We start from the raw sequence: 288,358 nt of genomic DNA, 5'->3' as shown, positions 1-288,358 counted from the left end.
GGTCCATTAAAAAATCATTTAATTTTTAAAAAAAGAACATTTGCCTTTTGTTGGGAGCACGTGTTTAGGCCCACTGGCCGCTGAACAATTCTGAGGAGTAGCAGGTTTGTTGCACTTACCACAAGCCAGTTCAGCAGAGAGGGGCTGAAAGAAGGTTTATATGGGCCTAGGTCTTGGCAGTGCCTAAATAATGAACAGTCCCAAATTCGGCCTGAACATTTGTTCAGGCATCCTTAGGGTATAGGAGGTTGGTTGTGTTGTTATAATGATATAAAGGCACCAATCACTAATAAAGGATTGTGTAAACACATTGTGGGTTCATTTATTTAGACTAGGCACATAAAAACATATCCTTTCTAGTGATGTCATACTGCAGTCGCTTAAAGGCATATAGCAACAATCCCCTTTCTTTTTAATGATATTCTCCCCCCTTCCAAAGTAGTAAAACTATTTACAATACATGTTCATGTTTTACATAAGTGTATAGAACTGATGAATCTGTGAGTCTCTGAAGCGTAGAGGTAATCTACTGGTACACCCAGATCTTGTGATGGTAACCTTATCTGGAGGATGATCAGTGAGATTGCCATTCTTGGATGTTGTTCCTGGTTACATTTGGGATCTTGTCCTGCATGCAATAGGGCTGTAACATGGTGGATTGACTGTATTTGCGCTCCAGGACTATGGATCCTGCACATAGAATTAGTGAGCCATTGTACACCGAAAGTCTCACCGCAGTAGGTTTCGCCATGACCTTCCATGTCTGTGGATACATGTCTTTTAGAATTCACAGGAGTAGTATGTTGGCACTTGCTCCTCTGTCAATCTTGGCCAATAATGAGTAGTTACCAACTTTCTTAGGACAGATAATTTTAATTTTGGCGAAAGCATCAGGTGGTGAGATGGCACCTATGTTTTTCACAATATTGATGGTGTGAAACATGAGTTCACCACTATTCGCCTCGTAGTGCATATCATCACTGGTTTGTCAGTCACTTCATGTATATGCTTCTGATGGTGTACCGGGCAGTCATTCCTCTTGCTTGAAGGTACGCATTGTGTATGGTCTGTTTGGATCAGTGCATGGCTCTTTGTAGCTGCATCAGTTTTTGCTCTTGTGCACTGCCAATGCCAATGGCCCTTTCTGTCACATGCCTTGTAGGATTGTAGAAAAGCTGAGCATTTCCTTGGTGCACGCAGAAGTCCTCACCTTCCACAAATCATGCTAGGTTTCAGTGTTCTAGTGAGTTCGTCAACAATTGGGGTTGTACTAAGATTTGTTGACCTGTGAGTATCGCTTTGTGTTTACATCCACCCTTGAGCAGCTCTTTGATGCTTTACGTTTTGGGCTTGTCTAGCAGATCTATCTGGAACGCTTCCACAGGAGTGGAGGTGGTCACCAATTCAACAATCCTGTCTGTTAGCTCTGCATTTAAAAGGTCATAGTAACCTTTTTCCCTTTTTTCTACATCTGCTGATGAAGTGGTCTATGGATCCTGTAGGCTGTTGTCGAAATGACATGAACTCTAGTCGATGAATGTGGAAGAGTAATCTGATTCTGAGCTGGGCTTCCCATGTGGTCCATATCTCTTAGGGGTCCTTTAGCCCTTCTGTTGTTAATCCTGACATGTTCAGCCTGTGTAGACCTCATTTCCAATTGCTAGGTGAATCTTTATGGCTTGCTTGTCTGGTTCAGACACACCTGAATCAAGAAACGCTGTTTGAACGTTCTGAGTTTGGATAGTAGGTCAGCTGAACCCCAATTCAAACTGGGGAATTTTGTGGACATTTTGACAAAATCCCTTTGACCTTACTTCTCCTATAGCACCTGGGATGAGTGTCACCATAGCCGCTTTCACACTCTTTTCCAAAGCTCTGCGCATTATAATCGCAAACTTCTCTGGCCTGATTTTTATGACTTTTTTTTTGTTTGTCTCTCCCTCGCTCGCTATCAATCCAGCTCATACCCTGGTCACTCACCTTTCCCGACTGAGGTAACCCGGTACTGCTCATCTCGATGCGCTGTCCCACTCAGCATGAGGTATCATTTGTTTACCAGCTCTTTATTTGAGCATGGTGTCTTCGAAGCTTTTCTGTGCAGTCAGCACACTGGGTTCTCAACACTCTCTGACATTTCAACTTCATTACTGTCTGACTAAAACGTCAAGCATTGTTTCATGCCATATTGCATGATCTAACACTGTTCACCATGTCGTACTTAATTTTGCTGCCAGGCTGAGCACCATGTTGTTTAGAAGGAACAACTGCTGCATGCCATGTCAAGTTGTTATAATGATATAAAGGCACCAATCACTCATAAGGGATTGTGTAAACACATTGTGTGTTCATTTATTTAAACTAGGCACATGGGAACATATAATGTAAAGCTTGAAGACACCGGCAGCAGAGCCGCGTGCTGTGCTCTGCTGAAAGCAAACATAAAACTAAAACTGCACCGCATGACACACTTCCTTTCCAGTGATGTCATGCTGCAATCCCTTAAAGGCATATTGCAACATCCACGTTGTTCCTGTTTTACACCCATGAAACAGGTGTAATGAGGGCCAATTTCTACCTGGTGCCTCCTTAACCCTTAAGCTCTATGGGGGGGGAAACTCATTCAAGTAAATGGTGCTACACAGGCTTATGACAATTCACTGGAGCGGCCAGCATTGTGAGCCAGTGCCTTCGTGGCCCAATGTGTCATTCTTCATTGATAGCATCCTGGGGGAATTGATGTAAGTCTTGGCAGCGCGATACAAATTTCTCCCCCTTTGCTCTGTTGCAACATTGTCACCAATGGAACTATCAGGTGCACCATGTGCCCATACTTTATAAACCACAGTGCAATATCTGGCCTCAAATTGACACACTAGGAAGAGGGGATGGCTCATGTTGGACATTCCTATAATAAAATGACACTTATTCAAATATATTTACTCATAGGTAGCAGCAGCATAGCATGGCCTGGGGAAGGGTCAAAAAGAGCTGCTGCAGTATGTGGGGTTGGCTTTGGCTTGGGGGAAGAGAAGGCACAAACCCTGAGATTGTAACATCTAAGTTCATCACGGGCCACATCATTTTACAAGAGTTGTTGACTTTTACAGGTTAACTTGTGGGGAATGTAACCTTAACAGTCCTTTTTTTTATTAGGAACTGATGTTTACAGGAAAATATATTGAAGGGGCATTTTCATCAGGAATTTCAGAAAACAGCAGACAAAAATACTTCATTCATTACGGCTGCCTACATAAACACTCGCAGTTAATGCTTCATCCGGTCCTAATTGGAAATACTGTGAGTGCAGTCATAAAGTATCACAATCTTTCTACTGTGACACCCAAGCCTTGTGGGCTTTCTGTGGGGTTTGTCTTCCCACCTGAGCATTTTCACCAGAACTGAAATACGTAAGGCTTAGAAAATTCTGGAAGAAAATCATACAGGTTTTCCACCGAGAGATTGCAAGAGATTGTGAGATGGAAATAACCGTTTGCAGCCCCCACCCTTCCTGGCCACCCTAGCCCGAACAGTGAAAGCTGAGGCCAGCCTGGATCTGGGCTGCAGGCTTCGTCTCAATAGCGGGGTTGGGCCGCAGGCCACGGGAGCAATTTCAGATATAAGCTTCAGGCCATCTGGGGGACGTGCAGGAAAGTGTGGGGAAGTCTGGCTGCGACCGGCTGTGCCTGGGGGAGTGTTGTGGAGCTGGGAGGAGCATTCCTCATCCTCCTGGCCCCACTGGATGCGAGCTCAGCTCTGACTGCTGAGGAATACTGATGGAACAGGCCTGACACCAACCACACTCACTGCTGCCCAGTTTCTGTGAGGGAGCCTAAAATGGACAATTCCCCTAGACCCCTGACATTTAGCTAATCAATGCCCGTTTTAGGAAGCAGTTGAAGACAGCTGATAAATGGCATGACCCAATTTTGGTCACTTGATTCTCAGGACTTCTTTGGGGTGCAGGGCGCTGGCCTTCAAAATTTTGCCTTGTTATACTCATTTTATGTTCACGAAGATATAAGTACCCATAATTCCTAAGGTCCAGTTGAACCCAGGCCTGCATTGGCTTGACTGGCCAAAATGGCCTCCTTCTGTCCAGTAATCATTCTAAGTTAAAATGGGTGCGACGTGACCCAGTTTCTACCCCAATATATTCTATGTTCTTGGCTTTAATCCAAAGAATGTCATGCTTTAGTCTGACATTGTAGTTCTGTCTGTCTGCTTGTAGCTCCTCCTGCCGGGGAATCTGCTGTCATTTTGTGTCACACTTGTCTCTCTCGTGCCATCATCACACATCCACTGTAGCACATCTGCAACCGCTATATGATGTTCATCATCCAACTTTGACCCCTCTTTGACCCCATCATCTACATTGACCTTTAGAAGAGATGTCTGAAGCATTTCAGCTCTGATCAAATGGCTGAAATATTGACATTTTCTTTTCCAAATGGCACTTTTTAGAGTTCTTTTTGTTCTTGCGATTTCAAGCATTTCTTCATTTGTCTTATGGTCTGTAGGTGGAATTTTAAGCATATGTTCCAGTGCAGTTGGAGCAGTGTCTACCATCTAGAAGATGCACTGCAGCAATTCGCCAAGCCTCCTTAGACAGCACCTTCCAAACCTGCAACCTCTACCATCCAGAAGGACAAGGGCAGCAGATGCATGGGAATACCACCACCTGGAAGTTCCCCTCCAAGTCACTCACCATCCTGACTTGAAAATATATCACCATTCCTTCACTGTCGCTGGGTCAAAATCCTGGAAATCCCTTCCTAACAGCACTGTGGATGTACTTACACCACATGGACCAGAATGCTTATCTCGTTGGGCGAGCATGCGTCCGACCTGAACGAGTGTAAAATGAAGCGCGATGGCATCAGGCAAGTGTCCCGATGTCATTGCGCACTCACGGGATATTTCAGTCAGTGTGCGAGCGCCGGAGTCGGCAGGATGCTCGCTGACAATTAACAGGCCTATTAAGGTCATTAAAGTACCCATTAAATGTAATTTTTAGCTGCCTGTCCAACCTTACGGTTGGCGGGCAGCCGAAAGGCCAAGAGTCACATGGGGGCACATGTTGTTAAGATTTTTAAATATTTTCTTTTTATTTTTCAAAGTCTTCATTTCCCTGAGGCAGCTCTGTGCCTCAGGGAGCTTTTCCTGCGTGCAGCCGCATGCATGCGCAAACTTGCACGCTGGACCTCCTCCACGCTGGGCAGGCCTTCATCGGCTCACCAGCGTGAATCCGCGGTCAGGCCCCGATTGCAAGCGGCCGGTCGGTTTCCCGCTCGCTCCCGCCAAGCCTGCCCAGTGTGGGCAAAATCCTGGCCCGTGTGTTCATGGATATGCTGAATTAAATCAGGCCATGCTTCACTGATGGTTTTCCACAGTTTCTGCTGTGTGGAATCTTTCACCGCTTCTTCTTGTAGCTGTTGGCATTTGCATATTGTACAAAACGTACCAGATTAATTGACGGACTTGCCTTCTCTGCTAGCATAATGTTGCAGCTCCCTTGAAACTGCCAATTTTGTCAGAACACTCCGGATATTTTCCTGTTAAGGCATGAATGGAGGTGATAGGAGTAGTTTCTGAGGTTGATCTGCCATATGAGGTCTGACTGATTCCATGGATTGTCACTATTTCAAGAACACAGCATGCCAGTAGACCTACAATAGCCATGCCCTTAGTCTCTATGATGTAGATAATCTGTGACACCCAGGAGCATTGATTGTATTTGCACTCCAGGACTCTGGATCCTGCACATGGAGTTAGTGAACCATTGTATGCTGAAAGTTGTGCAGTAGTAGGCTTCACCATGACCTTCCATGTCTGTGGACACATGTTTATTAGAATTCACAGGGATAGTATGTTGGCACTTGCCTCATGTCAATCTTGGCCAATGATGAGTAGTCACCAACTTTCTTAGGTCAGATAATTTTAATATTGGCAAACACATCGGACGGTGAGATGGCATCTATGTTTTCCACGAGAAAACATGAATGTGAAACATGGGTTCAGCGCTCTTCATCTTGTTGTGCACATTATTATCATTTTCTGGTTTGTCAATCACCTCATGTATGTGTTTTTGACGGGATGCCGGATAGTCATTATTATTGCCTGAAGGTACCCATTGTATGCGGTTTGCTTGGATCAGTGCATGGCTGTTTACAGTTACATCAGCCTTTGCTATCATGCACTGCCACTGCCAATGGCCTTTTCTGCCACATGCCTTGCAGAATTAATGAAAAGCTGAGCATTTCCTTGGTGCATGCAAAAGGCAACAGTTTCCACATGTCTTGCTAGGTTAGGATGTTCTAGTGAGTACATCAACAATTGGGGTGGTGCATAGGGGCAGTAATCTTCGTCAACCTGAGAGGATCGCTTCCTACTTACATCCATCCTTGAGTAACTCTTTGATGCTGTATAGTTTTGAGCTTTTCTGGCAGATCTGTCTGGAAAGCTTCCATGAGAGTGGATGTGATCAACACTCAACAATTCATTCAGACTCAAAACGCTAACTGTGCTCCTCTCCGCAGATGCTGCCAGACCTGCTGAGTTTTTCCAGGTATTTTTGTTTCTGTTTTGGATTTCCAGCATCTGCAGTTTTTTGCTTTTAACTCAACAATTCTGTTTGCTAGCTTGGAATTTGAAAAATCACATTAATGACCATTTCCTCTGCATCTGCTGACAAAGTGGTCTATGGATTCTGTAGGCTGTTGTTGAAATGACATGAACTCTAGTTGATGAATAGGGAGGTTGAACCGGATTATGAACTGGTCTTCCAATGTAGTCCATATCTTTTGGGGATCTTTTAGATCTTCTGCTGTTAATCCTGATGTGTTCAGCCTGTGTGGACCTTCATTTCCAATTGCTGGGCGAATTTTGATGACTTGCTTGTCTGGTTCAGACACACCTGAATCAAGAAACCATAGCTCTGTATGCTGCTTAAACATTCTGAATTTGAATAGTAGATCAGCTGCATCCCAATTCAAACTGGGGAATTTTGTGGACATTTTGACAATATCCCTTTGACCTTCCTTCTCCTATAGTATCTGGGAATGAGTGTCGCCGTAGCCGCTTTCACACTCTTTTCCGAAGCTCCGCACGTTATAATCACAAACTTCTCTGGCTCGATTTTTATGACGGTTTTTGTTTGTTTTCTTTTGTTTGGCCCTCCCTTGCTTGTTATCGATCCGGCCCATACCCTGATCACTCACCTTTCCCGACTGAGTTAACCCGGTGCCGGTCCTCTGGACGGGCCATTGAACTGACAGGCTGTGCACTGCAATCTCACCACGAGAGATCCGTCTGCTTACCAGCTCTTCATTTGAACACTATCTTGGCACTGTGTCTTCAAAGCTTTTCAGTGCAGTCACCATGCTGAGATTTCAGCACTCTCTGATGCTGCAAATTGATTACGGTATGACCAAAATGTCACAGGTCACCTCATGCCATGTAACACGATCTGTTCACCATGTCGTACCTGCACTTAACCTTGCTGCCAGGCTGCTTGGCCACCGCTGAGCGCTGTGTCTTGTTTTTATAATGTTCTAACGGCACCAAACACTCATGGGTAAACACGTTGTGGGTTCATTTATTTAGATTAGGCACATGAGAATGTTTATACAAAGGGAGAAAGCTCGAAGGCATCAGCAGCAGAGTTGTGTGGGTGTGCTCTGCTCACAGGCCAAAACGTTTGTGAGACTGTAACACATGACACATTTCCCTTCCAGTGATGGCGTGCTGATATTCCTTAAAGACAAAGTTCAACACTGACTACCACTTGACATTGAGACTGATGGAATTGTTAACATTGTGATTCCACTCTTCACAAGAGCCCAAATTTATCTTTGTCTGTATGTCTACCTGTGTCTATACTTGTCTGTTTGATACACACATATGTATTTATCGAGTTATGAATTTTTCCTTATGGTTAGCATATCTACTAGTTCACTTATGATTATATTCATCTATCTCTCTCCTTTTATTTCGTTAAGTGTATTACTTTCTCCCCTTTGTCACACCACACAGCACTCTTCAATCTGGGGAGGTGGTAATGGTTGGTCAGGCCATTGCTAACGCAGGAGTGAGCTGCTATGACTCATCCTGTCAGGCTGGATTGCGTGTGAGAGGCGGCTAGCAGGCACTGGGGAGTTTTCCGGCTTGGCGTGCCTGCATCGGGGAGAAATGGCTTGAAAGATGGGATTTCCATTCCGGGGATTGGGATGGGGGAAGCGGGGGCAGGGGTGTGGGTGGGGGGAGGAGCAGGTGTGTGCTGGAAACACATCTGCCACCCTTGGAAACAGTTTGAAGGTAGCCACAGCAGGTGACAAGTGTTGAGGTGGGCTGGCTGAAAGGCCCTCCTCAGTGCTCTGGCACGTTGTCCCAATTGTTTTATTCAATATTAGGCCCTCTAGCTGTTGCCCCTCACACCCTCTCCCACCCCCCCGAACCCCCCCAGCACCCCCCACCCTGACTCGCCCTATGCCCCATCCATGCCAACATGAATGCATAAAGAGGCTTGGCTGAGAAACCAGACTTCCTTCGTCTGTTGGAACAGATGCACATAAGAGAAATCATTGCTTGATCTTTTTCTCTTAGATTTATTTTGTCAACGGCCCACTGTTTAGTTACGAGATAAAGAGGTGTCACGTGCTTATAGTTTTTGCTATTGGTGCTGTAAAGGTCTGGTTGATTGACACTTTTGTTGGGTTTCAGGAACAGAAGTGGTTTTAGAGAGAGTTAGGAATGAATGGCTGTTTTTTAAGCTATTCCATACATGCCATCCTTACTATAGGGTTCATTGGTTCTGTACAGAGTGTATACTGGGTGAATGGGCATAAAAGTGCTATGAGTTGGCATGGAGGGTATGAGGGGCCTGTGGGGTGGGTGGGATGGCATAGATTGGCATTGGGCAGGAGATGCCTGCGTGCACAGTGGAGCCGGCCAGGTCGGGAGCTTGAGCCCACACCCCACCCCTTGTCCCGTGCCAGTGAAAATTGGGGGCGACGAGAGTGGGGCCAGGGGTCCCAAAATCGGGCCCAACCGGCATTTTTCAAGGTCTGCAGACTCACCTCGACTCCGTGAAAATGCAGCCTGAGATTTGTGATCCCCTTGTTAGTCAAATTAATGAGCCTCCGTTCCTTAAAAATAAATTCTAAGCAGAGTGCCATTGTTCCTTCTCCACCTGCCCACCATTTTTATACGCTCTTATAGTAAGCCAGAGTGACACCATGCTTCATTTATCAATATTTTGCACATTCGCTGCCTTGTGATTCTCTATAGATCTTGATTCAGAACCTGGACAGGCAGGCCTCTGTGGATGTGCAAAACACCAGGGCCCCAATTTTAATTTGGTGATAACTTCACTGTTTCACTCTGCCTGAATAGAAAACAAAAGACAAACGGAGACAGCATGGCTGGCCCTTAGAAAACACCACCGCTAAACCTCCCCCAAATTACCGAGAAAAAAAGTCCCCAGAAGGACTAAAGACAAAAAAGTCTTTGAATATCAAAAGAAAATTGCTACTCATGAAAGATCATTGGCTTTACGTCAATGTCCCTGGCTTAAGAACATAAGAAATAGGAGAAGCCCATGCAGCCCGTCGGGCCTGCTCCATCATTCAATATGACCATGCCTGATCTTGATGGGCCTCAACTCCACTTTCCTGCTCACTCCCTTGATTCCTTGAGAGACCAAAAATCTGTTTCTCTCAGCTTTAAATATACTCAATGATGCCGCATCTAGTATAGAATTCCAAAGTTTCACAAACCGTTTGAATGAAGGAATTTAATTTCATCCCCGCCCTAAATGATTGGCCCATTACCCTGAGACTGTTCCCTCTTGTTCTAGATTCTGCAGCTGGGAAAACAACCTTTCAGCATCTACCCTGTCAAGCGCCTTCATAAGCTTGAATGTTTCAATGAGGTCACCTCTCATTCCTCTAAACTCCAGAGAGTATAGGCCCAATTAACTCAGCCTCTCGTCATAGGACAACCGTCTCATCCTAGGAACCAATCAAGTGAACCTTCACTGTACTGCCTCCAATGTAAGTATTTCCTACCTTAAATGTGGAGATCAAAATTGCACAAAGTGTTCCAGATGTGGTCTCAGCAAAATCCTGTACAATTTTAGCATAACTTAGCAAAATCCTGTACAATTGTAGCATAGCTTTTTTTATTCTTATACTCCCATCCCCTTACAAAAAGGCCAATATTTCATTTGCTTTCCCAATTGCTTGCTGGACCTGCACGCTAACTTTTTGTGTTCCTTGTATGAGTACACCCAAGTCTCTCCAAGAATCAACATTTACAAGTTTCACACCTCTTAAAAAATATTCTGTTTTCCTATTCTTAAGACCAAAGTGAATAACTTCACACTTCCCCACATTATACACCACCTGCTGTCTTGTTGCCTACTCACTTAACCTCACTTTGCAGCCTCTTTCTGTTCTCCTCACAGTTTGCTTTCCCATCTAGATTTTGTCTCTTTGTCCAAGTCATTAATTTAGATGGAAACAGCTGAGGCTCCAGCACTTATCCTTGCGGCGCTTTAGTAATCATAGCTTGGCAACTTGAAAATGCCCCATTTATCCCTACTGTCTGCTTCCTGTCCATTAAACAATCCTCCAGCCATACTAATATATCACTACCACCTCCAAAAGCCTTTAACTTGCCTATTAACCTTTTGTGTGGCACCTTATTGAATCTCTTTTGGATATCCAAGTATACTACATCTACTGGGTCCCCTTTGTCTACCCTACCAGCTACCTTCTCAAAAAACAATTTTTTCAAACAAGATTTCCTTTTTGTAAAACCGTGTTGGCTTGATCTAACTGTACTATGCTTTTCTAAGTGCATTGTTACGACTTCCTTAATAATAAATTCCAGCACTTTCCTGATGACTGATGACAGGATAACTGGCCTGTAGTTCCCTGTTTTCTCTCTCCCTTTTTTCTTAAATAGCACTGCTTCATTTGGTAATTTCCAATCTGTTGAGAATATTCCAGAATCTAGGGAATTTTGGAAAATCATAGCCAGCGCATCCATTGTATCTGCAGCTATCTTTTTTAAAATCCTAGGATGTAGGTGGATGTAGGCCATCAGGTCCTGGGGATTTGTCATATTTAAGTCCCTTGAGTTTCTCCAGTATCTTTTCCCTGATGATATTAATTACCTTAATTTTCTCAATCTTATTAGCCCCTAGGTTATCCTCTATTTCTGCTATGTAACTTGTGTCTTCTGCTGTGAAGACATACAGAAAAGGCGGAATTTTCTACTCCTGCCAGCAGCGGGAATCATGGTGGGCAGGTGCACTTAATTTGGCAGTAGGCAAAAAATTTGTTTCCCAACGGCGGGATAAGCTGTTGGAATTTTGTGCTCCTGACATTCAAGGCAGGTTAAAGTTGGGTCAAGATTCCTGACGACAAATATCGGGAACCCAATTTGCATGCATTAACATCCCATGCACGTTCCTTAAAAGGCCACCTTGATGGAATTAAGCTCCCCACCCAAATTAAGATCCCCATCAGTGATAAGTTAGAACATTCAGTTTTACAATCGTATGTAAGTGAACTTGCCGAGCTCCACTTCTTCCATGACCTTGAGGTCCGTAGATGTTTCTTTCTCTTTCTTGGGGACCTTGCATAACTTCACTCGAGTGCCATTAACACATGCTGCACCAAGGCTGGACAAGGGAGGCAGGCAAAGGCTGGAAGGGAGGGTGGGTGTAGGGTGAAAGGGTGGAGCAAAAACTGGACAGGGAGGCAGGCTTACAGGGGAAGGGTGGGGAGAATATCAGGGGAAGACAGGGGGGACTATCTCGGCAGGGCAAGTGGTGAGAGTGTCTGGGGAAGGGGCGAGTGTCTTAGAGGGTCAGGGCGGTGGTGTCGACAGTGGGGTCCTGGGGGGAGAACTCAGAGTACTGGTGATAGTGGGGAACAGTCACAGTCAGAGGGGAGAGTGGGATGCAGTAGGGTGGCAGGTCCAGGGTGAGAGGCTGGTAGGTGAAGGTCTCATCAGGTGGGTCATGGAGGGGGACAAGACAGGCGGCTCAGATTACAGGAGGGGGCAGGGTCAGGGTGAGCATGTGGACAGTAATGGGTGTTGGCTGTGAGGGGGAGAAGGCATGTGGAGGTGGATTGTGATAGGGTCCAGGGTAATGGGGGGAGGTTCAAGGGTGACAGAGGGGAGAGGAATGGTGATACTGGATAGGTTTATGGTCTTCTTCTTATCATGTCCATGGACAGCCTATACATGGCCCAGCCAGAACTGGACACATTTTTGCGCCTTGTTGTTGAATTCAGCAAGATTTGCAACAGTGCAGGGTTCCTCTAGCAATAGGCATTGCAGGAGATGTTGCATAGTCTGTGGTTTATGGTGGTGGGAGGGAAGTTGGTAGGTGACAGGGGGAGGGTAGAAGGCAGTGGAGTGAGTTTGAAAGGTGATTCGCATGATTTTTCCAAGCTGACCTTGACCACACAGTCAGTTAGTTGAAATCCCTCGAGGTGGGACGAGGTTCTTTTTGGGTGAATGGGGTTCAAGGTCGCATACGAGGCAACTGGATGTCAAAGAGGCTCACTTGTGTTCTCCTCTCTATGGTTAATCCCGCATTGCTGCAGGTTTGTTCCCAACTCATGGGTCTCATAACATTGAGATCCCAGCAGGGTGTGGAGCTGCCGTTCATTCCGTGTCATTTGCCATCGGCTGCAGTCAGAGGCAGGGATGAAGGGAGGGAGGGAGGTGCACTGCCTCCAAAGGGCACGGCTGGTGGAGGGCAGCCAACCCGTGACTCCAAACCTTCAACCTCCCGGGTGAACGGTAATGGCTGACGAGGGATCGTGCGGTTAGTCTTTCTATGCTTCCGGGGCAATTCTCTCTCTCTGTAGAGTTTCAAGGGTAGTGGAGAGAAGCAGAAAAGTGCCTGTGTGAGGCTCCTTGCACATGGCTCTCATCACCCTGCTCAAACAGCAAAGTCTCCATACGCATTCATGTATGAATGCGAGGAACACCTATCTTTGGTCCTCTAGGATATCCTTTACAGATAATACCTGGAATAGGTTGGACAGGTTAGGCTTGTATCCACTGGAATTTAGAAGAGCAAAGAGTGACCTGATTGAAACATATAAGACCCTGAGGGGTCTTGACAGGGTGGATGTGGAGAGGATGTTCCCTGTTCTGGGAGAATCTAGAACTAGGGGTCACTGTTTAAAAATAAGGGGTAGTCCATTTAAAACAGAGATGAGTCAAAACTTTTTCTCTCGGATGCTTATGAGTCTTTGGAACTCTCTTCCTGAAAAGGCGGTGGAAGCAGAGTCTTTGCATAATTTTAGGCAGAGGGGGATAGATTCTTGATAAGCTTGATTGCCCATCCCTAGCTGCCCTTGAGAAGGTGGTGGTGAGCTGCCTTCTTGAACCGCTGCAGTCCATGTGGTGTAGGTACACCCACAGTGCTGTTAGGAAAGGAGTTCCAGGATTTTGACCCAGCGGCAGTGAAGGAACGGCAATATATTTCCAAGTCAGGATGGTGAGTGACTTGAACGGGAACTTCCAGGTGAGGGTGTTCCCATCTATCTCCTGCCCTTGTCCTTCTAGATGGTCATGGTTGTAGGTTTGGAAGGAGCTGTGTAAGAAGCCTTGGTGAATTCCTGCAGTGTATCTTGTAGATAGTACACTGCTACTGTGCGTCAGTGGTGGAGGGAGTGAATGTTGGTGGATGTGCTGCCAATGAAACGGGCAACTTTGTCCTGGATGGTGTCAAGCTTCTTGAGTGTTGTGGGAGCTGCACTCATCCAGGCAAATGGGGAGTATTCCATCACACTCCTGACTTGTGCCTTGTAAATGGTGGACAGGCTTTGGGGAGTCAGGAGATGAGTTACTTGTTGCAGGATTCCTAACCTCTGACCTGGTCTTGTAGCCACAGTATTTATATGGCTAGTCCAGTTCAGCTTCTGGTCAATGGTAACCCCCCAGGATGTTAATAATGGGGGATTCAGTGATAGTAATGCCATTGAATGTCAAGAGGTGATGGTTAGATTCTCTCTTGTTGGAGATGGTCATTGTCTGGCACTTGTGTGGCTTGTATGTTACTTGCTACATGTCAGCCCAAGCCTAAATATTGTCCAGATCCTGCTGCATTTGGACATGGACTGCTTCAGTATCTGAGGAGTCGCGAATGGTGTTGAACATTGCACAATCATCAGTGAACATCCCCACTTCTGACCTTATGATGGAAGGAAGGTCATTGATGAAGCAGCTGAAGATGGTTGGGCCGAGGACACTACCCTGAGGAACTCCTGCAGTGGTGTCCTGGAAATGAGATGATTGACCTCCACCAACCACAACCATCTTCCTTTGTGCTAGGTATGACTCTAACCAGTGGAGAGTTTTCCCCTGATTCCCATTGACTCCAGTTTTGCTAGGGATTCTTGATGCCACACTTAGACAAATGCTGCCTTGATGTCAAAGGCAGTCACTCTCACCTCACCTCGAGAGTTCAGCTTTTTTGTCCACGTTTGAACAAAGGCTGTAATGAGGTCAGGAGCTTAGTGGCCCTGGCGGAACCCAAACTGGGCATCAGTGAGCAGGTTATTGTTAAGCATGTGCCACTTGATAGCATTGTTGATGACCCCTTCCATTACTTTACTGATGGTCGAGAATAGACTGATGGGCAGTAATTGGCTGGGTTGGATTTGTCCTGCTTTTTGTGCACAGGACGTGCCGGGGCAATTTTCCAAATAGCTGGGTATATGTAATGTGTCAGGATTAAATAATGACCTCAGAGTTAAGGGACCCCTAAGTACCAGTGACCACAATATGATTGAATTTTACATCCAGTTTGAAAGGGAGAAGACTGGGTCTAAGAATAATATTTTAAACTTCAGTAATGCCAACCATGTGGGCGTGAAAGCTGAGCTAGCTGAAATAAACTGGGCAACCAAGCTAGAAGAGGGATCAATAGAGAAGCTATGGCAGGCATTTCAGAATACACAGAATAAGTATATTCCTACTATAAAGAAAAATTCTAAGGTGCCACATTAAAGATTATTGCAGAAAATAAAAGCTCATGACTTTTTTACTTGTTCATGGGATGTGGCTATGCCAGCATTTATTGCCCTTGTTCAAATGGCATTTAAGAGTCAACCACATTGCTGTGGGCCTGGAGGCACATGTAGGCCAGACCAGGTAAGGGCCTGGGCCCAAAAATGGGACAGTGAACTAAATAAGTTTTTACAACAATTGGCAATAGTTTCTTCATAAGACATTGAATTCCAGATTGCTATACTGGGATTTGAACCTAAGATCCTGGAACATTACCCTGGGTTACCAGAATACTAGCCCAGTGACAACACCACTATGCCACCACCTCTCCTAGGCATGTAAGGGATTACATATTAGCATAGATAGAAGATTGGCTGGCCAGCAGAAAACAGGGCATGCATTTATGGGTCTTTTTCTGATTGGATATAGATAGGTTGAGTGCTGGACAAAAATATGGCAGATGGCATATAATGTGGGAAAATGTGAAGTTGTTCACTTTGGCAGGGGGAATAAAAAAGCAGAGTATTATTTAAACGGAGAATGACTGCAGTATTCTGAAGTGAAGAGAACTAGATGTTCTAGTGCATGAGCCACAAAATGTTAGTATGCAGGTATAGCAAGTAATTAAAAAGGCTAATGGAATGTCATCCTTTATTACAAGAGGAATTGAACATAAAAGTAAGGATGTTTTGCTTCAGTTATACAGGGCATTGGTGAGACCACATCTTGAATACTGTGCACAATTTTGGCCTTCATATTTAAGGAAGGATGTAAATAGAGTTCAGAGGAGGCAGTTCAGGGGAGGTTTACTAGATTGATACCTGGAATAAGTGGGTTGTCTTGAGGAAAAGTTAAACAAACTGGGCTTGTTTCCACTGGAGTTTAGAAGAGTGAGGGGTGATCTTGAACAGTCTTGACAAGGTGGACGTGGAAAGGATGTTTCCTCTTGTGGGTGAGTCCAGAACTAGGGGGCACTGTTTTAAAATTAGGAGTCGCCCTTTTAGGACAGAGATGAGGAGAATTTTTTTCTCTCAGAGGATTGTGCAACTTTGCAACTCTCTGCCTCAGAAGGCAGTGGAGACAGGGTCATTGAATACCTTTAAGGCAGAGGTAGGTAGATTCATGTTAGTCAAGGGAATCAAAGGTTATCGGGGTGAGATGGGAAGGTGGAATTTGAAAAAGAAACAGATCAGCCATGATCTTATTGAAAGGCAGAGCAGGCTCGAGCGGCCGAATGGCCTACTTCTGCTCCTTTTCATATGTTCACATGTGCATACAGGTCAGAACCACCTCATCAGAGAGCAGGCAGACAGACTCCTCCGCCTCATGTGCCACTCTGTTGAGGGCCTCTGCCAGCTCTGCCTGCTGTTCCCCCAGCTATCCCTTTATCTTCAGCATCTCATGCATGGCCAATCCCAGAGGCTTGTCATCCGACTTGGATGTCATAGATGCCTCTTTTCCAGCAGTCCTCCGAGTGCCGGCAAGCTTGGCTGACTCTGCCTCCTTCTGCTGCGGGCACGTGTCCATGCAGTGACCACCAGAATGTGAGACCCCGCCTGAACTAGATCTAATACCCACCGAGGTTTGTGTCTTTGGGCTGGTGGAGGGTGCAGGTGACTGCTGTGCCGGCTCTACAGATGCACTTTCTCCTTCCTCCCGAATATCCTTGGTCCTCTGTGGGCAGAACAGAGCTTCTTCATTTGGCTTTGTCCTCTTCCTGCTGGCACCTGTAAGTGAGAGAGGAGAGAGTGAGTGACTGTATGAGCTGCCTGCAACATGGAGGATGCATGATCCTTATGTTTCTAAATGACTACATTATGCATGAATCACAAGCGGATGGAGGCCACACACTGACCTCTCCATCCGCACAGGCTCTGTCCAGTTCCTCCCCTGTCAGCTCGGCTGCCCACCCTTCAAACCCTGTAAGATTCCTCAGACCAGGCGGGCCCCCTCCCATCTTCCCTGTCTCTCTCTTCTGTTGTGCCTTAACTTTTCCTGCACAAAGATGGGGTTGAGCGATATTGAGGTTCAGGTATCTTTGCTATGCTTCCACTCTAATAACTAACCCACTGGATTGTGTGCCATGTGACTGCCGCACTGCAGGTTATACACAAGGGTTCTGGGGCAGCACCCTCCAGAGCAGTGAGCCCATGCAGATAGAAGGATAAGGCTCACAGGAGCTTGTCATTAGCAATGCTCGCTGATGCACTCAATACCTGATCCTCTTCCTCCCAAGTCCCCACCTCCACCCTCCCCACTGCCCCAGACAGCACCTGAGCTCCCTGTGTGGAAAGGTCAGGGACCTGCAGTGGCCTCTCCACCTGCAGACTAGATGGACTGCAGTGGGGCTATGAGGCATCACCTGATAAGTATTGAGTAGCTCTTTTATGTTTGGGCCACGCAGGTGGTGCCCTTACCACTGAGACCCTTGTCCCCTCTATCATTCAGTGAGGTGATTTTGAGCATTTGTGCGTTCAGTTACACTGATGGGGCGGATGAGATGATTCATCCATTTCCTGCACCGCAGGGCAGTCCTCCAGTGGAGATTGTGGGCACTGACCATCCTGGCGACTTTCTCCCATGCAGGGTTGGTCACATGGCCTGGCCTCCTCTTTCCATCCTTGGGTTACAGGACATCCCTCCTGGCCTCCAATGCATTGAGCAGCACTTGGTGGGAAGCATCACTGAATCTGGGGGCCGGAGCTCCCTGGGATTGCCGGGCCACCTCCTCCTTCTACGGTGGTTTAGGGACAAAAAGTTGATGTCCGGGTGCCTATTAAATATGGCGCCTGGATATGCGGCACAATATTCTGGGAAACTCCCAATTGTATAATTAATGAGCCCAGCATCATGTGATTTGGTGCGAATTCCCACCAGGCGCCGCGGAGAGAAATATTCCCAGTTCCCACCCCCGCCACGGGACTTAGGTCCAGAATGGAAAATTCTGCCCAAATATTTGTTCAATGTCCCTGCCATTTCCTCATTCCCAAGGATAATTTCTCCTGTCTCTCCCTCTAAGGGAATAACATTTACTTGAGATACTCTCTTCCTTTTTAAATACTGTAAAAATTCTTACAATCTGTTTTTATATTCCTGGCTAGTTCACTCTCATAGTCGCACAGTAGCAGCAGTGTGTACATCTACAAGGTGCACTGCAGGAATTCACCAAGGCTCCTTACAAAGCACAGAATCACAGTGCAGAAGAGGCCCTTCGGCACCTTCCAAACCCACAACCATTTAGAAGGACGAGGGAGGCAGACACGTGGGAACACCACCCACCTGGAAGTTCCCATCCAAGTCACTCACCATCTTGACTTGGAAATATAGCGCTGTTCCTTCACTGTCACTAGGTCAAAATCCTGGAACTCCGTTCCTAACAGCACTGTGGGTGTACCACACCACATGGACAGCATCGTGAAGGACTGGCAAGAAAGGTAAGAAATCAAAGTAAATTTGAGGGATAATCCTACAGGTCAGCAGCAAGTCAGCTTGACAAGAGCAGCCTCTGATGATGGGTTGGAGGAGGCAGGTGACCAGCAGTAATCTGTAGTTGGCAAAATGGATGGTTTAAGCTGGAGATCTGTTGAGGATTTGACAAGGCTGTGCAGGGGTTTGAAAAGGACTAAGAGAAATTTGGAAGCAGTTCATTAGAACACGAAGAGCCAGTGGAGTTTGGTTATTGTACATGTGATTAGATGTGCAGTGATTGCTGAATTAGCTCTGGAAAGGCGAGTGAGGAGAATGCGAGAGGAGGACCCTGGGACAGGCAGTCAGCAGCTCCTAGAGGAGAGTGTGAGAGGAGGACCCTGGGACAGGCAGTCAGCAGCTCCTAGAGGAGAGTGTGAGAGGAGGACCCTGGGACAGGCAGTCAGCAGCTCCTAGAGGAGAGTGTGAGAGGAGGACCCTGGGACAGGCAGTCAGCAGCTCCTAGAGGAGAGTGTGAGAGGAGGACCCTGGGACAGGCAGTCAGCAGCACCTAGAGGATCTAGTATATCTAGGAGACCTAGCATCTAGTCTATATTCAAGTCGGGGTAAGGGTAAAATAAAAGCAAGTGTCCCTATTCTGTTTAGTTAAAATATGTCTGGAAGCTCAGTCCTGTGATTTGCACATCCTGCACTACGTGGAAAATTCTAGACACTCCTGGCAGTCTGGATGACCATGTGTGCAGGAGGTGCCTCTGACTGGAGCAACTTGAGCTCCGAGTTTTGGAGCTTGAGTGGCAGCTGGGGGCACTACGGTGCATTCACGAGGCTGAGAAGTTCATGGATAGCACGTTTCAGGATGTGGTCAACCCGCAGCTTAACGAAGTGCAAGGAGAGAGGGAATGGGTGACCGCCAGACAGAAGAAGGGACCAGGCAGGGAATCCCCCGAGTGCATTTCACTCGCAAACCGTTTTTTGGCCTTGGAAAACGATGAGAGTGAGGATTCCTCTGTGGAGGCCAACCAGAGTCAAGGCCATGGCACAATGGGTGGTCAAGCTGCTCCGGGCGAGAGGAAGAATTGTGGAAGGGCAATAGTGGTAGGGAATTTGTTAGTGAGGGGAGTAGACAGCCGCTTCTGCAGCCGTAGACTCCAGGATAGCATGTTGCCTCCCGGGTGTCAGGGCCAATGATGCCATGGAACGGCTGCAGGGCATTCTGAAGGGGGAGGGGGAATAGCCAGAGGTCATGGTCCATGTTGGGCCTAATGACATAGGAAGAAAGAGAAATGAGGTCCTGCAAGCAGACTTTAGGGGGTTAGGTAGGAAATTGAAAAGCAGGACTTTAAAGGTAGTAATCTCCAGATTACTCCCAGTGCCACGCAGTAGTGAGTATAGCAACAAAAAGACAGAGCAGGTGAATGCACGGCTGGAAAGATGGTTCAGGAGGGAGGTCTTTAGATTTCTGCGGCATTGGGACCATTTCTGGGGGAAGTAGGACCTGTACAAGTTGGACGGGTTACATCTGAACAGCAACAGGACCAACATCCTCGCGGGGAGGTTTGCTAATGCTGTTTGGGTGGATTTAAACTAAATTGGCAGGGGGATGGGATCCTGAAAAGTAGATCAGAGGGGAGAGAAGCTGAGATGGAATTAGAAGTTAGATAAGAAAGAAATGAGTTCAGCAAGGCTAAATGGAATACATTTTAATGCAAGGAGCCGAAGGAATAAGACAGACGAGTTGAAGGCACAGATAGGCATTTAGCTATGACCAAGACTTGGCTAAAAGAAGGGCAGGATTGGCAGCTCAGCATTCCTGGTTGTAGGGTATTCAGACATGATAGAGAGGGGATAGAAGAGGAGAGGGTCGCAATATTGATCAAGGAATCAGTTATAGCAGTGAGGAGGGATGATATCTTGGAAGGATCATTAAATGAGGCCATGTGGGTAGAAGTAAAAAACACAAAAGGGGCAAATACTCTGTTGGGAGTACACTATAGGCCCCCAAACAGTCAGGGAGAGATAAAGGATCAAATATGTAATCAAATTTCAGAGAAGGGTGAGAATAACAAGGCAATAATAGTAGGGGATTTTAACTACCCAAATATTAACTGGGATAGTTTTAATATGCAAGTTGGAGAGGGAGTAAAATTCTTAAGTTGCATCGAGGAGAACTTTTTTAGCCAGTACGTAGAAAGCCCAACAAGGGAGGGAGCATTTCTGGACCTAATTTTTGGAAATGAACCCATGCAGGTGGAAGGCCTATCAGTAGGGGAGCATTTTGGAGATAGTGACCATAATTCAGTTAGATTTAGGATAGTTATAGAAAAAGATAAGGTTGGGCTGGAAATAAAAGTTCTAAACTGAGGAAAGGCTAATTTTACTAAGATGAGGTATGATTTGGCCCAGGTGGACTGGGAGCAGCTACTTGCTGATAAAACTGTGTCAGAGCAGTGGGAGGCATTCAAGGAGGAAATAGGGAGAGTAACGGGCAAATATGTTCCCATAAAGACAAAGTTGGGGACCAAGTCTGGTGATAAAGGGACATAAAGGTTAGGATTAATAAAAAAAAGAGAATCTTATGGCAAATACTGAGGGCTCAATATGGCAGAGTCCTTATAGGAGTTTAAAAAGTGCAGGGGACAACTTAAAATGGAAATTAGGAAAGCTAAGAGAGTTCATGATAAATCATTGGTGGGTATAATAATGGAAAATTATTGGAAAACCAAAGGGTTTTTTTTAATATATAAAGAGCAAGAGGATAACTAGGGAAAGAGATGGGCCAATTAGGGACCATAGAGGTAATGTGTGTGTGGACCCAGAAGACATGGATACAGTCCTTGATGAAAACATTGCATCTGTCTTCACAATGGAAAAGGGCGACGCAGGTATCGACATCAGGGTGGAGGACTGTGAAATATTAGTGGAAATTAACAGAGAGAGACGAGGTACTAGCGGATAAATATGCAGGCCCAGATGAGATGTATCCCAGGCTATTGAGGGAGGCAGAGGAAGAGATATCAGGCGCCCTGACAGTAATTTTCAAATTTTCTCTGGCCACAGAACTGGAGGACTGCTAACGTTGCCCATTACTGAAAAAGGGAGGAAGGGATAGACCAGGAAATTACAGGCCTGTCAGTCTAACTTCGGTGGTGGGGAAGTTACTAGAAAGAATTCTGAGGGACAGAATATATCTGCACTTGGAGAGACACGGATTAATCAGGGATGGTCAGCATGGATTTGTTAAGGGAAGGTCGTGTTTGACAAATTTGATTGAATTTTTTGAGGATGTAACCAGGAGTGTTGATGAGGGTAATGCATTTGATGTGATCTACATGGACTTTAGCAAGGCTTTTTATAAAGTCCCTCTTGGCAGACTGGTCAAGAAATTAAGCCCCCATGGGATCCAAAATTGGCTGAGAGGCAGGAAACAGAGGGTGATGGTAGAGGGATGTTTGTGTGACTGGAAATCTGTTTCTAGTGGGATTCTTCAGGGATCGGTGCTGGGGCCCTTGCTATTTGTGGTGTACATAAGTGCTTTGGACTTAAATGTAGGGGGTATGATCAAGAAGTTTGTGGATGACACGAAAATTGGTCGGGTGGTAAATATTGAGGAGGATAGCCATAAACTGCAGGAGGATATCAATGGACTGGTCAGGTGGGCAGAGCAATGGCAAATGGAATTCAACCCAGGAAAGTGTGAGGTAATGCACTTGGGGAGGGCTAACATGGCAAAGGATTACATTCTGAATGGTAGGACTGGAAAGTACTGAAGATCAAGAGGGACATTGGTGTGCATATTCACAGATCCCTGAAGGTAGCAGGACAGGTAGATAAGGTGGTTAAGAAGGCATATGGGATTTCATTAGCCGAGGCGTAGAATACAGGAGCAGGGAGGTTATGCTGGAACTGTATAAAATGCTGGTTAAGCCACAACTGGATTACTGTGTGCAGTTCTGGTCACCACATTATAGGAAGGATGTAATTGCACTGGAGAGGGTGCAGAGGAGATTTACCAGGATGCTGTCTGGGCTGGAGGGTCTGAGCTATGAAGAAAGATTGGATAGGCTGGGGTTGTTTTCTTTAAAGCAGTGAAGGTTGAGAGGGGACCTGGTAGAGGTGTATAAGATTATGAAAGGCGTAGATAGGGTGGATAGAAAGGCCCATTTTCCATCAGTAGTGGGGTCATTAACCAGGGGGCATAGATTTAAGGTGAGGTAGAAGACTAAGAGGGGAGCTGAGGACAAAATCTTTTCACCCAGAGGGCGTTGGGAGTCTGGAACTCACTGCTTGAAAGGATGGTTGAGTCAGAAACCCTCGTAACATTTAAGAAGTACTTAGGTATTCACTTGCATTGCCCTAGCCTCCAGGGCTATGGGCCATGCGCTGGAAAATGGGATTCGTGTAGTCAGATTTTTGTTGACTGGTGTGGACATGATGGGCCGAATGGCCTCCTTCTGTGCTGTAAATGTCTAAGGTATACAAAGCTGGCAAGGTCAGCATTTGAGAGTTCAATCCTCAAGGTGAGAATTTCAGACTGGCTGGGGATTAATGTAGGAGACGATATTCAACATCAAAGAAAGCAGTCTTGCCAACAGACCAGTTGAAAGCTCAGCTCAGAGTCAAACATGATGCTTGGGTAATGTACCATTTGTTTCGGCTAAGAGTTCAGACAGGAATGCTGATGGAGTTGGAGCCAGAAACACATGAATTCCGGCGAGTGTCGAACAGGATAACTTCAGTTTTGTCAACATTAAGTTGTAAAAAGCCTCTCCTTCAGGACCTTCAGAACAGGAAAGGGAAAGTCAACAAAACTGGTGAAAAAGAAACTGGACTCATTATTTAACTTTAAAACAAGCTGCAAAATCAAATGTGCCCGAAAACTCTACACAGATTCTCCTGATCTAATGCTGTAGGATCGGATGGTGGTCAGGGGAAGCAGGCAAACAATAATCTGTGGTTGGAAGGGTTTAGATTTTCTGAGAAATTATATAAATGACTAAAAATTGCCATTAACCCTGTTTCCCTAGGGTTTCCTCTGATCTTCCATGGTGTCTGCCTTGACTCAGTTATGACATGTCTCACCTTGAAGGCAGAAGCTTGTGTGTTCAACTTTGAATCACAGAATCACAGAATCACAGTGCAGAAGAGGCCCTTCGGCCCATCGAGTCTGCACCGACACATGAGAAACACCTGACCTACCTACCTAATCCCATTTACCAGCACTTGGCCCATAGCCTTGAATGTTATGACGTGCCAAGTGCTCATCCAGGTACCTTTTAAAGGATGTGAGGCAACCTGCCTCTACCACCCTCCCAGGCAGTGCATTCCAGACTGTCACCACCCTCTGGGTAAAAAAGTTTTTCCTCACATCCCCCCTAAACCTCCTGCCCCTCACCTTGAACTTACGTCTCCTTGTGACTGGCCCTTCAACTAAGGGGAACAGCTGCTCCCTATCCACCCTGTCCATGCCCCTCATAATCTTGTACACCTCGATGAGGTTGCCCGTCAGTCTTCTCTGCTCCAACGAAAACAAACCAAGTCTATCCAACAGAGATTTGAACACAAAATCTGGGCTGACACCCCAGTGCAATACTGAGGGAGTGCTACGCTGTCAGAGTTGCCATCTTTTGGACGAGATGTTAATACGAGAGGGCCCCAACTGCTCTCTCAGGTGGATGGCAAAGATCCCTTGACACTATTTCAAAGAAGATCAGGGAAGTTCTCCCCAGTGTCCTAACTAATATTTATTCCTCAATCAACATCATAAAAACAGATTACCTGGTCATTTTAACATTCCTCTTTGTGGAACCTTGCTATGTGCAAACTGGATGCTGCATTTCCTATATCACAATACTGACCACTTCAAAAGGAATTAACTGGCTGTAAAATACTTTGAGGTGTTCTGGGTTCATGAAAGTTGCTATATAAATGGAAGCCCTTTCCTTCTGCTACTATGGGAGATTGGACCAAGCCTGTGAAAATTCATAATTTTTAATTAGAGTGAGAAGTACTTGGGGACAGACACATATCCTTAGGTAAATCATTAGTATGGCTCCTATTTAAAACTTACAAAGCATCTTCTGAGATGGTAATGTGCCTTTCAGATCATAACTCAGCACTTCAAACCGTGGGATGTGGAGGTTAGCATTGATGCTGAGGAAGTTTGTTTGGAGTTATGAAACATAAAATGAAGGAGTTAATGTTGTAACTTATAATTTCTAAATTAAATGCAACATGCCTCCTTAGCAAAAAGACTACTGTGAGCCTCAGGCTCAAAAGCAACTGGAGACAGATTGGAACAGTTGCAGCTTGGTAATCTATGAAGGAAATTGTGTACTAAGCCCCATTGCGGCTAGGTTGTATAATAGAGCATTTGTGCGGACATGAGCCCTTAATTAAGGCAATAATTAAAACAGCAAGGGCCTCCCGACATCATGAGATAATAATCTCTTCGGGTTTTTAAAAGAACATGTCCAGGCTCATTATTTTTGATACCATTTTATCCTTGATAAGGTCACTTTTCCTTTAAGTTTAAAGTTGTCTGAGAAGATGGAATTGATACTTCAGGGATCAAGTTCACAGGCCAGCGAAATATTGAATGGGCTATTACATTTCAAGAGGCATAAGCTTGTTGCCTGGCTACCTGTATAGCAGCTGGACTGTCTAAGCTGATGAATGCTGCAAAAATTTGTCATTCCTTTACTTTTCAACAAGATAGAATAAATGGTCCTGTTTGCATAGTTTTCTAAGATACACAGTGAGTATTAAAACACATGAGGCTTGAAAGCACACTTTGAGTTGTTAATAATGAACATATTCACGTGTTTGAATGAAATTGCTCTGCCTACTCTTTTCATGAAACCATTAACCATTTAAAATAAACTGCCGATGGTCTTCGTTAGCAGGTAGAGGAATCTCACACAAACGTGTTAATGTTTGTTACAAAAGCACACCGTGAGTTTTCAACTAAATTATTCCATGTGGTGCTGCATTGTATTTATTAAACTGACCTACTTAAGGAAAGAAAAAGAAGGAGCTTGCTTTCCATGACCTCATAAAGCTCTAAGGCGCTTTACAACCAAAGCTGACCATTTCTGAAGTGCAGTCACCGTTATGGGGAAAAGCAGCAGCCAATATGCACACAGCGCGGTCCCCACAAACAGCAGTATGATAAGTGACCAGATAATCTGTGTTTATAGCAATGTTGGCAGTATCGTAAATACTGGGCAGGACAATGGGGAGAACTTCAATTCTCTTCTTTTGAATAGTGCCACAGGATCTTTGACTTCCACCTGAGAGGGCAGGTTTCATGTTTCACCTGAGAGATGACATAGCAATAATGTTTACCCTCTCAAAGTTAATTAATTGTGTGAAGAGCTTTAAGTTGTTTCACACAGTAAGACAGAATTTTTTTTTAATATACATATATATATGGTCAACTGGATCACACTATTTTTCAGGATGTTATGACATAGAGTTGCCGATTCCCCCAGGATATTTCTGGCGTTTCCAGGAATTAAAGGTTAACCTCGTGGAGACTGCAAACAATCCCAGAGAAAAACCATAGGGTCCTTAGAGCAAATGTGTGTTTTTCTATGTTACATTTACATTTATTGGTTCCAAAAATATCACAGATGAAAAAAAGGCTGTTTGACTGACTGGGGCGGTCGGAGGTGGGAGGTCATATGATAAAAACCTCCAGGAGTATGTCCAAGCAGTTTTGGCAACACCTGCATCATTTCCTTTAAGTAGTTCATCATCTCTGCCTTCTGCCTCTTTGTAACATTTTGTCATGTCTGTCAGCCTGTGATGACTGGGTCAATAATGTGGGGCACTAGTTTGCTGCAACAATTCATTTGCTTGAAGCCACCAGAATTGGATCTCTTTAATAAGAGGTTTTGTTGGGTGGTTTTGGTGGTGCTGTATGTTTATTTCCTAAAATGTCCGTACAGCACTGAGTCCTCTGTTAACTATCTGATTGCAGGTGCACATATAATGATATTGTCAGAAGAACTGCTTTTATGTCATTACATCCCCTCTTCTGAACTCTTTCCATCTGTCATGAAGCTATTAATGTATATATTTTGGAAAATATTTTTCTTTTAAAAAAGAGGTTTAGGCTGTGGGTGTGTCTTATTTGGATTAAAACCAGCTACAAAAACAGAATTACCTGGAAAAACTCAGCAGGTCTGGCAGCATCGGCGGAGAAGAAAAGAGTTGACGTTTCGAGTCCTCGTGACCCTTCAGCAGAACTGAGTGAAGTTAGGAGAGGGGTGAAATATAAGCTGAACAAGGCAGAAGAGACAGTCGGAAATCCTGTCGGAGAGCAGAGCAATACTTCTTCAAGGTAGGCATTTCTTGAAGAGGAGTGGCAGTCAATTAAACACAGAGATAAAAACAAAAAACTACTGCGGATGCTGGAAATCCAAAACAAAAACAGAATTACCTGGAAAAACTCAGCAGGTCTGGCAGTATCGGCGGAGAAGAAAAGAGTTGACGTTTCGAGTCCTCATGACCCTTCAGCAGAACTGAGTGAAGTTAGGAGAGGGCTGAAATATAAGCTGAACAAGGCAGAAGAGACAGTCGGAAATCCTGTCGGAGAGCAGAGCAATACTTCTTCAAGGTAGGCATTTCTTGAAGAGGAGTGGCAGTCAATTAAACACAGAGATAAAAACAAAAAACTACTGCGGATGCTGGAAATCCAAAACAAAAACAGAATTACCTGGAAAAACTCAGCAGGTCTGGCAGCATCGGCGGAGAAGAAAAGAGTTTACGTTTCGAGTCCTCATGACCCTTCAGCAGAACTGAGTGAAGTTAGGAGAGGGGTGAAATATAATTCTGTTTTTGTTTTGGATTTCCAGCATCCGCAGTAGTTTTTTGTTTTTATCCCTGTGTTTAATTGACTGCCACTCCTCTTCAAGATATGCCTACCTTGAAGAAGTATTGCTCTGCTCTCCGACAGGATTTCCGCCTCTCTCTTCTGCCTTGTTCAGCTTATATTTCACCCCTCTCCTAACTTCACGCAGTTCTGCTGAAGGGTCATGAGGACTCGAAACGTCAACTCTTTTCTTCTCCGCCGATGCTGCCAGACCTGCTGAGTTTTTCGAGGTAATTCTGTTTTTGTTTTGGATTTCCAGCATCCGCAGTAGTTTTTTGTTTTTATCTCTGTGTTTAAAACCAGCTAGTCTGGTTGCTTTGATGTATACTAGTTGTGATATGTAAGAGATAGCGTGCATTTGCATTTTTTGAATAGAGCATTCAAGAAGTGGGGTGAAAACTTGGCACCTATCTAGCATCTACCAAGCCATATGTTTACATTACTAATAAAATAGTTACTATGAAAGGGGTTTCATTGTTAAAAGGTGGAGCTCAAAAACACTGTTGATACAATGAGAATTAACATTCAATGGGGCTGGTAGGTATAACTTCAGTGGTTTTTGGGTGTGCAGAGCAGAGGCAATGTAAGATCAAAAGGCAGCTGGCAAGCCTCCAACTGGTTCCACAGGTTTTGAATTTGTAAGCTGAAAATGCTTTGCCTGGTGTTTGGTTAAGTCTATGGGTTGCTGTTGCCTTAGTGGAGATTAGTTTGGGAATTTGTTAAAAGTTATGATAATAGTAATTTATAGCCATGTGTATATATATATTTTAACCTGTGTAAATTAATAAAATGTTTCATTTAGTTTAATGTAAAACCTCAAAAACTGATGGTCTGATTCCTGAATTTAGAGTCGCATCTTAAACATAGCACTTAAAATTATAGGTTATGACAGTTGTTTAAAGTTTCCTTCTGGAATTTTTTAATAACTCTGCTTTACCAACTGCATTGGTCATAACACCATCCCTGAATACCAAAAGCACAGGTGCAACATTTTTCCATTTGACTCAAATAATTGGTCCAGTTTTTTCATTCACTTGTGGGATGTGGGTGTCACTGGCTAGGCCAGCATTTATTGCCAATCACTAATTGCCTTTGTTCAAGAGGGCATTTTTAAGAGTCAACCACATTGCTGTGGGTCTGGAGTCACATGTAGGCCAGACCAGGTAAGGACAGCAGATTTCCTTCCCTAAAGGACATTAGTGAACTAGATGGGTTTTTACAACAATAATTTCATGGTTATCATTAGACTTTTAATTCCAGATATTTATTGAATCCAAATTCCATTATCTGCCAATGTGGGATTCAAATCCAGATCTCCCAGAGGTCTCTGGATTACCAGTCCAGTGACAATACCACTATACCACTGCCTTCAATAAATGAAATATTTCATTGTAAAAGCGTTTTGGATTTGCCAGGTATTCATTACTGACTTGCTTGGGTGATCAAAGAAATGTGGAGCTTCCCTTCTTCAACCTTCCATTGGTCCTCTCAGCTGTAGATGGAGGCAGTGAGAAAGGTGGATGCAATAATAACCATTGCCTGATCTCAGTGAAGTCTGCAGCCAGATACAAGTCTGAGGGGTAGCTGCCCACTGAGCATCTTGACTGCATTGAAAAGCTTTTGATCTTGCGATTCACCTCTATCTAAGTGTCTTAAAGCTTTGGCCAGCTGGTTCCACCCATTTCATGTCGGAATGTTCCTTGCTCTATGAAGATGAACCTGGTACCTCTTGGAGGAGCTTGCCCAGGCAACAAGCTACCTAATTTAAAAGTGGTGTTTTATTGGAAAACGCCTTGAGGAGGATAGGTAAGGACAGGTACAATAGGCCTCAGAGCTCTTAGACTGGGGAGAGAAATTTCAGCTAGATTTCCCACTTCTCACTGCAATCTTTGGTAATTCTTACTGGCGAGGGAAAGTGCTTAAATGCCAGTGAGGGCATGATGGGGCTTGGCTGCGATACCGTCCACAGTCAAAGAGTTTGCCAAGATTCAGTGTCTAGACTCACATCTAAAGACTGGCAACATTTGTAGAGAGAGAAACAGAGTTAATGGGAAGAATTTAGTTCAGGAGCGGGCGTGAGTGGGCGAGCCTCCGATCGGCGCCCCCAATCAGGGGCATGCTGCCATTTTATGTGGGCGGGCCAATTAAGGCCTGCCCAGCGTGATGTCCACCAGGAAGCCGGGCAGGAGGATTTCCCTAAGCTGAGAGTGCGCTCTTCCGCACATGTGCGCGAAAGAGCGCACTCATCTCCCTGAGGCTAAGTGCTACCTCAGAGAGATCGGCACTAAATTCAAAAATGTGAAATATAGAAAAATAAAATTTCCCTAACATGTCCCCTCATGTGACACTCTTCTTCGGACAAGAGTCATAAGGACTCAAAACGTTAACTCTGTTTCTCTCTCCACAGGTGCTGCCAGACCTGCTGAGTTTTTCTAGCATTTTCTGTTTTTAATTCCGATTTCCAGCATCCGGGGTATTTTGTGAGCATTTTTTAAATTCATTCATGTGGTGTGAGTGTCGCAGGCTAGGCCAGCATTTATTGCCCATACCTAATTGCCCTTGTTCAGAAGGCATTTTTAAGAGTCAACCACATTGCTTTGGGTCTGGAGTCACATGTAGGCCAGACTGGGTAAGGACGGCAGGTTTCCTTCCCTAAAGGACATTAGTGAACTAGATGGGTTTTTACGACAATCGGGCAATGGTCATCATCAGACTTATTTAATTCCAGGTTTTTTTTTATTGAGTTCAAATTTCACCTTCTGCCAAGATGGTAGCTTGGAAATGGGAAGGTTACTTGGAAATGACAATCATGATCCGGTATCTTTTGTACTAGGGGAGTACATACTGGGATGGTGGGGTGTTGAATAAAGCAACGCAGATTTAAAGCTCAATGTATGTTGGTGCAACTTTCATGAGAAATCGGGATGGTTGGGGGTGGTGCTCCACATCCAAAAAAATATTCTCACAACAGGACCATAAACAACGAATCGGCTCTAAATTTTCATGAGCTCCCTGCCCCCGCACCATAGTCATTTTTATCAGGACTGTGGTGGAAACCTAATTTACACACGTAAGTGGGGTTTCAACCACACTTTCAACAAAGATATGACCAGCACCTTAGCAGAAAGTTGAAACATTTTTAGGGCCCATGTTTATTTTGATTGCCCCTGATGTGCCATTGTGGAACATTGGGGGTAGCAATTGGTCATTGTTGCACAGTTTTCCAAATGGGAAAAAAAGGGGTGAAAGTAGCCACTATCTCGGGGTTAAACTTCACTCTGAAGGGAAAGCTTCCATTGTCGTGGGCTGCAGATGATTTTCACATGCCAGTGGTGGGCCCACCAACTGTTTCAGGCGCTAATCCACGATTGCACTCCACCTCCCATGGTTTCTAGTGTCCTCTCTCACCCACTTCTTCAGTACTTATTTGAGGATTAATGCCAGTGAGGCAATGAACCCATTTTTCATCTGTGAAATGGGCTAATTGTCTTTGGACATGGATCAAGCACTGCGGCTCACCTAATATATTGAGCTGAAGACCAAATTCTGATTTTGGACTAGACTTAAGCCTCTGTAAGGAACATATCTTTTTAGTTCTGTGGGACTATTATAAAGAACAAATATTTTTATTTTCTGTTGGACTGTAGAAAAATTACAATGGTTGCAGGTTGAAAGACATGTCCACTGGAACAGGATGAGAGATATATACAATGTTGCAGTCCTGGACCAGAGTGTGCCACGAAAGACTGGATGGTGCTGGAAAAGTGTTCTGGACCAAGGGAGCTGCCTGACAACAGCATTTAATTGGCTCCTGACCAGGTGACCAGGTTTTGTGTGAGGGCAGTGCAGCTGAATAGCTCCTAGCCTGAAAGGAACAAGACCTAAAAATGCTTTCTCCTGTGTGTGGAAGATTCCAGTAATTCCACAATAATAGCTAGCTGGCTTTTCCCCTCATATCTCTATAACCTGCTTTCTCTCTGAGGAAACCCCTGTAAAAAGGAAAAGGGGAAAATCACTGTTTAGAGACGTTGAAAAGCAAGTTCTCAACCAGTGAACTAAACACTGAAAGTGCTGGAAGACTTCCTCGTGTCATCAACAAGAACTGAAAGGAATTTGGAAGACATCGATCAAAATCAACCCATCGAACCCTGTGTGTGTGTGTGTGTGTGTGTGTGTGTATGTGTCTGTGCGTGTGTGTAAAAGACAATTTGTTCAATAAACTGTTATTTACTTAATAAGTTTACAAATCAGGTGCTTGTATTCCATTAACCTAAATTACACAGTTAGGTAGAATTGGGGCAATCTGATGGTTTGGTCAAACTTCTCACATTTGTCGCGGCTCAGGGAACAGAGGGCCTTGATATTACAGCACACTATCCCCAATGTGTCATGACACCTCCTATTTGGAGTGTATTGCCTGGGCAGCATATTTTCTCATCCCAAAAACAGTGACAGACAAACTTTTACCCCATTGTTTCCTCATTTTATCCTTTGCACCACATTTATATCACATTCCTCACATTCTAACATAGATCAAAATGTAGAGCAAGAGGAGCTTACTTGGTGATGATGTAATAATGATGTCAAATCACATGACTGAGAAGTAAGAGAGGTCTGAAGGAGGAGAAGCTCCAGCCATGACTAGAGGTCCAAATGTGCAAATACTTGCTGTAAATAAAGAGTAATGGTTTTAGGAAACTACAGACTTGAGGAGCATACTTTGAAGAGTAGGCAATTTCCAAAACTCCCATCTAGACCCTGACCACACAACAAAACACAAAACAACAACAACTTTCATTTATACAGTGCCTCAAATGTAATAAAATGCCCCGTGACTCTTCACAAGAGCATGGTCAAACAAAATTTGACACTGAGCCATGTAAAGAGATATTAGGATAAATTTCAAAAAATGGAGTCAAAAAGATAGGTTTTAAGGAGCATCTTAAAGGAGAAGCAGAGTGTTTTTTGGAGGAAATTCCAGAGCTTAAGGGCTTGACAGAAGAAGACAAGGCTGGGTGGAGCGATTAAAATCGGGGATGCTCAAGGAACAGGAGGAGCTCAGATATGTCGGAGGGTTTAGAAACTGGAGGATGTTCCAGAGATAGGGAGGACCAAAGCTGCAGGGGATTTCCAAACAAGGATAAGAAGTGAATAAAACCGGTAACTGAAACAGAAAATGCTGGAAACATTCAGCTGGTCAGGCAGCGTCTGTGGGGAAAACAGAAATGTTAACTTCTGCGTTGTGGAGCCTGCCTCGAGCTTGGAAGATATTACAGATGAACACCATTTAAATAGGAACAGAGAAAAGCGAAGGAGGAAGGGGAGAACAAAAACACACACAGGAAAAGAAACCAAATGATCCCTAAAGTGCTTTAAGTGGGAAACCAGAGACGGTTATAAATGGCAGAAGTGTTATAACTTTGAGCAAATTATCCAACACACCACAAAGTAATTCGGCAATTTATGTAGACCTAAAAATGACTTGGCTGACAGCATCCATGGACAGTAAATTACTCAAATGTCTTTTCCAATCAACTCAAGGTTGAAACAAAATGCAGAAAAATGTAATGGTTTTACACATAAACGCAAAGCAGATTTTCTCTGCTACTGTAAGTAGACTTAGATCTCCTTGTGGTTTTCCTTTAAAAGGTATACGTCATATTTTAAACAATTGGAAGCTGATCCCTTGTCTTGGGGAGAACTGAGAGGTTTGATAGATTGGATTGTAATTTTAGCTCAAGTTACAAATATTTTTAGCAAAGTACTTTCGGCTACCGGGCTTGATGAGTTGGCAATTTAAGTGACTGCATCTGGGGCTGTGACCAGCCCCTTTTTTATACAGGTACTCACAACTGCACAGCTTTAAACTGCTCTGACTACCATCTGGAATACATTGTATCTGTCCCATTTATATGGAAGAGCAATCTACAGCAGTAATACCATGCACACATGTGGAAATTATGGGAATAGCCACGTCCCTCAGGACATTGAAATGTACTGGTTTATAACACGGTCACATCGCTCTGGAACTGGTCCAGGCAATAGGGTCATTCTACACTGACACAGATAAACTCTCAGCACCAGAACGGGTGAAAAGTCAGTGCAAACAATTCAGCCAGTTGCAACAATTAACCAGTGAGGATAAGGAGGTCCATTTTATGACTAGCGTGGCTGAGTCGCTCCTAGAGCTTGAATACCTGAAGTCCAGCCCAAAAACCCCAGGCAACCTATTTCCAGAAGGCATTTGATAAGCTGCCACATTATTGCAGAAAATAAAAGCTCATGGTGTAGGGCGTAACATGTTGGCATGGATACGAACATACGAATTAGGAGCAGGAGTAGGCCACTGAGCCCCTCAAGCCTGCTCCGCCATTCAATAAGATCATGGCTGATCTGAATGTAACCTCAACCCCACAATCCTGCCTACACCCTGATGACCTTTCACCCCCTTGTTAATCAAGAATCTACCTACCTCTGTCTTAAAAATATTCAAATACTCTGCTTCCACCGCCTTTTGAGAAAGAGAGTTCCAAAGACACAACCCTCTGAGGGAAAAAAATTCTCCTCATCTCTGTCTTAAATGAGCATCCCCTTATCTTTAAACAGTGGCCCCTAGTTCTAGATTCTCCCAGAACAGAAAATATCCTCTCCACATCCATCCTGTCAAGACCCCTCAGGATCTTAAAGGTTTCCATCAAGTCACTTCTTACTCTTCTAAACTCCAGCGGATACAAGTCTAACCTGTCCAGCCTTTTCTCATAAGACAACCTGCCCATTCCTGGTATTAGTCCAGTAAACCTTCTCTGAACTGCTTCTAACTCATTTACATCTTTCTTTAAATAAGGAGACCAGTACTGTACACAGTACTCCAGATGTAATCTCACCAAAGCCCTGTACAACTGAAGCATAACCTCCCTACTTTTGCAAACAATTCGCCTCACAATAAGTGATAACATTCTATTAGCTTTCCTAATTACTTGCTGTACCTGCTTACGAACCTTTTGTGATTCATGCACTTGGACACCCAGATCCCTCTGCATCTCAGAGCTCTGCAATTTCTCACCATTTAGATAATAAGCATCATTTTAATTCTTCCTGCCAAAATGAACAATTTCACATTTGTCCACATTATATTCCATTTTCCAGATCTTTGTCCACTCACATAACCTATCTATGTCACTTTGTAGCCTCCATATGTCCTCTTCACAATTTACTTTCCTACTTATCTTTGTGTTGTCAGCAAATTTAGCCACCATTCTCTTGGTCCCTTCATCTAAGCCATTTATATAAACTGTAAAAACTTGAGGCCCCATCCCTGTGGCACACCAGCTGTCACATCCTGCCAACCAGAAAAAGACAGATATGCTAGCCAATGTGTTACCCTCTAAACCATGAGCTTTTATTTTCTGCAACAAACCTTTGATGTGGCACTTTATCAAATGCCTTCTGGAAATCTAAGGACAGTACATCCGTCGGTTCCCCTTTATCCACAGCACATGTGACTCCTTCAAAGAACTCCAATAAATTGGTTAAATATGATTTCCCTTTTATAAAACTATGTTGACTCTGCCTGATTGCCTAGAATTTTTCTAAATGCCCTGCTATAACATTTTTAAAAATAGCTTCTAACATTTTCCCTATGACAGATCTTAGGTTAACTGGCCTATAGTTTCCTGCTTTCTGACTCCCTTCCTTTTTGAATAAAGGAATTACATTTGCTATTTTCCAATCTAATGGAACCTTCCCCGAATCTAGGGAATTTTGGAAAATTAAAATCAGTGCATCAACGATCTCACTAGCCACTTCTTTCAAGACCTTAGGGTAAAGTCCATCCGGACCTGGGGATTTGTCAGCTTGCAGCCCCAGCAATTTGCTCAATACCATCTCCCTGGTGACTGTAATTTTCCCGAGTTCCTCCCTCCCTTCTATTTCCTGATTTGCAGCTATTTCTGGGATGTTACTTGTGTCCTCTATAGTGAAGACTGAAGCAACATAGCTGTTCAATTCATCCGTTATCTTTCTACTTTCCAAGATCGATTCCGCACCCTCTATAGCACTAATGCTCACTTTGTTAACTCTTCTTATTTAAATATCTATAGAAACTCTTACTATCCGTCTTTATATTACTAGCTAGCTTTCTCTCATACTCTAATATTTCCCTCCTTATTCATATTTTTGTCACTCTTTGCTGTTCTTTATATTCTTCCCAACCTTCTGACCTGCCACCCATCTTTGTATAATTCTATGCTTTTTCTTTAAGTTTGATACTGTCTTTAACTTTTTTACTTAACTATGGATGGTGGATCCTCCCCTTGGAATTTTTCTTTCTCATTGGAATATATACATCCTGTGTATTCTGAAATATCCCTTTAAATGTCTGTCACTGAACTTCTATTGACATATCCCTTAACCTCATTTGCCAGTTCACTTTAGCTCGCTCTGCTTTCACGCCCTCATAATTGCCCTTATTTGAGTTTAAAATACTAGTTTTGGAAGCATTCATTTCTCATTCAAAATGAATGTAAAATTCAATCATATTATGATTGCTGCTCCCTATGGGTGCCTTCACTATGAGTTTATCAATTAATCCTATCTCGCTGCTCACTATAAGGTCTAGTATAGCCTACTCTCTGGTTGACTCTTGAATGTGTTGTTCTATGAAACTATCCTGAAAATATTCTATGAACTCTTCGTCTACGCTACCTTTGCGCATCTGATTTTTCAAGTCTATGTGTAGATTAAAATCCCCCATGACTATTGCTGTACCCTCCTGGCAAGCTCCCATTATCTCTTCTTTTAAACTCTTTCCTACTGTCTAGTTACAATTAGGAGGCCTGTACACCACTCCCACTAGTGACTTCTTGCCTTTATTATTCCTCATCTCAACCCAAACCACTTCTACATCCTGGAGAGAAGATTGGCAGGAAGCAAAGAGTTGGCATAAAAAATGGGTCTTTTTCTGGCTGGCAGGATGTGATGAGTGGTGTGCCACAGGGATCAGTGCTGGGGCCTCAAAGTTTTACAATTGATATAAATGACTTGGATGAAAGGTCTGAAGGAATGGTTGCTAAATTTGCTGATGACGGGTAAGTATGAGAGTGAATTGTGAAGAGGATATAGGAGGCTACAAAGGGATATAGGTAAGTTAAGTGAGTGGGCAAAGATCTGGAAGATGAAGTATAATGTGGGCAAATGTAAAATTGTCCATTTTGGTAGGAAGAATAAAAATGAAGCGTATTATTTAAATGATGAGAGATTGCAGAGCTTTGAGCTTCAGAAGGATCTGGTTGTCCAAGTGAACGAAATACAAAAGGCTAGTATACAGGTACAGCAAGTAATTAGGAAAGTGTAATAAACTTGGGGTGCAGGATGAATTTCTTGTAAGAAACAGTAAACTTTATTCACAAACTCTAGATGACACTACATGCTTGTTCCAAGACCAAGGCTAAAAAGGTCCTCCCATAAGATTCCCCGCGCTTAGGGTTGATTCGTCTATGCAGTCACATGATTCCCATAACAGTAAGAAATGGTTTAACTTACAATTACTAGATTCTTCCCCCATAAATTTTGTTTTACCCTCTTATTTATGAAAACATCTTAACCCATATTATATACAATTATATACAGTTATAAATTTAATCTTTGAGGAAGTTTTCGGATTTGGATACAGCGACACATTTCTACAACTGGAAGTTCCTCTGTTGAATTGACTTTCACAGGAACAGTATTGTCAGGGACATCACTAGGCAATGGCAGTTCAGAATTATTTACTTCAACAGAGACATCAGGTACGTCTATTCTTTGTCAATCTGGCACCTCAGGGATCGAAGTTTCAACTTTGATTTCAGGTGGATTAACTTTTTTTTTATTCATTCATGGGATGTGGGCTTCGCTGGCTGGGCCAGCATTTATTGCCCATCCCTAGTTGCCCTTGAGAAGGTGGTGGTAAGCTGCAGTCTTGAACCGCTGCAGTCCATGTGGTGTAGGTACACCCACAGTGCTGTTAGGAAGGGAGTTGCAGAAATTTGACCCAGCGACAGTGAAGGAACGGCGATACATATTTCCAAGTCAGGATGGTGAGTGACTTGGAGGGGAACTCCAGGTGGTGGTGTTCCCGTCTATCTGCTGCCCTTGTCCTTCTAGATGGGAGTGGTCGTGGGTTTGGAAGGTGCAGTGTAAGGAGCCTTGTCAATTCTTGCAGTGCATCTTCTAGATGGTACACACTTTTGCTACTGTGCGTCGGTGGTGGAGGGAGCGAATGTTTGTGGACGTGGTACCAAGCAAGCAGACTGCTTTGTCCTGGATGGTGTCAAGCTTCTTGAGTGTTGTGGGAGCTCTGCTCATCCAGGAAAGTGGGGAGTATTCCATCACACTTCTGAATTGTGCCTTGTAGATGGTGGACAGGCTTTGGGGAGTCAGGAGGTGAGTTACTTGTCGCAGGATTCCTAACTTCTGACCTGCTTATTTCACCACGGTATTTATATGGCTAGCCCAGTTCAGTTTCTGGTCAATGGTAACCCCCGGGATGTTAATTGTGGGGGATTCAGTGATGGTAATGCCATTGAAAGTCAAAGGGCAATGGTTAGATTCTCTCTTGTTGGAAATGGTCATTGCCTTGCACTTGTGTGGCATGAATTTTACTTGCCACTTGTCAGCCCAAGCCTGGATATTGGCCAGGTCTTGCTGCATTGGACATGGACTGCTTCAGTATCTGAGGAGTCGTGAATGGTGCTGAACATTGTGCAATCATCAGCGAACATCCCCATTCTGACCTTATGATGGAAGGAAGGTCATTGATAAAGCAGCTGAAGATGGTTGGGCCGAGGACATTACTCTGAGGAACTCCTGCAGTGATGTCCTGGAGCTGAGATGACTGACCTCCACCAACCACAACCATCTTCCTTTGTGCTAGGTATGACTTCAACCAGCGGAGAGTTTTCCCCCTGATTCCCATTGACTCCAGTTTTTCTAGGGCTCCCTGGTGCCACACTCTATCAAATGCTGCCTTGATGTCAAGGGCAGTCACTCTCACCTCACCTCGGGAGTTCTGCTCCTTTGTCCATCGCTAAACCAAGGCTGTATTGAGGTCAGGAGCTGAGTGGCTCTGGCGGAACCCAAACTGGGCATAGTGCCGCTTGTTAGCACAGTTGATGACCCCTTCCATTACTGTACTCATGATGGAGAGTAGACTGATGGGGTCGTAATTAGCTGGGTTGAATTTGTCCTGCTTTTTGTATACAGGACATACCTGGGCAATTTTGCACAAAGCTGGGTGGATGCCAGTGTTGTAGCTGTACTGGAACAGCTTGGCTAGGGGCTCAGCAAGTTCTGGGGCACAAGTCTTCAGTATTATTGCCAGAATATTGTCAGGGCCCTTAGCCTTTGCACTTTCCAGTGCTTCAGCCATTTCTTGATATCACGTGGAGTGAATCAAATTGGCTGAAGACGCTGGGGACCTCCAGAGAAGGCTGAGGTGGTTCATCCATTCACTACTTCTGGCTGAAGATTGCAGTAAATGCTTCAGCCTTATCTTTTGCACTGATGTGTTGGGCTCTCCCATCATTGAGAATGGGGATATTTGTGGAGCCTCCTCCTCCAGTGAGTTGTTTCATTGTCCACCACTATTCATGACTTGATGTGGCAGGACTGCAGAGCTTAGATCTGATCCGTTGCTTATGGGATTGCTTAGCTCTGTCTATCACTTGCTGCATATGCTGTTTGGCATGCAAGTAGTCCTGTGTTGTAGCTTCACCAGGTTGACGCCTCATTTTTAGATATGCCTGGTGCTGCTCCTGGCATGCCCTCCTGCACTCTTCATTGAAGCAGAGTTGATCCCCTGGCTTGATGGTAATGGTAGACTGGGGGATATGCTGGGCCATGAGGTTACAGATTGTGTTTGAGTACAGTTCTGCTGCTGCTGATGGCCCACAGCACCTCATGGATGCCCAGTCTTGAGTTGCTTGATCTGTTCAAAATCTATTCCATTTAGCAAGGTGGCAGTGTCACACAACACAATGGAGGGTATCCTCAATGTGAAGGCAGGACTTCATCTCCATAATGACTGTGTGGTGATCACTCCTACCAATACTTCATGGAAAGATGCATCTGCGGAAACTAGGTTGGTGAGGATGAGGTCAATTATATTTTCCTTCTTGTTGGTTCCCTCACCATCTTCCGTAGACCCAGTCTAGCAGTTATGTCCTTTAGGACTCGGCCAGCTCGGTCAGTAGTGGTGCTACCGAGCCACTCTTTGTGATGGACATTGAAGTCTCCTATCCAGAGTACATTCTGCACCCTTGTCATCCTCAGTCCTTCCTCCAAGTGGTGTTCAAAATGGAGGAGCACTGATTCATCAGTTGAGGGAGGGCAGTACATGGTAATCAGCAGGAAGTTTCCTTGCCCACTTTTGACCTGATGCCATGAGACTTCATGGGGTCTGGAGCCGATGTTGAGGACTCCCAGCTGTTGTCTAGCTTAAGCATGATTCATGTCCAGTTTAGTTCCTCCTGCAAGTTTAGCATACAAATTGTCAACCTTTGGGATTGGGTATTTATCTAATTTTGCAACCTTGTTCACCGTTAATCTATAATCCCCGCAGATGGGAATGGTTTGGTCCAGTTTCAGCACAGGGACTGTGGGATCTCCCATTCTGAAAATCGGACTGGCTGAATTGTTCTTACCTTCTCCAAACAAAATAATTCCATATCTACCTTTTCTTTTAGAATGTAAGGCACAGGTCCGGGATGTTGCTTCAGGGTCCACGTATATTTTAGTTTGTAGGCCATTGATTTTCCCCAACTTGGAATACTCTGTCATGTTTTTTCAGCAACTCTGGAATTCCTCCTGCCCTGACCTGAAAGATTTCTGACCAGTTTAGTTTGATTTCCTTCAACCAATCACGACCCAGAAGGCTCAATGCTTCTCCTGTTACAACAGTTATTGGCAGCTGAGCTGTCAGTTGTCTGTATGATACAGGTACAGAGGTGATGCCTTTCACCTGTATTTCTTCTCCAGTATATGTTTTTAACTGAACAGGGCTTTTCTCCAAACTCAATGGCTGGGTACCTGCTCTGACGTATTTAAAGATACATCTGTGGTCGATGCTCCTGTGTCAACTTCCATGAGAAGAGGCTTCCCATTTACTTGAAGGGTAACAGTGATTGGTTCAGTTTTCCTGGCCTTCAGATTGTGTAGGGAATAGACGTCAGCCTCAGTAACTTCTGGCTCATCTATATTGTGCACTTCATTTAACTTGACCTGCTGTCTGAATGGCTGCCTTGATCTAGTCCTGCACTGTTTAGCAACATGCCCTTTTTTTGTGGCAGTAGTGGAATTCTCCCTCTTTAAATCTACAGACTTTGGGTGCAGGGTTTCCCCCACGGTAAGACTTTAACTTCTGGGTTACTGGTGAGCTGCTTCTAATACTTCTTTTTATTTTTCTAGCAGTAGGAACCGTGTCTCTCTTCGCGGTAGCCTCCCTGAACTTTGTGCCTAGCAGCAGGTTCCCACCCTAGCTGCAAAACAGCGCCATGTTGCACACTCTGCAAAGCCTGTGAATCCCTTTCAGCACTCTCCATTGCTAGCGCTATCTCCATGGCGTGTTTCAGGTCTATCTCAACTTCTGCAAGCAAACAGCGCTGAGTGGTGTCATCGTTTATGCTGCAAACCAACTGATCTCGCAACATGTTGTTTAAAGTGTCACCTAAGTCACTGTGCTCCGCTAACTGTTTTAACTTTGTGATGTACTTTGCAATCGACTTACCGGGGGCCCTCACTTGAGAGTTAAACTTCAATCTTTGCATGATCACTGAAGGTTTAGGCTGAAGATGTCCTTTCATGAGGTCTGCCAGCTTGGTGAAGGATCTGGAATTTAGCGTGTTTGGAGCCATCAAGCTATGGATTAGGTTATAGGTTTTGCTCCCGCAGCCTCTTAGGCCAGAATTTTTCCGTTGGTGAGCTGGGGACGGGGCCCGTTCGCCGATGTGAAAATGACACGGGATAATGTCAGGAGGAACCCCCGACGTCATCCCACCCCATTTAAATATTCAGGAAGGCGGGGGCACAGCGTGATCAGCTATCCACCCGCCGACCTGCCAATGGTCAATTGAGGCCATTGACAGGATAATTAAGCCAATTAAAGGCCCTGCCCATCCAACCTTAAGGCTGGTGGGCAGGCCAGGAGTCCCAGCGGACTTCTAAAAAAACATGAAACCTCACTGGAGGATGAGGTTTCATGTCTGTTTTTAAAAACTTTAATAAACTTTATGTGATATTTATTAACATGTCCCATCTCGTGTGACAGTGTCACATGAGGTGGACATGTTAATCATTTTTTTATTTTTCTATTTTTAAAGTTTCAAACTCTGTCAGTGATCTCCCTGAGACAGCACTTAGTCTCAGGGAGATGTGCGCTCTTTCGTGCGCATGCGTGAAAGAGCGCACTCTGACAGTTGGGGAATCCCTCCCCCTCCCCACTGCACAGGAAGCACATAGTGCTTCCCATCGGGTGGCCCGCCTACTTAAAATGGCGGCGGGGCCCGTTTTGGCGGCGGCGATTGGCTGCCTGCCCACCACCGAGCCAGTGGGGCCCACCCGCCCATCAAGGGCAAAATTCTGCCCTTAGTGTCATTGGGCTGAATTTTGCCCTTGACGGACGGGCGGGCCCGACCGACTCGGCGATGGGCAGGCAGCCGATCACCGCCGCCAAAACAGGCCCCGCCACCATTTTGAGTGGGCGGGCCAATTAAGGCCCGCTCAGCGTGATGTTCGCCGGGAAGCGCTTGCGTTTCCTGTGCGGTCGGGGGTGGGGGGGGAATTCCCAAATGTGAGAATGCGCTCTTTCACGCATGCGCACGAAACAGTGCACATCTCCCTGAGGCTAAGTGCTGCCTCAGGGAGATCACTGAAAGGATTTCAAAGTTTAAAAATAGAAAAATTTAAAAATCATTAACATGTCCCCCTCATGTGACAATGTCACACGAGATGGGACATGTTAATAAAGTGCACAAAAACTTTAATAAACTTTTTAAAAACCGACATTGAACCTCATTCCGCCGGTGGATGAGGTTTAATGGTTTTTCAGAAGCCCGCTGGGGCTCCTGGCCTACCCGCCAGCCTTAAGGTGATCGCGCTGTCCGCCTGCCTCCCTGAAGATTTAAAGGGACCGGGATGACGTCGGGAGTTACCATCGTGTTCGTGCCGGCCATCAAACCCCTATCTATTGTAATCCCACTTTCCAGCACTTGGCCCATAGCCCTGTGTGCTATGGCATTTAAAGTGTTCATCTAAATACTTCCTAAATGTTGTGAGGGTTCCCACTCTACCACCCTTTCAGGCAGTCACTTCCAGATACCCCCCACCCTCGAGGTGAAAATATTTTCCTCAACTCCCCTCTAAATCTCCTGCCCCTTACTTTAAATCTATGCCCCTTGGTTATTGACCCCTTCACTAAGGGGAAAAGTTTCTTCCTATCTGCCCTCTCTATGCCCCTCATAATTTTGTACACCTCAATCAGCTCCCCCCTCAGCCTTCGCTGCTCTAAGGAAAACAACCCCAGCTTATCCAGTCTCTCTTCATAGCTGAAACACTCCTGCCCAGGCAACATCCTGGTGAATCTCCTCGGTACCCGCTCTAGTGCAATCACATCCTTCCAATAATGTGGTGACCAGAACTGCAGTACTCCAGATATGGCCTAACTAATGCTTTATACAGCTTCATAACCTCCCTACTCTTGTATTCAATGCCTTGACTAATAAAGGCAAGTATCCCATATGCCTTCTTAACCACCTTATCTACCTGTCCAGCTGCCTTCAAGGAGCTATGGGCATTCACAGCAAGGTCTCTCTAATCCTCTGTACTTCCTAGGTTTTACCATTCATTGTATCCTCTCTTGCCTTGTTAGTCCTCCCAAAATGTATCATCTCACACTTTTCAGGATTAACTTCCATTTGCCTTTGTTCTGCTCACCTGACCAGCCTGTCTATATCGTCCTGTAATCTGAGGCTTTCCTCCTCACTATTTACCACACCACCAATTTTTGTGTCATCTGCGAACTTACTGATCATGCCTCCTACAGTCATGTCTACGGCATTAATGTACACTACAAATAGCAAGGAACCCAGCACCGAACCCTGCGGTACACCACTAGACACAGGCTTCCATTCACAAAAACAACCTTCGACCATCACCCTCTGTCTCCTGCCACTAAACCAATTTTGGATCCAATTTGCCAAATTGCCCTGGATCCCATGAGCCCTTACCTTCTTGACCATTTTCCCATGCGAGACCTTGTCAAAAGCCTTACTGAAGCCCATGTGGACTACATCAACTGCACTACCCTCATCTACACACCTAGTCACCTCCTTGAAAAATTCAATCAAATTTGTTAGACATGATCTCCCCCTGACAAAGCCATGCTGACTATCCCTGGTTCATCCCTGCCTCTCCAAGTAGAAACTAATTCTATCCCTCAGAATTTTTTCCAATAGTTTCCCTACCACTGATGTTAGACTCACTGACCCATAGTTCCCTGGTTTATCCCTACCACCCTTCTTGAATAACGGCACCACATTCACTGTCCTCCAGTCCTCTGGCACCTCACCTGTGGCCAGAAAGGATTTGAAAATTAGTGTCAGAGCCCCTGCAATCTCCTCCCTTGCCTCACACAGCAGCCTGGGATACACCTCATCTGGGCCTAGGGGTTTATCCACTTTTAAGCCCAATAAAACCGCTAATACCTCCTTCCTCTCAATGGTAATTTGTTCAAGTATATCATAGTTCCCCTCCCTGATTTTTATACCTACATAGTCCTTCTCTATAGTGAATACAGATGCAAAGTATTCATTTAAAATCTCGCTTATATCTTCCGTGTCCTCACACAGATTGCCACTTTGGTCCCTAATGGGCCCTACTCTTTCCCTGATTATCCTCTTGCTCCTAATATACTTATAAAATGCCTTGGGGTTTCCCTTTATTTCACACACCAGTGTTTTTTTCATGCCCCCTCTTCACTCTTCTAATATCTTTTAAGAGAATTGTCTTCTGTTTCTTCTCTGCCGTTATTTCGCCGTTAGCTACAAAGTAGAAACCTAATCGCTCAATGTATTGACCCCAGTCCTCGATGGATGAGTCGTAACAGGTCAACTCTTGCCACAGAGAGGCATTGCTGGTGAGTATGCTTCTTTTCTTTCTGCCCTTAAAAATCGAAATATGCACAGTCGCGAGGCAAGGTGCTACATCAGTGCTACTTGTCCTTGTCGCCAGTTGTAATAAACTTGGAGTTCAGGACGAGTTTCTTGGAAGAAACTGTAAACTTTATTTACAGACTCCAGATGAGGCTACATGCTTGTTCCAAGGCCAAGGCTAAAAAGCTCCGCCCCTAAGATTCCCCGTGCTTAGGGCTGATTCATCTATACCGTCACATGATCCCCGTAACAGTAAGAAATGGCTTAACTTGCAATTGCTACAGAAAGCTAATAGGATGTCATTGTTTATTGTGAGGGGAATTGATTACAAAAGTAGGGAGGTTATGCTTCAGTTTTACAGGGCACTGGTGAGACCACATCTGGAGTACTGTGTACAGTACTGGTCTCCTTATTTAAGGAAGGATATAAATGCATTAGAAGCAGTTCAGAGAAGGTTTACTAGATTAATACCAGGAATGGGCAGGTTGTCTTATGAGGAAAGGTTGGACAGGTTAGGCTTGTATCCACTGGAGTTTAGAAGAGTAAGAGGTGACTTGATCGAAACCTTTAAGATCCTGAGGGATCTTGACAGGGTGGATGTGGAGAGGGTGTTTCCTCTTGTGGGAGAATCTAGAACTAGGGGTTGCTGTTTAAAAATAAGGGGTCACTTATTTAAGACAGAGATTAGGAGAATTTTTTTCTCTGAGGGTTGTGAGTCTTTGGAACTCTCTTCCTAAAAAGGAGGTGGAAGCAGCGCCTTTGAGTACTTTTAAGGCAGAGCTAGATAGATTCTTGATTAGCAAGGGGGTGAAAGATCATCAAGGGTAGGCAGGAATGTGGGGTTAAGGTTACAATCAAATCTTATTGAATGGCAGAGCAGCCTCGAGAGGCCGAGTGGCCTACTCCTGCTCCTAATTTGTATGTTTGTACATTGTGTTTATACTTAAACTGTTGGTTTGATCTATATGGATTTTATGTTTCAATAGGGCTGTTCTTTTGTGCTATTGCTTCATTATTTGGTAGTCCATGAGGCAACATCAATATGGAAGTTTTATGAATCACCAAAAATAAAAGTATGGGAGCCCCCCCTGCCAGCGACCTTGGTTCAGGAAGTGGTTGCCTCACAATTGCGGTGGTGAGCAACTTGTCAGTCTATCTCCTCAAACGTTCCAAATTCAAAGCGGTGATGGATTTTCAGACCTCTAGTCAGCATTTTAACCAGTACTAATTGTTTGCACACATGCATGATTTCTAACAGTGCAGTGATCGGTGTCAACATGAGCCATTTAACCATTCAAGTGAAGGTGCACAGTGCTCAAGCACTTTATCATGACTTACGCCGACAGTTCGATGTAAGGATCAGTGGTTCAGTAACTTTTTAAAAAATCTACCAGTAATGAGCTGGAACTTTTCAATATTTTTAAATTACCTCAGAATTCAACTGATTTTGAGTTTTATCTTCAAAGAGAAATGTGGCCTTAGTGTGATTATGAGATTAATCAAGTTGTTTACTGTGAAGAAGGATCCTACTATCAGAAGTTAGGGATATGAAGGGAAAGCATGCTGAATATTTTCATTCAAAGGGTTGTGGAGTACGTGTTAAGAATGGCCATTGAAGTTGCCTTCAAAAACAAATTCCAGAGACAATTGGATGTGTTCCCAGGAGAGACGGGATTGAGGGAGCATGGTGCACATGGTGCGAAGTGGCTAGACGGGATTGATCCATCAAAAAGGAACAGGTTAGTTTACCTTACTGGATTTTTCCTTTACCTAAAAAATCCTTTGATCCTATTTCAAGTCTAGTTTAGTTCCCGATGGTTTACTAATGCTTATTTAGTTCATACCATGCAGCCTGTTCCCAGCTTTTGCAATACATTGTATTAATATTACAGTCACCTCTATCAGTGAAGTATGTATAAAATAGAGGTGTTTTGCAAAGTAGTGTTGGCCCGGCCCTTTTTTAAAATGCATATGGGATTCTTCCAGTATCCCTCTATAATTTTGACAGAAAACCAGGCTTGATAAAATAGCAAAAAAAGAAACTGCTCACGATGATTTTCCAGCGTTTTCACACAGCTTCAGTTTAAAGTACAGCAGGAAATTGGGAGAATGTCGAAAATTCTACTCTAAGTGATTTGGTAATCTTTTGCCTTAGTTAATTGTATTCAGTTCCACTTAACTTTGGATGGTGATGCACACACGCTTTCAAATTAAGTGCAGTGCTCTAAAATTGGCCCACTCAAATCTAATGAGATGGTCTGAGCTCTTCCAGCTCAGGTCTATATGAACACCTTTCTTTACTTTTATTAAATTTAGTGCCAGTTATATTGTAGAAGCTGCAGATTCCTTTGATATTTTCAAGCCGAATCTTCAGTTCTATCATTGGCAACAATTTCCTTGAATTCCTTAATATTTCCTTGTTTGAATCCCAGTACAATTGGTATGTGCACGACTAAAGAGAATCAAATTGGACAAAAATCTGCTCCAGCTAAGAGTTAAACCACAATAAAGAAGACACTTCTTCACCATCAAACACAAGAGTTTGCAGTCTGATCTGCCGGTCTGCACTGAGTAAATACATCGGACACTGCCAACAATAACAAGAAGTTGTGATAATACCGATGGATCATTAAAGCTTCTTTCTCATCATTTGCAAAGTGTTCTCATTCCTATGCTTTTTGCCTTGCAGAGCTATGCAGACTGATTCACCAGGGTAGATAATGCCACGTGTCTGTACCTGCAAAGCCCGCATGGCATTCTTGAATTATAGCAATGAAGAAAGCAATGTTATGTGGACGAATTTGTCCCCCAAAATCCCTGGGACCACAACAACAACTTCTATTTATATAGCACCTCTAACATATAAAAAAATCCCAAGGCACTTCACAGGAGCATTAAACAAAGCATGACCCCAAGCCACATAAAGAGATATTCAGCCAGATGACCAAGAGCTTGTCCCTAAAGGAATATCTTAAAGGAGTGACATGGACAGAGTAGATAGTCAGAAGCTTTTTCCCAGGGTGGAAGAGTCAATTACTAGGGGACATAGATTTAAGGTGAGAGGAGAAAACTATGGAGGAGATGTGCGGGGCAAGTTTTTTACGCAGAGGGTAGTGAGTGTCTGGAATTCGCTGCCAGAGGAGGTGGTGGAAGCAGGTACGCTAGTGATGTTTAAGAGGCAGCTTGACAAATACATGAATAGGATGAGAATAGAGGGAAACGGACCCCGGAAGTGCAAAATGTTTTAGTTGACGGGCAATATGATCGGCGCAGGCTTGGAGGGCCAAAGGGCCTGTTCCTGTGCTGTACTTTTCTTTGTTCTTTGTTCTTTGAGGAAAGTGAAATAGAGAGGCGGAGAGTTGTAGGGAGGGCATTCCAGAGATCGGGCCTAGACAATGTGATTAAAATTGGAAATGCTCAAGAGGCCATAATTAGATGAATGCAAAAATGGCGGAGGGGGGGTGTTGTGGGGTAATTGGGGCAGATCACAGAGATAGGGAGGAACAAGACCATGGGGAAATTTGAAAACGAGGATGCGAATTTTAAATTGCTTTACTGGAAGCCAAAATAAAAGCAAAAAACTGCAGATGCTGGAAATCCAAAACAAAAATAAAAATACCTGGAAAAACTCAGCAGGTCTGGCAGCATCTGCAGAGAGGAACACAGTTAACGTTTCGAGTCTGTATGACTCTTCAACAGAATCATACGGACTCGAAACGTTAACTGTGCTCCTCTCCACAGATGCTGCCAGACCTGCTGAGTTTTTCCAGGTATTTTTATTTTTGTTACTGGAAGCCAATGTAGGTCAGCGAGCACAGGGATGATAGGGGAACAGGGCTTGCTGTGAGTTAAGATGTGGGCAGCAGAGCTGTGGATAACCTCAGTTTTGTGGAGGGTAGAATGTAGGAGACCAGCCAGGAGTTCATTGGTATAGTCGAGTCTAGAGGCAGTGAAAACATGAAAGAGGGTGTCTGCAGCTAAGGCAGGGCAAAGCCGGGTGATGTCATGGAGATGGAAATAGGCAGTTTTAGTGACGGCACAAATTAAATGTCAGAAACTCATCTCGGGGTCAAATGTGACACTAAGGCCTGAATTTTTCAGGCGGCGGGCGGGCTCGGTGGGAGTGGGCTGGGGCTGTCGCGGAGCCGATTGCCGCCCGCGTTTGGCTCCACGCCACCATTTTACGCAGGTGGGCCAATTACATTTACGTTACATTAATCACTTCCTTAATGGCCTTAACAGGCCGTTTAAATATCGGCAGGCACGCAGCCAACTCCGGCGCGTACCTGCTGAACGAAACATTGCGAGACAGTGCGATGACGTCGGGACACATTGATGATTGGGCCTGAGATCTCCGCAAACTGTGTGGGTGGACACCCCATGCCAGTGGCTCTGAAGGTCACAGGTGCCCTTAACTTCTATGCCTCTGGCTCCTCCCAGCGCTCGGTGGGTGATCTTTGCGGTGTCTCCCAATCAGCTGTCCACACTTGTGTCAAGCAGGTCACAGACGCTCTGTTCAGACGTGCATTGACCCTCATCCATTACCGCTGGGACCAGGCAAGTCAGGCACAGTGAGCCAGAGGCTTCGCAGCCATTGCTGGCTTCCCCCGCGTCCAGGGTGCTATAGACTGTACACATGTGGCCATCAAGGCGCCAGCAGGTGAGCCCGGTGCCTTCGTCAACAGGAAGGGCTTCCACTCCATGAACGTGCAGATAGTGTATGATCACAGGATGCAGATTCTACAAGTCTGTGCAAGGTACCCAGGCAGCTCCCACAACACCTACATCCTCCGACACTCCCAAGTGCCAGGGCTCTTCAGTGCTCCAGCCCAGATGGATGGATGGCTGCTGGGTGACAAGGGCTATCCCCTCAGAAGGTGGCTCATGGTGCCTCTCCGCCATCCAAGAACAGAAGCTGAGCAATGCTACAAAAGGAACCATGGCACCACAAGGGCTGTGGTGGAGAGAACCATCGGTCTTCTCAAGATGCACTTCCGATGCCTGGACCACTCAGGGGGCGCACTCCAGTACCCCCCAGATCGTGTCTCTGTGATAGTGGTAGCATGCTGCACTCTGCACAATCTTGCGCTGGAAAGGGGGGACGCAGTGGACGATGAAGACCTTGACGCGATGAATGTGGCTGCACACGATGACTCCAGCAGTGGTTCGGAGGATGAGGAAGCACAGGGCGATGATGAGGGGCTGCACGCCGACCCACAACAACACCAAGGAGGCAGGGACACCAGGGAGACTTTAATCCAACGAACCTTCAGTTAGCTCCACACAAATGGATCTGGAGGACCAGCATTGCCTGGCACATCCATACGCGGCACTTAAGTGCTACATCTGCCACTTAATCAGCTGCAACTAAGGGCTTTGGACATAAACCTCAATGTCCACTCAAACACTCATGATATGTCAGTGAAACATACAAATGCAACACAAAGGAGCCACCCTCAGCCATGGTAACACATCTGGATTTTATTTTGATCCATCATATGGTCCAACAAAATTACTTACAAACATTGTTACAACATCAAAAATAATAATTCCCTAATCTCGGGCCAACACAAAAGCACCAGTGAGAAACCCATGGTGTGCCTAAGGTGCCTTATGCTTACGTTTACGGGTGCTACGTCTTGGTGCTGCCCCATGAAGTGGCTTGTGAGACAGCCTGCTGACTCTGCTGTCCTTGTGGCCTCGATGACCTTGGCGGACATCCTCTGGCCAGTGGAGCCTGTTCTGACCCCACCTGGGAGGGAGTGGCCAGTTCCACAGCTGGCACCTCCCCAGTTGTCGCAGCCTCACCCAATGAAGCGGTCACGGGCAGAGGGGCGGAGGAGCTGCTGCCCTCATCCGGACCGCCCTGAAAGGAGCCCGCAGAGATGACAGGCAGCTACTGTGCCGACGTGAGGTTACTTCGGACCTCCCTACTCACTGTGGATGGATGGGCACCGAGCTGGGACACTTCGTGCCCAGACCATCTCCCACATTGCCAATGACCAGCTGTGGCCACGGGTGCTGTGAGGGCTTGCAGGTCCGAACGTATCGCCAGGAGAAGCTGGTTGTTCTGCTGGAAGCCCCTCTCCAGGAGAGTTGCCTCTCTCTCCATGGAGGAAGCCTGACGCTCTGACATGAGGCTCATGGCATCACTGAGTCTCCGCGTGGATTCCTCCACCACGTAGACCAAGCATAGCACACTCTCATGCAACACTCCCAGATGCTCCCACACACCCAGCCACATTTCCTGCAGCTGCTGCATGGCGAACGACTCCAGAGGCACATCATCACGGCCTGACTCAGCATGTGCCTGGTCCCCTGCAGTCCTCTCCTCCAGCGATTGTGAAATGCCCTCTCCACTGTGCCCTGGGACACTAGCCGATGTAACAATTCCGACCGATGTGCTAGTCTCTGCACTGGTGCCTGCCTCGCTGAAATGGTGTGATGCAGGTGACAGTTCAGGCCCCTCAGGCATGACACGGGGCATCTGCAATTCCTCCTGCCGGCCATGCTCTGATGATGCGGAAATTAACAACAAGGACAGTGGATCAGTTAGCGTGCACACAGTGACACACTTCATCCCTTTCCCCCAGGCTCATTATGAGTTCAACCTTCCAGACCCTAAGGAGACTAACATTGGTGGAGTGGCAAATAGTCAGGAGGAGGCCCAAACATTACTGGCGGATATAGACGGGCTGGTCAGATGGCCTAAGGAATGCCAAATGGAATGTTATGTGGATAAGTGTGAGATGATGCACTTGGGCAGGACAAACAAGGTACAGGAATACATGATGAATGGTAGGACCGTGGAAAGTAAGGACAATTAGAGGGACCTTGCTGGGCATGACGACAGGCGGGACAGGAACATAAGGCATTTAAGAAGGTAAAAGCCATACTTGCCTTTATTAGCCAAGGAATAGAATGTAGGAACAGGGAGGTCATGTTGCAAGTGCAGAAAACGCTGTCGAGGCCACAGTTACACTTCTGCGTTCAGTTGTGATCAGCGCTTCATGGGAGGGATGTGATTGGAGTGGAGAGAATGCAGAGGTTCATGATCAGGATGCATGCTGGCCTGGAGAGTTGGAATGATGAGGAAACATTGCATTCACTGGTGAAATTTGCTGTGGAGCACAGGAGATTGACGGGTGACATTATTGAGCTTCATAACATTATGAGGGGTATAGATCGGGTGGACACAAAGCAACATTTCCCCTTGGCGGAGGGATGACTAACCTGGTGGAATTTATTTAAGGGAAGGGGCATGAGGTTGACAGGTGAGGTGATGAGGAACTTTTGGACAGAATAATGTGGGATGCACTGGCTGAAAGGGTGGTGGAGGCACAAACCCTCCTAAGATGTAATAAATATTTGGATGTGCAGCAGCGATGCCATGGCATACAAGGCCATGGGGATAGTGGTCAGAAATGGGATAAGGCAACTTTGGAAGGTGCTGGACATGCGCATCTTCGAACGGCCGAGGGACCTTTGAGTATGACCCACATGTCTGACTCTATCAGTCTGTGAATGAGCCATGTTGCTACAACAACGATTCAAACAATCATCAGTGCTTTGGATGGTGGGAAGACAGAGCGGATGGGACTGTGGGCCTCAAATACCTGGCCGCTGCACCCCAGCCTCACCGACACCTGTGGACCTGGGCGCATGGCGCGTTTCTAGCTTCAGGGCCTCCTGTTCAAAATGGATCAATGTGACTCGCTGGGCCTGGCCGCCTCCAGTGCACGAAAGCTCATGCACATTATGCGCATTTTTCTCCTGCAAAACAGAGAAGACCATTTATTGGGGCTGATTGCTCATGCACTCTGCACGCGCATGCCGCACCCCAACCACAGTGGCCCATCTGAGGCCTCCATTGCCTCCTGTCCACGCTACTGGCGATGGGTCTCAAAAATATAGTACGGCTGCTCCCAACCACCCCCATCAACGGCCACCTTGGACACATTCTGCGTCCATCTCTTTCAGAAACACATGGTCTTCGCTCCCATGGCAAGGAGGCACAACTAGGTGCGGCGCTGAGGGCACCAGATGGCTCTTAGCCACGACAAGTTGAGGCTTCCCTTCCACCATCTCATCATCATGAATAGGACATGTGTTGGAGTTATTAGTATGGGCCTAGCTGCATCTCCTGCAGGTTGCTCCCAGACTACTCATGTGCGACTAAGACCAACACATGGTGCGGGGAGAACCCATCTTCTCATGAACTACTAAGTCTGATGTAAGCATGGTCACTATCTGCTTGCCCACCCAGCATGCAACAAATGCCCAACATGACTCGATGCAGTCATGACAGTAAGACTTGGCGGGGGAGGCCCTCAAAGGCTAAGGCTACCTGTTGGGTTAAATGCCCAACGCCAACATGGTACTCACCCTTCCAGAGCGCAACAAATCATTGAACTGCTTACAGCACTGGATCCAGGTTCGCCGCACCACGTCCCGGAAGCTCACCACCTCCGCCTCTTCCTCCGAGGCATGCTTCGTCATGTGGGGGGCCCTCCTCCTCTCATCCTGGGGGAACAGCATCCCCCATCGTGCTGCCACCTCCTCCACAAGGGCAGCAAGGCAGTCATCGGAAAAGCGAGGGGCACATTGGCCCCCCGCTGGCCTGCCCTGCAGCCTGCCCTACTCCTGGCCCACACCCTGCAGCCTGCCCTCTTCCTCTGGCCTTCCCTCTACATTGGCCTGCTGTGCAGACCCCCTGCGGTTCCACTTGTAGCTGGCCATTGTGAACAGCCTAAAGGAGGCTGCCTGGCCTTTTTTTATACAGACTGCTGGGTCGCCATTAGACCCGGCGGTCTGTACAAGCCCGGTGCAAACCTAAGACTCCCGCACTCCACGGGAGTCAGAAATGCGCTGGGCGGGCCTTAATTGGCCCGCCAATGCAAAATGGTGGCGCGGCCCTAATCGCCAGCGGCGATCGGTCCGCGGCCACCCGTGTCAGCATCAGCTCCGCCTGCCCGCCTAACGGAAAATTTAGGCCATTAAAGATTTGTATGGGAATGGATTATCTTAAAGCAAGAATCATATTTAAAACAAGACTATTCATAATGCAGCCCATCAATGGTGCGCTTCTCATTCTGTGGTGGCTCTTAGCTGCTCCATGTGTTTGTGGGCACGAGTCCCGAGCCTCTTACTTCTGAGATCCAAGCTGGTGCTAGACTTGAAGAAGAGAAGAATAATTCTTGCACTTATACTGGGCCTCTGTCAGGCCAAAATATGTTGAAGTGCTTCATATAATGAACTAATTTTTGAAGTGTAATGCCAGTTAATATGCAGTCAACAAGGAGCAACCCAGCTGCCCAGATTTGGTAATTCACAATAGCCCATTTAAAAATTATTCCAGTAGCAAAACCCAGCCTTGTTTCAGAAAAAAGCAAGAATATAAATATTTGGAAATATTCAGCAAGTGAAGCTGTTTAATGGTGGGTCTGTGAGAATAATCCTCAAGGAAGTAATTGCCGAAGACTAAGTTGGAGAATCGTACAAAAAGTAACTTCAATTACAAATCAGGTAATTCTAATTAGACTCCAAAGGGCAATGTGGATGAGGTTGTTTAAGTAATTGCATTTTTTTTTAATAAACTATAATAAGAAACTCTTCAGCAGTAACCCAAAAGTCTCAGTGACGGTGACTGAAGGTAACTGGTTATCTAGAAACACAGTCAACTGCCCCTGTGCACATTAGAATCATTTGTAGCTTCCAACATAAAGTGGCATTTGCTGCAAGTTACAAACAACTTCTTACAAATAGTTGGAATAAATTTGCAAAAATCTCCCTTTTAAAGGCTCAAGAAGCTCAATGAAATGGAAAACAATGGCTAATGAAAGGGAAAATAACTGAAGCCTTCTTTTTAAAGGCATTTGGCAGAGTTATAAGTAATGAATTTAAATGCCAACCATTCAGGAATCTTTCCCTCTATTTTAACACAGTGCGGCCTGCTTCCATTACAATTAGAAGCCTGCAGTGATCCATGAGCATTATACTTTGGATGAAAAGCTAAATCCACAGAAGCCCAGTGATGGCTGTTTTTCATTCTTTAGACCCCGGTATAATTGCCATGGATTCACAAACACCTGGGCCTAGAAATAGTGGGGGTGGGGGAGGTTCATAATAACTACGCTTTTCAAATCAGGCACCAATTAGAGAAGGCAGGGTGTTTGCTATGATAAGATGTCAGCATGTCAGCACTCTCCAGCTCTGTCCCTCTCACATAGACAACAGCAATGTTTGGAGTGAAGGAGACTCTGGCGAGTAACTTACAAAGACATTTGCTTGGTATCCACACACTGCTGCCTGTGAGTGCTACTCAGTATTGTGGGGCCCGCGTAGAAAATATAAATGCTTTTGGCATGCACTTGTACGACTGAAGCCACAATGGATTCAGAACAGTTTCTCCTTTATGTTGACTCTGGCCACCAAGTATAATTGAAGCCACTATTCTTTTAGGGGCACCAGGCTCAAAACTAAATTCACTCGCAAAGACATTGGTCACCACTGTGAGCAGCTCCAAGTTTAGCTCGGAAAGCAGATGACACTTGTTAAGCTAGCATTCGTGTTCCCGCAAGCCTGGAATCACAGCGTACAAGATTATCATATGAACGCTTAACATTTTCACACCAATTCAGTTTGTCTGCTATTGCTGAAGAAAGAGACAGGTCTAAGCTCTGCGTCTTGCACTGGTCAGAACACTTCATGAGAATACCATTATAAGGGGGAGAACAACATCTTCTACTGAGACTGGGGCCTCAACTTTTTACAATTTACATCAATGACTTAGATGAGGGTAGCTAGATTTGCAGACAACACAAAGATTGGTAGGAAAGTGCGTTGTGAAGAAGACATAAGGAGTTTGCAGGCAGAGATAGATAAATTGAGCGAGTGGGAAAAAACTCAGGCAGATGGAGTATAACGTGGGAAAACGTGAAGTTGTTTACTTTGGCGGGAAGAATAAATAAGCAGAGTATTATTAAACAGAGAATGACTGCAGAATTCTGAGGTGCAGAGGGATCTAGGTGTTCTCATGCATGAGTCACAAAAAGTTAGTATGCAGGTACAGCAAGTAATTAAGGAGGCTAATGGAATGTTATCCTTTCTTATGAAAGGAATTGAATGTAAAAGTAAGGATGTTATGCTTCAGTTATACACGACATTGGTGAGACTGTATCTCAAATACTATGTGCAGTTTTGGTCTCCTTATTTAAGGAAGGATGTAAATGCATTGGAGGCAGTTCAGAGGAGGTTTACTCGATTGATACCTGAAATAAGTGGGCTGTCTTATGAGGAAAGGTTGGACAGACTGGGCCTGTTTCCACTGGAGTTTAGAAGACTTGATTGAAGTATATAAGATCCTGAATGGTCTTGACAAGGATGTTGCCTCTTGTAGGTGAGCTCAGAACTAGGGGACACTGTTTTAAAATTAGTGGTTGCCTTTATAGGACAGAGATGAGGGGAAATTTTTTCTCTCAGACAGTTGTGCGACATTGGAACTGCTTAAGAGGGTTTTGGAGGAGGGGTCATTGAGTACTTTTAAGGGAAAGGTAGATAGATTCTCGTTAGGCAAAGGTATCAAAGGTTTTTGGGGGTAGATGGGAATGTGGAACTTGAAACACAATTAGATCAGCCATGATCTTATTGAATGGCGGAGCAGGCTCGAGAGTCTGAATTGCCTACTTCTGCTCCTAATTTGTATGCTCGTATGCTCTTGAACCGCTGCAGTCCACATGGCGTAGGTACACCCACAGTGCTGTTAGTGAGGGAGTTCCAGGATTTTGACCCTTTGAAGCAACTGCAATATATTTCCAAGTCAGAATGTTGAGTGGCTTGGAGGTGAGTTTCCAGGTGGTGGTGCTCCCATGTGTCTGCTACTCTTGCCCTTCCAGGTGGCAATGGTCGTGGGTGTGGAAGATGCTGTTGAAGGAGCCTTGGCGAGCTCCTGCAGTGCATCTTGTAGATGGTACACACTGCTGCCACTGTGCATTGGTGGTGGAGGGATTGAATGCTTGTGGATGGGGTGCCAAACAAGTGGCCTGCTTTGTCCTGGATGGTATCAAGCTTCTTGAGTGTAGTTGCAGCTGCACTCATCCAGGCAAATGGAGAGTATTCCATCACACTCCTGACTTGTGCCTTGTAGATGGTGGACAGGCTTTGGGGAATCAGGAGGTGAGTTACTCACCACAGGATTCCTAGCTCTGACCTTCTCTTGCAGCCACAGTATTTATATGGCTAGTCCAGTTCAGTTTCTGATCAATGGTAAACCCCAGGATGTTGCTAGTGGGGGATTCAGCGATGGTAATGCCATTGAACGTCAAGGGACAATGGTTAGGTTCTCTCTTGTTGGAGATTATCATTGCCTGGCACTTTTGTGGCACAAATGTTACTTGCCATTTGCCAGCCCAAGCCAGGACTTGCTGAATTTGGACATGAGTGCTTCAGTATCTGATGAGTCAAAAATGGTGCTGAACATTGTGCAATCATCAGTGAACATCCCTGCTTCTGACCTTATGTTGGAAGAAAGGTCATTGTTGAAGCAGCTGAAGATGGTTGGGCCTAAGGCACTATCCTGAGGAACTCCTGCAGTGATGTCCTGGAACTGAGATGACTGACCTCCAACAACTACAACATCTTCCTTTGTGCTAGGTATGACTCCAACCAACGGAGAGATTTCCCCCGATTCCCATTGACTCCAGTTTTGCTAGGACTCCTTGATGCCACACTCAGTCAAATGCAGCCTTGATGTCAAGGGCAGTCACTCTCACCTCACCTCTGGAGTTCAACTCTTTGTCCATGTTTGAACCAAGCAGCTGAACTAATGAGGTCAGGAGCTGAGTGATCCTGGCGGAACCCAAACTGAGGGTCAGTGAGCAGGTTATTGCTAAACAAGCACTGTTGACGATTCCTTCCATCACTTAACTGTTGATCGAGAGCAGACTGATGACTGATGAAGTGTGACTTGAACTCAGATCTTCTGGCTCAGAGGTAGGGATGCTACTCTACTGTGCTACAGGACCTCCCAAGCTGCTTCACCAAATCAGCCAACGATTTCAGGCTGAACGATCTTTTCCATGGGGGCAGAATGTGGATTATTCATTAGCAACGAGTTACAAAGGAGCAAAGTAAACAAGCAAGAATTAGCAATACAGTGACTTTACTTTCTTCAGTCTATTAAACTGTTGAATCTCTCATAACTTTAGAGTTTTTTGTAGATTGCATGTTCCTAGATGGTGTTTATGGATTGACTGTCACAGTGGCAGTCTTACACATTTTTAATGTTATAAGCCAGAGTGGCTGTCTCAGACCGTAGAGTAATGTGCATTTGTTTGTGTTCAGATGGGCGGCATTAACTGGGAATTCACTTGAGCTCCTATAAAAACAGGAACAGATTGAAACTGTTGTGGATGAGCTAGGAGGTGCATGTTTGCAATGTGTATCTCTGTAAATAAAAGCTGATAAAGGTAAAGATAGGGCTCCAGTTCTATCCCTCCCCGCTTGGCTTTCTGCATTAGAAAATCAAAAGCTTGTATTTTTCTCGCAACTTAATGTAATAAAATGTTCCAAACATTTCATAGATGTGAAACTCACCAGCTGGCAACACTGATGGGAGAAGGCAGCCAGAAGCAAGGTAAAAGATGACAATTTGGAGAGTGCTTCTGAAGGAGGGAAGATAGGCAGGAAGGCAGAAGGACTTAAGGAGGCAAATCCAGGATATTGAGTTGAAGATTCTATAACAGCATGTAGAGTGAATGCGATGGTGGGGACGGTGAAGTGGAAGCCAGAGTCAGAGATGTGGAGGTTATATTCTGGAGCAGAGGGTGAAGGGGGTGACAGAGGTAGGGCAGGGTGATGCCATGGAAAGGCTTGCAGATGAGAACAATGATTTTGAAATTGATAGTATGGAAGGTCACGAAGGTTGCCAAGGAAGGAATGGTTGAGGAGAGGGAATTAACGTTGGATAGAAGGGAGGCAGTGGAGGTTTATAGATAAGGTTACCAGAATTTAAAGGAACACTGATATTCAATGATTTTTGTAGATTTGTGTTATTTTGGTGACTGCAAATTCATGCTTCAGCACATAAAGTTCCTTCATGGCATTTACAAGGTCATAGTAACTAAGAGAGAAAGAGAGCCATGGGACGGGGGAGCAGTGGTGATGTTATTGCAATGTGATGTGATTGGCCTAGTAATCTAGTGGTTTCAACTAATATTTTAGAGATAAGTTCAAATCCCGCCAAAGCAGCTGGATGAATTTAAGTTCAAACAATCGCTTGGTAGTACAGAGCTTGAATATTGCTGAAAAGAGAGACATGTTGCTGAAGATTTTCATATTACACTCGCAAGGACAAATGTAAGATTGCCAAATTTCAAACAATCACAACAATTTATACTGCAGTAGAAAAGTATATTAATTGGTTGGCAAGTTGGTTCTGATTGGCTGAGGCATTGCCATGGAGAAAGCTATAAACTCCCCAAGCTCCTGGATAATTCAAAAAAGGCACAAGGCTTGAACGTCTGGATCACTAACGTTTATATATGCACCCTGTAATCCCAGAGGGTGAGGTTGCAGATGTGCTCAGGAGAACGCTGATGAGCATGCATACATATGTTTGCTGCCTTGGCACAAGTCTGCCACAGATCATGGATGAGTCCGTTAACTTTGTTCCTCTCCTCACAGGTGCTGTCTAGCCTGCTGAGTATTTTTAGCACTTTTTGTTGATATGTCATATAAAGATTGTGGATACTGATCCATTGACAGAGAATGAACAGAAATAGATGTCCAAGTCTGGTGAGACCTGACTCCATCTGGAGGTGATGGCATTCTCAAGACATTTTTGCGCTCTCATCTTGCACAATGGTAGGGGCCTCAGGGGAGGGTGTTATTGTCAAAGTAGTCTTGGCAAAAGCAGGGGCACTGAGGAGCTGAACTGCTCTGTCATAAATGGTATTGAACTTCTTAAGTGTTGTGGTTGTACCTCTCAGGTCGACTGATGAGCATTTTGTGATAGATGTTACAAAGCATTGGGGGGTTGGGGGGGGTGGGGGCGGGGTGGGGGGTGGTCGGTGGTGGGCCGGGGGTGCGGAGAGCTGGGCGGGATGGTGTCAAGAAGTACCTAAGGGCCAGGAGGGGACCGGGGTGCCCAGCCCCTGCCCTACTCCTGCAGCTATAATGTCACTGTAACCATGTTTCTCCAATAATTATTTAAATGAAGTATCACTCGCCACCACCTTTGACCATGTAAGGTTCATTGGGGTCAACAAATGAAAATTCCCAGAGGGCCAATCTCTGAACTTATGCTGGGCTCAAAGGCCTGTGAATTTTGGGTTCAATTCTGGCTAACTTGTTTTGTGGCTCCTCAATTGCCTTCTCAGCATCAACTGCTGCTCCTGCTTTGGCGTCATCTGCAAGTTCGCATTCGGCTTTTGAATCATGTGAGGCAGAAATAGTAAGGATCCCAACCCCAATCGGTGGGACACCGTTCAACTCTTCACTCTATTGCTCCAACATAACTTCTCCAATGAGTTATCCTCTGCTATCTACTGTGTTATATTTTTCAATCAAATGCATAATATACTCTTATTTCCACATGTTTAAAGTTAAAAAAAAATTACTAGCCTGCTGCATGGAATTTTCTCAGATTCTTTTGTAAATCAAGGTATGGCACACGATAGACCTTTCACAGTACACTTCAAACAGTGGCATATTCTGCTTTGCCCCATCGTTGGTGCCCATTCCTTCAGGTTCCAAACCTAAGCTTTTGGAATTCCCTTCCTAAACCTCTCTGCCTTTCTACCTCTCTCTCTTCCTATGGTTGCCAACCTTTCCTGAATGACCTGGAGTCCCCCAGAATCGGCTTCGATCTCCCAGTTGTCAAACAAAGCATTCCGGGAGCACGCTGACTCCTGGCAGCGCCAGCCAGGACTGGCCGCCAGCCAATCACAGCTCTCGTTTGGGTACCACCTGACCCTCCAGATGACTGGGACCAATTGCTAGCCAATCACAGCTTGTGCTCAGGTACCACCTGACTTTTCCTATGTCAAGGAATGGCTGTCAGTCAACTGCAGCCTGTGTTTGGGTACCAGCTGACTTTCTCTACACCAGGAGCCTACTCCCCTACCAGGAAAGCCTGACTCAGCATTGGTAGAGGCCACTTGACGGAAATATCCCAAGGGCCTACAGACCACATGATCAGTGCTCCAATCAGGTGAGGCGATGCCCACGCGGGCTGCAGAGCTGCAGGAAAGGGCGCTGATTATGAGCCCAGGTTAGGCTCGGCGGAGACTGGCCAGATGCTGGTATGATGCTTAATTAGCGTAAGTGTCAGATTGATATGGTGGTAACCAAGCAGACTGTGGTGCGCTGCAGATTTCCGACTCCCGAGAGCAGTTGGCAGGAGAAGGAATTGTTCAGGCTCAGTAGCAGAATTTAGCAGAGCCAGGCTCATTCCTTCTCAGTTACTGCCACATGGAATCAGTTTTCATTGCTGATGGAGACAGCTGATGTGACTCGAGACCAGGTGACCAACTTGATGGAAAAGCTGGATGGAGCAGAGCCCTCTTGCCGCTTTCTGCTTTAGCTTTGTAGCTGCCAATCTCACATGTATTACATTGAACTAGATAACACTGAAGGAGACCATTCGGCTCAACTAGTCATTTCCACTGGCCTCCCATGACATCGCTTCTGCCAACCTCTCGAGGAATATGTCCAGCCAGAGTTGGCAACCCTACTCCTCCTTTAAGATGCTCCTACTTTGACCACGCTTTTACTCATCTTCCCTAATATCTCCTTTCATGGCTCAGTGTCAAATTTTGCTTTATTACACTCCTGTGAAGTGCCTTGTGACATTTTATACCCTTAATGGTGCTATATAAATACAAGCTGTTGGTGTGATGGTGAAATACCATTGATGTTGAAGGGGGTGAGGACTCAAGGCTGGCACCTTCCTGTAGGGAGTGAGGAATAATCAGAGATTCCTTGAACTAAACCATTTTTGTTCCCAAAAATCAGTGAAACTCCGAGCCCTGTGTATACGGCATTGGAAATCTTACTATTGCAAAACATTTTTACACAATTTACTGTCATGTAAAATGCAAATTCAAATCCAGCTTGTAAAGGTATTTATTAGATTTCCTGTGGCAAAGCTCTGTCAAGCCTGAGCTAGAATTTATTCATGGTTGTGGTTTAGATAAAAGAAACAATCAATTCTTTATGTGAGTAGATTTATCACCGGATAATCATTGCTTATAAATGACTGTTGTTGATGTTATTAACACATACTTAACCCATTCCTATGGCATTCCCGTGTGTACTGCTTGAGATGGATTTTAACTTGAAATACCTGGTGACAACAGAGAGGTAATGCCCTATAATTGACGCCTTACTATACCTCACCCCCATTTTGAAAGGGGCCTGTCGATGGATGCCTGAAACAGCCCATCAGCCTTATATTAATGTTCTGTTGAAGAGTCATACGGACTCGAAACATTAAATGTGTTCCTCTCCACAGATGCTGCCAGACCTGCTGAGTTTTTCCAGGTATTTTTATTTTTGTTTTGGATTTCCAGCATCCGCAGTTTTTTGCTTTTATATTAATGAGGCTCTGGCTCAAAATCCCTTTCACCTCTTTGCTTTGACCAGCGAACGTGCTCCGCCATCAATTGCCCAATTAACCCAAAATCGACCCTTTGTTTGGTGGTGTTAATCCATTAAAAATAATTGGATTTCTGCTGTGATTGTCTTGCCAATGGGTACTCTTAAATTCATAAATGTATGAAAAACTCCTGCAGTATAATGCTGTTTTCATATCCATTTGTAATATTTAATATCAAAAGTCCGTTTTAAGCTATAGCTGAAGAACTATTTTTCTCACTAATGCACCGTGCCCCATGCAGGTAGATATTCTCTGCAGAGAATGTATTAAGCCTGATGCAGCTGAATAGATTTGTTGTAGTCCCACCTGATCTGAAGGAGACCGGGTTTTGTTTATAGATATGGAACAAGGCCCATAGTGCACAACAGCACCAAGGTTGAAAAGAGTAGAACAGGAGTAATTACATGGCACCAAATGAGTCTTGATGTTGGCCTTTATTGCAAGGTGGATGGAGTATTAAAATAGGGAATTCTTGCTGCAACTGCACAGGGCATGGTGAGGCCATACCTAGGGTACTGTGCACAGTTGGTCACCTTACTTATGAAAGAATATACTTGTTATGAGACAGCCTTTCGGTAAAGCTGAGTTATTTAAAAATCCCAGAGGGAAACTTTGAACAACTGTCATAACCTATATTTTTAAGTGGTATATTTGAGGTGCAACTCTAAATTCAAGAATCAGACCACCAGTTCTTGAGAGGTTTTAGATTAAACTAAATGAAACATTTTATTACTATACACAAGTTAAATATATACACATGGCTACAAATTACTACTATTATAACTTTTAACAAATTTCTGAGCTAATCTCCATTAAGGCAACAGCAACCCATAGGCCTGAATTTTTCAGGCAGTGGGCGGGAGCAGACAGGGGCAGTTGCAGAGCCAACCACTGCCCAGAATCGGCTCTGCGCCACCATTTTATGCAGGCGGACAATTAAGGCCCAAACGGCGTAATATGCCAGTCATAGCGCTCAGCACTACCTGTGCGGGCGGGGGGAGGAGCATGAAAGAGTGCTTCAATCTCCCTGAGGTACGGAGCTGCCTCAAGGAGATTGAATTGATGTTGAAATAATTAAATAGATGGTTTAAAATTTTATTTAAACATGTCCCCTCATGTGACTGCATCACATGAGATGGGACGTGTTTTTATATTTAGGTAAATTTTTTTATTTATTTAATAAAAGCTTTAGGAAACCTCATCCCGCTCATGGATGAAGTTTCCTAAAAAACACAAAGGTCACTTGGCCTTTTCGCCTGCCCGCCAACCTTAAGGTTGGATGGACAGCGTTAACAATTAGACCAATTACTTTCTTAATGACCTTACTAGGCCGTTTACATGTCAGCGGGCATGCAGTCAACTCCGGCACACGCCCACTGAATGAAATATTGCGGGACAGCACGATGACATCGGGATGCACGCCCAACGTTATCGCGCGTTATTTTACACGTCGGCGTATTGGGCCTGCCCCCGCATGCCTACTGAAAGATCCTGCCCATAGACTTAACCAGATACCAGGCAAAGCATTTTCATCTTTCGAATTCAAAATGAGGTTCCTTTCACTTTGGTTCCTGCATAGACAGTTGTAGGCTTACAGCTACTTTGATCTTACATTGCCTGTGCCCCACCACACAAAACTGCTAAAGTTATACCTAGCACAGCTCATTGAATATAAATTCTCATTGTATCGCCAGCCTCTTTTAACAATAAAACCCCTTTCATAGCACCAATTTTATTAGTATTATAAACATATTGCTTGGTCTCTGCTAGCTAGGTGCCAGATTTAACTTGCCTTCTTGAATGCTCTATTCAAAAAATGCAAATGCACTCTACCTCTTTACATTTCAAAACTAGTACACATCAAAGTGCCCAAACTAGCTGGTTTTAATCCAGTTAAGACACACCCCCCATAGTTTTTAAAGTTTGATGCCATCTTTCCAAAGTTCCTTGTGACTCCGAATGATAAGCTGTTGATTTAAACTGTATTATCCCCAAACTGTTCATTACTTCCTTAAACAGCTGCGTCATGAAATTTGACCCCTGATCTAATTGTATTTCCTTAGGTAAACCATATCTTGTAAAAAAATGTAATTAACTCCTCCACAATCTTCTTATTTTTAATATTTCTTAAAGGTATCGCTTCAGGAAACCTGGCAGACACATCCATTATTGTCAGTAAATGCTGAAATCTACTTTCCACTAGTCTTAGGGAGGGGTCCTACACAATCAACCATGGCCCTGGTAAAAGGTTCTTCAAATGCTGATATTGGGATTAATTGGGCTTAATCACAGCTTGTACTTTTCCTGTTATTTGACATGTATAACAGGTTATACAGAATTTGACTACATCCCTTTGCAATCCTGGCCAAAAAGAACCCTCTGTATCTTTTCCTGTGTTTTCCTATTTCCTAAATGTCCCCCGATTGGAATTTCATGAGCAATCCTCAGAATCTCATTTCTATACCCTATTGGGATAACAATCTGATGCACCTCCCTCCAGCTTTCATTTGCTGAGACATGATCCAACCTCCATTTTCTCATCAAAATACCTTCCTGAAGATGATAACATACCGGAATACATTTCCCTTCTGTTTCTGAATAAGCTTTCTGATATAACTGTTTTAATTGCAAATCATTTTTCTCATTAACTCACTAACCTCTTTGAGTTAAACATTTCAGTTGAGGTTTTCCTGTATTCTTCCTCCCAAACAATGTTATCAAATACAGTGCCAGCTAATTGGATTTCGACACTTTCTGCTTGCCTTTGAACTGCTTGCTTATCTTAAGATAAAAACAAAAAGCTAAAAGCTACTGCGGATGCTGGAAATCCAAAACAAAAACAGAATTACCTGGAAAAACTCAGCAGGTCTGGCAGCATCGGCGGAGAAGAAATCAGTTAACGTTTCCAGCCTTCATGGCCCTTCAGCAGAACTGAAGCATAGTTAGAAGAAGGGAGAAATATAAATTGGTTTAAGGTGGGTGGGGTGGGGGGGGGGGGGGTGGTGGTGGGGGGAGAGAGAGACATTGAGGGTGTGGTGATTGTGGAGATGAGCAGATAATCAAAAGATGTCACAGACAAAAGGGTCAAAGAGGTGTTTTGTCTGAGAAAAGTGCTAATTAAGAATGGAAGACAGGATATTCAAAGTACAGCTCTAGTGGGGGTGGGGTGGAAAGGCTAACAAGGTTTTAGTTTTAGATTTAAAAGTAATGGAAATAGGTGGGGAAAGAAGAATCTATATAAATTATTGAAAAAAAAGCGGGGGTGGGGGTGGGGTGGGGGTGAAGAAACGGGGTGGGGATGGGGGGAGGGGGAGTTTAAGATCTAAAGTTGTTGAATTCAATATTCAGCCCGGAAGGCTGTAAAGTGCCTAGTCGGAAGATGAGGTGCTGTTCCTCCAGTTTGCGTTGGGCTTCACTGGAACAATGCAGCAAGCCAAGGACAGACATGTGGGCAAGAGAGCAGGGTGGAAGGTTAAAATGGCAAGCGACAGGGAGGTTTGGGTCTTTCTTGCGGACAGACCGCAGGTGTTCTGCAAAACGGTCGCCCAGTTTGCGTTTGGTCTCTCCAATGTAGAGGAGACCGCATTGGGAGCAACGAATGCAGTAGACTAAGTTAGGGGAAATGCAAGTGAAATGCTGCTTCACTTGAAAGGAGTGTTTGGGCCCTTGGACGGTGAGGAGAGAGGAAGTGAAGGGGCAGGTGTTGCATCTTCTGCGTGGGCATGGGGAGGTGCCATAAGTGGGGGTTGAGGAGTAGGGGGTGTTGGAGGAGTGGACCAGGGTGTCCCGGAGGGAACAATCCCTATGGAATGCCGTCAGGGGGGGTGAAGGGAAGATGTGTTTGGTGGTGGCATCATGTTGGAGTTGGCGGAAATGGCGGAGGATGATCCTTTGAATGCGGAGGCTGGTGGAGTGATAAGTGAGGACAAGGGGGACCCTATCATGTTTCTGGGAAGGAGGAGAAGGCGTGAGGGAGGATGCGCGGGATATGGGCCGGACACGGTTGAGGGCCCTGTCAACGACCGTGGATGGAAAACCTCGGTTAAGGAAGAAGGAGGACATGTCAGAGGAGCTGTTTTTGAAGGTAGCATCATCAGAACAGATGCGACGGAGGCGAAGGAACTGAGAGAATGGGATGGAGTCTTTACAAGAAGCGGGGTGTGAGGAGCTGTAGTCGAGGTAGCTGTGGGAGTCGGTAGGCTTGTAATGGATATTGGTGGACAGTCTATCATCAGAAATTGAGACAGAGAGGTCAAGAAAGGGAAGAGAAGTGTCAGAGATGGACCATGTGAAGATGATGGAGGGGTGGAGATTGGAAGCAAAATTAATAAATTTTTCCAGGTCCCGACGAGTTTTTCCAGGTAATTCTGTTTTTGTTTTGCCTGCTTATCTTGTTTATCTTGTTCTTCCCAATGAGCCTTTAATCTCATTCCAACACAATCAGAAACAATCCAGGATTGTCACACCTTTGTTGAAAACACTTCTTTAGGCTGCTCAATTACCATAAGCATCACCCACATTTGCGATCCAGCTATATCATTACTCACAATAAATTGAAACCTTGCAATGGGCAATTTTACCACCACTCCAACTATAACTTCGCTGTCTTCCATTTGCTCTTTAAATTTACCTTCTACAACGGAATAGATTTAGCATCTCCATGAACTCCACTTATTATTACCTGCTCCTGCAATACTCCCTTTGAACAACAAATGTCACTACCCCACAACATTAAGGATTGACTAGCCCCTGTTTTACATTAAACTAAATGAAACATTTTATTAATTTACAGAGGTTAAAATATATATACACATGGCATCAAGTTACTACTATCATAACTTTTAACAAATTTCCAAACTAATCTCCATTAAGGCAACAGCAACCCATAGACTTAACCAAGCGCCCGGCAAAGCATTTTTACCTTCCAAATTCAAAATGAGATTCTTTTCACTTTGGTTCCTGTGGTGACAGTTGGAGGCTTATAACTGCCTTTTGATCTCACGTTACCTCTGCTCTGCGCACACAGAACTGTTGAAGTTATACCTATCAGTACCGATTGAATGTAAATTCTCATTGTATCACCAGTCTCTTCTAACAATAAAACCCCTTTCATAATACCAATTTTATTAGCAATATAAATATATTGCTTGGTCTCTGCTAGCTAGGTGCCAGGTTTCACCCTACTTCTTGAATGCTGTATTCAAAAAATGCAAATGCACTCTACCTCTCTTACATCTCAAAACTAGTACATATCAAAGCACCCAGACTAGCTGGCTTTAATCCAATTAAGACACACCCACAGACTAAACCTCTATTTTAAAAGAAAAATCATTTCCAATAATCCTATATACATTCATAGCTTCATGGCAATACTTGCATTGGAAGCAGTTCAGAGAAGGTTCACTAGGCTGATTTCTGGGTTGAAGGGGTTGTCTTGTGAGGGAAGGTTGGGCAGTTTGGGCCAACTGTCATTGGAATTTAGAAGAATGAGGTGTAATCTTATTGAAACATATATAATTCTAAGGGGGCTTGACAGGGTAAACGCTGAGAGGATGTTTCTTTTCATGGGGAAATCTAGAACTAGGGGTACACTTTAAAAATAAGGGATTTCCCCATTTAAGATGGAGGAATTTCTTTTCTGAGGGTCATTGGTGTCTGGAATTCTCGTCCCCTGAGAGCAGTGGAGGCTGGGTCAATGAATGTATTCAAGACTGAGACAGATTTTTGGTTGACAATTGGGAATCAATGGTTATGGGGATAAGATCAGCCATGATCTTATTGAATGGTGGAGCAGGCCTGAGGGGCCGAATGGACTACTCCTGCTCCTATTTCTTATGCTCTTATGTTCAAATTTTGGATTTAAAACCCTGAGATTATAGAGGCAAGAAAAGGTATAAAGAAGCAAAAAGTTTCAACATTTTAAGGACCTAGGAAAGAATGACTTAGAGGTAGGACGGGGTGGGCTGAGCCTTGATTTAACTGAGGATTTAGAAAGAAGGTACTTATAAGTCAATGTTTGGAAAGAAGGTACTTATAAGTCAATGCTTCTGCAGGAAGGAGAGACAAAGGTCCCAAAAAGTTCAATGGTGGGATGTAACAAGTTATGTTCCCCAGGGACCTACACCAGACCTTACAATTTCACAATACATATCAATGATTTGGATGAAGGGACAGAGAGTTGTCTATCCAAGAAAACACTAAGTTAGGAGACATGGTAAGTTGTGTAGTTGGGAGCAGGAAGTTACAATGGGGATAGAAGAGATTTTGTGCTTCAGAGATGAGGGATTTTAGTTATGTGGATAGACTAGGGGAGCTAGGGATGTTCTCCTTATAGCTGGAAAGGCTAAAAGGAGATATGATAGAGGTGTTTAAAACCATGAAAGGTTTAGATAGAATAAATAAAGATAAAATGTATTCAATGGCCTAAGGGCCGATAATCAGAGGGCAAAAGAACAAAAACCAACATGAGAAAAAAACATTTTAGGCAGAGTGTGGTCAGGATTTGGAATGCAATGCCTATTAGGGTGATGAATATGGAATCAGTAGTAGCTTACAAAAGAGAATTGGATAACTACTTGAATGAGAAACAATGCAGGGCTATGGGGAAAGCGTAGGAGAATCGGACTGACTGGATAGCTCTATTTTGCTTTTGGACTGATTTTGGGAAATAACTTATTGTTTCACATTAATAAAGCCTGTAATAAAAATGAGTAGGAGGCAAAATAGAGGAAACATCAGCTAAGTGAAAGAAGTAAATAATCATATCTACAGGCACTCTTGCATGAACAATAAGGTGTGGGGGGAGGGGTGGCTAGGTTGTACTAAACAGTTCAGCTAGTGCCTGCTCCAACTTCTACTCCAGCAGAAACAGGAAGCACTGGAAAGGAAGGCGGAAGAAGTTAATTACTTATGTTGTTAATATGGAAAGGCAATGTCTGAAATTCCAGTTATTAAAGGTGTTACTCAATCTGCACCAATTGTAACAGGCATGACTATATCCTTATCATCCTTTTATGTATTTGATCATCTCCTAGACGTGCTCCTGGTCTCTTCATGGATCAGCAGGCTTTGGGCTGTGTTCACTTCCAGCCCAAAGATTAAATAGAGGGTGCCGCTATCAAATGGATAAAACAAACATGAATGCTCTTAATTGCTCCTCTGAGTTCAAATGCTCAACACTGTTGTCTAGTCGCCAGTGTAATGCTGCCAGCCTAAGTGCTGTTGACAAAGCTGCTTTAAATAAATTAGTCAGGTATTGGGAATGTGTGTTGTGTTTGATATTCCGAACACTATAGCACCATAGGAAGGATGTCAAGGCCTAGGAGAGGGCGCTTAGGAGATTTACGATGGTACCAGGAATGAGGAAGTCAGCTATGTGGGGAGACTTATAAGGAGATTTGGTAGAGGTGTTCAAAGTCATGGATGGTTTTAATAGAGTGAATAAGGAGAAACATGTTTCAAGTGGCAGAAAGTGTCAGTAGCCAGAGAACATGGATGTAATATGATTAACAAAATAACCAGGGGCAACATGAGGAACCATTTTTTTTAGACCACCAGTTGTTGTGATCCGAATACACTGCCCGAAAAGGTGGTGGGTGTCAATTTAATAGTAATATTCAAAAGGGGATTGCTTAAATGTTTGAAGAGAAAACATTTTAGGCTCTATTGTGAAGGAACAGGGGAATGGGCCTAATTAGATAGCTCTACCAAAGAGCCAGCACAGGCAAAATAGGCAAAATGGCCTCATTATGTGCTGCTTCATTCTATGATCCTTTGTTTAAAGGAAATCTTTGGAGAAATAAATCATGCTCCTGTCAAAGCATCCATGTGTACCTAAATGGCAGGAAATTCAAAATCGCCACTTATTTTACTGGGCTGGGAGGGGGCAGGGCATTATAATTGACTTCTCATTCACCAAGGTAACTGCAGATTGGTACCAGAGCCCCAGGCAAGTATGCTGTGGCATAAGCCATTTTTTTCATAATTTCCTCTTTCTTTTGGGCTGCTCAAAGGACCCTATGATCCAAATTTTGTGGTAATAATGACGACAAAACTGCCTGCCTTACTGTTATTATTGCTCTGAGACTGACAGCAATCTCTGGAGTCCACATGTGAACAGTTAAATACAGGAACCCAGAAGCTGATGCCAGTGATGAAAACCTCCTTGAACCTGAAAAATTAAATTTTTATTTGCGAAATGTCAAATTTACTCAAGATAATAAAAGAAAATCACGTTCTAAAATTATAAATTTTTAAAGATTTGTTTAAGATGCGTCAGTTTCAGCAACTCACCAAGGCTCCTTTGACAGCATCTCCCAAACCCATGACCTCTTCCACATAGTAAGACAAGGGCAGCAGGCACACCGGAACACTGCCACCTGAATATTCACCTCCAAGTCGCACCCCACCCTGATTTGGAACTATATCGCCATTCCTTCACTGCCACTGGGTCAGAAACCTAGAACTCCCTCCCTAAAAGCACTGTGGATGTACTTACACCAGATGAACTGCAGCAGTTCAAGAAGGTGTCTCACTACCACCTTCGTGAGGGCAAGTAGGCATGAGCAACAAATGCTGGCCTTGCCAGCATCCCTGGAACAAATAAAAATAAACCTTAATCCTGTGCGTATATTCCAATCATTAATTTCACTCTCTGTAACATTTATTAAAGGTGAGGGACAATCAGTGCATTTTACTTCCTGGCTTGCTATCTGGGAGAATACTTCAATGTTATTGGCTGCTTACCTTGCTTGACGACATCATTGTTCTTGAGTGCTTAGAGCACCCCTTGAATTGGCAGCAGATTCAAACTAGCATGAGGAAAGGGGAAATCCATGCCACATATATAGCTTTGGGAATAGAATGAGCTGATGCAATTAGGAGCATTTGTTTGCATGGAGGTTTGGCACAGTCTGGTTGCAATAAATAGCCTGTTTCCATGTTGTAACTCCCATGTAATTTCTTCCTATATTGTATCTCTTAAGAACTGGCTTTGCAAATTTGTATTTGTTTTCATTCATTCATGGGATGTGGGCGTCGCTGGCTAGACCCATCCCTAATTGCCCTTGTATTATCAATATTACAAATAGTTATTTGATAGTACAGAACTTGAGCATTGCTGAAAAAAGCGACATTTTTTGCCAAAGCTTTTCATCTTGCACTCATCAGGACAATTTGCAAGGAAATACCAATTGTCAGGGGAAACAACATATTGATACCGTATGAAAAGAGAGTGCTGATTGGTTGGCAAGTGGACTCTGATTGGTAGAGGCGTTTGAGCAACAGGTGAAGCTAGCTGTTTCACGCTGCTACTATGCAGTAACAACACAAGTGGTTTTCGCCACTAACAGGATGCTGCCATCAAGCCAAAAGATGTTCTGCCTGTCGCACAAATGAGCCATGCAGTATATGAATTTCAGTGCCAGTGTGATGCTAGGCTGTATGTATCAAACAGCATGTCCCTTCTGCTGTTTGCAATGGGCAAGTTTGACTGTACCTAACCAGCCCATGCTTGCAAAACTCAAATCAGTGTCCAACATTGGATGTGATTTCACAATTGGATAACATTTGCTGAATAATCTTCAGTGTGCTAAGAATTACGCTGACAACCAATTTAAGATTGTCAGTCGAGCTCACAATGTGGTGCATTTGCGTCTACTGGAAGCTACATATATTAATACACAGGGCACTGTTCTTTGCAAACAGAAAGAACATGTACACACATTGTATCTGTTTCAGCTAAACAAAATAAGCAACAGCCATTCGCTGATTCGTTCCTCAGAGCAATGCCTTGACCAATCAGTGTCAAGCTGCCAGGTTTAAATTTCAGATAATGCTAGGCAGTTAACTGTGAGTCACCATCAACTGTTGCATTCTCCATGGCAATGCCTCTACCAATCAGAGTCCACTTGCCAACCAATCAGCAGTCTCTTCTCATGCAGTATAAATAGGTTGTTTCTCCTAACATTGGTATTTTCTTGCAAATCATCTTGATGAGAGCTAGGTGAAAAGCTTTGACAAAAGATGTTTCTTTTCTCAACAATATTAGAAATGATTGAACTGCAAATTTTAGTGCAGCACCCCAGTGTTCTGATTCATAATTAATATAAGTAATACGTTTATTCCACAGGCTATTATTTCCCACCTATTCCACCTATACTGGAATTTCAGCTGAAAACATTTGACTGGTATATCTTTTTCTTGGATGAAGGTTGGATCAAAGTTAATATCTCAGTGAGACATCTTTAGATCATGGCTATTTATAGCAACAACAACAAAGCATTATTATTTTTAAGCTGCTACTTCAGTGTCATGCCGCTAACTTAATACTAGGCATTACCTTCGGAACAGTAGCCCTTCATGGCTAATTGTTGATGTTTTGAGATCGGCTATCAAGAGAAGAAGTACAGTTTAAAAAATATGTATTGAATTACTTATTATTAAACAGCCCCTTCTGCTTCAGCTCTCACAGATCTGAAAACCCAATATTATCCAAAAGTATAATATTACTGTTCAGTTACAGCCCTGTTTGTAGTCCTCTTCAAACTTGGATTTAACCCCTAGGTTCTCCCAGAGAGCAGGGTATTCTTTTATTTCTTTTCCTGACATGTTACTATGTCGGGTCAGCATTATTCTTACAGGGATAACAAGGCGCAGATATAAATGTTAGTGGTCCAGAGGCCAGCAAGTGCTTTTTGGACCCCATGATATCGGAACAAACTCAATGATCTACCCCTGTTTGTATGTTTCTCTGAAGCTGACACAGCCTTTATGTAAATAATATCCAAATGCCTGGAGATGTCAAGAAATCCTAGATAGCAGGATTTTTTTGCACCCTGGGGTTGATCAGATATTTCAGCAGATGAATGCAGACCAATTGCTCTCCTCTGACTTGACAGATTCAGTGACTGTCAGTCTAGCTACATATATCTAAAAAGTGGAGCGGGTCATATTGGATGAAAAGCAACTAATGTTCTTATTATTTCATTGAGCTCCAATTTTGCTCAAACTGGTGCCCACTGCTAGGCGAAGGGTTGAAATCACCATTGCTTACTTACTTGTTTCCATTAATTCCAGATTGCTAGATGTCACATTCCACATTGTTCAAGGTTGATTTTAATTAAATACTTTACACTCAGCTTTCACTGACTATGCATATCAACATCTACAGGCCACTTCACACATTCCTTTCTCAGTCTGGAGTTCTGAGTTTGATTTTACTAATTACTTTTCTGTGAGTGTTTTCCTTTCAAATAAAGAAACAAAGAATGTGCAACTGATTCACCTTGGATTAGATTTTCAATTTAATGGCTTGTTCCTAGATGTTAGTAACATTTTTAAATTTACAAAATATTTGTTCTGCAAATATAACCGTTAAAATCAGCAGTGACTTTTGATCACAGTTAAACTACCAATGTCAAATTTCTGCCCGATTCTGGACAGTGCCATTTACTTAAGAAATGCCAGCTTTAGAAACATAGGAAGAAACATATGAACATAGAAAATAGAAGCAGGAGTAGGTCATTCGGCCCTTCGAGTCTGCTCCGCTATTCAATATGATCATGGCTGATCCTCTATCTCAACGCCATACTCCTGCTCTCTCCTCATACCCCTTGATGTCTTTAAGAGTCTAGAAATCTATCTATTTCCTTCTTAAATATGTTCAGTGACTTGGCCTCCACAACCCTTTTGTGGTAGAGAATTCCACAGGTTCACCACCCTCTGAGTGGAGAAATTTCTCCTCATCTTAGTCCTAAATGGCCTACCCCATGTCCTGAGATTGTGACCCCTTATTCTAGACTCCCCAGCCAGAGGAAACATCATCCCTGCATCCAGTCTGTCCAGCCCTGTCAGAATTTTATATGTTTCAATGAGATCCCCTCTCATTCTTCTAAACTCCAGTGAACACAGGCCTAGTCAACCCAATCTCTCCTCATTCGACAATTCTTCAATCCCAGGAATCAGTCTGGTGAACCTTTGCTGCACTCCCTCTATGGCAAGTATATCCTTTTTTAGGTAAGGAGACCAAAACTGCACACAATACTCCAGATGTGGTCTCACCAAGGCCCTGTATAGCTGCAGTAAGACATCCTTGCTCCTGTACTCAAGTCCTCCCTTTGGCTCTGTTGTAACAGCTTGCCTTTGAATCAGAAGGCTGTGGGTTCAACACCCAGTCCAGGTGACATGAGCATAATATCTAGGATGAACTCCAGTTTGGCACTGAAGCAGTGCTAAACTGTAGCAGGTACCATCTTTTAGAGGAAACCAATGCCCTGTGTGCCCTCTCAGGTGGATGTGAAATATATTGTTTCATTGTTTTGAAGAAGGGCAGGGAGTTCTTTGTAGGATCTTGCTATACACGGATTGCCAGCTGAGTTTCCTACATTACATCAGTGAACACATTTCTAAAGTATTTAAAAACAAAAAACCGCGGATGCTGGAAATCCAAAACAAAAACAGAAATACCTGAAAAAACTCAGCAGGTCTGGCAGCATCGGTGGAGAAGAACAAAGTTGACGTTTCGAGTTGCCAGACCTGCCGAGTTTTTCCAGGTATTTCTGTTTTTGTTTCTAAAGTATTTCATTGGCTTTAAAGAGCTTTGGGACGTCCTGAGGGCATAATGTAAATGTAAGCTATTTCTTTCTTGCTAAAAGTGTTCATTTGTGAGTTATGTGCTCATTATGATAACGGATTGTTAGTGCTGTAGGTATGAAACACCTTCCTGTTTCACACAACCAGTGTTAGTATTAGTTAATTAATTCAATTCAGATACAGTATGGCTAGATGAAAGATTAACCTTCCTCAACCATGCAGCCAAATCCCAAGCTTCCACACACAGTGCAACAATTTTCCATTTCCCACACCAGCCATGCTGTGGTCTCTCTGAGGGAGCCTGCCAACCTCACTGACTTCTGAAAACAAACTACACAGAGTGACCTTTATCAATAAGGCAGCAGAGTTTGTAACCGCATCCAGTGTAAAGTGTGCCACATCAGATCAGCCGCCCGTATACATCTCCCCCGATTTCAATTTCCATTCAGATTGTGAGAACATAACAGCCTTGTATTCCAGTCCACTAGATATAAAGACCAAACACTCTATTTGTCTTTTTGATTGTTTTCTGTACCTGTTCATGATTGCTTATGGATCACCGAGTCTCTTGGATTTTCACTGTTTCTAGCTTTCCACCATTCAGAAATGTTCTATCATTTTTAGGCCCGAAGTCAATGACCTCACATTTGGTTCCACTGAAACCCCATTGTCACAGTTTTGTCAATTCCCGAGCCAGGTCAATAACTTGTCTTCAATTCCATGGGCTTCAACTTCAGCTGAAATTTTATTATGAAGAACTTTATCAAATGCCAAATAGAACTCTATATAAAATAGCACCCACCCTTAATCACTGTCACCTCCTCAAAAATGTCAGTCAGGTTAATCTGGCATGTAGTACCCTTTAGAAATCCATACTGTCTCTCCCTGATCAGCTGAAAATCTTCAAGGTGTTCAGTCACTCTATTTGTTTTAATTTTTTAATCCCTCTTAGCACTGCCCTGACCTTCTGTTATTTTTCTCATTACCAGATTAGCCCTTCTTACTGTGGACAGTTTCTCTCTCATTGCATTGAAGTCAGCCTTACCTAAACCTTGAATCCTCACAGCTGTTTCACATTCCTCCCTTTCAAACATTACTTTTGAACCTGATCATATTACAATCATTGTTAGGTAAATGTTCACAAACTGTTAGGCTGTTAACGAAGTCTAGCACGTCATTCATTGCTAAATGTGATAAGGCCAGCTGCCTCCTTGGTTCATTGCAGAAAACTATCTCGCTTTGCCAGCTTGCTCCACAGCCATGTAATGGCCGTTGGGCCACTTGGAGAGGTGGCCACTGTTGGGATTGCAGCAGTCCCGGAGGGAAGCATGCTGCAATAAAGCCTGGACTTTAAGGTAAGTCTGGGATAATGTCGGTTGGCAGGCAGGCCTTGCCGGGTGTGCGAGGTGGGTAGGAATGCTGGTGCGGACAGGCAGGGGCAAGGGGAAATGCAGGGATGGGAAGATCTTGGGGGGGCTTCCATGGGCACAGGGCACATGTAAAGGTGGCACTTAACTCACACCACTGCACCCCCCCCCCCCCCCCCCCCCCCCCCCACTGAACCCTGACCCCAGCTTTGACTGGCCGCAAGCCCAGCCAGTGAAACCTGCCGGCCTGCCAAGCTGGACATGGTGGCAGCCGCCCGCCACCATGGGTAAACTCCCAGTCACAGCGGGAGAAGCCATAAAGCAGCCATTAATAGGCCACTTCGAGGCCTCTATTGGCAAAATTGCGGTGAAGTTGGGGGCAGGCGGGTTGGTATCTGGAATGGCACGTTGCCCAATTTTATGGCCCACTCCCTCCCTGCCAACATGGCTCTGGGACCTGTAGAATTCAGCTGAAATATTTACTGCCTTGCTGACCTGTGAGTAGTTTGCTTTTCCCAATCCATATAAAAGTTAAGTTGCCTATTCACCTGCTGATCTGATTTCTGCATTTACTGCCACTTCACAGCTGCTACAAGGGGTTGGTGGCACAGCTCCCATTACAGTCTTAAATCTTTTCCTATTTCTTAATTTCCACTCTTAAAGTCCCAAGTGCCTTCTTACCTCTCATTATATTCTCCCTCATCACTGAAGTAAATTCATCCTTAATCATGAAGACTGTTCCTCCTCCTTTACCATTTTCCCTGTCTTTACAGTACACATTATAACCTGATATATTTAAACCCTGATGGTCAGGCAGCCATGGCTCTGTAATCACTACCATATCAGACTCTCCGAGTTGAATTTGCACCTCTAATCATTCAACTTGTTCCTTACCCTCAATGCGTTTGTACATAGAAAGATTTTTGACCCAACCCTAACCTGTCCTTCTCCTCTAATGTGTTACTAAGGCCTTTACTATTTCTTTCTGCTGTATTCATTTCTTTACATCTTTCAGTTTTTCCTTTACCTGTAGTGCTAATATGACAATAATGGACTATTAACTTCTGCCTAGGAGAGAGCGCAGTGAAAGCAGCAAGAGATAGAGAGGAGCAGGTCTGACAAGAGCACAATGTGGCAAAAAGGAGTGGGTTTGAGAGACAGCACAGTGTGGTGTAAAGGAGTGAGTCTGAGAGAGAGTGCAGTTTGGGATAATGGAGTGGGTCTGAGAAAGAGCACAGTGTGGGATAAAGGAGTGGGTCTGAGAGAGAGCACAGTGTGTTGTAAAGGAGTGAGTCTGAGAGCGAGTGCAGTGTGGGATAATGGAGTGGGTCTGAGAGAGAGAGTGGATAATGTAGTGTGAAGGAGCAGGTCTGAGAGAAATAGAGCACACTGTGGGATAAAGGAGCGGGTCTGAGAAAGAGCACATAATGTAATGTAAAAAAGCAGGTCTGAGAGAGAGAGAGCACAGTGTGGTATAAAGGAAAAAGTTTGATAGAGAGTACAGTGTGGTATAAAGGAGCAGGTCTGAGAGAGAGCACAGTGTGGCACAAAGGAGTGGGTTTGAGAGAGAGCACAGTGTGGTATAAAGGAGTGGGTCTGAGAGAGAGCACAGTGTGACACGAAGGAGTGGGTTTGAGAGAGAGCACAGCGTGGTAAAAAGGAGTGGGTCTGAGAGAGAGCACAGTGTGGCACGAAGGAGTGGGTTTGAGAGAGAGCACTGTGTGGTGTAAAGGAGTGAGCCTCAGAGAGGGTGCAGTGCAGGATAAAGGAGCGAGTCTAGAGAGCACAGTGTAGTATAAAAGAGTGGGTCTGAGAGAGAGAGAGAGCACAGTGTAGTGTAAAGGAACAGGTCTGAGAGAGAAAACACAGTGTGGCATAAAAGAGTGGGTCTGATAGAGAGCACAGTATGGTATAAAGTAGTGGGTCTGAGAGTGAAAGCACAGTGTGGTATAAAGAAACTGGTCTGAGAGAGAGAGCAGAGGGTGGTATAAAGGAGCGAGTCTGAGAGAGAGCTCAGTGTAGCATAAAGGAGTGAGTCGATTAGAGAGCACAGTGTGGTATAAAAGAGTGAGTCAGATAGAGAGCACAGTGTGGTATAAAGGAGCGAGTCTGATAGAGAGCACAGTGTGGTATAAAGGAGCGAGTCTGATAGAGAGCACAGTGTGGTATAAAGGAGCGAGTCTGATAGAGAGCACAGTGTGGTATAAAGGAGCGGGTCTGAGAGAGAGAACGCAGTGTGTTGTAAAGGAGTGGTCTGAGAGAGATAGCACAGCGTGGTGTAAAGGAGCGAGTCTGAGCACAGCGTGGTGTAAAGGAGCGAGTCTGAGCACAGCGTGGTGTAAAGGAGCGAGTCTGAGCACAGCGTGGTGTAAAGGAGCGAGTCTGAGCACAGGTGGTGTAAAGGAGCGAGTCTGAGCGCAGCGTGGTGTAAAGGAGCGAGTCTGAGCACAGCGTGGTGTAAAGGGCCTGGACCTCTGTGGGCTCAGAGCCAACTGACCGGATTCTAAAGAAGATCAAAGTGTGACTTAACAGCAAAGTAGCTAAGAGTTTAGTTGGTGAGTAATTTTCTCCTATCTCTTTCGGAACTAGGGCATTTGTTTCATATTAGGAGCTGGGAAATTAAAAATTTCAATCGTGGTTAGTATTGGATTAAGCAAATTAATAAGATTATAAGCACAGAGCAGGTCTGGAGTTATTAATTGAAATTAGTAGCTTAAATAGGGCACTAACTAGATTGTTAATGGGGGAACAGAGGGTTTTTTAATGAAATGGATGTGCAGCTGAGACCTGTTACTTAAAATTCCTTCACCATGTGGGAACTTCAGGACACCACGTGTCTTGCGTAACCATGTTTGTAGGAAGTGTCTCCAGCTGCTACAGCTCGAGCTCAGGATTTCCGACCTTGAGGAGCAGCTGGAGTCACTTTCGAGGGAGGATGAGAGTTTCCTGAATCGGGCATCCCAGGAGGGTGGACAGCGCACAGGCAGTAAGAGGTCGGGATAGTAGCTGGGTGGCCATTCAAAAGAATAGGAAGAGGCAGGAAGTGCAGGTGTCTTTGAGGTGTGTGCCACTGTGAAGCAGTTACTCAGCATTGGAGATTGCTGGGAGTGAAGATACCCTGATGGAGTGCATATAACTAGTAAAACGGTGGTAAAAGGAGGAATAGGGCCGATTAGGGACCTAAAATGGAATTTACACATGGACGAAGGGGCCATGGCTGAGATATTAAGTGAATACCTTGCATCGTCTTTACCAAGGAGGTAGATGCTACCCAGGCCATGGTGACAGATGAGGAAACTCTGTCAATGGAAGGGTTCAAAATTGATAAGGAGGAAGTGCTGAATAAACTGTTGGTGCTTAAAGTTGACAAGGCACTGGGAGCGGACAAGATGCATCCAAAGATATTGAAGCAAGTGAGAGTGGAAATTGCAGGGGCACTGGCCATAATCTTTCAGTTTTCCCTAGACTCAGGGGAGGACTGGAGAATTGCAAACATTGCGCCCTTGTTCAAAAAAGGTTATAAGGATAAGCCCAGCAATTACAGACCAGTCAGTTTAACTCCAGTGGTGGGGAAACTTCTAGAAACAATTATTCGGGATAGAATTAGTCGTCACATGGAAAAATATGGGTTGATAAGGAAATGCCAGCATGGATTTCTAAAGGGGAAATCATGTTTAACTAACTTGCCGGAGTTTTTTGAAGAGGTAACAGAAAAGGTCAATGAGGGTGATGCTGTTGATGTGGTGTACATGGACTTTCAAAAGGCATTTGATAAAGTGCCACACAACAGACTTGTGAGAAAAGTTATTGCTCATGGAATAAAAGGGACAGTAGCAACGTGGATACAAAATTGGTTGAGTAATAGGAAGCAATGAGTAATGGTTAATGGATATTTTTCAGGCTGGAGGAAGGTTTGTAGTGGAGTTCCCCAGGGGCAGTATTGGGACCCTAGCTTTTCCTGATATATTTATTTACAATATGTATTAATGACTTGGTTATTTACAATATATATCAGTGACTTGGATGAGGGAAATGAAGGTACTATCGCCAAGTTTGCAGATGGCACAAAAATAGGTGGGAAGGCAAGTGGTGAGGAATACACAAAGAGTCTACAGAGGGATATAGACAGGTTGAGTGAGTGGGAGAAATGTGGCAGATGGAGTATAATGTGGGAAAGTGTGAGGGTCTGCACTTTGGCAGGAAGAATAGAGGAGCTGAATATTATTTAAATGGAGAAAGCTGCAGCACAGAGGGATTTGGGGATCCTCGTACATGAATCTGAAAAAGCTAGCATACAAGTTCAGCAGGTAATAGGGAAGGCAAATGGAATGTTGGCCTTTATTTCAAAGGGAATGGAGTATAAAAATAGGGAAGTCTTGCTAAAACTATACAAGGCACTAGTTAGACCACACCTAGAATACTGTGAACAATTTTAGTCCCCTTATCTAAGGAAAGATATACTGGCATTGGAGGCAGTCCAGAGAAGATTCACTAGGTTGATCCCGGGTATGGAGGGATTTTCTTTTGAAGAGAGGTTGAGTAGGTTGGGCCTGTACTCACTGGAGTTTAGAAGAATGAGAGGCGACCTTATTGAAACACAAGATTCTTAGGGGGCTTGACAGGGTAGATGCTGAGAGATTGTTTCCCCTTGTGGGAGAGTCTAGGACCAGAGGGCATCATCTCAGAGTAAGGGGTCACCCATTTAAAACAGAGATGAGGAGGAATTTCTTCTCAGAGGATAGTGAATCTGTGGAATTCTTTACCGCAGAGGGCTGTAGAGGCTGGGTCATTAAGCATATTCAAGGCTGAGATATACAGATTTTAATCAGTAAGGGAATCAAGGGTGATGGGGAAAAGGCAGGAAGGTGGAGTTGATGATTATCAGATCAGCCATGATCTCAATGAATGGCGGAACAGACTCGATGGGCTGAATGGCCTACTTTTGCTCCTACCTCTAATGGTCTTACATTAATGACCTAGATCTAGGTATGCAGGGGACAATTTCAAAGTTTGCCATTGATATGAAGCTTGGAAGCATTGTAAACTGTGAGGAGGACAGTGTAGAGCTTCAAAAGGACAAATAGACAAATTGGTGGAGTGGGCAGATAGGTGGCAGATGAAGTTCAATGTGGAGAAGTGTGAGGTGATGCATTTTGGTGGGAAGAACATAGACAGACAATATAAAATAAGGGATGAAATTTTGAAGGGGGTGCAGGGGCAGAAAGACCTGGGTGTATATGTGCATAGATCATTGAAGGTGGCAGGACAAGTGGAGAGAGCAGTTAATAAAGCATATAGTATCCTGGGCTTTATTAATAGGGGCATAGAGTACAAGAGCAGGGAGGTTATGCTGAATATATATAAGACACTCATTAGCCCTCAGCTGGAGTATTGTGTACAATTCTGGGCACCACATTATAGAAAGGTTGTGAACACATTGGAGAGAGTACAGAAGAGGTTTACAAGAATGGTTCCACAGATGGGAAACTTCAGTTGCAGAGCTAGATTGGAGAGGTTGGGACTGTTCTCCTTGGAAAGCAGAAGGCTGAAAGGAGGTTTGATAGAGATGTTCAAAATCATGAGGGGGCTGGACAAAGTAGATAGGGAGAAGCTGTGCCCGCTTGTAAAAGGATCAAGAACGAGAGGGCAGAGATTTAAAGTGATTTGCAAAAGAAGCAAATGTGACGTGAGAAAAAACTTTTTCACGCAACAAGTGGTTCAGCTCTGCAATGCACTGCCTGAAAATGTAATGGAGGCAGGTTCAATCGAGGCATTCAAGAGGACAATAGATGAGTATTTGAACAGAAACAATGTGCAGGGGTACGGGGAAAAGACAGGACAATGGCAGTAAGTCATAATGCTCAAATGGAGAGCCAGTGCAAACTCGATGGGCCGAATGGTCTCCTTCTGTGCCGTTAAAATTCTGTGATTCTGAGTTCAGGCCATTTTTTTATTCATTCATTTTTTAAAAAGTCATTCACAGGAAGTGAGCTTCGCTGGCTGGGCCAGCACTTATTGCCCGTCCCTAGTTGCCCTTGAGAAGGCGGTGGTGAGCTGCATTCTTGAACCGCTGCAGTTCATGTGGTATAGGTACACCCACAGTGCTGTTAGGAAGGGAGTTCCAGGATTTTGACACAGCAACAGTGAAGGAACGGCGATATAATTCCAAGTCAGAATGGTGAGTGACTTGGATGGGAACTACTGGGTGGTGGTGTTCCCATTTATCTGCTGCCCTTGTCCTTCTAGATGGTAGTGGTCATGGGTTTGTAAGGTGCTGTCGAAGGAGCCTTGGTGAATTCCTGCAATGCATCTTGGAGATGGTACACACTGCTGCTACTGGTACACACTGCTGCTACTGTGTGTCGATGGCCGAGGGAGTGAATGTTTGTGGAAGGGGTGCCAATCAAGCGGACTGCTTTGTCCTGGATGGTGTCAAGCTTCTTGAGTGTTGTGGGAGCTGCACTCATCCAGGCAAGTGGAGAACATTCCATCACTTGTGCCTTGTAGATGGTGGACAGGCTTTGGGTAGTCAGCAGGTGGGTTAGTCATTGCACTATTCCTAGCCTCTGACCTGCTCCTGTAGCCACAGGATTTATATGGCGAGTCCAGTTCAGTTTCTGGTCAATGGTAACCCCCAGGTTGTTGATAGTGGGGGATTCCGTGATGATAATGCCATTGACCATCAAGGGGCAATGGTTTGATTCTTTCTTGTTGGAGATGGTCATTGCCTGACATTTGTGTGGTGCGTGGTATCAATGGGCAAGGGATTATTTGATTGAATTTTTTGAGGAGGTGACCAGGTGTGTAGATGAGGGTAGTGCAGTTGATGTAGTTTATATGGATTTCAGCAAAGCCTTTGACAAGGTCCCACATGGGAGACTTATAAAGAAGGCAAATGCACATGAGATACAAGGTAATTTGATAAGGTGGATTCAAAATTGGCCTACTTGTAGGAGATAGAGGGTGATGACAGAAGGATGCTTTAGTGACTGGAAGCCAGTGTCCAGTGGCGTACTACAGGGATCTGTGCTGGGTCCTCTATTATTTGTCATTTATATAAACGACATAGATGACTATTTTGGGGGTAGGATTAGTAAGTTTGTGGATGACACAAAGATTGGCCGGGTGGTTAACAGTGAGGTTGAGTGTCTTGGGCTATAGAAAGATATAGACGGGATGGTCAAACGGGCAGATAAGTGGCAGCTGGAATTTAACCCTGAAAAGTGTGAGATGATACACTTTGGAGGGAATAATTTGACAAGGAAGTATTCAATGACATTTATGACACTAGGAAGTTCTGAGGAACAAAGGGACCTTGGCGTGTGTGTCCATAGATCTCTGAAGGCAGAGGGCTACATTAATGGGGTGGTGAAATATGCATATGGGACACTTGAGGCATAGATTACAAAAGTAGAGAGGTCATGCTGGAGTTGTATAGAACCTTGGTGAAGCCACATTATAGGAAGGATGTGATTGCACTGGAGGGGGTGCAGAGGAGATTCACCAGGATGAAACATTTAAGTTATGAAGAGAGGCTGGATAGACTTGGGTTGTTTTCGTTGGAGCAGAGAAAACTGAGGGGTGACCTGATTGAGGTGTACAAGATTATGAGGGGCATGGACAGGGTGGATAGGGAGCAGCTGTTCCCCTTAGTTGAAGGGTCAGTCACGAGAGGACATAAATTCAAGGTGAGGGGCAGGAGGTTTAGTGGGGATGTGAGGAAAAACTTTTTTACCCAGAGGGTGGTGACAGTCTGGAATACACTGCCTGGGAGGGTGGTGGAGGCGGGTTGCCTCACATCCTTTAAAAAGTACCTGGATGAGCACTTGGCACGTCATAACATTCATGACTAATAGCCAAGTGCTGGTGAATGGGATTAGGGGGGTAGGCCAGGTGTTTCTCATGTGTCGGTGCAGACTCGATGGGCTGAAGGGCCTCTTCTGCATTGTGATTCTGAAATTCTGTGATTCTGTGATTCTGTAATTATACAGGGAGTGGCTGGGGACAGCAAAGTGTCAAAATGCAATTGTTATCGGAGACTCAGTAGTCAGGGGGATAGATAGGCATTTTTGCAACTGTCATCATGAGTCCTGCATGGTGTGTGCCTCCTTGATGCCAGGTAAAGGGTCATAGAAAGAGTGTAAAATATTCTGCAGTGGGAAGGGAGTGAGCTCGAGGTTGTGGTACATGTTGGTACAAATGAAATAGGGAGTCCCGTTATTGAGGTTCTAAAGTCAGATTTTTAGAAGCTAGGGAGGAAATTAAAAAGTAGGACCTTGACAGTAATAATCTCTGGATTATTCCTAGTGCCATGATTTAGCCAGAATAGAAATAGGAAGATATGGAGTGTTATAGTGTGCAGTTATGATATTACAAATTTTTGGAAAAGCTGCCAGACAGAATTGTGGATTTCAGACTGGGTCTGGGACAAAAGATAATTGTTAATTTAATTATGGTTCACTGAGGTCTCATCCAAGAGAGAATGAAGTTTTGTTAACTGTAAGTATGTAAATTGTGCCTGGGCAGGACAAAAGCTAAGAACCACAGGTGAGCGAAAGGGCCGTTTGAAGTGTCGATGCCTTATTTGGGAGATTCTAATACAGATCACATGATAACAGTGGCCATCTTAGCTCCTACAAAAAAGCATTAAATAGGGCAGCAAGCTGCCTACAGACAGATCCATCACAAGGAGAGAGGGACCAACAAGCCCAGCCACTGAACTGCTATGATAAATCAGGCTAAAAAAAGGGCCACACCGTTGTTCCTTGAAGAAACTCTTCTCTCCCCACTAACTGATTCCATTTACTAAGTGACCTGTTAAAGCAACCTCTGGCAATTGCAGCTGCAGAGACAACCCCAAGATCTTCATTTCAGACTCTCACTTCAGAGGTGAGGTGAGAGTGACTGCCTTTCACATGAAGGCAGCATTTGACTGAGTGTCAAGGAGCCCGAGTAAATCTGGGGTCAATGGGAACCGGGGGAAAACCTTCCGCTGGTTGGAGTCACTCCTAGCACAAAGGAAGACGGTTGTGGTTGTTGGAGTCAATCATCTCAGTTCCAGGACATCACTGCAGGAGTTCCTCAGGGTAGAGTCCTAGGCCCAACCATCTTCAGCTGCTTCATCAATGATCTTCCTTCCATCATGAGATCAGAAGTGGGGATGTTCGCTGATGATTGCATGATGTTCAGCACCATTTGCGACTCCTCAGATACTGAAGCAATCCATGTCCAAATGCAGCAAGACCTGGACAATATCCAGGCTTGGGCTGACAAGTGGCAAGTGACATTTGCATCATACAAGTGTCAGGCAATGGCCATCTCCAACAAGAGAGAAAATAACCATTGCCCCTTGATGCTCAATGACATTACCATTGCTGAATCCCTCAATATCAACATCAGAAATGGAACTGGACTAGCCATATAAATACTGTGGCTACAAGAGCAGGTCAGAGGCTAGGAACCCTGTGGAGAGTAACTCACCTCCTGACTCCCCAAAACCTGTCCACCATCTACAAGGCACAAGTCAGGAGTGTGATGGAATACTCTCCATTTCCCTAGATGAGTGCAGCTCCAACAACACTCAAGAAGCTTGACATCATCTAGGACAAAGCAGCCCACTTGATTGGCACCACATCCACAAACACTCACTCCCTCCACCACTGACGCACAGTAGCAGCAGTGTGTACCATCTACAAGATGCACTCCAGAAACTACTAAGCCTCCTTAGGCAGCGCTTTCCAAACCCACAACTGCTACCATCTAGAAGGACAAGGGATACATGGGAACACCACCACCTGGAAGCTCCTCTCGAAGTCACTCACCATCCTGACTTGGAAATATATCTCCGTTCCTTCACTGTCACTGAGTCAAAATCCTGGAACTCCCTCCCTAACAGCACTGTGGGTGTACCTACACCACATGGATTGCAGCGGTTCAAGGAGGTAGCTCACCACCACCTTTTCAAGGGCAATTAGGAATGGGCAATAAATGCTGGCCCAGCCAGCGACACCCACATCCTGTGAATGAATTTTTAAAAATGCAACACAATGACTTCTAAGCATATCAGGCCTGCAACAAATATGGACTAATTTTGTTTTACGTTTGTAAGTATTGTTTTATCTTAATTTTTAACTAAACTAAGGTTTTGCTGCTGGGTTATTTTAAATTGAATTTCTCAGATATTTGAAGCTGAATTATGGAGTAATGCTTGTAAAAATCTGCCCTTAACACATGAATTTGTATATCTCTTTGCTTTCTATTTTGAATTACTGAAACTGTAGCCAATCATTGTGACTGATGTGCAGGCTTACAACAAGCAACCCAATACGGCCTATAGCAAAATTGTTAATAATACAATTCTTACTTGTCTGCAGGTCGTTATCACATCTGAAATATCTGAAAGATCTTTGCATTCTGAGTTAATCCTGAAGTGATGAATGTTATGTAGGCAAACATGCATTCATTCTGTGCCAGCACTTCAATCCAAAAAAACAGCAATGAAATGGCTGGTCTGTTAATCTAATTTTTTTTTGTGGTTTTGGTTAAGGGGTGGAATGTTGGCTAGGATAACTAGGGGTTTACCCCATAGGTGTTGCAAGAATGTTGACGTTCACCGGAACAGTGCCTTTGGACCTCAGTTCAATATCGCATCTGAAGTGGGGGTGGCGGGAGTTGAGAGTGGTGGGGGGGAGGTGGAGGGGTGGACGGTCTCTTTGACGACGAGGCGAGACACTGGAAAGCCAGCCCAGAATATACTTCAAACCTCAGTGTGTGGCTAGAACCCATAAGCCTCTGATTTGAAGGTGAGAGTGCTGTTGGCTGAGTCGAGATGACATACTAACGAAATGTAAATAAATAACAGGTACAAGCAGTCCCCCAAAACAGCTAAGCTTCACAGCAGAACACAGGGCTCAGCTGAAACCTTCCGCAAGGCCAAATGAGACGGTAAATTAATTGAAATCTATGAAGAAAATATCAGATTGGGACCTGAGTTGTAAAGCAAGAATTTGCATTTATTCCATGAACATTTCAAGGCCCCATGAAATTCCAGGTCACTTCACAGCCAATTAATTACCTTTTACGTAGAGTCACTCTTGCTTCATTAGTAAATACAGCTGCCATTTGGCACACAGTATGGTTCCACAAACAGCAGATAAATTACCAGCTCACCTTTTATGTGGTAATGGTGAGGGATAAAAGCAGGCCACCATTTTTTAAATTTGCTTTTGGGCAGTGGACAAAATGGGCAAGGCTGGAATTTATTACTCCTCCATTGCTGCCTTGAGGAGATGGTCGTGGGCCTCACCTTTGAATCACTGCAGTCCTTGAGGTGAGGGTGCACGCACAATAGTATTAGATAGAGAATTCCAGGATCCTGACCAGCGATGATGGAGGAAATTTAATGTCAGGATTGTGGACGTTCGGAGATGTTAGTTTTTCAACAATATTTCAGTCCTTGTTCTATTTGGTGGTAGAGGTTGCAGGGGAGGGAGATACTGTCAAAGTTACCTTAGTGAATTACATCCTGTGGGTCCTACACATTACAGCCACAATGCACTGGTGATGAAAGAGGTGGCTTTTGAGTCCAGTGGAAGGGGCTCTGATCATTGGAACTGTTCTACCCTGGATGATATAAATTTCTTTACCATCCAGGCAAGTGGTATTACACAACACTACTGACTTGAGTCTTGTAATGGTGGAGGGTCTTTGAAAGTGCTTCTTCAAATAGTGCAAGATACCTTTATATATGCTTGAATAGGTTAATGGTTCATCTGAAAGATGTTAACACTGACAATGCAACATTCCTTCAGAACTGCACTGGAGTCAGAAATGAGAGTATGAGTATTAAACTAAGCTGAGACGTTACCAAAGATGTCTATTATTATGCTTCATGCTCCTGTTATCACTTGATTTAGCTGAAGCAGAAGGTTGAAGCCTTGACTTTCTTCTGAGGGAACTAAGCTGGCACCTCTCAATAATATCTTGTTAGGTACTGGGTCACTGAAATTAGCGTTATCATTCAGGTGAGACCATTTCTGTGTTCTCCAATATATATCCTCTCCAATGATGCAAATCTCATGGCACTCTGCCTTTGCTCGAAGTTTAATATTTTTCCCAATGGCCATCAAAGATGTACTCAATTCTGTCCTTATTGATATTTACCTCACATGCATTTCCCAGCAGGAGTAATGATCAAGAGTGTGCATTCTGGCTCTCTCCAGATAAGCAAGATTCAGTCGCTTGTAGCATCCTAACTGCTACCTAGTTGAAATCAGGGTTCAAATTAGATCCGTTTCATCTCTGTAACTCACTTCCCCAATAAACCAATAGGGAACTTTAACAGAAATCACATTTTTAACAAAATGAATTTAAAATGTACACTATGAGATGCAATGTGAAGTTAAATGCCATCACTGACCAATAGCATGAACAACGCTGAACCTTTACTGCACAGAGTTGTAAGAATACATTCTGCGCCATCTAAGTGGAATTTCTTTGCATTGGGACAAGATTGAAACCACCTTCAGCTTGTGTCAGGGCACAGGGAAGAGTTCTTGGCAAGTCGGATGGTCTACATCTGGGCTGGACTGGGATGAATATCCTTGCAGAGAGATTTGTTAGTGCTGTTGGTGAGGGTTTAAGATAGGTTGGCAGGGGCCTAGGAACCTGAGGGCAAATTCAGAGCAGGGAATGGGAAATGGAGAATTAATGAGTGACTCAGGAAGACAGAAGAAGCACGGATTAAAAAGTGTACAGCACAGGAATTTGGCAGGGTTAAAAGGTGTATATGTAAGTGCAAGGAGTAGAGCAAATAAAGCCAATGAGAAGAGGGTACAGGTAGATACATTGGCAACATGATAACAGAAACTTGGCTTAAAGAGGGACAAAAATGATAGATCAACATCCCTGGATATAGAGTTTTCAGGCAGGATAGAGAGGGGGATAAAAAAGATGGGAGTGTGGCATTATTGGTTAAAGAATCAATTACAGCTGTGAGAAAGGATGATATACTAAATTAAGCATCAAATGAGGCCAAATGGGTGGAACTCAGAAATAAAAAAGGGGCAGACATATTGCTAGGAGTGGACTATAAACCCCCAAATAGTGGAAGGGAGTTAGAAGAGCAAATATGTAGGCAAATTTCTGAGTGCAAAAACAATAGGGCATTAAATTTGGAGACTTCAACTGCCCTAATATCAATTGGGATACGAACAGTGTAAAGAGTGCAGAGGGCACAAAATTCTTGAACTGCTTTCAAGAGAACTTTTTCAGCCAGTGCGCAACAAGCCCAACGAGACGGGGCACAATTCTAGATTTGGTCCTAGGAAATGAAGCTGGGCAAGTGGATGAAGTAGCAGTGAGGGACCATTTTGCAGATAGTGACCATAATACAATTAGATTTAGCATCATTATGGCAAAGGACAAAGATAGAACAGGAGTAAAAGTTCTAAATTGAGGAAGACAAATTTTACAAAGCTGAGAGGTGTACTGGCAAAAGTGGACTGGATACAGCCAGTAGAAGGGAAAACAGTGTCAAATCAGTGGAAGGTGTTCAAAAGAAAGATTCTGCGGCACAGTGTAGACATGTCTCCACAAAGAAAAAGGGCAGTACTGCCAAATCTAGAGCTCTCTGATTATCCAGAAGCATTCAGGGTAAGATAAAGCAGAAAAGAGGGCTTATGACAATCACAAAATACTTAAGACTGTAGAAAGCCTAGAGACATATAGAAAGTACTGGAATAAAGTAAAAAAGGAAATTAGGAAAGCAAAGAGAGCATCTGAAAAAATATTGGCAGGTAAAATCAAAGAAAGCCCAAATACGTTAAGAGCAAGAGGATAACTAAGGAAAGGGTAGGGCTTATCAGAGATGTAGATGGTAACTTGTGCATTGATGCAGAAGATGTGGGCAGAGTTCTCAATGAGTAATGTGTCTCTGTCTTCACTAAGGAGATGCATGATGCAGACATTCTAGTTAAAGAGGAAGAGTGCAAAATGTTAGATACAATAAGCATAATGAGAAAGAAAGTACGGGAGGGACTGGCATCCTCGAAATTGGATAAATCACCAGGGCCAGATGGATTGTATCCCAGGCTGTTGAAGGAAACCAGGGAGGAAATAACAGATGCTCTGAGGATCATTTTCCAACTCTCACTAGATACAGACAAGGTCCCAGAGGATTGGAGGTCTGCGAACGTTGTACTATTATTTAAAAAGGGTGCGAGGGATAGGCCAGAAATTTATCAGCCGATCAGTCTGACTTCGGTGGTCGGCAAATTATTGGAATCAATTCTGAGACAGGATAAACTGCCATTTAGAAAGGCAGGGATTGATCAGGGATAGTTAGCATGGCTGTGTCTTACTAACTGAATAGAATTTATTGAGGAAGTAACAAGGAGGATTGATGAGGATGTGTAGTGTAGAGTAGTGGATGTGGTCTACATGGGTTTTAGTAAGGAATGACAAGGTCCCATGGCAGACCAGTCAGAAAAGTGAGATTCAGTGAGGAAGGTGACGGGTTCAATCGCAAATTCGTTCAGTGACAAGAAACAAAGGGTAATGGTTGATGGAGTCAATGGAAATCAGGGGGAAAAGTCTCCATTGGTTGGAGTTATACTTAGCACAAAGGAAGATGGTTGTGGTTGTTAGAGGTCAATCATCTCAGTCCCGGGACATCACTGCAAGAATTCCTCAGAATAGTGTCCTAGGTCCAATCATTGTCAGCTGCTTCATCAATGACCTTCCTCCCATCATAAAGTCAGAAGTAGGGATGTTCGCTGATGATTGCACAATGTTCAGCACCATTCATGACTCCTCAGATCCTGAAGCAGTCCATGTCCAAATGCAGCAAAACCTGGACAATACCCAGGTTTGGGCTGACAAGAGGCAAGTAACATTCATGCCACACAAGTGTCAGGCAATGATAGTCACCAACAAAAGAGAATCTAACCATCGCCACTTGACATTCAATGGCATTACCATCACTGAATCCCCCATTATCAATATCCTGGGGGTTACCATTGACCAGAAACTGAACTAAACTAGCCATATAAATATTGTGGCTAGAAGAGCAGGTCAGAGGCTAGGAATCCTAAGGCGAGTAACTCTTCTCCTGACTCCCCAAAGCCAGACCACCATCTACAAGGCAGAAGTCAGGAGTGTGATGGAATACTCTCCACTTGCCTGGATGAGTGCAGCTCCCACAACATTCAAGAAGCTTGACACCACCAGCCCACTTGATTGGCATCCCATCCACAAACATTCACTCCCTCCACCACTGGTGAACGGTGTCAGCAATGTGTACCATCTAAAGGATGCACTGCTGGAATGCACGGAGGCTCCTTAGACAGCACCTTCCAAACCCATGACCGCTGCCATCTGGAAGGACAAGACAAGCAGACACATGTGAATGCCACCACCTGGAAGTTAACCTTGAAGGCATTCACCATACTCACTTGGAAATATATTGCCGTTCCTTCACTGTCACGGGGTCAAAATCCTGGAACACCCTCCCTAACAGCATTGTGGGTGTACCTACATCACATGGACTGCAGCAGTTCAAGAAGGCAGCTCACCACCACCTTCTCAAGGGCAATTAAAGATGGCAATAAATGCTGGCCTCGTCAGCCATGCCTACATCCTGTGGGAGAATAAAGAAAGGATGTTTTTGTGAGTGGAAAGCAATTTCCAGTGGCGTTTCACAGGGCCTACTGTTGGGGACCTTGCTGTTTACAAATAAACATATGAATTAGGAGCAGGAGTCGTCCACTCGGCCCCTTGAACCTGCTCAGCCATTCAATAAGATCATGGCTGATCTGATTGTAACCTCAACCCCACATTCCTGCCTATCTCCAATAACCTTTTGCCCCCTTGTTAATCAAGAATCTATCTAGCTCTACCATAAAAATATCCAAAGACTCTGCTTCCACTACTTTTTGAGGAAGAGAGTTCCAAAGATTCACAACCCTCTGAGAGAAAAAAAACTCTCCTCATCTCTGTCTGAAATGAGTGACCCCTTATTTTTAAACAGTGACCCTACTTCTAGATTGTCCCATGAGAGAAAACATCTTCTCCACATCCATAAGATAAAAACAAAAAGCTAAAAGCTACTGTGGATGCTGGAAATCCAAAACAAAACAAAAACAGAATTACCTGGAAAAACTCAGCAAGTCTGGCAGCATCGGCGGAGAAGAAATCAGTCAACGTTTCGAGCCTTCATGGCCCTTCGGCAGAACTGCAGCATAGTTTCAAAGTAGTTTGGAAACTATGCTGCAGTTCTGCCGAAGGGCCATGAAGGCTCGAAACGTTGACTGATTTCTTCTCCGCCGATGCTGCCAGACTTGCTGAGTTTTTCCAGGTAATTCTGTTTTTGTTTTGTTCTCCACATCCACCTGTCAGGATCTTAAAGGTTTTGATTAAGTCACCTCTTACTCTTCCAAACTCCAGTGGATACAAGCCTAGCCTGTCACACCTTTCCTCATAAGACAACCTGTCTATTCCTGGTATTAATCTAGTAAACCTTTTCTGAACTGCTTATAATGCATTTACATCTTTCCTTAAATAAGGAGACCAGTACTGTACACAGCACTCCAGATGTGGTCTCACCAGTGCCCTGTACAACTGAAGCATAACCTCCCTACTTTTGTAATCAATTCCCCTTGCAATAAACAATAACATTCTACTAGCTTTCCTAATTAATCGCTGCATTTGCATACTAGCTGTCAAGAAGATATAATAATGTTATTGGAAATTATTTTAAAACAGAGTTTAGTGGTGCCTGTGTCTATGTATGTGTGTGTGTCTTAATTGGATTAAAGATAGCCGGTCTAGAGGCTTTGATGTGTGGAAGAGAAGTAGGTTTGAAATGGTAATTAAATAAACATAGGGAAATAGAAGGTGAGATGTAAAGGGGGCAATTTGCATTTTTAAATAGACCATTCAAAAGAGTGGGTGAAATATTACACCTAACCAGGTGAAGCTCAGAAACAATGTGTTCATTTATTTTAAGCTTACTATGAAAGTGGGTATTATGTAAGGGTTTTATTGCTAGAAGATTGAAAGTTAAAAAAAACCTAGTGACAATGATAATTTTCATTCAAAGAGGAAAATAAGTAGAAAGGAAGAGGGATTCTAATATCTAAAGCCTCCAGCCTGTAAGCATCCAGTCTGTCTGCAAGGGCCCAGAGCTGAAAGAAACTCATTTTGAATGCAACTGTCCAGAGTGCGCTTTGCCAGAGGTCTGTTAAACCTATGAACTTTACTGCTGCCTTAATGAAGGTATAACTGAGAGTCAGGTTAATTAGGGGATTTTTGTAGATATATGCTTACAATCTTTGTTGTATTAATAAATGTTTGATTTAGTTTTATTTTAAAAATCTCTTGAGACTTGGTGGTCTTATTACTACTGAATTCAAAGCCTGCATCTCGAAACATACAGATTGCAAAAATGGATTATAACAGTTGTTTCAAGGTTCTCTCTGGGATTTGAACAACTTAGCCTTTGCCATTGGTTGTTCATAATACTAACCTTTTGTGATTCAAGCACTAGGATACCCAGATCTCTCAGGATCTAAGAGCTCTGCAATCTCTCAGCATTTAGATAATAAGCTTCTTTTTTGTTATTCCTACCAAAATGGACAATTTTACATTTGCCCACATTATACTCCTCATTATACTTGTCGTATATATTAAGATTTGGACTTAAATGTGGGAGGCATGATTGGGAAATTTGCAGATGGCACAAAAATTGACCGTGTAGTTGATAGTGAAGAGGATAGCTGTTGTCTCCAGAATTATATCAATGGTTTGGTTGAGTGGGCAGAGAAGTGGCAAATGGGATTCAATCCTGAGAAGTGTGAGGTAATGCACTTGGAGTGGGCAAACAAAACATAGGAATACTCAATAAATAGGAGGATATTGAGAAGAGTTGAGGGAGTGAGACACCTTGTATGCCCACAGGTCCCTGAAGGTGGCAGGACAGGTGAATAAGGTGGTAAAGAAAGCATATGGAATGCTTTCCTTTATTGGGAAAGGTATTGAGTACAAAAACAGGGATGTAATGTTGGAACTGTATAAAATGCTGGTTAGGTCACAGCTGGAATTTTGTGTACAGTGCTGGTCACCACATTACAGGAAGAATAAAATTGCTCTGGAGAGAGTACAGAGGAGATTTACAAGAATGTTGCCTAGCCTTGAAAATTGCAGCTATGAAGAAAGATTGGATTGGCTGGGGTGGTGTTCCTTAGAACAGAGGAGGCTAAGGGGTGACCTAATTGAGGTGTACAAAATTATGAGAGGCCGAGATAGGGTAGACAGGAAAGACATGTTTCCCCTAGTGGGGGGTCATTTACCAGGGAGCATAGATTTAAGGTGATTGGTAGGAGGATTAGAGGGGACATGTGGAAAGTTTCTTTTCACCCAGGGGCTGGTGGGTGTTTGGAATTCACTGCCTAATTTGGTGGTTGAGGCTGAAATGCTCAACTCATTTAAAAGGTACCTGGACCTGCATCTGAGGTGCTGTCACCTGCAAGGCCATGGACCAGGTGCTGGAAAGTGGGATTAAAAATGGGCGACTAGTTTTTTTTCCTTTTTTTATGGCCGGCGCAGACATGATGGGCTGAATGGCCTCTTCTGGCGCCATAACTTTTCTATGGTTCTACATCCTCAGCAGATGACACAATGGGAATTGATTTTTTTTAAGTTCATGCAGGGTATAAACAGGACTTCAGGCATTCTCTTATGACCATAATTCCATAAGTAGAAACTGCATTATTGCAGTTTGTAACATCACCTTGGCAGAAATCCCGTTAAACTGTAAGGGCTGCAAGAAGTGTGGTGGGACAGGCCTGCTGCCTGCTGCTCTCACCTGTTGATGACCCAACCCCACATAATCAGGGCGGCCTTCACTCTTGTAGCAGCACGGGTGTCTGCCCCACTGAGGGGACAGACTTGGTAGCCATGCCTTGCCACTGTATAAGGCAGCACCCAAGGCCCAGATGGGACTGAAGGCAAAGAGACCAGAAACCTTTGAACGATTTCAGAGGGTTTTGTATGACCGCCTTGGCCCAACAATCACTCCGGATAGATTGTCATTCACCTTTGCAGCTTTAGGCCCACAATTTGACATGTGCTTGATTTCCACAGACGGAAATCCCAACGGACCAACAGTGATGCCATGGTGGAATTCTCTGGGAATCCCGGGAACGTGCCGAACACCACCCCACCCACCAAACTGCTGGAAGAATGTACAGTGAGCGGGGGAATAAAACGCCCATGTCCCCTGGAATGTAACCGCTTCAGTAAGGTAGAAAACAGGTGAGACCGATATCTAACCAAAATCAATGCTCCGTCCATTGAAATCCACAATTGCCTCCAGAGCTCCAAATCTTTTTATGATGCCTGATGTAGAAAGTCTGTATCAACATATGCAGCATTGACATTTAACCAGTTAAAGGACGTTTATACTCATCCAGAAACCTGGCATTTGTTTTTCAACAAACACCTAAAATGTTCCAAGTCTTTCAATAGAATCACTGTTCTGCTACTTGCTTTGGTGCCAAAACCTGAGCTAAACGGATGCAATGGAGATTAATAATGAAGATGCCTTTGGACGTCGCCCCAAATTATTTTGCGGAAAGTTTTTGCCTTGTTGCATGTAATACACTTCATTTTATAGGTACAACAGTTGGCATGGATTCAGTTTTAATGTCAGCATCACCGTGGATAATCCTCATTACAATGCTTCTATCTGTACAGGAGCATTCATGTTTTGAAGATAGTCAATGAATACAATTATTCTTTTGTAAGAAACTCTTGCAAAATCACGTTGAGCAAATGAGTAATGCTGCTCAGTAAGGATCGCAAACATATCTCATTAAAAGCTTCAATAATTTAACTGACAGTTTACCAGTTGTTTCAGGCATTAGGGAGCTGGATTTACAGCGACACAACAATCTCTAAGAATTTTGTTCGAGCCATGGGGGCAGCAGGGGAGGAAGCACAGGATGAGGCCACTCATCTTGTTACATTTATGCCAACACTTTGAAATTGGTCCCACTCCCCCCTGGTCTTCTATTCAGTGATGAAAGCTGTGGATCAGTTAGCGGACACAGTGGCATCGTGGTAGTATCACTGGACTAGTAATCCAGATGCCCAGGCTAATGATCTGGGGGCATGGGTTCAAATTCCAGATGGCAGCTGCTGGCATTTAATTTCAATTTAATAAATCTGGAATTAAAAGTTAATCTTGGTAATGGTGTCCATGAAGCTGTCATCGATTGTCTTAAAAACACATCTGGTTCACTAATGTCCTCTAGGGAAGGAAATCTGACGTCCTTACCTGGTCTGACCTACATGTGACTCCAGATCCACAGCAATTTTTTTTTATCCATTCAGGGGATATGGGCATCACTACCTAGGCCAGCATTCATTGCCCAGCCCTAATTGCCCTTGTTCAGAGTCAACCACATTGTTGTGGATCTGAAGTCGTATGTAGGCCAAACCAAGTAAGGTAAGGACAGCAAATTTGCTTCCCCGAAGCACATTGCACCAATTAGCAATGGTTTCATGATCATCATCAGGCTTTTAATTGCAGATTTTTTTAAAATTCAAATTTCACTATTTGCTGTGGTGTGATCCAGGTCCACCATAGCATTAACCTGGGTCTTTAGAATACTAGCCCATTGACAATACCACTGTGCCATAGGTGGTCAACTCATAGCTACCATCTGAAATGGCCTAGCAAGTCACTCATTTCAAGGGAAAATAGGGATGGGCAATAAATATTGGCCTTACCAGTGATGCCCACATCCCATGACAGAACAAAAAAGAACAGTCTCAACTTTAACTCAGAATTTGTGGGTTTAAGTCACACACCAGGACTTGAATACAACAATCAAGGCTGACACCCCAGTGCAGTAACTGAGGGAGTGTGGCGTTGTCGGAGTTGCCATTTTTTGGATGAAACGTTAAACCAAGGTCCTGCCTGCTCTCTCAGATCGATGATCCCATGTGTAGGAATTATTGTTTTGTTAAATGTTGGACTGTACCTTTAAGATTGGTCCTGTGATGTAAGATCACATGATTTGTGTGAACCAATGTGTTAGCAGCGTGGACTACCTCCACAGTCAGTGTAAAGATAGAGATGGAGTTGAATACACGCGTGTAGTTGCTGCTGGCTGTATTGTAAATAAACCTAATATTTCCACTTGGAAAGTTGTCTGTAGATCAACTCTATTACTAATAGGCGACAAGGCCACACTGTAACAAACTGGCGATGAGGATAAATCAAGATAAATTGAATCAGTTCTGTACCTCATCCAGCGATTGTGAGTATCAACATCATTTTAAAATAACAGAAGATTCACCCAAAATGGCACAGATGATGGGTCTCAGTATATAGAAAACCTCATGTTCTTTTTTCAAGTGAACAAAATCATGGGGAAAGAGAAGAGGCGAACGATTCTCTTGAATACTTGTGGGAGCAAATCCTACAGTTTGATTCAAAGTTTGACGGCACCCAGTGCACAGATTCGAAGAACTTCAGAGAATTGGTGGACCTCGTGAAAGGACATTTTCAACACAAGCCCTCAGTCACAATGCAGAGGTTCAAATTAGAGAACCGGGTGAGACAATTGCTTGCTACGTGGTTAATCTGAAGCAATTACCGGAACATTGCGAGTTTGGTGAGGCTGAACGACATGCTCAAAGATTGTTTAGTGTATGGTGTGAAGGAAGAAACTATTCAGAGTAGATTTCTGGCTGAAGTGAATCTGGATTTTAAGAAAGCGTTAGAAATAGCTCTGGTCATGGAAAGCAATGTAAGAGATTTGCAAGCATTATAAGAGATGCAAAATAGCTCAGTATTCCAAATCGGGCAGGGACATTTAGCCAAAAGTGGCGTGGAAAAGCGAGACTCCGCCGCAAAGTGGGAAACAGTCCTGCTAACCGGAAAATAAGAAGAAATGTTTTAGCAGTTAAATTGAAGAACAACTTCAATCGATGTGGAAACAATCAGTCTTTTAGTGATTGGCAGTTTAAAAAAGTAGAATGTTACTTCTGTCACAGAAGTAGACACATAATGAGACAGCACAAAGAGAGATTTAAACAGGCTTGCAGGCACCAGAAGAAGCCCAATGAAATCTACAGCGTAGAAGAGGCTGAAACAACAAATTCAGACATTTATTCATTGTTTAACATGACAGTTGGGAAGACAGAGCCAACATTTGTTACAGTACAACTGAATGATAAGCCATTAAAAATGGAAGTAGATGTGGGAGCTTCCAGTACTGTAATTAGAGAACACACTTTCAGATATTCAAATGAAGGTGAACATCAATTAAATTTGGAACAAACACCTGCCAAGTTCAAAACATTCACAGGCAAAGAAATCCAAGTAAAAGGTAACAGTCCTTTATAGAAGCCAATCGGCACAGCTACCAGTGATGGTAATAAGAGGCAGAGGCCCAAGCCTTCTAGGGCGAAACTGGTCAAGGGAAATCAACCTTGATTGGCCAGTGAGATTTTAAAAGAAAGAGCCTGGAGAGTCCAAGAACCACAACAGGATAAAAAAGGAATGTGTAAGGACTCAACAACTTGAAGTAAAGCAGTCTATCTCAAACAAAAACATGCTGAATGACAGAGGAAGTGAGTAACCTTTGCAAGGAAAAGGAACGCCTACGGACAGACCTTCACACACGACAAGATTCCCTCAGGTCAGTACGAAGAGAAACAGAAAGAATTCAGCACTTCTCTGAACAAACTGGGGAACCAGTTGGCAGAGAAGACGCATCAATGTTCAAGTTTCCAGGAGGCAGCCAACAAATACAAAAAAGAGACAGAAGAGCTGAAGAATCAACTAAATGAAACCAAAGAGGCTTTGAAAACAAAAATCGGAGACCTTTCCAAGAGGCGAGTAGGTAATGAAGTTTAGGGAGACTTGGCTCCTGAACTAAGACAAGTTGAGATTTCACCTGAGAGAAGTCTGGCCAACTGTGAAATCAAAATGAAGGACGAGACTAAACTCTGTGGTAGAAAGAAGAAGACAAAAAGGAAGAAGGTTCCGAAAAGACAATAAAATGGTGGCTGGTAGCACCTATAAACACTCGGAGGAGCAATAAACAAATTATTGAACTGTGTCTACTTTGATACTATTCTAGTCCCTCACACTGGTGTGCAGGGAGATGATGCTGAAGATAAAATCAAAGGGGTACAAATTACTTCCAAGGCCTTCTCTGGAAAGAACTCTAGATGCTGTGGACAGGCATGAAGAAGTGAACAGGGGATTCGTTGGAGACCAAGCTTGCACACTTTCTTTTTCACTACAGGATCCGCCCCCACACGACGGAAGGAGCAACACCTGCAGAATTGCTGATGAGACGTAATCTTAGGACAAGACTGAGCCGAATATTTCCAAATTTGGAGGGTGTAGTAATTATGGTTTTATTTAGTGTGCAATGTACCTTTAAGAATGATACTTGTTAAGGAAGGTCACATGATCTGTAGTAACCAACAGGAGTCAGTGTAGAATTAGAGTTGGAGTTGAAAGCACATGTGTTGTTGGTGCTGAGCATATTGTAATTAAACTTAATGTTTCCACTCAAGAAGTGTCTGCTGTTCAACTTTGTGATTAATAGTACAACTCAGCCACACTAGACAGAGGGGAAGGTGGAGAAGAGTCAGGGGAACCAAAAAAGCTATGCGTGACTTGCATAGTCGTGAGAGACAATTTACTTTTGGAGAAGCAGTATATGTAAAGAATTTCGGTGGAGGACCAAAGTGGTTACCTGGTAAAGTAAGTTCGCTGACTGGACACTGGACAACTATCATATCACGTGGAAGCGGAAGGCTGGATCACCCGTAAGCATGTGGACCATCTAAGAAGAAGAGAGATACTACAACAAGATATGGTTCCACCTGTAACCATTACTGAACCCCCCCACCTTAAACCAGCTTATATTTCATCCCTCTCCTAACTTTACTCAGTTCTGCTGAAGGGTCATGAGGACTCGATACGTCAACTCTTTTCTTCTCCGCCGATGCTGCCAGACCTGCTGAGTTTTTCCAGGTAATTCTGTTTTTGTACTGAACCAGTGCTTCCTGTTGAAGATGCTCAACCAAAGACTGACGTGTCTGGTGTCTCTATCAGAGTGGAAGACACTGAACTGCAAGTTCCCACTGAGGTACCGGATGTTCATGCAGTTTCAGAGAATGTGGTTCCTGAAAAATAATTTGAAGTTGTGGAGCTACAACATTCCACGCAAACCAGGAAACCACCTGAACGACTGAACTTGTACATTGCATAACCTGTGTAAATATTATAATATCATCAGATAAATATACTTGTAAATACAATATGTAGAGCAAAGTTAAAAGGGCATGAATATAGTAATTATGGTTTTGTTAAATGTTGGACTGTACCTTTAAGGATAGTCCTGTAATGTAAGATCACACGATCTGTGTAAACCAATGCATTAGCAGTGCCTCCACAGTCAGTGTAGGGATAGAGATGGAATTGAATACATATGTGTCGTTGCTGCTGGCTGTATTATATATACACCTAATGTTTCCACTTAGAAAGTTGTCTGCAGATCAACTCTATTACAAATACAAGGCCACACTACAACACCATGGTACTATTTAAAGAAGTGCAAGAGTTATTTCCAGTGTCTCCTCAATCAACGTCACAAAAACAGATCATCTAGTTATCGCTTTGCTGTTTGTGGGAGCTTGCTGTGTATAAATTGGCAGCCACCTAGATTACAATAATTACTACACTTCAAAAATACTTACTATTTTATTCATTCATGAGATGTGACCAGCATTGTTGTTCATCCCTAGTTGGCTTTTAACTAAGTGGCTTGCTAGGCCATTTTAGAGAGCAGTTAAGAGACACCCACACTGCTGTGGGTCTGGAGTCACATGTAAGCCAGACTAGGTAAGCATAGCAGATTTCCTTCCCTAAAGCGCATTAGTGAACCAGATGGGTTTTCACAACAACTGATAATAGTTTCATAGTCACCATTACTTTAGCTTTCAATTCCAGATTTTATTAATTGAATTTAAATTCAAGCAGCTACTGTGGTGGGATTTGAACCCACATTGCCAGAGCATTATTCTGGACCCCTGCATTACTAGTGACATTACCACTACACCATCATCTTCCCTTGATCAGTTATAACGCACTTTGGGACATTCTATAGTTGTGAAAGGCACTACATAAATGTGAACCTTTTTGTTCTTTTATGGTCTGGTAATTTTATCCTTTTTAAGTATTTGTCCATTTCCATTTTGGAAGTTGCTATTGAATCTGCTTCCACTGCTCTATCATGCACAGGTACAATATAACTGAGTAGCTGGTTGTACCTGCTCTGCACATTATCTACCATTTTAGGCTCTCCTCCTGCTTCTGTTTAGACATATGAACTAGATAATGTAGTCTCAGCACAGGGTTGTTCCAGATCATAGCAGTGCAATACCCAGACTGCCTTGGCAGTCCATCAATGATCTTATCTGAGTCTGTGAACATCTAGCTACCCTTGGTTAAATGTTCATTTCTTGCCATGGTTAATGGGCCACAGGAAAAATCCAGTGCTGTGGTAGCAATTCAAAGTAACTTGCTAAAACATGGATATGCCTGTTCATTTAGGAAGCAAGCCAATAATTGCTGGAGCCCTATTCATTCTCTCACTGTAGTGGTCCACCAAATCTACAAGGCAAGATTGATGCATACTTATCTCAGTAACCCACTTGAAGTCAAAAAATTTCTTCCTCACATGTCCAAGGATGAGTGGAAAGGTGAGCCATCTTTATCCAGCCTATTCTGGCTTTGCTCTATACCAAAGAACGCCCTTCACTTCCAAAAGATAAACCTGTTTTCTCTGCTGACCTCCTGGAGCAGGACCTCCAAACTGCATTTTGTAGAAGAGCCATGCTGTTTCTTCCCCTCAGTAGCAGGACAGGTTTAAGGGTGATCAGCTGCCTGCTAAGAGTTGTTGGAGTCAGAAGGTCCTGATGCACTCCATGTGCTTCAAGAGCTGTGTGGCGAGAGGAGCACAATACCATATAAATCAGCTGGTTTTGTATGATAACATGAGGTCATCTCACAGCACTGCAGGTGTATGCAGTGCCCGAGAAACAGTAGTCCCAACAACACTGTGCTGAGACTACATTATCTAGTTCATGTGTCTAAACAGAAGCAGGAAGAGAGCCTAAAATGGTTGGATAATATGCAGACCAGGTACAACCAGCTACTCAGTTATATTGTACCTGTGCATCAGAGTGTGAATGTTGGTTGGGCAGAGTTGATAAAGCAAACTGAATCACTCGTCAAAGCCACACTCTATTATATATTCAGCCCCACACAGCTGAGGATGTCATAGATCAGACTTTTAGTGAATCCTCTAATTGTCAGACTGGCAGAACATCCAAAGTTACTTAAGGGATATGGAGCAAAGGCGGGTACTTGAAGTGAGGGCACAGATGACCCATAATCTCACTGAATAGTGGAACAGGCTCAAGGGGCTAAATAGCTTATTCCTGTTCCTATGTTGCTATGCTCCTAACAGCCTGAGTGCCATATTGTCCATGGTGCTGCAACCCTCAGTGGCTGATTCCACAAAAGACCTTTGTAGCTATTCATCTTTCCAAACTACCTCTGGCGGCTGTTTCTGTGTCTTTCACAAATATCTGCAATGAGAAATAGTATTCAATTCTGGATACCACATTTCAGTAAGGATGTCAAGTCCTTGGAGAAATTTTCCAGAATGGTATCAAGGAGTGAGGGACTTTGGTTATGGTGACACTACAGAAGCTGGGATTGTACATCTTAGAGCAAAGAAGGTTAAGGGGAGATTTAATAGAGGTATTCAAAGTTAGGAGGGGCTTTGATAAGATAAATAAGGAGGAACTGCTTCCACTGGCAAGAGGGTTAGTAAGCACAGGACATAGATTGAAGATAACTGATAAAAAGAACCAGAGAGGAGAAGACCATATTTTTTTAATGCTGTGATTTGTTATAATTGAGAATGCACTGCATGAAAGGGTGGTGGAAGCAGATTCAATAGTAACTTTCAAAGGGGAATTGAGTATATACTTGAAAAGAAAAATATTGCAGGGCTATGGGAATGAGCAGTAGAATGGAACTAAGTGAAAAGCTCTTTCAGAAAGCCAACTCAGACACAGTGGACTGAATGGCCAGAAGAAGAACAGGGTAGTTGTTCCAGTTGTCCCTGGCCAATGCTTATTCTTCAATCAACATCACTAAAATATATTGTATGGTCATTATCGCATTGCAGCTTGTGGGAGTTGGCTGTGTGCAATTGGCTGCCCCATTTTCTATATTACAACAGTGACTATACTTCAAAGAGCAGTTTACACATGAACATGATAACATACAAAATAGGAGCAGAAGTAGGCCATTTGGCCTGTCGAGCCTGCTCCAGCATTCAATAAGGTCATGGCTGATCTGTTTGTGTTTCAGATTCCACATTCCCATCTACCCCGATAACCTTTAATCCCCTTGCCTAACAGGAACCTACCTACCTCTGTCTTAAAGGTATTCAATGACCCCGCCTCCACTGCCTTCTGAGGCAGAGTTCGAAAGTTGCACAACCCTCTGAGAGAAAAAAAATTCTCCTCATCTCTGTCCTAAAAGGGTGACCCCTAATTGTAAAACAGTGCCTCCTAGTCCTGGACTCACCCACAAGAGGAAACATCCTTTCCAAGTCCACCTTGTTAATACCATTCAGGATCTTATATACTTCAATCAAGTCACCCCTCACTCTTCTAAACTCCAGTGGAAACAAGCCCAGTCTGTCCAACCTATCCTCATAAGACAACCCACTCATCCCCTGAACCACCTCTGATGCATTAACATGCTTTGTTAAATAAGGAGACCTAAAATCCACACAGTATTGGAAATGCGGTCTCACCAATGCCCTGCACAACTGAAGCATAATGTCCTTACTTTTATGTTCAATTCCTCTTGTAATGAAAGATAGCATTCCATTAGCCTTCTTAATTACATGCTGTGCCTGCATACTAACCTTTTGTGACTCATGCGCAAGAATACCTAGATCCCTCTGCACCTCAGGCTTCTGCAGTCATTCTCCATTTAAGTAATACCCTGCATTTTTATTCTTCTTGCCCGTGGTAAAGTGGAGTGCTGATATACCTTTAAGAGAATGTGATTAATTGACCATATGACTGTATTGACCAATCGTTACACGGCGTGGCCTACTTCGGTAAATGTATGTGCCTAGAGCTGGAAGTGATTGAAGAAGCACACATGGTGTTAGTGCTTTGTTCTTAGTTCCAATAAACTACCAGTGTTTGTTCAGTTAATCGGTCTCTGTGCCTGTATTGTTTCAAACACCAGCTAATGTGTTGATATCAAGGGTACAGCTAGTGTTCGCTGAACAATGCGAACCTGACAACCAAAAACATAAAACTGCCAAAGTGAACAACTTACATTTTCCCACATTATACTCCATCTGCCAGATTATTTCCCACTCTCTCAGCCTATCTATATCCATCTGCAACCTCCTTATGTTCTCTTCACAACATACTCTGTCATGTATCTTTGTGTTATCTGCAAATTTTGCTACCATGCCTCTGCAATCCCACATCTAAGTCATTGATATAAGTTGTAAAAAGTTGAGGCCCCAACACAGACCCCTGCGGGACTCTGATCGTTACATCCTGCCAATCAGAAAATGACCCATTTATACATACTTTCTGTTTTCTCCCTGCCAGCCAATCTTCTATCCATGCTAATATGTTACCCCCTACACCATGAGCTTTTATTTTCCACAATAACCTTTGAGTGCCTTCTGGAAATCCAAGTGCAGTACATCTAAAGACTCCCAGTGCATGTTACTCCTTCAAAGAACTCCAATAAATTGGTTAAACATGATTTCCCTTTCACAAAACCATGCTGACTCTTCCTGATGACAGAGGGGTTATATTTGCTACTTTCCAGTCTGATGGAAACTTTCTGGAATCTAGCGAATTTTGGAAAATTAACACCAATACAACTACCACCTCATTAGCCACTCCTTTTAAGGCCCTAGGATGAAGCCCATCAGGACCCGGATGCTTGAAAGCCCACTGCTCCAACAATTTGCTCAGTAAGGCTTCCCTAGTGATTGCAATTTCACCAAGATCCCCTCTCTCCTCCAAGGTTTATGGCTATTACTGGAATGGCAGGGGGAATGGGAACCTATGCAAGGAGTCAGAGGAAGGGGAATCAAGGACAAGAGCAAAAGACAGAAAGCGGAATAAGAAAAGTGATAGGCAGAGAAATCAAGGGCAAGAATCAAACAGGTCCTCAGTGAAAAATAGTGGGAACGGGACAAGTAATGTTAAAAAGGCAAGCCTTAAGGCTATGTGCCTTAACGCAAGGAGCATTCACAATAAAGTGGATGAATTAACCACACAAATAGATGTAAACAGGTATGATATAGTCGGGATTACAGAGACATGGCTGCAGGGTGACCAGGGATGGGAACTGAACATCCAGGGGTATTCAGTATTTAGGAAAGACAGACAACAAGGAAAAGGCAGTGGAGTTGCATTGCTGGTTAAAGAGGAAATTAACGCAATAGTGAGGAAAGATATTAGTTCCGACGATATGGAATCTGTATGGTTAGAGCTGAGAAACGCTAAGGGGCAAAAAACGTTAGTGGGGGTTGTGTATAGACCCCCAAACTGTAGTGGTGATGTTGGGAATAGCATTAAACAGGAAATTAGAGACACATACAATAAAGGAACATCTGTAATTATGGGTGACTTTAATCTACATATAGACTGGGCAAATCAAATTAGTAACAATACCGTAGAGGAGGAATTCCTGGAGTGTATATGGGATGGTTTGCTGGAGCAGTACGTTGAGGAGCCAACGAGAGAACAGGCCATCCTGGACTGGGTATTGTGTAATGAGAAAGGAATAATTAGCAATCTAGTAGTGTGAGGCCCCTTGGGGATGAGTGACCACAATATGACAGAATTCTTCATCAAGATGGAGAGTGACGTAGTTGATTCTGAGACTAGGGTTCTGAATCTTAATAAAGGAAACTATGATGGTATGAGGCGCGAGTTGGCTATGATGGATTGGGAAACATTGCTTAAAGGAATTTCGGTGGATAGGCAATGGCAAACGTTCAAAGAGCGCATGGATGAACTGCAACAATTGTATATTCATGCCTGGTGCAAAAGTAATATAGGAAATGTGGCCAAACCATGGCTTACAAAGGAGATTAGAGATAGTATTAGATCCAAGGAAGAGACAAACAAATTGGCCAGAAAAAACAACAGGCCTGAGGATTGGGAGAACTTTAGAATTCAGCAAAGGAGGGCCAAGGGATTGATTAAGAAGGGGAAAATAGAGTACAAGAGTAAGATTGCGGGGAGCATAAAACTGACTGTAAAACTTTCTAGAGGTATGTGAAGAGAAAAAGATTGGTGCAGACAAATGTAGGTCCTGTACAGTCAGAAACAGGGGAATTTATAACGGGGAACAAAGAACTGGCTGACCAACTAAATACATATTTTGGTTCTGTCTTCACAAAGGAGGACACTAATAACATACCAGAAATGTTGGGGAACACAGGGTTTAGTGAGAGGGAGGAACTGAAAGAAATCAGTATTAGTAGGGAAATGGTGTTGGGGAAATTGATGGGATTGAAGGCCGATAAATCCCCAGGGCCTGATAATCTACATCCCAGAGTACTTAAGGAAGTGGCCCTAGAAATAATGAATGCATTGGTGGTCATCTTCCGAGATTCTATAGACTCTGGAACAGTTCCTACAGATTGGAGGGTAGCTAATGTAACCCCACTATTTAAAAAGGGAGGTAGAGAGAAAACAGGGGATTATAGACCAGTCAGCCTGATGTGGGGAAAATGCTAGAGTCCATTATAAAAGATTTAATAGCTGAGCACTTGGAAAACAGTGGCAGTCAGACAGAGTCAGCATGGATTTAGGAAATGGAAAACATGTTTGACAAATCTACTGGAAATTTTCAAGAATGTAACTAGTAGAGTTGATGAGAGGGAGCCAGTGGATGTGGTTTATTTGGACTTTCAGAAGGCTTTTGACAAAGTCCCACATAAGAGATTAGCGTGTGAAATTAAAGCGCATGGGATTGGGGGTAGTGTATTGAGATGGATAGAAAACTGGTTGGCAGGCAGGAAACAAAGAGCAGGAATAAACAGGTCTTTTTCCAAATGGCAGGCAGTAACTAGTGGGGTACCACAGGGATTGGTGCTGGGCCCCCAGCTATTCACAATATATATTAATGATTTAGATGAGGGAACTAAATGTAATATATCCAAATTTGCAGATGACACAAAGCTGGGTGGGAGGGTGAGATGTGAGGAGGATGCAGAGATGCTTCAGTGTGATTTGGACAAGCTGAGTGAGTGGGAAAATGCATGGCAGATGCAGTATAATGTGGATAAAAGTGAGGTTATCCACTTTGGTAGCAAAAACAGGCAGGCAGATTATTATCTGAATGGTTATAAATTGAGAAAGGCAAATGTATAACGAGATCTGGGTGTCCAATCGCTGAAGGTAAGCATGCAGGTGCAGCAGGCGGTAAAGAAGGCAAATGGTATGTTGGCCTTCATAGCCAGAGGATTCAAGCACAGGAGCAGGGATGCCTTGTTGCAATTGTACAGGGCCTTGGTGAGACCACACCTGGAATATTTGTGCATTTTTGGTCTCCTTATCAGAGGAAGGATGTTCTTGCTATTGAGGGAGTGCAGGGAAGGTTTACCAGACTGATTCCTGGGATGGTGGGACTGACATATGATGAGAGACTGAATCGGTTAGGATTATATTCGCTGGGGTACAGAAGAATGAGTGGGGTTCTCAAAGAAACCTCTAAAATTCTAACAGGACTAGACAGGGTAGATGTAGGAAGGATGTCCCCAATGGTGGGGGGAGTCCAGCACCAGGGGTCACAGTCTGAGGATACGGGGTAGACCATTTAGGACTGAGATGAGGAGAAATTTCTTCACCCAGAGAGTGGTGAGCCTGTGGAATTCGCTACCACAGAAAGTAGTTGAGGCCGAAACATTGTATGTTTTCAAGAAGGAGTTAATATAGCTCTTGGGGTGAAAGGGATCAAAGGATATGGGGAGAAAGTGGGAGCAGGCTGTTGAGTTGGATGATCAGCCATGATCATAATGAATGGCAGAGCAGGCTCAAAGGGCCGAATGGCCTACTCCTGCTCCTAGTTTCTATGTTTCTATGTTTTTTGTATCCTCTGCCATGGAGACAGAAGCAATTCTGTTAACTGAAAAGCACATGGGATATCCTGAGGTTTTGACTGAAGTGCTGCCTCAAGAGCTGATGGCCACACAGATGGTCAGCAGCCCTGTTGTCCTACAGCTCCAGCCAGGAGCGATGGCCACTCCTGGGACTACAGGCAGTCCCACCATGCTGAGGAGTCCAGGGAAGTCCAGAGTTGGAGGTCTAAGTGAGGGCAGGGTGAGGATTAGGGGGTTGGGTTCAAGAGGTTGGGGAGAGGTTTAAAGGGGAAGATGACCTTCAGAGGGTTGCCTTCGATTGGCCCAGGGGATCTGCAAGGAATGTTCCCCCCTCCAAAGAAGAGTCATATTGGACTTGAAGCATTAACTTTGTTTCTCTCTCCACAGGTGTTGCCAGACCTGCTGAGTATTTACAGCATTTTCCGTTTTAATTTTGGGTTTTCCCCTCCCTTGTCCAGCACCAGCCCCCGCAGCTAAAGCTGCTGGACTTCCCGCATGGGGTGGGCCTGTCGCTGCTGCGGGTAAAATACCTGCCGGGCAGGATGAGGCCTTTGAGTGGCCATTAAACATGGGCCGATGCCTCCCCCGCCCCCAGTAAAATATCAGACAGGTCGAGGGCAGGCGGGTAGGTGATGGAAGACCACCCACTGAATTTTACCTGCTCTCTTGTCTTCAAGCCCACCAGGCGCAGAGCATAAATCCAGCTCATTGATCCAAGTACACACATTCACAAAAGGCTGTAGTCTATGATTGTCAGTTCAATGAACATTTGGAAGTTAAACAATTATCCTACTTTCCCATTCTTTAGCTGCAAAAAATAAATTTGTACCGATATTATGTCCAAAATATTATTCTTAGTTCCAGGATTTCAGGATCATTACACAAGCATATGGAAACTTTCATGCCGAGGCCCTAAACTCCATAAGGGCACCAATTCCTAATTCCTCGGACTGGAATGAACTTGCACAAGGCTATTGACATAAATTCAATCCCCCTGCCTTGAGGAATGGTCCATATTTTGACCACTGCCAGTGGGAGGTATTAGCACAATCTAATACTAGCCTATTTCAATTTGTGCTTCTGAAAAACCCTAATCACCTCTCAATGTTACAATTAGTTATTTAATTCTATTTTAATAAAACTTACATCCTGCTCTTCAGCTTCTACAAGTTTATAGCAACAACTGCATCAATAAAGGACAATAAAAGAATGGAGTAAGGCATGGATAGCTGACATAGCAGTGGTCATAGACTTTATCATAATTTATCCAATATCATGGCTTTTGAAGTTAAAGCTGAAACCCATTCTTGCTCTGGGTTGAAAATATTGGAATTGCACATTGGACATTATCTGGTAGAGAAAGGGAAAGAAGAAGGCAGGTTTATACTTCAGATGGAACCCTGCTTCAGAACTTCAGGATTTGACTGGTTTCACTGGTGTAATTTGACATTGCAGTGCAGTGTTTGAGGCAGTGCCATGTTTTGGATGACACTTTAAACTGTGGTCCCGTCGAACTGTTCTGCTGACTTGGGTGGATGTTAAAGCTTTCACAGTACTACCTGGAGGAGAGCAGGCAGTGACTTGGCTCACATTCCTTCTTTTATCATCTGTGTGGATTCCCTAAAGGTTCCCTGCCTCAAATTCTGCCACTTTCATGAACAGAGAAGGGGCTGGAGCATAAATCCAGTTCATTGATCCAAGTACACACGCATGACCATAAGCACAGGATTGTCCGTGTGCCAAACTACAGCGCCATCGTTATTTCAGGAGAAAGGACTACAGGTATAGGTGGGGGTGGAGGGTGGTTTGACTATGGGGACATGTATAAGATGGGTAATATTGGATCAGCTTTCTGCTATACGCCTCTCCCACTTTTCATTCCCATTGACTTCAGCCCTTGAAACAGCTTTATGTTATACTGTGCTAGACTACAGTGCTGTAATATAGGCCCACATGTTTGTGAGAGGGAATGAATGGGTGAATAAGAAGATTAGAAAAGAACTGAACTTACATTTCATCATAAGATATATTCTGGGGAGCTCGGACACATACAGTACCTGAACAGTGGTCCCAATACTTCAGTGCAGTGTTCACATAATCATCCCTGATACCTTTTTGGTGATGCTTTGGTCCCTTTAAGAGAGAAACATAGAAATTTGGTGGTTTCTGGTAAATAGTTGCTGAGGTGGGTGTGAGGGATCAGATATCATTCTTTGCATTTTAGCACATAGCAAGCCTGCCATACCTTGTAAATTTCCACAAAAAAATGAAGGGCAAAAGTACTTGTGTTTCCATTTTAAAATCTTCCTGTAGTCCATTTAATGAGTGACAAGAGTGTAATATAACAAGCTTGTAAATTTATTTTGGCATATTTATCTAATTTTGTTTATTGACTTTTCCTTAATAGGTACAGACATTTGAAGCTTTACAAGTAGTTTAGAAATGCAAATGTTCGCAAAAAATGTGCAGAAAGTTATTTGCATTTGATTCAGTTCAGTCTGGTTTTGTGAATTCACGTAACTCCAAACTTTTGGCAGCTTTTTACCAAAAGTTTTCTTTATTCAAAGGATTCAGTTGTTAACATGGCTATTGCAGATGGAAGGACTGATTAACATATTGTGCATTCATTACTAAGAACTGGGTCAAAATCTAGCCTAGGCTGATAAAGCTTAAAGCAGGTTTCTCCTTTCGAGCAGCTATCAGTGAATTAAGGCTAGTCATTTTCAATCTGAAGTTAAGCTACTCCCTTCTTGAACTCAAAACATTTCAGAGATACTCAGCCACTTTTGCATTGATAAGTATCAGAACATATCAGAAGGCATATGGAATGCTCTCCTTCATTGGCAGAGGTGTAGAATATATAATGTTGGAATTGTATAAAACACTGGTGAGGCCACAACTGGAGTATTGTGTGCAGTTCTGGTCACCACATTACAGGAAGCACGTAATAGCTCTGGAGAGAGTGCAGAGGAGGTTTACAAGAATGTTGCCAGGGCTAGAAAAGTGTAGCTACGAGGGGAGATTGGATAGGTTGGGGTTATTTTCCTTAGAACAAAGAAGGCTGAGAGGTGACTTGATTGAGGTGTACAAAATTATGAGAGGAATAGACAGAGTGGACAGGATAAAATTGTTTCCCTTGGTGGAGAATTTTTGGACCAGGGGACATAGATTCAAGATAAGTGGCAGAAGGTATAGGGGAGACATGAAGAAGAACTTTTTTTTATGCAGAGGGTAGTGGGTGTCTGGAATTCGCTGCCCAAGTTGGTGGTAGAGGCAGAAACTTTAAACTCTTTTAAAAACTACCTGGATCTGCACCTTAAGTGCTGTAAACTGCAGGGCTATGGGCCAGGTGCAGGAAGGTGGGATTAGAGAGGGCACCTGGGTGTCCTCGGGCTGGCATAGACAAGGTGGGCCGAATGGCCTCCTTCTGTGCTGTAACTTTTCTATGATTCAATGGTTCTAACTGTTTCCACCGGTTTGGAGGTGGCTGCTCAAGTGCAGTCTCAATATCAGTCCTATTGGATAGAAAGCCACAGGACAGAACTGAAAATGATTTAATATTGATTGTCACGCTCACTCTAAACAAGAGCGTTGATAAGCAAGATTCACAACCAATGCAGAGAAGCTGCGGCCAAAGTTAACAGGTTATTTCCTTGCATTGATAGAACCATTCAGTACAAATCAAAGGACACCATTCTATCATATTACAGGTTGATAGTTAGACTACAAATGGGGCACTACAGCCAGTTTTGGCCCCCTCATATAGTGGGTGGTATAGTGGCCTTGAAAAAGGGTCAGTGGAAAATGCCAAGCATGATTCCTAGTTTGAAAAAAAAGCCTTAGTCACTCAGATAGGTATACATGATGCTCCAGCCATCTTCAGTGTGGGACAGATTCGATAGGCCAACAGTCCTTTTCCTGCCTGTCATTGTCATATATTCATAAAATCGTTACAAAAAATTCCACATTGGTGTAATGGGTGTACTGTTCTAAGATTGAGGTAAATCATATTGTTAGGCCAGGCTGGAGGGACTGTATTCTGCCTTAACCTTGTGCTATTTTTGTTGCACTTCTGGCTTCTTAACACAAAGTCACCAATCACACGCACAGGATTGGTAAACTATAAGTAGGTTCTATTTATTTGAAGACTAGAACTAATATATATGCACATTACAGAAGAACTCAACAAATGGGTCTACTTAAGGGATTCAACACACACAACAGCCCCATCAACACTAACAGCAACACAGCCTGCTGGTCACATGCTGTTTTACATACTGGTTCCATGATGATACTTGTACACCATTTACATGTTCTTTCAAAGTGATATTGCAATAATACAAATAGTAGCAAAAGTGCTTTATTCCCTACTGCTCAATCTTTTGAAATTTTGACTTTAGAAACAAAACACTTGAGGTTAGTTGGCAAGATGACTCTGAACTTTTATTGCATTTATGAATCTTTATTTGTATCAATGAAATCTCAGTGTTAGAAATCAAGGAGGTCATATTTCGATGGAGGTTCCCAAGCTTCTGCGATAGTTTCAGTAGAAGGTTGATGCAAATAGTGGACGAACATTGAATGTGGTTATTTGCACCAATCTAGGATTTCCACCAGTCTACTGAAATTATGGTGGAAATTTCAGGGAAAGATATTTTAAATTCAACAAAATTGGAAAGTACTTGAATTACAATGTATTTTAAGTTCTAACTTGATAAATTGTTCAAAGAAGTTGCAAGGTTGACCAGACAAATGATTCCTTTGTAAATTAATTGAAAGCTCCCAGGCTACAAATGGGAAATCCATGGTCTCAAAATTCCAGGCACAGCTAAAATGGAATTTCAGTGGATCTGTGTTCAGGGTTCAGAGACCAGGCTTTGTGATGATACCTGGCTCTGCCTGATCTTTGAACAATTTGTACCGCTATGTGAAATTCCGCTTGGAGAGAGGAGGTACGTTATGGATGAATCCTCCACCCAAGTAACATTCCTCCACCTAACACATCAAATGAAGATGTCAAGGGGAGTTGCAAGGCTGTTACAAATATTACCTGCTATAAGGTTCATAAGAGCAAATACCAGCTAGCATGAGTCCTGCTTAGACCCAGGAAAGTCTTCAGACTTTGTGAATTCCATGGCAATCAACCCCTGAGGGGATCCATTATCTACAAAAAGTTCTGCTGATAGATTCCTAAAGAGCTTGAGACTTCACTTCTCTATTGGGCATTCCCCAGGCCTTTGTTCTGCTGACAGTGACATGACTCCAACATCCCAGGCATCTGTTGGGAGTGGGGTGGTGCTGAGACATCCTTATTCGTGCCCACACTGTATATCCATATGATCTCACTTCTATAATTGAGGATGAGGTCTGAGCCTTTCGAGTTTGATGGACTCAAGGTCCACTCTACCCCTTAGGATACTGGGGCCATTGCCTTAAACCTACTGAATTTTGAAGAGTAAGAGCCTGAAAGTTAATTGAAACCACTGTGAGAGATTATCCAATTACTGTTCACTGTGAGCATTTTGTCACCTAATCATACCTATCTATTGAATGAACCTGTTTATACATGTTTCACTGTCATCTGCTTTGAGGTCAAATGGCTACTCGATTAATCATAAACTATTGCCGAACTCCGAAATTCTTCCACATCAGGAGTGTAGTTATGTCACTCCAGTCAGTTTGAAACTAGGTGCCATAGAAGCAAACAAGTAAACTCTGAGTTACGTAAACCACAGACTCATGTTGTCTAAAAGCATTATTTGGCACAGTCTGCTTCTGCCATTTAATTAAGTGCCGAATTTCAGTGGCATGGTATCAATTTATATTTCCTCATTTTCAACTTCCTAGTTCAGGATATTTCAGATAGCGAAGTTTCCCATCCAGCCATCTGAAGAGTCGGTGGGGAACACATCCCCGCCAACTCTGACTGCCCCGCAGCCACTTCATGCTCGAATAAGCGTCAATTGGCTGCAGGTGGGACTTCTGCCCCTCACTCGGGAGGAAGTCCCACCTTAGAGAGCTCTCCAGTCCCTGCAGCGCCACGAGCCGCAATGGACAGAAGTGGAAGTGCATGAAGGTGACAGGGCCCAAGTCCTGGGACTAAATGGAAAGGTAACTTTTCAGGGTCCCAGGGTAGGGGGGGTGGGGAAGGCCTTGGGTGGGAGATGGAAAATGGGTGATTGGGGTGTTGGGGGAGAAGCCGGATCGGGGGTGGGGAAGGAAGGTCCAGCGGCAACTGGACCTTAAGTTAAAAGGGGGCTTCTGATGAAGGCGCAACCCCCCTCTTCTCACCTGAGGCCTAAACCCGTTCATTTTCAGGCTTCCGCCAGGCCCAGGAAATCCTTCCACAAGCCTAAAAATTGCGGTTGGGCAGGAAACAGCCTTTAAGCAGCCAATAATTAGCCACAAGGTTCTCAATCAGTGCAAGGGCGGTCTGTCCGCCTGAGGCCTCATCCGGCCCAGTGTAAAATCACTGCAAGGTTGGGGGAAGCCTGGAACCCAGCAGGCAGCCTGTTCCTTCTATTTCACGCTAATCCTGAAGGAATGGTTGCTAAATTTGTTGATGACCCAAAGATAGGTAGGAAAGTAAATTGTGAAGAGGACGTAAGGAGGCTACAAAGTGACACAGATAGATTAAGTGAATGGGCAAAGATCTGGCAAATGGGATATAATTTGGGCAAATGTGAAATTGTTCATTTTGGCAGGAAGAATAAAAAAAGAAGCTTATTGTCTAAATGGTGAGAGATTGCAGTCTCTGAGATTCAGGGGGATTTGGGTGTTCTGATGCATGAATCACATAAGGTTCATATGCAGGTACAGCAGGTAATTAGGAAAGCTAATAGAATGTTATCGTTTATTGTGAGGGGAATTGATTACAAAAGTAGGGAGGTTGTACAGAGCATTGGTAACACCACATCTAGAGTATTGTGTACAGTACTGGTCTCCTTATTTAAATGTGCTAGAAGCAGTTCAGAGAAGATTTGCTAGACTAATACCAGGAATAGGCAGGTTGTCCTATGAGAAAAGGCTGGACAGGTTAGGCTTGTATCCACTGGAATTTAGAAGAGTAAGAGGTTACTTAATTGAAACTTTTAAGATTCTGAAGGGCATTGACAGAATGGATGTAGAGAGGATATTTCCTCATGGGAGAATCTAGAACAAGGGCTCATTGTTTAAAGATAAGGGGTTGCTCATTTAAGGCAGAGATGAGAAGAGATTCTTTCTCTCAGAGGGTTGTGAGTCTTTGGAACTCTCTTCCCCAAAAGGCGGTGGAAGCAGAGTCTTTGAATATTTTTAAGGCAAAGCTGGATAGATTCTTGTTCATCAAGGGGGCAAAACATTATCGCAAGTAGCAGGATTGTGGGGTTGAGGTTACATCCAGATCAGCCATGATCTTATTGAATGGCGGAGCAGGCTCAAGGGGCTGAGTGGCCTACTCCTGCTCCTAATTCGTATGTTCGTGTGCTCCCCCAGACCCCTTCCCACCTAAAAGCCCACCAGCAAGGGAGCATGAAATTCAGGCCTTAATGTCTAGTTCGTGATTATTCAAAACTGCCACTGCACAGGAAAATGAAACAAAGTAGGTGATCAGTTGATCCTTGGTGACTCCATGTGGAAGCCCCATTGTGTTCCTATACATCGATGTAGTTTGACACCGCACAAAAGCTGCTTGGTGCAACTTTTTGTTATTTAATGAGATTTTGATACAATTAGTTGAACTGAATGAGCAGGGTTGTCAATATAATCTGTATCAAATGTAGAACCACCATAGTTGCTGTAAAGAATTTCTACATGAAGATATTTTTAACCTACATATGAAAAATATTTCAATGGTTTCTCCAGGCAATTTCCGCTGACAATCCAGGCTTTTACCTTTTCCTCTTGTATAAAATTGGGTTTACACTCCAGGTCACTATTTCAATCTCTACTATAAATGCAAGTATTAACTTCCTTGCCTGGTAAGCTGTTTCCTCCCTCCCTCCAGTTAGGTTGCTAGGGGTTAGATGAATGCAGCAAGATCTGGACAACATGCAGGTTTGGGCTGATAAGTGGCAAGTAACTTTTGTGATGGGCAATGACCATCTCCAACAAGAGAATTTAACCATCTGCCCTTGACATTCAACGATATTACCATCACTGAATCACCCACCATTAACATCTTGGGGGTTACTGTTGACCAGAAACTTAACTGGACTGGCTAAATAAATACTGTGGCTCAGAGGCTGGGACTTCTGCAGCGAGTAACTCACCTCTTGACTCCCCAAAGCCTTTCCACCATCTACAAGGCACAAGTCAGCAGTGTGATGGAATACTCCCCACTTGCCTGAATGAATGCAGCTCCAATAACACTTGAGAAGCATGACGCCATCCAGGACAAAACAGCCCACTTGATTGGCACTGAATCCATCATCTTAAATATTTACTCTCCTCACCACCAGGGTAATGTGGCAGCAGTGTGTACCACCTACGCGATTCACTGCAGAAATTCACCAAGGCTTCTTAGGCAGCACCTTCCAAATCTGTGATCTCTACCATCTAGAAGAACATGACAGCTGATGAATGGGAAAACCACCAGTTGCAATTTCAACTCCAAGTCACACACCATCCTGACTTGGACCAATATCACCGTTTCTTCATTGTCGCTGGGTCCTGGAACTCCCTCTCACTGTGGGTGGACCTACACCACATGGACTCAGCTGTTCAAGAAGACAGCTCACTACAATCTCCTCAAAGGCAATTAGGAGTGCCCACATCTTATGAACGAATAAAAAAGGCATTAGCTTCATACTTTGCGTGTTTTTCCCCATATGACCCTTCCCCTCAGAAGTGACTGAATTCTGCTTGGAATTAGCTTCATGGCCAGGGAGGGAATGCCCTCAGTCTACCACTCAAGAGGTTATTCTTCACAGGCAAATCCTGATAGTGAGCACTGATGGTCTAATTGATAGTGAAAGGAGGGGGGTATATTACACATCACTCTAGAACCCAAATCTATCCTCATCTGAATTCACACACATGCAGTTTCCAACATGAATCACTGGGTAGAGGTCAGTAACAGGAATCTTGGATCATTTTTCGGCTCCATGGTCTGGGGGGTGGGGGGGTGGGGGCGGCGGTACATGTAAGCCAAGTACTCATGACACTTCCCTGTCCTGCTTTAGCCAATGCTCCTTCAGTCACTGCAGCACACCAGTCCACCTCCTTCATCTGTTGCTGAAGTAATCTGCAAAACTGCTACTTACCTTAATAACTATGGCTGGGATTTTACAGTCCCAGCCATGGTGGGAATCATTGCAGGCAGTATGGAAAATCTGATGGCCGAGCCAAAGCTCCGTTGACTTTGGGCGGGAATTTTGAGTCCTGTGGTGGGTAGGACAAGGAAAATCCCAGCCTATCTCCCTATATGGGCGATCTCTCATTATAGAGGACTCTTTCTTGCAGATGGCTGGTTTTAAGTGAGATATCAGTGTCGGTTGTGGGTTCAGATGGCTTATGAGTCCTATCTTAGCCTTACAGGCTCTCCCACAATGAGGGCCGATGGTTGTTGGTCAGTTGAGGTGGTGGTGCACAGTTGGCTCGAGCAGCTGCCCTCTCTTTCCATCTCGCTAACTTTTCTCTCTCAGTGGCTGCTTTTGTTGATTGGAAGGTCTTGGCACCATTTTTGAGGATGAATCACCATTTTGGTCACAATTGAGCATCAGTTTCTCATGTGTTATTGTAAATAGAGCACGGAGGCTTTGTGGTTGTCTTTGAAACATTTCCTCTGGCCCTGAGTGAATGGGCTCCCTGGCGTCACTCTAAGTAGAGTATCTATTTGAGCAGTCATGAATCGAGCATTCTGACAACACGTCCCACCCATTTCAGTTGATCGGGGATAATCATGGCCTCTATATTTGGCATTTGGAGGGCACTCGTGTTTGTTCTTTTGTTCTCCCACTTTATTCATAAGACAATGTTGATGATGTAGTTCTTGGACCTTGACACAGTGTCCATAAGTTGTCCAAGCTTCAGCAGTGTAGAGAAGCGTGGGGAAACCATTGCCCAGTAGACTATCAGCTTAGTGTTGGGTCTGATATCATGATTCTCCAACTCAAGTAAGTAGCTTACCATAGGCTGAGCTTGCGCATTAGATTCAGTAGTGTGCTTCTTCATCAATCGCAGCTTTTTGGAATAGATAGCTTCCAAGATTTGGGAAGTGAGCGACATTTTCCAACTCTTCACATGAATCTCCATTGAAGGCATTGGATTGGATACATTTGATGTGGGTCGGTAGAGGACTTTGATCTTCCTGGTACGCTGGGCAAGTCCCATGCATTCCTAGACCATTGAATATTAGCTTACACAATTGAATGCAGAACCCTGCTGCAATCTTTTGTCTGCCTTTCACAGCCATTAGCCCATCCACTGTTTAAGGATTTTGGTGTGGTTTGTTGTGGTAAGAGTTTTTGAATGGCAGACTTTTCTTGTCATGTCACAGGGTGCTGTAAAGTAGGTTTATAGGGGTTTGAATGATCACAGAATGTTTACAGCACAGAAGTAGGCTATATGGCCCATCGTGTGTGCACCTGCTCTCTGAATGAGCAATTCACCTAGTGCCATTTCCCCGCCTTCTCCCTTTAACCCTGCACATTCTTCCTTTCCCCTATGAATGCCGTAGTGGCACTACTGTCTGCCTCCCCCCACCCTGAACACCTTGCCACTGCTTATTTGTCTGGGAAGTTCCTACTTATTATGCAGCTTGCCTCCATATCTGGAGGTTGTTCTGGCTATCCGTCACCCACTGATCAGATCACCCCAACATCTCATTACCACTTCCCTCAGCTCTCCACATCTCTTCCATCTTTCAGACATCAACATTATTCTACCCTGACACGTCCTTCAAATATCTCACCAGGCTAACATTAACACACTTCCTGAGAATTTGACATGCTGTAACAGCAAGTAGCCAGCCACAGGAGCAGGGGAGGTATTTACGCACATCTTCTGGAAGAGACTGTCATGGATATGGTGGTCTCAGTGTCTACAGCATGGCTTTTGGAGAGGCCAGAGGAGAGTCCTACAGGGTTTCCAACATTGGAGGACTCATAGAATCATAGGGCAGGAGTTGGCCAATTGCCTTGAGTTCCCAATGCTGGGGTCGTCTCAGGGTCACGTGGCAGTACATGAAGTTGGTAGGAATTCTGTGTCGATTTTCTGATATGTAGTCAGTTAACTTCAGGGTTGTGGGGTGGGGTGGTGGAGGTGACCAATAAAGGGTAGCGGGCAGGATTTAGTGCATGCAGGGAGCTTGAGGGCACCACTTTTAAAGGGGAATCTGTAGCCCTTATATCAGGTGCTGCAAGAGGAATGAAGTGGCATGAGGTGAATGAGGTGATGGCTGCAGTGTGAGGAAGGGTGGCTCCACATTTCAATGATGCCTCCCTAGGGGTGCTCCTGCAGGCTTGGTGGGGCGGAGAGAGATTCTGTTCTTAGATGATGGGAGGAGGAGGCCAGGCAGCCTCACGAAGTAGACTGGAAGTGAGCAGCCATGTGATTGTGGCACAAACCTGGATGCATTGTCAGAAGTACTTCAATTACCTAGTGAGGGCTGGCAAGGTGAGTGGCATAGATGCTGGCAAGAATACAATGAAGCTGAATCCTTCTCTTGTGTCTTTTGAGTGGTGCATCTGTGGTTCATGATTACCATGTGATGCTTAGGAGCATGTGCAGCAGGAGGAAGGGGGTTGCCTAGGTACATCATTAACAGCACTCTTGTCTCTCCCACAGGGCCAGTGGTGGAGGTGGCACAGCAGAGGTCATCAAAGCCAGCAGAGACATCAGAGGAAGAGGCAGCATCTGAGGATACAGCATCACATCAGTCCAGCATACCCTTCACCAGCACAGATATTCTCACATCGATGGGGCATGAAACACGGTTAGAACAGGTAGCACCAACTGGTGAACATGGCACACATACATGCAGAAGCAGATAATAGACGCAGTGACAGGTGCGGCAGTTCCCATCGGGGGAGTGAGGAAAGGCCCAGCAATGCTCAGCCCCGTGCAGATGGTGAGTTTCGGGGGTTACTGGTGAAGTAGCTGATACAGCAGCAGCAGGAAACCTGTGGACATATGTCAGGTTTCTCACAGCCTGTTCACTCCCATGCACGTACCATGAAGGAGTCCATCTCATGCCATTTTTCTGGTTTATAAAAAACATCCAGCACCAGTTCAACTCTTCTCTGCTGTGTCAGATGGTGCAGAGTACAGTAAAGCGCCACAACATAGGAGACAATTGAGGGTCCGTATTGGAGGGCTTCCTCCAGAGCAGTCTAAACATCTGAGGTGCATTTTCAGTAGACTGATTGCCTGCTCAGTAGTCACAGTTGTAGTAAGATGGCTGCTATTGTATGAAGCCTTGGTGTTGAGCTCTGCACTAGCGTGAGTAGCTCTGTCCTTAGTGGATATCCCTTCTCACCCAGGACCCATCTACAAAGGATTTCCAGTGGCGAGAACAATTGAGGCACTTTTTTTTTTATTCATTCAAGGGATATGGGCTTCGCTGGCTGGGCCAGCATATATTGCCCATTCCTAGTTGCCCTTGAGAAGGTGGTGGAGAGCTGCCTTCTTGAAGCTCTGCAGTCCACGTGGTGTAAGTACACCCACACTGCTGTTAGGAAGGGAGTTGGGACACAGCATGAAGGAGTCACTGCAGCTTCCCGGGAACCCAGCACAGACTTGCAGAATGCTTTTGCAATGGTCGCACATGATCTGCGCGTTGAGGGTATGGAATCCCTACTGGTTGAAGAAAGTACCTGGCAATTAGGAAGATAGATTGGAGAAGTTAGGACTGTTCTCCTTGGAGAGAAGGCTAACAGGAGATTTGATAGAGGTGTTCAAAATAGTGAGGGACAATCATGACAGAGAAGATAGGGAGTATCTGTTCCCACATATAAAAGGATCAAGAACGAGAGGGCACAGGTTTAAAGTGATTTGCAAAAAGGGCAAATGCGACTTGACAAAAAATGTTTTCGCACAGCGAGTGGTTCGGGTCTGGAATGCACTGCCTGGAAATGTGGTGGAGGTAAGTTCAATCGAGGCATTCAAGAAGGCAATAGATGATTATTTGAATAGAAACAATGTGCAGGGTTACAGGGAAAAGGCAGGAAAATGGCACTGAGTCATAATACTCTTTCAGAGTGCTGGTGCAGACACGATGGGCCAAATGGCCTCCTTCTACACTGTAACAATTCTGTGATTCTGTGACTTGAGGAAGCCTTGATGACCACATGTATGTAGTCCATGATCTCTGGAGCTGAGGGAATCCTGCCATAGCAGCAAAGCTGATTACACTCTCAACCTGACTAAGGTCTGGAACCTTACACACTCCCCTGCCCTCGCGCACAAATCTGGAATTGAAAGTCTGATGATGATCACAAAACCATTGCCAATTTTCATAAAAAGCCATCTGGTTCACTAATGTCCTTTAGGGAATGAAATCTGCTGAGCTTACCTGGCCTGGCCTACATGTGACTTCAGATCCACAGCAATGTGGTTGACCTTCAACTGCCCTCTGAACAAGGGCAATTAGGGATGGACAATAAATGCTGGCTGAACCAGTGACACCCACATCCCATGAATGAATAATTTAAAAAAAGATTCTGCAAATGTCACCAGCTTGGAACAACCCAGTCGTGAGAAAGCTAAACGCCGAGGATGGGGTGCCAGCCAAGCAGGCTGCTTTGTCCTGGATGGTGTCGAGCTTCTTGATTGTTGGAGCTGCACTTATCCAGGCAGTTGCAGAGTGTTCCAAAACATGCTGACTTGTGCCTTGTAGATGGTGGACAGGCTTTGGAGAGTCAGGAGACTCATCGCAGGATTCCTAGCCTCTGACCTGCTCTTGTAGCCATAGTATTTATATGACTAGTCCAGTTCAGTTTCTGGTCAATGGTAACCTCCATGATGTTGATAGTTGCCTTTGACCAGAAACTGAACTGAACCAGCCATATAAATACTGCGGCTAAAAGAGCATTCTGCAATGATCTATCTTGATAAACGCAGTCTTTGGAGACACTGGTGCTCCAACAGGACCATGAAGCTGAGCTGATGTCTGTAGACCTTTTGCACTGACTAATGCCTTCTTTCAGCTTTGACTGCCTTACTGCTCCTCCATGTGCTGGATGCTGAAGAAGCCTGATGCATCAAAGTTCTGGACTAGCTGTGACCTTCACAGCCACAGGTAGGATGACCTGATGATGGGCTGCAATCTTTGGATCAGCACAGAATCATACAGCATAGAAGAAGACCATTCAGGGCATCATGCCTGTGCTAGCCCTTTCAAAGAAGGTGGCAGCACTCAGTCACTGCCTCCACAGAGAATCAGCCTGATACACTGCTCTTCTGTTTAGTCAATGTAGAAATGCCTGCTCCTCTCCATGGTGTAAGACCTCCTCTGCCCTTCCCTCCTTCACCCTCTTGTGTCAGCCTGTCCGGGCCCCTGCTGCCTTCGTTGCTGTTGCTGCTATCTCTGCCCTGCCCCCCTGCCCAAAGTCCAACCAAACTGAATACACTTCAACAAGTCTAGGAAGGAAATCCCATGGACAGGGTGCAGGACCTCTCAAAAATCACCACCAGGATGACATCTCAGGATCAATTTACCAGTGAATCTGGCACAAAATCGTGAATATGGCGCAGGCTGTTACATTGTTACATTACTCATTGTGCTCATTTCCCTCCTGAAAATGGGAGCCTTAGCTGGATTAAGTTAGGACATTCATGTTGATAAACCCGGAGTAGCTCAATTTGCATTGTCTGCCATCCATCTCTACTAGATCATCACTTAAGTTGTTTCTCCTTATTTTTTCATGGGATGTGGGCAATGCTGGAAAGGCCAGCATTTGTTGCCCATCCCTAATTGCACTTTAACTGAGTGGCTTGTTAGGCCATTTCAGAGGGCAGTTAAGAGTCAACCACATTTCTGTGGGCCTTGAGTCACATGTAGGCCAGATCAGGTAAGGATGGCAGATTTCCTTCCCTGAAGGACATTGGTGAACTAGACGGGTTCTCCCAACAAACAATGCTAGTTTCATGGTCATCATTCCTGAGACTAGCTTTATATTCCAGATTTATTAACTGTGTTCAGATTCCATCAGCTGCCATGGTGGGTTTGAACTCATGTCCCCAGGACATTAGCCTGGGCTTCTGGATTCTCTGGATTACTAGTGGTACGACTGCAGCCGATGTTATTCCCTGAGCAAGCCAAATCCCAGAGGGAAACTTGTCTTACTGATCATAACTTCATTTTTGTATTTTGAAAATGAGGGGAAAATTACTGATTCCAGAAGCATAGAATCCCAGTAACAGATTTAGGATTTCAAAATTAAAAGATTTATTAACAAGAAGAAAAAAAACTTAAATACACAAGGTTAAAAGTACACAGCTAATAACAGTCTTACAAAACATTCTCCAAAAACCCACTTGGTCAGAACACACAAGTAAACTACTTGGCAACAGCTCCCTTATAGATTTTAACCATAAAAATCCAGTAATATTACCCAAGGCAACAACTGCTGCTACTTTAATTAAGTATACCACATGATTTCTTACTCTCTTCCATTCTGCTGTGGAACTGAAGGAAGTTCGGAAACAGACTACATTCTGAAAACAAACATTTTTCTGGCTTGAAACCTGGATGGCTGCTTCAAATTCAAAACTTTTCTCAGCACAGAGTTGGTCTCAGGACACTTCACCAACACAGCCAACACAACTCAACTAAACACCTTTCATTAAATATCCTTTTCTCCTTTGATCTTAGACTCCATTGTTCCAGGCACCTCTTTGAACACAATGTCTTCCTGTTGCCTCCACTTTCATTTAATAACCTTCCCTTGTTTACCTATGAAACCTTAGTAAGTTGTAAAAGTCCCTTGTCATTTCTAATCTCCCTTTGAAATTCAACAGCTGAAAAGTCAAGTTCCTACTTACCTTATAATGTAAATTTCAAATCCAACCTATTTACTTGTACATCCAACTTCACCATAGCCTTTCATTACAAATGCATGCATCTATCAGCTTTACCTTTCATCTCTCTGCTCCCACAGACAAGTCGTCTTTACTAACCTTCCCCCAGTTTAATTACACAGGCACACACTCACAGCCTTCTTTACAGAATACCATCATGTTTCCAAAAATATTTTTAAAAAACATCCATCTTTGCACTAGTCCAGTGACATTAATACTGTGCCACCGTCTCCCCTTTTATTTGTAACAAAAGTACTTCTGCTGAATTTGAAAACATTGTGAGAACATTTGAAGTTGACGCTTGCCCTGTGCTAACTGTTTATTTGCCCCATGCAATGCTCGACGAAAAAGCTGGTAAATGGAAAGGAAAGTGTTGTGCAGCCCACTGAATGTCTGTGAGATATGTACAAAAATGTATGTGATATGTCGTTCTCATTTTTTTCCCTTTCTATGAAACTGGGAAAATCATGCTTTAAGACATAAACCTGGGGTTTCTTGCTCAAAGAGAAAGGCAACAACTATGGTGTTTCAAGACTAATTTCCTGTTGGATTAAGGAAAATATTTGCTTAAAGTGACTTGAAAACATTATGGTGAATAATAAGCATTCCTTGCTTTAAGTTTCACTTTTCATCTTTGTTTTGCCACTAAGGTTTTATCTGAAAACCCCTGTGAGCATCATTTTAAAATCTAGATAGGAATCATTTTTCTCCAGGGCTGTCAGTCAATGTGTTATCAACAGAGCAGGGGCAAAGGACAGGCACTAGTGTTTGAACTCAAATGGCAATTTAACCTGAACCCCCAACACACTATTTTTATCTCTGTGTAAAACTCTCATCTAGCCTGCTCTGGACAAATCAATCTGCATCTAATTATACAAAAAAATTTACTAAAACATCCTGTTATAATATTTATTTTAGAATTTAGAAGTTTAGGTTTGTGCTGAGGAAGTTTATAATCGTTTGAATCTTATTAATCTTTGATCTTTGTAAAATTTATTTTATTCATTCATGGAATGTGAGCGTGTTGGCAAGGTCAGCATTCATTGCTCATCCCTAACAGCCCTTTCAGAAGGTGGTGGTGAGCTGCCTTTTTGAATCACTGCAGCCTTTCAGGTGTAGGTACACCCAGAGTGCTGTTAGGCAGGAAATTCCAGGGTTGACCCAGCAACAGTGAAGGAAAGGCAATATAGTTCTAAGTCAGGATAGCGTGTGACTTGGAGGGGAACTTGAAAGGTGGTGGTGTTCCCATGCGCTTGCTGCCCTTGCCCTTCTATGTGTTAAGGGTCATGGGTTTGGAGGGTGGTGTTGAAGGAGCCTTGGCAAGTTGCTGCAGTGCATCTTGTATATGGTACACACTGCGTTACTGTGCATTGATGACGCAGGGAGTGAATGTTTAAGATGGGCTGCCAAACAAGCTTTGTCTTGGACTGTGTTCAGCCTTTTGAGTGTTGCTGGAGCTGCACTCATCCAGGAAAATGGAGAATATCCCATCACACTCCTGACTTGTGCTTTGTAAATGACGTACAAGCTCTGGGGAATCAGGAGTTGAGTTACTGGCTGCAGAATTCCCAGCCTCTGGCTTACTCTTGTAACCACAGTATTTATATGACTAGTCCAGTTGAGTTTCTAGTCAATGGTAACCACAAGGATATTGGGGGATTCAGAAATGGTAATGCTGTTGAATGTTAAAAGGAGTAGGTTAGATTCTCTCTTGTTGGAGATGGTCGTTGCCTAGCACTTGTGTTGTGCGAATGTTACTTGCCATTTATCTGATCAGATCTCAATTCCAGGGCTCCTTGATACCACACTCAATCAAATACTGTCTTCATGTCAAAGGCTGTCAATCACAGCTCACCTTTAGAATTCACCTGTTCTGACAAGCCCACAAATGGTAATCAGCAGGAGGTTTCCTAGCTTATGTTTGATATGATGCTGTAAGCCTTCATGGGGCCTGGAGTCAATGTTGGGAATTCCCAGAGCCATTTTCCCTGACTGTGGTCTGTCCTGCTGATGGAAGAGGGTATACCCAGTAATGAGGGTGGAGGAGTATGGGACATTGGCTGTAAGGTATGATTTGGTGAGTATACCTATGTCAGGCTTTTGTTTGACTAGTCTGTGGGACAACCCTCCCAATTTTGGCACAAGTCCCCAGTTGTTAATGTGGAGAGCTTTGCAGGACGTGCTTTTGTCCTTTCCAGTTCCAATGTGGAAGTCGTGGCCCCTCTTGTTTTATTCTTATGTGAGATTATGTTGCGGAAATTGAGATTAACATTCCTGTAACTACAGATGTGTAAATTATTCTAAGCTGAAACATTTGGAGTGATTCAATTTACCTGGCATTGAGAATGAAATGGAATATATTCTGGGAACCAGGGAATCAAATGGTAGAAGTCACTGCTGACAGTATGATGGCGCAATGTTTGTCCCAAGTTCCTTCTCCATCACTTTAAGAGGTGGTCACCTCAATTAAAATAAACACATTAATGTCAGTGTTAATTACAGAAAGAACTAAATTGCAGTGCGTTAATGTACCCATTACCTGTAATGTACCATTTTCAAGTAACATCTACCTTCATATTTAAACATTGCTCATTGAGAATGATAGCATTTTTGCAATTCATATTTTACAAAATTTTATATTATCCATTTGAGAAAACAGCTGGCAAGATAGAAGACATTAGTTTAGGGTTATCTTTTGTAATAATTTATCTTTAATTTTGATATATACGTAAGTTAAGTTGCCATATTTATTAGAAAACCTGCTTTCCTTGGAAATTATATAACACCACAGTGGCTACCATTCCACTCCTAACAAGCATATGACCTGAAAAGTATTGTCCCCTGATATTAGCAGATGAACAAATAATACATTCATACAACATCATGCTAAATGCATTTGTTTTAAATAAGGCAACGACTGTACTAAAATAGCAGCTCAAGGATTGTTGTCTTGCAATTCTGAACTTATTGTTTCCTTTGCCTCCTCAAGTAGAAATTGTGACTTAACGGTCTATAACTATCTGTACGTGGGCAGTGAGGGCTCAGTTGTAAACAGTTGTGTTGACTGCCACATATCCAGTGTGAGAACAAGTATTTTCTTCAAAGGACTGTCCTGACCAAATGTTCCATTTCCTTCAGTGCCAGTGGCAAATTCAGCTAGGTTTTCAGGTGTCAAACGCCTGCCTCTTGCTAATATAAATCTAAATAAATGCTTCACACTGTCTAATGAAAATAGTTGAGTAGAAGCCCACATTTATCTTATTTGTACTGAGCTGAACATAGAGTTCCACAGAAATAAAACTAAAACTAGCTGGAAAAACTCAGCAGGTCTGACAGCATCTGCGGAGAGGAGCACAGTTAACGTTTCGAGTCCGTATGACTCTTCATCAGAATTGAGGAAAATTAGAAATGAGGTGAAATGTAAGCTGGTTGAGAGGGTGGGATAGGTAGAGCTGGATAGAGGGCCAGGTGGAGGCAAAGAAGAGATTGCCAAAGATTTGCTTTTATCATAGAGTTCCACTGCCTAGTTTTCTAACTTAGCTGTTTATTTTTATATACCTTCTATCTTCTGCATTCTTGCCGATCGAATTCTATTAATGGCACAATTGTCTCCTATTTTTAATGGCCTGTCCAACCTTAGGGTTGGCGGACGGGCGAATCGGCCAGGCGGCCTTTACATTTTTCATCAAACCTCATCCAAGGGCGGGATGAAATCTCCGTTATGAACTAAAATAAAAATATATATCTGTGGACAGCAATTCTATGACTTGTATTTTCAGCTATTTAATTGTGGTGCCTGGACATTTTCTTGCAGCTTTTTAAACCTTTATTTAATCATTTGAAGTTCTGCAGCTTCCTGAGGCAGCCGTCTGCCTTCAAGGAGCTCTCTCGCAGCGCTCACCCATGCCCGCGGTGACGTCATTGCCTGCCCTCTTCTGCCCCCACCCCGGCAGCGTTGAGCTTTCCAGCGCACGTTTCACATTGGCCAGCCCATGTGAAATCGTGGTCGGGGACCGATCGCCATTGCTGGTCCATTTCCCTGCCGCTCCCGGGCCTGCCAATCGCGTGCACCTGCCAAAGGTAAAATTCAGGCCATGTGACTTTAGCAGAAGATACTTTGAAGATACAAAGAAGATATTGGACTTCAAGTGGGAGGACAAAGCAACCAGTGCTAATGTTATAAGGAGGAATGGCCATAGCAATATAAAGAGCTGACATGCCACATGGATGAAAATTGATACCAATAGGGAAGACAATGCCAAAGGCCAAACCTAACAAATTGCAATTGTACAGGAAGACTTGAATGGAAGAATGACAATGAGCAAAAAGCTGTGGGAGCTGGCAGAGGTAGAGTAGAGCAAGTCTGTTTATGATACCTGATCAACGAACTCTACACCACTCAATATAGGGGAAAGCTCATTAGTCTGGAATTTACTATTGGTGCCATACATGTTTTTTAATATTCATCCATGGGATGGTGGCATCACTGGCTAGACCAGCATTTATTGCCCATCCCTAATTGACCTTGAGAACTGAGTGGCTTACTAGGCCATTCCAGAGGACATTTAAGAGTCAACAACATTGCTGTGCATCTGAAGTCACATATCGGCCAGGCCAGGTAAGGATGGCAGATTCCTGCAGGATATTAGTGCATCAGATGGGTTTTTACGACAATCAACAATGGTTTCATGGTCATTATTAGACTGTTAATTCCGGATATTTTATTGAATTCAAATTTCACCATCTGCCATGGTGGGATTTGAACCTGGGTCCCCAGAGATATAGAGAAAGAATGAATTTGAATTTATATTGTGCTTGTGATATCCACAGGATGTCATACAATAGAGTCAACAGAGTCATTATGACACAGAAGGATGCCATTCAGCCCATCAAATCCCCACTCTATCCACGTTCCCTGCAAATTTGTTTCCCTCAAGTGTCCATCTGATTTCCTTTTGAATTCGCTGAATACTCCGCCTCCAACACCCTTGTAGGCAGCGAGTTCCAGTCCATAACCACTTGCTACATAAAAAAAAGCTCTTCCCCACATCCTCCCAGTACTTCTTGCCCAAAATCATAAATCTGTGTCCTCTAGTCCTTGTCTATCAGCTAATGGGAACAGCTTTACTTTGTTCTCATCTCTGTCTTAAATGAGAAACGCTTGTTTTTAAGCCATAGGCAGGATTTTTCGCTCGGCGTGCAGGTGTGTGCCTGACACCCCCAAACGTGAAATAAAGCGTGCTGATGTCAACGCGCAGTCTGACGATAGTTGGGTCGGCGGGCACACTGTATTGGACAAAGCATTCAAGAAAAAATATTGTGTGCTTGTGATAAAGGAACAGCAATAATCACAGGTGATGTTAATCTACATATAAATTGGAAAAATCAGATTGGCAGTAGTAGCCTGGATGAGGAGTTCTTAGAATACTTTCAAGATAGTTTCTTGGAGCAGCATGTTATGGAGTCAACCAGAGAACAGGTTATATTAAACATGGTATTGTGTGACGTGACAGAATTAATTAGTGACCTCAGAGTAAAGGTGCCCCTAGGTAGCAGCGACCACAATATGATTGAATTTTACATCCAGTTTGAAAGGGAGAAGAGCAGGTCTAAGACTAGTATCTTAAACTTAAATAAGGGCAACTATGTGGGGATGAAATCTGAGCTAGCTGAAGTGAACTGGGAAACTAGGCACTGGTGGAACCCAAACTGGGCATCAGTGAGCAGGTTATTGCTAAGCAAGTGCCGCTTGATAGCACTATTGATGACCCCTTCCATTACTGACGATTGAGAGTAGACTGATGGTGCAGTAATTGGCCAGGTTGGATTTGTCCTGTTTTTTGTGTAGGTAATAGATAATAAAGAAATGGCAGAAGAAATGAACAAATATTTTGCTTCTGTGTTCACTATAGACGATACAAAAAACATTCCAGTAATAGCTGCAAGTCAGGAGGTGAACAGGAGAAAGGAACTTGGTGAAATTGAAATCACTAGGGAAACGGTACTGAGTAAATTGATGGAGCGGTGGGCTGGCAAGTCTCCGGGTCCCGATGGACTACATCCTAGGGTCTTAAAAGAGGTGGCTACTGAGGTAGTGGATGCGCTGGTGTTAATTTTCCAAAATTCGCTAGATTCTGGAAAGGTTCCATCAGACTGGAAAGTAGCAAATATAACCGTTCTATTCAAGAAGGGAGGGAGGCAGAAAACAGGAAACTTTAGACCAGTTAGCCTGATGTCTGTCGTAGGGAAGTTATTAGAATCGATCAGTAAGGAGGTTACAGCTGGGCACTTAGAAGTGCTCAAGGCAATAGGAAAGAGTCAGCATGGTTTTGTGAGAGGAGAATCATGTTTAACTAATTTATTGGAGTTTTTTGAAGGCGTAACATGTGCAGTGGATAAAGGAGAGCCTGTAGACGTAATGTAATTGGATTTCCAGAAGGCATTCGATAAGATGCCACATCAAAGGTTATTAGTGAAAATAAAAGCGCATGGTGTAGTGGGTAACATATTAGCATGGATAGAAGATTGGCTGGCTGGCAGAATGCAGAGAGTATGCATAAATGGGTCTTTTTCTGATTGACAGGATGTAACGTGTAGAGTCCCACAGGGGTCTGTACTGGGCCTCAACTATTTACGATCTACATCAATGACTTAGATGAGGGGAGTGAAGACATGGTAGCTAAATTTCCCTACTTTTGTAATCAATTCCCCTCACAATAGACGATAACATTCAATTAGCTTTTCTAACTACTTGCTGGATCTGCATACTAGCCTTTTGTGATTCATGCACTAGGGCACCCAGATTCCTCTGAATTTCAGAGCTCTACAATCTCTCACCATTTAGATAATAAGCTTATTTTTCCTTTTTCCTGCCAAAATGGACAATTTCACATTTGCCCACATTATCCTCCATTTGCTAAATCTTTGCCCACTCATTTAACCTATCTATGCCCCTTTGTAGCCTCCATATGTCCCCTTCGCAATTTATTTTCCTACCTATCGTTGTGTCGTCAGCAAATTTAGCAATTATACCTTCAGTCCCTTCATCCAAGTCATTTATATAAACTGTAGAGTTGAGGCCCCTGCACTGATTCCTGTGGCACACCACTTGTTACATCCTGCCAACCAGAAAGTACCCATTTATGGGGACCCTCTGTTTCCTGTTAGCTAGCCAATCTTCTATTCATGCCCATTTGTTACCCCCTACACCATGAGCTTTTATTTTCTGCATTAATCTTTGTTGTGGCACCTTATCAAATGCCTTCTGGAAACCTAAGTACAGTACATCCACTTTTATCCACAGCACATTTGACTCCTTCAAAGAACTTCAATAAATTGGTTAAACAAGATTTGCCTCTCACAAAACCATGCTGGCTCTGCCTGATTACCTTGAGGTTTTCTAAGTGCCCTGCTATAACATCATAGCTTCTAAATTTTTCCCTATGACAGATGTTAAGCTGTACAGGCCTGTAGTGGTCCTGCGTTCTGTCTCCCTCCCTTTTTGAATAAAGGAGTTACATTTGCTATTTTCCAATCTAATGAAACCTTCCTCAAATCCAGGGGGTTTTGGAAAATTAAAACCAACGCATCAACAATCCTCACTAGCCGTTTCTTTCAAGGCCCTAGGAAGACGTCCATCAGGACCCGGGGATTTGTCAGCCCACAGCTCCAACAATTTGCTCAGTACCACTTTTCTGGTGATTGTAATTTTCCTGAGTTCCTCCATCCCTTCCAATTCCTGATTTACAGCTATTCATTGGATGTTACTTGTATCCGCTATAGTGAAGACCAACACAAAATACCGATTCAATTCATCTGCCATCTCCTTATTTTTCATTATTTTTTACTCAGTGGGTGGTTAGGATCTGGAATGTACTGCCTAAGAGTCTGGTGGAGGCAGATTCAATCATGGCTTTCAGGAGGGAATTGGATAATTATCAGGAGGGACAGGAAATTCCAGGATGACAGGGGAAAGGGCAGGGAATGGGACCAACTGAGTTGTTCTCTCAAAGAGCCGGCATGGACTCAATGCGTGGAATGGCCTCCTTCTGTCGTGTAAACATTCTATGATTCTCAGATGCTAAATATGATAAGGGAAGTGCAGGGGCAGGTAACAGTTTATTAAATTACCAAGTAACTGGTCAGATTTTGAAGAAAGAAGGTAGCAGGATGTGCTGAGCAGAGAGAGGAGAGGGAAGAGATGGGGATAGTGATTCAAACAGGTCGTCCTTATGAAACTCCCAGCTTCTACTTCACTGTGAGAATTCTTGAACGGATGACCTATTGACTCTTCTGACTTCGCACACGGCATGGTTTAAAGGGATTATTCTTACTTTTTGAAGTTAGCTTTTACAGCAGAACCAAAAGCACCTGCACTGCAGGCAAGTTTATGAAAGTGACTGAGGCACTGATTTGATGCATTACTGGTATAATTTTGGATAACCATCAATAGAAACTTTAATTAAAACATGTTGATTTACTAAAAATGCCATAACCAAAAGCAACACTGTCTCCCAATGACCGAGCCTGCTGGAATTCTCTGCGGAGGTAACTAAATTGGTGGTTAAGACCTGTTTCCCTGCATTACAGCGGTGATTACACTTCAAAAAAGTTCTTCATTGGTTGGAAAGCACATTTGAGATGTCCTGACCTCATGAAAGGCATTATGTCAATGTAAGTTCTTTCTTCTTTCTTTCGCCAATGCATTTAATTTACTTGGATTTTTGGGAGGCCTTTGATAATAAATAGAATGTCATGCCTGCAGTCCCCACCCACCACCCTCCCACCCCCCAAACCACCTTAATAGAATGTCCTTCTCCACCCCCCCCTCCTCCTTTTAATCTTTAAATCAAAAGGCTGTCAGAGTAAGCTCCATCGCAACAATCTGGAATTGGCCACTTTAAATATGTCCAGCAACTTTAAAGAGTTATAATGCATGTACATTAGGGTCTCTCAGTGCTCATTGCTAACATAGACCTCAAAATGTTGGAGAGCTAACAAAAGGCCTAATGTTCCTGCAGAGTACTTTTTCTGATGTTTATTTAGCCTTTTTGAGAAACAGCCAATCAGGCGTTCAATTCCGGAGTCATCTTCCTGGAGTAAGACTCTTCCTACGCCGATATAGCTCGCGGCGATAGCTACTCTAAAAGATTTACTGAAGTTTGGTGCAGCTAGTATGGGTTCATTTGTCAGGATGGCTTTTAATTTCTTAAAAAAATCTTTTGGCATGCCTCTGTCCACACTACCTTGGCATTCTTCTTTAGTAGATCGGTTAGTGGGGCGGCTAGGTTGCTAAAGTTTGGGACTAACACTCAGTAAAACCCTCACAATCTCAGAAATTGCAAGATATTTCTCTTTGTTTTGGGAAAAGGAAAATTGACGAGGGCACGTATTTTCACTTCTGGGGGTAGCACTCAACGTTGTCCCGTCAAATGCCCCAGGTAAGTTACCTCTGCCTTAGCAAACTTGCTCTTAGCTAAGTTCACTGCAAAGTTAGTCCTCTGTAAACCCTGAAACACTACCTCTAGCTGGTCTAAATGGTCCTTCCAGGTATCACTATAAAGTAACAGGTCATCCGGGTAAACTGAACAATTATAAAAACATAAAATACTGGAAAAGCTCAGCAGGTCTGGCAGCATCTGTGGAGAGATGAGAAACAGAGTTAACATTTTGAGTCCAACTCTTCTTCGAGTCATATGGACTAGAAATGTTCAGTCTGTGCGGTAAAGTGAGGTACCCTGTCCCTTTAAGAGAATGCAAGTGCACTGATCATGTGACAGCACTGATGAATCACTGTACAATGCGGGCAACTGGGAACTGTAAGTCTAGTTATGGAGGTTTCTGAGTGAGCATGTATGATCTGGGGCTCTGCCCTATGTCTCAATAAACTATCACTGTTTATTCTTACATCAGTCTCTCCCAATTATTGACTGCAAGCAGCAGTTAAGGAGAACATAGGAAGGCGTGCAGTTAGAGTTCGGTTGGCCAACGAACTCATTTACCCAATACATAAAAGTGGCGATGAGGATAAAGAGCAAAAGAAAATAAATTTCAAAACGGGTGAGCAAGCATTGGAAAGAGCATCTGTACTTACTTATAAAATAGGCAACAGCCGGCAATCGGAGCAGAAAGCAGTGCTGCAGATTAAAATTAAAATAAAAACCCCTGCAGAATCGCAATCACGGGGATCCTGCCAAAACCCAAAAAGAGCATGAAGCCCAACAGAGAAAAGATGACAGCTGAAGAGACAGAGTAAAAAAAAACAGTGACTGTTCTTAAAGCGGCAATGTGCTTAAACTGGTAAAGTCATGAAAAATGGCTATGTGCAGAAAATTACAAGAGACTCCAGTGAGAGCAGAACTCCGCGGTAAGCCGAACACTTAAATTCATCATTACCTGGAAAGCCTATCGGAAGTGCAGTCCCCTGGCGGTTGTTCATAGTGCTGCAGTTCGGGCATGTCGATCCATTCAACCCCATTGCAGATGACTGGTCTCAGTATGTTGAATGGCTAGCATTCTTTTTTACAGCCAACAACATCACGGGGGAGATGAAGAGAGTGGCCCTGGATGAAAACAGTGCGGAGAGAGTGTGAATAAAGAGTGGGGGAAGAGAGCCCGAGGCTCCAAACAGCGATTCAAACCAACACTAAAAATACAAAGAGTGACGTCACAGGAGAGCAGGCGGGTGATTGGCTGATGAGTATTTCAGCTTTTAGCTTTATTTTAGATTTAAATTATCAGCTGAGTAACTATCACTTGTTGATTATTATTAAATTAATACCTTAAGGATAGGGGGAAATTAAATAAATAATACAGGCAAAACAACAAAAAAGACTGAGAGCGGAGCAGAGCGACTGTATAAAGAGTGGGAGTTTACCTGTGAGGGAGGGGAGAGGGAGCGGAGCGGCTGTATAAAGAGCGGGAGTTTACCTGTGAGGGAGGGGAGTGGGAGTGGAGCGGCTGTATAAAGAGCGGGAGCAGAGTTTACCAGTGAGGGAGCTGGTTCTCAGACACTCGGTGGTGCTGGAATTTGAAAGGAGTGACGTCAGGACAAGGGCGAGAACTGATTGGTAGGTAGTGGGTAAGTTGTATTTTTCCACTTTAAAGCAACATTACAGAAGGTAAAAGTCTCAGCATTTGTGTTTTTTAAGAAAAACTAAACAGTTTTCTACTTGGCTTAAATTTAAGGAAATAGTCTTTTAGTTAAAAACAAACAAAAAGTATGGCAAGGGAGCTCAGTCCCATGTGTTGTACGGCCTGCAGCACGTAGGAATTCTTAGACACTCCTTGCAGTCAGGATGACCACATGTGCAGGAAGTACCATCGGCTTCACCAGCTTGAGCAACGGGTTTCAGAAATTGAGCGTCAGATGGAGACACAGCGGAGCATCCGCGAGGCTGAGGGTTACTTGGATCGCACGTTTTTAGATGTGGTCACTCTGCAGCTTAAGGAAGTGCAGTCAGAGGGGGAATGGGTGAGCACCAGTCAGAAGAAGGGAGGCAGGCAGGTAGTCAGGAAAGCCCCAGAGTACATCTCACTCAAGAACCTTTTTTGTGTGTTGGAAAATGGTGAGGGTGAAGGTTCCTCTGGAGAGCGCAGCCAGAGCCAAGTTCACGGCACTGTGGATGGCTCAGCTGCAGAAGGCAGGAGGAGTAAGAGCGCAAGAGCAATAGTGGTAGGAGACTCAATAGTGAGGGGTGCAGACAGGTGCTTCATAGCCGTAGACATGACTCCAGGATAGTGTGTTCCCTCAATGGTGCCAGGGTCAAGGATGTCACAGAACAGTTGCAGGGCATTCTGAAGGGGGAGGGCAAACAATCAGAGGTCGTGGTTCACATTGGTACCAACGACAGAGGTAGAAAGAGGGATGAGGACCTGCAACAAGAATTTAGGGAACTAGGTAGCAGATTAAAAAGCTGGACCTCAAAGGTTTACTCCCTGTGACACGTGCTAGTGAGTATAGGAATAGGAGGTTAGAAAGGACGAATGCATGGCTGAAGAGATGGTGCAGGAGGGAGGGCTTTATTTTCCTGGATCACTGGGTCTGTTTCTGGTGAAGGCGGGTTGCACCTGAACCGGAACGGGACCAACATCTTTGCGGGGTGGTTCGCTAGTCCTGTTGGTGGTGGGGGGAGGGGGGGTGGTTAAACTAATTTGGCAGGGGAAATAGATAGAGAGTGGAAGTACAGTAGGGGGTGATGCACAGCCAAATATAGAAGAGAAACTAAGTCAGTCTGGGAGGCAGACCAAATATAGACCTGTTAAGGCACAAGGGAAAAATCGAGGCTGGATTGCATCTATTTTAACACAAGGAGCCTTACAAGGAAGGCAGATTAATTGAGGGTGCTGATTAACACGTGGGAATATGATATTATTGATATCACAGAGACATGGTTGAGGGAAGGACAGGACTGGCAGCTCAATATTCCAGGGTATAGAATCTTCAGGTGTTACAGAAGGGAGTGTAAAAGAGGAGGTGGCAGTGCACTATTGATCAAGGAGTCAATTACTGCAGTAAGGAGGGATGGTATCTTAGAAGGTTCCTCAAATGAGGTCATATGGGTAGAATTAAAAACAAGATGGGGGCAATCTCATTGCTGAGAGTGTACTATAGTCCTCTAAACAGTCAGGGGGAGATAGAGGAGCATATATGTAGGCAAATCTGAGAGAAGTGCAAAATTTAACAGGTTAATAATAGTAGGGGATTTCAACTTCCCCAATATTAATTGCGATAGTCTTAGTGTGAAAGGCTTAGAGCGGGCGGAATTCTTAAAGTGCATCCAGGAGAGATTTTTGAGCCAGCACATAGAAAATCCAACAAGAGAAGGGGTGGTACTGGACCTAATCTTAGGGAATGAAGCCGGGCAAGTGGTAGAAATGTCAGCGGGGGAGCATTTCGGGGATAGTGACCAGAACTCTGTAAGATTTAAGGTAGTGATGGAAAAGGATAAAGATGGACAGGAAATAAATGCCCTGAATTGGGGGAAGGCCAATTTCAACATGATTAGACAGGATCTGGCCAAAATGGACTGGGAGCAGCTACTTGTAGGAAAGTTTACATCAGACCAGTGGGAGTCATTCAAAAAAGAAATAGTGAGAGTTCAGGGCCAACATGTTCCCATAAAGGTGAGGGGTGGGACCAACAAGTCCAGGGAACCCTGGGTGTCAAGGGGTATAGAGGATTGGATAAGGAAAAAAAAGGAGGCTTATGGCAGATACAGAGGGCTGGAAACAACGGAAGCCCTTGAGGAGCATAGAAAGTGTAGCGGGGTACTTAAAAAAGTAATTAGGAGAGTGAAGAGGAGGCACGAAAAAACACTGGCGGGCAGGATAAAGGAAAATCCCAAGGCATTTTATAAATATATTAAGGGCAAGAGGATAATCAGGGAAAGAGTAGGGCCCATTAGGGACCAAAGTGGCAATCTGTGCGTGGAGACGAAGGATGTAGGTGAGGTTTAAATGATTACTTTTCATCTGTGTTCACTATGGAGAAGGATGATGTAGGTGTAGAAATCAGGGAGGGAGACTGTGACATACTTGAACAAATTAGCATTGAAAGGGAGGAGGTATTAGCAGTTTTAGTGGGCTTAAAGGTCGATAAATCCCTACGCCCAGATGAGATGTATCCCAGGCTATGTGAGGCAAGGGAGGAGATTGCAGGGGCCCTGACACTAATTTTCAAATCCTCTCTGGCCACAGGAGAGGTGCCAGAGGACTAGAGGACAGCGAATGTGGTACCATTATTCAAGAAGGGTCGTAGGGATAAACCAGGTAATTACAGGCCAGTGAGCCTAACATCATGATAGGGAAACTATTGGAAAAAAATTCTGAGGGACAGGATTAATCTCTACTTAGAGAGGCAGGGATTAATCAGGAATAATTTTGAGAGGACTAACAAATCAAGGGAATACACAATTAATGGTAGGACCCCAGGAAGTACAGAGGATCAGAGGGACCTTGGTGTGCATGTCCATAGATCCCTGAAGGCAGCAGCACAGGTAGACAAGGTGGTTAAGAAGGCATATGGGATACTTGCCTTTATTAGCTAAGGCATAGAATATAAGAGCAGGGAAGCTATGTTGGAGCTGTATAAAACGCTAGTTAGGCCACAATTGGAGTACTGTGGGCAGTTCTGGTCGCTGCACTATAGGAAGGATGTGATTGCACTGGAGAGAGTGCAGAGGAGATTCACCAGGATGTTATCTGGGCTGAAGCGTTTCAGCTATGAAGAGAGACTGGATAGGCTAGGGTTGTTTTCCTTGGGGCAGAGAAGGCTGAGGGGGGACCTGATGGAGGTATACAAAATTATGATGGGCATAGATAGGGTAGATAGGTAGAAACTTTTCCCCTTAGTGGAGGTGTCAATAATCAGGGGGCACATACTTAAGGTAAGGGGAAGGAGGTTTAGAGGGGATTTGAGGAAAATTTTTTTCACCTAGAAGGTGGTTGGAATCTGGGACACACTGCCTGAGGGGGTGGTAGAAGCAGGAACCCTCACAACACTTAAGAAGTATTTAGGTGAGTACTTAAAATGCCATAGCATACAGGGCTACGGGCCAAGTGCTGGAAAATGGGATTAGAATAGATAGGTGCTTGATGGTCGGCATGGACACGATGGGCTGAAGGGCCTGTTTCTGTGCTGTATAACTCTATGACTCTATGGGAAGGAGTGGACGATTCTTTTGTCCTCATGCGGGAGCAAAACGTATGGGCTGATCCGTAGCCTTACATCACCTAGCGCCTCAGACTCGAAGACTTTCGATGAGTTAATAAAAGTTAATAAAAGACCAAAGTCCTCAGTCACTATGCAGTGCTTCAAGTTCAATTCAAGGAACAGGCTTCCAGAGGAGACAATAGCTGACTATGTGGCCGTTTTAAAGGCATTAACTGAGCATTGCATATTCGGAACGTTGATTAGTGATATGTTGAGAGACCGGCTGATATGCGGGATTGGATGGGATACTATCCAAAGGTGTTTGCTAGCCAAACGTAGTCTAGGTTTCAGTAAGGCATTAGAATTAGCTACCGCAATGGAGAGTGCTGTTAGAAATTCCGAAGCTATAAAAGATACACAAAATGATGATGTCCATTTGGTCGAGCAGGACAATCCGGCAACAAAAGGCACAAAAACGTCAGATGCCACGGAAAGACGGGAAACTCTCTCTAGCTCCAGACCTTTGAAAAACAACTGTATTGTAGTGAAAACCCACAAAATGAATGAGAGAAATACATCCAGGTCTCCAGCTAGAGTGTTGAATGAATACTTCACATCCGTCTTCACCCAAGATAATGAGGTTGAAGGTATCAAACTCAAGTAGGAGACCGCGAGGTTCTTAAGCAACTTGATATAGGGAGTGACAAGGTATTGGAGGTGTTGGCAGGCATAAAAGTGGACAAATCTCCAGGTCCGGATGATTTGTGTCCCAGACTGCTGAGGGAGGGAAGGGAGGAGATCGCAGGGGCTCTGACCCAAATTTTTAATTCCTCTCTGGCCACAGGGGAGGTGCCAGAGGACTGGAGAACAGTTAATGTGGTTCCACTATTTAAGAAGGGTTGCAGAGATAAGCCAGGGAACTACAGAGCAGTGAGTCTCACGTCAGTGGTAGGGAAACTATTGGAGAAAATTCTGAAGGAGAGAATATATCTCCACTTGGAGAGGCAAGGTTTGATCAGGGATAGTCAGCATGGCTTTGTCAGAGGGAGGTCATGCCTAACAAATTTGATTGGATTTTTTGAGGAGGTGACCAGGTGTGTAGATGAGGGTAGTGCAGTTGATGTAGTTTATATGGATTTCAGCAAAGCCTTTGACAAGGTCCCACATGGGAGACTTATAAAGAAGGCAAATGCACATGGGATACAGGGTAATTTGACAAGGTGAATTCAAAATTGGCTTAGTTGTAGGAGGCAGAGGGTGATGACAGAAGGATGCTTTAGTGACTGGAAGCCAGTGTCCAGTGGCGTACCACAGGGATCTGTGCTGGGTCCCCTATTATTTGTCATTTATAAATGACATAGATGATTATGTGGGAGGTAGGATTAGTAAGTTTGCAGATGACACAAAGATTGGCCAGGTGGTTAACAGTGAGGTTGAGTGTCATGGGCTACAGGAAGATATAGACGGGATGGTCAAATGGGCAGATAAGTGGCAGATGGAATTTAACCCTGAAAAGTGTGAGGTGATACACTTTGGAGGGAGTAATTTGACAAGGAAGTATTCAATGAACGGCATGACACTAGGAAGTTCTGAGGAACAAAGGGACCTTGGCGTGTGTGTCCATAGATCTCTGAAGGCGGGGGTGCGTGTTAGTGGGGTCGTGAAAAAGGCAAATGGGACACTTGCCTTTGTCAATCAAGGCATAGGTTACAAAAGTAGGGAGGTCATGTTGGAGTTGTGTAGAACCTTGGTGAGGTCACAGCTGGAGTACTGTGTGCAGTTTTGGTCACCACATTATTGGAAGGATGTGATTGCACTGGAGGGGGTGCAGAGGAGATTCACCAGGATGTTGCCTGGGATGAAACATTTAAGTTATGAAGAGAGGTTGGCTAGACTTGGGTTGTTTTCGTTGGAGCAGAGAAGACTGAGGGGCGACCTGATCGAGGTGTACAATATTATGAGGGGCATGGACAGGGTGGATAGGGAGCAGCTGTTCCCCTTAGTTGAAGGGTCAGTCATGAGGGGACATAAGTTCAAGGTGAGGGGCAGGAGGTTTAGAGGGGATGTGAGGAAAAACCTTTTTACCCAGAGGGTGGTGACGGTCTGGAATGCACTGCCTGGGAGGGTGGTGGATGCGGGTTACCTCACATCCTTTAAAAAGTACCTGGATGAGCACTTGGCATGTCATAACATTCAAGGCTATGGGCCAAGTGCTGGTAAACGGGATTAGGTAGGTAGGTCAGGTGTTTCTCACGTGTCGGTGCAGACTCGATGGGCCGAGGGCCTCCTCTGCACTGTGATTCTGTGATTCTGTGAGCAAATGACAACTCAAATAAATCGAGTACTTTTTCTGCCACTGCTATGGCCACATAAGGCAGCACTGCAGAGAAAGGCTAAAATAACACTATAAAGGCAGAAGGAAAAATGTGAAATATGCCTTACGGAAGAGCCAGAAGAAATAGAATCAGACATCCATTCATTGTATAACCTCAAAGTGGGTAGAACCGAGCCAATCCAAGTAGTCATTACAGTTAACGGACAACCAATTAAGATGGAGGTTGATACGGGAGCGTCCGTCATTGGAGAACATACATTTAGATATCTCAGTAAAGCAACCCATCCTTTGAAGTTAGAAATGTCGGACACAAAGTGGAGGACACACACGGGAGATAAAATAAGACTGAAAGGGTTATGTCAAGTCTTGGTGACATATGGAGATCAATCTAAAATGTTGCCCTTGTTAGTGGTAGCTGGAGAGGGCCCCAGCTTAATAGGCCACAAGTGGCTCAAAAAAAATCAAATCGAAATGGGCTGAAATTTTTTGAATTACAACGAAAAGCTTACACAAATTGTTGGAAAAGTCTGGTAATGTTTTCAACGACGAGTTAGGAAGGATTTGAGGGCTACAGGCCAGAATCCATGTAGACCCAAACACAACCCCCAGATTTATAAGGGCCAAATCAGTTCCTTATGCTCTATGGGACAAAGTTGAAGCTGAATTGGTCAGACTGGAAAAATTGGGCATCCTACAACCAGCGCAATTTTCTGAGTGGGCGGCAGCCATTGTACCTGTACTGAAGCCGGACCAAAGCGTGCGGCTATGCAGTGACTATAAGCTAACTGTCAATAAAGTGGCCAAACTCGATAGACACCTGATACCCAAGATTGAGGAATTATATTTGAAGTTGGCAGGGGGCACCATATATTTGAAATTAGACATGAGCTATGCCTACCAGCAGGTAGAATTGGAAAAGGACTCTAGGGAATTCGTCACCATTAATACACACTGAGGATTGTATCAATACACACATCTACCCTCTGGGGCCTCCTCGGAATGTGCTATTTTCCAAAGAAGAATGGAAAACTTGCTCCAAGGATTGCCCCATGTTATCATTTATTTGGATGATGTAGTGGTCACGGCACAGACCGATAATGAACACTCAGCAAATCTAGAAGAGGTGCTCAAACGTTTCACACAAGCGGGGGTACGTTTAAAACGAGAGAAGTGTCTGTTCCAAGTTAAGGAGGTAGTTTACTTGGGCCACAAGGTTGATGCGCAGGGCTCATATCCTGTGGAAGAAAAAGCCCAGGCCATTCACGAGGCACCGGCCCCGAGAAATACCACAGAGCTTAAGGCCTTCTTAGGCATGGTAAACTATTACGGCCAATTCTTCCCAAATCTCTCAACTGTGCTGGCCCCATTGTACGGCCTGATTAAGAAAACCAGAAATGGAGTTGGCAAGCCCCGAACCAGGATGCCTCCCTGAAAGTGAAGCGATTGTTAAGATCGTTGGCCTTTTTGGTGCACTTTGACCCGAAGAAGGAATTAATTTTGACGTGATGTGACCCTTTATGAAATAGGGGCTGTCCTTTCACACCAGATGGCGGATGGTTCCGAACGACCGATTGGTTATACATCTCACACACTCAGTGTCGCAGAGCGACGATGTTCCCAGATTGAAAAGGAGGGTTTATCTATTGTGTTCAACGTCCGGAAGTTTCATCAGTGTCTCCACAGTCGCCATTTCCATATTATAACCGACCACAAGGCCCTACTGGGATTGTTTGGAGAAGATAAAGCGATATCCTCTATCGCATCAGCTCGCATCCAGAGATGGGCACTAATATTAGCCGCCTACGAATACATTTTTGTTCACTGTTCGGGAACTCAAATTGCGCATGTCGACACACTAAGCCGCCTTCCCTTGCCAGCTAATAATGGGGAGGCTCCGATTCCCCAGGAACTGGTCTTAGTGCTAAAGTTTCAGGATTCCTCCCCTGTTCAGACGAGATAAATCCATGAGTGGATAAGCCGGGACCCGCTATTGTCTAATGCCTTGAATGGTTGGTCAGGTGGATCTAAATCCGAGGTGATGAAGCCCTATTCTGATTGCAAAAATGAACTCTCCTGCCAGGACGGTATATTACTCTGGGAAGCAAGGGTTATCGTACCCCCGAGGGGGGCAAAGGCCATTATTAGCTAAGCTACATAGTGCTCACCCGGGCATTAGCAGAACGAAGATGCTCACATGCAGCTATTTGTGGTGGCCAGGCATGGACTTGGATATAGAAACCCTGGTCAAAAGCTGTCCTCAATGCCAGCAGGTGCAAAAGCTCCCCCCCGCTCCCCCCCTTAGCTCCATTGCACCCATGGGAATGGCCGGGGCAGCCATGGGTGCGCCTCCACGTCGATTACATGGGACTCTTCTTGGGCACGATGTTCGTGAGAAAGCCTCCTGAGAGACTTGACCTGTAAATAGTTATTGTGTAAATAGTTAATGTGTTTTAAGCTTGATAGCTGTACTTTTAAGTAAAGGGGGAGGGATGTGGTAAAGTAGGGCATCCTGCCCCTTTAAAAGAATGCAAGTGTACTGATCATGTGACAGCACTGACGAATCACTGTACATCGCGGGCAACTAGGAATTATAAGTCTAGCTCTGGAGGTTTCTGAGTGAGCACATATGATCTGGTGCTCTACCCTATGTCTCAATAAACCATCGCTGTTTATTCTTACATCAGTTCTCGGCTATTATTGACTGCAAGCAGCAATTAAGGAAAACATAGGGAGGCATGCAGTTAGATATCGGTTGGCCAATGAACTCATTTACCTAAGACATAAAGCTCTGTTTCTCTCTCCACAGATGCTGCCAGACCTGCTGAGCTATCCAGCATTTTCTGTTTTTATTTCAGATTTCCAGCATCTGCAGTATTTAGCTTTTATCTATAGTGCACAGTTGGTTAATTCAGCTCCTACGGGCTTTGTCAACTTCTGAAAGGTTGCTGGGACATTTTAAAGCCTGACTTTACACTGGCAGCCACCTGGGATGAAAAGGTCGAGATTTCTCTTGCTCTGGGAGTCATGGGGATTTGCCAGTACCCTTTCAAAAGGTCAAGTTAAACTAAGGTATGCAGAGTGGCCTACAAACACATGAATTAGGGGCAGGTGTAGGCCACTGGGTCCCTTGGTCCTGCTCCGCCATTCAATAAGATCCTGGCTGATCCGATTTTAACCTCAACTCCACACTCCTGCCCACCCACTCGATAACCTTTCACCCCTTGCTTATCAAGAATCTGTCTACACCTGTCTTAGAATTTTTAGCTCAGCAGGTGTGCGCACGCCCAACTTGATCCGGCGTGAGATGACATCGAGCGAGCTTCCCAACATTATTCCCCCGCTCGGGCCATATTTCAGTCGGCGGGTGCAGGCAAAAGTTGGAAGCCCGCCGGACGATGGAGCAATTGACTCCGATTTTTTGTTGCCTGTCCAACTTTATGGTTGGCGGGCGGGCGAATTGGCCAGGCGGCCTTTACATTTTTCGTGAAGCTTGATCCATGGGCGGGATGAAATAAAATATAAATAAATTCCTGTGGACAGCCTTTTCAGTAGCTGAATTTTCAGGTGATTTATTATGATGCATGGGCACTTTCTTTCAGCTTCTGAAGCATTTATTTTTGATCCTTCAGGTCTTCTGCTCCCTGAGGCAGCTAGCTGCCTTCAGGGATCTTTCTCTCAGCGCTGGCCCATGTCCATTAATTGGCCTGCCAGCGTAAAATCGCGATCGGGGGCCGATTGCGGTCGGCAGTCCGTTCTCTGGCCGATCCTGGGCCCGCCAATCTTGCCCTCCGGCCAAACTAAAAATTCAGGCCAAGGACTCTGCTTCCAACGCCTTTTGAAGAAGAGAGTTCCAAAGGCTCACGCCCCTCTGAGAGAAAAAATTTTGCTTCATATCTGTCCTAAATGGGCGACCCCTTATTCTTAAACAGTGACCCTTAGTTCTAGATTCTCCCACAAGAGGAAACATCTTTTCCACATCCACCCTGTCAAGACCCCTCAAGGATCTTATGTTTCAATTAAGTCGCCTCTTACTCTTCTAAATTCTAGTGGATACAAGCCTAACCCGTCCAGCCTTTCCTCATAAGACAACCCGCCCATTTCAGGTATTAGTCTAGTAAACCTTCTCTGCTGCTTCTGCTTCCAATGCATTTACATCCTTCCTCAGATGAGACCAATTTCTGTACACAGTACTCCAAACGTGGTCTCACCAATGCCGTGTATAACTGAAGCATAACCTCCCTGCTTTTGTAATCAATTCCCCTCTCAATAAATGATAATATTTTATTAGCTTTCCTGTTTACTTGCTGTACCTGCGTACTAACCTTTTGCGATACCTTATCTATACAAATCCTTGACACCAGGGATTGGCTCTAAATTGGTTCGGGCCACTGCATTTACCTTTTGGAAGTCAATGCGGAGCCGCTTTTGGCCCTGTGCAATGGGGGAGGAGTTGCTGCTGCTCAGGCTGGGCTCGATTATACCATTATCGAGTCTGACCTGATTATATTATAGTCTTGTCTCACCTGAGCCAGCTTGTGAGGGCTCAGTTGGTAGGGATTTTGCTTTATTGGTGGGTGTCACCTATGTCCATACTGTAGTGGAGTACGTCCTGATTGGTCCCTACAGATTTCTTTAAATTCCCTGAGCAGGGTGGCTATATCTTTCTGCTGCTCTGCTGTTAAATAGGTTTATAGGGCATTTAGATTTTCCAAAGTTTCTGTGTTTGCCAGCTTAGCAGTCAGGTGTTCAATCTGGGAGTCTTCCAGTCCTTCCTCCTCATCTGACTCTCCCCGCCTGTCCTCTGCTGTCTCTCCCCTCTGGCAAACACTTACTGGTTGACTAGGCTCTCAGCTGTGATTTTTCTTTAACATATTAAGGTGGCATAAGTGGCATTTCTCTCTCTGGCCAGGGTGTGGTTCAAATAATTTGCCTCACTGATCCTTTTGGCCACCCGGTACGGGACCACTCAACTTGGCCCTGAAAGGTTCTTTTGGCAGTGGCAGCATCACTCGGATGTGTTCTCCTGGCTGGACAGTTCGAGTCGAGTCTCAGTGTGTCCAATTGCCTGCCGTTTCACGGCAGGCTTTTAAATGTTCCTTGCAGCACAGCACAGGCATTAGAGAGTCATTCCTGGAAGGTGTACTCCAGCAGTGAGGTGTCCTCTCTGGACTCCAGAAACTTTTCTTTCATTAGCTTCAGGGGAACTCAATCCTCATGCCTGTAAATTAATTCAATTTTTTTTATTCCTTTGTGGGATGTGGGTTTCACTGACTAGGCCAGCATTTATTGCCCATCCCGAATTGCCTGAAGAGTCAACCAAATTACTGAGGGTCTGGAGTCACCTGTAGGCCAGACCAGCAGGTTAGTAAACCAGATGGGTTTCTACGACAACAGCAACGGTTTCACAGTCATCACCAGGCTTTTAATTCCAGATTTTTATTGAATTCAGATTTCACCATCTGCCGTGGTGGGATTCAAACCCGGGTCCCCAGAGCATTACCCTGGGTCACTGAAATACCAGTCCAGTGACAACACCACTCTGCCATCACCTCCCCAAAAGCCTGCGGGCTTGTTAGGGAAGTCCCTTGTGGTGAACAGTAGAAAGCCTAAACCCTTATCCCAGTCATGAGGGTATTCAAGGCGAGGTCTGAATCACGGGGCAGAATTTTACGGTCCTGTTTCGGTAGGGATGTAAAATCCCGCTGTCGTAAAATTCTGCCCGTGGCTTCTGGGGTCTGGTGATATCAGTCTAACGCCCCTTGAGTATGAGGGTGTTAGGACGGTGACTTCAGGTGGAATTTTCCGTGTCCGCTGGCGGCGGGCGTGATAGGTGGCGCGAGTGGACAATATGGCACGATTGGTTTCATGACGGCAGAAAGGCAGATCGCGATTGTCCGCTCAGCCCGCTGACGGCGGGCCACATTTCCCACCATCGGTCGTCGGGAACCTCGTTGTAATACATCAGCATATCATCACCAGGCCGTCCCGCCAAGCTTTTGCAGCCCCGCCGGATCGTCCGTCCACGTCGGCGGGAAAGCACACAGAGGTGACGTGCACTTAGCAACCTGCACTTTGGGTGAACTGGAGGTGAGTGCACAGCAACGTTCTGCAGAGCTCGCCAGGGTCACCTGTCGCTTTGCAGGCTTCAGGGGCACCGGGGGTTCAGGGTTAAGTGCCGTCCTGCCTGACTGGTGGCGGGGGAGGGGATCAGAGGGCAAGTGCAGCCCTGCCTCTGAGGTGACTTTTGAGGGTGTGGGTGAGCGCTGTGATGGGACTTCAGGGAGGGTGCCTCCAGATTCCACTTCAGAGGTCCCTTCGGGGCTTTATTTGAGGCCCTGGGCCATGGACTCTGTCGTTGTCTGATGGATGCTGCACTGCTGGATCCTCACTTGGTAGAGCAGCACCAACCTCACCATCAGCACAGGACTGGTCCAGATCCTCACCAGCCAGCTGGATGGCTCTGTTTCCAAAGTCCGTGAGGACCTTGATTTCAGGCATTCCTCCACTGGTCTGCAACCCCTCCCTGTTGCTGTGTGCCAGCTTGTCCAGCATGAATAGAGATGGAGAAAGTGTAAGCAGGACGCCTGCCAGGCCAGATGACAAGTATGACGGGCCTCTGTGTATGGTGAGTGATCCCATGGATGGGATGAGGACAATGACAGTGAGTGTGAGAGAGTGACTGGTGATGTCCCTTGAACCGGCAGTGAGTGAGGGCCCTGTGAATGTGAGATGGGATTGTGAGTGTGTGATTTGAGTGATGAGATGACCGACTTACCCTGGAGGAATGGAAGAGATCATTTATCCTCTTGCGGCACTGGGTGGCTATCCTCTTTTTCAGGGCATTGGCGCTGACCACCGCTGCCACCGTCTCTGAAGCTGCATTAGTGCTGCTGCTGACCATCCTGAATGGGGGTAGAGGACCTTACAGCAGGCCTCCACGGCATCCAAAAGGCGCTCGAGCTGGGTTATTCCCAGGTTGTGTCAACCTCCTGAAACACGTTGGGCATGAAATTTGTCCCTTGATCTGATTGGATCTCTTTTGGCAGGTCATGCTGGATGATGAACTGGGTCAGTCCCTCGATCACGGCTTTGGCTGTGATCTTTTTGAGGGGAATGTCCTCGGTGAATTGGGTGGCAAGGTCATTATGGTAGGGAGGTACTGATAGTTTGTACTGGTTTTGGGTAACGGCCCTGCACAATCTATTAGGATTCAGTGAAAGGGTTCACCAAACTCCAGTATGGATTTGAGAGGAGCGGGTTTAATGGTGGCCTGGGATTTTCCTGTAACCTGACAATTGTGGTAGGCTTTGGAGTATGTGGCCCCAATCAGACCAGAGGTGAGGCCAGAAAAAGGACCTGCTTATGTAGGCTAAAGGTTTGTGGGCACCTATATGTCCAGACATTGGAATAGCACGTGCAGTTCATAAGATTTCCTTACGGTATTCTGGGACGCTACAATCTGGAGGAGCACTGTCTCTTCCTCCTCTGCTGTGCCCCCGGTGGGTTTCCACTTCTGCATTACTACCCCATCTTGTAAGTCATAGCACTTGGGAACCTGGGAGCAGGCAGTCTGTGCTATGCACTTTAATTTGGGCTCGGCCTGCCGTGTCTTAATTAAGGAGGCTCGGCTGAGCATCTCCTCTCCTTCAAACAGGTTTCCAAAGCAGGTCACAGATAGCCAGACCTCTGACTCATCCAGCTGGGGTGCTGACTCCTTCCTGTTTAAATCTGCCTGTCTGACGTGGGACCAGGTCACTTACCCAATGTGGGAATATCCTCGGAACTTCCTCCTGTAGCTGCTCGATTTCCCTCTTCTCACGTGGATCGTCTAGGATTACGGGGGACCGAACACCTTATGACCAGCCAAATCATTCCCAAGCAGGGAATCTATTCCTGCCATCAGCATCTCAGGGACGATCCCTACAGTGACTGGACCGAAGACTAGGTCACTCTGTAAGTGAACCCGATGGAGGGGAATGGACTTGTATCTTCCCCCAACTCTGTTGATTAGTACCTTGATCTTCATGAAGGTTTCTGGGGGAAAGGGACAGGTCTTTACTCAGTATCAAGGATTGACTGGCTCCTGTATCCCTGAGAGGTACAATGGACTTGCTCATTTCGTTAAAGGGGTGCGGGGACACCATTCCTTGAAGGGCAAAACTCTGGCAGCTCTTTACTGCAGCTCGGGCCACTGCCTAACCTGCTGCGCCACTTACAGGGGCATCCTCATCGGGCTAACCTTGTGGATTCCTTTAAGACCCATGATCTTCCAGCGGCCAGGTCTCTAGCTTTCCCAGCTGGAAGTTTTGCTCTTCCTCTTGTTCCTCCGTCTCCCTCTCTCTTTCTAACCTTCCTGTCTCTCACTCTCTTTCGCTCCTCACTCTCTTTCTCATTTTCCTGGAATTCTAATTCTAGCCTCTGCTCTTATAGGTGGAGTTGCATCAAGGCAACCTGGTCTAACTCAGGTTCCGGATCCTTCACCTATTCCAATTCTGGGATGAGAGAGAGGTGCTCAGCCAGTGCTTTCAACGTTTCATGCTTCCCTGCTTTACGATGAATATTCAGTCCTATTGCTTAGCCATATCTTTTAGCAGTTCTATGGTTAGGAATACTAATTCAGTCCAAGTTAAGTCCTCCTGTTGCACGAATGCTTTTATGTTGAAGTCAGCCATCTTACTCTCTATTGTTAGTATTCACAAAGATTACTACTGTAATCCCTTTGGTTTTAGATTCAACAATTTTGACTATGTCACTTTTCCCTTCTACTTCCAATTTTCCTTTAAAGTCAGATTTGGCTTGCTTGGTCCAATGTATTTAAATCCTGGATGCAGCCCCCAGTTCTGTCACGGACAGATTGTATGTGTTCTCTTACTGTCCATAATCAGCATGTTTTGTTTGGAAAAGGTGTGCCTTTTCTTACCCTTGGAATGTGTATTCCAATTAAATAATTCAGCAGCCAGCTTTTGTGAGTTTTAAAATAAATAAGGTTATTTATTCTCACATGTTTACCCCGAATTACCCCAACGTAATGCATTCAATCTCACATGTGCGCACACATACACACACACACATACACACACACACAAAGATTGGATTCAGATAAAGGTAGTGCACTTTTACAGATTTCATGATTTAAATTTGAAGTGAGGGTCTTGTAAAGCAAATGGTACGCAGCAGGTTATGAGGTTTCTTGTAGTCAAATATCTAGGAAGTTGGTTCTCAGGTGAGCTTTGAAACTTGAACAGGGTAAGTACTTTGGCTGCTTGATGACTTGTAGCTAGTTTCAGAGTCTGGTTCTCAAACTGGCTGATGACTGATGGTTCTGATGGATCTGTTGGATCCTAGGGTCATAAGGGTGCAGACCCTAAAATCAGCTTTGATCACCTGACTGCTGGGTTAATACTCCTGAGCCCCATTTAGTCTGGTTTGGATGGGGAGGCCATCATGACACAAGAAGTTGATAGGGGCCATTAAAACTTGGAGACAGGCAGCCTGGAAGCTCCATAGTCCTTAGGTGTTGGCCCATCCTTAAGCAATGAGATGTGTGAATTCCATAGATGGCTGTGAGGTACACTCACCAATGTCCATATTTAATTAGGCATTTACTGGAGACTTTATACTCTCTGTTGTCTAAATGCCAAAAGTTGCATGATTTGTGGCAGCCATCTTAACAGCTTGTTTCTGTCTAATTTTTAAAAGTATTGACTGAAAGCTCCTAATATGACATGTCTGTACAGGGCATGACACTTGTGTCATTTCTCATTTACCCTTTTACAATCCGCATTATTTAAATACCTTATTTCAAAGGATAACTGCACTCTGTTTGTATAATGTCAACCAACGCATTAATGGAGAGTTTAGATTTCAGCTGGCAGTGTGACAGAATCTGCCCAGTTGAAAATCAAGTGTTTCCAGTTTACTGTAAACTGAACAAATTAGCATTTTAAACTGCCTAAAATGTCTTGTATCCAATAGAAAATTACTCCCAGTTTTTTCTCATACCAAACTTTCTGAATCCTATTATTATATACTAAGACCAAAAGAGGTTTGTGCTACTTGCTGGGTATCCAATAGATCTTAAATCATGCAAACTTCTCTTATCATTAATGGTATTTAAAAGCCTCTTACAAACCATGAAGCACATTTTTTTCATTCTTAGCTCTTATGTACTGTAAAGTGAACACCATTTACATTCTTCTCAAATTTGGGATTAAAATGTATCCATGAACCATAGCACTATAATGAGTGATATTTATGTTTACAAAGCTCTTTTACACAGCAACCGCACTTAAACCAGGGACACTATAATAACCTCATCATCTTAACAATGTGTAGGTAAACATTTGAAGTGTATTCAAATGAAACATTAGTGCCCTTTGAATTTTAATCAACTACCTGATAATCCAAAGGGCACTAATGTTTCATTTGAATACATTTCAAAGATGGAGATATAGCTAGGTTGCTGATGGGTATGAGTTCTACATTCTAAAAATATATGTTTTAAATAATTTTAAATAATTAACTTGGGGAAAGCCAACTTCAATGGGGTAAGAATGGATCTGACCCAGGTTAATTGGAATTAAAGGTCGGTAGCAAAAACTGGAACCGAACAATGGGCTGCCTTTAAAGGAGAGATTGTTCAAGTATGGTTAAGGTATGTGCCCATGAAGGGAAAGGTAGGACAAACAGATCCAGAGCCCCTGGATGACAAAAGACATAGAGGTTAAGATGAAGAAGAAAAAGTATGTTTATGACAGATGTCATGTGAATAACCCTAACCGAGAACCAGGCGGAATATAGAAGGTTCTGAGGGGAATTGAAAAAGTGATTAAGAGAAGCAAAGAGAGAGTATGAAAAGAGACTGGCAGCTAACATAAAAGGGAATAGAAAAATCTTCTACAGGCATATAAATAGTAAAAGGGTGGTAAAAGGAGGAGTGGAGCCAATTAGGGATCAAAAAAGGGCTTTAGGCATGGAGGCAAGGTTATTAAATTTTTTTTAGCATATCTTAACACACTTTTTTCCCTTTGGGGAATAGTGGGGACACTGCATCAAAAGACCTCAGTAGTATTGAATGAATGCTTTATATTTGTCCTTTACCAAGAAAAAGGATGCTGTGCAGGTCATGGTGAAAGAGAAGGTAATTCAGACACTTGAAGGGTTGAAAATTGATAAGCAAGAGATATCAGGTAGGCTGTCTGAACTTAAAATTAATAAAGTGCCAGGGCTGGATAATATGCACCCAAAGATACTGAGGAGTGGAAATTGAGGAGGCACTGGCCATAATTTTCCAGTCTTTCTTAGACTCAAGGGGCTGAATTTTGCCATCGGCGAGCAGGGGGTGGGGCCCGCTCACTGACACACAAAATGACGCGGGATGACACATCGGGCGGAACCCCCAACGTCATCCCGCCCCATTTAAATTTTCAGGAAGGCAGGAGTGCTGCAAAATCAGCTGCGGGCCCGCCGAGCTGTCAATGGCCAATTGAGGCCATTGACAGGATCATTAAAACAATTAAAGGACCTGCCCGTCCAACCTTAAGGCTGGCGGGCAGGCCAGGAGCCCCGGTGGGTAATAGAAAAAACATGAAACCTCATCCACCGGTGGGATAAGGTTTTGTGTAGGGTTTAAAAAACTTTAATAAAGTTTTAGTGAAATTTATTTACATTTCCCATCTCGTGTGACACTGTCACATGAAGGGGACATGTTAAGGATTTTTTTATTTTTCTATTTTTAATGTTTGAACAACTTTCAGCGATCTCCCTGAGGCAGCACTTAGCCTCAGGGAGATGTGCGCTATTTCATGCGCATGCGTGAAAGAGCGCACTCTTGCATTTGGGGAATCCCCCCTTCCTGCCGGATGTCATGCTGGGTGGGCCTTAATTGACCCGCCCACTTAAAATGGCAGTGGGGCCTCCTTCTCTGGCGGGGATCGGCTCCCCGCCCGCCAGAGATTGGGTCGAGCCCGCCCGCCTGACAGGCAGAAAATTCTGCCCAAGGATCAGTGCTGGGGCCTCAGCTATTTACAAACTATATTAATGACTTAGAGAAAGAGCCAAAGAAATGCATCAAAGTTTGCTAATGGTACAAAGCTAGGCGGAATGGTAAGCGGAATGGAGGACACAGAGAGGCTGCACAGAGGTTAAGTGAGTGGACAAGAAGACGGCAGATGGAATATAATGTGGGGAAGGGTGAAGTTATTCACTTTAGTTGTAAAAAAGAAAAACAGAATATTTTTTAAAAGGTTTGAAACTTGTGAATCTTTGGAATTCTCTACTCCAGAGGGTTGTCGGTGCTCCATTGTCAGATAAATTTAAGGCTGCGATAGACAGATTTTTGTTCTCTCAGGGAATCAAGGGATATGGGGAGTGGGCAGGATTAGCCATGGTCATAGTGAATGGTGGAGCCTGCAGTATGGTCCATTCATGCTCCTATTTCTCCTGTGGTTATTTTCAGTGGTTGTGCCAGAGGAGTGGAACATTGCAAATCTTACACACCTGTTCAAAAAAGCAGGTAAAGATAAGCCCAGCAACTACAGGCCAGTCAGTTTATCCTCAATGATGGGGAAGTTTCTAGAAATAATAACTCGGGACAAAATTAATAGTCACTTGGGTAAATGTGGGTTAGTTAAAGAAAGTCAGCGGTCGATTTGTCTAGGGAAGAGTGTGTAGATAGCCCTGATCATGTTGAGATCAAAAACGAGGAGGTGTTAGGCATCTTGAAGAATATTAAGGTGAATAAGTCCCCAAGACCAGATGGGATCTACCCCAGAGTACTGAGGGAAGCAAGGGAGGAGATTGCTGGGGCCTTGACAGAACACTTTGTATCCTCACTGGCTTTGGGTGAGGTCCCAGAGGACTGGAGAATGGCCAATGTTGTTCCATTGTTTAAGAAGGGTAGCAGGGATAATCCAGGAAATTACAGGCCGGTGAGCCTTACGTCAGTGGTAGGGAAATTATTGGAGAAGATTCTTCGTGACAGGATTTAATACCATTTGGAAGCAAATGGGCGTATTAGTGAGAGGCAGCATGGTTTTGTTAAGGGGAGGTCGTGTCTCACTAACTTGATCGAGTTTTTCGAGGAAGTGACAAAGATGATCGACGATGGAAGGGCAGTGGATGTTATCTACATGGATTTCAGTAAGTCCTTTGACAAGGTCCCTCATGGCAGACTGGTACAGAAGGTAAAGTCGCACAGGATCAGAGGTGAGCTGGCAAGATGGATACAGAATTGGCTTGGTCATAGAAGACAGAGGGTAGCAGTGGAAGGGTGCTTTTCTGAATGGAGAGCTGTAACTAGTGGTGTTCCGCAGGGATCAGTGCTGGGACCTTTGCCGTTTGTAGTATACATAGATGATTTGGAGGAAAATGTAACTGGGCTAATTAGTAAGTTTGCAGACGACACTAAGGTTGAAGGAGTTGCAGATAGTGAAGAGGATTGTCAAAGGATACACGGGATATAGATCGGTTGAAGACTTGGGCGGAGAAATGGCAGATGGAGTTTAATCCGGACAAATGCGAGGTAATGCATTTTGGAAGGTCTAATACAGGTAGGAATTATATAGTAAATGGCAGAACCCTTAAGTGCATCGACGGGCAGAGGGATCTGGGTGTACAGGTCCACAGGTCACTGAAAGTGGCAACGCAGGTGTGGATAAGGTAGTCAGGAAGGCATATGGCATGCTTGCCTTCATCGGCAGGGGTATTGAGTATAAAAGCTGGGAAGTCATGCTGCAGCTGTATAGAACCTTGGTTAGGCCACAATTGAAGTATTGTGTGCAATTCTGGTCGCCACATTATCAGAAGGATATGGAGGCATTGGAGAGGGTGCAGAGGAGGTTTACCAGGATGTTGCCTGGTCTGGAGGTTATTAGCTATGAGGAGAGGTTGGAGAAACTCGGATTGTTCTCACTAGACCGACGGAGATTGAGGGGCGACTTGATAGAAGTTTACAAAATTATGAGTGGCATGGACAGAGTAGATAGTCAGAAGCTTTTTCCCAGGGTGGAAGAGTCAATTACTAGGGGACATAGATTTAAGATGAGAGGAGAAAACTATAGAGGAGATGTGCAGGGCAAGTTTTTTACGCAGAGGGTAGTGAGTGTCTGGAATTCGCTGCCAGAGGAGGTGGTGGAAGCAGGTACAATAGTGGTGTTTAAGAGGCAGCTTGACAAATACATAAATAGGATGGGAATAGAGGGATACGGACCCCGGAAGTGCAAAATGTTTTAGTTTGACAGGCAATATGATCGGCGCAGGCTTGGAGGGCCGAAGGGCCTGTTCCTGTGCTGTACTTGTTCTTTGTTCTTTGTCAGCACAGATTTGTTAAGAGCAAATTGCATTTATCTAACTTGTTAGAGTTTTTTGATGAGGTAACAGAGAGGATTGATGACAGTAATTATGTTGATGTGATGTACATGGACTTCAAAAAGCCTTTCGAAAAAGTGCCGCACAACTGACTTGTGAGCAAAGTTAGAGCTTATAGAACAGTAACAAATTGGGTATGAAATTGGCTGAGTGACAGGAAACAATGAGTAGTGGTTAACGGATGTCTTTCAGACCAGAAGAAGGTTTATGGTAGAATCCCGCAGGGATTGGAGTTAGGTCCCCTGCTCTTTCTCTTATATATTAATGACCTGCCAAACCTTGGTACACAGGGCACAATTTCAACATTTGCAGATGATACAAAACTTGGAAGCATTGTGAACTGCGAGGAGGATAGTGTAAATCATCAAAAATTCATAGGCAGGTTGGTGGAAGGGGCAGACAATTGGCAGATGAAATTTATTGCAGAGACTGTAGTATCTTTACAATCCTTGCCCCTTTATTTTGGAGTTATGAGATCAGATGTATCGCCTGATCAATTTCCCTTAACTTCAGCCAGAGGAAGGCAGATTTCATGAACGCATTTTTGGGTCCAGTGAATCTAACTTGCCACTTAACCAAAGGACAAAAATCACTCAGGAGTTTTACCTTCCTCCCGACAGTCTAAATTTAGCTAGATTATAGTATTCCCGAACATTATAAGGATCCCGGTTAACTTGTCAGTAAATATTCCCTCACCTTTCAGGGATCAGGAGTTGGGTTCACTGAGTTCTTGGTGAGACAATTTAGGTTTTAAGAATAAGCACAAATTTATTACAGTAAGAAAGCATGCAATATGGTTGTTATACAAAGAGTATAATTCACAAAGCTAACTAAATCTTGAAAAGAATAGATAACTACTTCTTGGGCAGAACTTTTCGTCCCACAGGCGGGCATGGCGCCGAACAGGAGTGGACTAGTGCGCGATGACGTTGGGCGAGCTTCCTGACATCATCACGCACTCTTGCAACATTTTGCTCGGCGGGTGTGCACAAGAGGCGGCAGCGCGCCCGCCGACAATCATTGAGCGCACCTGGGCGCATGCGCACACTTCAGCGCTCGCGCTCCTCCCGTCCCCGTCCCCGTCCCAGCAGCGCTGAGGCCCTGAGCATGCCTTTCACACTGGCTGACCATTAATTGACCAGCCAGTGTGAAATTGCAGTCAGGGCTCGATTGCGGGCGGCGGTCGGTTTCGAGGCTGCTCCCGAGCCCGCCCGCCATGCCCGTCCAACAAGGGAAAAATTCTGCTCCTTATTTCTATATGAGAATCCAGCACTAACTTTACATGTTTACAAATGTAAGAATTCTATGAATAAGTAAGTAAATATATGAGTAAGTCAGTAAATAAGGATGTAAGTCAGCAAATAGGTAAGGACATCCATCAAATATTAAAGTGAAATTATCTTAATCCCCAAGTGAGATTCACTAGGTTCAGAACAGGTCTGAAGTCAATCTAATGGTACTCCCTAATGAATCTGAAGATTCAAGTTTGGGCTGAGATAGTTATAATGAATTTTGAGGTTGTGTTATTAAGGGTACCATGGAGGATGTTCATTTGTTCAAATCATAGACCACACCTAATTAGTATCCTATATTTGGTGAAAGGACCACCTATTATAATGAGGGTGTCCGTTCAATTTCTAAGAAATGTTATTTTGTATTTACTCCTGAAACTGGACCTGACGGTACAGTCATGTTAGTCAAAGCTGCTTAGTCAAGTTATTGTGTCCAGCAAGATAATGAAACTTGGGGTCTAGTGTTTTGTTTATCTGTTTTGCGGTTTACTTACCAGAGCTAGCATCGTGGCTTATGTGTTAGTGTCTTAGCAAGAACTATCGAATACCATTTTTTCAGGTGTGTGCATTTCTTATCAGTAACTTCACAGCGTTGTGAAGGGAGTTGATCATGCTGTGTTTGCAGGTTAGTTTTGACCGCTGTTAAAATATGTTCTACTGTGAGTTTACCCAAAGCAACTTTTAAACTAATATTCATTTATTCATGCCATATTATTTGACCTTTTCCCTTCACACCTGAAGAGATAATATAAGACAAAGGGTACAATTCTAAAGGAGGTGCAGGAACAGACACTCCTTGGTGTACACGTGCATAAATCATCCTCTCTCTCTCTGGCAATCCCTTGAAATGAGGAGGATTCTTTCCACGGAGCCTGTTGCTCTGCACCTTCCACATGGTTCTGGCTGACCAGGAAACTCTTCCGCTCTTACCACCTGCCATAGGCATATTGGAAGGAGCATAAATCATTGAAGGTGGCAGGACAGGTTGAGAGAGCAGTTAATAAAGCATACAGTACCCTGGCTTTATTAATAGGGGCACAGATTAAAAAAGCAAGGAATTTATGTTAAACTTCAGACTCAATTGGAGTATTGTATTCATTTCTGGTCACCACACTTTAGGAAGGATGTGAAGGCATTAGAGACGGTGCAGGAAAGATTCACCAGAATGGTTCCAGGGATGAGAATTTCAGTTATGTAGATAAATTGAAGAAGTTGGGGCTGTTGTTGTTGGAGCAAAGAAGGTTGAGAGGAGATTTGATAGAGGTTTTCAAAATCATGAGGGGTCTGGACAGAGTAGATAAAGAGAAACTGTTCCCATTGGTGGAAGCACCAAAAACAAGAGGGCACAGATTTAAGGCAAAAGAAGTAACAGCAACATGAGGAAAAACTTTTTCACACAACGAGTGGTTAGGATCTGGAATGCACTGCCTGCAAGTGTGGTGGAGGCAGGTTCATTCGAGGCATTCATTAGGGAATTAGATTATCACCTGAAAAGGAATAATGTGCAGAGCTATGTGGAGAAGGTGGTGGGAGTGGCACTAGGTGAATTGCTCCTTTGGAGAGTCAGCACAGACACGAGTTAAATGACTTTCTTCTGTGCTGTAACCATTCTATGATTTTTACCTAAAAACGTAGCTAGGAATTTCCACAAATCCATGTTGCCTATATACATTTTTACAGCAAAGTTAATGGTTTACAGAACAATTATATAGTTACTAAAAAAGCTGTTAGTCACATTCGGCCAGAGTGTAGATTTATGGCTTAAAGACAAATATTTACTCAGTACAAAAATGGGAAGGTAAAGGAAGATAAAACACCATAAAAAGAGCAACAATTTCAAAAGCATGCATTTATCAATGTCTTATGTATTGGTTACAGTCCAATACTTCTCTAAAGATTAATGGTTAGTGGAGTCATTATGTAGTTACCAAGGAAACCATTAGTCATAAAACTGTGCTCAATCTGTTCCTGTAAGGGGGTAGTTGAATGCAAGTGTAACTAAAGCTCAAAGCTCAAAAACTTGATCAGGAAATTTATAAACAAAAACCTGTACTTTAGTAGCACCTGTCACATCCCCTGGACATTCCAAAGTTCTTCACAACAAATGAATTACTATTTAAATGTTGCCATTGTGGTTTGCTAAGCAAAAAGGTCCTAAAAGCAGTAAATGAGATAAAGGACCAGATAGTGTGTTGTTGTTTCTGTTGGTTGAAGGATGAGTGTTGGTCAGGACAATGAGAAAGCCCACTAACTCTGCAAATTTTAATATAATATGCACAATGATATTCTCACTGTAACTATAACCAGTACATGAAATTTGGAAACCTAAGCCATCTTTGACATATTTATTGCCCAACTATTTCCTTGAATTGGACTCTCTAAAACCCTTTCCAATTCCTGAGCATCATCTATTTCTGTCTCATTCTCCGGGCTCCATTTTTTCTTCTCATGTCATTTCTTGTTTACTGCTCTCCTTTCTTATTCCCTCTCTAAACAATTGTCTGTCCCTAACGGTTGTTGATTTTCTTTCCTCCTCTGTTGAGTTTGTCAAGTGCATGTCAAATGCAATTTCCACCTTGCCCAAGTGGCCATTTTCTTTTTTGACATGCAAGCCTTATTGGTGATTGTCGGCAGGCAGTTTTATCATGAGAGTATCACAGCTGAACTCTGTCATGAGCTGACATCCACACGCACTCTTTCCTGCAGAGATTGTTAAAATGCGATTGCAAGTGAAAACCCTGGCTGATTCTTACCATCCTAAGTTAGGGCTGATGAGGCCGATTCAAGGGCTTACCTTACACATCAGAACCTGAGGATCAAACTTGGGCATTTCCTGGTTTGAATAGCCCAGCTACTCACTTTCATAGAATCGTAGGGGTGGGGTTCACGGGGGCACAGACCTAAAAGTCCATCGGCACCTCGCCGACCAGAAACCAGGCTGCCCGGGAGCAAAATTATGCTGGGGGTGGCTTTAATTGGGTCTGAGTGAGACTTCTGCTCACATTAGGGAGGAAACCCTGCCCTCTGTAGCCTCAGCAGCGCCAGAAGAGAGCAGTGGCCACTGATGGGGCAACAATCAGTCTTAAAGAAGAAGGAAAGATGCCCCGCAGACTTGAGGTAAGTCCAGAGATTTTGGACAAGCCCAGCTGGGAGACCCCAGCGAGGGGGATAGGGGAGGTGGGGGGGTTGGATTAGAGAGGCCGGGCAGAGGGATAGAGGGCAAAGGTACAATCTTGGGATTGGGTGCCCCCGATGGGAACAGGGAACCACCCACAGGGGGTAACCCCCTTCTTGCCCGACAGCAGCCTGCGTGTCAAAGCTGCCGAGCTGCTCGCCTTGAACCCATCTTCCACCGCAGACGGAAGAGTTGCAGAGGAGGTGAATTGAGGCCCTTAAGTGACAGCTAATTGGCCACTTAAGGGCCTCAATGAACCTATAAGGGCTGACGGGCTGCCTGATGTCCACATAATATGGGGACAAGATGGGGTGGGCAGAAAGGCAGCGGGCTGCCCACCCACTTTATTTTATGAGCCCTTCAAATACACCGTTGAGGTCCGTAAGATTCAACCCATAGAATGGTTACAGCATAAAGGAGGCCATTCAGCCCATCGAGTCCAAGTCAGCTCTCTGCAAGAGCAATTTAGCTAGTCCCACTCCCACTCCCTTTTCCTGCAGCCCTGCCTTAACCAGTTGATCTGTAGGGGAATTATTTCTTGTCAGTTTTCAAAGTATGACCTTGAGCAATGTAACAATCCAATATCTGCACTTGGCGTTCATAGTTTATTTTAATTTAAAAATGTTCTTTCTGTCAATGGACCAAGGGTGTCAATTTTTATTGACGGTTTTAAAATCATGCTTTAACAATTCAATTCAATTATCACATCTATTTCGTGGTAATCGTTGGCTTGTTAGTTATTTCAAAGAGTGTTGGATTGTTTAAGGTAACCATTTACCATCTGAATCATTGGGATAATTTTGCAGTATTTCACATTGGGGGAAGCTTCAGATCAATATGTGGGGACAAAGCTACAACTGATATTTTAGAATTGATGTTCCTTTCTAATCAACAAATTTCTTTCAGTCCAGATGTTTAAATTGTTTATTTCTCTTATTTTTTTTAATTGTGAAACAACTTTACTACAAAAATGTGCTATGAGTGTAACAGCGTAAGACTGTTAGAACAAAGATATAATCAATGCATTCAAGCAATTTGCCATCTGTTCTTCTTTTTCATCAAAGTCCCTATGTTAATCGCCATTTTACAGTGTCACATTCAGTATCGGGTATCGGTTACACTGCTGTGGTTTACAGACATACTTTAAGGCTGGACAGTGATGGTCATGCAATTATAGGATAATGACAGTGAACAAAATAAGCTTCATGATTTTCCATGACACATATACCTCTGTATATTAACGAATATGTAAAATAGTCCTGCCAGCATCTGTGGAGAGAGAAGCAGCTCTGAAGAAGAGTCATACGGACACGAAATGTTAACTCTGTTTCTCTCTCCCAGATGCTGCCACACCTGTTGAGCTTTTCCAGCATTTTCTGTTTCAATTTCAGAGTTCCTGCATGTGCGGTATTCTGCTTTTACATTTATGTAAAATAATTCTGTTGTGTCTCCAGCCTGGGTACGTTTTTCCCAATGTGGCTGGAGTTATGGCGAGCCACCTTGTCTCTCACTTGTAAGGCTGGTTTACTCGCCTTTTTATTAAAATTCGATGGACTTGTTGGTTGTAATGGCCATTTCCTATTCTGCAGATTAGAAGGGCTGAATGTCTCCTCCTACCTGAACCTGTTCCTACTCTACTGTGTATAGTTACTGCAGCCTATAGGTTTTGAGAATCCTATTACCCCTCATGCTCTGGAATAATTTAAGGGGGAGCATATTGATTAAAATGTAGGCCCAGCGTTTTCACTGATTTGCACCTAGATACACAAGCGATCGAGTTAACATGGCTCAGTGAGCGCTGATTTCCTCCACAGTGGCGTTTGTCAACAGTAGGGGAAGGAGAGATGTTTGAGTGTAGTAAAGGGTGAGCTTTCGTTAATATTCTTTCTCTACTTTATATATACTTCTTTGCCTGAAATTTGCATGGAGGGGAGTGTTCTCCCAATCAACTGCTGTAGCTTTAGCATAAGGCCGGTGAAAGCCATGGGGCGAAAGTGCAAGTAGATAAAAATTGAATTTATGTTTTACCCCTGGGATTTCCCCTGAAGTAACTGTGAGAGCTCAGGGGAACTCGAAAATTAACTTCCGTTTCCCCAACACACGCCCCCCCAACCCCACCGTGTTTTTTAGCCCGTGCCGCTCATATTTCAGCTGTCACATTAGAGACATCCCACAGAAATTTAAAACAACCATCAACTGATGGTGTTTATGCTGGATTCCACTGACCTTGAGCATGGATCTTACCTAATAATTTGAAATTTTCCCTCACCAACAGCATTTGAACTTAACAGAGGCTTATTTGCAAGGGTAGACAAAGTTCACAATTCCAACTTAGCAGCAGAATATTTATGGGGCAAGAATCCATGGACGGAACCCAGTCCAGCACAAGCACAGAGGCGTTTAAAATGATGAAGACTTTAGATAGAGTAAATAAAGAGAAACTGCTTCCACTGGCTGAATGGTTGATGACCAATGGGGACAGATTTAAGATGTTTGACAAATAAACCAGAGGCAAGATGAAGAAATGAATGGTTAGGGTATGGAATGTACTGCCTGATGGGGTCATGGACACAAATGCAATTATAGCTTTCAAAAGGGAATCAAATAAATATTTGAAGGAGAAAAAGTTGCAGGGAAATTAGGGAAGAGTCGGCAATGGGACTGACAGGATTGCTCTTTCAAAGACTCTGTGTAGACGTGCTGTGCTGAATGGCCTGCTTCTGTACTCTTCAATGGCTCCAATTGTGGAGGGTGGTGGGGAGATGGGGGCAGGCTGCAAATCTTCCCTGTCCACTGTCAGCAATCAGTTCACTTCTCACACTCCACAATTTCTCGTTACAGTAGAGAGCCCACAACTCCAGGGAGAGGCAGAGAACCAGGGTGGAGTTGCAGCCATGGCCACCCTGACTGCGATGAAGGAGGAAGCCCTGGAGACCAGCAAGGTGGCAGCAATTACTGGAGATGGAGAGATGGGGATGGCCCAGAGACCCGGTGACAGCATTAGATATCACACTGCCACTTGGCAATTCAACTTCATTCATGTTGAAAATGGCAAAGTCTGCCCTAAGCTAACTTGGAACTCCATTTTCACCTAGGTTAGCGCTAACTCGTGCCCTTCATCTACCACAGGTGCATCATGGGTCCCGACGGAGATGAGGGAGGAGCATGAGGAATTCTCAGAGGAAGACCAACACTGAGGATGCTCCATCACATGACTCCTGCACACCCTCCACCAACTCAGATACACGCACCTCAGTGGGTCCAACATCACAGGGAAGGAGGGTAGCACACAGTGATCAGGTGCAGGTGCTGGAGACAGGGACAGCAGTGGAGAGTCCCCATTGGAGGGAGCAGGACACTTCAAACTCTGCTCAGCTGGACACAGATGCTGACCCTCAGGGGTCAGACACTAAATGGATACTTGTGGAGCAGCAACAGGAAATGTGTGTGCTTCTGTCAGAATTTCCAGAGGCAGTGAGCACCATTAGACAAAAAATGGAGGATTCCATCTCTGAATTGACATGATGTCCCGGCCAATTGCACTGATGACCACTTGCAAGAGTGACCAACCTCATGAAGAATCAGATGCGACAGGCCGCCGAGTGCAAATCTTAGGAGGGAAACATCTGAGTTGCACAAAGGGAATCACTAGTTATTACAGTGTTAGTGCTCCACTGATGCTCTGCATTTGAATGAAAGAATGAGTTAATGTGAACTAATTATTGTCATGGTGTTTACTGTGTTGGATCTACCACTGACTCAAGTTTCATTCCATTGCATGGCATGAATCACTTTGATGAGGAAGTAAGGCTGTGAATGTGATGGGTGGCTGGGTGTCTGTATGGAGGAGGTTGGGGTGGTGGCGCGGGATGGGTAGGTTTGCACAGGGGTCTTGATGAGAAGCTTTCAAAGTTGCAAGTACAGTCCCCAAGTGAAGCTTGCCTGGATGAGGCCATTGCAGGCTTCTCTAGCAGGCAAGTGAGTGGCTGCAGGCAGCAACAGAACATCAGAATGCTCCTCCTCCTCCTCCTCTTCCTCTGAGGATGTTGGGCACTCTCCAGCTTCTTCTGGTGCCAGCTCCAGTCCTCTCTGCAGCACCATGTTGCGCAGGGCACCGCAGATCATAACAATCCTAGAGGCCTTTGCTAGGCCAAAGTGAAGGGTGTCCCAGATCTGTCAAAGTGGTGCAACCTCATCTTGAACAAGTCAATGGTTGATTCCATTGTATCTCTGTTGGCAACATGGCAATTTTTCCACCTTTACTCTGCCTCTGTGGTGGGCCTTCTCACTGGGCTCATCAGCCAGGTTTCCAGTTGGTTCCCAGGAGCCAACAGCTGAGGCTGTCTGATGGACAAAAAACCCATGGTGCATCAGGCTGCTGTAGGTTGAATGGAGTCATTGGCAATTCCCTGAATACCTGGTGCAGATTTGCATTATCCTCTTGTGGTGATCACATACCACTAAAGGAGTGGAAACCCTTCCGATTAACAAAGACGCCTGACTGTTCTGATGGTGCCTCCACTGCCACATGAGTGCAGTCCACCACCCCCTGGACCTGTGGAAATCCTGTGAGTGAAACAAAGCTGATAGCCCTCTGGGTTTGAGGCTTCATTCCTCTCAAAGTTAACGTTGCTGGAAGCCCCTCGCAAGCAATTGGCATTGGTGACCTGGTGATGCAGTTGTGGGCTGCAGATTTCCAACAGTTGAACCCTGGATGGACCCAAACAAATCAGAGCTGTGGGAGCACCTAGAGGCAGAGACAGGAGGTGGCCATCTCCTCCTTTTGGGTGGAGGTCAACTTCAAAGAGGCTTCAGAAGTCAGATAATAATCCAATCCTCTTTTGAATGCCTCGATTGAACCTGCCTCTACCACACTCTCAGGAAGTGCATTCTGGATTTTAGCCACTCGCTGCGTGATAAAGTTATTTTTCATGGGCATAATTTTATGTTCCCCCGCCAGCAGGTTTGCAGGAAGTGGTGGGGGAAGCTGTGAAATTCTGCGGATGGCCTTCCCGCCCACCCTGACATCTCTGTCATTTTACGAGAGACCTCCACTCCATGTCCCCATCCTCGCCCTTGCCCCAATTGAGGCCTTTAAGTGGTCAATAAATGACCACTTAAGGGCCATTTCTCACTCAACTTCAATTTTCAGGCTGGCAGGAGTTCAGGAGCAGAGGGGAAGCTCGGAAAATGAGCCTGTTAAGGCCTCTGGTGGGAAGGCACCTCCATTAACAATTTCAACATAAGGTGCACCCCCCCCACCACAAGGCCTTTCTCTATGGTTGTTCCCTCCACCCCCACCCAACCACCGGCCTGTCCACCAACACTCCCAATCCCCTCTGCACAGTCCACCAGAACTCACCTCTCCTCCCTGCCCTGAGACCTCCACACTTACGTGGTTCTGGACTCCCAGGCTGGCAGTCTCAGTCCTGTCCACTGTAGTTTCTGGCACTGCTGGGATTGGAGAACTGCTGGCCAATCATCCAGGAGCGTTAAATGGCTGCAAAGTAGCCAGTATCGGTAGCAATGCATTGGCCAGCAACTCTTCGGGTGGTGGGAAGGGAAACTCCACCATCCTAAGATTCCCGGCCCATGGTCTCCATTGCTTCTTTTGCCAATTAATTTAAATCTGCACCCTCTCATTCTCGATCCTCCCTATCAGTAGGAAGAGTATTTCCCTATCTACACTGTCCATACCCCTCATGATTTTGAATACCTCTATCAAATCTCCTCTCTCTTCTCCAAGGAAAACAGTTCTAACTTCTCCAATCGTTCTACATAACTGAAGTTCCTGATCCCTAGGTTCATCTTATGAATTTTTCTACACTCTCCCTAACGCCTTCATATCTTTCCTAAAGTGTGGTGCTCAGAACTGGATTAAATACCTCCAGCTGAAGCCAAACCAATGTTTTAAATAGTTTAAAATCACCTCCTTGCCCATTCCACCTACTTCTCTATGTCCTTTTGAAGATCTACATTATCCTCCTTACAGTTCACAATGTTTCCAAGTCTTGTATCATCCACACATTTTGGAATTGTGCTCTGTACACCAAGGTATATCTCATTAATATATATCAGAAAAAGCAAGGGTCCCAACACTGAGCCCTGGGGAACTCCACTACAAACCTTCCTCCAGCCCAAAAAAAAACATTAACCAGCACCCTCCCTCCTGTCCTTCAGCCAATTTCGTATCCATGTTGCCTCTGTCTCTTTTATTTCATGAGCTATAACTTTGCTTACAAGTCTGCTGTGTGTGGCACTGTATCAAACACCTTTTGGAAGTCCATGTACACCACATCAACAGCATTACCCTCATCCAGCCTCTTTGTTACCTCTTCAAAAACTAACACAACCCTTTTCCAGGATTTCCCACCCTATTCCCTTCTGCACTCACTTCTAACTTCCTGGGAAAATTCTGCCCTTTGATATCATTCTGATCATTAAGCATGTCCTTCTTCTACATGTGTTGCTCTTCAGTGGCTTTTAATAAATATCTGCAAAGCTTAAAATATTTTTTTAGATTTTACCAAATTCCTTGAACCTAGTTTTCTGTTGGGAGCAATACTCAACCCAATGACTGTCCTGTTGGATGATAGCTAGTCAGCACTTTCTACTAGTATTCCACTTCTACTAATGCACATCTACCTTTTGCATAAAGTTTACCATACGGACAAAAAATGACTCAAGGAAACAGGAGCTGAATTTCACCATTGCAGTTAAGGAGATGGCCAGATGGTGAAACAGGCTGTAAGAGGTCATGCAATTAACTAAGTGAAGGGCATCATAGGTTTCAGGAATTGATTTGTTCATCAGAACAGAAGGACTGAAAAACATGGCTTGACTTTGGCAACGCCATTTTTTTGAGACAGTTAATTAACTGGACTAGTTCAGCACAGATGAAAAATACTCCTACATTGTGTTTATAGACTAAGGTTGGTAGTCAGTGGTGACTGACTTACACATGTGAACTGAAGCTGTTTGACCCATCGCTAATCAGGAAATTATCAGCTAATGAGCGAGACAGAGCGATGGGTAATTATCCTGGAGCCTGTGAGTATGGAGGCGGACAATTGGGCAGGAAGTGAAGATGGGGATAAGCATTTCTTGTTCAACATCTGTCACTATTTCAAATTCAAAGAGATTGGAGATGGGAGATTGAAACAGCAGTCTGAATGAAGAGGAGAGTTAATCCTGGAGTATTCAGTGTTAACATTGGCATTCACAAGATCTGTATCTTAGTACCAGTGATTGATAGAACACGAGTGTGCTGGTTTATAATGTAATCAATAATATAGCCAAAGCAATTTATACAATCTATTTATTTTTGCATGTTGCCCATTTACTTTCCCTGTTCCCTGAAGGCACCCGATGATGCTGGGTTAGAACTCCAAGCTGTCATTCAGTGATATATAATAACGTGACCCACCCATTCAACATCATCAGTGTATTTGACAGTGATGAATATTCTGTCCTGATACAATATTTGTATATAGGAGGAACAGGAGAAGGCCATATAGTCCCTCGAGGCTATACTGCATGTATATTTTTCAGCAGTGGTCAAGCTGGGCTCCTGAGTGAGGAGCAGGAACCTATGCTGAGTTAACTTTTTCATTTTTGTCCTATTTGTCCAGGAGTATTGGGAGAAATTTTATATGAGCTTTTTTTAAAGCTAGTTGATCTTTGAACCTTTCCTCCCCCTCAGTGCCTGCATAACAATAACAACATTTCATATTAATGCTTTGTACATGAAACATTTCTGGGAGATGAGATAAGTTCTTCTTATCTCTCTCTGTCTCTGGCTTATTTCCTTTGCTCTGTCCCTCTCTCTGTTTCACTTTGATCATACCATTATAAATACTTCACAGCTGTGTTAAGATGTGATTCTGGACAGTTGTGTTGCTTCTGGCCTGGTTGTTATCATGTACTGCTTGTCTCAACCATACAGTTCAAAAAATAATTAAACAAAGTTAGAAATTTAGCTGGCTGCTTTGCGAATCTGACTAGAGTCGATGGGAGCCAGGTAAATGTGAGGGTTTAACTTTCTGGTTTGCACATGGGTTGGAGGCCTCACCACATGATGGCCCATTGGGACTGCAGCCTCAGGAGATGGACAAATGAGCTTGTTAAAAGATCTCTGCAAGTAAAGAGTGAGCTGGCTGGACTGGACTTGCCAGGGTGACAATGTCCTCAAAGTCCAGGATGTTCAGAAACCCCACTGGTAAATAACTCTAGGATCATCTGTGAATTTATTTGAAAGGTGGGGGAAGGTGTTTGTGGGGATTCTGGGTGGGGGGTGACGATGGGTGGCGTGTCATGGGGAGGTGGTGGTATTGTAGAAGCCAAATTTATGGCTTAGATTATAAAGTTCTCTATGAACTATTCATGTGTTATGTGAGAAATTTTAATGTGTTGGGTATATAATGAATTGAGTGCAGACTTGGCATGCCATTTGTATTTTGTTTGAAAGAATGTGCTTGTATAAGGATTTATTAGCGGAATATGATTAGGGACCATCGTCAATGTTCTCTTTTCTGTTGGACAGCACAGCCCCATATGCACATTTATTAGAGAGAATGTTGGATGCTTTATTAACTGCTCTCTCCATTTGTCCTGCCACCTTCAATAATCTATGCACATATACACCCAGGTCTTTCTGCTCCTGCACCCCCTTCAAAATTTCACCCCCTATTTTATATTGATCTCTTCGTTCCTGCGCAATGCTTTGCGGCCACGATTCGGCATAACTTAGCTGGAACATTGATCTTTGCGAGTTTCACAATTTCTGCACTTCCCAAAACCCATTAAAAGAAGTAAAGTAACCTGGGGAGAAAGTCTTAGTAATTGCTTGATGAATGGCAGAAGCAGAAATTACCAAATAGAAACAAGGGACTGAATTTTATGTACCTAGGCAGTGGGCAGGAATGAATTCCAGAAGTCAGTAGCTCACCGACTCCCACCCCGACCTTTGAAGCACTGCGTATAATACACAAAGGATGGCTGGCAGGAAGACGGCCAACAGCTTTTGGGGATGGTGGGCTACACGTCCAATTGGCCAGTGAAGGCAGCACATCCGGGCACAGAGGTGACAGACTGGGACTGTGTCTACTGCAGCAGAATCACAGAATTTTAGCGGCACAAAGGAGGCCACTCAGCCCATCGTGTCTGCACCGGCTTTCCAAACGAGCATTATGGCCTCGTGCCATTGCCCTGTCTTTTCCCCGTACCCCTGCACATTATTTCAATTCAAAAAATCATCTAATGCCCTCTTGAATGCCTCGATTAAACCTGCTTCCGACCACACTTCCAGGCAATGCATTCCAGACCTAAACCATTCATTGTGTGGAAAAGCTTTTTCTCACGTCGCACTTGCTTCTTTTGCAAATCACTTTAAATCTGTGCCCTCTCGTTCTTGATTCTTTTGTGAGTGGGAACAGCTTCTCCCTATCTACTCTCTCCAGCCCCCTCATGATTTTGAACATCTCTATTAAATCTCCTCTTAGCCTTCTTCTCTCCTAGGAGAGCAGTCCCAGCCTCTCCAATCTATCCTCATAGCTGAAGTTTCTCATCAGTGGAACCATTCTTGTAAACCTCTGCTGCACTCTCCCATGAGTTCACATCCTCCCTATAATGTGGTCCCCAGGATTGTACACAATATTCCAGCTGAGGGCTAATGAGCGTCTTATACAAATTCAGCATAACCTCCTTGCTCTTGTACTCTATGCCCCTGTTAATAAAGCCCAGGATACTATATGCTTTATTAACTGCTCTCTCCACCTGTCCTGCCACCTTCAATGATCTATGCATATATACACCCAGGTCTTTCTGCTCCTGCACCCCCTTCAAAACTTCACCCTTTATTTTATATTGTCTGTGCACATTCTTCCTACCAAAATGCATCACCTCACACTTCTCCACATTGAACTCCATCTGCTACCTATCTGCCCACTCCACCAACTTGTCTATATCCTTTGGAAGTTCTGTCCTCCTCACAGTTTACAACACTCCCAAGCTTTGTATCATCTGCAAACTTTGAAATTGTCCCCTGCACACCAAGGTCTAGATCATTAATATATATCAGGAAAGGCAAGGGTCCCAATACCAGCCCCTGGGGAACTCCACTACAAACCTTCCTCCAGCCCGAAAAATATCCATTGGCCATTACTCTCTGCTTCCTATTTTTCAGCCAATTTTGTATCCAAATTGCTACTGTCCCTTTTATTCCATGGGCAATAACTTTTCTCACAAGTCGGTTGTGTGGCACTGTATCAAATGCTTTTTGAAAGTCCATGTACACCACATCAACAGCATCACCCTCATCAATCTTTTCTGTTACTTCTTCAAAAAACTTCAGCAAGTTAGTTAAACATGATTTCCCCTTTAGAAATCCATGCTGGCTTTTCCTTATCAACCCATATTTTTCCATGTGACGACTAATTCTATCCCGAATATTTGTTTCTAAGATCCTGCCCACCACTGAAGTTAAACTGGCTGATCTGTAATTGCTGGGCTTATCCTTACAACCTTTTTTCAACAAGGGTATAATGTTTGCAAATCTCCAGACTTTGGCACCACCCCTGAGTCTAGGGAAGACTGAAAGATTATGGCCAGTTTCCCTGCAATTTCTACTCTCACTTCCTTCAATATCCTTGGATGCATCTCATCCGGTCCCGGTGCCTTATCAACTTTAAGTGCCGACAGTCTATTCAGCACTTCCTCCTTATCAATTTTGAACCCTTCTAGTGACAGATTTTCTTCAGCTGTCGCCACGGCCTGGGTAGCATCTACCTTCTTGGTAAAGACGGATGCAAAGTATTCATTTAATACCTCATCCACGGCCCCTTCTTCCATGTGTAAACTGCCTTTTAGATCCCTAATCGGCCCCTCTCCTCCTTTTACCACCCTTTTACTATACATATGCCTACTGAAGACTTTTGGATTCCCCGTTATGTTGGCTGCCAGTCTTTTCTCATAATCCCTCTTTCCTTCTCTAATATGCTTTTTCACCTTCCCTCTGAACCTTTTATATTCCTCTTGGTTCTCAATAGTATTTTCTACCTGACACCTGGCATAAGCACAGATTTTCTTCTTTATCTTAATTTCAATCTCCTTTTTCATCCAGGGAGCTCTGGATTTGTTTGCCCTATTTTTCCCTTTTGATGGAATATACCTTGACTGTGCTGAACCAATTCTTTTTCGAAGGTAGCCCATTGTTCAGCTACAGTTTTTCCCGCCAATCTTTCATTCCCGTCTATCTGGCCCAGCTCCGTTCTTGCCCCATCGAAGTCAGCTCTCATCCAGTTAATTATTCTTATTCTGGATTGCCTATCGTCCTTTTCTATCATCATCCCAAAACATACAATACAATGATCACTGTCTCCTAAATGTTCCCCCACTGATACTTGATCTACTTGGCCCACCTCATTTCCAAGAACCAGGTCCAACAGTGCGTCTTTTCTTATTGGATTGGACACATTCTGCTGTGGATAATTTTCCTGAACACAATCTAGGAACTTTGCCATTCTCCACCCTTTACACTAGCACTGTTCCAGTCTACATTCGGGTAATTAAAGCCCTCCATTATAATTACTCTATAATGCTTGCATCTCTCTGTTTCCCTGCAGATTTGCTCTTCTATGTCCTTCTCACTATTTGGCGGTCTATAGACACACCGAGCAATGTAATTGCACCCTTTTTGTACCTTAGCTTTAGCCAAATTGATTCTGTCCTTGAACCCTCTGGACATCCTCTTTCTCCAGCACTGCAATGCTCTCATTAACCAGTATCACCACCCCTCCTCCTTTCTTTCCTTTCCTATCTTTTCTGAACGCCTTGTACCCGAGAATATTTAACACCCAGTTCTGCCCTTCCTTGAGCCAGGCCTCTGTTATCGCCACAACATCATAATTCCGCATTGCAATCTGCTCCTGTAACTCCCCAGTCTTATTTACTCTACTCCGTGCATTCATATACATGCATAAAACCCTGATTTAGATTTTACTTTCTCCCTCACCCCGACTCCACCTATTAACTTACTATTCTCTATTCTAGTGCTACCTGTCCTTCCCTGTATTTTGTGCACCCTGGTATTCCTCTCTAGTATTCTCTCCTGTTTCCCACACCCCTGCCAAGTTAGTTTAAAGCCCTCCCAACAGCACTAGCAAAATGCCCCACAAAGAACTCAGTCCCGGTTTTGTTCAGGTGCAACCCGTCTGGCTTGTACACGTGTCATCTCCCCCAGAGCCAGTCCCAGTGTCCCAGGAATCTAAAGCCCTCACTCCTGCACCATCTTTCCAGCCACACATTCATATGCCTTATCCCCCTACTTCTGTACTTACTGGCACGTGGCACTGGGAGTAATCCGGATATTACAACATTTGAGGTCCTGCTTGCTAATTTTCTACATAGCTCCCTAAATTCTGATTGCAGGATCACATCCCCCTTCCTCCCTAAGTTATTGGTACCAATGTGGACCACGACCTCTGGCTGACCACCCTCTCCCAGAAGAATATCCTGCAGCCGCTCTGTGACATCTTTGACCCTGGTAACAGGGAGGCAATATACCATCCTGGAGTCAAGTCTATGGCCACAGAAACACCTATCTGCTCCCCTAACCATGAATCCCCTATCACTACTGCTCTTCCTTTCTTTTTCCTCCCCTCCTGTACAGCCCAGCCACTCGTGGTGCTACAAATTTGGCTCTGACTGCACTCCTCTGAGGACCCAGCGCCCTCACCAGCTTCCAAAATGGAAAACCGATTTGTGAACAGGATCCCTGGGGACTCCTGCACTACCTGCCTACTTCTCTTGGACTGCCTCATGGTCACCCATTCCCCCTCTGTCTCCAGGCCCCTAAGCTGCGGTGTGAGCACTTCTCTGAACATGCTATCCACATAGCTCTCAGCCTCACGGATGCGCCACAGTGACTGCAGCTGCTGCTCAAGTAGGACACTGGTAGCATCCATGACTTCACACATATTACAGGACACGCATTCCACTCGACTGAGCTGCCCTGCCATGTCTTAACTCTACTTCCCTTTCGTTAACTTTATTCTACTTTGGATTATTTATATTACTTTATCATATTGGCCCTAAATTTCCCTTATTCCTGGTGCTTCTCAGTTAAATCCAAGTATAGCAGCTTTAAAAATATTACACTTTTCCAATTTACTCACCAGGTCCTACTTAACAAAGCTGCCGCTCTTCTTTCTGAGGAAAGGTAGAAAAGGAAAGGAGCACCTCCTCCCTTCTCATCGAACTCCCTCAGTCACCTCTGCTCTTGAAATCTTGCTTCTTCTCACACTGCTTTTATAGCTCCTCTAGGTGCTGCTGACTGCTTGGCTCTGGGTCCTCTTCTCACACTATCCTCTAGGTGCTGCTGATTGCCTGTCCCTGGGCCCTCCTCTCGTACTCTCCTCTAGGTGCTGCTGACTGCCTGTCCCAGGGCCCTCCTCTCGTACTCTCCTCTAGGTGCTGTTGACTGCCTGTCCCAGGGCCCTCCTCTCGCACTCTCATCTAGGTGCTGTTGACTGCCTGTCTGTCCCAGAGTCCTCCTCTCGCACTCTCCTCTAGGTGCTGCTGACTGCCTGTCCCAGAGTCCTCCTCTCGCATTCTCCTCTAGGTGCTGCTGACTGCCTGTCCCAAGGCCTGCCTCTCGCATTCTCCCAGGGTCCATTGTTTTGGTGAATCTGAGTATTCTTTTGGTGATTTGCATTTCATTTGAACCATTGCGATAGTTAAGTGAATAATTTTAAATATGAATGACTGTTCTTATAGAATGGAAGTTTTCAGGACCTTTGCCATGGAAGAAATAGTGCTGGAATGCAACTGACCCATCATCCTGATGAATACCAAGTATTTAGGGAGATCTTGAACATCAGACTGTTCACACTCTGTTTCTCTCCACAGATGGCTGAGAGAAAGGAGCCAGGAGGCTGGGAGGGCAAAAGGTCAAGGATGGCACCAAGGTTTGACAATGACTCCCTGCAAGGCCTCCTCCAGGCTGTAAATGACAGGCGGGAGGTCCTAGTGCCTGCAGAAAGGAAGAGGAATCCTCCCAGTCTGACCAAAGCAGCCAGAATGGAGGTCGCGGTGGAGGTCAGCAGCTTTGGGTTTGTCCTGCGAACCTGGCTTCATTGCCACAAAAGGCTTAATGATCTTCTGAGATTTGCAAGGTTGTGTGTGTCACCGTTCTGGAGATGTACATATGTGGAAGGTTGTGTGACAACAAGTAATTAAGAAGGCTCATGGAATGCTAACCTTTACTACAAGAACGATTGAACATAAAAGTAAGGATGTTATGCTTCAGCTATACAGGGCCTTAGTGAGAGTGCGCTTCAAATACTGTGTGCAGTTTGGTCTCCTTATTTAGGGAAGGATATAAATGCATTGGAGATGGTTCAAAGGAGGTTTACAAAATTGATACCTGGAATGAGTGGGTTGTCTTATGAGGAAAGGTTGGACAGACTGGGCTTGTTTCCACTGGAGTTTAGAAGAGTGAGGGGTGATTAGATTGAAGTATACAAGATCCTGAATGGTATTAACAAGGTGGACTTGGAAAGGATGTTTCCTCTTGTGGGTGAATCCAGAACTAGAGGGCACTGTTTTAAAATTAGGGGTCACCCTTTTAGGACAGAGATGAGGAGAAATATTTTCTCTCAGAGGGCTGTGCAACTTTGGACTTCTCTGCCTCAGAAGGTGGTGGAGGCGGGGGTCATTGAACATTTTTAAGACAGAGGTAGATAAATTCCTGTTAGGCAGGGGAATCAAAGGTTATCGGGGGAAGATGGGAATTTGGAAATCGAAACTCAAGAAGATCAACCATGATTTTATTGAATGGCGGAGCAGGCTTGAGGGGCCGAATGATCTACTCCTGTTCCTATTTCTTATGTTCTTATGTTCTTATTGGGGATTGTGTTGTGTGTTGCCCGAATGTGTGAGATGGCCTTTCTGCATGGCACCGTAGGCTATGAAGGGATTGGGGGGGTGGAGGCATAATGGCTCAAAACTTTATGAAATGTATGCTGCCAATAGAGTTCATATTGGTCATACATGTGAAGGAATGCTTGTACAGAATCATCATAAGTACAATGTGCTTGTGGGGAATACAATGTAAGGAACATTTCTAAGTACTGTGAGTGGCCACTAGCTGTCCTCCTTGATTGTAACTAGGTTCTTTCAATGTCCAATAGAGAGACATTTCCAAATCACCCGGTAGGATTATTCAGTAACATAATAATGAATGTAGCAGTACACCTGGAAAAACATCAGTTTGGAGATACACAAGGAATGAAGAGAAGGAAAACAAAAATCCGCCTGTTGAGGGAACAACAGATTAAAACAACAATAAGGTGAGAGTGGAATCAGAGGGAATGGAGTAAAATAAATAATGTTGGTGAACCACAGGCTGCAGGTTGATGGTGATAAGGAGAGCTGGCTCAAACAAAAGGGCAGGACTGAGTACTAGGTATTCCTGGATACAAGGAGTTCAGGAAAAATAGGGAAGGAGAATAATACAGTGCTGGTGAGAAAGGGTATCCTAGTGGGGCGAAGAACAGAATCTATTTGGTTAGAGCTGAGAAACAATAGAGGGATCATCACGCTACTGGGATATTCTGATAAGGCCTCCAATCAGTGAGAAAGATATAGAGGACTAACAAATTTGTATTGACAGGAAGTTACAAAAACTATGGGCGGAATTTTCTGTGCCCGCTGATAGGTTTCGTGAAACCGATCGTGCCGTTTTGTCCGCGCAGGACAATATAACGTGATTAGCTTGCCGACGGCCGCGTTTCCTGCCAATGTTCGTCGGAGAGCTGGCTCAAACAAAAGGACAGGAGTGAGTACTAGGTATTCCTGGATACAAGGAATTCAGGAAAAATAGGGAAGGAGAATAATACAGTAATACATTAGCATATCATTAAAAGGCCATCCCGCGCAGGCTCTTGGACCCCGCCGGATTGTCCGTCAGCGTTGGTGGGAAAGCACATTGACGTGTTTCACAACAACACACAGGAGACGTGCAGTTGGCGGCCTTCACTTTGGGAGAAGGGAGGTGAGTGAACAGCATCGTTTTCCACAGCTCATCAGGGTCACCTGTTACTTTGCAGGCTTCAGGGCCGCTGGGGGGGACCTGGGTGAAGTGCTACCCTGCCTCGAAGGCAACTATTTTCGGGGAGGTTGGGGGGGGAACGTGTCCCGGGGCAACTGCTGCCCAGCCTTAGAAGCAAGTGTTGCTGTTGTCGGTGGGGCTGGGGGGAGCGGGGGGGCAACTGCTGCCCTGGATCCCGTGCAAGAGCAATCGAGGTGGGGGGCAGGGTTGGTGAGGGAAGTGGCCATGCAGTAGGGACACCTGTATAAACTGACTATTCCTCTGCAACTGAGACAGTTCAGGCACAGCCACAGTGATATGATTATGGTCGGGCTCCTAGCCTGCCAGCCCCACGCAAGCAACGCGGAGGCACCAACGTGCCACCAAGCCCTCCAGACCTTACCTCCACCCCCTACACCCCGTCCCCAGCACAGGCTGCGAGTCCACAACCACTTTACTGGACCGCGGTGCAGCTGCGCTGCACACGTTGTACAATCTCCTCGCCAATGCTGGCCATGTAGCAGTCAGCGTCCTGGTTAGGAGCTGTCTCCCTCATGTCACAGGCTGACAGGGCAGCCATGCAGCGCACTCATCTGTGGCCATCCGAGGGGTGACCTGCACTCCCCGGGAAGCGTTAAGGAGCCAGCACACAGGGCCAGGAAAGGTGCTAAGCACAGCCATGCTAACCACGGCTCTCTCTCTTTCATGCTGCAGGAGAACCACATCAGGATCATGGATCCTGGTGGCCTAGCTGAATGCCTGATAGCCCACAGAGACCGTAGGAGATGGAGGAGAGAGTGACTGAGGCGCCTGGCTGCGCAAAGGCAGGAGCAGCAACCTCAGGAAGAAGGGGCTGCTGGGGCTCCTCCACACTCTGACCAGGAGCGACAATGAGCCGTGGCTGGTCGGCGCCTAGCAACACCCAGGGTCTTTAGGCACCGCCTGTCATTCCTGCAGATGACCAAGAACCAGTGTTGCTGTCACCGATGACTGCGCATGTCTAGGGACCTGGTCACTCGCATCTGCCGCTTACTGAAGAACTTGGCGCCAATGGGACATGAAGGGCATCCAGTGCCAGCAGCTGTGAAAGTGACCGTGGTGCTCAATTTCTATGCCATGACTCCTTTCAGAGCTCCAGAGGTGACCTCTGTGGGATCTCACAAGCCGCCACCCACAAATGCATCCATGAGGTCACAGATGCCATCTTCTCGAGGGCACAAAACTTTGTGCATTTTGCCTGGGACCGGGAGAGCCAGGTTGCATGGGCCATGGATTTGCCCAGATCTTGGGATTCCCACAGGTGCAGGATGCGATCAACTGCACCCATGTGGCGCTCAGGTCTCCATCAATGAAAACAGTAGGCTACATCAACCACAAGGGCTTCCACTCACTTAATGTGCAGCTGGTGTGCGACCATCAGAAACACATCGTGCAGGTCTGCGCAGGGTTCCCAGGGAGTGTGCATGACTCCTGCATCCTCAGTCACAGATCCCTGGTGTCTTCCAGGATCCACAGAAGCCAGGGTTGGCTCCTCAGGGGCAAGGGCTACCCGCAGAGGACGTGGCTGATGACACCCGTGCGGCGGCCTCAGACTGCAGCAGAGCGAAGGTATAATGAGGCTCATGCAGCAACTCGCAACTTGGCGGAGCAGACCATCGGGATGCTGAAAATGAGGTTCCGGTGCCAGGACCAGCCTGGGGGAGCCCTGTAATACAGTCCACAGAGGGCGTCATGCATTGTCATCGTCTGCTGTGCCCTTTACAACCTGGCGCTCCAACAGGGAGACAAGCTGGCTGAGGGGGAGATGGAGGAGCTGCACATCTCCTCCGAAGAGGACCACGCTGACAGGGATGAGGGTGAGGAGATGCTCGGAGGCGACACTGACGGGGATGAGGCCCTCACACTGGCTAGACAAGGCAGGCATGCATTGGAGGCCCTCATAGCTGCTAGATTTGTGGAGGATGATGACGACATGCAGCGAGGTGTCCCCATAGATCCTCACATCGCAGTTATGAGCGTTTGACTCAAGTCTGGCTTATGGCAGTGTGAATACCCTCCGTGAGAATGCTCCTGTCATGGAGATGCAGTGGAGACTCTTATAGTCACTCAATTACAGGAGGATGATGATGACATGCAGCGAGGACACTCCATAAGTCTTCACATAACCTCTGAGAATGTCTGACTCCAGTCTGGCCAAGGGCAGCTCGCTTGCGCTCCATGATCAGGGTCATATCATAGAGATGCAGCCAAGAAATTTTAGAAGCATCTGATGCTTTGTCCGCCTTCAGCATCTGACCCCTTCAGGAGCACAACATCAGTGGTCACAGATGCTGGTGTGATGGGGGCCAGCCCCTCCTTAAAGGTGCTGAGAGCACACAGAGAGAATGACGGAACTCTGTGACGCCTGCCCACATCATTCTAGCATCAATGACCAGCACCATCGAGGTGCAGGCATCAGTAATATTTCCAGGGAGTGCGAGGCCGGACCATCACTTTGGTCTGAAGGCTGCACAGAGCACAGAGAAGAGGCCCTGGATTGAGACACCTGCCTTTATCTTGTGCAGAAAAGTTTCACATCTGAGTGAGACGAACACTGCTCAGGGAGGGAGGCATTCTTGAGAGTTCATTGACAAGTAATTAACACCCATGCACAGGCTGTGCAACTGATTCTCCTGAGCTTCCCTAACCCTGCCTCTACATCTTGGTGCTTCCGGACATCTACAGCAGAGGTGGAAGCAGCCTATTGACTGCGACACCCTGTCTGTGATGACTTTAGTGGGCGTCCTCTGGAGGGCTGAGACTTGGTGCTTTCGGGATCCTGTTGTGTGGCAGTGGCACCCTCCGCAGCCTGTGAAGCGGGAGCTGCTGAGGGCACAGGGAGGAGGGATTCTGATGGGCCGGTCACTCCTGGAATCACCTGGGTGGATGGGCCCGGAGTGTGCACCTGCTGATCCTCCTCCCTGTGGGTTCCCGATGGCCCCTGGCTGACTGCTTGACGAGAAGGGGTAGTTGGAAGAGATAGCCCGCACCCCTCTCGCATACACACTGTTGTAGGCCAACTATGGTGTCACCGTTGGAGTTGAGCCCATGCAGCAATGCAGGAGCAATGTCCTGGACTGAGGTCTCCATGGCGACCGCCATCCTGCCAGTGTTGGCCTCGGTGCATTGGCATGCTGATGCTATCACCTCAGCCTGAAGGCGGACGGACTCCTCCATCATGTCTTGCAATCTGAGGAGTGCAGTGGACATCCCTTCCTGATGTTCCCAAGCTTACCTTTGCAGCTGCAGCAACTGTGACATGACCGAGTCCAGAGGCTTGTCATCTGACTCGGACTCAACAAACTTGTGGCCTCCAGCAGTCCTCCAAATGCCGGACACCTGGGAAGTCCCTGCCTCCCCCTGCTGTGGATCAGACAGTGCGATGTGCTCACCAGATAGTGATCCCGTGCCTATACTAAAGCTAGTTCCCACCGAGGCATGTGTCTCTGCACTGGTGGAGGGTGTGGGTGAGCGCTGTGACGGAACTTCATGGAGGTTGTCTTCAGATTCCCCTTCGAAGGTTTCTTCGGGGCTTGATCGGAGGCCCTAGGTCATGGACTCTGTCAGCTGTTTGGCAGACGTGCCCGTGAAAGCAAGTGGACAATTAGTGCATGGCAGTGGCCTGTGAAAGAGGACACATCACTCACAGAATGGTTGTCTGATGGATGTTGCAGTGCTGGATCCTCACTTGGTAGAGTACCACCGACCTCACCGTCAGCACAGGAATGGCCCAGGTCGTGGCCAGCCAGATGGATGGGCCTGTTTTCAAAGTCCGTGAGGATCTTGAGTTCGGGCATTCCACCACCGGTCTGCGACCTCTCTCTTTCTTGTTGTGTACCAACTTGTCCTGCATGGATAGAGATGGACAGAGCGTAAGCAGGATGCCTGCCCGGCCAGATGATAAATGTGCCTGGCCTGTGCAGGAGTTGAGTGGACCAATGGAGGAGCTGAGGACAATGATGGTGAGTGTGAGAGAGTGAATGGTGATGTCTCATGAACTGGCCATGAGTGAGGGCCCTGTGGATGTGCGCTGAATTTGTGAGTGTGTGAGTTGGGAGTGATGAAAAGAGTGACTTACGCTGGCAGAACGGAGGAGATCATTCATCCTCTTGTGGCACTGGGTGGCTGTCCTCTCCTGAAGGGCGTGGGCACTGACCACCGCTGCCACCGCCTCCCAAGCTGGATTGGTCATGTTGCTGCCCATCCTGCGGCCAGAATGGGGGCACAGGGGATCCCAGCAGGCATCCACGGCATCCAGCTGTCACTTGAGGGACCCGTCATTGAAGCGGAGGGCTGTGGTCTTTTTCCCTTTTGTTAGCCATGCCTCCCAGGCAGCGGTGGTGAGCTGGTAGCAATGAGCGGTGTGCTGACAGCTGCCTTTTAAACACGGCGGCCAGGGTGATGCAATGGGGGGATGATGGTGGGAGGACGAATGGCAGCCTGCCCACCATGGAAATGGTGTGTTTCCCAGGAATGTATAAATAATGTGGCGGGTTTGGGACCATATGGCGTGAAAACCCGCCACTGCCTTCGGCGGGTAGGATGCCATTTTGCTCGCACGCTACCACACTTGGTGCAAATTTGGGAAAATTCCATCCTATGAACTAGGATCTTTGGATAGGCGAGTGTGAGCGGGGCCTGCTCACCGAGGCATAAAATGATGCGGGGTGAAGTCGGGCGTGCGTCCTGACATCTCCGCGCATCATTCAGATTTTCAGTTCAGAGGGAGCGCAGTCGAGTTGGACTGTCAAAGGCCTATTAAGATCATTTAATAATCAATTAAATCATTGACCTGAGCTCCCGTCCAACCTTAAAGTTGACGGGCAGGCGAAGAGCCCAGGAGGCCTTCGCATTTATCATGGAACCTCAACCATGGGCGGGATGAGATTTCATGAACATTTTTAAAGTGTTGGAAATTTTTTTATTAACATTAATGGACATGTCCCAGCTCCTGTGACAGTTTCACATGAGGGGATATGTACTTAAAACTTTTTTTCTCCCTTTATTCGATGTTTTATACATGAAACTAATCTTCCTGAGGCAGCTCTGTGCCTCAGGGAGATTACTGTGCTCTTTCACGTGAAAGAGCGCAGGCCCCAACTCAGCCTTACTCCCCCCGCCCGCACAGGGAGCGCTCAGCGCTTCCCTGTGCACGTCTTAATTGGCCCGTCCACATAAAATGGCAGTGCCCAGCCAATCGGGAGCGCCGATCGGCTGCACACCCGCCCGTGCCCGCCTCCGCACAACCCCCCCCCGACGGGGAGAAAATTCTCCCCATAGAGCTATTATAATGGGGTCTTTAGTTATCCTAATATAAACTGGGATAGTATTAGTGTAAAGGGAAGAGAGGGGGAAGAGTTTCTAAAATTTATTCAGGACAATTTTCTTGATCATTATCATACCAGCCCAAAGAGGAGGGAGGCATTGCTAGATCTGGTTCTGCAGAATTAGGTGGGTGAAGTATATCAAATTTCAGTAGGTGAACATATAGGGGACAGTGATAAAGTATTATAAGGCTGAAGTCGGTTATTGTAAAAGACAAGGAGCAATCCAGAATAAACATATTAATTGGAGAAGGGCCAATTTCACTGAGTTAGAACAGGATCTGGCCAAGGTCCATTAACTAGGATCACAGGCTGGCAGGCTGACGGAACAATGGATTGCCTTTATAGAGGAGATGGTACGAACCAGGTACAATCCCACGAGAGGGAAAGACGGAGCAAACAAAGCCTGATTCATGAAAGAAATAGGGAGAAAAATCAAGCAGAAAAAGAGGGCTGAATTTTCTGGTTGGTGGGGGGGTGGAGCAGGGGTGGACGCAGGCGGGCACAGACCCAGTCGCCGCCCGCGATCGGGTCATGCCACCATTTTACGCGGGTGGGCCAGTTAAGGCCTGCCCAGCATAATGCGCGACTCTCGAGGATAGTGGGAGTGGGCGGGCGGCGGCGGGAGTGCGCTGTCTGTCGGGTCCAATGGTGGCCCGGCGGCCTGTTCATCTGAAGCACTGGCAGCCTTTGCAAGGCTGCTCACAATGGCAAGTGGAAGGGCTCACCAAAGGGCTTCCGGTGAGCAGGCCAGTCTGGAGCGTAGGCTAGCGGAGCAGGCCAGGCTGGAGGGTAGGGCAGCGGGACAGGCCAGGCCGGAGGGTAGGGCCAGTGTGCTCCTTGTTTTTCCGATGACTGCCTAGCTGCCCTCTTTGGGGAGGTGGCAGCACGACAGGAGGTGCTGGTTCCCCAGGATGGGAGGAGGAGGCCCCCCCATGTGGGCATGAGAGCAGGGTGGAGTGTTGAAATGGCAAGCGACAGGGAGGTCTGGGTAATGCTTGCGGACAGACCGAATGTGTTCTGCAAAGCGGTCACCCAGTCTGCGTTTGGTCTCTCCAAGCCCACATGTCCATCCTTGGCCTGCTGCATTGTTCCAGTGAAGCTCAACGCAAACTGGAGGAACAGTACCTCATCTTCCGACTAGGCACTTTACAGCCTTCCGGACTGAATATTGAGTTCAACAATTTTAGATCATGAACTCTCTCCTCCATCCCCACCCCCTTTCCGATCCCCCCCTTTTTTTTCCAATAATTTATATAGATTTTTCTTTTCCCACCTATTTCCATTATTTTTAAATGTATTTCCATCCATTGTTTTATCTCTACCTTTTAGCCTTTTTTGATTCCTTCACCCCACCCCACCCCCACTAGGGCTATCTGTACCTTGCTCGTCCTGCTTTCTACCCTTAATTAGCACATTCCTTAGATAATATCACCACCTTCAACACCTCTTTGTGCTTTTGTCTATGACATCTTTTGGTTATCTCCACCAGTCACTGGCCCTCTATCTAGCTCTACCCCCCACCCCCCTTAAACCAGCTTATATTGCACCTCTCTTCTATTTTTACTTAGTTCTGTTGAAGGGTCATTCGGACTCGAAACATTAACTGTGTTCCTCTCCGCAGATGCTGCCAGACCTGCTGAGTTTTTCCAAGTATTTTTGTTTTTGTTTTGGATTTCCAGCATCTGCAGTTTTTTGCTTTTATCTTTGTGTGAGTGTTCGGCAGCAGCGGGGTGAGGAGGCACTGGAGCCCTGATATGTCCCACTCTGGTTGGGGTGGGCCGTGTGCGAGGAGAGTCCATGTGCAATTTTCACTAATCAATGCTCTTCTCTCATTTTCAGGAGAAGAATGCTCATAACGCGGCAGAGCGGGTGAGGACTGGCGGCGGCCAGGCACAGTGAGCCATTCTTAGCCGCTTCAAACAGGAGGCCCTGGATTTGGAGAGGTGCCATGCGCCCAGGTTCACTGGCGTTGGTGAGGCTGGGGTGCCACAGCCAGGCATTAATGCCCAACAGTGAGGTCAGCATTGTTCTCCCAACAGCCATAGCACTGCTGAATGTTCAGTGATTTAATTTTGCAACATGGCTTGACCATTGGTTTTGGAAAGATGAGCGCATAATGATCCGGGGGACAGGGATGCACTTTGACATTGTCTCCACGTTAACTGATCCACTGTCCTTGTTCTTCCTTTCAGCATCATCGGAGCAGGGCCGGGAGGAAGAGCAGCAGAGGCCCCCTCTCACACCTGAGGGCCCTGAAGTCTCACCAGCATCACAGCATTTCTGCCAGGCAGGCAACAGCGCAGATACTGGCATCTCGGTTGGAATTAGAACATCGGCTCATGTCCCGGGGCACAGCGGTGAGGGCACTTCACAGTCGCTGGAGTTGCTGGCAGAGACAGAGAGTGCCCATGGCGCCAGCAGTCGGAGGACTGCAGGGGACCAGGCACATGCTCAGTCAGTGGCTGATGATGTGCCTCTGGAGTCGTCCGCGACGCAGCAGGGGCAGGAAATGCGGCCGGGTGTGCGGGAGCATCTGGGTGAGATACATAAGGCTATGCTTGGCTTGTTGTCCGTGGTGGGGGACTCTACGTGGACGAACACTGAAGCAGTGAGCCACATGTCCGAGTGCCATGTGTCCTCCATGGAGACAGTGGCAACTCTCGTGGAGAGGCTCCTCCAGGAGACCCATCAGGGCTTCCTGGGGATGCGCTCTGACCAGCAAGCCCTCACATTGGCATTGACCTCAGCTGGTCTGTGCCAGTGTGGGGGATGGTTTGGGCATCAACTTTCTCAGCTCAGTGCCCATCCATCCATGGTGAGCAGGGAGGTCTGAAGTGGCCTCACGTTGGGTCAGCAGCTGCCTGTCGTATCTGCGGGCTCCTCTCAGGGCACTCCGGATGAGGGCGGCAGTTCCTCCGCCTCTCGCCCAGTGACCATAGCAACCGATGAGGCTGCCTTGACTGGGGAGATGCCCAGTGGAACTGGCAGCTCCCTCCCAGGCGGGGCCAGCACTGGCTCCATGGGCCAGAGCATGACCGCCAAGGTCACCGAGGCCAACAAGACAGCAGAGGCAGCAGGCTGTCTCAGATGCCACTCCGAGCGATGGGGCGGCACCAAGAGGTAGCACCCGCAAACGTAAGTATAAGGTACCTTAGGCACATCACGGGTTTTTCAATGGTGCTTATGTGTTGGCCTGAGATGAGGTCCTTATGATTTGTTTTGATTTGTAACACGATTGACTTTTTTTAGAATAAATTGGTTTGCTTGACAGATTAAATTCAGATATGTCACCATGGCCGAAGGTGCTTCTTTTCTTCTGCATGTGTATGGTTTCCAAAGCTGTAATGAGTGCTTTGTTGGACATTTAGCTTTATTAACAAGGCCCTTAGTGACTGTTCCTAACCTGGCAGATTTTGCACTTAGGTGTCAAGTATTGTGCGTACTTGCCCTGGAGGTCCATCTGTGCTGTGCTAGCTGAAGGTTCATTGAATTAAAGCTTCCCAGGTGTCCCTACCTCTCTGGAAAATGCCCGGGTCAGCGTCTACCCCCTCAGCATTTCCCTGTACGTTCTCATCCTTGGACTCACAGCTCGACCCATCGTGTGCATCGTCCACTGTGTCCATGTCTTCCTCGTCCACTGCGTCCCCCCTTTCCAGCGCAAGATTGTGGAGAGCATGCAACCACTATCAGCGACACACGATCTGGGGGTACTGGAGTGCGCACCCTGAGCGGGCCAGGCATCAGAAGCGCATCTTGAGAAGACCGATGGTTCTCTCCACCACAGCCCTTGCGGAGCCGTGGCTCCTATTGTACCGCTGCTCAGCTTCTGTTCTTGGATGGCGGAGAGGCATCATGAGCCACCTTCTGAGGGGATAGCCCTTGTCACCCAGCAGCCATCCATCCAGCCGGGCTGGAGCACTGAAGAGCCCCGGCACCTGGGAGTATCTGAGGATGTAGGCATCGTGGGAGCTGCCTGGGTACCTTGCACAGACTTGTAGAATCAGCATCCTGTGATCACACACTATCTGCACATTCATGGAGTGGAAGCCCTTCCTGTTGGCGAAGGCACCGGGCTCACCTGCTGGCGCCTTGGTGGCCACATGTGTGCAGTCTATTGCACCCTGGACGCGGGGGAAGCCAGCAATGGCCGGGAAGCCTCTGGCTCGCTCTGTCTGGCTGGCCTGGTCCCAATGGTAGTGGATGAAGGTCAATGCACGTCTGAACACAGCGTCTGTGACCTGCTTGACACAAGTGTGGACAGCTGATTGGGAGACACCGCAAAGATCACCCACCGAGCCCTGGAAGGAGCCAGAGGCATAGAAGTTGAGGGCAGCTGTGACCTTCAGAGCCACTGGCATGGGGTGTCCACCCACACAGTTTGCGGAGATCTCAGGCCCTATCATCTGACAGATATAGATGACTGTCTCCCTTGAGAGATAAAGCCTCCTTCAGCACTGTACCTTGGACATATTGAAGTAGCTGCTTCGCCGCCTGTATACCCTGGCAGCAGGATAGTGCCGTCTTCTGTGGCCCATTCCACCTTGGACTTCCTCTTGGTCCTGTGCCCCTTGTGCCTGCGCCTGTCCTCCCAAAGGTGGCTCCACTGGAGGCTGAGTGTGCACTCCTGGCCTCCTCCCACTTCTAGCCCTTCCTTCCTCCTCAGAGGAGAGTTCAGCTCCCATTCCCAGGCTAAGGGAAGGCTACCTGAAACCTGCAGGCCCAGAAAAGATTCCTCACTGCAGAGTGTTGACCTGAGGGTTGAGAGTCCAGAAAAAGCAGCTGGGATGCGTTTTGAAGTACTGCAGATCACACAGGCAAGTTTCAAAAACTTTCATAAACAAATATTTGACAGAGCACACTCGCGACCTCAGTGAGCCCTCTCATCCCACCCGTGGCTGAGGTTTATACAAATATGTCCTACCCACCTGCCCATTGCGCCCATTGCGCCCGTGCGCCAATCTGAAGATTGCACGGGTGCCAAAAAATCAGCATCGATTGGTGAGTCAAGGGCCTTAAGCGGCCTGTTAATTAATGGCGGGCGTGCCTAGTGAAATATTGCGATGGAGTGCGGAGACATCGGGACGCTCACCCGACGTCACCATGCGTCATTTTACACGCGGACGTGCGGGGCCCACTCCCGCACACCAATGGGAAAATTCTGCCCATAGTATCCGTGACAGATGTCTGGTTGATTATACAAGTGAGAACCAAGTTGAATATAGAAAGTTCAGAAGAGAAATGAAAAAGGAAATGAGAGACAAAGACAGACTATGAAAAGAGACTATGGGAATCCAAAAGTCTTCTATAAGTATATAAATAATAAAATGAGGAGTGGGGGTGACAAGGGACCTGAACATACATTAATGCATGAAGGTAGAGGGCTTGGCTGGGGTACAAAATTAGTATATTTTGCCAAGGAAGAAGATGCTCCCTAAGTTAGAGTGAAAGAGGAGGTGGTCGAGATACTGGATGGGCTAAAATTGATAAGGGGAAAGTACTAGAAAAGCTGGCTGTACTTCTAGTTGAGAAAGCACCAGGACCATTTGAGATGCAACCAAAGATAATGAGGGATGTGAAGGAGAAATTTGTAACATCTTCTAATCCTCTATAGATAAAGTGTATGCCAGAAGACTGGAGAATTGGACTTGTTGTACCTTTGTTCAAAAAGTGTGTAAGGATAAGCCCAGCAACGAAAGGCTACTGAAGTTAACTCAATGGTGCAAGTTTCTAGAAACTATAATCTAGAACAGCCACATGGACAAATGTAAATTAATTAAGGAAAGCCAGCATGGATTTGCTAAAGGCAAATTGTGCTTAACTTGCTTGATTGAATTTTTTGATGAGGTAATAGAAAAGGTTGTTGAAGGTAATGTGGTTGATGCGGTGTGCGTGTACTGGCAAAAGACATTTGATAAAGTGCCACATAATGGACTTGCCAGCAAATCTGAAACTCATGGAATAAAAGGGGCAGTGACAACTTGGATATGAAGTTGGCTGAATGACAGGAAACAGACTAGTGGTGAATGGTTGTTTTTCGGATAAGGTATACAGTGGAAGTTCCCAGCGATCACTACCAGGAACACTTATTTTCTTGATATATACTGATGACCTAGACTTGGGTGTACAAGGCACAATTTCTAAGTTTGCAGATAACACAAATCTTAGAAGTACATTACAGTATTATGAGCTATAAGGAGGATAGTGATAAACCTCAAGAGGACATAGACAAGATGGTAGAAATGGCAGACACATGGCAGATGAAATTTAATGCAGAGAAGTGTAAAGTTTTGGCAGGAAGATTGAGGAGAGGTAATAGAAAACAAAGGATGCAATTCTAAAGGTGGTGCAGGGACAGAGAGACCTGGGGGTATTTATATGCAAATTGTTGAAGGTGGAGGGGTGGTTAAAAAAATATTTTAAAAACACATAAATTGAGATATAGAGTACAAAAGCAAAGATGTGATCAAACTTTATAAACACTGCCTTGGTATCTGCTGGGGTCCAAATCTGGGAACCACTCATTAGGGAGGATGTAAAGGCTTTAGAAAGGGTGCAGAAAAGATTTACAAGAGTGGTTCCAAAGATGAGATACTTCCATCATAAGGATAGATGGAGAAGCTGGTGCTGCTCTCCCTGGAGAAGGTTGAGGAGCAATTTGATAGAGGTATTCAAAATCATGAGTGGTCGAGGCAACGTAGATAGGGAGAAATTGTTCCCATTGGTGGTTGGGTCAGTAAACAAAGGACACCGACATAAGTTGAATGACAAAAAAAACAATGACCGAAATGAAAAAAAAACTTTTTAATGCGATGAGTGGTTTGGATCTAGGATGCACTGCCTGGCCATGTGGTGGGGGCAGATTCAATTGTGGCTTTCAAAAGGGAATTGGGTAAGCACCTGAAGAGAAAACATTGCAGAGCTGTGGGAAGCGGGACGAGCTGATTTGCTCTTGCAGAAAGTCAACACAGACTTAACAGGCCAAACGGCCTCCTTCTGTTCTGTAACCACTCTCTGATTCTAAAAAGCCCAGGCACTGTCATTGTGCTAGGGACAGGAGGCTGCAAATATCAGTATGCACTGGACAGGGAAATCTCTGCCTGTATGTGTCGGGGGTATCGCCAGCTCCCGCAAGCTGGAGCTCTGCGCTCGCCCCTGCTGTCCTGTGGATTTGCAGCTGGCTGAGGAGAAGGCTGCTGTTGCTCCTTCTGATGCTGTTCCACCCGTTCCTCATCAGAGCTCCAAGGCTGACCTGCAGAGGCGGCTCCCATGCTGCAGTGAAGGCTGACAGCAGGAGAGCATAAACGACCTCCAAAGTAATGAAATTCACCTCCACAGCAGTGAAAACACAGTTTCAGAACAAGTTCTGTGAGCAAAAGCCATTCACTGGGAACCAGAAAGAAAGGAAAGACCTTTCATGACCACCTGATGTCTCAAAGTGCTTTAAGCCAATGGAGAATTAATGAACACTGTTGTAATGTAGGAAACACAGCAGCCAGCACTCGGAAAACTGCCACAAACAGCAATGTGATAATGACCAGATAATCTGTTTGTATAATGTTGATTAAGGGACAAGTACTAGCCAGGGCACTGGGGATAACTCCCCTGCTCTTCTTTAAAATCATGCCATAGGACCTTTACATCCATCCAAACAGGCAGAGGGGGCCTCAGTTTTATGTCTCGTTTGAAAGATGGCACCTCCATCAGTGCAGCACTCCCTCAGTACTCTGAAGAAGTCATATGGACTCGAAACGTTAACTCTGTCTTTCCCTCCACGGATGCTGTTAGTACTGCTGAATTTTTCCAGCTTTTTCTGTTTTTGTTTTAGATTTCCAGCATCCGCAGTATTTTGCTTTTAGCTTTATTTGGCTTTTCCCTCAGTACTGCTCTGGAGCGTCAGCCTTGACTTTTGTGCTCAAGGCTTAGAGTGGGAATTGAACCCAGAACTCTGTGACTCAATGTCAAAAGCCTTTCTTGCCTGTCCCTTGCTCGGCACCAGCGATTCCCGCCTAGCCGCGTTCAATCTGGCGTCGAGTTCTAGGAAGGCTGGGAAACCCTCTGTGCTCAGAGTTAAAGTCAGAAACCAGGATTAAACCTCCAATAATTCCCTTTTAACGATATGTAAATGTCAGAGCTGCCTGTCTCATAGGCTTTCGAGTGTGGTTTTGCTCACCAACAGGAGCTGTCATGTTTCTGCTCGGTTCCTGACACGCCAGGTTTTTTTTTAACCTGCCAACTGGTACAGACAATCACCACTCTGGCAGATTAAAATTCATTAGAGAACCAGGTGGGTCTAATAACAACCAATGATTGTTTCATCATCACCATTACTAAGGACAGCTTTCAATTCCAAATTTATTAATTGAATTTAAATTCTAGCAGCTGCCCTGGTGGGATTTGAACCCATGTCCCCAGACCATGAGCCTAGGCTATATTAGGCTAGAATAGATTAGATTAGGCTAGACTAGATTACTAGGCCAGTGACATTACCACTACACCACCTGCATAGCATCGTGTCCCTTTGTAAGGCAGATGCAAAGTATTTATTTAACACCTCAGTCATGTCCCCTACCTCCATGCATAAATCCCCTTTTTGGTCTCTAATCGGCCCATTTTCCCACCCTTTTACTATATAAAAGACTTTTGGATTCCTTTTATATTAGCAGTCACTGCTGTAAAAAGTAAAACTAAGTGACATCTAGATTTTGAGCTGACTAACCAAGCCATAATTTCTGCTAAATTGTCCTCAACAGTCACTCTCCCACATAAACATGCCAATATAACCCACCCTCCCACTCCCATCCAGCTCATAGAAGCATTCTACCCTTCTCTGAACACAGCTACATAGACATCATAGCCCATCCCCACCCTTATAAAGAGGCACTAGGGGTGATTTTCACCATCATTCTTGGATGGTGAACTGATAAAGTGAATCATCCACTCATTATACAATCCATCCAATTTGTATTCTCATTGGTGGATAGGGTAATGGGGGTAGATATGCCAGAGTCATTGAGAAGGTAAGTGGGTGAAGATCATAGGTTTCTATTGAAGCAAGAGCTAGATGGGCTTAATGGCCTCCCTCAGTTGTCTGTATTTTTGTGAGCTTTATTAACATCTGGAATAATTGCCTCAATGAATTTCATGATAGATTATTTAAACTATCAGATAACAAGTTAAACTCAATGAAGAGAAAACATTCATGTAAAAGCAAAAGCTGCTGGAAATGTAAAATAAAACTGAGTTCTCATGAAAGGTTATTAACTGAAACATTATTAACTCTGTTTCTCTCTCCACAGATGCTGCTGGTTTCTTGCTGATTATTTCCAGCATTTGTTGTTTTTATTTAAGAGAAAACATATTCTGTAAGGCTTTGCCATGAAATACATATTAAGCCTACTTTAGCATAAACTTACCACAGAAGTCATCTTGTTGTAATAAGCGTTTTTATAATTACTGTTAACGTGGTTTGAATCACAGGCAAGAGATTCATTTTATTTCATTTTTCTATTTTTATTCATTCAAGGAATGTGAGTGGCGCTGGCAAGGCCAGCACTTTTTGTCCATCCCTAATTGATGTTGTGAAGGTGGCCATAAATTCAATTGAGATAGCCATTAATAAATTCAATCTGGAATTCTGCAGAAACGTCTTTATTCATTGTGGTTGAAGTAAGGTGGGAGGAGGTTCATTCAGAGAATAAACACTGGGATAGACCAGTTGGGCCAAAATGGCCTGTCTCTTTGCTGTAAATTGATCACAGTTCTATGCAAAATAGTGACAATCAGGCCATTAGTGTTTACGGTCGGTTCCTCTATTGACCCTATTTTGGTACTGCCTGTGAACATCGATTTTAGTCAAGTTAAAATCGGACCCAGTAAGTACAGGAATTTGTGGGGTGTATTGTCCTGCTTTATCAAAACACTTGCAAACTGTGCTTTAAGAACTGCCCCTAAATCCTTGCACTGAAGCTAATGAACCTCGCAGCGTATCAAGTGAGGAGTTGGCCGATTTTTGATTACATTTGGTTGCAGATGCAGCAGCTGCTTCAGTGGAAGATTAAATTGCCCTAATAACAGTTTCTGTGTCTAGGAGCTGATTGATGAAGGAATGTTCCATTGCATGTCATGTGTTTGCCATGTGGCAGTCAGCACAGCCCTTTGTTATCACTGGGATGCACCACATTTCCCCATGTGGCACAAAACCAATGATTTACTATGTGAAGGTTTTTATTGGCAGTAGAATGACATTGTTTGGACAGAAATAGCGAAAGATTGAGTAAAATCATAAACATGTGACATTGGATACAATACTCTCAGCTCAACATGTGTCAGCAGCATTTCCAAAGCTGTTGGGAGCACCATGGAAGGAGATGGCCTGAGAGAGACAATCACTTCAGCAAGTATTTACTATGCGTCAGGTCATGAAGTTTATGTCATCACTGTTAAATAGTGTTGGATGCTGTGTTGGTCATTATTAAAGTTCCGATGAGTTGACATCAAGCAGCACACCAACGGCAATAAAACTATTGTCACCCGTATGAAACTCTTTTCTCCACTATTTTAACAAAGAGGTTAATAATTGTTTAAAATGGATTAGCGCCTTTGTTAAAGTAGGAAACCATGATTTCATAGCGAATATATAAATGTATTTGGGCAAAGAGTTGGGCAGTGGCATTATTTATGGATTAGCCTAGCAAAGAACTGGCACATGCACAATGGGCCAAATGACCTCCTTCTGTGCTGCAAACATCTATGGTATATTTCTGATGAACATCGCACAGCATAATTTCAAATGCAGGCCAATTCTCTGTGTCGCTGCTCCCAATGTGCAGCCCACTGGGAACTCATTGCAGAAAATCACTGGGGTATTCTGCATGATTATGACTTAGTTTGTACACTTGTACAAGTGGAAACATCTTCTCTATGTCCACCAGATTCATCACCATGCCTTGGTATTGTTACAAATATAATGTTTTAAGATTGTTATGTTTTGGGACTGTCTTAGGGTAAAATGGATGAATGAAGGGAGTCCTGTGACCTGTTTCAAATATTGTCCAACAACAAGCTTTGGTGGCTTGGTAGTTAAAGGTTAAAGGTTAAAGGGGGTCCCAGGTTGTCTTATTGGGAAGAAGGCACAAGACATTCATATCTGTAAACAATGACCAAGGCAGCTACACTGACAATGGATAGAATGTTAGGGCCAGATTTTCTCAGAGTTAGGAAGACTTGGTGGGCCTTTAAACATGGTGAGCAGGACTCATACGTGGAAGTCCCACCCACATTTCCGACGGATCCATTTTTGCCGGTATTGGAAAGGGGAGCAAAACTGATTCACATAGTTGGGAAACTGGAACTCAGCAGGGCCATTTGATCTTAGTGCTGAGTTCAAACACACCCCATTCTGGCCGGTCCAAGGGCCTTAACCCACAGTGCAGGAGTCACAAACTGATGGAGTAGATATAAATGTTCTTAAAGGGCGGATAATATCTGTATAACTGTCATGATCTGAAATGTTTTAAATCCCCCGTTCGTTAAACCTTAATAAAAATACGTTGCAACTGTCACTGAGAGTTTTAAAACATCCTCTGCTGGTGGTATAGTTTCAATATGGCTTCTCGTTGACATTTCCCAAAGGGCCATCATTATGTCATTATGAATAATTGCCTGAGTCTCAGAAACTTAACTTATCTCAGCAGGGTTTCACAGTTTAGTTCACAGTTTCCTCAACAGCTTAAGGAGCCTATTAAAGGATTAGCTGTCTTTGGTGTAGGGTCTAAACAGAAGTTTGTTTGTTTTTATAAGAGATTTACCACTTGATGAGATTTAAAAGTTTTGAATGAATTTTATGAACGAAAGTCTTTTCACTATCAAGCATATGAGTGAGCTGTTTTAAATTGTTAGAAGTTTTATCTTCAATTTCACATGGCTGCCCACAGTGAATATGGGGTGAGTGGCTACGGAGATGGCATAGCCAATATGAGAGACCATGGGGGTGGAGGGACGTTGCTGGTGTGAGATGGAGGGAGGTTGGGGAAATATAATTATTTATTTGTAACCACTTTCCTAACATCAGTTAATTGCCCTGTGATTAATTATCCTTAGAGATTCAGCATTGGGCCTCCAATTTCACCATTGTTACAGTTACTCGGCCGACTGCATGCAGGTGTGATGAAAGAAAGATAAAACTTACAGTTATACAACACCGTTCATGATGTCTCAAATTGTTTTTCAACCAATTTAAATACTTTTGAGTTGTAGTCACTGGTATAATGTAGGCAATGTTATCAAATGGCGGAGCAGGCTCGAGGGACAGAATGGCTTACTCCGGCTCCTAATACGCATGTTCGTATGTCATTCTGGATGGATGAGATGAAATGGGCTAGATGGCCTATATCATCCATGACTATTTTGCAAACAGAGGGTGCAATTATGACTGGAGCTCTGTTTAATTTGTTACTAATGGAGATTTCCTGTGAGCAGGCTTTGCGGGGTGAAATTGCCAGGACAGGAGTGTGTAATGGGCTCACAGTGAATCAGTGACCTGTTTTACACTGCACATGATTCTCAAGAGTCTTGTCCATGTATTTCAATCTTGTCCTTTTGTCTACTTACCTATTATCCCGTTCTATCTTGGTGCCTTATGAGTTTTTTGAGGAATGAAATGGTGTGATAAAGCTGTGTTGCATGGTAAATATTGAAAAGGTATTATAGTGAGAAGCAGCAATCAGCAGAACCTTCAGACTCGCTGATCAAGAAAGCACAGATACAATTGTGAACCATTCAGTCTTTGTCCAGTTACGGACAGGACAGAGACAGTCAAACTGCATTAATTTCCCCTTACCTCCTGTCCATGAGCAGAAGGTGCTTTTATTTATTTTTTTTAAAGAATACACATTAGTGTGTTTTCCCAATCCCTCAGTTTTTGTGATCCAATTTTACTAATAATCCACAGCAAACTCGAGTTAGGATGAACTCAGAAGGATTCTTTATTTCATTCAAAACCTGCAGAAGGAGTGTTCGCCACGTCCCACTCCACACATGCACGCAGAGAGTAAAGTGGGGGTGGGTATGCAGGCGGGTGGAGAAAAGGAGTTTTACAGCACAGGGATCACAGAAAATGAATATTAGTTCATGTGAGTTCTCGAGTTCAAAGTCTGAATTCAATGAAGAATTCTTTCACGTAGGCATTCAAAGTCAGCTGGCTGAAGACCAGAGTTGTAGGATTCACTTTTCAGTTGGGGCTGATACTGTAAGATGAAGTTAATAGACAGAGATTGAGTCAGTTCTGTAGGCGGTGGTATGAAACCTTCAAGCAGAGACAGGTTAGATGGGCATGTTGCTCTGCCTGGAAGAGCCTGCTTCTTTGTGGCTCATCAGTTGGATGTTAAAACAGCAGACTGGGCTGTGAAGCCCAAAGGTGGAATGTTAAAATTGTCCAAAAGGCCAAAGGCTTGGGCCATGTGACATAGCCTATTAATGGTTAATTGCAGCTTACCATCAGTTTCTGTGCTTCTGGCCAGAATTCCATTGTTCCTCCTTAGGAGAGAGACGAGGTGGTTAATAACATCTCTTCCAGTATGAGTCTCCCTCTTTTGCAATAGTTCAGGATGGATGAGCCAGTACGTCTGCACTTCCTTTGCTTTCTTTGATTTAAAGGAGTTTGTACAATGAAATGTAAAATTCCAGAAGCTGAAAAAATAATTATTTTCTTCCTGAAACTCCTGGGGATAGCTCCTGTGGTCAGGTGATTTGTAGCAGCCATCCTTTCTTTGTTCAGCAGAAAAGTTAATTTTTTAAAAAATAGCAAAAAAGTTTTGAATATATAGTGTTGGGCTTCTTTTCATGTTGTGGGAACAGTCCTTTAGTCCTCTGGGTAAAAAAATGAATTCCATTCCATTTTTATTTTCTCATGTGGTCTTGCAAAAGAAATCAAGAAGTAAAGAGTTATGCAGTCATTCTCTGATTCACACTGGAAAGTCAATCACACAGCTAGCAGGGGCAATGTCAGTTTCTGCTGCCTTTCTGAAGTTTAAATTTGGGATAGTGCATTAGGAAGGACATTGTCCTTTCCTTCAATGTGGGTAATGTTTAGGTTGACCTGGGGACATTCAAAATCTGTCCTTCTTGGGGATAGACTATCCGGGTATTTGAGTTATGAATTTTTCACTGTTGGGGTCAGGTGTAGGCAAAGATTTTGATTTCAGAACTCACTGCCTGTTCAAATCCCGATTATGCACGCTCTAAAGGGCCTGGGGTTTTTACATGGCGGTTGGCATCCAGGTGTTAATAATGATCAGGCTGCACAGGGATATCTGTAGGGGTATTCTGGGTTTCTCACTCTGTGAGTACAGCCTTTTGATTGTAGGGCTGAGCTGCTCTTGTCCAGCTTACCTCTTCCTTGTCCACCCTGGTAACTTTTGAATTCAGTCGCTAGGCGCTGTTGCCAAGCTGGTTGCCAGGGGATTGCTTTTTTTTAATGGGATTTTGGCCTTCTTCAGGAATTCTGGTTCAGTGTCTGGCTTGCGCATGAGCACAACTGGCATGTTCCAGTTATTGTTGCTGGGCTCCATTGGCTGGTATTGCAACATGTGGTTGACTTTTTCCCAAATCTGGGCCAGCCTTTCTGGGCCCAAATGATATGGATGTTTCCCTATGGAAGGGGTATGTCCCACACCCATTCCAGGTAGAGCCAAGCTGGTGCAGCCTAGTTTATCTTTTTGGGTTTTTTAAATGCAGTCGGCAGTCCTGTCAGGTTGCCACACGAATTCGCATTAAGGTATGGGGTCCAATCTCTTTGGAATTTCTCTGTTGGTCAGTTGGATAGTAGGGGGTTCAATCTGGGCTGCACCTATGTCTCCCTGCCATTCATCCTTGAGGTTCCTCGTTTCCTCTTTTGTTTTGGGAATGAGTTTTTCTCTAAGCAGTTCCATGTCTTCTGGAACACTATTGCCCTTTATGGATATTCAGCTCTCATTGTACCCCCCTGTCGCTTTTCAACTAAGTGAAGCATCACCCTTAGTCTTTCTGGGTCTATTTGGGAACTTCCCTTTCAATTTGCCATGAAGCTATCAGCTAAATCAATCATTGGCTCATTAGCTCGTTCCTTTGGCTTGGAAATGGGCGTTCCCCTAAGTTGTTCCATGTCACCTGGAACACCTCTGCCCTCACGTGGATGTTCAGCTCCTGCTATACACCCTTGTGGCTTGTCAGCTGTGTGAACCATCTCACTTGGTATCTGCTTGTCTGTTTGGGAAGTCCCTTTGTCCCTATTTAAACCTGGAAAGAAGGTTTCTACCACCCATAGTTCAGGCAATTATTTAACCTTTATTTTTCCTGCTTTAACAATTTGCCTCCCCTTAGGTCCTTTGACGAAGTGGGGTACCTCCCTCACCATCTCTTATCCTGCTCTGGCGCTTCTCTGTTCCCTATTTAACTCTGGGAAGGATGTATCTGCCAACCCAATTTCCGGGTCATTCTGTGGGTCTATTTTAAATTTGACTGGTCGTTCCTAGTTTGTTTAACTTCCTAGTTAGTTTGCTAGCTAACACTTTGCTGCCAGCCAAATCATTTCTGAGAGCGAAATCGATTTCTGCAACTGATTGTTCGGGGATAATTCCTCCCGTTGCAGGGCCTGAGGCTAGGTCACACTGTAGGTGGACCCTATGGAGGGGGACAAACGCGGATCCTCCTCCCACTCCACTGACCAGTGCCTTGGCCTTCAAGGAGGAATTAGCGGGGGTGGGTAAGCTTATGTTTCTCTCCAACATTAAGGACTGAGTTGCCACTGTGTCCCGGAGCAGTACCACGGACTTGCTCACTACCTGGGACAGGTACGGGGACACTATTCCTGAAAGGACTAAGCTCTGAAAGCTCTCTGGGAGTTTGTCCGGCTCGGCCACACAGAGTGCCGTGCCCTCCAAGGAGTAAGTTTCCTCAGCGAGGGCCCCTGCCTGCTCTGCTGCGATGCCCATTAGGGTGTCCTTCGGGTGACCACTCTTATGGAGCTCTCAACCTCCAGCACTCAGTCCTGGAAAGGCCTATTTTATGACAATGGGAACACACCTGTCTCCCGGTGTTCATTTTTTGGGCTGCAGGGGGTCATCTCGCAGTCCCATTTGTATTTTTCTTTCTAGATGGAGGGTCTTTCCCAACTACGTTGCCCATCTTATCTTTTCAATGGTCATGGGGATGGTTTGCAAAGGGTCTGCCTGAATTTCCAAGCCTATGGGTGAGGGTCATAGGTATCTGCTGTGACTGCTGCACCCCTGGCTGTGAGGGTTCTCTGCTCCTCTAAGTGCATCCATAGGCCAGAGGGTAAGCAGTTTTTGAATTCCAGGAACAATATCAAGTCACTTGTATGTGTGTGGGATTTTTAAAGATCAGGCCCACCGGTTGAATGCAAATTTGTTTCAGACATTCAAACTCAATTTAGGTTTGTGTGGGTTTCTTACGAGCATTCCAGAATTGCTGTCGATATGCATCCGGGACTAACTCTTAGGCACTGAGGATTGCAGCCTTGGTCTGTTCATAATTAGAGGAAACATCAGAGTCAACATGGAGTCAACTTCTTGGGCTCTCCCTGACAGCTGCCCTTGGATTAAAAATGTCCAGTGTAATGACCGATGCAGTTGGTAAAGAGGAGTTATTTAAAAATCCCAGAGGGAAACTTCTGAACAATCGTCAAAACTTATAATTTTAAGTGTTATATTTGAGATGCGACTCTAAATTCAGAAATCAGACCATCAGTTCTTGAGGTTTTACATTAAACTAATTGAAACATTTTATTAATTTACACAGGTTAAAATAAATACACATGGCTACAAAGCACACTCTATCATAACTTTTAACAAACTCCCAAACTAATCTCCCATCAAGGCAATAGCAATCCAAAGACCTAACCAAACACTAGGCAAAGCATAAACAAAAATACCTGGAAAAACTCAGCAGGTCTGGCAGCATCTGTGGAAGGGAGCACAGTTAACGTTTCGAGTCCGCATGACTCTTCAACAGAACTAAGGAAAAATAGAAAAGGGGTGAAATATATATTCTAACTTGCTGAGTTTTTCCAGGTATTTTTGTTTATGCTTTGCCTAGTGTTTGGTTAGGTCTTTGGATTGCTATTGCCTTGATGGGAGATTAGTTTGGGAGTTTGTTAAAAGTTATGATAGTAGTGATTTGCAGCCATGTGTATTTATTTTAACCTTTGTAAATTAATGAAATGTTTCAATTAATTTAATATATATTTCACCCCTTTTCTATTTTTCCTTAGTTCTGTTAAAGAGTCATGCGGACTCGAAACGTTAACTGTGCTCTCTTCCACAGATGCTGCCAGACCTGCTGAGTTTTTCCAGGTATTTTTGTTTTTGTTTTCGATTTCCAGCATCCGCAGTTTTTTGCTTTTAACTAGGCAAAGCATTTTCACCTTACGAATTCAAAATGAGGTTCTTTTCACTGTGGAGCCAGTTGGAGACTTGCAGCTGCCTTTTGATCTTACATTGCCTCTGCCTGCACACCCGAAAACTACTGAAGTTATACCTACCACCACTGATTGAATTCAAACTCTCATTGTATCAACAACCTCTTTGAACTTTACCTTTTAACAATGAAACCCCTTTCATAGTACCAATTTTATTAGTAATATAAACATATGGCTTGGTAGCTGCTAGATAAGTGTCAAGTTTTCACCCCACTTCTTGAATGCTCTATTCAAAAAATGCAAATACACTCTACCTCTCTGTTTACATCTCAAACCAGTACATATCAAAGCACCCGGACTAGCTGATGTTAATCCAATTAAGACATACCTGCAGACTAAACCTCTATTTTAAAAGAAAAAAAATGTTTTCCAAAATATTATATTAATTGATAGCTGAAGGCCATTTTAGCTGTCCTGCTACTTTCTCAAAAGTGGTGACAAATGATTCCATGTCAGTCTTTGAATTTGGGAATGAATCTAGTGCACTTAAGGGCCTCAGAGAGTGGTTCTGGGGTAAGGAGATAGGGGCTGTTACCGGGTAAAGAGAGGTTTTCCCTCACAGCTTCTAGCTGTCTGGTTTCTCTCTCCCTTTAAGCCGCTAACTCCATTTCCAATTTTCAGAGCTGGAATTCTTCCCTCTCCCTTTCTCTTTTTCCCTCTCTTGTTCTCTCTCTCTCTTTCCCTTTCCTGAAACTCTAGCTGTACTCTGAGCTTTTCCAGCTCGAGTTTGGCTAGGGGGGGGGGTGAATTCGGAGTCGGGATTGGACTCCTTGTCTACCTGCTCTACTTGACAAGTGAGGTCCAAGTGCTGGGCCAGCAACGGGCTCAGTCACTTCTTTGCACCTTACTGGGTAGTTTCAACTGTACCTCCCTAGCTACAGCTTTCAGTTGCGCTTAGGGATGCTAATGTTTCGCTGGTTATGTCTCCTTGCTTTACCCGTACATCAAAAGTTGTCATTTTCTCAGTGTTAGGAGAAAGGAATTTGCCATGGTCATTTCCTGTGTTTAAAGAAATCGTTCCAGCCACTGGATTTTCCCTCTTGGCTTCCAGTCGGGTCTTTTTCTATCAGATTTGGCTGTCTTACCATTTGGACTCTGCTCAAATTTTTGGTCAGATTCTCTTGTTTGATCAACTTTTGCTTTGAATGGGTCTTTCCCGGACATGCGTTCCCAATTTCTGTTATGGACAGGACAGAGACAGTCGAACTGCACCGATTTCACCTTACCACCTGTCCATGAGCAGAAGGTGTTTTTAATTAGTCTTTTTAAAGAATAAGTAGTAATGTGTTTTCCCAATCCCTCAGTTTTTGTGATCCAATATTGCTGATAATCCACAGCAAACTCGAGTTGGGATTAACTCAGAAGGTTCATTTATTTCCCACATTCAAAACCCACGTAAGGAGTGTTCACCATGTCCCACTCCGCACATACACACACAGTAAAGGTGGGGGATAGAGGAATGAAGTTTACAGTACAAGGACCACAGAAAATCAATGTTAGTTCACATGAGTTCCAGAGTCCAAGGTCACAATCCAATGAGGAATTCTTTCACGTAGGCATTTGAAGTCAGCTGGCTGAAGACCACGAATGTAGGACTCACTTAGTAATATAAACATATTGCTTGGTAGCTGCTAGATAGGTGTCAAGTTTTCACCCCACTTCTTGAATGCTCTATTCAAAAAATGCAAATACACTCTACCTCTGGGGCTGATGCTGTAGGATGAAGTTGCTATCCAGAGATTGAGTCGGCTCTATAGGCAATGGTATGAAATCTTCCAGCAGATTCAGGCTAGGTGGGCATATTGTTCCTGGAAGAGCCTGCTTCTTTGTGGCTCACCGGTTGGATGTTAAAACAGCAGACTGGGCTGCGAAACCCAAAGATGTACTGTTAAAGCTGTCCAAAAGGTCAGAGGCTTTGGTCATGTGACATGGCTTACTAATGTTTCATTGCAGTTTAACAATCAGTTTCTTTGCTTCTGGCCAGAATTCCATTGTTTCTCCTTAGGACAGAGATGAGGTGGTTAATAACATCTCTTCCAATATAATGAGTTTCAGTCTCCATCTTTTGTTATAGTTCAGGATGGGGGAGCCAGCTCCCTGTATTTCCTCTACTTTTGTTGATTACAGGGGGTTTGTACAATGAAGTGTGAAATTCCAGAAGCTGAGAAAATAATTCTTTTGTTCTTGAAATTCCTGGGGATAGCTCCCAGACAAAGGGCCAACCCTGTGGTCAGGTGACTTGTAGCAGTCATCTTTTCTTTGTTCAGCAGAAAAGTCCATTATTTAAGAAAAAAACATTATGCTAAAGTTTTGAACATACATGTTGAGCTTCTTCCCATGTCATAGGAGCTCAACCGACCTCTGGCCTTTTAAAGGTTGTGTCACCTGAGGGCTCATGTGTCACATGAGGGCTCCTATGCTACTCACTGACAGTGAAAACATATGTTGTTCAATCATTCCACTTTTTTGCTCAGGACTCATCTGGCCTTTCTACCCTGTGAGATTACTAATATCATACAATCCAATTACACCCTTTTTATGAAATAATTACATTGAATAATATCATGCACCCAGGCAGGAGAAAGTCTTCCAATTCTTCTACAGAATGGAAAAGATCTTGTGTAGTTTATCTGGATTGCAAGTCTTGAATCTTTCCCTCAAATATGAATTTACTGTCACCGTGTCCATTGGTACAATGTGCAGAACATGTTAATGAGGGCTGAGGCAGTCACCAAAATTGGTGTTATCGCCTGCACAGTGTTATGAATAACTAATGGATATTTTCCTGTCAAATTTATTACATGATGCTGTTAAAGTAAAATTTGAACTTTCTGGTTTGTTTAATAGTCATGATGAGATCACTGATAGGGGTGCACATAAACAAACACTGCATTATATCATTGCTGTTCTTAATATTAATGACGCATGTTACATATATATCAAATGATATTTGTAACCAGATGCCAACAGTGGGCATTATCATTTTACTTGGCCTTGCTGTGATTGATTGGTGAATTGATTGGTGAATATTGAAAGAGGAAAACATATCATGCATGATTGAGGTGGAGGATTGGGGGTGTAGAGGGTACAAGCAATTTGTAAATAGGAGAAGCACCAGGGCCCATGATTTCTCTCCCTAGCCCTGACAAGGAGGATGGATAAGGGAGAACCAGTGGATGTTGTGTGTTTGCATTTTCCAAAAGCATTCAATAAAGTGCCACGCAAGAGGCTGTTACACAAGATTAAGGCTGGGCCCATGGGATTGGGGTTAATATATTAGCATAGATTGAGGTTAATAGCAGAAACCAGAGAGAAGGATTAAATGGGTCATTTTCAGGTTAGCAGGCTGTAAATGGTAGAGTACTACAAATTAAGGATCAGTGATGCGGCCTCAGCTATTTACAAACTGTAGTAATTATGGTTTTATTTAGTGTGTAATGTACCTTTAAGAATAATACTTGTTAATGAAGATCACATGATCAGTAGTAACCAATAGGAGAATAGCATGGGTTACCTCAGCAGTCAGTGTGGAGATAAAGTTGGAGTTGAAAGCATGTGTGTAGTTGTTGCTGTGTATATTGTATATATTAATGTTTCCACCCAAGAAGTGTCTGCAGATCAACTCTCTCAACAATAGTAGCAATTCAGCCACCCTTACAACAAACTGGCGATGAGGATAAAACAGGATTGAACAGAAGAAATCAAGTTAGGAAGAAATTGGCACTGTACCTCACCCAGTGATTGTAAGTAGCAAGCTCCATTAGAATTAAAGAAGCTATCCTCTCTCAAAATGCCAGTTTTGGAGAATTGATCCTTTTGAACCAGCCACAGATGATTGGTCTCATTACATAGAACGCCTCATATTCTTTTTTCAAGCAAGCGAGAATACGGGGCAAGAGAAGAGGCGAGCGATCCTCTAAAGTACTTGTGGGAGCAAAACCTATGGTTTGATTTGAAGTTTGACAGCACCCAGTGGCCCAGATTCCAAAAATTTCAGTGAATTGGTGGGCCTCGTGAAGGGTCATTATCAACCAAAGCCCTCAGTCATGATGCAAAGGTTCAGGTTTAATTGACTAAATAGAGCCCCGGGTGAGACAATTGCATGCTATGTGACAAATTTGGAGCAGCTAATGGAATATTGTGAGTTTGGTACGACTCTGAATGACATGCTCAGAGATGGTTTAGTGTGTGGTGTGAAAGAAGACACTATTCAGAAAAGATTATTGTCTGAAGTGAATTTGGATTTCAAGGAGGTGCTAGAGATAGCGCTGACCATGGAAAGCGCAGTAAGAGATTCAAAAGCAACACAGGCTGCACAAAATGGCGCCGTCCTCCACATCGGGTGGGAAACCCCAGCTGAAAAGGGCACGAAAATGCAAGATTCTGCCGAGAAGCGGAAAACAGCCGAAGAACAAATAAAAATAACTTAGCAGTGAAATCGAAGAGTAATCTTATTAGACGTGTGAACAAGCAGTCTTTTAGAGATTGGCAGTTTTAAAAAAATTGAATGCTACTATTGTCACAGAAATGGACATATAATGAGGCATTGCAAGGAAAGATTCCTTGTAAACAAAAGAAGAAACCCAATGAAATCTACAATGGAGAAGAGCCAGAAACAACAAATTCAGACTTTACTCATTGTTTAAGCTGAAAGTTGGAAAGACAGGACCAACATCTGTCACAGTGAAAGTAAATGGCAAACCTGTTAGAATGGAAGTGGACATGGGGGCTTCCACTACAGTAATTGGGGAACATACCTTCAGATATCTGAATAATGGTGAACATCAATTAATTTTCGAAGAAACAGCTGCCAAGCTCAAAACATGGGCTTGTGAAGACATTCAAGTAAAAGGCATAAGCAGAGTAATTGTGTCACTACCAGTGTTAGTATTGAGAGGCAGAGGACCATGGCTTCTAGGGCGAAATTGGCAAAGGGAAATCAACCTTGATTGGCGACTGAGATTCCAAAAGGAAGCTGGAAGCATTCCTGTTTTGAAAAAGGTGTGTAAGGACTCAACAACCAGAAGAAATACAGGCTGCCTTAAGCCAAAACCTGGAAGAACAGCAGAAGAAACTCGAAGAGACACTGCTTAATGACAAAGTTCAAGACATGGTGAGGAACCTTCGCAGGGAAAAAGAAAAGAAAACCTGTTGAAAGACCTTCACACACTACGAGATTCCCTCAGGTCAGAGTTTGTACTTCTGGAAAAGTATGAAGAGAAACAAAGAATTCAGCACTTCTCCGAACAAACTGAAGAATCAGTTGGCAGAGAAGACACAACAGTGTTCAATTTTCCAGGCAGCAGCAAACAAATACAAAAAAGAGTTGGAAGAGTTGAAGAATCAGCTAAATGAAGTCAAAGAGGCTTTGGAAGCAAAAGTCCAGAATTTTCCTAGAAGCAGGCGGATAATGAAATTTTGGGAGACTCAGCCACTGAGCTCTGACAAGGTGAGCTTGCATCTGAGAGAAGTCTGGCCAATAGTGAAGTCAAAAAGAAGGCTGAGATTAAAGTCTGTGCTAGAAAGAAGAAGGCATGTAGAAAGAAGATACAGAAATACTAATTAGCCATTTATGGACTACCAGAAGTAGTTGTTTCTGATAATGGCACGGCATTTACAAGTGCTGAGTTTCAACGGTTTATCAGCCTCAACAGCATTAGTCCTGTAAAAACTGCACCGTACCACCCTTCCTCAAACAGATTGGCCAAAAGGATGTTTCAAACGTTCAAGGCAGGCATGAGAAAGCTAACTGGCGATTCCTTGACAACCAAGCTAGCACGCTTTCTTTATCATTACAGGACTACCCCTCATACAACAACAGGTGTCACACCTGCAGAGTTATTATTAAAACACCGTCTCAGGATGAGATTGAGGTTAATAATGCCGAATTTAGGGGGGAAGGTGGAAAGGAATCAGGTAAGCCAGAAAGCTAAGCACAACTGGCATAGCTACAAGAAGAAATTTACCGTGGGAGAGCCGGTATAACTGAAGAACTTCGGAGAAGGACCAAAGTGGTTACCGGGTGAAATAAGTGCGGTGACTGGACCTGTATCACACCACGTGGAGGTGGAAGGCTGAACCATCCGTAAACATGTGGACCATTTAAGGAAGAGAGAGACAAATCGCCAAGATTTGGTTCCACCAGTGACCATGACTGGGTTTGTGTTTCCTGTTTAGGATACTTAACCCAGGACTGACATGTCTGATGTTCCTGTAAGAGTTGAGGATACAGAACTGCAAGTGCCCACCGAAGCACCTGATGTTCAGACAACTCCGGAAAAGGAGGTTCCTGACAAAGAGTCTGAAGTTGTGGAGCTGCAACATTCCACACATACCAGGAAACCACCTGAAAGACTGAATTTGTAAATTCCTTACCCAGTGTAAATATTATAGTGTCGTGAAAAATTTGCACTTGTAAATATAATATGTATAGCTGAGTTAAAGGGGGAGGAATGTAGTAATTATGGTTTTATTTAGTGTGTAATGTACCCTTAAGGATAATACTTGTTAAGGAAGGTCACATGACCTGTACTAAACAATAGGAGAGTAGCACAGGCTCCCTCAGCAGACCGTGTAGAGATAGAGTTGGAGTTGAAAGCACATGTGTAATTGTTGCTGAGTATATTGTAAATAAACTTAATGTTTCCACCAAAGAAGTGTCTGCAGTTCAACTCTACCAACACTAGTAACAACTCGGCCACCCTTACGACACAAACCATATTAACAACTTAGATGAGGGCTCTGAGCGTACTGTATCCATGTTTGTAGATGATGCACGGCTAGTGGGAAAGTAGCTGTGAGGAGGACTTGAAGAGGGAGCAAATAGATTAAATGGGTCAGGTAGAATATTATGCGGAGAAACCTGAAGTTATCCACTTTGGTAGGAAGAATAGAAAAGCAGAATACTTTTTAAATGCTGAGAGACTGGAAAATGCTGGGCAGGATTTTTGGACCGTCGGGCGGATGCAGTGGGCGGACCCAGGAGCAGACGGGAAACGGGTCACTGCCCGCGATTGGCCCCTGACCGCAATTTCAAGCCGGCTGGCCAATCAACGAGCAGCCAGCCTGAAATGTGCGCTGAAAGGCTCAGCGCTGCCGGGGTGGGGGCGGGAGGAGGGTGAGCGCTGAAGTCTGCACATGCGCGGGGAGCAGGCAATGAAAGCTCCCGGAAGGCAGAGAATGTTAAACCATGAAATAAAGATTTGGAATTGCAGGAAAAAATGTCTACACGTCAGACTCCCTCGCGTGAACACATAGATTATAAAAATTCGGCCAGAACATTTTAATTTTTTAAAATTAATATCGGAAATCTCATCCTGTCCTGGATCACGTTTCTTCAAAAATGAAAGGGCCGTCTGGCCGATTCGCCCACCCGTTGACCGTAATGTTGGACGGGCAGCGAAAAATCACACTTAATTAATACATTAATGGCCTTAATAGGCCTCTTCATTGTCGGCGGGCACGCTGCTGACTCCTGCATGCGTCCGCTGACCAAAATATTACGCAAGTGCGCGATGACACCGGGATGCTCGCCCGACGCTATCGCGCTCTATTTTATACCCGATCAGGTCGGGCGCGCGTCCGCCCACGGGATGTAAAATCCTGCCCGTTGTTGTTTACTGTGTCCTTGCGCACAGATCACAGAAACATGCAGGTACAGCAAGAAATCGTGAAAACAAATGGTACATAAGTATCAAAGTATAAGACTAAAGATGTCTTACTATTATTGTACAGGGTGGGGTGGAGAACTTTTTTCTTATCATGGGCCATTCACACCTAAAAACCAACTTAATTTTTTTTTGGAGAGAATACCAAAATGTTCAATTCACCCACCATTTCAATGCAATGGCTGAGTTTGCTTTTTCCTTAATGAGCCTTGTCTGCTGGCACTGGTAATGTTGCTACTGGCACCTGGCTTTTCTGTCTCTCTCTTTCTCTCCTTTCTGACTCTCTCTCTCTCTCCTTTAACTCTCTGTCACTCTCTCTTTCTCTCCTTTTCCACTCTGTCTCAACAACCCAAGGCTCTGGGCAATTCCCAGTTTGAGGCTGGACCTGGGCCTGGAGCCTGGGCTTCTTCCTCAGTTTGCAGGGGCTGAGCCCCTGTCACGGGACAACAAAGGAGTTGGGAAGTGGAGGGGAGGGGAGCCGCCAATGGAGCCAGGTGTTCTGCTCCCTTTATCCCCCGCCCCAGGTTACTCGCATTTCACCACTCAATTGGCAGTCGGCAACACCCTGCCCTGTCCTGCTGCGCTCCTGCATCTGGATCTCGGGCCTCGCTCTCTCCCCACAGCCTGGGCCTCGGCTATTATAGCCGAGCCTCAGGCATCAGAATATGGCAGCGGCTGGCCCAGAGTGCAACACACGATGGGGGGAACCGGATTTTGATGTCTTACCATAGGCCGGATGAAAAACTGCAACAGGCTGAATCTGGCCCCGGGCCGCGGGTTCCCCGCCCCTGGCATAGGGCCTTGGTGAGACCACACCTGTAGTAATATGCGCAGTTTTGGCCTCCTTACCTAAGGAAAGATGTACTTATCCTAGGGAGAGTGCATTGAAAATTCACTCGGCATGTTCCTGGGATGAGGGAATTGTCCTATGAGGGGAGATTGAGTAGACTAGAACAATATTCCCAGCAGTTTAGCAGAATGAGAGGTGACCTGATTGAAACATATTCTTTGGAGCTTGAAGGTGTAGATGCTGGGAAGATGTTCCCCTTGGCTTTGGAGTCTAGAACTAGGGGTGTCAGAATAAGGAGTTGACCATTTAGGACTGCATGAGATGAACCTTATGATCCTTTTATGAGCCTATGAAATTCTCTGCTGTAGATGCTTAGTCATTGAGTATATTCACGTCAGAAATCTACAGATTTTTGGGCACTAAGAGAATTAAGGGATACACCAGTAATGCAGGAAAATGTAACGAAGGTAGAAGATCCACCATGATCTTTTTGAATAACAGAGCTAGCTCAAGGGGCCAAATGGCTGACTCTCGTTCCTACTTTATGTTCTTGTGGGCTTATCCTTCCCTATTATAGAATGTCACAAGGGGAGTTATTGCAATAGTATCACCCTAAGCTCTTAACACTGAAGCGGAGAGTTTCTGGAGAAGGAGTGACTGCAAGAGCGGGTGGCTGGTGGAAAGGTGGATGACAGCCTGGTCTTGATTGGCACAGGAGACAAAGAGAAAGATCTGATCCATAATAAAGGCAAATTGAAGCCTCTGTGAAATGAGCTAATGCCACATTTCTAGTCCCCTACGCTCCTTTTGCAGGACTTTAGGCATTTTCCCCAAAGAACGCAGGGAAAACCTTGCATTTAGCCAGTGCCTTTCACAACCTTAGGATGTTCCAAAGCACTTTGCAGCCAATGAAGCTCTTTCAAGTACATTAACTGTTGTAAGAGAGGAAATTACAAGGTATCATTGGCTGTCACATAGATGGGGTTGTCAACTCTGGTCAGATATATTCCTGGAGGTTTCATCAGAAGAACACTCACCTCCAATGGTCCTCTGTAACCAAATGGCCATTTTCAAGGTTTCTAAAATTATTAAACTCAAGGTTCAATGTAGAAAACACATTTTTAATGCCCCTTTAATTTTTCTCCTGACTTGTTTCAGCTATGTCCAAGAGATTAACCTTTATTCCTGGCGACTTCAGGGCAACCCTGGAGAGTTGGCAAGCCTGTGCTTAGTGCATGATGACTGACTGCTGCCCCCTCCCTCCTGTAATCCTTCTCGTTATTTCTAAAATGACCCTTACCCTGGAACTGATTCCATCAATCAATTTATAATTGCATTGCATTTTTCATAGCTTTCTGCAGGAACATTTATTGCCGCTTTCAAAGAGTGAAATAATGTATCTTGTTACTCCAGTGCAAATGCCAGTCTGACCAAAACAAAGTCCAAACCCACTTACCACTGGCTAAGGGGCACGTAGCATTGTGTATCCGAGGCAGACTGAATCCAAAAGTCAAAAGAAAAATAAAGAGTCCTCCAACAAAGCTGATGATGGATGTGTTATATTAAGAGGAAGCAGCGCTGCCCATCCAGAGGACTCTGTTTTTTAAAATAACTCCTGGATTTTTGCTGATAATACATATAAAGGAAAATATATAAATATTGAACGGTGCCAAATTGTTGAGATTCTTGGATAGCTATGCAAAATGTGATTCCAAATGCCTTACTGAGAAGTTCATTTTTCCACAAGTCAGAAAGAAGCCATTATAAAGATTTACAAGAATGGTAAAATGAAAAGAGTTTCAATATAGAAGATTAATTTGTTATGAATGATACGTGCTCAACTAAGAGCTTCTAAAGAATTATGGAACCAATAAAGAAAAGAAACTTGCGCCCAATAGCAGTCAATCTCTGTCTTGTCAAATGGTTAAGAAAGGATGTACATTTATACTGTGCCTGACATAACTTCAGGGTGCTCCGAATGCTTTACAGTCAACGAAACACTTTTGAAGGGAAGGGGCAATTGTAGTGTAGGAAATGCAGCAGTTAATTTGCACACAACAGATTCCGCAAACAGCAATGTGATAGTGACCAGGTGATCTGTTTTAGTGATATAAGTTGAGTGATAAATATTGGCCAGAACACCAGGAAAAACTCCTCTGCCCCTCGTCAAAATAGCAACATTTTGCATCCACCTGAGAAGGCAGATGAGACCTTGGTTTAACATCTCCTCTGACAGTACCAGTGCTGAAGTCTCTGGAGTGGAGTATTGAACCCACAACCTTGTGACTTAAAGGTAAGAATGCTACCACTGAGCCAAGGCTGACACTATTATTCCTTCAATAGAGCAGCTAATTTCATAGAAATATATGCAAGGAATTGCCACAGCTCCTGGCACATTTAGCTTCACATAGTTATCTTTCAACACTGTGACCACCATGGCAAATAAAGGCACAAAACAAGGTGCTAAATGATAAAAACAAAAAGCTAAAAGCTACTGCGGATGCTGGAAATCCAAAACAAAAACAGAATTACCTGGAAAAACTTCAACCACACTCACCACACCCTCAACTTCTCTCTCCCCCGCCCCCCCACCTTAAACCAGCTTATATTTCACCTCTCTCCTAACTATGCTTCAGTTCTGCCGAAGGGTCATGAAGACTCGAAACGTTAACTGATTTCTTCTCCACCGATGCTGCCAGACCTGCTGAGTTTTTCCAGGTAATTCTGTTTTTGTTTTGTGCTAAATGATAGCCTAGTCTGACAAATATGTGTCATGCAGTGCTTACATTGCCCACAGCTTAATGGATTTCATAGTGACATGTACAGTAGGTCTTTGTTTTCTGTCAAGGCAGTGTGTAGGCTGAGACAAATCCTCCCCCAGCACCACTGCACCCCACCCCCCACCCCCCACCCCCCCCACCAGTCCTGTACATCACTTGGAGGTGCAGAGTGGATATATTCCTCCACGTGAAAGCGCATACAACATGGATCAGACAGAACGTGTATTCTGAGCCCCTGGAAAAGCTGCAGTCAAACATTACTGGTCATTTTTCAGTTCCAAAAACATCAATTTGCATGGTTAACACATCTGCGCAAGCTTTGAGGTGGAGGGTTGTTCACTGGAGAGTTTGGAGGAAGGACAGGGGATGGAGGGTTTCAAGAGCTTTTGCTGCTGTGCTGATTGCTTTGAGACTGAAAAATACTAGACTCTGTTGAGGCTTGGAACTGCTACTAGTCAATGTGGCATAAGGACAGAAAGTGCAAAGTACCACCTCAATGAAAACAGGCTGTGTGAAAGGAGCCTTTTTTTTTGGTTTGAGCTGAAAGCCTTTCCAAATTTCACCTTAGTCCACAATGTTGAAATTTAGAAGTAAAAACAGAAATTTCTGGAAATGCACAGCAAGTCAGTCAGCATTCAAAAGACAGGTTAACATTTCCACTGTGATACCTCATCAAAACAGGTGAGTGGACCAGCCACTAAACAGAGAAAGGCTTGCATTTATTCAGCGCTTTTCACAACCGCTGGGCATCTCAAAGAGTTTTAAAGCCAATGGCTTTTTGAAGTACAGTCACCGTTGTAATGTAGGAAACGTGGCAGCTAATTTGTGCTCAGCAAACTCCCACAAACAGCAATGTGCTAACGACCGGACAATCTGTTTTGTGAGTTAATTGAGGAATAAATATTGGCCCAGCTGCTTCCGTAGACTCCCCTGTTCTTCTTCAATATAGTGCCATGGGACTTTTTGCATTCACCCAAGCAGGTAACTGGGGCCTCGATCGATTTAACGTCTCATCTGAAATCCAAAGGCCTGGACGAATGCTTTGGAGACATGAGTTCGAATCCCACCACAGCAACTGAGGGAGTTTAAGTTCTAACAAAGACTGGAATAAAATGCTGGTCTCATGATGCTCATGAAATTACTGGATTGTTGTATAAACCCATCGTATTTGTTAATGTCCTCCAGGGGAGGGAATTTGCCATCCTTACCCGGCCTGGCCTTCATGCTGAGTTTTTCCAGCATTTTCTGTTTTTATTTCAGATATCTGCAATATTTTGCTTTAATCCTAGTCAAACAACAGCCTGGCAATGTCACACTCAGGGAATCATACCTTCAGCCTATGTCCCAGACACCTCCATCACCATCCCTGGATATGTCCCTGTCTAACTGACAGGACAGAACCACCAGAGGTGGAAGAGTGGTTAGTGCATGGAAATTGGATGCTGTGCAGCAGAATTCATCAGCGGTAGCGTTTTATGGAGGAAATTTAAGATCATGGCACCAAAAGAGCTGAATTCCTGGAATAAATTGAGAGTAGGAGGAATGAAAAGTTTGAGACATCCAGAAGAGGCAGATGTTAGGCCTGTACTCAACCCCTCCCCATCTGGAAGACCAGAGATGGAGAAGCAGCAAGTTGCTAAATAAATGTAAATTTATTTTACTTTCAGGAATAAGAGGATGGGCATTGGAAAGAGTTTGGCTTCTCGGGCAGTGGCAAGGTGGTGCCTGGGGGTGCATTATGACAATGGCAGAGATCTGAAAGTCAAACAGGGGCAGGTATTCGCCAGGCCAGGTGGAGTACATTTCTGGTGGACTCCACCTGACTCATGCCCAGATGTGAAAATTGTCCCCGATTTAAGCTTTTCATATGTTGCTGTCTTCAGTGTCTTGTATCCAGGCAATGTTGTAGTGTACACACCCAGCCATTTCCCTTTGATTTTGAAGTAGTTTATTCAGCCTATTACTTAAGGATCAGCTTCCTAATTGATAAAGCAACTGGACCACAGCTTGGTTGATTGTTTGCAAAAGTGATCCATAATTTACAGTAAATGGTTGAACATTAACTACAGTTGCTGGAAGGTGATAATCAGGATGAGAAATGCATTCCTGCTTCTGTTTCATATGTGTGAAACCACTGAGTCCTGCTTATAAGTGCAGGTCTTCTTTTCTTTGCCTCACGTCTCTGTATGGTGGAAATCCTACAATTCACAGCCCATGGGAGCAATGAAGTCTGACATCTCCAGCAACGTCTCACTGCAACAATATGTTTTATTTAATTGATAATTTGCTTCTCCTTTATTTGTCTTGTTTCCACGGGCACATTCCTTTGAGTTTATCAAGCGCCTCTTATCTTACAACTGTAACCTCCAAAGAGTTCATTTATCATCTTTATGTGTCGCTCTCACATAATCTATAGAGCAGTCAACATGGCATTAAATAATTGATTACTACAGCCATTAGATAACACACACATAGATTGCCCATCAGTCATCTTGACATTTATATGCTAAGGCTATTACGGAATTCAATAGTTGTGTTGCTTTTTTGTGCTGAATGAGTAGACAAGTGGAGAAAGGCTGAAGCTATGGAATCATACTTTTAACATGTTAAACCATAATAAATTCAATTACGCACAAGTCTCTGATGAGCAGGGTGTTCAGGGATTCAGTTTTGCCCACATATAACAGCATTCCTAATTCTGGAAGTGCTGCAAAGCATTGTGATTAAAGCTATTGCAAGTTTTAAATGACATTTTGTTAATGATTGATCACCAGCAGATCAGGGATAATGAAAGTTTCGGAAGTAGACAGTGGAACTGGGAAAATATAAACTTCAAATAATCGCTCATGATTATTACATTAGATGTTGTTAAAGGCTAAATTGGTCACTGCAGCACCAAACGGAACCTCATAAAAAGAATACGCCCCTGGAAGCAGACAACAGTGCATATTTTTCCCTTATACCCACACATCAAAATTCCACTAGCCAGGGGAAAGCAAGGATGTCCAGCTCCCTGCTAACCCGTAGGCAGCAGTGCCTTGCTAGAAATTAAGTAGGAAATTTTAAATTGACTATTAACTGAGAAAAACTGAGTGAAGTTTACTTGGGAGCTCCAAAGAAAATGCAGCCAGATATTAAACGTGAAGAAATTTCAAAAATAGTTTGCTTGCAAACAAAGTTCTTGCCCCTTAATGACATGTTACTGTGCTTTTATAGAAAGCCAAATAGGAACGTTGCTTGAATGCATCCTGAGAGGGAGTCCAGTTAATTCTTCTTTATACCATGGATGCTGAGTAGTGATATGACCCCAACTCAATTCTGAACCTGGCCTCAAATTGGCTGGTTCAGATTCATTTGTTGAATGTTTTCAGCTCAAGGTGTTATTACAGGTTTGGCAGGCCAAGTTTTGAGCAGACTGTCAGTGAGCACTTCAAAAACGTAACCCAGAGACTGAAGGTCGTGAAATTTTAAATAGCAGTCTGTGTTTTCCATTACTTTGAAATTGCAGCGTGATGACCCCAAAGAGCATTTTGGTATTGCATCATTCGGAAGGTAATAATGGAAGATGGCAAAGCCTTCACTTTCAATGCCCCAGTAAGATCCACATGGCCTTGTGGAAAATCCTGGAGATGATGAGCCTGTCTGGGTCCCCAGCAGTCATTTATATGATTTGTGAGGCCATCAGTCAGTCCCATCTTACAGTGTGGATGAGTCTGCCTGATTCACAAGGTTACAGTTGGAAAAGCATGTGCAACAATGTGAGGTGGACACATCCGCACAATCATTGATAACTTGGATTGGGGACTGGATTGGGGGGGCAAAATCCATTGACATGGCATTGCAATGCATCCATCTCACCAATGCAGGGTGGACATCCCCCCAGGATTTCTCAGGAATCTCCAGGAATTAATGATTACTCTCCTGAACACAGCTATGAGCAACCCAGGAGAAAAATCATATGATGTGTTCCTTTCATTTGCTATGAACATGTTTGTTAATTAGTTATAAAATATTTTGGAGATGGGAATAAAAGGCTGTTTGACCGGTTGGAGGTGGAAGGTTAAGTGATGAAACCCCCACGAAGTTATCCAACCACCTTTGCAATTCTCCACCTATGGCATACATACAGTAATTTAGGACTTGCGCCATGGGAATTGTTTACAACATTAATGACACTGCACGAGTACAAGTTGTTGAAACTTGAAGGATCATTCCACGTTTTAATAAACATTGATGGCAAATACATTTCAACTGACGGACTGCAACTTTAAGTTTTGGATTTCAGCTTCAGCATTTGACCCAGACTGTCTGAAGGTGAACTCTGTACCCTCAAGTCTGAAAAACACCAAACATTGGTCCCCAATTTGGGCTAGATGCGATCACCATGGCCACCCCTTGCTTCCTTGAGATGTTGTGTAAGTTTCCACAGCACTTTGGCTCTTAAACAAACAAGTATCTGTCATAAATAGAATGAGTCAGGGTTCTGCGGAAAGGTACATGAAACGAAGCAATAAAAATGAAAATGAGGTACCAGAGAGTAAACAAAACAAGCAGCATTAAATTGCTTTAAAGATTAGACTAAATAAAAACAGCATTCATACATTATAGGCTTACCCTGTATAAAGAGCTGCGTTAAAAATATTTTCTTTTCATCAGGAACTCCTGATATATCTGTCCTGGGATATTGGACACTGCTATTCGGAAATTCCAGAATAAAAACATAAAGGTTCAGCACAGGTTAGGAGGGTACAAAATGGCTGGCTAATTTTCTCACCCATTCAAACCAATAAACAAACTTAGTTTATGGACAGCAATCCTGAGATGTTTTCTGGACTCAAACTACCATCAATGTATTCAGATAGTTCATTCTTCAGTTTGCTATGCAAAAGGTCACTGTTTGGAAAGAAGGGTAGGCTGCCCTATTTTGTCCTGGCCCTCTTTGTTAAAATAGAGGAAATTGGGAATTCACAAGATACTGTTGATGCACTTCACATAATAGGATTCAGCGAGGAATTTTGATATCTAAAAACAGTACAGGACTCACCTTGTTGTATATTTCTTTTTAACTTGTGTCAGGTTTGTGTCTTTAAGAGGTTGCTTAAAACATACCACTTTGCCCAATATCTCACCTCTCCTAATATCCCCTAAATGACTCAATGCCAAATTTTGTTTGATAATATTCCTGTGAAGTGCCTTGGGACAGGAAGAAAATGCTGCCTTGATCACAGTGAAAGACGAGGTCATTGAGATACTGGATTACCTAAGAAGTGATAAGAGGAGATATTGGAAAAGGCTGCCTCTACTTAAAGTTGATACGTCACTAGGACTGGCTGAGATGCTGTTGACGATACTGGTGGAAGTAAGGGTGGAAATTGCAGAGGTACTGTCTATAATCTTCCAATCTTCCTTAGATACAAAGGTGTTGCCAGAGGACTGGAGAATTGCAAATGTTAAACACTTGTTCAAAAACGGTGTGAGGACAAATCCAGCATCTACAGGCCAGTCAGTTTAGCCTTGGCGGTGGGAAAGCTTTTAGAAAGGGAACATCTGGGACAAAACTTGCAGTCACTTGGACAAGTGTGGATTAATTAAGGGAAGCCAATACAGATTTGTTAAAGACACTTTAACGAATAACTAACTTGATTACGTTTTGCTGGAAACATAGAAAAATAGAAAATAAGAGCAGGAGTAGGTCATTCGGCCTTTCGAGCCTGCTCTACCATTCAATATGGTCAGGGCTGATCCACTATCTCAACACCGTACTCCCGCTCTCTCCACATACTCCCCGACACCTTTAGAGTCCAGAAATCTATCTATTTCCTTCTTAAATATATTCAGTGACTTGGCCTCAACAACTTTCTGTGGTAGAGAATTCCATAGGTTCACCACTCTCTGAGTGAAGAAGTTTCTCCTCATCTCAGTCCTAAATGGCCTGTACCCTGAGACTGTGACTCCTTGTACTAGACCTCCCCCAGCCAGAGGAAATATTATCCCCACATCCAGTCTGTCCAGCCCTCTCAGAATTTTATATGTTTCAATGAGATCCCCTCTCATTGTTCTAAACTGCAGTGAATACAGGTCTAATCGGCCCAATCTCTCCTCATCCAACAATCCTGCCAAGCCAGGAATCAGTCTGGTGAACCTTTGCTGTACTCCCTCTATGGCAAGTATATCCTTTCTTAGGTAAGGAGACCAAAGCTGCACACAATACTCCAGGTGTGGTCTCACCAAGGCGCTGTACAGCTGCAGTAAGACATCCTCTTGCAATGAAGGCCAACATACCATTTGCCTTCCTAACTGCTTGCTGCATCTGCATACTTGCTTCTAGTGACTGGTGGACAAAGACACCTAGGTCCCTTTGTACATCAACATTTCCCAATCTATCACCATTTATATAATACTCTGCCATTCTATTTTTCCTACCGAAGTGGATAACTTCACTTATCCATGTTATATTGCATCTGCCATGTATTTGCCCACTCACTCAACTTGCCTAAATCATCTTGAAGCCACTTTACATCCTCCTCACCACTCGCATTTTCATCTAGTTTTGTGTCATCAGCAAACTTGGAAATATTACATTTGGTTCCCTCATCCAAATCATTGATGTACATTGTGAATAGCTGGGTGCAAGCACTGATCCCTGCAGTACCCCACTAGTCACAGCCTGCCATGCCAAAAAAGTACTATTTATTCCTACTCTCTGTTTCCCGTCTGTCAACCAATTCTCAACATATGCCAATCTATTACCCCCAATCCCATGTGCTTTAATTTTGCACACTAATCTCTCATGTGGGACTTTATCAAAAGCTTTATGAAAATCCAAATGCATCACATCCACTAGTTCTCCCTTATCTATTCTACTAGTTACATCCTCAAAAAACTCCAGCAGGTTTGTCAAACATGATTTCCCTTTCATAAATCCATGTTGACTTTGTCTAAACCTTTTGATATTTTCTAAGTGTCCTGTTATCACATCCTTTATAATGGGCTCTAGCATTTTCCCTACTATTGACGTTAGGCTAACCAGTGTATAATTCCCTGTTTTCTGCCTCCCTCCTTTTTTAAATAGCAGGTGTAGTGATTGTGGGTAAAACCTTTCCTATCATTTTAGGGGTCATGTGACTATACAGATGAATCAGCCCTAAGCGCAGGTAATCTTAGGGGTGGAGTTTTATTGTCGTGGACCTGGTTCAAGCATGTAACTTCTTCAAGATGTCATGAAAATATAGTAATTTCTATAAGGTTATTGCAGTTTATTGTAAAGTAGGAATAGTGGGGTCTGGATAGTGCATGTGTGTGTCTGTGTGTGTATGTGTAGGAATTAATTGAATTGAAGACAGCTGGTCTGAAGACGTATCAGAAGAGAAGTTGGCTTTGAAATGCTAAATAAGTAAACATGGCTGAAGTTTTGGAATGCGAGGTGTAAAAGGAAAATTTGCATTTTGAGATAAACCAGAGTAGTCGTGAATTTCAAAGAGATGGTGAAATGTTACACTTTAGCCAGAAGAAGCCAAACAATGTGTTTATGTTTCCCAAAGCTTACTGATAAAATTGGTACTATGAAAGATTTTTATTATTAGAAAGGTAAAGTCCAAAGATATATTTAAACAATAAGATTTACATTAGAAAGGGAGAATTGTGTATAAAGTAACTAAGGTTATGTGTATGGAAAGAAGGAATTCTAAGATCTAACAAGTCATAGAGTCACAGATTAAATGATATTAAGTGTGAAAAGTCTCCAGCCTCTATTTACTAAGCTGCTGCCCATAGGAATCGAAGCTAAGAGAATTCATTGTGAATATCCCCGTCCAGGGTATCCCAAGTTTTGCCTGGGTCTATTAAAACCTATTTTTTTTGTACTGTTGCCTTAATGGAGATGTAACTAGGAGTTAGATTAATTAGGGGAGCTAGGAGTTATCATAGTAGTAATTTGTAGACCTAAGTATGTGCTTAAAGCTTCTTCTTGCATTAATTAATTTTTAATTTAGTTTTATAAAACCCTCTAAGTCTTGGTGGATTTATTACTGCTGAATTCAAGGCTGCATCTCGGAATCAAAATCCAAATTGCAAAACAATTGTGGCAGTTGTTTCAACTTTCCCTCTGGGATTTGAGCAGTTCATCATTCACCAGCTGCTGTGTCATAACAAAGAGCGCTGTAAGTAAAGTTAACTGTTTCAAGTAAGAAACCTGTCTGGTACACCAAGTTTATTACAATTGGTGTCGAGGGTAAATAGCTCCAACACTGCACCTCGCCTCGTGAATGTGAGTACATCAATTCTTAAGGAAAGAAAGAAAAGTGTACTCACTAGTCATGCCACTCCTCGGCAGAATCAACCCTTATGACTCGTCCATGGAAGATTGGAGCCAGTATGTAGAGCGCCTAGGTTTTTATTTCATGGCGAATGAAATAACAGTGGGGGAGAAGCAGAAAGCAATTCTTTTAATGTCTGCGGGGGCAGGACATATAACCTCATCTGTAGTCTGTCGGCCCCGAATGTGCCTAATTCTAAATCTTTTAACAAGCTGGTAGACTTCATGGAGACACATTTTCAGCCGAAGCCATCAGTAATTATGCAAAGGTGAGTCAATGGCAACTTATATTGTGATGTTAAAACAGTTGACTGAGCACTGCGACTTCGGAGATACACTCAATGATATGTCGGGGGATTGTTTGGTTTGTGGCATACACAAAGACACCGTTCAGTGCCATTTACTTGCAGAAAATAATATTAGTTTGAAGCGCTATGGAGATAGCACTAGCCATGGAGAGTGCTGAGAGGGACTCGCAGGTTTTGCAGAGTGTGCAACATCGCACCGTTCCTCAGTTGGGGTGGGAACCTACCACTGGGCGTGGTGCAAAAACCAGAGAGACAGCAGCGAAGTGAGAGACAGTCTCTCCTGCTCGAAAAATGGAGAGGCATACTGAAAGTATCTCACCAGTGATATTCAGAAATTAATTTGTTACCGATGTGAGGGGGGTAACCATGTATCGGAAACCTGCAGATTTAAAGAGGCAGAATGCCACAACTGTCACAAAAAAGGGCATGTAATAAAGCAATTCAGGGTGAAATAGAGACAGCCAATCAGACAGCAGTCCAAGATGATTAAAGTGCACAATATAACTGAACCAGAAGCTGCTGATGCTTGTATACTCCCTATACAAAGTCAAAGCAGTAAAAACTGAACCAATCACCGTCACCCTTCAAGTGAATGGGAAGCCTCTAGCCATGGAGGCAGACACGGGAGCATGGGCCACAGTGGTGGGAGAACACACATTTAATTACTTAAATGAAGGTACCCAGCCACTGAAGCTGGAGAAAACCACAGCTCAGCTAAAGACATACACTGGAGAGGAAATACAGATAAAAGGCATTGCTTCTGTACTTGTATCCTACAGGCAACAGACAGCCCAATTTCCAGTGATTATTGTAACAAGTGAAGGACCTAGCCTTCTCGGCCGTGATTGGTTAAAAGAAATTAAGCTCAGCTGCTCAGACATTTTTCAAGTTAGAACAGGAGGAATCCCTGAGCTGTTAAGGAAGTACGACAGTGTATTTCGTGATGAATTGGGAAAGATAAAAGGCCTACAAGCAAAAATACACGTAGATTCGGAGGCAACACTCCGGTTCTTTAAGGCCGGACCTGTGCCTTAAGCCCTAAAGGAGGAGGTGGGTGCAGAATTGTGCCACTTAGAGAAGCTAGGCATAATCCAGCCAGTCCAATTTTCTGAATGGGCAGCAGCCATAGTCCCTGTGATGAAACCAGATCAAAGCATTCACATTTGTGGAGACTACAAATTAACTGAACAAGGCTGGTAAATTAGATAAGCACCCTATTCCAAGGATTGATGATTTGTATGTTAAGCTGGCTGGAGGAAAATCCTACACCAAACTGGACCTGAGCCATCCATACCAACAGCTAGAGCTGGATAGCATGTCTAGAGGGTATGTAACCATAAACACGCACAAGGGCCTATACCAATATACACGTTTACCCTTTGGTGTATCATCTGCCTGTGCAATCTTCCAAGGGACCATGGAAAGTCTATTGCAAGGTCTTCCCCGAGCAGTAGTGTACCTGGATGACATCCTGACCACAGGATCTGTGGAAGCCAAACATATGGCAACCTAGAAGAGTTTTTAAGGAGATTTTTGGAAGCTGGCGTACAATTGAAGAAAGAGAAGTGTACATTCCAAATGGTTGAAGTCACTTACTTGGGTCATCGAGTGGATGCCCAGGGGTTGCATCCAGTAGAGAAGGAGGTCAGGGCAATCAAGGAGGAGCCCTCTCCTACCAGTGTCACTGAACTCAAGTCCTTTTTGGGCGTGATAAATTACTATGGTCGCTTCTTGCCAAACCTGTCAACAGTGTTAGCCCCTTTACACTTATTATTGAAAAATAACCATTGATGGCCATGGAAGTTACAACAAGAAGAAGCCTTCATAAAAGTCATAAAGCTATTATACTCATCATGCCCACTAGCCTGCACTGGAGTGCTGCGTTGGGCTGCATTATAGTGCATCAGTTGGAGATTGGTGAGAGAGGGACTTTTAAGGGTTAATTTCTATCTAAAGTCTAATCTTTCTTTAATTTAGCAACTAACTAAAAGTTGCCCTTTGGGTTGGGAGAAGGTGAGTTTTAGTCCAGCTTTAGAACAGGGGTTATACAGGCTCTGCTTGCAGCTGCAGCTAGTTAATTAGTTAACTGACTTGAACAGGTTTTCAAAAGCTAGATTCAGACAGCTTAAAAGCAAGCCATCTACAGTGCTATTTTTGTCTGCATTGGAGTGCTGCTTTGGGCTGCATTAGAGTGCTTCAGTTGGAATTTGGTGAGAGAGGGAGTTCGGTGAAGAGGGAAGGAAATGATCCTTTCATTTTCTACCTTTCCTCAGTAAGAAGAGCGGCGGCTTTGGTAAGTAGAACATGGTAAGTATTTCTTCTGTCTTTAATATTCTCTAAACTAGAGGAAGTAAAAGTAAAGGGAGTAATTTAAGGTCAAGTCATGGCAGGGCAGCTTGGCCAAGTGGAATGCTCCTTCTGTGCGATGTGGGAAGTCTAGTGTCCAAGGCGAGCATGTATGCAGGAAGTGTCTGCAGCTGCAGCTATTCGAAATCTGTGTTTTGGAGCTGCAGCTGTGCCTGGAGTCACTCTGGAGCATCCACAAGGATGAGATCTGTGTGGCTAGCATGTACAGTGTGGTGGTCACACCGCAGGTAAAGAGTGCACAGGCAGAAAGGGAATGGGTGACTGCCAGACAGTGCAAAAGCACTAGGCAGGTAGTGCAGAAGTCCCCTGGGTCCATTACCCTCTCCAACCGATTTTCCGTTTTGGATACTACTGGCCTTCTCAGGGGAATGCAGCAAGAGCCAAGTCTGTGGCACCACAAGTTACTCAGCTGCACAGAGTGTGGGAGAAAAGGGTGGGAGAGCAATAGTGATGGGGATTCTATTGTAAGGGGAACAGATGTGACACCAGGATGGTATGTTGCCTCCCTGGTGCCAGGGTCAAGAATATCACTGAGTGGCTGCAGGACATTCTGAAGGGGGAGGGTGAACAGCCAGACGTTTTGGTCCATATCGGTACTAATGACATAGGTAAAAAGAGGGATGAGGTCCTGAAAGCAGAATATAGGGAGCTAGGAAATAAATTAAAAAGCAGGACCTCAAAGGTAGTAATCTCAGGATTACTCCCAGTGCCACATGCTAGCAAGATCAGGAATAGGAGAATAGACCAGATGAATGCGTGGCTGGAGAGATGGTGTAGGAGGGGGGGATTTAAATTTCTGAGGTATGGGGACAGATTTTGGGAATATGGGACCTGTACAAGCTGGACGGGTTGCACCCCAGCAGGACTGGGCCAATATCCTCGCAGGGGTATTTGCTCAGACTGTGGGAGAGGGTTTACACTAGATTGGCAGGGGATTGGAGCCTGAGCAGGGAGACACAAGAGAGGGAAACAAAGATAGGAATGAAAGACAGAAAAGTAGAAAGCAGAAGTGGAAGACAGAGGAAACCAGGGCTAGCAGCACATAGGGCCAGAGTACAAAAAACAATGTGTAAAAATGTTAAAAAGACAGGTCTAAAAGCATTGTATTGAATGCATGGAGCATTCGCAATAAGGTAGATGAATTAACAGCACAAATAGATGTAAACGGGTACGATATGATTGCGAATACAGAGACATGGCTGCAGAGTGACCAAGACTGGGAACTGAATATCCAAGGGTACTCGATATTTAGGACAGACAGGCAAAAAGGAAAAGGAAATGGCATGGCATTGTTAGTTAAGGATGAAATCAGTGGAATAGTGAGAGAGGATATTGGCTCAGAAAATCTAGATGTCGAATCAGTCTAGGTGGAGCTAAGAAGCAACAAAGAGTGGAAAACATTAGTGGGAGCTGTATATAGGCCTTCAAACAGTAATGGCAAGATAGGGGGTAAAAATTAGAAATGCATCTAACAAGGGTGCTACAGTAATCACGTATGACTTTAATCTACATATAGACTGGGCAAACCAAATTAGCAATAACACTGTGGCGAATGAATTCATGGAATGTGTACAAGATGGTTTTTTTAGACCAGTGTACCCAGGAACCCACTGGGGAATAGGCAATACTAAGTTTGGTATTGTGCAATGAAAAGGGGTTAATTAATATCTTGTTATGTGGGGTCCTTTAGGGAACAGTGACCATAACATGATAGACTTCTTCATTAGGATGGAAAGTGAAGTAGTCCAACCTGAAACTAGGATCCTAAATCTTAACAAAGTGACCTACGAAAGTATGGGGCATGAATTGGCTAAGATAGATTGGGGGATTTCATTAAAAGGCTTGATGGTGGATAGGCAATGGCTAATATTTAAGGAACAAATGTATTCATTTCAACAATTATACATTCCGTTCTGGCACAAAAACATAACAGGAAAAGCGGCCCAACCATGGCTAACAAAAGAAATTAAGGATAGTATTAGAGGGAAGAGGAATCATATCATTCTTGCTAGAAAAACTAGCAAGCCTGAGGATTGGGAGCAGTTTAGAATTCAGCAAAGAAGGACCAAGAGATTGATTGAGAGTGGAAAAATAGACTATGAGACTGAACTTGCAAGGAATGTAAAAGCGACAGTAAAAGCTTCTATAAGAATGTAAAAAGAAAAAGATTAGTGAAGACGGCGTAGTGATATTGTTGCTAGTAATCCAGAGACCCAGGGGTAATGCTCTCGAATCCCGCCACGGGAGATGGTGGAATTGAATTCAATAAAAATCTGGAATTAAGAGTCTAATCATGACCATTGTCAATTCTTGTAAAAGCCTCACTAATGTCCCTTAGGGAAGGAAACCTGTCGTCCTTACCTGGTCTGGCCTACATGTGACTCTAGACCCACAGCAGTGTGGTTGAAATGGCCTAGCAGCCGCTCAGTTGTATCAAACGCTAAGAAGTCACAAAAAAGGAATGAAACTGGATGGAATACCCGGCATCAACCTAGGAACTGGAAATGACCATGGCAATTGCAGCCCTGTCGACCCTGCAAAGTCTTCCTCACTAACATCTGTGGGCTAGTGCCAAAATTGGGAGAGCTGTCTGACAGACTAGTCGAACAACAGCCTGACATAGTCATCCTCACGGAATCATACCTTACAGATAATGTCCCAGACATCACCATCACCATCCCTAGGTATGTCCTGTCCCACTGGCAGGACAGACCCAGCAGAGGTGGCAGCACAGTGGTATACAGTCGGGACGGAATTGCCCTGGGAGCCCTCAACATTGAGGCCGGATCCCATGAAGTCTCATGGCATCAGCTCAAACATGGGCAAGGAAACCTCCTGCTGATTACCACGTACCGCCCTCCCTCAGCTGATGAATCAATGCTCCTCCATGTTGAGAGGAAGCACTGGTTGCAAGAATGTACTCTGGGTTGGGGACTTCAATGTCCATCACCAAGAGTGTCTCGGTAGCACCACGACTGACTGAGCTGGCTGAGTCCTAAAGGACATAGCTGCTAGTCTGGGTCTGCTGCAGGTGGTGAGGGAACCAACATGAGGGTAAAACATACTTGACCTCATCCTCACCAACATATGGATGCATCTGTCCATGACAGTATCGGTAGGAGTGACCACCGCACAGTCATTGTGGAGACGAAGTCCCACCTTCACATTGAGAATACCCTCCATCCTGTTGTGTGGCACTACCACCATGCTAAATGGGATAGATTTCAAACAAATCTAGCATCTCAAGACTGGGCATCCATGAGGCACTGTGGGCCATCAGCAGCAGAATTGTACTCGATCACAATCTGTAACCTTATGGCCCAACATATCCCCCACTCTACCATTACCATCAAGCCAAGGGATCAACCCTGGTTCAATGAAGAGTGCATGAGGGCATGGCAGGAACACCAGGCATACCTAGAAATCAGGTGACAACCTGGTGAAGCTATAAAACAGGACTTCTTGCATGCCAAACAGCATAAGCAGCAAGTGATAGACAGAGCTAAGCGATCCCACAACCAACAGATCAGAGCTAAGCTTTGCAGTCCTGCCACATCCAGTTGTGAGGGGTGGAGGTGGCGTAGTGGTATTGTCACTAGACTAGCATTCTAGAGACCCAGTGTATAACTCTGGGGGCCCAGGTTTGAATCCCCCAATGTCAGATGGTGGAATTTGAATTCAATAAAAATCGGGAATTAAAAGTCTAATGATGACCATGAAATTGTTGTAAAAACCTATCTGTACACAAAAAACAGGACAAATCCAACTGGCCAATTACTACCCCATCAATCCACTTTCAATCATCAGTAAAGTAATGGTAGGGATCATCAGTAATGCTATCCTGCTCACTGAGGCCCAGTTTGGATTCCACTGGGGCCACTCAGCTCCTGACCTCATTACAGACTTGGTTCAAACGTGGACAATGGAGATGAACTCCTGAGGTGACAGTGACTGCCCATAACATCAAGGCAGCATTTGACTGAGTGTGGCATCAAGGAGCCCTAGCAAAACTAGAATCAATGAGAATCAGGGTGAAAACTCTCAACTTGGAGTCATACCTAGTACAAAGGAAGATGGTTGTGGTTGCTGGAGGTCAGACATCTCAGCTCCAGGACATCACTGCAGGAGTTCCTCAGGGTAGTGTCCTTGGGCCAACCTGCTTCATCAATGACCTTCCTCCCGTCAGAAGTGGGGATGTTTGCTGATGATTGTAGAATGTTCAGCACCATTTGCGACTCCTCAGTAGTCCATCTCCAAATGTAGCAGACCTGGACAATATCCAGACTTGGGCTGACAAGTAACATTCATGCCACACAAGTGTCAGGCAATGACCATCTCCAACAAGAGAGAATCCAACCATCACCCTTTGATGTTCAATGGCATTACCATCATTGAATCCCGACTATCAACATCATGGGTTGATCATCATTGACCAGAAACCAAACTGGAGCACGTCAGTGGCTAGGGATCCTGCAGTGAGTTACTCACCCCCTGACTCCCCAAAGCCTGTCCACCATCTACAAGGCACAAGTCAGGAGTGTGATGGAATACTCCCCACTTGCCTGGATGAGTGCAGCTCCCACACATTCAAGAAGCTTGACACTGCCCAGGACAAAGCAGCCCCCTTGATTGGCACCACATCCACAAACATTAACCCCCTCCACCACCAACACACAGTAGCAGCAGTGTGTACAATCTATAAGATGCACTGCAGGAATTCACCAAGGCTCCTTCAACAGCACCTTTCAAACCCATGCCCACTACCATCTAGAAGGACAAGGGCAGCAGATAGATGGGAACACCGCCATGGAAGTTCCCCTCCAAGTCTCTCATTATCCTGACTTGGAAATATGTCGCCGTTTCTTCACTGTCGCTGGGTCAAAATCCTGGAACTCCCTTCCTAACAGCATTGTGGGTGTACCTACACCACATGGACTGCAGCGGTTCAAGAAGGCAGCTCACCACTGCCTTCTCAAGGGCAACTAGGGATGGGCAATAAATGCTGGAGAAGCTCACATCCCATGAATGAATTAAAAAAAGGTGCCTTGCAGTCTGAAACAGGAGAATTTACAATAGAAAACAAGGAAATGGCAGAGCAATTAAACAATTACTTTAGTTCTGTCTTCATGGAGGAAGACATAAACAACTTCCCAGAAATTCTAGGGAACCAAGGGTCTAGTGAGAAGGAATTGAAGGAAATTAGTATTACTAAAACAATAGTGCTCGAGAAATTAAAGGGACTGAAAGTCAATTAATCCCCAGGGCCTGATAATCTATATCCCAGGGTATTAAAGGAGGTGGCCACGGAAATAGTGGATGCGTTGGTTGTCATCTTCCAAAATTCTGTAGATTCTGGAACAGTCCTGGCAGACTGGAGGGTGGCAAATAGAACCCCACTATTTAAAAAAAGAGGCTGGGAGAAAACTTGGTGTACCGGACAGGTTTCTTACTTGAAACAGATAACTTTATTTACACAGCTCTTAAGGAAGCTACATGCTTGAACCAGGTCCACGACTACAAAGCTCCGCCCCTAAGATTACCCACACTTAGGGCTGATTTGTCCGAACAATCACGTGACCCCTAAAATAGTAGGAAATGTTTTACCCACAATCACTACATTCCTCCCCCTTTAATATTTTACACTTTTTATTTACAAGAATATCTTAATCCATGACATATACATATACACAGATCATGCGATTATAGATTAAGTCTCTGAGATGGCTTTCTAATTCGGCTAGAGCGGCCTAGCTCTATGACTTGTGATTCTCCGACTGGATCGACATGATCAGGAACTGCAGCCTCAGGGACCTCCTTATTCTGGTTCTTCTCTACTTTCCCCTCTAAGTTTGGAAACACCAGACTTAGCCTTGTATGAAGGTGTCGTTTCATCAGTAACTCAGACGGTGTTGGACCCATAGTTGCATGAGGAGTCATATGATAGTTGAGAAGAAAACGTGAAATTTGCATATCTAACATTCCTTCGGATAACTTCTTCATTCCTGTTTTGACAGTTTGCACTGCTCTTTCTGCTAACTCATTGGCTGAGGGATGATATGATGCTGTTTTAATATGTTTAATTCCATTTAAACTCATGAATCTCTGGAATTCCATACTAGTGAAGACAGTACCTTTAGCCGAAACAATGACTTCTGGTAGGCCATGTACACTTAAACATTGGTGCAGCTTTTCAATAGTTGCACATAATGTGGGTGATCTAACTTCATACACATCCATCCATTTAGAATGCAACTTGATGATCAATAAAAACATGGTACCTAAAAATGGACCTACATAGTCTATGTGTAGTCTGACCCAGGGTTGAACAGGCCTCTCCCATGGAGCAGAAACGGGCAACTTCTGTTGTTGCTGACACTGGAGACAGTGTTTAACCATTTTCTCTATGTCACTGTCTATATCTGGCCACCAGACATAGCTTCACGCAAGCATCTACGTCTTCGATATGCCTGGATGCGCACTGTGAAGCTCTGTCAAGAGTGGTTCTCTTCCTTGCAAAGGGATAGCGACTCTTGATCCCTACAACAAGATTCCATCTTGACAACTTAACCCGGTTTTATGGGCAGAGACTGGTCTTATCTCTTCAGATACTGGTGCATTCGACCATCCTTGCAATACCTCGACTCAAACTTTTGATAAAATTGGATCCCGGTTTGTTCAATTCTTTATTTGCTTCACACTGACCGGTGAAGGATTCAGGAAATTCAACACAAGTATAACTTCTTGTGGTACAGCATGTGTAATGCTGTCTGGCAAACGAAGACGACTGAGTGCATCTGCATTTGCAATATGCACACCCAGACATTGCATAAAGGTGTACTTATGTGCCGAAAAATATCAAGGCCCATCGTCGAATTCTGGCAGAGGCTATCGGTGGAATTGCTTTATCTTCACTAAATAAACCTATTAGTGGTTTGTGATCTGTCACTTTGGTGAAATGTCAACCATGCAGGTATTGATGGAATTTGTTTACTCCAAATGTTACAGAAAAACTTTCTTTTTCAAGTTGTGAGTAACCCTTCTCAGCTGCAGATAGAGTTCTGGAGACATAGCCTATTGGCGTTTCGGAACCATTTTCCTTCCTGTGTGACAACACCGCTCCCAAACCGTAGGCAGATGAATCACAGGTTAATATTAATTCTTTTGATGGGTCATAATGTACTACATCGAAACATAAAAAATAGGAGCAGGAGTAGGTTATTTGGCCCTTTGAGCCTGCTCCATTATTTAATATGATCATGGCTGATCCTCTATCTCAACACTGTACTCCCGCACTCTCCCCATACCCCTTGATGCCTTTAGAATCCAGAAATAAATCTATTTCCTTCTTAAATATATTCAGTGACTTGGCCTCCACACCTTCTGTGGTAGAGAATTCCATAGGTTCACCAGCCTCTGAGTAAAGAAGTTTCCCCTCATCTCAGTCCTAAGTGGCCTACCCCGTATCCTGAGACTGTGACCCTCTGTTTATACCCCCCCAGCTAGAGGACATATCATCCCTGCATCCAGTCTGTCCAACCCTGTCAGAATTTTATATGTTTCAATGAGATCTCCTCTCATTCTACTAAACTCCAGTGAATATTGGCCTAGTCAACCCAATCTCTCCTCATATGACAATTCTGCCATCCCAGGAATCAGTCTGGTGAACTTTCACTGCACTCCCTCTATGGCAAGTATATCCTTTCTTAGGTAAGGAGACCAAAACTGCACACAATAATCCAGGTGTGGTCTCACCAAGGCCCTGTACAGCTGCAGTAAGACATCCTTGCTCCTGTACTCAAGTCCTCTAGCAATGAAGGCCAACAGACTTGCTTTCTTAACTGTTTGCTGAACTTGCATGCTTGCTTTCAGTGATTGGCGTACAAGAACACCCAGGTCCCTTTGTACATCAACATTTCCTAGTCTTTCACCATTTAATTAATACTCTGCCATTCTGTTTTCTCTACCAAAGTGAATAACTTCACACTTATCCATGTTATACTGCATCTGCCATGCATCTGTCCACACACTCAACCTGTCTAAATTGCCTCGAAGCCTCTTAAAACCCTCCTTATCACTCACATTCCCACCAAGTTTTGTGTTGTCAGCAAACTTGTAATATTACATTTGGGTCCCTCATCCAAATCATTGATACATATTGTGAAGAGCTGGGGCCCAAGCAGTGATCCCTGCGATACCCCACTAGTCACCGCCTGCCACTCCAAGAAATGCCCATTTATTCCTAGTCTCTGTTTCCTGGCTGATGATCAATTTAACATACCATCCTGGTGTCATGTCTGCGGCCTCAGAAATGTCTATCTGTTCCCCTGACGATAGAATCTCCTATTACTACTGCTCACCCACTCCTTTGATGGTTGATGAGGGCAATGTCATGTATGTAGACCTCCAAAAGTCATTTAATAAAGTGCCAGCAAAGTCGAAGCCCATGGAATAAAAGGAACACCATGGATGCAAAGCTGACTTAAGTAACAGAAAACAGAGAGCAGTGGTGAAAAGTGCCAGAGGAAGATATACAGTGAGGTTCCCCAGAGGTCTGTGCTAGGACCACTGCTTTTCTTGATATATATTAATGACTTGGACTTGGGTGTACAGGGCACAATTTCAACATTTGCTTATGCACAAAACCAACAAGTGTTGAGAGCCAAGAGGACGATAGTGATAATTTTTCAGGAGGACATAGAAAGGCTTCTGGGCACCTGGCAAATGAAATTTAATGCAGAGAAGTGCAAAGTGATGAGGGGAGGCAATATAAAATAAAGGGTACAATTCTTTAGAGGGTGCAGCAACAGGGGGATTTGTTCACAAATTTTTGAAAGGGACGGAGCAGGTTGAGAAAGTGGTTAAAAAGGCATACAGGATCCAAGGGTTTATAAACAGAGGGATAGAGTACAAAAGTCAGGAAGTTATGATGAACCTAACAATGGTTTGGCCTCGACTGGAGTATTGTGTCCAATTCTGGGCACCACATTACAGGAAGGAAGTTGAAGCTTCAGAGATGGTGCAGACAAGATTCATGACAATGATTCCAGGGATGAGGGACTTCCGTTACGTGGATAGATTGGAGACACTGGGGTTGCTCTCCTTAGAGAAGGGGAAGTTGTGAGGAAATCTGTTAGAGGTGTTCAAAATCTTGAGGGGTCAAGAGAGAGAGTACATTGAAAGGAACTATACCTATTGGTGGAAGGGTTGAGAACCAGATTTAAGGTGAGTGGCAAAACAATCAAAGGTTGACACGAGGAAAATCTTTTCTACGTAGTGAGTTGTTAGGATCTGGAAGGCATTGCCTGAAAGGGTGGTTGAGGCAGGTATGATCATGGCTTTTGGATTAGCACGTGATGGGAAAGAATTTGCAGGGCTCTGGGGAAAGGGCAGGGGAGTGGGACCAGCTAAAATATTCTTGCAGAGACCTGGCATAAGCTCAACAATCCGAATACCCTCCCCTCCTTCTGTGCTGTACCCATTCGAGGCTTTATGATTCTATGATTTTGCTATGTTGATGGTGTTATATAAATGCCAGTTGTTGTCGTTTATGGATAAATCTCTCGGTACAAGCTGCTTGAAGCCTTAAAACAAAAGCTGGGCGTGACCTTGTGTTATGGAGTTTCACCCTTCATCTAGGTTTTCCCATGCTCATTCCTGTATCACATTTCTTTAATTTTCTGCATTAAAAAAAAACACTAACATGAACATAAAATATGTTTCTTAATTGCCAAACAATGCTTAGAATGCTCACAAGACCACAAGAAGATTGTAGATGAGGGAGGCGATTCAGCCCATCTTAATTCATCCATCCACTCGGATATTACAGTTCACTCATCGCAAGATTCTAATTATTCCTTAGAAAATCCTGGCATTTTTAGCCTTCAAGACTCCTCCCCGAAGCCTATTTCATATGCTGATCACTTTTTTTGTGAAGAACTTCCTGACATCAGACCGAAAACATTTGAGTGGTGGTTAGGGGGCAGGTGGTGGTGCAGTGGTAATGTCACTGGACTAGTAATCCAAAGATCCAGGCTAATGTTCTGGGGGTAAGGATTCAAATCCCACCATGGCAACTGGTGGAGTTTGATCTGAAGTGAAAATTTGGAATTGAAAAGCTGGTCTCAGTAATGGTGACTATGAAACCATTGTTGATCATCGTTGAAAACTCATCTGGTTCACTAATGTCCTTTAGGGAGGGAAATATGCTGATCTGACCTACATGTGACTCCAGACCCATAGTAATGTGATTGACTCTTAACCATCCTCTACAATGGTATGGCAAGCCATTCAGTTCAAGGGCAATTAGGGATGGACAACAAATGCTGGCCTTGCCTGCAACACTCACATCCTGTACAAAAAAAAATATATTTTACCAGTTTGAAGCAGTGTCCCCATGTTCAATTCTCTTATCTAATTTAGAGCCATATTCTTTATTTGTCTTATTCATTTTATGGCCTATCTTATACATCCCTATATGTTGCTCCCTTACTAGACCGAAAACCCCAAGGTTCTTCAATATTTCTTCATAACTCTTTGGTCACCAAGGGAGAAAAAAGAATTTGGCCCGTTTTCAGGTGCAAAATTGTTGATACACTGAGTTCACACCAGAAGCTAGAGGCTTGAGGGTCACTTTCCAATGAGCTAAAATACTGAGTGACTTGTAGCATTTTGTCCCAAAATACATTGAAAACTGCTGTAATAAAAAGCAAAATACTGCAGATACTGGAAACCTGAAATAAAGACAGGAAGTTCTTGAAATACTGCACTACTTTGCTTTTATTTTAGTGTTTGCTTCGCTGCCACTTCTCTCCCATGAATGCTTACCTTGAAGAAGTTCTGCTCTTCTCTCCGATGGGATTTCCGTTTGTTCCTTTCAGCTTGTTTCTGTTTCCTTCCTAGTATTTGATAAGGTATCTACCAACACTCACTTTCACAGCTGCATTTCCTTCCTCAGTGACTGTCATCGGCTCTGACTTGTTCCACGTCAATTCCAATTGGAGTACATCCTTCATATTTCAGATCCACCCAGGATTACAGGTATCTCCGAGGCAAACAATGTTCCTCAGACTGCTGTTCCGGCCGCATTCCGAGATCCACACTCAGCGCCATGCACCACCACATCTCTCTCTCCAGCAGCACCGACCAGCTGTCCTGGTCCACAGCCTCATTTGATCCCTCATCTCCTCTGACCCTTTAACAGGAAAATTTGTCTCTTTGTTTCAGGTGTTAAGAAACCAGTTCCGAAGAAGACTCAAAACTGTTTCTTTCTCCATAGATACTGGCAGGCCTGCTGAGTATTTCCAGCACTCTTGTCTTTATTATTGAAAACTGCTGTGTCAGACTTTGCCAATGGCATTTAACAGTTACATTCGCAAGTGGTGTTGTAATGGGGCAATAGAATATTAAGAAGATCTGTCATCTAACAATAGCTATTAAAAGTTAAGTCTGTTACCATAATCAAGCATTTTGATTCTCAATTGTGTTCCATAACCTAAGCACTAGGTGGCTCTGCAGCAACATGTTAACTGTAAGGGCACAGTGTGAATAGAAATACTTTTTGATATTTGCTATTCATTTTCTCCTGGAAACTATTAATTTTCACCATAACTGTTTGGTACACAAGTATTTCTGTGCTCTAATAGAAATAAGACTACTTCTATGAACTTAGCTGTGCTCTAATAGAAATAAGACTACTTCTATGAACTCCAACTACAACAGAGCAATGAGGCATTGCCTCCAGCATCATAAAGTCAAGTACCCTTCCTTGAACTGACTAGTATTCCAGAGACCCAGGGTAATGCTCTGGGGCCCAGGTTCAAATCTCACCACAGCAGATGGTGAAATTTGAATTCAATTCAGAAGTCTGATGATGACAATGAAACCATTGCTGATTGTTGTAAAAACCCATCTGGTTCACTAATGTCCTTTAGGAAGGAAATCTGCTTTCCTTACCCGATCTGGCCTACATGTGACTCCAGACCCACAGCAATGTGGTTGACTCTTAAATGCCCTCTAAACAAGAGAAATTAGGGATGGGCAATAAATTCTGGCCTAGCCAGAGACGTCCACATCCCATGAATGAAAAAAAGGGCACTTGGTCTTTACTTCCCATGTGTGAGATTGACAACGAACATAAGATTATATTTTACTGCATATTATAGTTTAGTGCAGCACTAAACTAATGGCCATTTGTTATTTTGTATTTAGCCTAGGAGACAGATGATCTTAACAACCACTTTAAACTTAAGTTGCCTCTTGACTACCGATTAATTGTTCTTTCACTGCTGAATACATTTGTTTGCCAAAACAAAAACAAAAATACCTGGGAAAACTCAGCAGGTCTGGCAGCATCTGTGGAGAGGAGCACAGTTAACGTTTCGAGTCCGCATGACTCTTCAACAGAACTAAGGAAAAAGCACCCCTTTTCTATTTTTCCTTAGTTCTGTTGAAGGGTCATGCGGACTCGAAACGTTAACTGTGCTCCTCTCCACAGATGCTGCCAGACCTGCTGAGTTTTTCCAGGTATTTTTGTTTTTGTTTTGGATTTCCAGCATCCGCAGTTTTTTGCTTTTACATTTGTTTGCCAGTTTAAGTCACAGTCTGGTGTGCTGTTGCCTTCCAAAGTCAAAGCGAATTAGGCGAGGGTATATGGTAAAACTAGTATTACAAAATAAAGCAAGTTGGGTTATCTGGTGCTGGTTAATAATTTTCCTACGTAATTGAGCAAGTCAATCTCCACAACATTTAGTGTGAAGGTTCACCTGTAGGAATCACTGAACATAAAAAAAATTGAATGACAAAAGTTAAAACTCAACCTTAGCAACAAACTCATTTAAAATAACTCTTGTTGGATACGTCTTTCGGCATTATAATCACATTTTCTCGGTTACTTTCTGAAAGTGCCTAACAACATGACTGCAGGGTACTTGACCTAGAACACTGGATAATCCAATCATGTCAAAAATTCCTGTTCTATTTGCTGTACTGTAGCTGGGATGTGCAAAAAGCTCTCCTAATCCAAGTGCCAATTGACACATCATAGGGCTTATGCCAACCATGCCAATTGTTGGAGTGGAAAAATATCACTGGGGGTACAGGTGAGGCCAGCGCTCAACTTGACCACCACAAGCAAGCACCTGAGGGTAGGGGTCATGAAATTCCTCTCCACTGCATTCATGCCATTTCCCAAAGCAGGGTGTTGCTTCAACTTGCATGCCATTTGGATCTCTCATTCCATTCTTCGGAGTTGTGGTAGTTACATATTTTGTGCGGTACCCACACAATTTACAATGGAACTGTCATACCTACCACACATGGAGTGGGGGAGATGGTGGGGCTGCAGTGTAATTGGGCTGGCTGTGTCACTGGTAGATTTAAATACCTCATCTTTGTTAAATACTCTTTTTTTAAAAATTTTGTGATCCGTCCTAATGAAAATAATTGCTCTGCCACTTAAAAAGCTATTTCCTTCTCCCTCACAACTGATGCTCCTTAACAACACTGCCTGCTTGGGAAGTGCAGGCATTGCAACTCGAATGATAAGAAATAATCTTCTGGCATATTTCCTCATAATACAAATGGCCAAAGGTGGGCAGCAATAATTGTGCCTTTCTGGTCAAATGTTGCTGATCCTGTCCATCCAGATTACTGGTTTAACATCAATTTATGTGAGGAAATTGAGGCCTGGCAACTCTGCTTTCAGATCAGTTTTGGGGAATGTATTTTTTTTTCTTTATTTTGGGCATCGCTAGCGAAGCCAGCATTTTGTTGACCACCCCTAATTGGCCTTGAACTGAACATTTCAGAGAGTGGTTAAGGGACTACTACATTTCTGTGTGTCCGGCATCACATGTAGGCCAGATGAGGGAAAAGGTGGCAGATTTCCTTCCCTGAAGGGCATTAATGAACCAGACAGGTCTTTATGACAATTGATGGTAGTTTTATGGTCACCAATATACTGGTAGTAGCTTTACATTCCAGGTGTATTAACTGAATTTAAATTCCACCATCTCCCATGCTGAGACTTGAACCCATGTCCCCTAGAGCATTAGCCTGGGCCTCTGGCTCACTAGAGCAGTGAATTTATCTCTATACCACTTTACTTGCATCAGATAAGGTGAACATTAGAGACAAGGTCTATTTGTAAATATTGACTTTAGAACAACACAATTCACAATTGTTCAACACACTGGGTCATCAATGCACTGTGGCACTGGAAAACATAGAATTCACGCCTTCCATCCCATCCCCATCCCCTCCAATCTAGGATGCTTATGTGCACCTAAATCATTTAGAAATGATCAGGGTTCACACTTTTGGCCAGCTGAGTGCTTTTATTTAGCAATGAAAGAAAGAGGAAGGATTGTTTAAAAGAGACGGCTAAAATGTCACCATGAAGGATTGGGTGTTTTACCAAGACTGTTTTGCTCTCTTAATTTTCTGCTTTTAATTAAAATCTATGATAACTTCACTGTTCAACTAGGTACCATGATGAAGAAATCATCGAGCAAATCCTGATTAAAAGCGGGGGGAAGGAATTATATACCAAACATGTTACTGTGGAATAATGTGGCTAATCCTTCAATTGTCCTTTTAAAAACCCTAGCCTTTTTTGGGGTTTGCTCTACTAATAAAAAGGGCTGAGGAGAGGGGTGGGGTGGAGCTAATCCCTTTATATTCACTTATCCCGTCAAAGAACTTTCTGTCCTTTTAATGTGTGGAAATGTGTCAAAATTCTTGAAGACTGAGCAATTTTCATGGTTTTTTTAATCTCATCCCAATGTCCTGCTGAGCGCCTGTAGATTCCAGGAGATAATCTCAACACCCCGCTTGAATCTTTAGGTTTGTCCTTTTCTGACAAAATGCTAATCTGTGCTGCTGTAGCTTGCTAGTGCAAATACAATTAGAATAAAAGTCAGCTTTGTCTCCCTGCACTGAATTACCTGCAGCATGATGAGAAAACATAAGTGACATTTTCGCAAAAAAGAGAAATCTTGACAGATATGTGGGGGAAACGATTCATTCTGAGCCTTGTGCATGAAGGTTGCCTTATAAAGCATTTAAAAATCTAATTTATCAATGCGGGGCCAAATACACTGCGTACTTCCTGCCTGCCATTTGAACTTGTTTAATCATTTAATCAGGCCATGGTTTTAACTGGAAAGATCCTGACCTGTTTTCCTGTTGCCTGTGTGCTCAGTAGAAGCTTCTAGCTTTTTGATGAAAATCTTTCATTCTGTCCTTTTCCACTTCATTTCTCATCTACGTGCTGGCATTTTGGCGACAAGATCCGAAGGCACAATGTTAGTTTTCACATGCATGCCGATGACACCCATCACCACCACCTCTCCCGACTCCTGCACCTTTGTTAAATTATTAGACATTCCTTTCCGACTTGCAGTACTAGATGAGCAGAGATTTCCTCCAATTAAATATCGGAAAGACTGAAGCCATTGCCTTTAGTCCCCGTTCCAAACTCCTTTCCCTAGCTACCGACTCAATCCCTCTCCTTGGCAACAATCTGAGATTAAGCCAGCCAGTTTGCAATCTGGGTGTCTCATTTGACCTGGAAATGAACTTGTGACCTTATATTGGTGCCATCGCTAAGACCGCCTATTTCCATCTCCGTAGCATTGCCCGACTTCACCTCTGTCTCAGCTCATCTTCTGCTGAAACCATCCTTCATGCCTTTGTTGCATCTAGACTCTACTATTCCAATTCACTCCTGGCTGGTCTCCCTCATTCCATCCTCCAAAGATCCAAAATCCGGCTGCCTGTGTCTTAACAGAGCATGTCCTTGTTCCCCTATCACCCCCTGCGCTCACTGGCCTACATTGGCTCCCGTTCAAGCAGATTTTAAATTTCTTATCCTTTTTTTCCCCAAATCCCTCAATGGCCTTGCCCTTTCCCATCTCAGCAATCTCCTTCAGCTCCACAATCCTCTCCGATATCTGCACTCCTCTAATTCTGGCCTCTTATGCATTCCCAATTTTAATTGCTCCATTATCGGTGTCCCAGCCTTAGGCCCAAGCTCTGGAATACCCCTCCCCGCCCGCTACACCTCCCCACCTCTCCTCCTTGCTTTCTTCATTTAAGACATTCATTAAAACCTGCCCCCCCACAGCAAACCCATTTAAGCCTTACATTATGAGATCGATCTCTCCTGAGCGGCCTCCCATCTTCCAACCTCTGGAAACTTTGGTTCATCCAAAAATCCCCACATCCTAACTCACATCAAGTCCCCACTCACCCATCACCCCTATGCTCGTTTTGGCTCCTGGTCTGGCAACACTTCAATATTGCATTTAAATCCCACCCATCACCTCACTATCTCTAAAATATCCTCCAGCTCTCCAAAATCTCTTTTCCCCTTCAATTCTTCTGTATTTCCAATTTTCATGACTCCACCATTGGTGGAGCAGAGAAGACTGAGGGGCGACCTGATCGAGGTGTGCAGGATTATGAGGGGCATGGACAGGGTGGATAGGGAGCAGCTGTTCCCCTTAGTTGAAGGGTCAGTCACAAGGGGGCATAAGTTCAAGGTGAGGGGCAGGAGGTTTAGGGGGGGATGTGAGGAAAAACTTTTTTACCCAGACAGTCTGGAATGCACTGCCTGGGAGGGTGGTGGAGGCGGGTTGCCTCACATGGGCCAAGCGCTAGTAAATGGGATCAGATAGGTAGTTCAGGTGTTTCTCATGTGTTGGTGCAGACTCGATGGGCCGAAGGGCCTCTTCTGCACTGTGATTCTGTGATTCTGGTGGCTGTGCCTGCAGCAGCTATTGGACCTAAGTTCAGGAATTACCTCTTTAACCCTCTCTGCCTTTCTAATGCCCTCTCCTCCTTTAAGTCTCTCCTTACACATACCTCTCTGACCAACATTTAGGTCACTCATCCTAATATGTCTTTCTATGGAGCAGTATCAAATTTTGTTTGGTATTGCTCCCGAGAGGTGCTTTAGCATGTATATGCCATGTTAAAGGACGATATAAATGCAATTTGTTTTTGTAGTCAACCTGAGCTGGGCACAGTATTCCAGGTATAGTCTGACCAGAGCCAATTTTGTTACAGATTCCTCTGACTTCTAGGCCTGGATTTTCATCTACATTCGCAACAATCCTCAGTCAGAAGTGCCGAGTGGATGATCCATCTCAGCCTCTGCCGGAGGTGCGCAGCATCACAGAGGCCAGTCTTCAGCCAATTCGATTCACTGCACTTGATATCAAGAAACTGCTGAAGGCACTGGACACTGCAAGGCTATGCGCCCTGACAATATTCCAGCAATAGGACTGAAGGCTTGTGCTCCAGAATTGGCCATGCCCCTAGCCAAGCTGTTCTAGTACAGTGACAACACTGGCATCTACCAGGCTATGTGGAAAATTGCCCAGGCATATCCTGTACACAAAAAGCAGGACAAATCCAACCCGGCCAATTACTGCTCCATCAGTCTACTCTCCATCATCAGTAAAGTAATGGAAGGGGTCATCAACCGTGCTATCAATCGGCACTTGCTTGGCAATAACCTCTCACTGAAACCCAGTTTGGGTTCCACCAGGGCTACTCAGCCCCTGACCTCATTACAACCTTGGTTCAAACATGGACAAAAGAGCTGAACTCCTAAGGAGAGGTGAGAGTGACTGCCCTTGACATCAAGGCAGCATTTGACTGAGTGTGGCATCATGGAGCCCTAGCAAAACTGGAGTCAGTGGGAATCAGGGGGAAAACTCTCCACTGGTTGGAGTCATACCTAGCACAAAGGAATATGGTTGTGGTTGTTAAAAATCAATCATCTCAGTTCCAGGACATCACTGCAGGAGTTCCTCAGGGTAGTGTCCTAGGCACAACCATCTTTAGGTGCTTTACCATTGACCTAATTTCCATCATAAGGTCAGAAGTGGGGATGTTCGCTGTTGAATGCATAACATTCAGCACCATTCGCAACTCTTCAGATACTGAAGCAGTCCATGTCCAAATGCTGCAAGACCTGGACAATATCCAGGCTTGACTGACAAGTGGCAAGTAACATTCACGCCACATAAGTGTCAGGCAATGACCATCTCCAACAAGAGTTAAGCTAACCATCGTCTCTTGACATTCAATGGCATTACCAGTGCTGAATCCCACACTATCAACATCCTGGGAGATTACCATTACCAGAAACTAAACTGGACCAGCCATTTAAAAAGTGTGGCTACAAGAGCAGGTCAGAAGCTAGGAATCCTGTGATGGGTAACTCACTTCCTGACTCCCCAAAGCCTGTCCACCATCTGTGACACAAGGCACAAGTCAGGAGTGTGAAGGAATACTCTCCACTTGCCTGGATGAGTGCAGCTTCAACAATACTGAAGAAGCTTGATACCATTCAGGACATAGCAGCCCGCTTGATTGACACCACATCCACAAACATTCACTCCCTCCACCACCAACTCACAGTAGCAGCAGTGTGTACCACCTACAAGATGCATTGCAGGAATTCACTAAGCTCCTTCGACAGCACCTTCCAAACCCACAACCACTACCATCTCGAAGGACAAGGGCAGAAGACACATGGGAAGGCAACCATCTGGAAGTTCCCCTTCAAGCCCTGACTTGGAAATATATGGCCGTTCCTTCACTGTCACTGGGTGAAAAGCCTGAAGCTCCCTCCCTAACAGCACTGTGGGTGTACCTACACCACATGGACTGCAGTGGTTCAAAAAGGCAGCTCACCACCACCTTCTCAACGGCAATTAGGGGTGGACAATGAATGCTGGCCTAGCCAGTGACACCCACATCCCATGAATGAATAAATAAAAAAGTTGGACGCACAGGGTTGGGAGAATTACCAGCTCCACAAATCCAACTTCTAAAAATGTCTGACTGCAAATCAGATTTTCTGTCTGGCGGAGGGACAGGGCAGGGGGATGTGGGGGGTGGGGGGTGGGGGGGTGCAGGTTATATTGTGAGTTAGTGCAGTTGAGCCCAGAAGGGGTGAGGGATCAGAGGCGGGCCTGGCACAGGTTGGGCAGTTCAGGCGCATGTAAAAAGCAGTCCTCAGAAAAGCCTATTTGAGAGGTTGGTCATCCACGGTGAAGCCTCTGTGCCTCAGAGAAGATGTCATTGCTTTGTCAGGTGAGTGTTAAAGCTGTAAATATTGTCCAATTGCTTGCTGACGCTGGAATGGATGGCCATCATGGCTTTCCCTATGGGAGAATTGTCATTGTTCCTGCCTAATCAAAGCGCCCTCCACTGAGCCACTGAAAGCATGAAGTGGATTCTCAAGACACAGCCATGGAGATGGCATCGTCTCAACACCACTGCCTGGTACAGATATTTCGCAGTGATGTAGTTAGCTGCCAAGGTTCAGTGAATGAATGATGAACAGTGGCATGCTTATTATCCCACCCACTTGCTCTCTTGCCACCCATCTATCAAGACCCGTCCACACTGTTGACTGTTAACCAGGTACCTCACTTCTGCACATTGTCACAGAATAACGGTGTGTCTAAGAGGGAGGAAATCAGTAGGGTTATCAGTGGTCATGGGGCACAGCGGGCTACCTCGGAGTGACAGTCGCAACATACATGGCACCAAGCATTTGCGCAGAGCCATTTTCTCCAACAAACCTTACCAGTAATCATTGATAATGTGGTGAAAATTGTTAGTGCATGTAAGCATTCGAAAGTTAATGAGCTTTGTAATCTGAATGGCTCATGACCCTTTTCACCTTACATTTTTATTCACAGAATGTCATACAGAGGAGACATGGTGAAGGGAAGTTTTAATGGAAGAGGTCCAGTAGAGGAGAGCAGTCCTGTGCCCTGCTGACTGGCATAATCCACCTGCAACAACCAAGAAGGCCTGGATTCAAATTGTGGCTGCGGTGAGAGCAGCAGGAGAGCACGAGCATTCCTGGATTCAGTGCAGGAAAAGGTTCAATGATCTGTTGCGTTCCAGCAAGGTAAGTAGCTTGTCTCATTCCCACAGAGTCCAAGGGAGGGGCCACACCTGCACATTGAAGCTAACGTGCGAGACCTGGCACATACTTCTGCTGCATTGAGGTTTGTATGTGTAAGCTGCACACAGAACACATATGAATGAGCACTGTGATGCATAGACACACTGAAGAGAAATATCGCTACATACATTCTATATCAGGCTAACATGAAATCATGTTGTCATCGCAGTTGAAAAGAACGAAGAATGCTATAGAGATGGCCTGGATGTTGACTCTGCCTGGCTGAGAACAATTCGCTCGGTTGAACGGATGGCCATGGAGATTGTGCCAGGGTCACTGAGCGGATGTCTGTTGGTCAAGGTGAGTCGCCGTTAGCAGGAGATAAAGGAGGTGTTGAAATCACCTTGGAACATGGTGGTAATGGTGGAGATCATGATGTAGGTTCACTGAGCATGATGGGATGTTGCCATGAGAGGGAGTTCAAAGATGGGGTTGCATCATACGAGCAGCGCAAGCATGGTTAAGGCCAAAGGTGTGCATCAGAGCGTGCTTTCACAATGAGAAGGGACACACCTAAATACCTCATTTTGTGTCTCACACAGGTCCCAAGTCTGCTCACACACCGACACCCACCTGCACACCACCGCCCCCGCCCACCCCAGTGTCACACCTGACGAGCCCAAACTCTGCCAACTCAGATACCAGCACATGGGAAAGATGTGGCGCACATGTAGGTTGGCGGCACAGGGTGAGTGTCACTGCACCAGAGTGCAGAGGGAGGTGTAAGAGTCAGACATCTGTGCACAGTCCCACTCAGAGGAGGGAGGAAGGTAATGATGATGCTCCAGTGGGCAGGAACGTGGAGCCTCAGGAGTCACCATTTGGAGCACGGTATTTAGATAATCAGCAGCACATGTGTGGACATCCGGTGGTATTCCCTGAGGCAGTGGGAGCTTTTGGGACTATGAATGAAAGAGTCCAAAGTCATCATGAGTTCCACATTGTCCCGGGGGCTCAACTGCATGAGCTCCAACCATGAGAGATTGGCCAATCTCTTGGAAGGACACATGCAGCAGCACTCCGAATGGATGTAACAGCAGCAACTTGACCAGGAAAGCATGCAAGCCTCTGTCAGTATCCTGGATCAATCCACCAAATGTATGGTTGCTAACATCCATGGAATACATGAGGAGCTCTGTACCCTTAACAGGACAGTTGCACTGTCGGCACTGCGGTTGGTGGAATGGATGAATGTTGCACACCAGCAGCTAGCCGCATCAACCCCAAGTGAAGGCCAACCTAGAGCAGTGGAAGTCTCTGAGGAGGGTGAAGGTGCTGAGGCTCCTCAGCACCCTCATCTTCCTCCACCTCCCCAGCCCCTCTGCCAGAGTCCTCGTCTGCCCCACTGGTGCCAGTGACCACGGGTACCCATGAAGAGATGCAGAGGTTGCAGCCTGAAGGAGGTCCCCAACGGGTGCCTGTAAGACGAGGCAGGGCATCACGCTCCTCATTACCATTTAAACTGAGGCGTGAGCAGCCTGCCTCCACCTCCCCTGAGGCAACACGGGGGTGTATTTCATAGGAGCATGCATGAGTACAGGGCATCATCTCTCCTAGAGCACTAACGGGTTCACTGTGATTACAGTTTTCCCATTGACTATACCACACTTGAGCACTTCTTGAATATAATTACTTACACTTGTACATGACTCGGCGTGTCTTTGTATATTAGAGAGCTCAAAAGGAATGGTAACATTATAAAGGCAATTCTTACCATTAATAATGAGGGAGGCACGATGAGGTCCATCAGCAGGATTAAGGCTGTCAGCTAATTAGCGATGCTCTGGAGGACTTCTTCCTCACGCCTATCACATAAGATTCCAGTGTCCAAAGGCTCAAGCACTGAAATGCTCCTTGTATCTTTCATTATCCATCCAAGCTTGACTTTAGGGAGGTTCAGTGATCTGACTCCACGAGCAGATGCTGGGTAGCAGATGCATCTCAAGTATGAGTACTGGGTGCAAGGCACTCATCCGCACTGCAGTGTTACACAATGGCCTAGGTGTTGGCAGCACAGCTTGAGAGGCCACGTATTGTCCAGGTAATATCGGCCGTCTGCTGTTGACCAATACTTTGGCTGCATTTGCCTTCCAGGTGCCGCAGGGTGTGTGTTGTGTGGTAAGCATGGGTATATGGAAGCCAGGAGTGTTGCACGTGGTGTCCATGTCACAAATTAGACCATTTGCCAAAATGGATGGTGTGCAAGCTCTTTCAAGGAGCGAATATTGCACAGTTACAGGCTCATCCTGCATGATATGTCCTATCTGCATGATTGCGGACACATATAATCCTATCAGCATGTAGAGAGTGTAAAGTCTGAAGTTGTGTCACTCTCAGCATTGTAGGGATGGTTTGATTATGAAGAAAGTGGTGGTTTGGCGCCTCTTTTACAGGCACTGACATTTATGTGAGGGGCCCAGGTTATAAAGGTCTTATGTTTGTAACATGATGAGGCCTATGGTTATGATGGCAATATGTGACTGAGTCGAACTCATTGATGCTGATTCTCCCCCTTGTGGGGGATGGGCAGTTTGTTGAGTAATTATGAAGCCAATGTGCAAGGTACTTTAGGTGGAAGCATTTCATCAAGGACTGGCTGATGATAATTGTGAGATCAGAGGACCTTATGAGAATCTGTTTTGCATAAGGACCCGTCTGGCGATGATCCCCTCCTGCACAGAGTCAGCCCTGGCTGCATGGCCATGTCTCCCAGCTGCTCTGCCATTGGCAGCTTCCTCATCCTCTTCCGGCTCTGAGTTTTCAGAATGGGGCTTCCTCCTCCTCCTCGTCTTCCTGCACACTTTGGGTTCCACACTCCTGGGATACCAAAATCCAATGTGAGTGGAGGCAGCTGAGGGTTTAAATGACCAGCTGCTTCCGTGACCTGCGCATGCACCAAATGCACCTCAGCACCATTCCCGCCCCCCAAAAAATGGGAAGTGCCATGTTCAGGGGTGGGGCCTGCGATTTCCAGGCTCATCTGTCATTTTCGACACGACAGAGAGCCCCTCCGTTACAGTGAAATTTCAGGCCCAAGTTTACAGTTTTGTCATGTAGTCAGTTTACATTGGTTCACAATTCTGTTCAGGCCAGTGAATATTACATTAAAGTTGGCACCAGGATATGAGCAGCATTGCATCATGTCACTGTTCATTTACTCACAAGCCATGGTATCAATTAAGAGATTATGCTTGGGTTTAAAAGATTTCTTTAACTCAGATTTTCTCCCCTTCTCTGCTGAAGGCAGTAACTCAGGGTGAGGCACAGTTCAACAATCTCTAGCCAGTGACACTCTACATATGTGAGCTCAATTAGTCAATGAGAGCATGTGGGCAGACACACTCTCATCCACTGCTCATCCACTGACCATACATGTGAAGTCTCCAGCCAAGGTCTCTGGATATTAGCAGCTGATTTTCTCCTCCTCCCTAGCCCAGGGACACTGACTCTAGCTGTGACAACAAACAACATTTAAAAATTGTGCCAAGGTGCATTACACACCCTTGGTGTGTCACTGTAACAAGGATGACACATGGTTCTTTCGAGCTCCTTAAAGAAATAGAAATTTATAAAGACACTGGCTTGGAAATTTGATTGCACCCCAAAAATGGGCATTCGGGGTGCAGGGTGTTCTCTGCCCCCTCACTCAGACACGCAGACAGCATTATTCATTTTGTTGTAAGCCTCTTTGGGAGAGCAGTAAATCGGGCTTCACTGATAGCATTTTAAGATGGCCAGCAGAAAGGAAGATATTTGAAGAAGCAAGAAAGAATTAGCATTTATATTGCACCTTTCATGCCCTCCAGTCAATACAATGCACATTACAGCCAATGAAGTTTTGAAGTTTAGTCGCTGTTGTAATTTAGGAAACCTGACCGCCAACTTGTGCACAGCAAACTCCCACAAACAGCAATGTGATAACAACCACCTAATCTGTTTTCTACCTTCCAAAACAGCACTTCTGACATGTCTTACTTTTTCCTTAACCTAAGGCTCCCCCCGACTGTGGTTGACAGGACCCTCAAACACGTCTGACCCAGCTCCCGGACCTCTCCCCTCACCCCTTCCCCTCCCTCCCAGGACCATGATAGGGTCCCCATTGTCCTCACTTTTCACCTCACCAGCCTCTGTATTCAAATGATCACCCTCCGCCATTTCTGCCAACTCCATCATGATGCCCACACCAAACACATCCTCCCCTCGCGCCCCCCCCTCCAACCCCCTGACAATTCCGTAGGGATTGTCCCTTCCATGACACCCTGGTCCACTCCTCCATCATCCCCAACACCTCGTCCCTTTCCCACGGCACCTTCCCATGCAATCGCAGAAGGTGCAACACCTCCTGCCCCTTTACCTCCTCCCTCCTCACCGTCCAAGGTCTCAAATACTCCTCTCAGGTGAAGCAGCGCTTCACTTGTTTCTCCTTCAATTCAGTCTACTGTATTCCGTGCTCACAATGCAGTCCCCTCTACACTGGAGAGTCTAAATGCAGGCTGGGTGACAGCTTTGCGGAACACCTTCGCTCAGTCCACAAGCACGACCTTCCTATCGCTTGCCATTCAATTCACCATCTTGCTCTCATGCCCACATGTCCGTCCTTGGCCTGCTGCAAAGTTCCAGTGAAGCCCAGCGCAAACTGGAGGAACAGCACCTCATCTTCCGATTCTGGACTTAACATTGAGTTCAAGAGCTTCAGACCATGAACTCCGTCCTCCATTTTGATCTTTTCAAATTTATTTTTTCCAACGCCCTCCCTCCACAGGGCCATCTGTTACTTGTTCTTACGTTTTGCTTTGACAGAGTGCTGACCCTCATTCTGCTATTAACACATTTTGCTACCTTATCTTTGTGCCACCATTAGCACCTTCTTTATTCTTTAGCACAACCATTAACACTCTCTTTGTCTTATGTCCATGACATCTTTGTCAAATTTCTCCAGAGCTCCCAGCTATCCCGGACTTTCTATTTTGCAGCACCTTCTCCATCATGTCTCTTGAAAAATATGCAAACCATCACATTTCTACCTCTCTTCAGCTCTGAAGAAGAGCCATATAGACTCGAAACATTAACTCAGTTTCTCTCCCCATAGATGCTGCCTGACCTGCTGAGTTTTACCAGCATTTTCTGTTTTTATTTCAGATTTCCAGCATCTGCAGTATTTCACTTTTAATCTGTTTTTGTGCTGTTGACTGAGGGATAAATATTGGACAGGACACCATGGAGAACCACCCTGCTTTTCTTTGGAACAATTCTTATGATCGCCTTAGAGAAAAGATTTGGTTTAATGTCTGATTCTAAAGATGGCACTGTCGATAATACTCCCTCAATGCTCCACTGGAGTGTCAGCCTAGAATTTATGCTCAATAGCCTGGAATTCAACTCTGTAGATCACGTCACCCAGGTTCTCTGATGCTGCATTAGAAACCCTGGTCCAGTCAGGGCATAGGAGGAGGCAGATTCTGTTTCCGCTGATGTGGGGTCGGCGGTGGGGTTGGGGGGGGTGGTGGTGGTGGCGGTGGGGGGTGGGAGGGGTGCGGTAGGTATATGGGTGGGGGTTGGTGGAGATGGGATACAAAAGCCTTTCAAGCAGCACTTTTTCCACCCCTCCCCAACGGGAAGTGATTGCGGAGGAAGTTAATAGTACAAGTTTCCTTCACTGTAGCTGAGTCAAACTCCTGGAACTCTGTCCCTAAAAGTACTGTGGCTGTACCTATACCACATGGACTGCAGCAGTTCAAGAAGACAGCTCACCACCACCTTCACAAGGGCAATTAGGGAATGGGCAATAAATGCTGGCCTAGCCAGAGACACCCACATTCCGTGAATGATTATAAAATGATGGTTGTAAAGCTGAAAGAAGTTCAATGGCCTCACCAGAGTTTTGAAGGTAAGAATTCTGTTTCTTACGTACTGCTCACACCTCCAGCCTTACTACTCATAAAACTCCTCCCCATTTCCTAATTGTCTCCTATCCCTCACCTCCTTACCCCTCATACCGTACACACTAAATATGAACTATTCCACTATGATAGTCATATTCTGAAAACAATTCACAAGCCTGTTACAAGCACACTCACTTCTTTATTCCAAATGAAAACTGGGCATGACTTACAGTAGTTAACCACAGCTCGAGGAGGTCAAGTCCACCAGCACATCCTCTTCCCCATTGATAGAAACATGTTGGTCATCACAGGCAGACAGAGAGTTGTTGTATTGAGGACGGAAGGGATGATTCAACTGAAGTGTTCTTGTAAGAGCTCTGGCACCGAAGAGCCCTGGTGATCAATGCTGCTCCTTCTACTCCCCTTGTTTCTGTTCTTCTCTCTTCCCAACTGGTCTTAAGGGCTCATTCCTCATTATTACAAAGGTATGCAGCATGTGGACAATGAGCACAAATCCGGATACCCAGTCAGAGCACCCGCTGAGCAACCCCGTCAGCAGGAATGCTGCTTGACCCTGCCGACTATCTGCTGGATAATGTTCCTGGTGGCATTGTGGCTCTTGTAGGCCAATTCTGCACCTGTGACCAGTTTCCTGACAGGAGTGGTGAGCCACGTCTGGAGGAGCTAGCCTTTGATGTCCAGTAGCCAGCATGTAACCTGACGGCCTCGTTGGAATAAAGGAGGCACAGAGGGCTGGTGCCAGATGATTGTATCATGACTGTGCCAGAAAACTGGGCACAGACCTGCACTGCCTGTGGCCACGAACAAATTGGACGTTGAGGGAGTGGAATCCCTTCCTACTGAGAAAGCTGGTGATGAGGAGCACACAAGGCATGGGGACACTGGCAATGCAAGTGAAGCCCCTTCGTCCTGCCTTGCTCAGTCCATGGGGAAGGTAATTTGGCTGCACCTCCCTAATACAGCAGTGAAGACCAAACAGGGAGATGTCAGCGTTGTCACTTGCTGCAGATTGGAGGCACCCCGTGGTATGAGGTTGAGGACGATGGTGACCTTGGCAGCCATAGGCAATGCTGCCCATGCTTTGCCTCAAGGCTCAGGCTGTGGCTGCAGCAAGTGACATATCTCACTGACATCCTCCTTGACGAAGTGAAGGTGCCCACGTCTTTGTTCCTCAGAGAGGTTGAGATAAGACAAGAGCTCCCTTGAAGACCAGCCGTAGACTAGCCCTCCTGCACAGTGCAGCCACATCCACCCCCACTCCATTGCTCCCAGATTCTCCTGCTTCCTCCTGTCTTCTTGGCTCTTGCCTCCCTTATCGTCCACTTCTGCAGGGAGACTTAACAGTCCACTCATGGCTGCACTGAAGCCAGTGTGAAGGCAGACAAAAGCAGAACAGCACCAACAAAACCATTTTAGCAGAAGTGGGTGGTTGGTGGTGGGTGGTTGGTGGTGGGTGGTGGGTGGGGTTGTTTGTAGACGAGGAGGCAGCGCTGTTTGGCCATCCTCTGGTCCAGGCAGCCTGCTCTTCTTAAAGGCAGGCTGTACTTTAAAGGGAAACTACACAAAAATATTGCTGCAATATAAATTATTACAAAGTGACCAACAGGGCCAACAAAGGTTCCAGAGTGATGAATGCGGCAAATGAGCATGAGGAGAGTTGCCATGGTTCCAAGAGTGGCCAGGAGGCCCTCACCCTCAGTGGGAAGTGGGGGATGTGGCCAGGAAGGTCATGTCCCAGAGTCTGGATACGAGGTCCTGTCAGTAGTGCCACAAGGTCAGTGAATGCATCTTCACGTAACAACATCTATCCACCACAACATCAGCCTCTCATGCTGCTTATTGCACCATACCCCCTCACTCACCCAGCAACAGTCCCGAGCACTCAGCACTCAGCTCTACCATCCAGCTACTCCATCTCAACATCCCTCACTTATCAATGATGCCGTCCTCATACCCATTGCTCGCTGCCTCCACATGCCTACAGATATTCCACCAAGGCAGGCACATCACACTAACACAGTCTAGTACAATCACTAACATTCTGCCCGCTCTCTTGCAGGACAAAGTGACACACAATAGATGGGAGCAAACACGTGCCTATATCTCCTGAGCCCAACAGTGGAGAAGTTCTCTACATCATGGCTGTGACATGGCCCGCTGCATCCAATGTCACTAAGGACATTGAGGATCATAGCATGTAATCCCCTTCTGCCCCTTCCCAAACCCCAACAGACACACATCCTGTTCCCTGCTATGAGGTGAAAGCTGCAGACGAGGTGGCCATGGATCTCTTGCTTCCCTCGCACCAGCCTCCCCTCACACTAACCTTCCCTCACACCAGGCTTCCCTCACACTAACCTTCCCTCACACCAGGCTTCCCTCACATTAACCTTCCCTCACACTAACCTTCCTTCACACCAGACTTCCTTCACACTAACCTTCCCTCACAACAGGGTTCCCTCAAACCAGCTTTCCCTCACTCTAACCTTCCCCTATGTCAGTCTTCCCTCACACTAACCTTCCCTCACACCAGCCTTCCATCACACCAGCCTTTCTTACACTAACCTTCCCTCACACTAACCTTCCCTCACACCAATCTTTCTCACACTAACCTTCCCTCACACTAACCTTCCCTCACACCAGCCTTCCCTCACACCAGCCTTCCCTCACACCAGCCTTCCCTCACACCAGCCTTCCCTCACACCAGCCTTCCCTCACACTAACCTTCCCACACACTAACCTTCCCTCACACTAACCTTCCCTCACACTAACCTTCCCTCACACCAGCCTTCCCTCACACCAGCCTTTCTTTGCACCAGACTTAGCCTCACGCTAACCTTCTCTCACACAAAACTTCCCTCACACTGAACTTCCCTGAATTCTAACCTTCCCTCACACTAACCTTCCTCACACAAGCCTTCCCTCACACCAGATTTCCCTCACACTAACATAGAAACATAGAAACATAGAAACTAGGAGCAGGAATAGGCCACCCGGCCCCTCAAGCCTGCTCTGCCATTCATTATGATCATGGCTGATCATCCAACTCAATAGCCTGCTCCTGCTTTCTCCCCATACCCTTTGATCCTTTTCGCCCCAAGAGCTATATCTAACTCCTTCTTGAAAACATACAATGTTTTGGTCTCAACTACTTTCTGTGGTAGCGAATTCCACAGCCTCGCCATTCTCTGGATGAAGAAATTTCTCCTCATCTCAGTCCTAAATGGTCTACCCCATATCCTCAGACTGTGACCCCTGGTTCTGGACTCCCCCACCATCGAGAACATCCTTCCTGCATCTACCCTGTCTAATCCTGTTAGAATTTTATAGGTTTCTATGAGATCCCCCCTTATTCTTCTGAACTCCAGCGAATATAATCCTAATCAACTCAATCTCCCCTCATATGTCAGTCCCGCCATCCCAGGAATCAGCCGGGTAAACCTTCACTGCACTCCCTCTGTAGCAAGAACATCCTTCCTCAGATAAGGAGACCAAAACTGCACACAATATTCCAAGCGTGGTCTCACCAAGGCCCTGTACAATTGCAGCAAGACATCCCTGTTCCTGTACTCGAATCCTCTCGCTATGAAGGCCAACATACCATTTGCCTTCTTTACTGCCTGCTGCACCTACATGCTTACCTTCAGCAACTGGTGTACAAGGACACCCAGGTCTCGTTGCACATTCCCCTCTCTCAATTTATAGCCATTCAAATAATAATCTGCCTTCCTGTTTTTGCTACCAAAATGGATAACCTCACATTTATCCACATTATACTGCATCTGCCATGCATTTGCCCACTCACTCAGCTTGTCCAGCCTTCCCTCACAACAGATTTCCCTCACACTAATCTTCCCTCAAGCCACCCTTCCCTCACACTAACCTTCCTCACACTAACCTTCCCTCACAACAGGCTTCCCTCACACCAGCCTTCCCTCACATTAACCATCTCTTAAAGCAGTCTTCCCTCACACCAGATTTCCCTCACACTAACCTTCCCTCAAGCCACCCTTCCCTCACACTAACCTTCCTCATACTAACCTTCTCTCACACTATACTTCCCTCACACTAACCTTCCTTTACACCAGCCTTCTCTCACACCAGCCTTGTCTCACACTAACCTTCCCGCACACTGACCTTCCCTCGCACCAGCCTTCCCTCACATCAGACTTTCTCAAATCAGCCTTCCCTCACACTAACATTCCCTCATGTTAACACTCCCTCATACCAGCCTTACCTCACACTAAACTTGCCTCACACCTGCCTTCCCTCCACACCAGCCTTCCCTCACACCAGACTTCCCTCACTCCAGATTTCCCTCACACTAACCATGCCTCATACCAGCCTTCCCTCACACTAACCTTCCCTCAAGCTACCCTTCCCTCACACTAACCTTCCTCACACTAACCTTCCCTCAAGCCACCCTTCCCTCATACTAACCTTCCTCACACTAACCTTCTCTCACACTATCCTTCCCTCACACTAACCTTCTCTCACACTAGCCTTCCCTCACATCAGCCTTCCCTCCACACCAGCCTTCCCTCACACTAACCTTCCCTCAAGCTACCCTTCCCTCACACTAACCTTCCTCACACTAACCTTCCCTCAAGCCACCCTTCCCTCATACTAACGTTCCTCACACTAACCTTCTCTCACACTAGCCTTCCCTCACACTAGCCTTCTCTCACACTAGCCTTCTCTCACACTAGCCTTCCCTCACATCAGCCTTCCCTCCACACCAGCCTTCCCTCACACTAACCTTCTCTCACACTAACCTTCCCTCACGCCAGCCTTCCCTCACGCCAGCCTTCCCTCACATCAGCCTTCCCTCCACACCAGCCTTCCCTCACACTAACCTTCCCTCACACTAACCTTCCCTTACGCCAGCCTTCCCTCAATCTAACCTTCCCTTACACCAGCCTTCCCTCACACCAGGCTTAACCTCACACCAACCTTCCCTTACATTAACCTTCAACTTCTGAGTTCCTGATTTGAGAGAACCAAGAACTGCCCCCTGCCTGGACACAGCAACCCCGGGAGAGGATATTCAGCAGCAGGGCAGCACTGATGAAGATGCGCTTTCACTTGACATGATGCTTGCATCATGTACCTTGGAAGCTAGTATAGAGTTGTGGTCAACATGTGATAAGCCATCTGAGCACGAGTGGTCTGCAGTCCGATCCAGGGGTAAAGAATGGTGCATTTGTCAACCCAGTAAAGGGCAAGGTGCAGAAGAGTACTGCTGCAGAGATGAAGACCTTGAAGCCGTGGCCTAAAGGAGAGCGCTGACTAGATACACACTGAGATTCTGGACACATTGGCTGCACTGCCTGTCACTGTCGAGGAGCAGGGGGAATTCAGCATGGCATGGCGCTTGCCCACTCCCCAATCTCACGTCATCACTCTGTTATGCTACTGACCCAGAGGCACTGCCACAGCTGTCCCTCTACCTACTGCAGTCACTCCAGACAAATTCCAGACACTTTGCACTAGGAAAGGTTCCAAGAAATTCCTCAGCTGCAATTAGGCTGCCTATCCTTTTAAATAAAGCTAGCGCAGGGCAGATCTTGCAACTTCGTCTTTGATTTCTCTTTGGTAAACAACAAAGAGGCAGCCTGCACACGCGTTGGTTGCCCAAATTTATGATCCTGGCATCACATCAGTCGGCTGGGCTGTGGGGCATTAGGATCGTGCCAAATCAATGTCTCCTGGCACAATGAATGTACCTGCATGAGCCCTTATCCTCAGAGGATGCCCATGTGGGCTATACCTGAAGCTGCCACATGTGAAAAATGGCACAAGCCCTCAGTAAAACTGCACCATGCGAGGCTTGCTATTGGGAATCATTAGCCACAAATTTCAGAGTTTATAAAAACATTTATTGGTATATATTTAATAAATAGGGATGTAAAAGTATCTATGAAAATGCTGGGAGAAGAGTTTGCCAATGAATAGTTTGCGCTACCACAGGCATCGGGAAAACGGGCCCGCATACTTAAATGTACAAAAAGGAATCTGAAGGACTGTCGGTGTCCAGTGCTGCCATCTCTATAGTTCCACAAAGATACATAATGGTGAGACAAACCCAATCCTGTCCTTGCACCATAGCCACAACTGTGCTCTTTTGAGCCTGGGTCACAATCATCAGGGTTGGGACCCCTGCCTGGATATTCCCCTCTTTAGGGCTTCTCCTGGGGTTCTGCGGCTAACTTAAGTAACTTGATTTCCCCCCCCCAGCTGACTCAGAACCCAATGGGGATGAGGATTAGGATGCACGGTCCCCACCCTCTCCTGCTGAGCCAACACCTTCCCGTATGCACCACCATTGGATTTGATCGCCTTTCATTAAATTTTACTTAGCAAAAATAATATCAATATGTCGTATAACCCAATCTCCTCAAGGGCCAAAATGTTATTTCTTTGAAAATAACATTTTGGTGCATTATATATATTTATTTATATATATGTGTGTATATATATATATCTGATCCAAACAAAACACAGAACCATGTATAGAATTGCAATGCCCCAAGCACTTACCATTTACTCCCATTATAAAGACAACCTAATCCAAGCATAACACTTCAATACAAAATCCTGACTCAGGGATAACATGTTTACTAACTTGTTTTGAATGGTCAGCACATGAAACGCAATGAAACTACTTCCAAATTACATCCTGATTTAGCAGAATCAATTCAGAGAAAAATAAAACCTACTGCTGGCAATCTGAATTTATGCTGGAAATGTATTTGCAGCACCTGAGAAAGGCAGGCTAGACTTTCTAATGGAGACATATTACAGGAAAGGAAATGCCTGTTGTTATATAAAATCTTTCACATCTTCAGACCATCTCAAAACATTTGAATCACAATTCTCACATGGCAAAGCCCCATAACTAAATGAGACAAGTGATCAGTTGACCTGTTTTCGATGGCGCTGGTTGAGCGTTTACATTTTGCCCAGAGAATTCAGTGCAGTTTTTTTTCACCCAGCTGTACAGGCAGCTGGAGCTTTAGTTATTGCCTCCGCTTAAAAGGTGGCACACCCAACAATGCAACACTTGATCATTACGATGAGCTGGATGAGTTGTTCAAATGGCAAGTCAGCACAGAAGGAGAACATTCAGCCCATTGTGTCTGTACCAGCTTTATGAAAGGGCTTTCTCCCCTACTTTAGTTCCACTCCCCTTCTTTTTCTCATTACCATCAAATGTTTTCCCTTCAAGTATTTATTCAATTTGAAGCTATTGCTCAATCTACTTCTTCTCAGTCAGGCTATTCCAGGCCATCAGCTACTTCTCTGGTTGACATCCTTGATTATTCGAGGGCTGCTGAACCACAGCTTATGCCATGATTTTATTAGGGTGCAGGGCAAGGAGACAGGCTCCAAGTCTACCTCAGGATGCACCGTTGACATTATTCTGAACCACATACTAGCTAACTGGCTCCCCTCCAGGTCATCATAACTTGTGTAAATTCTTTTTCCTTCACGTTGCCTCTGGTTTTTCTGCCAATTACCTCAAACTTGTGTCCTTTCGTTACCAACCCTTAGCTGCCACTGGAAACAACTTCTCCTTATTTACTCTACCAAAACCCTTTATGATCTTGAACACTTCTTATCAACTCTCCTCTTGGCTTGCCCTGCTCTAAGGAGAGCCAGAGTCTCCATGCACCTGAATTCTTTCATCCCTGGTACCATTCCATGTCTGTTCAGCTGAAGATTAAAGGATGCTCTGCTGCTTGCCAGTTGAAGAACCCAAAACTCATTTTCGAGGCTCAGGCATATCTAATGGTCACAGATGAGCTCGTGGGGTCTCCTAGTACTTATGGAATTATAATTTTGCAATGCCTTCAAGAAAGGTGAAATTGGCAGAAAGAGAAGTTGGGGAAAAGGCAGCTATTGAATTAGCTTCATTTAAAAATGTAATCATTTCTTTTTTGTTCAACTCAATGGCCTGATTTAGTCCCCCTGTTTTTTCTAATGGTGTGGTTGAATTGCTGAATAAAGGGAGCGCAGTTTAAATGTTGGCCAAGTCTGTACTTCCATAGAAGTCCTGACTCACATGTAATCCTGATCCAACCATAACAGTTTCAAATGGTGTTTATTGCAGAGAAGCAGCTCAATCCATGTACTGTCTTCCAATTAACGAACATGCTGCAACTAGTCCAATGTACAGCACGGGGTTGTGTGTGAGACACGGTTTATCAATAGGTATTTAACTTCTGAAAACACAGAGCTTTATATTTTACAGTCATATGCCAGTTACAACTACTCAGTGTGTGCTGATGCAAGATGGTTTTAGTTTTACATTGACTATTACTATGGCTTGAAATTTCAGACTAATGCATTATGTCTTTGCATGATAATATCTTACAACAGCATTTCAGGGCTTACCTAGTGTAATTTGGGCTCTCAGTCATCTGGATCCAATTCAGAGATGCAATGTGGCCCCGTCTCATCAAGATAGTGCCGCACTGTTTGCTGTGCACTGAACTGCAGTGTGACTGCAGCCCACTCTACTGCAAAGTTCAGGTAGAAGCTTTTAAAAAGTGAAGATTAAAATATTTTTAATATTATCAGGGAAGCAGTGGGGCAGTCCAGCAACATTGACATTTAAATGCAATTTGGATTCCAGTGAGCCAGGCTTCAAGCAGAGCTCCAACCACTTTGGCTGGAGAGCAAAGGGGCTGTTGCTGCTGTTAGTTGAATGGCCAACCCTAAGAGCAGGAGCGGTGTTAACCTTGTAGTGAGGCCCGTCTATGGTTGGGCTTAGGGTCCTTCCTAGGTAATGACACTAAATTCAACATGCTATTCTCGTGGTTGATCCACGCACATGCAAACACACACACACCCCTGCATAAATGCACATTTGCAGTAGATAATATAAAAATATTTGACAAGATCAGTTATTACCAGCAGTATGTTGATGTCCTTTCATGAGCCCCACAGTACTTCAGTGTGATAACTCTGGGAGAGGAGATGGTGGCGTAGTGGTAATCTCACTAAACTAGTAATCCAGAGGTCTAGGCTAATGCTCAGGGGATATGGGTTCAAATCCCACCACTGCAGCTGGTGGAATTTAAATTGAATTAATAAATCTGGAATATAAAGTGAGTCTCAATAATGGTGACCATGACAGCTATTATTGATTGTAAAAACCTGTCTGGATCACTAATATTCTTCAGAAAGGAAATCTGCCATCCTTACCCCATCTGGCCAAAATGTAACTCCAGGCCCACAACAATGTGGTTGACTCTTAACCTCCCTCTGAAATGGCCCTAGCAAGCCATTCGGTACATGGCAATTAGGGATGGGCAACAAATGGTGGTCTCGCCAGTGACACACACATCCCATGAAAGAATACAGAAAAAAAACACTTGTCTCTGAATCTGAAGCCGTAAGTTTGAGATCCACTCCAGAGGCTTGAGCACAAGACCTAGTCTGCTCCAGAGCGAGTGCTGAGGGAATCCTGCAGAGTCAGAAGTGCCATCTTTTGGATGAGACATTAAATTGAGGCCCCATATTTGTCATCTTCAATGGACATGGCAGGATTTTGGACAACAGCAAGCAGGGGAGTTCTCCTCGGTGTCCAGGTCAAGTATCCCTCAACCAGCATCACTAATAGAACAGATTATCTGGTCATAATCACATTGCTGTTTGTGGGGCCTTGCTGGACACAAATGGTTTTCCTAGATTTAAACTGTGGCTGCCCTTCATTGGCTATAAATCGCTTTGTGGCATCCTCAGGTCGTGAAAGGTATGATATAAATGTAAGTCTTTCTTTCTTCAGCAAGAGACCTGTTTCAAGCCGGCACCTACAGCCTGGGCATGTCTTTAGGTGATTTTATATTGTATGAGACTGATGTTCGTGTAGCTGTCAGGAACTCCAAAGCAAATTTAGATTTGTTAAGGCCTGCAGTCATGAGAGCGGGTCCAAAAAAAAAACAGCTTGCCCATTATAGAAGCAACTTTCAAAGAACTTCAAAGAAAATTTTGTGAACTATATGTTTTGAAATACAGCTTCACACTATACTAGTCCCAAAACTCACCAGAGAAAAAGGAGGCTGGATTACTGGATTAAGCTGTTGTATAATATTTAGCCCACACATTTAGGAGGGCCAAGGATGATATACACACCCATATTATATGTATAGAGAGAGAGAGAGCCAAGAAATGTGATACAGCCATCAATTAAATTGTTTGGAAATCAACATGCTTTGTCATATCTATTTCACACAAATTTGCCCTCTATTCCATGCTTCTCCTGTGTACCATGGCCATTAAAGAACAAATTGAAACTAAGACCTTGTCCCAGGCAGCAACCCACTGAGCCTCAATTTCACAGTTTTCAAGACGCAATGAAAAATCACCAGAAACCGGCTCATAGGCCCCAGGATCTCCCTGACAACCGCAGGCCAAGCGTACTGTAATTCAATTTACACACCAAACTCACAATTCTTCTGCGAGATTTGTCAAGGCCTCCAGTCCTTGGGAACAATTGTCAGCTTGTGAACCTTTGACCAGCAAGAGAAAATAGGCACTAATGTGAATCACAGAGAGCATGTTGGGACTGTTTTCCTGTTCCGTCTATGGTACATTTAACACTCACCCTATATGATCCTACCTCCATTCTGAACAAGAATAAAAACATTAAGCGTCTGTCACTGCTTGCGTTGAAACCTGACTGCCAGGCCAAAATATTGAGGTAAACTGCTCCTTTCAGCCAGAAGATCTGCTTTGTGTAGAAATCCAGTGACATAGCCTCAGGCTGACTGGGAGACATAATGTCATGGGAAACATAAGCAGGACTGACCCAGGACACGCATGCTTACTTCACAGCACAGACACGTATTAGCATGCCGTACAGAGTTTACAAATGGTGGATATGTACAATTTGTGAAGCCAAACTTACAACTTAAATGTTAATATTTTTGATCTGTGTTGAATTCATTTTTTAAAAATGTTATGGTCATGTAAGTGTTCCAGCATTGCAATGAAATACTACACTCAATAATTGTTCTTGCACAGTGGACTAGATTCGTCTAGTTGCAGTCTACTGCTGTTAGCATTAAAGAAAGAAATTCAAATGGTCCAGTAATGGAAATAAAGCAATTTAAATAACACAGCACACAGGATGAACCTTTATTCTTCATTGATTTCAATTCAAACCAACAGATGACTAAGAACAAAATGTAGAGGCTGGCATTAAATTCTTCTCACTTTTCAGTTCTGTCTAATTAGGCACCCGATGAGAAAAACCATCAATGATGTAAATTTGAAGCAAAATCAGGAAAGCACCAGGCGACCAGCATTTGAGAGAAAAAAAATCAGGTTAACATTTTGCGTGAGACTTTTCATCAGGGTGGACGTTAGTTTCTTCTGGGTCTAGCAATCAAATGTCAATTGAATCCTGCTTTTCTACTTTAACTAGGCTGTTATCTAAGCATATAGAACATAATTACTTGACACCTCGACTAATACCTTCATTTAATCCATTGTCTGAAGTTTTCTGCACGGATGTCCTTTGTCTCAGAGCCTTCTTTCCACATGTCTTTTTTTTTAGATTTCAGTTCTTGATTTTATTTTCCTTCACTTTCAATCATGGAGTTCCAGGGCATTTTCAATAAGCTGAATCACTGTTGTCTTTCTGACAAATTAGGAGACATCTACGCAGCCCTCCAAAACCCTGGATAGAATGTCCATAGCCTTTTCTAGGGACTATGTTGTTCCCAATGCATTAGCAAGTCTAGAGCTTAATAGGAATAACAACTTGCAGTAAAGCATGGTCCAATTCTTTTTAATGGTGGGTATTTCATTAAAAGGTATTTATCAGCACACGCATGTGCCTGATACCCCATCCTCATAACCCATTGCCTCTTGGGTCCCACACCAATTGGCAAGCAAGAAGTCTCATTGCTAGATGGATGGGTAATCCTTGACAGTTGGTCAAACAGCCTTTATTCCACATATCTTCCATTTTTAAAACTAATAAATCAAAGTGTTCGAAGAAAATGAAAAGGCTTCCTTTTTTAATGCCCCTTTGATTTTTCTCCAGGGTTGCTTATAGCAGTGTTTTGGAGATTAAGCTTTAATTCCTGGAAAGTCAAGGACATTTCTGGAGGGTTGGCCATCCCATTACCACATGCTTGAAAATCAAGTGTCTTCGGGATGCAGGGTTACCTGTCCGATATTGGTGAAGGTTGAACATCTCCCACTCACCAAGGGTCCTGAGACAGCATCCTCCAAACCCAGCACCACTACCGTCTAGAAGGACAAGGGCAGCAGACACGTGGGGACACCACCACCTGGAGGTTCCCCTCCAAGCCACTCACCATCCTGGCTTGGAAATGTATCACCGTTCCTTCACTGTCGCTGGGTCAAAATCCTGGAACTCCCTCCCTAACAGCACTGTGGGTGTACATACACCACAGGAGCTGCAGTGGTTCAACAAGGCAGCTCACCACCACCTTCTCAAGGGCAATTAGGGATGGGCAATAAATGATGGTCTAGCCAGTGACACCCACATCCCAAAAATGAATTTTAAAAAAGACTGTCTCATAGAAATTTTAGCAGATAATTAGGATTCTGGATAAAGTTTTACTGTTGTCACAAGTGATATATTTATCCAAGAGCTTCATCAGGCATCATATTAAGTCATTTTAATTATTAATTTGGAATATGCAGTACATGCCCTTGCACATTTAGTGATTAAAACTGAAAGCCACATTCATTTTGATGAAGAAAAGCTATGAAAAAGATCCATTAAAATTTATGGTAAGGGACTTTTAAATCTACTATCTCTTACTTCAGACAGGACTAGTCATTTTTTTTCATTCTTTCACAGGGTGTGAGCATTGCTGGCTAGGCCAGCAATTTTTATTGCCCATTTCTAATTACCCTTGACAAGGTGGTGGTGAGCTGGCTTCTTGAACCACTGCAGTCGTAGGTGCACCCACGGTGCTGTTAGGGAGAAAGCTCCAGGATTTTTACCAAGCGACAGTGAAGGAACGGTGACATATTTCCAAGTCAGGATGGTGAGTGACTTGGAGGGGGTCTTGCAGATGGTGGTGTTCCCATGTATCTGCTGCCCTTATCCTTCTAGATGGTAAAGGTTGCGGTCAAGGCATCATTCCTGTGCCAAGTCATCTTGTGAAGCACAGGGAATTTCTTGGTATTAAAAAGCCTGCATATTTTTTATTAGAAACCGTGGTCCTTAGCAACAGCATGACACTTAACACCTCAGGAGGTCCCATAACAGAGTAAAGGACAACAAAGCGAAAGCAAAAATAGCTGGAAAAACTCAGCAGGTCTGACAGCATCTGCGGAGAGGAACACAGTTAACGTTTCGAGTCCGAATGACTCTTCATCAGAAATAACTAACTAAGAGTCATTCGGACTCGAAACGTTAACTGTGTTCCTCTCTGCAGATGCTGTCAGACCTGCTGAGTTTTTCCAGCTATTTTTGTTTTTGTTTCAGATTTCCAGCATCCGCAGTATTTTGCTTTTATCTTAAAGGAAATCAAAGTTTTGATCTATGATTATAGGACAGACACTTAACTTTACCTGTTCCAGTAGTAGATATAGTAACATTTTTACATATTCATCAGGAGTTCCAGGCTCTCCAGTTATTCTCTAATACATGGCTGATCTCAGCAAATAACAGAGAGCATAATCAAATTCACTTTGAACAATGGCCAGCCTTGTAAAACATTTCAGTTTTGCTGCAGAGATTATATGATATAACACCAGCAATTGAAACATTGAAATGAAGATTAGTCTTTACCTGTTCTACATTCATTACACTTGCTGGTTCCTTTATTAATAACTAAATATCTTCTTCTATAATCTTATTATATGATCAGCCGTGAATCAATCTATGGGTGGATTTTCCTATTCTGGAGATTAAGTCAGTGCAAACATGCACAATCTTCAGTTTATTAATTATGCATCAGCGAGGATCTTAGCGAGTCACATGACTGGGCGGGCAGTGATTCATCCAACCCACCGTTATCTCATGGGGTCGAAGGTCACCATATTTAAACAGCATCCGGACAGACATTTGCTCACTGCATCCCAGGTGTTCTGTCAGGCAGGTCATCCATGGCACCTAAAAGGTCCAAACCGTCAACACCAAAGTTCAGCGAGGCCTCCCTTGGGATTCTCCTCTAGGCCGTCCAGGAAAGGTGGAGGTCTTCCTTTCCTCGGGATGGGAGCTGGAGGTCCTCTCACATGACCACGCCACCCTGGGAGCAGGTTGCCAGGGAGGTTAGCGCTTGGGGCAATCAAAAAAAGGCCACCTTTTTCAGCAGTGTCGGAATGGGTGAATGATCTGCTCCGTTCCACCAGGGTAAGCAAAACTTCCACTCACTCTAAACTCACTCTCTCATAAGGGCATCCGGCAGTCTAAGGGTTAGAGCACACAGGGGTGTCATATGTGGCCAGCGGATGGGACACCGGCACTGAATGTCTGCCAGCTACTTTAAGATCACCATCTCATCTAAGATCCTGCACAAATGCCATCTTATTCCCTTACTGGAGAGAGCTCAGTAGTCACAGCAGGAATGCATGCTTCTGAACTGCTGTTTCATCCATAGTGCTCACAGTCAATCCATTTGTCTTTATGCAGGACAAGATCTCCCACAACAAAAGGGAGAGAGCAAAGACCAGAGTTGAGAATGCTCACCCCTTGCAAGAAACAGGCTGCAGTGCTGGCTGGAGAGGATAGGGATCATTACTGCGTGGAAGGTGGAATTTATTGCATGACAGTGCGCTCATTGACTTAGGGTGTATAGAAAGGCTTGGCCTTTGTGAGCTGGACAATGTCAAGGACTGTCAGGCTCTGAAAGCGATGCTTTTGCACAACTGCTAAGTCCTCAGCAGGGGCTATGAAAGAAAAATGTTGACATTGACTGCTGTGTCAGTACTGACTGGGCCACATTTCTCCCTAATGCCAAGGTCATCCAGTTCATAAATTTGTAAGCTTTAGATGAATGCAGGGTCTGAAATGTTTGTAAATAATCAAACAATGGTCCTGGTGAGGTAGCCTCTGTGAGGACAATGCAAACAAAACTCATGGCTTTTGGGTGCATGATGAGGAGCAACAGGTCACTGCATCCTGATGACTGAGGGCATATTGGGCTCAGTAGCAAGATGGTGCCTCTGCATTATTCATCCATGAGAGTTGGCAATTGGAGAGGTGGTGTCCTCCACATGCTGCTCCTTCTTGAGACAGTCAAGCGCTAACCATCGACGAATGATTTTTCAGTTCACGCTACCTTGCTAAGCTGGTGTCACGCTAACATGAGTGCATTGGCATTTCAGCCACTTGAAAGCTGCCATGTCAACTGACCTGTTGGCGCCATGGCTGAAAGGACTGCATTATGTGACGTTGCTTAAGGAGGTGTACTAATGGAGTGCTAATCACATTCCACAGGGGCCACATGACCTCATCACCAGGGCAGAAGGTGAGCAATGCTGCTTCCCTGATCATTGTGAGATTTATGACCTTTCCTGATTTGTTCATGCTGAGAATGAAGATTTTGTTTAGTACACTGCTTTGGAGGCTGAAGGGAACTTTGATTCTTGTCTTCACCTTACTCTTCCTGGAATCTTGTAGCAATGAGGTTTTCATGGGCATGTCTGCCACATTATGTCCATGTAACTGTATCCTCATGTGGCTCATCTGAATCCGCGCCCTCTTCAGAGTCATCTCCTCCCAAGTGCCACTTGTCCGAGGGGATGCCTCACTCCTCAATGTCTCCTTCTGGCAACACATCCTTCATTTGAAGTGCAATGTTGTGCAGGGCGCAGCAAACAACAATGATGTGAGATGTTCTCTGTTGTGAGTATTGGAGAGCCTCGCCTGACTGGACCGAACACCAGAAACACATTTTTAAGAGGCCAATAGTTTGCTCTATTAAGGACCTTGTGGCTGAATGTGCAGCATTGTATCTCTCCTCAGATGCACTCTATGGCCGATGACAAGGCATCATTAGCCATGCCTTCTGGGGAATCCTTTGTCACAAAGGAGCCACCCCTTGAAGGGCCAAGGTCCCTCAAATATCTGCGGCACCTGTGAGTGATTCAAAATGTAAGAGTCATGAGAGGTCCCTGGGTACCTACCACAAACATACTGGACCTGTTCTCTGTGATCACAAACGAGCTGGATGTTCAGAGAATGAAAATCTTATTTATTAATGAATCTCACAGGCTGCTGCCAGGGAGCTCTAAAGGCCACATGTGTTCATTCCATGGTGCCTTGCACTTGTGGGAGATCTGAGATCACTGCAAACAAAACAGCTCTGGCAGCCTGGCTTGCTTGATCCATGCAGAACTGCTTGCAATAGTGAGCTTTACTGAAAAGGGCATCTGTCACCTCCCTTATGCGTTTATGTGTTGCCGATTCTGAGGTTCCTCATAGGTCCCCAGTGGAGCCCTGGAAGGAACAGTTGATAAAAATATTCAGTGCGGTGGTCACCTTCAAAGGAATCGGCATGGGATGCCCTCCAAATCTGTGTGGCAAGGGTTCTTCATGAAGAAGGTGGCATATATGAGCTACAACATCCTTAGTCAAGTGATGGCACCTGCAGCACTGTCGTTCACTCATCTCCATGTATGAGCTGAGTCTTCTGTAGGCCCCTGGTCATGCCAAATGTTTTTTGAGAATTTAGCCCCTCCTTGGCAGCATCTGGGACTTCCCGGACCGTGCTGGCTCTTGACTCTCAGAGCGATGGCCAATCAGAAACAGGCATTTGTTCTCCTCATTCTAATCATAACTATCAACAGGACAGCATGGCCTACATTCTCCACTCCTTGGATGGAATTGACTGTGCCTGTTGGCGTCGGGCGTGTTCGGTGGCGTGAGGGGACAATATGGCAAGAAAGCCAAAAATCGGTTTCACAACGTCGTGAAACCAGTTTGCGATCCGTCCACTCCACCCGCCGATGGCAGGCCGCATTTCCCGCCATTGGACATCCGGAACCTCATTGTTATTTGTCTGCATATCATTATATGGCCAGCCTGGTAGAATTGTCCCCCCGTGCTGGATCGTCCACACACGCTGGGGTGATTACATGCCAACGCGTTTCTTGACAGCATAGAGAAGGTGTGCACTTGGTGGGCTGCACTTTGAGGGGAACTCGGAGGTGAGTGCACAGTAACGTTGCAGAGCACCCGCCTGGGTCGCCTGTTGGACTTCAAGGTTGAGGTGCGTTGCAGCGGGGTAAGTCAAGGGCTGCCCTGTAGTTGAGGTGCGCTAGTGAGGGGCAAGGATTGCTCCGTGGTTGAGGTGCATTGGTGGGCAAGGGCTTCGTGCAGTTAACACACAAGCATTTGTGGGGTGGTGTGGGGGGCTTTGGGCGAGGGTTGCGGCCACACTTTAGGGAAACCTTGTATAAAGTGATAATTCCTCTTCTGCTGAGACAGTTCAGGTGCAGCCACATTGATATGATTGGAGTCGGGCCTCTAGCTTATCTGCCCACTCAAGCAACACAGAGGCATCAAAGTGCCACCAAATGCTCCAAAGCTTTTTAACCCTCAGGCACAGACTGCAAACTAATGAGCGTTTTAGTGGACTGCAGAACAGTTGAACAACTGGGTACATTGTACAATCTCCTTGCTAAAGCTGGTCATGGAGCAGTCACTGGTGGAGGTGCTCACAGCCCCTCGTGATGTCATCATCCCAGTTTGGACCAGTCTCCCCCATGGGTCAAGCTAACAGCGCAGATTTGCAGTGCAGGTTAGGAGAATGACTGTGCCTGAGCTGAGAGCACAGCATGCAGCCCAGTGGGCAAAGCTGACACCAATCGATCAGGTGGAGTGGGACGGAGGTGGGTGGGGTTTTGGGCATCATTCAGCGCTCTAATCTCTGGCCATCCAAGTAGTGGCTAGCACTCTCCAGGATGCGTTAAGGGGCCTTCAGACTTAAACAAGAGAGGTTCTTGGTACACCCATGCTAACCCACAAGCCTCTCTCTTTCATCCTGCAGGAACAGTACATCAGGATCATGGAGCCTGGTGACTTAGCTGTATGTCTCATGGCGCATAGAGAGCGGACACATCTAAGAAGAGAGCAACTGAGGCGTCTGGCTGTGCAAAGAGAGGCACAGCACCCTCAGGAAGAAGGGGCAGCTGGGGCTTCCCCACACGCCACCAAAGAGCTGCAACGAGCCGTCGCAGGTCAGCACCTAGTGACATCCAGAGTCTATAGACGTTGCCTTTCGTTCTGCAGGTGACTGAGAACCAGCGTCGCCAAAGACTGTGCATGCCTAGGGGACTGGTAGGTCACATCTGCCATCTACTGCAGGATTCGGTGCCATGGGGACATGGAGGGCATCCACTGCCAGTGGCTGTGAAAGTGACCACAGCACTCAATATCTACACCAGTGGCTCCTTTCAGGGCTCCACAGGAGACCTCTGTGGGATATCACCAAGCCTCCACTCACAAATGCATCCAAGAGGCCACAGATACCATCTTCGCGTGGGCACACAACTTTGTGCATTTCACCCGAGGCCAGGAGAGCCAGGATGCAAGAGCAATTGGATTTGCCCATATATCAGGTTTCCCACAGGTGCAGGGTGCCATCCACACCACTCATGTAGCGCTCAGATCTTCGTCGCAACAAGGAGTCAACTATGTCAACCGCAGGGGATTCCATTCGCTAAATGTGCAGCTGGTGTGTGACCACCACAAACGCATCCTGCAGGTCTGCACACAGTTTCCAGGGTCCGCAGAAGCTGCAGGGTTGGCTCTTCAGGAACAAGGACTACCCACAGAAGACATGGCTGATGACACCCGTTCAGTGGCCTCAGACTGCAGCAGAGCAAAGGTATAATGAGGCTCATGTTGCAACTCGCAACTTGGTGGAGCAAAATGAGGTTCCGGTGCTTGAACTGGTCTGGTGCAGCCCTGCAATATAGTCCCCAGAGGGTGTCACACATCATTGTCATCTGCTGCAATGGGGAGAGGAGCTGGCTGAGGAGTAGATGGAGGAGCAGGAGGTCTCCTCCGATGTGGAGGGCGCCGACGGAGATGAGGGTGAGGGGGCCCTCAAAGGCGACAATGATGGGGATGAGTCCCGCGCACTGGTCAGACGAGGCAGGCGTGCTGGGGAGGCCCTCATAGCTGCTAGGTTTGTGGAGGATGATGATGAGATGCAGTGAGGAGCCACCATAGATCCTTACATTGCATCTATGGACGTCTTACTTCAGTCTGGCTTATGGCAGCGCACATACCCTCTGTGATAATGCCCCTGTCATGGAGATGCAGAGAAGGCCCTAATAGTCGCTCGATTGCAGGAGGATGGTGACGACATGCAGTGAGGACACTCCATAGATCTTCACATAGCCTCTGTGAATGTCTGACTCCTGTCTGGCCGGGAACAGCTTGCTTGCGCTCTGTGAGCAGGGTCATATCATAGAGATGCAGCCATTAAACTTTAAAAACATCTGATTATTTGTCTGCCTTAAGCACCTGACCCCTTCAGGGGAACAGTGTCACTGGTCACAGATGCTGAAGAGATGGGGGGCCAGCCCCACCTTAAAGGTGCTGAGAGCACACAGAGAGAATGATGGAACTCTGTGATGCCTGCCCACGACATTCTGGCAGCAATGACAAGCACCATCCAGGTGCAGACATAGAACCACAGGAAAATTACGGCCCAGAAAGAGATCATTCAGCCCATCATGTCGGTGCCGGACAGAAAGAGATGAAACAGAAACTAGCCGCTCATTTTAATCCCACTTTCCAGCACCTGGTCCTTGCCTTGCAGGTTACAGCACTTCAGGTGCAGATCCAGGTACCTTTTAAATGAGTTGATCTTTTCAGCCTCAACCACCAACTTAGACAGTGAATCCCAGGCGTACACCACCCTCTGGGTAAAAAGATTTTTCATGATGTCCCCTCTAATCCTTCTTTCAATCACCTTAAATCTATACCCCCTGGTAATTGCCCCCCTCAGCTAGTGGAAACACATCTCTCCTGTCCACCCTATCTAGGCCCCTCATAATTTTGTGCACCTCAATTAGGACACTTCTTAGCCTCCTCTGTTCTAAAACAACCCTAGCCTATCCAATATTTTCTCATCAGTAATGTGTCCAGGGAGTGCTAGGCCAGACTATCACTTCGGTCTGAATGCTGCACAGGGCACAGGGAAGAGGCCCTGGAGTGAGGCACCTGCCTTTATCTTGTGACATGAACACTGCTCATCAGATCAAGGAGCTAGAGGCAGGGAGACATTCTTGGGAATTTATTGACAATAGTGAACAGTCTATACAAGTGATCAACATCCATGCCCAGGCTGTGCAACTACATCTTAACCTTCCTAACCCTGCCGCTACATCTTGGTTCTCCCATGACATCCACAGCGAAGGTGGAGGTAGCCTGCAATGAGCTTGGACGGCGTCCTCTGGAGGACCAGACCTGCAGGGCCCCAGCCTGCTTTCGGGGTTCTGCTATGTGGCCGTGGCACATTCCTCCGCCTGTGGAGCTGGAGCTGATGGGGGTCACAGGAAGAGGGGACTTGGATGGGCCGTACACTCCCGGAATCACCTGGATGGATGGCCCCAGGGTGTACACATGCTGATCCTCTATGGGTGCCCAAAGGCCCCTGGCTGACTCCTTGAGGAGGAGGGGTAGCTGGACTGAGATTGAGCTGCCTTGCATTCCTCTGGCGTACATACTGTTGGAAGCCAACTATGACATCAGCGATGGAGTTAAGCATGCGCAGCAATACAGGAGTGACATCCTAGACCAAGGTCTCCATGGCAACAGCTGTCCTACCAGTGTTGACCTCAGTGTGTTAGCATGCCAGTGCGATCACCTCAGAGTGGTGGACAGACTCCTCCATCGTGCCTTGCAACCTGAGGAGTGCAACAGACATCCCTTCCTGATGTTCCCGAGCTTGCCTTTGCAGCTCCAGCAACTGTGACATGACCGAGTCCAGAGGCTCATCACCTGACCCGGCTTCGGCAAATTTCTGGCCTCCAGCAGTTGTTCAAGTGCCGGACACCAGAAGCGGATCAGGCAGTGTGATGTGCTCACCAAAGTGAGATCCTGAGGCTACTCTAAAGCTAGGTCCCACTGGGGTATGTGCCGCTGGTGGAGGGTGTGGGTGAGAACTGTGACTTCAAGAAGTCTGCCCCCAGATTCCTCTTTAGAGGTTTCTTCGGGGCTTGATTGGAGGCCCTGGTCGTGGACTCCGGTGGCTGTTTCCCAGATGCATCTGCGAAAACAAGGGGAGATAATTAGTGCATGGAAGTGGCCTGTGAAACAGGACACATCACTCACAGCATGGTTGTCTGATGGATATTGCACTGCTGGATCCTCACTTGGTAGAGCAGCACCAACCTCACCATCAGCACAGGAACGGTCCAGATCCTCACCGGCCAGCTGGATGGCTCTGTTTTCAAATCTGTGAGGACCTTGATTTCAGGCATTCCTCCACCAGTCTGTGACCTCTCCCTGTTGCTGTGTGCCAGCTTGTCCTGCGTGAATAGAGATGGAGAAAGTGTAAGCAGGATGCCTGCCAGGTCTGATGATAAGAATGCCTGGCATGTGCAGGTGGTGAGTGGTCCCATGGATGGGATGAGGACAATGAAGGTGTGTGTGTGAGAGTGAATGATGATGTCCCTTGAACCGGCATTGAGTGAGGGCCCTGTGGATGTGTGATGGGTTTGTGGGTGTGTGAGTTGAGAGTGATGAGAAGAGTGACTTACCCTGGCGGAACGGAGATCATTGATCCCCTTGTGGCACTGGGTGGCGGTCCTCTTCTGAAGGGTGTTGGCGCTGACCACCGTTGCCACCACCTCCCAAGCTGGATTAGTGAGGTTGCTGCCCATCTTGCAGCCAGAGCGGGGGTACAGCGGGACATCACAGTGAGCCTCCACTGCGTCCAAAAGTTGCTCATGGGACGCATCACTGAACCTAGGGGCTGCAGTCTTTTTGCCTTTCAGGGCCATGTCTTCTTTGCAGCAGTCGTGGGCTCTGAGCACTGAATCTCAGAATCACAGAATTCTTACGGCGTAGAAAGAAGCCATTTGGCTGCACCAGCTCTTTAAGCATTTAAACTTAGTGTCAACCTCCTGCCTTTTGCCCGTAAACCTGCACATTTTTTATGTTTAAATAATCATCCAATGCCCTCTTCAATGCCTCAGTTGAACCTGCCTCCACCACACTTCCAGGCAGTGCATTCCAAACCTTAACTACTCACTGTGTGAAAAAGTTTTTTCTCACCTCACATTTGCTTCTATTACAAAACACTTTAAAACTGTGCCCTCTGGTCCTCGATCCATTTACGAGTGGGAACAGTTTCTCCCTATTTACCTTGTCCGGACCCCTCATGATTTTGAAAACTTCTATGAAGTTTCCTCTTCGTCATCTCCTCTACAAGGAAAACAGTCCTAACTTCTCCAATCTTTCCTCATAACTGAAGTGTCTCATTCCTGGAACCATTCTCGTATACCTCTTCTGCACTCTCTCTAATGCATTCACATCCTTCCTATAGCGTGGTGCCCAGAACTCTACACAATACTCCAGCTGAGGTTTAACCAGTGTTTTGCATGAGTTCTAGGGCAGCAGATAGACAGGAACACCACCGCCTGGAAGTTCTCCTCCAAGTCACTCACCATCCTGACTTGGAATTATATCACAGTTCCTTCACTGTGGCTGGGTCGAAATCCTGGAACTCCTTTCCTAACTGCACTGTGGGTGTACCTACACCACATGGACTGCAGCCGTTCAAGAAGGCAGCTCACCATCACCTTCTGATGGGCAATTAGGGATGGGCAATAAATGCTAGTCTAATTTCAGGTCACCTGCCTCGCCAGCAGCCCTCAGGCATGTTCCAGGAATCTGAGTGGGCAACAAGGAAAGTGGGGGGACCAATCATGAGAGTTGTCGATCTTGAGGAGCATCCCAGTTCCTCCTGGCTCCATCAAAAGTGTTTTAAAATAACATTTCTTAGCATTAGTTGACTGCTGCTCCGCACATATAAAGGAGGTGGTGGTATCGCGGTATTGTCACTGGACGAGTAATGCAGAGACCCAGGGTAATGCTCTGGGCACCCGGGTTTGAATTCAAAAAGGTCTGGAATTAAAAGTCTAATGATGACCATGAAACGATTGCCATAAAATTCCCATCTGGTTCACTAATGTCCTTTAGGGAAGGAAATCTGCGGTCCTTACCTGGTCAGGCCTACATGTGACTCCAGACCCACAGTAATTTGGATGACTCTTAAATGGTCAGCCACTCAGTTGTATCAAACTGCTAGAAAGCCTAAAGGAATGAAACTGGACGGACCACCTGGCATCGACTTAGGCGCTGGAAACGACAACGGCAAACTCAGCCCTGCCGACACTGCAAAGTCCTCCTTACTAACATCTGGGGACTTGTGCCAAAATTGGGAGAGCTGTCTCACAGACTAGTCAAGCAACAGCCTGACATCGTCATCCTCACGGAATCATACCTGACAGATAATGTCCCAGACACCCCCATCACCATCCCTACAGAGGAGGTGGCACAGTGGTATACAGTTGGGAGGAAGTTGCCTTGGGAGTCCTCAACACCAACTCTGGACCCCATGAAGTCTCATGGCAACATGGGCAAGGAAACCTCCTGCTAATTACCACCTGCTATTCCCCCCTCAGCCGATGAATCAGTACCCATAAGAACATAAGAAATAAGAGCAGGAGTGGGCCATTCGGCCCCTCGAGCCTGCTCTGCCATTCAATAAGACCATGGCTGATCTGCTTCTGTTTTGAATTCCACATCTCCTCCTGATTCCCTTGCCTAACAAGAATCTATTTACCTCTGCCTTAAAAATATTCAATCACCCCTCCCCACCGCCTTCTGAGGCAGAGAGTTCCAAAGCCGCACAACCCTCTGAGAGAGAAAAATTCTCCTCTTCTCTATCCTAAAAGGGCAACCCCTAATTTTAAAACAGTGCCCCCTAGTTCTGGACTTACCCACAAGAGGAAGCATCCTTTCCACGTCCACCTTGTCAATACCGTTCAGGATCTCATATAGTTGACTCTTCTAAACTCCAGTGGAAACAAGCCCAACCTTTCTTCATAAGAAAACCCGCTTATTCCAGGTATCAATCTAGTAAACCTCCTCTGAACTGCCTCCAACGCATTTATATCCTTTCTTAAATAAGGAGACCAAAACTGCACACAGTATTCGAGATGCGGTCTCACCAATGCCCTATATAACTGAGGCATAACATCCTTACTTTTATGTTCAATTCTTCTCTGTAATAATAGCAGTCCATCAGCCTTCTCATTTACTTGCTGTACCTGCATACTAAGTTTTTGCAACCCGTGCACTAGAGCACCTAGATCCCTCTGCACCTCGGAATTCTGCAGTCGTTCTCTGTATAAGTAACACTCTGCTTTTTTATTCTTCTTGCCAAAGTGAACAACTTCACATTTTCTGACATTATACTCCATTTGCTTGATCTTTGCCCACTCATTCAACCTATCTATTGTTAGAAAATAGAAATAGTTTAAGTAAGTTTTGGTACTTTGTGGGTGTTCGGAATGAGTTTTAGCTTTAATGTTTAAATTTGATTTGTATTTCTCTGTTTGTGGGTTAAGAAAAGGTCAATTTGAGTTTTAGTTTCACTTCATAAGGTACCTACATTTCTTATGAGAGTTTTACGGCTGTTGCAGCTAAGTTAAACAAACAAGAGTAGAGAAAGCCTGGGCCGTTGCCTAGCAACAGTGGTCCAGAAAGGCAGGTCCCTCCCACAGGCACACACAGAAGAAACGAGAAACAGCAGTTTGATTTGGAAGCTGGTTGAGTTCAATTGGTTTTGAAAGTAGCTGCCAGGAGAGACTGGAGTAAAGGGGAAAGGTAGCCAGTCCCAAGCTAAAGACAATACCCCAAAATCCAGGGGAGTTGAACAGGAGAAAGTCCCAAGCAGACCTTCTAGTCAAAGAGAAGGACAGGAACCTGGAAACGAAGTTGAGAGTGAGATGCAGAGAGAAAGACTCCAAGCTTCAGATTTGAAGTGACAAAAGCAGCAGAAATCAGATTTAAAGTGAGAACAACTTGCAAGAGGCAAGAAGGTCCAAAGAGATGGCTGTAACTCTTTGCTATGGGCATGTGAAGCAGTGGTGTACTGTTGAAACTGAGTTGGTGAGAGAGAGTGCGTGGAAGACAGCTTGAATACATGTGGTGACCCTGGGAAGAGAAACATCAGAAGGAGAGTTCAAACCCTTGGATGTGAACTCTTACAGAAGGCAACTGAGAGAAAGCGTCAGTTTGGGAGAATATTCCAAAGTGAGGTCTTGGAGAGTTTTTTTCTTATTCATTCATGGGATGTGGGCACTGCTGGCTAGGCCAGCATTTATTGCCCATCCCTAATTGCCCTTGTTCAGAGGGCATTTTTAAGAGTCAACCACATTGGGGTTTGAAAACCCTTGTGTGAAAGATGGAGCTCAGTGAGACTGATTGGCTCACAGCGTGACAAGTGTTTGGGGGGGGGAAGTTGAGGAGAGATCCATAGCACCTGATTGAGGTTGCATCTGTCACTTGGTTTCAGAGTGCGTTGTGTCTCACCACAGGGTGCCTATTGGTTTACATGGACTGTGTACTTACTGTGAACTTTAGAGTATTAAACAGTTTTTGGTAACTTGTGTTGTCCTTACAAATCTGTATATATTTGTGAAGGTATAGTTGTGGGTGAAGGAGTATTGTAATATAGTTCATCTTTTCTTGTTAAATAAATGTTTTATTCTTTTGTTAAAAGTTCATTAGCTGACTTCTGTAGCTATTCAGTTGCTACTCTCCACATATCTAAACAAATAAATTAAAAGTTAGGGTCTATCAAGCTGGGTTCCACTCTGGCTTGTCCAGGGGTAACCTCAGCTGGGATCATAACACTGTATCTGTCTGCAATCTCCTTACACCCTCTTCACAATATACTTTCCTACCTATCTTTGTGTCATCTGCAAATTTAGCTACCATGCTATCGCTCTCCTCATCTAAGTCATTGATGTAAATTGTAAAAAGCTGAGGCCCCAGCATAGGCTTCTGTGGGACTCCACTCGTTGCATCCTACCAATCAGAAAAAGACTCACTTATGCATGCTCTCTGTTTTCTGCCAGCCAGCCAATCTTCTATTCATGCTAATATGTTCATAGAATCACAGAATTGTTACAGTGCAGAAGGAGGCCATTCGGCCCATCGTGTCTGCACTGGCTCTCTGAGCATTTTAACTTAATGCCAATCTCCTGCCTTTTCCCTATAACCCTGCACATGGTTTCTATTTAAATAATCATCCAATGCCCTCTTGAATGCCTCAATTGAACCTGCCTCCACCACACTTCCAGGCAGTGCATTCTGAACTACACACTGTGTGAAAAAGCTTTTTCTCACCTCACATTTTCTTTTCTTGCAAAACACTTTAAAACTATGCCCTCTGGTTCTCGATCCATTTATGAGAGGGAACAGTTTCTCCCTATCTACTCTGTCCAGGCTCCTCATTATTTTGAGAACTTCTATGAAGTCTCCTCTTAGCCTTCTCCTCTGCAAGGAAAACAGTCTCAACTTCTCCAATCTTTCCTCATAACTGAAGTGCCTCATCCCTGGAACCATTCTTGTAAACCTCTTCTGCACTCTGTCCAATGTGTTCACATCCTTCCTATACTGTGGCACCCAGAACTGTACACAATATTCCAGCTGAGGTCTAAGCAGTGTCATACCTAAGTTCATCAAAACCTCCCTCCTCCTGTTCTCTATGCCCCTATTAATGAAGCCTAGAATACTTTATGCTTTAGAAACAGCTCTCTCTACGTGTCCTGCAACCTTTAATGACTTATGTACAAATACACCCAGGTCTCTCTGCTCCTGCACACCCTTTAGAATAGTATCCATTATTTTATACTATCCATGTTCTTTGTACCAAAGTGTATCACCTGACAATTCTTTGCATTGAACTTCATCTGCTACCTATCTGCCCACTCCACCAATGTGTCAGTATTCTTTTGAAGGTCTACACTGTCCTCCTCACAGTTTGCAATTCTCCCAAGTTTTGTGTCATCCCCAAATTTTGAAATTGTCCCCTGCAAAACTAAGATCTAGATCATTTGTATATATCAGGACAAGCAAGGATCCCAATACCGACCCCAAGGGAACTCCACTACAAACCTTCTTCCAGCCTGAAAAATACCCATTAACCATTACTGTTTCCTATCCCTCAGCCAATTTTGCATCCACGTTGCTACTGTTCTTTTTATTCCATAGCCTATAACTTTCCTCACAAGTCTGTTGTGTGGCACTGCATTGAACGCCTTTTGGGAGTCCATATACACCACATCAATGGCCTAGCCTTCATCAGCCATCTCTGCTACTTCTTCGAAAAGCTCCAGCACGTTAGGTAGACATGATTTTCCTTTAACAAATCCATGCTGACTCTTCCGAATCAATCCATAAATGTCCATGTGACTATTAATTCTATCCCGGATAATTGTTTCTAGAAGTTTTCCCACCACCGAAATTAAACTGACTGATCTGTAACTGCAGGGAAGATCTTTACAACCTTTTTTGAACAAGGGTATAATGTTTGCAATTCTCCAGTCCTCTGGCACTACCCCTTAGCCCAGAGAACATTGAAAGATTATTGCCAGTGCCTCTGCAATTTCCATGTTACCCCATATGTTACCCCATCCACCATGAACTTTTATTTTCTGCAATAACATTTGATGTGGCACTTTATCAAATACCTTCTGAAAATCCAAGTACAGTACATCTACAGGCTCCCCTTTATCCACAGCACATGTCACTCCATCAAAGAACTCCAATAAATTGGTTAAACATGATTTCCCTTTCAAAAAACCATGCTGACTCTTCCCGATGACCTAAGTGCACATCTGTAACCTCCTTAAAGATCAATTCTAACAATATCCCCATGATAGACATCAAGCTAACTGGTCTACAGTTTCCTGTTTTCGGCCTCCCCTCCTCCTTGAATAGAGGGGTTATATTTGCTACTTTCCAGCCTGATGGAACATTTCCAGAATCTAGCGAATTTTGGAAAAATAACAACTCATTAGCCAGCTCTTTTAAGATGCTGGGATGAAGTCCATCAGCACCCGGAGACTTGTCAACCTGTAACTCCATCAGTTTGCTCATTACCACTTCTCTAGTGATTGCAATTCTCTCCCTTCCACCTCCTGATTTACTGCTATTGCTGCAATGTTTTTGTATTCTCTATAGTGAATGCAGAAGCAAAATATTTGTTCATTTCATCCGCCATTTCTTTATTATCTATTACCTACACAAAAAACAGGACAAATCCAACCCGGCCAATTACTGCACCATCAGTCTACTCTCGATCATCAGTAAAGTAATGGAAGGGGTCATCAAAAGTGCTATCAAGCGGCACTTGCTTAGCAATAACCTGCTCACTGATGCCCAGTTTGATTCCACCAGTGTCACTCAGCTCCTAACCTCATTACAGCCTTGCTTCAAACATGGACAAAAGAGTTGAACTCCCAAGGTGAGGTAAGAGTGACTGCCCTTGAAATAAAGGCCACATTTGACTGAGTGTGGCATCAAGGAGCACTAGCAAAACTGGAGTCTATGGGAATCAGGGGGAAAACTCTCCACTGGCTGGAGTCATACCTAGCTCAAAGGAAGATGGTTGTGGTTATTGGAGGTCAGTCATCTCAGCTCCAAGACATCACTGCAGTAATTCCTCAGGGTAGTGTCCTCGGCCCAACCATCTTCAGCTGCTTCATCAATGACCTCCCTTCCATCATAAGGTCAGAAGTGGGGATGTTCGCTGATGATTGCACAATGTTCAGCACCATTTGTGACTCCTCAGATACTGAAGCAGTCCATGTCCAAATGCAACAAGACCTGGACAATATGCAGGCTTGGGCTGACAAGTGGCAAGTAACATTTGCACCACACAAGCGTCAAGCAATGACCATCTCCAACAAGAGAGGATCTAACCATCGCCACTTAATGTTCAATGGCATTACCATCACTGAATCCCCCACTATCAACATCCTGGGGGTTACCATTGACCAGGAACTGAACTGGACTAGCCATATAAATACAGTGGCTACAAAAGCAGGTGAGTAACTCACCTCCTGACTCCCCAAAGCCTGTCCCATCTACAAGGTACAAGTCAGGAGTGGGATGGAATACTCCCCCCTCCCCACTTGCCTGGATGAAGCAGCTCCTACAACACTCAAGAAGCTTGACACCATCCAGAACAAAGCAGCCCGCTTGATTGGCACCACATCCACAAACATTCACTCTCTCCACCACTGACGCACAATAGCAGCAGTGTGTACCATCTACAAGATGCACTGCAGGAATTCCCTAAGGCTCGTCCGACAGCACCTTCCAAACCCACGACCACTAGCATCTAGAAGGACAAGGGCAGCAGATAGGTGGGAAAACCACCACCTGGAAGTTCCTCTCCAAGTCACTCATCATCCTGACTTGGAAATATATTGCCGTCCTTTCACTGTCGCTTGGTCAAAATCCTGGAACTCCTTTTCTTACAGCACTGTGGGTGTACCTACACCACATGGACTGCAGCAGTTCAAGAAGGCAGCTCACCACCACCTTCTCAAGGGCAACTAGGGATGGGCAATAAATGTTGGCCCAGCCAAAGAAGCCCTCATCCTGTGGATGAATAAAAAAATCTCCCCACTGTCACTCTCTAGAGGACCACCACTCACTTTATTTAATATTTTCCTTTTTAAATACTTGTAGAAACTCTTGCTCTCCGATTTTACATTTCTAGCTAGCTTCCTCTCATACACTAATTTATTTCTCTTGATTAACTTTTAGTCATTCTCTGCCGTTCTTTATATTCTGACCAATCACCTGTGCTGGCCACTCACCTTTGCACAGTCATTTGCTTTTTCCTTACATTTGATGCTTTTCTTAACTTCTTTAGTTAACCACGGATGGTAGGGCCTCCCCTTAGAATTTTTACTTATGGTAGAAATATACCTATTCTGAATATTCTGAAATATCCCCTTAAATGTCTGTCACTGCTTCTCTATTGATCTATCCTCTCATCTAGCATCCTTGTTCACTTCAGCTAGCTCAGCTTTCAGGTCCACATAGTTGCCCTCATTTAAGTTTAAAATACTAGTCTTAGGCCCACTCTTCTCCCTTTCAAACTGGATGTAAAATTCAATCATATTGTGGTCGCTGATCCCTAGTAGTGCCTTCAATCTGAGATCATTAATTAATCTGTCATATTACACAATACCAAGTCTAATATAACCTGCTCCCTGGTTGGTTCCAGAACATGATGCTTTAGGAAACTATCTTGAAAGCACTCTATGAACTCCCCACCCGGGCTACTACTGTCAATCTGATTTTTCTAGCTCACGTGTAGATTAAAAGCACCTATGATTATTGCCGTTCCTTTATAACGAGCACCCAATATTTCTTCTTGAATACTTTGTCCTACATTTTGGTTACTGTTAGGGGGCCTGTAAACCTTTCCCACTAGTGACTCCTTTCCCCTAATATTCCTTATCTCCACCCAAACTGATTCAACATTCTGATCTCCTGAACTAAGGTCATCTCTAACTTTTGCACTAATGCCATCTTTGATTACCAGTGCTACCCCTCCATCTTTACCTAGCTTCCTATTCTTCATCAGTGTCATGTCCCCCTCTATATTCAGGATCCAATTCTTGTCATCCTGCAGCCATGCCTCTGCAATGGCTATCAGATCATATTTATTTACTTCAATGTGCACTATCAATTCATTTACTTTGTTATGAATGCTACGTGTATTTCGATACAGAACCTTTGGTTTTGTCTTTTTGTTATCTTTGTAACATCTAGTCTTGACTGTTGATGTATTCTTAGGTTTTTTTCTCTCTGTCCCTTCCTGACATTCTCTGACCCTCATTTCTCACGTTACTATTTTGCTCTCCTACTTTGGCTCTACGCCTTGATTTGCCACATCTACCCAAGCTTGATCCCACACCCCTCTTGTTTAGTTTAAAGCCCTCTCTACTTCCCTAGCTATGCAATTCACAAGAACACACATCCCAGCATGGTTCAGGTGTAGACCATTCCATTGGTACAGCCCCCACTTCCCCCAGTACCGATGCCAGGGCCCCACAAACTGGAACCCACTTCTCCCACACCAGTCTTTGATCCACACATTCATCTCTCTAATCATATTTGCACTATGCCAATTTGCATGTGGCTCAGCTAATAATCCAGAGATTATTACCTTTGAGGTTCTGCTACTTAATTTGGTGCCTTACCCCTCAGACTGACTACGCAGAATCTCTTTCCTTGTCCTGCCAATGTCATTGGTAGCTACATGGGCCACAACAACTAGATCCTCCACTTCCTGCTGCAAGTTCCTCTCCAGCCCTGTGCAGGTGTCCCAAAACCTGGCACCGAGCAGACAACACAGCCTTCCTGGACTCTCGCTCTTTGCTGCAGAGAACAGTGTTAGTCCCCCTCACTATACTGTCCCCTACTGCTACTACATTCCTGTTTGCTCCTCCCGCTTGAATGGCTTCCTATACTATGGTGCCATGGCCAACCTGCTCATTCACCCTGTAGTCCTTGCTTTCGGTTGTGAGCACCTCAAACCTGTTTGACAATTGCAATGTCTGAAGCTCCTCCCCTACTGTCTGCTCGGCCCCTTTACCTGCCTCAATCACGGTCACATCCTCCTGTCCCTCACCGCTGACCAAAACAGACAACCCTGTTGCAAGACGTGTGACTGTCTTCTGGAACAAAGTATCCAGGTATTCCCCCGCCCCACACTGCCACCACCCCTCCCATCCCACCACTTATGTTACGCAGTGTCTGCAGTTCAGCTTCCAGATCAATAATTTTTTTATTAATTCACGGTATGTGGGTTTCGCTGGCTGGGCCAGCATTTATTGCCCATCCCTAGTTGCCCTTAGAAGGACGTGGTGAGCTGCCTTCTTGAATGGCTGCAGTCCATGTGGTGTACACTCACAGTGCTGTTAGGGAGGGTGTTCCAGGAGTTTGATCTGATCCAGAATTCTTCTAGCTGCTTACACTGTCAGCAGATGTGTTCATCCTGGATTGCCTAGGCATTCAAAAGCCTCCACATTTATAGATCTACCTTAACTCCTGTGTCCTAAGCTGGTTTTTCACACCCTGTCCCTTACACTGAGCACTTACCGACCAATCATCTTACTAGTTTTCTGTGACATCACCGTTGCTTTTCTCTCCACTGCAACCTCACTGCAGCTGAAATGCTGATATGGTGCAGTCCTCGGCTTCCTACTGTCTCCCACAGGACCGTGCCGACTCCCAGCAAGGTAGGCCACTCTGTAATCCCCAGTCTTTATTTATATGTGCTCCTCAGCTCCCGACTGTCTCCCACAGGACCGTGCTGACTCCCAGCAAGGTAGGCCACTCTGCAATCCCCAGTCTTTATTTAATAGGTGCCCCTCAGCTCTCCCGCCGACTCCCAGCAAGGTGTCTCCTCCATGTTGAACACCATTTGGAGGAAGCACTGAGTGTGGCAAGGGCACAGAATATACTCTGGATTGCGAACTTCAATGTCCATTACCAAGAGTGGCTCGGTAGCACCACTACAGATCGAGCTGGCTGTTATGATATGGCAGATGATGTGTGCCAGGTGGATCAAATCCATGGGGAAAACACACGATCACAACTGTTATGCAATTTGTGTTTTATTTTGAGATGCGTGCCCTGAATTCAGAAGTAACAAGACTACCACAACTTCAGAGGTTTATTAAAAAACTAAATTAAACATTTATTAACAAAAGAAAAGATTTCAAGCACATACAAGTTACTCTATAATGACTGCTAAAACCCCTAATTAATCTGGCTTCCAGTTACATCTCTGTTATGGCAAAGGTAAAAAACAAATAGACTTAAATAGATCCAGGCAAAGTTACAGTTGGTGTGTGACCAGACAACAGCAGCCTGCAGGTCTGCACACGGTTCCCAGGGACTGTCCATGACTCCTACATCTGTCAGTCTCAAATCCCTGATGTCTTCCAGGGTCCAGAGAGGCTGCAGGGTTGGCTTCTAGGGCACAAAGGCTACCCACAGAGGACGTGGCTAATGACATCCATGCGGCAGCCTCAGACTGCAGCAGAGTGAAGGTATAATGAGACTCATGCTGCAACTCGCAACTTGGTGGAGCAAACCATCGGGATGTTGAAAATGAGGTTCCGGTAACTGGACCGGTCTGGTGGAGCCCTGCAATATAGTCCACAGAGGGTGTCACACATCATCGTCACCTGCTGCCCCCTTCAGAACCTGGCACTGCAGCGGGGATAAGAGCTGGCTGAGGAGGAGATGGAGGAGCTGCACGTCTCCTCCAATGAGGACGCTGACAGGGATAAGAGTGAGGAGGTCCTTGAAGGCGAGGATGACAGGGATGAGGCCATCGCACTGGCCAGATGAGGCCCTCATAGCTGCTAGAGTTGTGGAGGATGATGACGACATGCAATGAGGAGACACCATAGATCTGCACAATGCATCTGTGAATATTTGACTCCTGTCCGGCTGATGGCAGTGCACATACCCTCTGTGATAAAGCCCCTAACATGGAGACACAGAGATGCCCATATTCCCTATATTCCAGGATGATGACGATGATATGCAGTGGGGACATGCCATAGATCCTCACATAACCTATGTGAATGTCTGACTCTTGCCTGGCTGATGGAACCTCGCTTGCGCTCTGTGAACAGGGTCATATCATGGAGATGCTGCAAGGAAACTTTAATTTCTCCTGATTCTATGGCATTATTCATGAGTTGAACCCTTCATGACCAGACTGTCACCGGGCACAGATGCTGGTGAGATGGAGGGGCCAGCCACGCCGCAAAGGTGCTGGGAGCACACAGAGAGAATGACGGAACTCTGTGCCGCCAGCCCAGGGCATTCTGATGGCAATAATAAGCCACATTGAGGTGCAGGCATGACTGGTGTAACCAATGACAGTGAAGGTGCACCATCAGTGTGCTGGGAAAGTTGCACTAAGCACAGGGAGAAGGCCTTGGGCTGAGACACCTGCCTTTATCTTGTGCAGGGACCAAAGTTTCAAATCTGAGTGATACGAACACTGCTCATCAGAACAAGGAGTCATAGGCAGGGAGGCATTCTTGGGAGTTTATAAACAAAGTGAACATTATGTTCAAGTGATTAACACCCATGCCCAGGCCTGTGCAACTACATTTTATTAACCTTCCTAACGCTGCCGCTACGTCTTAGTCCTCCCACGACATCCACAGCGGAGGTGGAGGCTGCCTGCTGACTGCTACACCCTGTCTGTGATGACCTTGACGGGCATCCTCTGGAGGCCTGAGACCTGGAGGGCCCTGGTCTGCTTTCAGGGCTCTGCTGTGTGGCAGTGGTACCCTCCTCGACCTGTGGAGCTGGAGCTGCTGAGGTCACAGGAAAAGGGGATTCGGATGGGCCGGACACTCCCGGAGTCACCTGGATGGATGGCCCCGGGGTGTGCACATGCTGATCCTCTATGGGTGCCAAAGGGCCTCTGGCTGACTCCTTGAGAAGGAGGGGAAGATGGAGTGCCACATACCCCTCTCATGTTGACACTGTTGGAGGCCAACTATGGCTTCAGCGATAGAGTTCAGACTGAGCAACAGTGCAGGACCAATGTCCTGGACCAAGGTCTCCATGGCAGCTGCCATCCTTCATGTTGACCTCGGTGCATTGGCATGGTGGAGCTATCACCTCAGGCTCCTCCATCGTGTCTTGCAATCTGAGGAGTGCAGCGGACATCCCTTCCTGATGTTCCCGAGCTTGCCTTTGCAGCTCCAGCAACTAAGGTAAGACCGAGTCCAGAGGCTCGCCATCTGACTCAGATTCGGCAGATTTCTGGCCTCCAGCAGTCCTTCGAGTGCCGGACACCTGGGGAGTTCCTTCTGCCGCCTCCTGTGGATCAGACAGTGCGATGTGCTCACCAGATTATGACCCCAAGGCTACTCTAAAGCTAGGTCCCTCTGAGGTGTGTGTCTCTGTGCTTGGAGGGTGTGGGTGAGCACTGTGATGGGTCTTCAATAAGGGTTTCAGGAGTTTCCTCTTCTGAGGTTCCCTTGGGGCTCGAGTCGAGGGCCTGGGTCATGGAATCCCTCAGCTGCTTCCCAGATGTGCCTGTGAAAGCAAGGGGAGATAATTAATGCATGGCAGTGGCCTGTGAAACAGGACATCACTCATAGCATGGCTGTCTGATGGATGTTGCACTGCTGGATTCTCACTTGGTAGAGCAGCGCCGTCCTCACCATCAGCACAGGACCACTGCAGACCCTTGCCGGCCAGTTGGATGGCTCTGTTTTCAAAGTCTGTGAAGACCTTGATTTCAGGCATTCCTCCACCAGTCTGGGACGTCTCTCTCTTGTTGTGTGCCAGCTTGTCCTGCATGAATAGAGGTGGAGAAAGTGTGAGCAGGATGCCTGCCAGACCAATCAAACTAGGTTTTCTTCAGTCAAAGAAAGAGCCAATTTATTAGCTACTAAATCCAAAGAAAAATAAAAGTTAAAGGAATATACGATTAGGTCCTTTCCTTGTCCTTGAGGCATAGATTGCTGAAAGCTGCATTTGAAGTTAATTGTTTCCCTTTAAAATCCAGGAGTTGAATTGAAGTCCAGGTATTTGCACTTTTCTAGACACGATTTCCTTCCTTTTAATTCCATGATTCATCTCTCAGAAATCAATGGGTTTCTCCTGTGGTTCCTTCCAATGGATAATCACAATCTCTTGGGTTGGATTTTTATACTGTAGAGATGGGGCTTTTCTTAACTTAAGAGAGAGAGAGAGTGAGAAAGGAGATTCCTTACTGCTCCCTTAAGCAGTTTTTCCAGATAACTTTGATGATTTCGCTCTGTGTCTGGCTTGGCGAAACCAGTTCTTAAAAACCTCCTGTCTGTATATTCCCAATTGGGAATTCAATTAACATGTCTTGCAGTGTTTGTTGTAGAACAAGTGATCATATTTTGATCTTTCACCTCAGAAACATTTGACACATTTTAGAATAATAGAAACCAACAAAAGATGGGTTATTTCATCCTCCAGAGGGGGGGGTTTGAGTGTCTGTTGGGTGTATCTGACTGGTTAGCAGTTCCCATCGTCTTTGCATTATTAGTGTCTTCCTTAGTAGGAGTGTTGGGTTTTGAAATCTGTAGGCTTCCTTTGAAATGCCCCACTCTTCACATTTCCTTTCGGAGGGAGTTCTTGTTTGCTTTTCTCACCTTCACATTGGAAGATGGTCTTGCATTCAAAGCAGTTTGCTCTCTCATTTTTTAAAGCGCCAAATTTCCAGTCAGTTGAAAGTTTTTAAAAATTATTTTTCAAAAATAAAGAGGCATTTTTGTGACAATAGTGTATATTGGGTGAGAGGGCATGGAGAAGGCATGGGATATGGAGGGCATGAGGGTGGCATGGGGGCATGGAGGGGGTATGGAGGTGATATGAGGTAATGGGAGTTACATAGGGGTATGGAAGCGGCATGGGAGCCATGGATGGGGCATGGAGGGTATGGAGGGGGAATGGAGGCTTGGAGGCTGCATGGGGAATGGGTAAGGGTGAGGGAATATGACAGCTGAGAACCGGAGGGCCTAACAACCTTTAATGCAAATGGTACAAAATCCCAGAGAAACTGAGGCAAGCCATCTAAGCACTCCATCTCCCCACCTCCACCCCACACCCCACCCTCCCAGCACCCCCCCCAACTTGATCTTCCCCCACTTCCCCTGAATGGAAATAATGGAGACGGGCCTGCCCAGTCAGGAGCTTTCCCAACTTAAGTGTCCCCTTATCAGAAGAACTCCCATGCACTGAGTAAAGTTGTCAACTCTCTAGGAATTAAAGGTTAATCTCTTGGACACTGCTGCAAATGACCCAGGAGAACAATTTTAGGAGCATGAAAAAATACCTTCGCTTTTCAATTTTCTTTCAACAATTTTGTAAAAATATTGGAGCTGGGAGTGACGGCAGTTTTGTTGTAAGTAGTATTTAATCCAATCAGGTAAAAGAGAGTATTTTCGTTTTTTTAGTTGGCATGGGAAGGGGGGAGGGCAGGACCCTGAGAGGATGAATGTGTCAGCTGGCCAATAGCAGGAGTGTGGGTGTGGGTGCGGTGGTTGGAGGCAAGAGGTCATGTGACAACAGCTCCTGGAATAAGTCCAACCAGAGTTGACAACCCTAGTAAAGGGCCACAGTGAAAATCAGATTGTTCAAAAATATAGGATGCCAATTCACAAGAAATATAGACATAATAGAGATATAGTGTTTCATTCCTGTTGTTAATCTTGAACCATTCCACATCCATTCAGTTTTGAATAGTTTTTTTTCTAGAATGTCTTAGCTTTGCTTTTCTTCTGTCAACAGTGCTCTACTCATTGGACACAAGGAACTCACTGTTTATGGAAAGGAGGTCTAATTGCTGGAATAGCCCCATGGAAAAAAAGATGTCACCTCCCAAATGAAAGTCAGCTCCATGAGTCCACGGGCTCAACATTTACTCTAGACTGAAAGGAATCTGCTAAGTGGTCAGTGAGAGAACAGTCAGCTTCATTTCTTGAGCTGGACTTAATGCCAAGTCTCCATGTGAAAAGGGCAACAGTGAAAACTTCTATTTTTGCAGCCTGTGTCAACTGGCAACTGACCCTTTGTTTCCTAATGTAGCATAATCAATTAGAAGTTATTTCCACTGAGTTGTGTTTTAAACCTTATAAAATCTCAAATCTTAAGTGGGCTATCTTTTTCTTATAGACCTCTTGTGTAGCTGACAGATATATATATATGCTGGAAAGTAATGTTGTTTATCAGGTATACATATCCTCTCACACTTTAACCCTCCAAGGACTCTGTTCCCTTCCAGCAGATGACATGGCTCACTTTACATAGAATCATAGAATGGATGCAGCACAGAAGTAGGCCATTCGGTCCGTCAAGACCATGCTGGCTCTCTGCAAGAGCGATTTAGTTAGTCCCAATCCCCTGCTCTTTTCCCATAGCCCTGTAGGTTTTTTTCCCTTCAGGTGCTTCCCCAACATCCCCAATGTCTTCAATCTATCCACTGAAGTGGAAAATGAAAACTTGTCCACTTTGGCAGGAAGAATAAAAAGCGTCATATTATTCAAATGGAGAGAGATTACAGAACTCTCAGGTACAGAGGGATTTGGATGTCCTGGTACATGAATCACAAAAAGTTATTATGCAGGTACAGCAAGTGATTAGGAAGACAAATGAAATGTTGTCATTTATTGCAAGGGGAATGGAATATAAAAACAGGGATAAAAGCAAAATACTGTGGATGCTGGAAATCTGAAATAAAAATAGAAAATGCTGGAAAAACTCAGCAGGTCTGGCCGCATCAGTGGAGAGAGAAATAGAGTTAACATTTTGAGTCCGTGTGACTCCTCTTCCGAGGTTGTTTTGTTACTGCTGTATAGGGCATTGGTGAGATCACACCCAACGCACTGTGTACAGTTTTGATCTACTTATTTAAGAAAGGGCATAATTGCATTAGAAGCAGTTCAGAGAAGGTTCACTCAACTGATTCCTGGAATCAGGAGGTTATCCTATGAGGAAAGGTTGGACAGGCTGGGCCTGTATCCATTGGATGTTTAAAAGAATGAGAGATGATCTTATTGAAACAGAAGATCCTGAGGGGACTTGACAGGATGGATGCTGAAAGGATATTTTGCCTTGTTGGAGAAACTGGAACTGCAAGATACAGTTTTAAACTCTCCTCCCCAGAGAGTGGTGGAAGCAGGGTCATTATTGAATATTTTTAAGGCTTGGAGGAAGGGCCATTGGATATTTTTAAGGCTGAATTAGATAGATTCTTGACTGACAAGGGAGTCAAAGGTTATCAGGAGTAGGAAGGAAAGTGGGTTGAGGCCACAATCAGACCACCCATGATCTTATTGAATGGTGGAGCAAACTTGATGGGCCGAATGTCCTACTTCTGTTCCTAATTCGTATGTTCCTATGTTCATAGGTCTCTCATCGTAAAACTTGTCATGAATCTTTTCTGCATCCTCTCTAAAGCTTTCACATCTTCACATCTTTTGTTAAATCTGCTACTTAGGATTTGACATAATACTCTAGTTTAGGCTGAACCAGAGTTTATAAAGGTTTCTTCATAACTTGTATGTTTTTGTACTCTACGAGCTGGATGTTCACAGTGTGGGGAGACTCCCCGTACCTGCAAAAATGGCAGCCAGGAGCCGATTCCTGGATTCGCGACCCCATTCCTGGCACCCTCAATTTTTGCTAGTATGGGATAAGTATGTGGCTGGTGCAGGCCGCGAGCCCACACCCTGCACTTCCAATCTGGCTATCTCCCTTGTGGGGGAAAGGCATCTCCTAGCCTCCTGCAACCTTCATGGAGTCAGGTCAACTTATTAATCAGTCGTGGTTCACAACCCGTCAGAGATTTCATGAACCATAATCTGGATCGGGGAACCTTTTGAAAGTTAAATTCAAAAGGTCTCACCTATTCCCTCCATGCCAACATAGGCCCCTCCACCCACTCCTAATGGCCAATCACACCCTCCATGCCAACCTATGCCCTTCCAACCACCTCCAGTGGCAAATCATACCATCCATGCAAACCTATGCCCCTCCACCCATAAACTAATAGATGTCTGGGCTCTCAGCGAAGAATGCATAATGAGGCTTAGCTGAGAGCCCAGACATCCATTGGGCTGTTGAAACTGCTTCATCCAAGGAAACCATTATTTGATTGACAGATTTCTCTCTTAGATCTGTTTCTCAATTGGTCAATGTTTACTTACATAAGATAAATAGGTGTCAAGTGCTTGCAGTTTCTGCTATTGATATTTTAAAACCACTTTTATAGGGCTGTAGTAGAAGGAATTAGTTCTAAGTAAGTTTTGAATGGGTGACTGTTTTTAAAGCCTTTTCACACATGACATTGTTTCTATAGAGTTCATTAGTTCTCCACAGAGTGTATACTGGCTTAATGGGCATTGGGGTGCCACAGGTTTGCATGGAGGGTATGAGTGGCCATTGGGGGTGAGTGGAGGGGCACAGGTTGGCATGGGGGGTCTAATTCATTCATGGGAGGTATGACAGGCCATTGGGGGTGGTTGGGGGGGCATAAGGTGGGATAAGTTGGCATGGATGGGGCATGGGGAGTATGTATGGGGCTGAGGGATTGTAAGGAGTGAGGGTTAGAGGATTGTCTTATTGTTTTTATTGCAACTTGGATCAAGTACCAGAACACAGTCAGGTGAGTATTTTAAACAGCCTTTCTGTCACCCAGCAGTCCCTGTGGCTACCTCTTAACTCAGGCCCAAATGTAGTTAGCAACCACCACCACCACAACTTGCATGCCCCTTTCCCCACCCCACCCCAGAATGAAAATCCTGCCTTTACAGACACTTTCTCCCAAGGTGGGTGCATCCAGCTGGATAAATTTCCAACTCCCGCTACACACCTCTAGGATGAAAATGCAGCCTTAAATCTCCATACATAAAGCCTACAATCGCGCATATCTTTTTAAATGCTTTCTCAAACTGTCCTGCCACCTTCAATGGTTTGAAGCTGGGTTAAATTGGCTTTAGAACATCAATACATTCACACAAAATTTTAGCAAATGCAATTTTTGACGTAATGCTTCAGCCTCCTAACCAGCACCTGGATGGCCCATCCCGACATCCACCAATCATTTTACATCTCAGGTACCAGAGGAAAGTTTATCTCAACATATTGGGGAATGAATTATAGATCTGGACTGGAGTCTGTTTGGTATACAAACTCTCTTGGCTTCCTCCCTACTGTATGTACAAGCTCCAGAGGAAGTCAAGGCAGCAAACATATTTCTAACTCCCCGATAATTGCCTGATATTCGAGGTTACTGTAGTAACCTGATGTGTAATATACCATTCAGGAAATTGTTGTAATGTAAGATCACATGATCTTGATACCCAATAGCAGAGTAGCGCAGGCTACCTCTGTAGTCAGTAGTCTTGAGTTAGTCTGAAGTGTAAAGACAGAGTTTTGAGTTGTAAGCACACATTGGGGGTGGTTGGGGGGCATAAGGTGGGATAAGTTGGCATGGATGGGGCATG

General features: G+C 44.7%; 1 long non-coding RNA gene across 1 annotated transcript; it reads left to right on the top strand.

The window, feature by feature from the left end:
* Positions 1–45,794: 45,794 nt before the first annotated feature.
* LOC144691704 (uncharacterized) lies at positions 45,795–209,066 on the top strand. Its single transcript, XR_013579191.1, has 3 exons — positions 45,795–46,262; positions 95,278–95,448; positions 208,186–209,066. It is a non-coding gene; the product is annotated as an uncharacterized LOC144691704 (long non-coding RNA).
* The last annotated feature ends 79,292 nt before the right edge of the window (positions 209,067–288,358 follow it).

This window comes from Cetorhinus maximus, chromosome 1 (assembly GCF_964194155.1).
Source record: "Cetorhinus maximus chromosome 1, sCetMax3.hap1.1, whole genome shotgun sequence".
NCBI lineage: Eukaryota > Metazoa > Chordata > Chondrichthyes > Lamniformes > Cetorhinidae > Cetorhinus > Cetorhinus maximus.
This window is presented reverse-complemented; position numbering and strand designations above follow the sequence as displayed.